The 217153-nt window shown below is 50.8% G+C and overlaps 1 protein-coding gene, 1 long non-coding RNA gene and 1 other non-coding gene across 6 annotated transcripts in view; 1 reads left to right on the forward strand and 2 right to left on the reverse strand.

The window, feature by feature from the left end:
- Positions 1–14224: 14224 nt before the first annotated feature.
- Positions 14225–125685, reverse strand: CARD11 (caspase recruitment domain family member 11). 4 transcript variants are annotated; one of them, XM_036101734.2, is made up of 25 exons: positions 125615–125685; positions 56444–56577; positions 46617–46844; positions 44892–45029; positions 43478–43803; positions 40536–40715; positions 39495–39647; positions 38976–39101; positions 38306–38503; positions 36925–37098; positions 36185–36236; positions 34558–34640; positions 33390–33490; positions 32496–32548; positions 30976–31108; positions 30389–30590; positions 30055–30181; positions 28456–28696; positions 27810–27906; positions 27394–27489; positions 25655–25790; positions 24320–24499; positions 19426–19550; positions 17759–17874; positions 14225–16003 (listed from the first exon to the last, which is right to left on the reverse strand). In XM_036101734.2, the coding sequence occupies exons 2-25, from the start codon at positions 56448–56450 to the stop codon at positions 15799–15801; spliced, it is 3477 nt and encodes a 1158-aa protein (XP_035957627.1). In that variant the 5' UTR covers positions 56451–56577; positions 125615–125685; the 3' UTR covers positions 14225–15798. The 4 variants fall into 4 exon arrangements, with proteins under 4 accessions (XP_035957627.1, XP_077930379.1, XP_035957630.1 ...); XM_078074253.1 differs by lacking the exon at positions 125615–125685 and adding an exon at positions 122274–122291; XM_036101737.2 differs by lacking the exon at positions 125615–125685 and adding an exon at positions 70814–70926 and having other exon boundaries at positions 46617–46829.
- LOC144382200 (uncharacterized) lies at positions 56560–62945 on the forward strand. Its single transcript, XR_013448659.1, has 4 exons — positions 56560–56682; positions 60480–60571; positions 60841–60951; positions 61826–62945. It is a non-coding gene; the product is annotated as an uncharacterized LOC144382200 (long non-coding RNA).
- A 91441-nt stretch (positions 125686–217126) lies between the features above and the next one.
- The window catches only part of LOC118541855 (U4 spliceosomal RNA), a 148-nt gene continuing 121 nt past the window's right edge, over positions 217127–217153 (reverse strand). The window contains exon 1 of the small nuclear RNA XR_013449417.1: positions 217127–217153. This exon is cut by the window's right edge and continues 121 nt beyond it. This is a non-coding gene — a small nuclear RNA (U4 spliceosomal RNA).

Below are 217153 nucleotides of genomic sequence, written 5' to 3' on the forward strand. Positions count from 1 at the left end.
AACTATTGGGCCTCCAAAAAGAACAATGTGAAATGGGGAGGGGACCACCGTTTCTGGCCCCGCACAGTGGGGCAAACCTTGCTCCATGAGCTGGGAGCTCCCTAACATGTGGGAATGATCCCCCTGCTTTTCTGGGCCTCACCCTCTTTCCTCCCTGCCTTCTGCTTCCAGCTCTGGCCAATCCCCATGTTCTGCAACTCCGCAACCCTGAGTCATCATCCCCCTTCCCCAGGGCCACCCCCAAAAGTCAGAGGTGCCCCAGTCCTTGTGGAAGGCACCCGGAGTTCCAGCAAGGTGGGCACGGGGTGGGTGGTGGGTGGGGAGGGCATGGATGGCTGAACTCTCCTCCTGTGCACTGGTGTGAACATCTGATGCCCAGATGGGGGTATGGAAACTTTTAGATGCAGCCAGATGCTCTGCGGGGGAGCATATGGGTCTTGAAAAAAGCTTTATGGTTTTTACCATTACAGAAGTATTATGTGCTCACTGCAACATGCAGATCTTTGCAAGGTGGGGAGCGGACCCCCCTCCTCCTCCCAATTCTACAGCCCAGAGGTGAGCCGTGCTAACAGTGTGGATATCTATATCCACATTGTGCACACACAAGCCTGCCTACATATATATATATATGTACACATTTGTATGTGTATACACACTCATATACGTATGTGCTTCATGCGTGTATTACATGTAAGGTTCATGTTTCTTCCATGGGCTGGTACAGCTTTGAATGTCAGGACACACGGAACAGCCTCCCTCTTTTTCACGAGCCCAGAATTCCATGGGTCCATGATTTACGTGCTCTGTGGACTACTGAATACGTTCCTTGGCTCTGATTTCGGGCTATTACAAGCCATTACATGCTGCAGTGGGCACGCATGGGCACAGCCAGTGTGCACTTGGGGGAGGATTTCAATGGTGCAGAGGCTCAGCAGTGAACTCTGCCGTTAGCTGGCCTGGGGCTGAGGACTGGCTCTCCCTGAGCAGGTCACGGAGCTCCATGCCTCAGTTTGCCGATCTGTGAAATGGGATTCCAGCACGCCCCCCCCTTTACGGGATGGCATGGGTGGTGTTCAGCAGGGCATCGGCGCCACTGTGGGCCAAGCTCTCTGATGGTGGGTCTCCGCCTGGGGTTGGGTGGCTTGGCACCCGGGGCCCAGGACCCCAGGCTCCAGGTGGGGCCCGGCTGGCAGGGGAACAATGCCCAGCTCTGGGAGAACAACAGGCCCTTCCCTGCCTGTCAGGGCGTGAGGATTACATGCAGAATAATGCAGTCCCCGATCAAACTGCAGCTGTAACTCAGGCCCCAGACTCTGCCAGCGCCATAAATTTGGGCGGGAAGTGCTGCTCTAGCAGTTTGCGAACAAGAGCAGGGGAGGCTGGGTGAGTTACAGCCACGGAGGAAGCGGAGGCCCCCTGCCCAGCATTGTTAGCGGGAGCCAGGGATTGATTGCTCACTGGCTTAATGAAATTGAATTTTAATTTATATCTCAGCCCACGACGGGGGGCAGGGGCGTGCCTGGGCAGAGGTGGGCTCAGCCCCAGGATGGGGGCTTGTTCTGTGGGGGTTGGGGGCCCACAGTGCTGCAGCCAAGTCCTACAGGAGGGAACCACAGGCTCCCCAGGGTGGTACGTGCTCCCCAAAGTTTCCAGGTTCTGCCAGTCGCGGGGCGGGGAGAGGGGGGCTTTGGGAAAGTCATGTTACCTGCTGGGGCCTCGTCCCCTCTCTGAGCATACCTGCCTGGCTCAGGTGTAAACCTCCGACGGGCTCTGCGTGGGAGCCGGGAGCCCTGCCGGGCGATAGGACCGGATGTGGAGGAGATGTCTCCGGGCAGGTTATTGAATCTTGGGGCTCTTTGCAAGTCCCCCACTGACCCCTCCCAGTTGTGCAAAAATGACACGTTAGAACTTGCCGCTGCCTAGAGCCAAGTTCAAAGTAATTTTGAGGGCCTGCTAGTCGCAGGGGGCTATCCCTGGGGGCACGTTTGGCATTTACCTGCCCACCAGCGTGCACACGGCACCACGTGCTCTGGGGGGTGGGCTGTGGAGGGCGCATCACAGAGTCAACCTTTTGGGGTGACACTCACCTGGCTCTGAATCCCAGCTGTGCGTCTCCTGGCCTCAGAAAGCTGCTTCCCCTCTCTGGGCCTGTTTCCTCCTCCTAAGCTGGAGATAGATGGTGGGAGCCCCTACCTCCCGGGGCGTTTTGAGGCTTCAAGACTTGGTGTTTCTGTGCCTGGTCCATGGTGGAGGCGAGATTTGCAGGAACCACGGTTCCCAGTGGAGCTTCCACAGGCGTGGCCAAGAGAGAACGAGGGTCTCCTTCAGGCCCAGTGAGGAGGGGGCTTCACAGCGGGCCGGCGGTGTGCAGGGGTCCCGGGAGCAGGGGTCCTGCCTGGGTGGGGCCTGAAGGGCTGGAAGCAGGGGCAGGCTGAGGGGCCGGGAGGGGCTGAGCCTGACCTGACCTGCCTGGGAGCCTGGGAGCAACACCAGACTTTTTCCTCTGCCTTTCCCCCCTCGGTGGCCCCCGTCATCTGGGCCCTGCCCGGGGCTTCCTGTGTGACGCCCGGCAGGTGGCTTCAGGTGCAATCCCCCTGTTAGTGAGGCAGGGGAACGGCCCAGCTCCTGAGGGTCTGGACCCTTCCCCACATCAGGCCCTGCCCGTCTCCCACCGTGGCACCGTGGGGCCTCTGGGCCGGTCCTGCTTCCAGCCTGCAAACACCAGGGGGCTGTCGAGGGGGCCGGCAGGCGGCGCTGCTTCCATCTACAGCCTCCGTCAGTAAGCTGGGCCCCGCGGATAAGGCCGCCGCTGATGGTGGAAGCCTACGCCCCTCAGCTTGGGGCGGAAACTGTTCTCCCCCGGCTGGATCTGGCAAGTAAAGCCACCAAGTTTACATGCAGGGTGTGTGCGCGGCAGAGGAGGAAGGTGGACAGGAAACCCCAGACTGGCGCCTTTAGGAATCATCAGAAATCAGCTCCCGCCTTTGCTTCTACAGACAGAGACGCTCAAGCCCAGAGAGGGACAGGAACTTGCCTGAGGTCACACAGCAAGTGAGCAGGAGAGTTGGGACCACCCTGGGTCACCCAGGCACGGCTCAGGCGAGATGTCATTAGGCCCACGGGCCCCCCTGGAATGAGGGGGTGTAGAGACGTGGGTTGTTCCTATGTCTTCAGATAGAAAGAAGGCTGCATGTGGTACTGTCCCTTTGTCTTTCAGACTACAAACTTCATCCTTACAATTTTTTGGTGAGTGGACGGTGCCTCTGTGTATAAAGAAAGCTGCCCATCCTTGGTGAGCAGACAGAGGCAGGACCTCAGCCCCCCTCAGACCCCTGCCTGGCCCAAAGGGTCCTGATCAGCACTGACGTGGCCACCCTGAACCCAGCTTCTGTAGGCGAAGTGACTTCTTCAATGCAAACAAACTGATTATGGAAGAAAAGTCTATGGGAAGCCAGCATTGCTCACCAAAACCAGACAACTCAAAAATAAATGTCCCGAATAGATCCTGTATCCTCATAATGTATATGTATATGCATTTTAATATATTACATATATCACATACATATCATTATATATAATATTATTTTTAAAAAGTCTGCCGAGTTCCTAACGTCACTTACATATTGGGAAACGCTCCCTCAGTCTGAGCCTGTGACACCGTTCTTTTGGGTTGAGGTCTGTTGCTAATCCGTGCACCCTGCAAGCGAAAGCAAATCCATGCCCAAGGAGGGGCTGATCGGCTGGCTCTCCCAGGGCTGGGGAGGGACAGAGGACAGCAGAAGGGTACAGTGTGGCCCTGGGTCAGGACTGGTGGGTGCTGGGCAGCAGGTGGTGGGCACGGTGGGATGGACTGGGGAGGAGCCCCCAGGCTCTGGCCTAGATGCTTTGCACCCACCCTCCTAGCGCTCCTCTGAGGGATGTTAATATTCCTGCTTCATTTTACTATCTTCTCATGAAATAATTCAAACACAGAGAAAACTAGAGAGTAGCAGAATGGACCTGCCCCGTACCTGTCTTCCGGCTCCCCTGAATTCTATGACTTGCCCTGCAGGTGCTTTTCTGGATCTTATGCAAGAGAGAGACTATGACAGGTGTTACTGGGGTCCCTCTCCCCTGTTCCCTACCCCAGGCCTTTTCCCTTCTCTCCCCCACCTGGGAAAGAGCCACATCTGCACGTGACTATCCATCATCCCACTGCACGAATTCATGCTGTGATCAGGCACATGTCAGTGTGAACAGTCTGCGCGACCGTCTTCCAGTTTTATACAGACCCACGCCCATTTTACAGTTGGAAACCCCTGTGCAAGTCCCCACAGTTGTGAGTGGCACAGCCTGATTCACAGCCTGCTGACAGGGGCTCCAGTCACCACAGACAGATGTTTCTCCCCCGCACAGGCCACCCGGGGCCAGCGTGAGGATGCTGGATTTATTGATATGACTTTTGGGGTCTGGGGACCTCAGGGGAGCGCCAGGCCTCGGAGGGCCCGGGTGACCTGGGGGATGGCAGAAGCCAAGAGGAGCCTGCTCTTTCGGCACCGTGTTATTTTACGGAGGAGAAATCAATAGCTCCTTGCTTCAGCAGCTGGTGCGGGGAAGTGGAGGTGACGGAGCGGGTGGGGGCGGGAGGCTGCGTCTCTGCAGAACCAGGGCGGGCTTAATCCTGGGAGATTTATGGCACCAAGCATCATGGAAGTCTGGGTCGGGGGAAGGGGTCCCAGTCCCTCATCCCCGTCTCTCCGACTGAAAAGTGGGTCAGTGGGCCTGAGGGTGAGGATTTACGGGGGATGGGGAGTGACAAGCTGGCCGCAGCCTGCCCGGGGGAATTTGAAGAGGGAGGGTGCATTGGAGGGCAGATGGCAGTCACGGCCTGCAGGGAACAAGGCCACCAGTGGGGCTGGTAGTGGTGGGGGAAATGGGGGGGTGCTCCATGAATATGCATGCGGCTGAGGGCCCAGTACTTCTGCGTGGACCCGACACCCCACACATGGGTGCACACCCACCCCAAACACACATGCACACACACCCACACACACACGCACGCACGGCTCGGTGAAGCCTTTCCCACCACTAGAGGGCACTAGAAGTCTTCCCAGCCTGTACATTCATTCGCCGAAACTGGTGTGCGTACATATGTGCGTTCGTGGACACACACACACACACACACACACACACACACACACACACACACACACTGTGTGTGTCGAAAAGAAAAAGAAAGAAAGAAGGAAAGAAAGAGCGAAGAAAATCCCGGAAAAACCAGCAGCTGACGGTAATTCGAGTGGACGAGGGCCGTAGATCCCGGAGGCTGCTGACAATAACCAAGTATGAACGGAGCCGCGCGAGATTAACAGATATTTCGTGCTTTCCCTCCCAGATCGCTGGCCCCGGCTCTAGGTTTTGAGCATCCCGTACGCCTCCTTCCAGACACTCCCTTCTGGCTCCTCTCCGTGCCACTAAGAGCTGAAGGGGGGCACGGGGGGCAAGAAATTGCATTTCCCATGGCAACACCCTGAGTCTTAGCTGGCTCTCCTGCTCCCCAACCGTGACCTGGAACGCAGCAGGAACTTGGTCTGGCAAATGTCGCCGAGTGCCCGGCCACCACCCTTCCTGCCGGGCCCGGAGCCCTGCTGGATGGCAGCCCTTTGCTGCCGGGCCCCTCGCCTGTGGGCGCGGACAGCCAGGACGAGCTTAGCTGCTCTCCCTTGCGGCAACACGGTCTTCCTCCCTCTCATCTGGGGCATGGAACGGGGGGCTAGTGGTTTATTTTAAGCTGTCAGGGGCTCCTAGGTGAACTCTCTAGGTGAGTTCTGGGCCAGCCCTCCCCAGCTCAAGCTTTAGTTGAGGGTCTGCCTTCCTTACTGCAAAGGGGTCCCTGGCAGCACGCCCCCAGCCATGCTCAAGGTCAGACAGGCCCTCAGCCCTCGCCAGGCTCCCGAGGGCAGCAGCGCAGCGGGCCCTGGTTCCACCCTCAGTACTCGGGACACCAGACCTCCTGGTCTGTCCATCCTGTACTGCGGGGGCGGGGCTCGGCTCCCGGGCCCTGTCTCGGGGACACTTCCTGCCCGCTCTCGGCTTTGCTAGGTTTGGGAACAGAAGGATGAACAAGACCCAATTTGTGCTTCAGACAAGGCTTCCTCACTTGGATCTGTGAGCAGAATCCAGGGGGGTCTGCAAGCTTCAGCTGGATGGAATGACAGCCTCATTTTCCCTAACTCGGAATCCAGGTTGGTGTTTCCTTCCATCACACACAGGGGCGACGAGCTCCCGGGGCGCGCACGCGTCCCTTGGGCTTGCTCGCCAACAGACACACGGACATCTCACCGTGGCTCCCAAAGGCGACTGGAGACATGTCATGCCCGTCACGACGGTGACACCGGCATCCCCGGCCCCAGGTCTTGCTGTTGAATCTTGTTACTTGAACGCATTTGCGAGAAAGCACATGAGTGACCAGATTACGAGTTTGCTCTTAAATACTTCGATTAACTGTATTTCAACAAAGACGGCTTCCCTTGCATTCCTATGAGCTTTAAATCTGATGCACGAGAAAACGTTGCTTCGAGAGGAGGGGGGTCTCTGAGGGGTTTCAGATGCCCGAGGGATCATGGCGCACACACCTGTGAAAACCGCTCCCGGCTGGGGGGACACCAGGGGAGGGGGAGCCGGTTGGGGGGCGGTCTGGTCAGCAGGCTCCCTGGGCAGGGGGCGGGAGTGGGGGGGGAGAGGATTTGAAGGGCACAGCGGGTCAGTCTGGGGACTAACTAAGGCTGAGTGTTGGTGGCTGGTGGGGGATGAGGAATCTGTTTTCGGGGCAAATGACACCCTTGTTTGGTTTTGAACATTTGGGCAAATCCAACCTGAGAAGCCCAGGGGCCCTGGCCTCACCAGTCCGGCCCATTTGGGGGCTCCCTTGTGTGAGCTCACTTGGTCCTCACAGCCACTCCACGTGGCATGTCACCCAGGTTTTATGGCCTCACTTTACAGAAGGTGATCTTCAAGGAGTTACAGAAAGTTACCTTAGAACTCAGATGTCCCCCTTTCCATCCCTGGGATCCTGCATCTGCCAGCCCACAGACGCCCGGGGACCCCTCGCCGTGCAGGCACTCTGTCACCAAGGTGCTGGTGTCCACCCTGTGCTGGGCCTCGGGCTGGGGACACGAAGGGTAAGGACCAGGTCTGTTAGGCTAAAGGTCTTTGAGCCTTGGTGTGCGTCTCTGTGTGTCTCTGTCTCTCTCTCTCACACACACACACGCACACACATCCCACAGCCTCGTACCCACATTCGTGTCCAGCCAGACAAGCTGGGGGAGACTTGCAGCCTCGGTCAAAACAAGGTCAGAGCCGAACATGACACGTGATAGGAAAGAAGGAAATTCCTGTATTAGACATTCATTTCCAGTCAGCCACACCAGCTCGGAAACTTTCGATACAATTTTTAGACGAGCACCTGGGGTTTCGATTCAGCCAGTGCTAAGAGAAGAGCGTGAGCCCGTGGCCCCCTCACTCACAAGCCGCTAATTTTAGCATCCAAACAAACCAGCAAGCCAAACCTCTTCTCTCCTGGTCCACACCCCCTCCTCTCTCACCCCCTTCCTCTGAGCCCCACGCTTCCTGCCGCCGGCCCGCCGTGCGGATGTGGACTTGCCAGGGGCGGGCGGGACGGGGGACCCAGGGACCCAGGGACCCAGGGACCCAGAGACCCGGGCCCGGCACTCCTGTGGACAGCGGGTTTTGTTCACACCAGGGGCAGCGCAGGCAGGAAGGGATGGAGGGGACAGGGAGGGACAGAGGCAAGCCCCACCCGCACCTCGGCACCCGGGGCCTCTCCCGCAGGCCGCCTCCACAGGGCGGTGCCATCCCTCTCCCTCCCGAAGACCTGGGCACTCCGGTGTGACCCCGGCCCCTGCCCGACAGCTGAGCCGGCACCAAGGATGTCCCAGCTGGCTGTGAGGAGCACCCCGGGGTCCCCCCTTCAAATCTCAGCTCTGTCCCTTCCCAGCAACTGAACCTCAGTTCCCCCATCTATTAAGTGGGGTGGTGTTTGCCACCGGGACAGATGGGTGCCAGGCATGGAGATGACGTGCGGAGTGCCTGGCACACCTCAGTGGCATCGTCCACCGGACGGGACTGCACTTGTTGGCTGGTTTGAGGGTCTTCTTCAAGGTCGGAGGTCCAGGAGCATCAGAGCAAAGGGAGCAGGCAGTCCCTGCCCAGCTCAGCCGAGGTGGTGCTCAGAGGCCCAGGTGAGCAGATGCCAAGGGAACGTGGTGGAAAATCAGCGCGCGTGAGGAAGGGCTGCCTGCGCCGGGCGGCCCCCCAGCCCCGTGGATGCAGCTCAGTTCATCCACAGCGGTCTGATGACAAGAGGCCAGGGCGCCAGGCAGGAAGGGGAGCCGCCAGACCGAGGGCTGGCTGCCTGGATGGGCCACCGCATCCCTGACCCAGGTCTGCGTGGACGGGGCGCTTGGACCCCGCAGGAGGGGCCCGGCTGGCCCGCACCCCGGAGACCCCATGATTCCTGTAAGCGAAAGTGACCTCCACCTTCGGTTTATGACTTTTCCTCACACGAATAAAAATGCAGCGAAACAACGGGGATCAGGGAGAAATCAGGTGTGAGCCAGGAAAAGGTCACGGAGGGAGGAGTGACCGTGGGCTGCCCTTTCTGCTCTGAGCGACCTGCGCTGCCGACATGCAAAACTGCCCCTCTGGTGTCCCTCTCGGATTCCTCTTCTCTGAAGGCGAGGGCCTGGGGAAAGCCGGCATCATGGGCCGGAATCACGAGCCGGAATCACGAGCCGGAATCACGAGCCGGCATCACGAGCCGGAATCACGGGCCGGAATCAAAGGGCCTTTGAGGCTCGTGGGAGTGCGTGTACCTGGGCTGCCTCCCCCTGTGCCCCTTTTTCTGCCAATGGCCGGTCCCCTCACCCTGACCTGCCTGTGCCCACAGCTGGTCACGACAGGGAGACACCTGCCCGCTGTCAGGGGACAGAGTCCTGACTCGGAGCTCTCGCCGATCCCAGGGCGTCCACGCTGCCACCACGCCGCGGCCCTCCCCGGTACCGTCTGGCTCAGCCACCCCCAGGGCCGCCTCGGTTGCTGGCCGCTTCCCACCCGCACGGGGCCTGGCTGTTCTGGAACTTTCTGGCTGCAGATATTCTCAGCTCCTCTGGTGATGTGACCCACGGGTGGCCTCTCAGAAGTGGCTGAAGCCAAGAAACACAGTCCAGCAACCAAAAAAGGAATCCCAAGACTTGAGTTCCTTAAATGTTACGAAGCAAACACATTGTTCATGCTATAACCCTGGAAAATATGTTCTCTCTTCTCCCATCGACTTCTCTCACGGTGGCTGCTTCCTCCTCTCTCGGAGGATTTCCGCCGAGCCCCTACCCTCGTTCTTGCCCATGTGCCTCTCTCGCCCCCACTCCTGACATAAAAGCTCCAAGGGTTTGAGTGGTAGAGCCCTCCTCAGGGGGAGAGGGAGGGACAGGGTACAGTGTATCCCATCACACAACAACCTGTCCTTCCTTTTTCACTTGAGTTAGCTGGGGCAGGCTTCTGTGTCTGCCCCAGGACCTTTGCACCTGCTGTGCTCGCTGCTTGAATGCTCTTGCCCCACTTTTTTTTTTCACGGCTTGTTGCCATTCCCTTCAGGCCCCTTCTCCAATGTCACCTCCTCAAAGAGGCCAAACCATCTAAACAAGCTCTCCTGTGGCAAATGCTGTTGTTTCTTCCCATAAAAACCAGTCCCGTTTTCTGTGTTTGAGTGACAATATGCATAGCCCCAGAGTGGGTATATGATTAGATACTGGCCAAATGAGGCATCAGGGAAGGGCTACTGGGTTTCTGGGTTTCTGGGAAAGATGCTCCTCCACAATAAAGGAGAGACCCTCCTTTCCTGTTTTTTGGCACCAGAAGTGAGGATGTGATGTCTGGAGCTGCGGCAGCCATCCTGTAATGATGAGGTGACTAGCCTGAAGAGGAAAGCCACTGTTCTCTCGAACAATGAGAAGGTCTGGTAAGACAGGGTTTGCTTCCTACATGACACTAAGTGATTGGGACTGAGTCCCAACTCCCTCTTTTAGATGGATTATATGCTGGCCAGTTTGCCAGGGTCCCCACCTGTCCCTCTGGCCTTACTATGGCCCGCTTCACTCACTTAAATCCTTGCTGGACCCTGGGCAGCTCCAGGGAGGATGGGATGACTTACACTTACTTGTATGTCCATCCCAGCAGCTGCCAGCACCCAGCTACTGGGCGTGAGGGGTAAGTCGGTCAGACCTGCTCTCCACCTTTGTGCAGCTCATGGTCAAGAGAGTCACCCCAACATGGGCTGACAAGAATTGTGATGGGTGTGCCCCTCAGGTCAGGTCAGGCCGTCCTCCCCCAGGGGTGACAGTGCCGCTGATGCCTCATGCAGGACTAGGAGTTAGGCAGGCAGAGGGAAGGGATCAACGTATCAGAAGAGGAACAGTGTGGGGCCCCAGAAGCCAGAGGAAAAGCAAGAGGGCTGACGTGGTTGGGGGTGCTATGTGTGGTTTGGGGGTGTCCTAGCCGTCAGTGAGAGGCAAGGGCAGCCTGGACCAGCATGGCAACTGTTGGACGTGGAGGGGTGAACGGCTTCAGGAGGGAGTTAAGAGTTCAACCAACAGGATGAGTGACTGAGGGTGTGAGAGAGACAGACACACAGTGAGAGAAAGCGGGTGTCCCCCAGCGTTTTGGCTGCAGGATCAAGTCAGGGGTGGGTGGGGAAGTGCAGGTTTGGGGTCTGAGGGGGTGAGGTTGGCTTCAGGCCTGTGTGGACTGGTAACCCTTAGTGGATAGGAGGAGGTGGGGTGGGGTCTCAGCACAAACCTCCCCCATTTCAAAACCCATGCTTACCTCTTTGCAGCAGAGAGCAGCCCCAGGGGATGGGGTCTTAGAACTTCAAAGGTTCACCGAGGCCAGAGGGTATGGCGATTGGCCATCCACATGCCAACGGGCCCTGCGGGTCAGACAGGCCCACGGGAGACGTCCCAGAGCAGAGTGCCAGGCCTGTTCTGGCCGTCAGCCTCGGAAGCCCGGGCCGTGAGTGGGTGCCACCACGACGGAGGGCACCGGGGGCCACGCAGCGGGGTGACCCGTGCAGAACCCCTCCCAGGGGAGCACGTCCTGCAGAGTCGCAGGGCCACAGCTAGTCCCTGCCAATAACCCACATGTCTGTCGAGGAAATGATGGGAAGGGATAGGGATAGGGAGAGAGGCCCTAGGTATAAAGTACGGGACGGCGTGGGTAGCGTCCTCGGTCATGCACCAAAGTGGGGGGTGAGAACACACATCGCCTGTCTGGACGGGCGCAGGAGGCTCCGGGGGACGGGCACGGGCACGGGGACGGGATCTACATGGATGGCCTCTTCTAACGTGTGCTTCCGAAGCCTGTGAACGTTTTCTCTGTTAGAAATGGGTACAGAATTCCAGATTAAAAACCAAGGTGAACTGTCACACCTTCCCGCGGAGCCCCCGGCCCCCCTGAGGTTCCTGGGTCTTTCACGCTGGCCTCAAGGTGTTCTATACCCCGTGCCAGGTCTGGATTGTTCTCAGGGTCTGTTTGTTTCCCCAGAGCCCCGCAGCCTGGCTGGGTGGGGGGCGGGGGCCAGGGCAGTGGGGGTGGGACGCTTCCTGTTGCTTTTAGTTTGGGTTCCTGGGGTTTGAAATGGAAACAAAAAGCCAAGGTTCAGCCTCAGTTGGAACCCACCCCCTCCTCCCACCCCTGCCCTTGGAGATTTCTCTGGTCCCAGGCCCTCAGACACAGGGTGAGGCTTCCTGGAAGTTGTTGGAACCCCTGCAGAGCATTCTGGGTAATATAGGGGCTGGAGCAGGTGCTTGGAGTGATGTTTCCCCATCAAGCAGCAGAACATCCTGGTTGACCCTGGCAGGATGCCGAAGACAAATCCAGGACAGGGAGCAAAGCAGGGCTGGAGGGGGACGCCAACCTAGATAGATACACTTGCGGGGAACGCGGCCCTGGACACAGCGGGTTTGGAGGGCAGCATGATGGCACGATGCCAGAGCTCAAAGATGATCCCCTCCTGCACTCCCCTCCCCACCCCCAAAATGTGGCCTGGTTAGGTAGAAACCCAAGCAGGCTGCCTCCGTGGAAGAGAGGAAACCCACATCCTCTCCCATCCGATCCCGAGACCTGGCCCCACACCGGCCACTTCCCCAGTCACTGCGAGGGCAGAGTGGCCCGGCAGTTGCCCCCGGGGCCCTGCCTCTGAACCGGAAGATCCAGTGGAGAGCCTGCGGTTGGCAAGTCAGCCAGGCCTGGCTGGAATTTCAGCTTCCCAGCTGTGTGACCTTGGTCTAGCTACTTAGCCTCTCTGAACCTGCTTTCTCCTGTATAAAATGGAGAAAGGTTTTGGGGTCAGTAAGTAAAAGAACACGTACAAAGTGCTTGGCACAGAGTAGGAGCTCAAAAAAATAGTTGATAATATTTCCCAACCTGAGAGCATGGGGTCATTAATCTTCTGGAGATGTAGGACCCCTCGGGAATCTGAGAAAGCCTGGAGTTTCTCCCCAGAAAAGTGTAGATCTACACATACAACACCATTTCCGGGGCTCCAAGCTGTGTGGCTGGTGTCCTTGGAGGTAGACCAAGCATCCATCACTGGTGTTATCAGCCTGGCACAGGTTCCCTTCTCGAGCCTGGGGCCCTGGGCTCCCTGGGCAGGCAGCAAGCCCCACTGTGCATCTCGGATGCCTCCCTGAGCCCTGGGCCAGCTCCCAAGGGAAAACACGGCTTGCAGACTCTGGTGTGGTAACTCGAGCTGCAGCCCGGCTTTGCAGAGCCCTCTGGCAGTCAACCCACCGCCCAGCCCCACGCAGGCCCCACTCTCCTTCCCAGGCAGCCTCAGGGCTGCCGATCTCCGGGCTGTTGGCGGCTGACAAATCAGAGCCCGGAGCTAGAGTAGATGATGTCAGGGGTCTTCTTTGAAATCCTCATGTGGTGCGATTCCCCGGGGGGGGCCAAACCCCAGCCTCCTGCTGACTTCGCCGTTCCATCAGGGATTGACCCAGAACACAGAAACTCATTCCTGACCTTCTCTCCTCCTGCCCCATCTTATTAGCACACATAGAGACCTGCGTTCTAGAGCCTGGTAAAATGCCTCGGGGGGAGTATTTTTTTCAGGTATCTTTCCCCATGTATGTCGTCTCTTCACCCCTCCTTGTCTCCTCCCACCCCCCAAATTACAGGCAAACCGCGAGTTTGGTTATTCTGCACAAGCCTGAGCATCTGAAGCTAGATAAATAAATATAAATAAATCAGCAGACCTTTTACTCCGGGACCCTCTTCCAGGCACATCTGTCCTTAGAAGTACTTTGCAAGGCAGCATGGGGTCTGAGTGGAAACACGATCGCCTCGGCTTGGGGAAAATTTACTGCTCAACGTACAGCTCTAGCAAGATGGAAGCAGAAGACCTTCCAGCTCCCGCAGCTCCTCGCGAGGCGGGCGGCTTCTCTGGCCCTAAATAACCACAGTGGGGCCTCCAGCACGGCCTCTCCGGGCCCAGCACATCCAGCTTGAGTCTGGGGGTTGTTTCGGGGGAGAAAAAAGCCTCACTAACTGGCCCTTGGGGAATGCTTTTTTTTTTTTAAAGGTGTCGCTTCGCTCTCCCTGGCAAACTCGGATCTTGGTGGTGCAGGGACAAATCATCATCACAGAGGGATGAAGGGACCAGGCCCCCTGCCTCGGACACCCCCAATTCCACCACTCGCACCTCTCTGGGCTTTGCGGTGCTCATTTGACTTCTAAGGGTCAAAATGCTAAAAAAAAAAAAAAAAACCCTGCAGGATGCACAGTGTTGTTTTTTTAGACTGAGATATTTATCAAAAGCTCTTTTAGGGGAGCCTGGGTGGCTCAGTCGTTAAGTGTCTGCCTTCGGCTCAGGTCATGATCCCAGGGTCCTGGGATCGAGCCCCTCGTCAGGCTCTCTGCTCCGCGGGAAGCCTGCTTTTCCCTCTCCCACTCCCCCTGCTTGTGTTCCCTCTCTAGCTGTCGCTCTCACTGCCAAAATAAATAAATAAAATCTTTAAAAAAAAAAAAAGCTCTTTTATTCGTAATTCGTATCTTGAATATGTGGCCAAAACCTAGCAGATCAACGCATGCCCACAGTATTTAAGACCAGAAGTTGTTCCTGTATCTGTTAGGAATTGCTTTAAGCTGTAAGAAACCAAGGACTGAAATAATAGCCATTGAACACAAGATAAAAATTTATTTCTGTCCCATGTAAACAAAACCCAAGCAGTAGTCCTGGGCTCCAAAGTGCCATCAGTGACTCAGACTCCTTTTCTCTTTCTTCACCACCCTCTGAGCAGAGTTTCCATTCTCAAGGTCACCTCAAGATCCAAGATGACTGCTGGAGCTCCAGCCATCACATCTGTAGTCCAGGCAGGAAACTAGAGGAAGGGTTGTTTGTCTGCTTTGTCTTTCCTCCAAACCTTGTCGCCTTACAGTTCCTTGATTCCTCCCTAGCTGCAAGGGAGGCTGGGATATATGGTCTCTTAGCCGTACACAGTTTCCCAGAATAAAAACAGGATTCTGTTAGTAAGGAAGGGAGTGTGGAGACTGGGTTGTCAACCAGTAGTTTCTCCCACAGTTCCCATGAACACGCAGACCTAGGATGGAAGCCCAGCCTGCCACCTACCCGGTTGATGAATACTCAGCGTGGTGCCAGGCTGGACGTGGCCTGCTTTTGGCCACGCCTGGTCGGGTCCATACTTGGAAAGTCTGTAGGAAGGGGTCAAGGGGGCAAATGGCTCTAGAACCCACAGGGCCTTTGCTATCTGCTGTGGAGGGAAGCAGAGCTCTCCTGCACACACACTCCCCGTGCCAGCTCCTGGGCAGTGGGAGCAAACCCCATCGAGACCCGTACCCCACATGCTGGACGGAAAGGAGCGAGGCTGCGCGTATGAACGTGACGTGCAGAGAAGCAGAGAGCCCGTGTGGGGAGAGCAGAGTAAGGGGCTCTGGCCTCAGGGCTGGAGTCGGTGGGGGGGACCTCCCAGGCAGCCTATGGAAGGACGGGCCCTTCCCAGAGTGACTTGGTAACTTGTCACCCAAATCAGGACGTATGCTAGTCAAAGAGGGGCTGTTAGTCATCCCGCCCAAAGCCCAGGTACAAATCAGGTGTGTCCTGGGTAGACTGGGATGTGCGGTCTGCCTGCCTGCACCCGACACGGGGCCTGACCTTAGCTTTGCAGAAGTGGTTTGCAGGTTACAGAGGGCGCAAGGGTTGAAAACCTCTGCCAGTGATGAAATAATAATTTTTAAAAAGTTTGTAAACAAGGAAATGGAGAGATTTTAATGCAAGAAAAATAGTAGCATGGCACGTTTCCTGTTCCGCCCCAACTGCCCTGCCTGGAAATGTGTATCCGGTGTGTCCCGAGGGCTGGCGGGTGCCCTGGCGTTCCAGGTCCCTGCCCTACAGGAAGCACACCTGCTCCCTGCGTTACATTCATCCGCTGCTCCGGCTTCCGAGGGGCCGCTGGCCTCCGGCCTGCCGTCGTGTCCTTCGGGGGGGCCTGCCTCCCTGCTGGTGCCACGGGGCAGGACCCCTCGGCCAGGTCAGCCCCGGGGGTGGGGGGGCACACACCCGTCCCGTTCCCACCGGAGAGTGTCTGTCCCTGCAGCTGCGTCTGCCCCAGGGCTCGCTGGGGGTGGGGGTCCCCATAACGGGGTGGACGGAGCCCCCTCGCCCCCACAGCACTGCCCGCTGGGGTCCGGACACCCCTGGGAGCTGTGCTCAGACTCCAGGGGCCCGCCTCACAGCTGGTCCTCGTCCACCCAGACGGTCTTGCGCTGCTCTTCGCTGATCTTGTCTTTGAGGACACGGAGCAGCTCCTCCACGCTGCCCCACATGTCGGCTTCCACCGTGGAGTACAGGCAGGGTAAGGCTTCTAGCTCCTTCTCCTTCAGCCGGCACAGCCGCAGGAATTCCTCCTCCGTCTCGGGCCGCGGCAGCATCTTCCTGTGGGCAGAGGGCGGTGGGGGGACAAGGGGCACTGTGGGAGCTGCGTGCGTGCCCGGCCGGGGGACCGCCGTCTGCCCACGCGTGGGGGTGGGGAGGTGGGGGGGGGAGCCTCGGGGTGGGGGTGGGGGGCGCTGTGCAGCTGGACCCCCCGCCCACCCCACGGCCACCACCTGCCACCTTCCAGCACACGGCCGTGCCGCGGGCCCTGTTATTCTGGTCCCTGTGGAGATCCCAAGAGGTGGGGCTTAAAAAAATATCTTTTATTTTTATTTCCTTTAGTTTACTTTAAAAAAGCAATTCTTCCATTTTCAGAGCTGGTTGGTTGATTGAGCAGGGGAGCTGTGACACTCCTTAGTCTTATTTAATTGTGGTAGCATGCACGTCCACGTTTCCATCCTGACCGTTTCTTAAGAGTACGGTTCAGGGGTGTTAAGTTTATCCACATCACCGTGCCTCCAATCTCCAGAACTTTTTCCATCCTGTGAAACTGAGACGCACACCCATGAACGCTCTAATTCCCTGCTCACCCTCCCCGGCCCCTGGCGCCACTGTCTACCCGTCTGTGAATCGTCCAGGGCCGTGATGTAAGCTGAATTGTGCAGTTATCTGTCTTTTCGTGCCTGGCTGATCTCGTGGAGCCTCGTGTCTTCAAGGTGGTCGCAGGTGTCAGAACGTTCTTCCTTTCTAAGGCTGAGTCATGGACCACATTCTGTGTATCCATCCATCGACGGCCACTTGGGCTGCTTCTGCCTTTCGACTCTTGGGAATAACGCTGCCGTGAACGTGGGTGAGCAGTGATCTTGTTGAGACGGCGCTTTGGATTCTTCCGGGCAGATACCCTGGAGTGGGACCACTGGGTCACACGGTCCTTCTGTGAGGGACCCTCCGAGCCACTGTCTTCCGCGGTGGCTGCGCCATCTCACGTTCCCGCCCGCAGTGCGCCAGGCTTCTCCCCAGGCTCGCCAACACGTGGCCACTTCTGGTTTCCAGACAGCAGAACGTGTGCGCAGTGGCGAGCTGGGGACCTTGGTCTTGTGTGCTCTTTCATGGGTTCCCCAGGGCCAGGCACTTAACAGGCGTTCAGTAAAGATCTGGTGGAAGAGGCGAGTGGCCTCCCCTCCCCTCGCACTTGCAGCATGTGAAGGAGGGCGGGGTCCGGGAGAGCGCCACGTAGTGGCCAGGCCCCAAACCCACAGCCAGCCCTGCAACAAACACCACCGGCTCTACCTTGAACACGGATTCAGACCTTTCCTCACCACCCGCCAGGTAGGATCCGGGTCCCAGCTCCTGCCTGGGTGCTCCTAACCCCTGTCTCCACACAGCAGCTGGAGGGAGCCTTTTATGTCCTGTTAGATCACGTCACTCGCATGGTCCGGACCCTCGGCTGCAGGTCGCTCTCCCCGCGCTGCGCCCCACATGGCCTCCTGCAGCTGTCCCCGCCTCGAGGTCTGCGCCCTTCTCCCTCAGCACCTGCCCGGCCGCCCTCACTGCACTGGGGCCGCTCGAGTCAGCTTCCCTTCCCCAGCCGCCTGGGTCCCACAGCCATGCCTCCCGGCCCTCGTGCCCCTGGACGTGCTCTGTGTGTGTGGGTTACTGTCTCCACTGCTAGAGGCTGGGGGTCGTGTCTGCCCTGGGCTGCAGCCGGGCACTCAATGACGATGCCCTAAAGAGGTGAGCAGGGGGACCAAGCAGAGGTGTGGCAGGGAGGGAGGGGGTGCCAGAGGCCCCGGGAGAGGGGTCTCAGAGTCCTACCTGAACCTCTTGATGTTCTTCTCCGACACCCGAATGAAGAGCACGATGGGGTAGATCCTGGACTTGATCAAGTCTCTGGTGCAGCTGATTCCAGCCTCCAGCAGACAGTGTTTATCCTGCAAGCACAGCGGCCGGCGGTCAGCAGCCCCTCCAGCCCCTCTGGGTAGCTGAGGCGGGGCCCGGGGTGCAGGGTCAGGCTCCACCGGACAGGGACAGGGGCAGGGGCGAGAGCCCCGAGTGCTCCCAGCTGCAGCAGGGTGAAGCCCGACCCCTGCTTGTCCGCACACTCAGTTCCACAGGCTTGTGCACAGCGGCGGGCGCTGCCGGAGCCCCGGCATCGGGCCCAAGGTGAGGCAGGCAGCATGAGTGAGTTTTAATGAAAAGCACAATCAACTTCGGGAACACCTGCTACTCCCCTCAGCTTACGAAGGCATTCGTGGTACTATCAAGGGTGGAAAACACCCGAAGGGTGAGGTGGGGCTGGACGGTCCTGGGAGCATCTGCAAGGGTTCTCGGGCATGACTCCCTGGCACCCAGGAGCTCATCGCTTCTGAAGAAGGACAATCTCTGTGTTGCTCAAAGTGTCACTTCAAAAACCAACCAACCCCAAGAAGCCCTAAGCCTCTGCGCTGAGACAGAACACTAGTAGAGGAAAGTGTGTGTGTTCCTAAGCGTGCACGAGTGAATTTTCACAACCCGAACCTGCCCCCACCCCTGTGCTCCTTCTGGTCACTGCCCTCGCTCCCCGCCCGCGTGGCCACTGCCCAGACTCCTAACAGCCCGGATCCATCCGCTGGGCAGCCTCACCTTTCCAGGGACAACCATCTCGGCTCCGACCCTGCCCACTCACATCCTATCCGCTCCAACATCAGAATTCCCTAAACTGCTGTGGCCCAGACTTTAAAACCAAATAAACAGTTCCAGGCTGGATAGCTCTGCCCGTGCTTTCATCTGTGTGAGTGACAACATTGGGGGGGGTGGCATGTGGCAGGTGGCAGATGCGGAGCTCCCGTGGGCACCTGCTCACCCCCCCCACCCCCCTGAGGTCACCATCCACTGCAGAGCTGACCCCTCAGGTGCTGGGCAGTGCTCAATGGATAGCTTTGCTTTGGAAAGGTCCCAGAAGGACCGGGCTCGATGCCGGGGCTGTGGTGGCGCCCACCGCTGTGCACAGCCCTGTGGAACCAAGTGTGCAGACAAGAACTCAATGCTTGGGGCCGATAAGGACCACGTTGTCTGGCTCCAGAAGATTCTAGAACGCATGCAGACACCTCTCCTGCATTGCTGCCAGTTTCCCTCCTGAGGTGAACAGGACTCCTGGCACCCATTTGTTCTCCTTGTCTCTTGCCCTGACCCAGGCTCCCTGTCTCTGGCCCTTGTTCTCACAGTCAAGCACATGTACAGCCCTGGACGATGTGAATCGGGCATGCCAGTGCCAGGAGCCTTCAGAAGTAGAAGCTGGTTTCAAATGATCAACGTGCATGTCGGGCCCCAAAGAACAAGGGTGTGTGGAGAGGGAACATGGAGCAGAAGACAAAAGGAAAAGGAGGAGGTTTGCCCACAGGGAGGTGAGAGCAGCTCTGCACCCCACCCTTGTCCATGGCTGAGGCTGCCTCACAAAGATAACCGGTGGTATCACCCCATCCAGCCCCCAACCCCCACCTCACCTTGGCGGCCACAGCTTCAATGTTGGCGGGAACAATGCATTCGAAAGTGTTGGGGTTCTTCTCTCGGGAGTAGATGATGGTCTCCATCTTCTGCTTCCTGAGGAACTCGTCTCTGGTGACAACATCTGCAGACAGAGGGCCAGTCCTGAGGGCAGCACAAACCTCCCCTTTCTGGGCTCAACAGAACTCCATGTTGATCTGCTTATGGCCACATTGAAATGAATCCGAGCTCCTCTACTAGACTGTGAGGCTTCTCAACGGCAGAGTCAAGGTCACACTTCTTTACACTTCCCACAGCAGCCCACAGAAGAGCTGGTTGGTAAATTCTCAGCGTTAAGTTTCACTGGACAAAGGAGCTCAGGCACTGAGGTGCAATACTGGTGAGTTGTCTATCATGACGCATAGACAACTGTCCACCCACCCACCCACCCACCACCCATCCATCCATCCATCCACCCACCCACTCACCCACCCATCAACCAACCAACCATCCACCCATGCAACCATTCATCCATCCATCCTTCCACCCATCTATGCATCCATCCCTCCACCCATCCATTCATCTACCCATCCAAACAACCATCCAACCAACCATCCACCTACCCACCCACCCATCCAACTGTCCGTCCATCCACCCATCCACCCACCCACCCATCAACCAACCAACCAACCATCCACCTGTGCAACCAATCATCCATCCACCCATGCAACCATCCATCCATCCACCCATGCAATCATCCATCCATCCATTCATCCACCCACCCATCCAACCAACCATCCATCCATCCATCAACCCACCTGCTCACCTACCCATTATCCATCTAACCATCCATCCATCCATTAATCCACCCATCCATCTACCTATCTATCCACCCATCCAACCACCCATCCAACCATCCACTCACCCATCCATCCATTCATTTACTCATCCACCTATGCAACCATCCATCCATCCATCCAACCATCCATCCATCTATCACCTATCCACCTATCCATTCATCTACTCATCCATCCACCCACCCACCCATTCAACCATTCATCCATCCACCCATGCAACCATCCATCCATCCAACCAACCATCCATCCATTCAACCATCCATACATTCATCCCTCCCTCCATCCATCTACCCACCCATCCATCCACTCATCCAACCATTCATCCAACCACCCACCCATCTACCTATCCATCTATCCATCCATCCATACATTCATCCCTCCATCCATCCATCCACTCATCCAACCATTCACCCATCCACCCATCCACCCATCCACCTACCTATCCATCTATCCACCCATCCACTCACCCATCCATCCATTCATCTACCCATCCACCCATGCAACCATCCATCCATCCACCTATTACCTATCCACCCATCCATTCATCTACTCATCCATCCATCCATTCATCCATCCACCCATCTAACCAACCATCTACCCATCCATCCATCCACCCACTCACTCACCCATCCAACCATCCATCCATCCCTCCCTCCACCCATCCACCCACCCATCCAACCATCCATCCATCCATCCACCTACCTATCTATCCACCCATCCACCTACGTATCTATCCATCCATCCACCCATCCATTCATCTACCCATCCACCAATACACCCATTCATCTGCCTATCTACTCATCCACCTACCCATCCATTCAACCATCTACCCAAGATCCCACCATCCCATTAAGTTTTTATTGAAATTTAACATTTATTGGAAATCTACTAAGGATCAATCATTAGAATAAAAATATGATAAAAACATAGCTGTTGTTGTACTTGAGAACCTATGATGTAGCTGCGGAGAAGGATGTAAGATACAGTAAACTATGAAACAACTTAGTAGGTGCAGTGCTGGGCTATTTATTGTGGCAGCTGTGAGGAGATGTGGAGGGAACAGGGGAACAGGCAAGCTTCCTGGAGGAGGAGGTATGTACTGGAGGCCCCACTCACTTGCTGGGTGACCCTGAACACATCTTTAATCTCTTGACTTCAGATTTCCCATTTATGAAAGGAGGGTGGAGTCAGTCCAGGACTGGAATTCCCTGCTTAGGCCCAGGCCGACCGGGGGAGCCCACACGAGCCCCCAAGTTTGGCATGTACACTACATTATGCACTGGAAGTAAGTGGGAAGGGATCTGGGGGACAGCCAGCAGGGGAGGAGCTGCGGGTGATTTTGGGGGAGGGAGGCAGCCTAGAACGCCCACCCTACGGTGCCTACAGCTCCCTGGCTGTGAATGAACCAAGGGGAAGACAGAGCATGTTTGCAGAGTTCAGAGTGGCTACGTGGGATTTCTAAATCAGGCTTTCTACCTAACCTCATATCACCAGGGAGCCAACTGAAAAATGCTTGGAGCCTCAGGCAGGAGTGAGGTCCTCTACCCAGAGCCTCCCTGCAGGGTGTGTGAGGCTCCCAGATAGGCAGGCAGAGGAAGAGCATGGGAGTGCACACCCTTGAAAGGTTCCTGCACCTGAAGCTGGGCTTGGGAGGGCCGTGGAGGCATGCGGACTCTGTTGAGATAGGAGGTGGGTGCCGCCGTGGTGGCTGCAGGACCTGGCGCTCAGCGAGCTGTGGGACCCACGTCTGCGCCCTTCCTGCTCCACGTGGGGGGCTGAGAACCTGGAACCCATGCTGCGCTTGGCCCCAGGGTAGCCTCTGGCCATCCATGAGCCTCTAACTTCTAGGAGAAGTGGCCGTTATTATCCTGGTTTTGCAGGTGAAGAAACAGAGAGGTTGATAACTTGCTCCAAATAAACAGCTGGGGAGGGGTGGGGAGGGGCAGAACCTAACCCGGACACCACTCGCCTCAAAGAACATGATCTTTCCCACCAACCACACTGTGTGCCAAGGCCCTCTTGGCCAGGGGCTGTAGAGGATCTAAAGCATGGAAGGAGGGACACTGGGGGTGCGGCCTCTCACTTCCCACTGAGCCGGGCATCCCGGGAGACCTCGGGTGCATCGGCGTCAGCATGCAGAAGGCTGCGTGCGGAGCTGCCTTCCAGGAATCAGCAGGTGGGTCTGCTCCTGCTCAGGAGCTGTCCCACCGTAACGTTAGGGCTTACTGATAAACGCAGGCAGCGAAAGCAGAAGTGAATGCTCAGGACGTCTGGATCCCGGCCAGGGACTGTTCTGAGGGCTCCGAGGCCTGGCCCCGCAGGAGAACCTCTGGGGGAGCTTTGCATAAAGGATTCCCGATGGATGGATACGGCTGCCTGGCCCGCGGGGACGCCACTCTGCCGCAGTGGGAGCAAACCCATGGATGGATCTCAAAAACATTATGTGGGGCGAAAGGAGCCAGGTTCAGGTGATTCTACACTGCACGGTTCCTTTTGTAGAAAAGTCTAGAAAATGCAAACCGATGTGTGATGGGTAGCAGATCAATAGTGCCTGGGGCAGGGGGTGGAGGGGAGCCCGAGGGGACGCAATGTTCTGTCTCTTGGTCGTGGCTGGGGTCACGGGGTGCAGACACCTGCCCAAACTCATTCAACTGCACACTTGAAATGGGGGCGTGTTGCTCTACGTAAATTGCACCTCAGAGGGTGAACTCAAAACCTTGACACCTCCACGTCACGTCCACTAGGATGACTACTGTTAAGGCAAACGACCAGTGTTGGTGAGGTCGGGGAGAAACCGGGACCTTGTGTGTGCTCGGGGGGCAGACGGAGTGGTGTGGCCGCTGTGTGCTCGGGGGGCGGACGGAGTGGTGTGGCCGCTGTGTGCTCGGGGGGCGGACGGAGTGGTGTGGCCGCTGTGTGCTCGGGGGGCGGACGGAGTGGTGTGGCCGCTGTGTGCTCGGGGGGCGGACGGAGTGGTGTGGCCGCTGTGTGCTCGGGGGGGCGGACGGAGTGGTGTGGCCGCTGTGTGCTCGGGGGGCGGACGGAGTGGTGTGGCCGCTGTGCAGACGGGTGCGGCACTTTAAAATCACCACGTGAGCCAGCAATCTCACTGCTGGGTCTCTCCCTGAAAAAACTGGAAGCACGGACTTGACGAGGTGCTTGTTTGCCCACGTTCATGGCAGCATGATTCCCGGCAGCCGAGAGGCGGAAGCACCCCATTTGTCCATTGGTGGATGATGGATGGACACGAGGTGGCCCATCCGCACCGTGGAATATCCCTCGGCCTTAACAAGGAAGGACGTGCTGAAACCTGCTATCACAGGGATGGACCTCGAGGACATGATGCTGAGTGACAGAAGCCAGAGGCCAAGGGACAGACACTGGATGGCTCCCCTTATGTGAGGCCCGCAGAGGAGTCAGATCCACAGAGACAGACAGTAAATGGTGGGCGCCAGGGGCTGGGGGTGGGGAGTGAGTGTTTAATGGGGACAGTTTCAGTTTGGGAAGATGAAGAAGTTCTGGAGATACATGTACTTAATACCCCTGAATTGGACACTTAGAAGTGGTTAAGGCGGTAAATTTTACATCATGTATATTTTGTTATAACAACTTGCCCCCCTCCCCCTGGGCTGGGCACCTGACATTTGGTTGGTATGGGCGGCCCTGGACGTCCATGATTTAAATGCAGACGATGCTGAGGATGATTCTAGTTTGCAGCCAGGATTGGGGCTCACCCTGTCTGCAGGGTGTACGACCATGGTCCCCTGGCCACATCGAGGACATGGAGGCTCTAGTGATGGGTGGCTTGCCTCTTACCTAAGGGCCCGGAGTGGGCACCCCAAGTCACGTCTCCTAACTGACCCTGTGCCCTTCGTCCCGGACCCTCGGTGTGAATGGTGAAGGGGAGGCCAGCGTTCCCTGCTCTGGGGCCACGGTGAACTCTGAGAGGGCTGCCGTGGCACCAGGGACCGCGACGCCCCCTCCCCGCGCACACCTGGCCAGGAGGGAGCGTGGCCCTTCCATCCGCTCTCCCGCCCCGCTGGTGGGGCGCACTCACCTGGCTTGCACATGGTGAACTCCATCGCACCCCCCGAGTTGAGCAGCTTCTGGACCAGCGCCTTGGCCAGCATGGTGGGCGTGAAGAGGACGGGCCGGCGGCGCTCACAGTGGAAGGCACGCACCAGGCTGTAGGGGATCAGGCTGAGGTTCTTGCTGAGCTCACTCTCGGGGTCCAGCTCTGGGAGGGGACAGGAAAGGGCCAGCGCTGAGACCCTGGCCTGCCCGCCAGGGTGCAGGGCACGGAGGGCCTGGGAGCCTTGTTGACCCCATGGAGCCCGCAGGAACCAGGACGCCCCTTGGCCATCCAGGAGTGTTTACGAGGTGCCCCACGGGCCGGGCCCTGTTCTGGGAGCTGGGGCAACGACCTGCCTCCTGGTGCTTGTTTTCAGGGAGGTGGTAGTGGCAGGAGTGCTGAGCTCTCCAGGAGGGGGCTGGAGTGGGATGAGCAAGGACGGCTTTTCTGAGGACAGTCAGGGACTGGGGCCAGTGCTCAGAGAAGAAGCCGGGCGAGGAGAGCTGGTGGAGCAAGGGCGGTCCGCGCAGAGGGGCAGGCGGGTGGGCAGAAGGAGAGTGAGGGGCCGGCAGGAGCGGACGGGGGGGCAGGGGTGGGCAGGGCCGGCCAAGAGGGGCTTGGGGCTTATTTCAGAAGCTCTGGGAAGCCACCAGGGCCAGAGGCAGGGAGGGACGTGGCCTCCCTTCTGCCTTTTCAAGCCTCTCTGGCTGGTGTGCGGGAAGCAGCGCAGAGCCGGCCCCCAGCAGCTCCAGGAACCGCCGCCCCACAGCCCAGCGGCTTGTCCTTTCCTTTGTCCCCTGACCTGGCCGTTGGAGGGCCAGCCTGGAAAGGAGCCCAGGCCCTCTGGCCATCCGTGCCCGGGCCAGCCTGGCCCTGCGAGGACAGCCGGCAAGGCTGGCTCGCCGTCAGCAGGGCCTTCCACAGGGGCCTGTGTAGCCAGCGACCCCTGGCCGCTTGATAAACGGCCAGAAGCACGCAGTGGGGAGAGAAATCAATAAGTGAACACTTTGCAGCAAACAGCTCCAATTAACACGGGCATCTGGGTTCCAACCAGCTACAGCGAGTGTTCGTTAGGGGTGAGCCTGGCGGGAGGCCCCCCTCCCGCCGCCCCCCCGCCCGCCCCCCCCGCCGGTGGGCTGTGTGCGCCGTCCAGCAAAGGCCAGACGGGTCCCCTGGCAGATCCTCCCAGGGCAGGACCCTCTTTTGAGGGAGTAGGTGTCCCAGCCCCCCTGGTGGGGACCCACGGGATGACGTGCCCAGACCCCCGGCAGCCCCCAGGCCAGCAGGAGGTGGGGAGGGGCCAGGCGGTCAGTGCCATACCTTCCTGCTTCTCAGTCAAGAGTTTGGTGGCATCCAGGGACGTCCGGGCCAGGCTTCCCAGTGGGCTCCCCGAGACAATACGGACTCGCTCGTTGCTGTTCATTCTCTTGTACTTGTTCTCAGACCTGCTGACAAACTGGAGGACAGGGGTGGGGGGGTGGGGGGCTTTGCTTCTAACCAGACCGAGCTGCCTCCACCCGGGCACGGGCAGACCTCTGCTCAGACCGCAGCTCTGCCCCTGGGGGCCGGCGTCAGTCACTTTCCCCCCTGAAAACAGGAGACACCTAGCAGGCCGAGAGGGTCTTTAGCTGTTTCGGACGTCATTAGCAGGTAAGTAAGCAAACAAAGGCAGATTCTCTTTCCTCCCTAACCAGGCTTGAAGCCTGTCGAGGGGTGGGATGCAGGTGGGGTGTGTGGGGAGTCCCTCTGGCAATCCCATGCACATTGCTGGGGAGCCGCGGTTGGAAGGTCCCTGTCTGGGAGCCCCTGTTAGCAGGACGGCTCCATCTCCCATGATGTTGCCCTTCACAACCCCTGCCTCAGTATCCCCAAGTGCTCTGGGGGTGCCTGCTCCCTTGTACGATTCAGAATTGAGCCCTGGAGGGTAGAGAGGAATGCCCCAATGGTGGACACAGAATCTAAATTCCCACCTACTCCCTGGGCTACTTTGATCTCTCCATACCCTCCTGCTGCAGGAAGAAAAATCCAGGGAGCTGAGATCTCGGTCAGGCCCTGTTGTTCACTGGCCCTTGGGTGAGCCACCCAGAGACGCCCAAGGTTTATGACTCCTGCATGACATGTGGGCAGTGACGTGAGCAGGACCATGTGGTCTCACGTGGTCCTGCCTTCAGGAGTAGCTCAGACTCACGAGGGCTCCTTCCACCTCCCTAAGTATCTTTCTGGTACCTGTCTGCATCTATCTGGTTTCAGGGTCACATCGTTAACCATTTCTCTGGGTTTCCTATCTTTCCACATCAGGATGGAGCAGTGGAGTGACACACCAGCTTCTCTGGGGCCTGATTAGCACAGAATCAACACAGGAATGTCCCCGCGGGGCCACACCTTAGCTCTTGTCAGCCCGTAACAGAAGAAAGGGCTGCACAGAATGCTTCTGCATTTATGTATATGTGCTGCCCAAGCGAGCACTGCTTCTGCATTTATGTGAAATCCCTTCTGAAGATATCACCTACTGTGCTATTCAATGTCCTTGTAAAAGGATTCATGCAAAAAAAAAAAAAAAAATCCATTTCAGAGTTAAGTATAGGGGAAAAATTTTTCTGGTCCCAAAGAGCTAAAATGTTTCTGTGGTCAGATTAGATTTAAAGAATATGTAGTGTTTCCCTTTTTTCCTTGGCTGCCAGGATGCTCAGAGATAAATTTCATGCATGATCCCAGGGACGAAACTGACCTAGACGCTTACGATGTTTGTTTTCTTCTCCTGATACACTGTTTCTGATCTGTTAATACTTGAATAGTTAAGTTATTTAAGTTCTTTTAGCCTTAAGTTCCTCTAATCTTTTATGAAATTGATGTTGTTTCCAACAGGTGCAGAGACTGTCTACCGACCTGTCACTGTGAGGATACACTGGGATGGGAAATGTGAGGCACTTGAGAAGTTGCAAGTGGGGTACAAACACAAAGCACGGTTATTTTGATCAGGTCTTCTCGGCAGTGAAAGGGCAAGCCATAGCAAAACGTGACTGCAAAGAAAAGTCAGGAGGCGCTCTGGGGCGCTTTACCTGAAGGAGTTGGCCAAAAAGGAAACTTGCTCGAGAGAGGCGGGGACTGACCCGGGGGTCACTGGTGGAAAGCGGCTCTTCGGGCTGCAGGGTGTTCTGAAATCAGTTATCAGTCAGTCAGACGCGCTGGGCTTGGCAGGACACGAGAGCCCACGGAGGCCGCCGAGAACCAGGGACGCGTCCTCAAGCCCCCTCGGTGCACAGGGGAGGAGTGCCAGTCGTGGAACCAAGGCATTCCAGAAGGGGAGCAAGCTTGGAGGGCAAGGGGAGCCCCGAGGCTTGTCCTAGCAGAGACCAGAGATGCAGGGGAAGGGCTGCCTCCCTGAGAGGGGCCGGTCCCCGAGGGCAGGGCTCTTCCTGGAGGGGCTGTCCCATCCCCGAGGAACCAAGTCCCCGTAACCCACTGGGGGACCTACCCGGAGCGCCCGCAGGGTGTGGTGGCTGGTGTCTGCCTCCTCTCGGCTGCCCCTGTGCATTAGACGCTGCAGCTTGACCAGGAGGAGCTGCTGGGCTCTGGGGGAGACGGGAGGGGAGGGCAGAACCTCAGGGCCGGGCCTGCCCCTGTGCAGGGGGAGCTCTGGGACCCGGGGGCACCCCAGGGAGGACACGGCTCCCGGGCAGCTCGGCTTGAGTCCCACGCCAGTGCTGACTGAGGCTAAGCCACTCCTCCGAGCCTTGGAGGTGGGGTCTGCCGATGCCGACCTCACAGGGCTGGCCCGAGCGACCGCCGGAGCCCACAGGTGCTTCACAGACACCTGCCGCGTCTGACCGATGCGCCACCGCTGCACAATCATGTAAGGATGTCAGGCAGGTGGCCTGCGGCTACGCCACCCACGACTAGCAAAGGGGCGTAAAGCCGAGAGCCCGGCATTCCCTGGCCACGACCGGAGGGGGATTTCCCGGGCGTGAGTGAAGCCACAGGACTTAAGGGGGCAGTGTCCCGGGGCAGGCAGGGGAGGCTTCAGGGGGACGAGGGAATGGGGGGGCCTCACTGGGCAGCAGGCAGCAGTCCCCTCACCCCCTGCCCCCCACCCCCCCGCCCGGCACCGGCTCCGGCCTCACCGGCTGTAGCTGGGTATGGTGCCCGTGTCCAGGTCGTGGTCCGTGAAAGGGTCGACCCGCGCGCACAGCCACTCATGCCTGTCCTGGTACATGGTGTCGCGGACATGCACAACGTCATCACACTTCAGGGACAGGGAGCAGGCGTCCAGCTGGCTGGAGATGTTCAGGTTCAGCCGGATGTAGAAGGAGTCCCCCGAGGTGACCAGGCCCTCCTCCATGTCCTTCAGCAGCTTCCGGTACCCTGCGCAAGGGGGGAAGGTCAAGGAACTGCCAAGAACCTCCGGGCGCAAATTCCCTCCTCGCTGCCTGCAAAGACGCGCCCGCGTGGCACGTTCCTCTTAGAGCTCGCGGCGTTTCCCTCTTTGTCTTGGCTGCCCAGGAGCTCACAGCTAAGTTTTGTGCCAAGTTGCAACAAGTCTAGGACCTCGGCTACAATCTCCACACCCTCCACGCGTTCATTTACCCCTTCTCCTGTGTGCACATCTGAGCCGTTCCCAGGCTTTGGCTGTGACGGGTCACTCTGCTGTGGTCAGTCTCATACGTGTCTTTGGTGGACACGCGCACTCGTTTCTCCTGGCTCTACTCACGGAAGTAGAATCACTAGGTCCTTGATTTTCTATCCATGTAGCCTTCTAGACACCGCCCAAAGGTTTTCCCAAGCGGTAGGACCACGGCGTGTGTTCTTTTAACCTTATTTAACGCCACTGGCCTTTATAGTGTGAGTTTTTACAAATCCCTTTGGAAGGAAACGGGGCATAAACCGCGAATACAATAAATCCAGCAAACTGAATGTCTGTAACATAAATCCATAATAGAAAGGCCCACACCAGCCCGCACACACAGTTGCCTAACGTGGTGGAAGGTACACCTGCCCTAAGAGCCAGGCCCAGCGTGTCCGTGCCACACACACCGGGGAGCCTTGAACCCGCAGGGCTGTCTGATCAGTGTTCCCGGAGAAGCAGGGGATTCCTGGTCGGGTCCTTCCCACTGCCCTGGTCAGGGTTAACCCCATCACTCTCTGAGCTCTCTGCCCCCTCAGAGAACGGCCCTACAGACGGGACCCTGCTAGGCAGGGACATTTCCTGCCCTGAATTCTGGATCACATGGCTACAACTCTGGGGACGCTGCCGGCCAGTGGGCAGGGCGCCGCCCACAGACTTTCTGCTGGGCCGGAAAGCCAGGTGGGAAGAGGGGAGGAGCCTGCCCGAGTGGGGAGGAGGAGGAGGCGGCTGCGCCCTGTGTGTGGGGACAGAGCATCGCGATCATCTTCTGCACCGACCGGGCGCTGCCGGGAAGGAGTGCAGGCTAGCAGGCCCCAGTGGGGAGCGGCTAGAGAGAAAGTGGCTATTTATGCTCTGTTGAAACATTCATGAGCCCTAGTAGTTAAAAATAAGATCCAGCTGCAGAGATAATCATGCAGGAAAAAACCCCGGAGGTGAGAATGGAGGCGTAGGCTTTGGGAACCGGAAGACAGAGCCTGGTGCTCACCGCCCAGACAGAGGAGCCGCGACCCCAGCCCTGTCCAGGGCCCCCCCCCCCCCCCCGCCATGGGCCGTCCTGCTGGCCGTGGCCGAGTGCGGGTGAGCGTGGAGGCTTTACCTTCCTGGTTGACCTTGTAGTGCAGTGTGACGGGGCCGCTGCATCTCTGGATGGTCCAGTGCACCTCCTCCTTTGTGCACGTGTCCAACGGGACGCTCTGCCGCTCGCCTCTGATGCAGCCCTCCAGCTAGATATCAGAGACACGCTGTTCTCCTCGGCTCCACGGGATGAGGGCCGCCCCGCCGGGGAACAAAAACTCCTCTCCCCAGACAGCGACCAGCTCGATGTCGCCGAGAGCCAAGGAAGCATCCCACTGAAACTCATTTGCCTCCCCGTGCGCTGGTGTGCGTGCACGGGTGTGTGCCCACCCCCCCGGCCCCCCCCAGCCCCTCACCAGCAGCAGCTGGTGGCCCTCGCGGAGGCCGGCCTTCTCGGCCAGGGAGCCTGGCTTGACCGTGTGGACGAAGCTCCCTCGCGCGTTGCCCCCGAGCAGGGTGAGCTGTGAGATGAGGCTGTCGCCGTTCAGCGTGGTGTGCTGCACCGAGGGCCCGGGACCCCGCACGTGCCCCACGGACGTGACAGACGGCCGGAAGGGCCTGGGTCAGGGAAGGAAACAGTGGTTAGGCAGCTGTGATTAGGACACGCCATGGGGCAGGCCTCTGAGGGCAGGGTCCTCCCCCTTCCCACCTGGCTTTCCAGCCCGGCAGCAAGTCTCAGGTGGGGCGGGGGCCTGTCGCACATGGAGGGCTGCCCCCTTGCCTCTCTGGGTGGCCCTGGACAAGCCCCTCCCTCTCCGGGCCTGGTCGGGGGCTGGGGGCGGGGATGGGTGGTGCTCTCTGGCTCTGGGACACTATGGTTTCTGGACTCTGATTCTAGAATCCAGGGGAGGTGGATGGTTTTTGGGCAATCTTGGGGGTGACTGGCCTTTACCCTGCCGTCCCCGCCCCCAGCACTGGCTCCCCACTCCCGCGACCACAGTACCTTTCTAGAGAGAACTTTCTAAACATGAGGTTGACTTGCTCCAGGTCATAGGCGTCCAGACCCTCGGACTGGTGGGAGGAGGAGGAGGAGTGGACGGACGGGGGTCCGAAGGAGCAGCGATCGTGACTGTCGTCTGCAAAGGGGCCAGCGCACATGAGGACCCGCAGGGCAGGGAGGGCGGCCCCTACTCCTCCCCGCCTGCCTCCCAGGAAATTCTCCCGCTGGGCCCTGGGCCAGGAGGCCTGCAGCCGGTGCTGCACTGAATGAATCTTCTTCCGGAGAGCCACGCCCCTGCCTCTGAGTCCCTGCTTATGGGAAGCCTCACCAGCTACCTGCTTTTTAAGACTCCTGTTTCTGTGCCTGGGAAAGGGGTCTGCACCAGCTCGCACCCATTCCGCTTTTGAATTGGGGTCCATGTTTTCATCTCGGGACCACCTTAGGTCTTACCATCTGCCACTTCTAGGCCTGTGGGCTGGGGCAGGGCACGAAGGGCAGAGCCTACACCGAGGGCCGAAGCCCCCTCTTCCCAACTCAGCGGGACCCCGAGGACTTGGGGGGAAGACCCCACTCCCCACAGCCCAGGCGCTGGGATGGAGGATGTGCAAACCCGGCTCTGGGCTGATAACAAGGCTTCTCTGCACCGGGAATTTGTCCTGACGCTGCAGAATGCCTTGGATGGCTGCCCAGAATTCTCTTTTGAGCTCTCTCCTTTCCCAAACTCCTTCAATTCTTCTCATTACCCAGCCTCTATTAGGTGCTAACCTCTCTTTAACACTTGATAGCTCCTGATGGTTCCCAATTAGGGAGAGCTGCTAATCCTTCATCTTATCTGCCGGCAGCCTGAGCTGCTGAGGGTGCAGGCAGGGTTGGGGGAAGCCCGGGAATGAGAGGGCTGGCAGGCCCCACCTGGGGGAGTCTGGGCCAGCCCCCGTGCTTCCAGCTGAGAATGAGCAGGGGCTGCCGGAGGCACGGGGTCATCTCCAGGAGGCCTCTGAACCCTTCCTGCCCCTCTGTCTTCTGCCCACGCAGGCAGGTGCTCGGGGTTGGTACATCACAGCTCTACCACCCGGGTGTTGGCCAGTGCAAGGACCCGGGGACGTGAGTCTTTGTGTCCTGTGCCCTGGGCGTGGTGAGGTGTGGGGGCTCCATGTGCGTTGGGCTGAACCGGACCCCCCCCGACTGTAAGGGGCTGCAGCTCCCCTCATTCCCGGCTCTCTGCACGGCTCGTTCTAGCCAGGGAACATCCCCTCCATCACACCGGCTCTGCCGTGGGCCTGGTGTAGGACGGCTGCCTACCCTCGGTCTCCCCAGGGCTCGTCTGCCCCACACCTCCAGTCTCGGGGGGGACGGACTCTTTCTGCCCTCTCGACATCCACACCGCATGCGTTTCCTGAGGACCTGGGAGGCGCAGGGCTCTGCCCTGAGCTGGAGGGTCAGGGGCGGGGTGACGTGGCCGTGCTCCCGCCAGATGGCAGCTGGCCACCACAGCGGTATGCCTCTGGGATCCACCGGGTACCTACCGTCAAAGTCCAAGACATCGAACCCGCCACTGTCATTGTCTTCCTCGACTGTGCTGCAAGACAAAAGGGGGGGATGGGGGAGTGCCTGTGAGCCTGGGAGCTCTCCAGGCCGTGTGTAGTGGTTGAGAGTGGGGCAAGATTCTGGAACATTCTGGCTCTCCGAGAGGCCTTGGCTTGCAGAGGGCAGCATGGGCGGGGGGAAGGTGGATGGAGGGCTGGACAAAGCTGGGCGCTCCGCTGGAGGACAGGGTGTCCCAGGTGGCCGGTGTGAGGAGGCTCATGAAGGGCCGGGGTCAGCCGCGTCCCCGACAGCCCCACTGGCTACTTCCCACTCACTCTCTTCCTGACACAGAGGACTGAGCATCCACTTGAGCTCAGGCCGCCTCGTGGGATGGGCCTACACAGCTGAGCATGCCCTTCACACAGGATGGGACGTGCTCCCCAAGTTCCAAGCTCCCCATGAGGGGTTCTTGCCGTAGAGCAACAAGGCCCACACCAGGCCATGGGCAGGTCGGAGATGTGGATCCCACCCCGTAGGCCACTCGGTGCCACCAGCCCTTCTGGAAGCTCCCCAGGGATCCCTTACACCGAGGGTGAGATGCCCGACGTCCAGCAGAATTCAGTAGCATCTGAATGCCCAGGGAATTCCTCCACTTGTGGCTTTCCCAGTTGGGGATGCGGATGGTTTCCCAGAGGTGAGGACGGGGGAGGGGAAGCAGGAATGGGGAGGCTCTTCCTGGGGTCTACCACTCTTGGGTAGAAAAAAACTGATTTCCGGGCAGCGGGGGGGCAAACCGACGGAGGCGTTGGCATTTGGTAGCGAGCCACACGCCTTCTCTGAGCCTCGGCCTCATCGGTAAAGTGGGCAGCATCCTGCCTCCCCCGGCCACCCACCTGCGGTGAGGTGCGTCTTCCTTGTAGCGCCTGAGAATAGAGTCGTTTCCGGGGGGCTCGGCCGTGATGGACATGATGCTGGAGCGGCTTCGGTGGGGTTGCTTTGAAACACAGACAGATGACACAGATGCGCTATGGGGAGACGGGTATTTACACGCCCGTGCCTCCGTGGGCGTAACGATTACAGACATGGGGGCTAAATTTAACGCTGATGCGTCCCCGCCCCCGAGGCGGCCAGGGAAAGCTGGTTCTCAGCAGCGACCTTGGCCAGAGAAGGCTTGCGCTCAGCCTGGGGCGGCTTAGGGCGGCCGCTGAGCGCTGAGCTTGGCGCACATCTGCTTGCACATCTGCCTGCCTTGGGTGGGTGCAGGGAGGACGCAGGCGGGAGTCCACAGAGGCTGGGGGAGATGGGGGGGTGCAGGGTGGTGCCTTGTACCCTGCACGGGCTGAGCTCCATGGCCTCCCGGCTGCGCCGGCCTTGGGCACCTACTCTGGATGAGAGGAAGACCCAGGGGGCCTGGTGGTGGTGGCCGTGGTGACGGATGCCCCCCAGGCCGCACGGCTGCTGGAGGACGACCCTTTGAAAGGAGGCCTGCTGGCTCCTGGCAAGGGCTGCCTTAAATAAGAGCCTTGGGTTGCGCCCCCCAGAGCTGCAAGCAGACAGGAGCCATTCCTTATCAAACCTCCGCATCCCCCAGGGCCTGATTTTAGAAGCCGAATTGACAAGCTTCCCAGGGCTTCGCCTCCGGGGTTAGAATCTCTAATCCCACGCCTTCTGCTGCCTGACTGAGGGGAGGGACACTGGATCCAGGGGCTGGGGCCCTGCAGGGGAGGGGGCGGGCTGGGGCCGGGGAGGGGAGGCGCAGGGCCTGAAGTCAGGGTAGAATTTTCAGCGCTGCCTGTGTGGTTCCCTATGGCTCCTCAGGGGCCCATCTCTTCCTCCCACCGAGTGTTAAATTGGGAAAGGAGGCTGCGAGAAGGTGTAAATATGCGGTGAGCCGGCGGAAACATCTTTAAATAAACATAAGGAGGGTCTGGGCTGCAAGCCCCCCAGAGTGATGCTGCTCACAGGCCTGCGCAGAGTGCAAAGCAAGGGGCGGGCCTGCAGGGGCAGGGGGCTGCAGGCGGGTTCTGAGCCGGAAGGGGGCATGCTGGGGACCCCGCTTACCATCTTGGAGAAGGAGTTGGTGATGGGCAGGGATCTGGAGGAGCTGGGGCTGGCGTCCATGCCTTCTTCTTCATGGCCTCGCCCTGTACTCGCGGAGATAGGAGGCAAAGGGGAAAGGCAGGGAAGAGGGGACTGAAAGCCCCCGCGGGCACCGCGCGCCCGGGGGCTGTCCTGCCTGGGTGGCCTGTCCTCCTAGGGAGGGTGGGGGGCGGCCTCCTCCCTCCTCTCGCTCCCCCAGCTGTAGGCTCGCGGGAGGGAGTCTGGTCTTGCACACCAGCGCGTCCTGCTGTGGCCAGGCCCAGGGCAACCTCAGTAGAGGCGGGACGATGTCCTGCGTCTCCGAGGACTCAGGCGGGCGCCCCACCTGGCGCTCTGTGGAATAGCAGGGATGGGAGCGTGCGTCTTGCAGAGTGGAGATGTCCCTGCCCAGGGACCCCATCCTCAAGACGGATCCCGCTGTCTCCACTGGACAGGCCGACTGGAGACAGGGGCCGGTTGGGGCAGAGTCTGTCGCCTCCTCAGTAAGCCCCTCAGCCCTTGCCTTGCTGTGCAGGAGAGCGGCTCTCCCACCTGTCCCCCCCATATCTTGTGTGTGAACAGAGACCTGCACACATCACGCCACCCAGTGGCAAAGGCTTGTGGAGCGTCCAGAAGCTCTGCCATCCTGCTCCCCCGTCCCTCTTCTTGGGGCAAACACTTCTCCCACAGGCCTCAGGCCCTTACACCTCCCTTCTGATAAAGAAGGTTCTAGAGATACTTGATCTGGCAATGAGAGGGGTGGATGGACCCCCACCTCTGGGCTCCTCCAGGTCCTGCTCTGGACTCCTTCCCCTGCCCCCCCCGTGGACCGGGGAGGGGTGCACATCGTGAGCACGGAGCTCCTGCCCCGTGACCTGCAGCCTCGCTCCCGGCACTCCCTGTCCTGAGCTCTAGAAGGGCAGCATGCCAGTCTCCTCCACGCTGCCCCTGCTCCCCGTTCTGTCCTGAGCGGCCTTCCAGAGACTGTGTCCCTTCTTGACGGATCTTTCTCCAGCCCTCCTCCATCCACTCTTTCTTGGTGTCCAGAGCCACTCTCTCCGTCCTCACTCTGACATGGGGCTCCGGAGCGTCCCTGTGGGCCTAGGGGCACCTGGCACACAGTACGTGCTTGATTTCCTAGGGCACACCCTCACCAGCCAACTGTCCCCTGAGAGTCACAGTGAGGACGAGCGACAGGTCCTGAAGACGCCGTGTCTTGGAGAACCAGGGGCTCACAGCTGGACCCAGACCGTCTGGCCGAGAGCCTGGAAGGACGGTCGAGCCCGCCTCCTGCCGACAAGGCGTGAGCAGAAGCGCCCAGTCTGGCTGCGGTATCTGGGGCCCCAGGCCGACCTCAGTGTGTGTGTGAGCTGCATGCGTGCGTGTGCGTGTGTGCGTGTGTGTGTGTGCCCCAGACGGGACGTTTCTACGTCGTAGCTCCTGCCCTGTCCCCTGACAACGAGTGTTAAGTACTATCAGACGCCCCTCCACCGGGGCCCCCAGGCCTGTCCCAGGTTCAACGCACGGGATTGATTGCCACAATGGGAAAAAAGGACCGGGAGAGGAAGACGGACAGACAGACAGGAGCGGGGTCTGGGCGTGCACCAACCTTGGAAATCTGAGGTTCGCTTCAGGCTGATGGGGGATTTGGCTCTCTGCAGCTGCAAGACGGAGGGGAAAACAACGGTCTGATGTCAGACAAGGCCCGAGACACGTGGCAGCGGAGGGAGGGAATAAACGGAGGAAGCCCGTGTGGCCCTGGGAGCCCCGACGGCGTGTGACGCCCGCAGCCCAGGCTGCATGGCATCGGCTGGCACAGTGCCCCCCGCCCCCCCATCCCGGGAGGTGGCACCACGGGGCTCAGCTGGTACCAGAGCCGACAGTGGCGGCCGGGGAAGGTGCACGTGCGGGCGTGCGGCCCAGCAGAACAGGGGAATTTTCTGGAAAGGACGAGGTGCTGGTGCTTCCCGGGGGGCCCGCCCTGCACTGCCCGGCCCCCCTCACGTGAGATGATCTCCCGCGCTCATTCCTCCTGAAGAGGGAGCCACGGACGGCCCTGGACACTGAGAGGAGCGGACAGGTTTGCTGTTGTAACCCCAGCCCCCAGCGGGCCTCTCCCAAGCCATTAACGTCAATAAACACGGGACAGACACTCAATACCTATTTGCTGAATAAATGAACGAATTTCGAAATACCGCTTACTTCATTCTCTAACTTGGGCTAGGCGGAGGGAGGATGTGTGAAAGCAAACGGGGAGAAAGCTGGGGCTGGCAGGATTCCCATCGATAGGGCCGGCAAGGCCGAGTCCCGTCCACCAGAGGCCCCGCGGCCGCCCGTCCACACCAATACCTGGATGCCCTTCAGATTCATCCTGCGCTTGGGGGGGTGGTAGGGCAGGAAGTATCTGCTGTCTTCCGGGGACTCCTCCGACGTGGACGAGTCGTCAGCTTCCTGCCCGTTGGTCCTGGGGCTGGCGTCCCCGAAGTTCTGAGAGATGGCCACCGGCAGGTTCCTGGGCAGACTCTGGGGTGGAGAGAGGCCAGCGCGTGATGCGGCGGGACGAGCGGCCCCCGTCGGCGGCCGGCCTTCCCGGGGGCCCCAGCTTTGAACTCAGGACGGCCCACGCATCTCCCTGACCCCTGCATCCCCCCCCGGGATGCCCAGGCTCGTCGTTCTGGTCCCACTCGCTTCTCGTCACCAGCCTCCTGTCCCCGTCTTCCCCTCGCTTTGTGGTGTTCGCAGCAGTAAAGCGATGGCCCCTGGGGTCTGACGGGCTGCCTTCACACCCCGAGGGGCAGCCCTGGGCCTGAGCTGCAAACACAGAACCTAACAGAGCAGCTCGGGCCTCGTCCTGGTGCTTTCTAGCCACTGCCTAGGGCCCAGCTGCAGGGGCAGTCGGTAACTTCCAGTTGCCCCCAAAACCACACAACCTTCCTGCCGCTGCCCCCCAACCCAAAGCTCTCTGCCTTACTTCTCTGCACAAAACGCGTCAAGGTCCCAGAAGAACAACGAAGGGCCTCAGCCCACAAGCCGACTCTGTTATCTCCTGCCACGCCTCCCAGTGCGTCACCTGCCCATCCGGTCACCTGCCCGTCCCCGTCTCCCACCGTAGGGACGGCAGAACCGCCCAGAACCACTTGTGATTCACAACATTGTATCGAAACATCACGCTCCTGGATTGACCCCAGGCGCTAGATTTGGGTCCTCTGAGGGTCTCGCCCCAGGTTCCCCAGGCCACTGACCAGGGGTGCCCCCAGCTGCGAGGGTCCGGGCTCCTTCCTTGGTACATGAGGACCATAATGGTCTGTTCGATGGCAGCGTCCACTCATCCCTGAGCCCCTGGGGCCCTGCAGTGACATGAACTCCGAGCATCGTACCGTCCGTAAAGGACAGTGTCTTCACAGGCACCAGGGCCTTTAGTGGGCGCAGGGCATCGACGCCCAGTGACCGTCCACATGGCGGTGGCAACGGGAGGCGAGCGGGGAGCTGCGGTCAACTGAGAAGGAGCTGGGGCTACCCGGTGAAGTCACTTGTCTAGCAAGTGGCCACGACAGGCTTTTACCCTGCATTTTCCAAGCTCAAAATTCACAGTCTGTACTGAGTGGTGTGCACTGCAGGAGGGTCAAGGACGTGGGTTATTCTGGGTGGGGCCGCGGTGTGGGGAGGCACCTGGCGGCAGGCGCTCGGGGCCCCGTCCAGCCCGGCCCGACCCAGCCCCACCCAGCCCCACCTGGTCCAGGCTGCTGCTGTCCTTGGAGAGACGCCGGAGCTTGCTCTCCAGGTTGACGATGCAGGCCTCCCGCCGGACCATCTCAATCCTCATCTCGTCGTTCTTCTCCTCCAGCTCTCGGATCTGCTTCCTGTACTTGTCCTTTTCGATTAAGCACTGTGAGTACTGGGTCTGCGCTTCATCCCGGGAATGGAAGGCCTGCCGGGGGTGAGGGGCGGGGGGCGCGGGGAGGACAAGGCCACTTTGGTTCTTCACCCCGACCCAACCAAATCAGACCCGGGACGTGCTCTCTGTCTGGACACCTGCTTCCCAACCCCGGGGCTCTTTTCTTAACCCCAGCTCTTGGGTGTTTAAATCGCTCCCGTCCCCAGCAGTCCGCATCACAGCTGCCATGTGTCCTGCCCTGGCCGGAGCCGGGCTCTGTGCTGAGAGCCCCGGGGCAGTATCTCACGGAGCCCGCACCCCGCCCCCAGCCAGCGGTGCTGTCTTATTACTCCCATGTTACGGACGAGCACACGGAGGCGTCCACGGGGCGGAGCTGGCCCGCAGCCGCGCACCTGATGAGCGACCGAGCCCGCACGTGGCTGTCTGACTCTGGGGACCACGCGCCGTCGTAGGAGCTGCTGGAGCCCGGCTCAGGCCCCGACGGTACCCGGGTGCCTGCCCGTACCTGGTCCCGCTCGCGCTCTACCTCCTCCAGCTGCAGCATGACCGTATTCATGCGGTGCTTGTACATCTCACAGTCCTTGCCCAGCGTCGAGCACTTAAGCTCCAGGTCCTCCTTCTCCTCCAGGTACTGCGGCAACGGGGAGAGATCAGCGCCCGGGCCAGGGGTTTCCCAGCCGAGCCTCCCTGCCGGCCCGCCCCTCCCCGAGGGTCAGCTCTCTGGAGAGCAGGGCGCAGCTGTAGGGCAGTCAGTTAGCTGAGATTTGCTTCATACCTACTGTGTGCAAGGGAATGTGGAGGGGGGACAGGGCACTGTGTGCCCTCACGTGGGCTGTGGTCAGGAGGGGGAAGGCAGGTGCTGGGGTGGTACAGTGATTCACAAATCACAGCGAGGGGCTCATGCCGGCACTGAAACCTAGTCCCCAGAAGACAGTGGGGGTTGTAGAGCTCTTGCAAATGCACGTTGGTATACTGGCCAGGGGTGGGGGGCGCAGGATGCTGCCCCTCACCCGGGGGCTCCCACCTTGTCCCGTAGCTCCTCTGCCTGGCGGACCTCCTCCTGCAGGTTGTAGATCTTGTTGACGAGCTCCTGCCGGTCCTCCAGAGCCTCCTTGCGGTCATGCTCCAGGATGTCCAAGATGGCCTTGTCCGAGTCCGGCAGGCTGCGCTTCCCGGCCTGGGCGGGTGGGTGGGAAGGTTTGACCATGCTGGGGGCGGGGCGGGGAGCCAGGGGGACCCGGGAGGCCGGGGGAAGGGTTGGGGGGGGACAATAGAGCCAGCGACAGACGCTGGGAGAGCAGGTTTTGTGCTAGGGAAGCAGAGAAAGAGTCGCTGCCTCCTGGGGTCCTTAAGCAGCTTATTATTTAAGAATTTTATCACCTGGAAAGAAGCATAAAACCCGCTTCTGCTCAGGAACATCCCAATGCCTATTGTTCTGCTCTAGCTCTTATCAGAGCCGAGAAAAGCAGTTCCTGCTCCTCCAAACACTTCATAGGTGCCAACAAAGAGAGGACTGCTCTGCTGTCCAGATGCATCCCCGGAAATATCAATTAATCTGCTTCGATTAACCGGGATTCATTCTCTGCTCCAAATCCTCGCCTTAAACACCAGGCAGCCAATCCTGGGGGGATAATTCTATAATTCTAGAGGAAGGGGAGGGGAAGCCTTCTTTCTTTCCCTTTGGGGGATGTTACTTCTCAGCTACTTCCTCCTTCATACCCGAAAATGAGTCTGTGATGAGAAATGTGGGGAGGCACTTGACGTTTTAACAAATGACGCGGAGCTGAGAGGTGCATTTCTTGGGATCTTTAAGGGGAAATCAGTTTCCCAGCCGTCCCTGTCTCACAGAGCCTGGGGCAGGGACTCCGTGAGATCACAAGTGTCATCTTACATAATGTCGTGTCTCTGATGAGTGGGTAGTGTGGCGGCCCCACCTTACCGAGTGTGGACACGAAGGACACCCAGGGATGACGTGGATTACCTGGGGCCCCATGGTCAGCAAGGGGGGACGCACGCCCAGGCCGGGGTCTGCCCCTTCCATCCACTGCCCTGCCCCGACCCGCACCTGGATGATGGACTGCAGCTCCTGGATTTTGGTCTTTAGCATCTCATTCTCCCGCTCCAGCTCCAGAACTTGCTCCCTCTTGGGACGATTCTCAATGTCATTCTTGAGTTTCAGAGACTGGTTCCTCTCCAGCTTGCACTCCTCCTCCATCTTATTCAACCGATGCTTTAGTTGGTCAATCTGAAACGCCCAAGGGTGCATTTGGCAGGCAACACTCGGGAGAGGCCATGCTCCCCCAGATCCCCAGCGGACTTGCCGCGTAACCTGTGTGATGCCCACCCCCGCTTCTTCCAGTGAGCGACGGAGAAGGGCTCAAAGAAACCTTTTGCCGTAAAACAAAGCACCATCTTGATGAAGAGCTCCTGATTTGTTAATTTAGGAAAATTCTGAAAGGGGCTATCTGTCCCTTAGAGAACCTGGGGGACTCCCCTCACGAACCCATGTTATCACAAGGAGCGAGGCGGCCACGGGCTCTGGGTTCCGGGCCCCACACCCCGACTTTACCCCAGAGCAACCGGCACAGGTTTGTCCTTGTGGGTTTCCCACAAAATTCTTTTCAGACAAACGGCACTACTGTGAAAAGGACAGTGTGAGGCCCTCTGGGTTCACAGCATCTCTGGCCTAAAGGACCCACGCTCAGGGCTGGAAGAGTGGCTTCCTGGGGGAGGCGGTTACTACATCTGGAAATGTGACAAGACAAATGGACATCTGCGGAGCTCTGCCCTGGAAGGTGAGTATCAGGAAGGGGGCCCACGAGAAGACTTCGTAGACCTTCGTGACTAAGCCTGTCTGCTTCCCCAAACTGATCGACCTTACAGAACACCCACATCAAGCGTGTCTTCAACAGTTGCAGGAAAGGGAGGCACCAAATGGGCGAGCGCCCTTTTACAAATCTATGGGGAGGATACTGCAAGGTACCTGGCAGGCAGAGGGTGGTGACTTTAGCCAGGAAAACACTGAGCCCCCGTGGAAGGGGAGGACGGAAGAGGCATACAGGGAAGCAGCCTGGGGCTCAGAAATGACCTAGGGACTCAGCTGGCCAGATGTTCTTTCAAGTTCTAGACAAGCTTCCCACTATTCCTGTATCACCAGGGAAATATAATGTAGGACAAAGTCCTAGGAGAGAAATTTCTAAGTCGCTGTCACAGACTAATGTCTCCAAATCCTAGCTACAGCAGCATAGAAACCTCTCCTCCTGGTCATGCCAAAAAAAAAAAAAATCCTCCTCGGCATCTTGGAAGGTCAGCCCAGGGGCCCGGTGCTGGGTCCAGATCCCCTGTCCCATCCAAGTGGGCACAGGGTGCCGGCACTGTGGGCTGCTTACTGGGTCAGCCTCTTGGCCAAGGACGTGGGCTGTGGCTCAGCAGTCCTGGGTGCAGGGATTATGTTCCACGATTGCCATTTACAGATGAGGAAACAGGCCAAAAGCCAAGTAAGCAGTAAAGCCAGAAGCCCGAGTCAGATTCGAACTCAAATGTGTAGGCTTTAAAAGCCCGTGCTCTTGACAGAAACCCTCTACTGCCCGCCATGCCACTGACTCAATTCACCTGAATTCTAGTCGGTTGTTTACTGATCTGTCTGCTTCACCTAAATTGTAAGTGACCTGAGCAGAAATCAGGTTATTTATCCCCGTGTCCCCCACCGTGCTTAGCACTGTGCCTTACACATGGCAGGTGCTTAATAAATATTCCGAGTCTATTTTCCACCCAGCAGCCAGAGTAATCCTTCTAGATATAAATCAGTTGTCACTCTCCAGCTCTCAATCCTTCAGTGGCTTCCCATCACAAGTGGAATAATTTCCAGAGTTCTTACCCTGCCCTTACGATCTGGACCTTGGCCATCTCTCTGTGCCACGTGCTCAGTTGGCGCCATCCCCACTGGCTCTCTTGATGGTCAGAAACACCAAGCATGCCCCCTACTTGGGGGCCTTCATTTGCTCTTTGCCCTTCCCCTGAGCCTTGCATGGCTGGCTCCCTCCCTGTCCTCCCTGTGTCCCCTTCTCAGAGGCCCTTCCTGACCATCCTATTTAAAGTCGCTTCCCTCACTCACTATCCTCATACTCTTTCCTTCCCTCTTCTTAATAGCACTTACTATTACCAGGTGTTTATGTATTTGTTTGCTGATTAGAATGTGAGCTCCGTGATAGCAGAGCCTTGGTCTTGAGTTATGCATCCCTGGAAAAGAGTGTGGTGCACGGCAGCCCTCAATAAATAAAAAGGATGAATGAGTTAAGCAAATTCCCTTCCCCTTCTCCATTTTGGAGGTAAACTCATCAATGACATTAATCACTTGGCTGGCAGATTGTTCATTGATAAGTACATTAACCGTCCCACAGTGCCATGCTGAGCTTTGTGGATACAGTTGGGAAGGGCAGGGTCCCGGCCTCAAAAACCTCAGTCTCCATAGAACAAGTGCTGGGTCTATCTCCTCGCTGAATTTCCTGAGGGTCACTCAAGGTCTGGTTCTCCATATTCCCCCTCACCGGGCTTTGCCGAGGGGCTATGTGCGCATGTCTGCACACGCACCTGCTGGCTGGGGCGGAGGTGGGGTGGGGTGGGGTGGGGGGTGGGGGGGCTGAGCAGGGGGCGGGAAGCCTTACTGAGTCCGTGTGCGCACGTCTGCACATGCACACGGTGGCTGGGGCGGAGGTGGGGTGGGATGGAGTCGGGTGGGGGAGGCGGGCTGAGCAGGTGGCGGGAAGCCTTACTGAGTCCGTGTGCGCACGTCTGCACACGTGCATGGTGGCCCTGGGCCCTCGGCTGTCACGCTAAGCCTCACTGGGTTGGTGTGTTCATGCGCATGGTGGATCTAGGCGCCCCCAAGAACACAGTGTCCCCCCCCCAAGCTGAGTGAGAAGCTCCGGCGGCCCACGTGGGCCTGTGTGCGCCTGCCCGCGCGGTGGTCCCGAGCCCCAGCAGCCCCCCGCCGTGTGTGCTGCTCACCTCGAGCTGGAGGTCTCGGCTCCTCATAACCGCCATGTTCTTTTCTTCACTGAGCTGGGCGTAGCGCATGGCCAAGTTGTAGTTGTCGTCCTTCACCTTGACCAGCTCGTCGTTGTAGCTGTCGCGCTCCTCCTTCATCTTGTAGTACCGCTCCTGGAAGGTCAGCAGCTCCACTCGAGTCAGCGTCAGCTGCTTCTTCTCGTCTTCCAGCTGTCGCGACTTGGCCAGGAGCTCGCACCGCTGTAGGTCCTTGGCCTTCATCTGCTGCTGCAGCTTGATGACCTCGTTCATGAGGAAGTGCGTGAGGCCCTCGTGGCCCTCCTCCACTGTGGAGAGGGGCGCTCATCAGGCCCGAGGAGGGGAGAGCGAAGGGGGCCCCAGGTGTGGGGTGGGGGCAGGCCTTCACTCACTCACTCACTCACTTACACACCAACATTGCACCGAGCTCTTCAGGCCCTGCGCACTCAGAGTGGGCAAGACAGCCTTGGTCCTGGTAGAGCTTACAGTCTCCGAAGGGAGACAGCCGGTAAAACAGCAGATGATCATGCACAGATAGAACTACAGATGGAGAGGATTTCGCGAAGTAAAGGCGCAGGGGCTGTGAAGGTGGGCGGCAGGGGGCCAGATCCAGCCTGGCGGGCAGCTGGGTTGGAAGGCTCCTGATGGTTGAGCTGAAACATTGAGGAGGGAAGCACGTCCTAGGAAGGTGGAAAATCATTGCCAAAGCCCTACAGGGAGGAAGGGGGAACTTGGCACATTTCAGAAACTGAAGGAAGACCAAAGTGGCTGGAGTCCGGAGAGGCGGAGAGGCAGAAGGGGGAGGCTGGGAGCGTGAGCAGGGGCTGGACCATGTAGGGTTCTTGTGGGCTCCATTAAAGACATGGGTGTTTAGCTGGATGCGGTGGAAAACCACCAAAGGTTTTCAGCAAGGAGGGCAACATGAGGGGTGGAGAAAGCATGGAGCAGAGCAGGAATGGCTGTAGAATGGATGGGGTTGGAGGAGTCTGGACTGGGGTAGTGGTGGAGATGGAGAGAAGGGTGATTCAGGAATATTTAGGGAGGAAAGTTGGGATGAGATTACCGAGGGCTCCGGTTCAGGGATGCTGGCAAGACAATAGGCAAGGCAAGGACAGGATCCAGAGGGCAGTAGGAATTTCTGTCCCGCCCCCCCAACATTCACGGAAGGTGTTCCACGAACACCCACTTCTCTTGGCTCTGACTTTGGTCTGTCTGTCACCTACCTTTCTTTGATTGGCAGGCAGAAGTGAGTGGTTGACAGCCCACAGGTGCCACAGGAACACTGTCCTAACGTCATGGATTCATAGCTTTGGAACTGTCCCCCCAACGGACTCACACACACACACACACACACTCCGGCCAGAGTTCAAAGGCTCCTGATGGCAAAGCCACTTACCCACAATGGTAGAGAATCTCCGGGTAGGCTCCTTTCCAGTCACCAGTTTGTACAGTTCCGGGTAGTAAAATTCCAGGCTCTCCAAGAAGACCACATAGCCCCTTTGGCCCTTGGTATGTAGAATGTCCAACAGTCGGCCTAGCGGAACGGAAATCACCCGGTGAGAAGAAGAGTGCACTTCTGATCGGATGTAAGTCTCCAAGTCCAGCCTTACCCTGGGCTCCTATCCCTCAATAAACTCTTAAGAAGACAGTCTCACCACATTCTGTCACTCGAGAGTGGTATCTGGGAGTCCAGATACTATAAATCAAAGTGCCAGGCCCTCAACAGGGATTCAGTGGCTGCTAGTTTTCCTTTCTCTAAGAAATTGGTAGAACCAGGATAAATGGAATTGCAGTTATGGGAACCAATGGTTTCAAAGAGCCTCCCAGTTGACCAGCACAGAAATTAACCATACAGGCACCAGCTCTTCTGTGATTGAAGGAGGCTGGAAGTACAAAGCAATTACAGAATAATGCATGGCTCTCTGAGACTCGGGGCAGGAAGACAAATCTTCGGGTGGAGAGCTAGGAAAAGTCACGGGAAGCAGGCACAGCTCCATGATCTCTGGGTATCTCATAGTCCGGAAACATCTTTAACCTAAATGTAACTTGCCTGGCATTTTTGGTTTCTGGTTCCACTTAATATTTACATTTCTTGGCCCATCCTCAAACATTTTATTTTCAGATATTTCTTCCCTTGAGGTCCCAGGATAGACATAACAAATACGTTTTGTCTTGTGTTAATGGATTATTTGGTGAAGCTGCCTGGAGCGCTGTGTTGAGGATTGTAAAGTTACATCCGAGCTCATCAGGAACCCGAGCTGTGATTAGTGATGTCTGTTATGTGTGCGAAAGAGAGTCACAGCAGATGAGCTACTTATCGCCAGTCGTACCGTGGGGAAGTGATTTTCAAACCTTTTCAACGGCGAGCCACAGGGAGAGAGATATTTTACACTGTGACCTTGTGCGTGGACACACATGCGCAAACACAGAGAAGTGTATGTACACGCATACGTATGTAGAGCCAAGTTTTACAAGCCACACTTGCTGCCTTTGAAGAATGTGATAAAGTGTCACGGATCCCTAGACAGTCTGGGAAAGCCTGTGAACCCCTTCTCAGAATAATATTTTTAAAACAGATAAAAAGGAATTGGATTATGAAGGGAATCGGTTCTAATAAGATACGGTTATCAAATACTAAATTTGAGATTCAGTAATAAAAGTGCCTCTTCACTAATGCATTAATAACACGATCTCTTGGCAGGTCTAGTAACTACTATAATTTTGAGGGTGAGATGAGTGTAAATGCTATTTTGGAAGATCTGTAACAGCTGTAATGTGGTATGAAGTTATCTGTAATTTTATTGTTGACAAAGTCACGGGTATTGCTAATCCCCACTGTGATTCATCGTCTACCTACATTCAGAACGGATGGAAACGCTGAATCTCGGTTAAAGCTAGTAAAATAAAGATGTAATTTCCCCCCATTCCAAGTTCATGGACCCTCTCAGTTCTATACGTAGAGAGCTTGGTGGCGGAGGAGGGGTGGGCAGAAGTCCGTGGACCCCAGTTTAAAAATTCCTGACCCGGAGAAACGTCATTTTGGTACAGCCAACTACAGGGTATTTCCGGAAGCTGCCACAAGAGGCCGCCCACCCTTTCCTCTTGGGTGGCTCCTCATTACCTGCCCGGTTGATCTTGGAAGGCAACATGGGTGCATTGAGCACTTCGTCTTCATCCTGCTCATCAATGACCTTACACTGGCGCAGGTACGGGGTGAGCTTGGCTGGGTTGATGTAGCGACTCAGCATGTGCCGGTTGCACTCCACATTCTCCCACAAGGCATCCTCCTCATCCTTCAGTGTCTCCATATAGTCATCCATCTCTGGCCCTCCTCCTTTCGGACAGAAGCCTCAACAAGGTTAATAAAGGAGCCTCACTGGAATAGCTCCAGAAACTCCTTTAGAGTGATCTCTAGAATATATTGTCGAGTTAAAAAAAAAAGTAAAGTACATATGGTATTTCACCTCTTATTTAAGAAAGGAAAGGATATGAACATAGATATATATTTCTTTATATACTACACATAAGCAATGGACAAATAAGCCATAAAATTAAAAAAAATTATTTATAGAGAGGGGAAATTTTTCAGTTGGAGTATATCCTTTCCATCCAAGATTTATATCTTACTAAGAATTTATCTTCCCCCAAACAATATATACTATTGCTTTTTGTTTTACAGTTTCACATAAAAGACATCATATTGTATGCTTCCTTGTTTCCTTTTTCAACTTATTTTTTTCTCTACCTTTTTTAAGTTTTATCTACATTGATATATATATAATTCGTTCATTTTTTAAAAAACAGCTTTATTGGGATATAAGTCATGTACCATACAATTCACCTTTTAAAATTCAATGTGTACAATTCAGTAGTTTTTAGTGTATTCACAGGGTTGTGCAACCATCACAATAAATTTTAGAACATTTTCATCATCAACCCCAAAAGAAACTCCATCCCTCTTAGCTGGCACCTCCCCATTCCCCCTCCCCCCCAGTTCCTGCTCCTCGAGAGGTAGGCGCCCACTAATCTACCTTCTGTCTCTATAGATTTACTATTCTGGACATTTCATGTAAGTGGAATCCTACAACATGTGGTCTTTTGTGACTGGCTTCTTTCACTAAGCATAATGTTTTTACTGTTCATCCATGTTGTTTCAGTACTTCATTTTTTTACTGATGAATAATTTTTCATTGTACGGCTATATCCCATCTTATTTACCCATCCATTGGTGAACATTTTGGTGGGTGGGTTCTATTTATTGGCTATTATAAATTATGTTGCTATGACGATTCATGTATGGGTTTTTATGTAGACCTATGTTCTTTTTTTCTTTTTAAGATTTATTTATTTGAGAGAGAGCACGAGAGAGAGTAGAGAGCACAAGCAGGGAGGGGGGCGGGGCAGAGGGAGAAGCAGGCTCCCCGCTGAGCAGGGAGCCCGATGTGGGGCTCAATCCCAGGACCCCAAGATCATGACCTGAACTGAAGGCAGACACTTAACCGACTGAGCCACCCAGGTGCCCCAGAAAGCCCATCTTTAACATTTTGAGGAACTGCCAAACTGCTTCCCAAAGTGCCTACAACAATTTACATTCCTGCTAGCAATGTTTGAGGGTTCTAATTTATCCACATCCTTGTCAACACTTGTGGTTGTCTGTTTTATTATAGCCATCTGAGTGGGTGGAAAGTGGTATCTCAGTGTGGTTTTGATTTGTATTTCTCTAATGACTAATGATGTTATCATCTTTTCATGTGCATACTGGCCATTTGTATATGGAGAAATGTCTATTCAAAACCTTTGCCCAGGTTTAAATTGGGTTGTTTGTCTTTACTATCGAGTGGTAGGAATTCTTTATGCGATCTGCATATAAGTCCCTTATCAGATATATGATTTGTAAGTATTTGCTCCCATTCTCTTGATTATATTTTCACTTTCTTAAGGTATTATTTGTAGCACAAGTTTTTAGTTTTGATGTAGTCCAATTTATTTATTTTTTTCTTTTTTCACTTGTGCTTTTGGTGTGTATCTAAAAACCATTGCCTACCTCAAGGCTGTGAAGATTTGCTTCTATTTTTTCTAAGATTTTTATCATTTTAGCTCTTAGATTTAGGTCCATGATGCATTTTGAATTAATATTTGTGTATGGTGTGCAGTAAAGGTTCAACTGTGTTCTTTCACATGTGGATATTTAGTTGTCCCAGCACAATTTGTTGAAAAGTTATTCCTTCCCCATTGATTGGCCTTGGCATCTTTTCAAAAATCAACTCACTGTGTTTACTTCTGGACTCTCGATTCTATTGCATTGGTCTATAGGTCTGTATTTATGCCAGCACCATACTTCATTACTGTACATATGTAGTAAGTTTTGAAATTGGGAAGTATGAGTACTCTAACCTTGTTCCTCTTTTTTAACATTCTTTTGGTTTGTCACAGCCCCTTGCAATTCCATATGAATTTAAGGATCAGTCTGTCAATATCTGCAAAAAGAGGTAGCTGGGATTTCGATACTGAATCCATTGAATATGTAGATCAATTTAGAGATCATAAGACAATGACCCATGAATATGGGGTATCTTTTCATTAGTTTAGGTCTTTAATTTCTTCCAGCAATGTTTTATAGTTTTCAGTGTACAAGTCTTGCACTTCTTTTGCTAAATGTGTTCCTAAATATTTTATTCTTTTTGATGACATCGTAAATGTGAACTGTTCTCTTAATTTCATTTGTGGAATGTTCACGGCTAGTATATAGATATACGATTGATTTTTCTATATTGATCTCTCATTCTGTAACCTTACCGAAATAATTTCTTAGCTCTAATAGTTTGTTAGTGGATTTCTTGTGATTTTCTATATACAAGATAATGTCACCTGCAGTTAGATAGTTTTACTTCTGTCTTTTCAATCCGGACACCTTTTATTTCTCTTTCTTGTCTAACTACCCTGGCTAGAACCTCCAGCACAATATTAAATAGAAGTGGCAAGAATAGACATTCTTGTCTTATTCTTGACCTTAGGGGAAAAGCGTCCATTTTTTTTTTTGTCATTAAGTATGATGCTAGTTGGTTGTGTGTGTGTGTGTGTGCGCGCACACATGCGCGCATGTGTGTTTTAGATATCTTTTATCAGATTGGGGAAGATCCCTTATATTCCTGGTTTGTTGAGTACTTTTATCATGAAAGGGTGTTTGATTTTATCCAGTGCTTTTCTTCATCCATTGAGATGACCATGTGATTTTTAGTTTTGATTCTGTTAATGTGATGTATTACATTAATTGATTTTCAGGTATTAGAAAAACCATGCATTCTTCATATAAATCCCACTTAGTCATGGTGTGTAATTATTTTTATAGACTGTTGGATTCTATTTGGTAGTGTATTTTTGAGGACTTTTGCATCTATGTTCAGAAGAGATATTGGTCAGTAGTTTTCTTACTTGTGATGTCCTTGACTGGTCTTGATATTGGGGTAATATTGGCCTCATAGAATTAGTTGGGAAATACTCCCTTCTTTTCTATCCTTTGGAAGAGTCTGTGAAGAATTTTTTCTTTTGTTCGGTAGAATTCACCAGGGATGACATCTGGGCCTGGGCGTTTCTTTGTGGGTAGATTTTTGATTACTAATTCTTTACTTGTTATATGTTTGCTCAGATTTCCTGTTTTTCTTGAGTCAGTTTCAGTAGTTTGTGTCTTTCTAGGAATTTGTCCATTTCATCTAAGTTGTAAATTTATTGGAAACAATTGTTCATATTATTCCTTTATAACGCTCTTACTTATGTAAGGTTGGTAGTAATGTCCTCTCTTTTATTTCTGATTCTACTACTACTAATCAGGATCACGTTCTTCTGAATCTAGGTGCCCTTGAAACTCTAACCAGGGATATCTTGCCTCAATTAGGGAGAACAAAATGAATACCTATTTTAACTTCTTACTGCCCCAGCCATCATACTTTCAAACCATGGTTTCTCTCCTCTTAGTTCCCTGTCATTCTCATTAACCTGAGAGAGAGAGAGAGAGAGAGAGAGAGAGAGAGAGTGAAGGGGGAGGGAGGGGGAGGGAGTGAGAAGGGGGAGGAGGAGGGGGAGAAGGGGGAGGAAGGGAGGGGAGGAGGAAGGAGAGGGGGTAGGGAGAGGGAGGGAGGAGAAGAGGTAAGGGGACAGGGGAGGGAGAGGGGGAGAGAAGGGTGGGGAGACTTCTCTCTTTTTTCCTTGGTCACGCTAGCTAAAGTTTTATCAATTTTGTTATTTCGAAGAACCAACTTTTTATCTGAAGCTAATGTAGCATTGTGTGTCAAATATTCTCAAATAAAAAAATTTAAAAACAACAACAAAGAACCAACTTTTGGTTTCTGTGATTTCTATTGGTTGTCTATTCTCTAACTCACTTATTTCTGTATTAATCTCTATTATTTCCTTCTGTCTGCTTCCTTTGGGTTTAATTTGCTCTTCTTTTTCTAGTTTCATAAGGTGAAACGCTAGGTTATTAAGATCTTTTTAAGTAAAAACATTAGAGCTATAAATTTCCCTCCAAGCGCTGCTTCAGCTGCATCCCTTATGTTTTGGTAGGTTGCATTTTTATCTTCACTCATCTGAGTAAGTTTTCTATTTTCTTTCCTGATTCCTTCTTTTTGACCCACTAGTTATGTAGAAGTGTGATGTTTAATTTCCCCCATATTTGTGAATTCCCCAGATTTCTTTGTTATGTATTTCTAATTTAATGCCATTGTGGCTGGAAAACATGATCTGTATTATTTTAATCCTTTAAAGCTTGTTGAAGCTAGTTTTACAGACCAGTGTATGACTGATCTTGGAGAATGTTCCAGGTGTGTGCTTAAGAAGAGCATGTCCTGCCGCTGTTGGGGGAGCATGCTATGGATGTCTGTTAGATTTAGTTAGTTTATAGGGTCGTTCAAGTCCTCTCTCTCCTTGTTGATCTTCTGGCTAGTGGTTCTATCCATTATTAAAAGTAGGGCATTAAAGTCTGCGACTATTCAGTTAATTGTTCAATTTGACTGTTTTATGTATTATTCCATTGCAAGAATATACCATAATTTATTTACCCATTTCTCTACTGATGAATATTTAATTTTCCCCAGTGCTTTGTGTGGACACTTGGCGCTGTTTGCAGTAGGAAACAATGGAAGCAAGTGATATGCTCATCAGTCAGTACTCCAAAATCCTTTTGTACTATGGAGTAAACTCTGAAAGGGATGTGGTAACATAAAAACATCCCAAGACATATTGTTTTAAAAAAAGTCAAATTTCAGAATACATATATGAAGTATAATACAAAAAAAAAAAAAAAAGGTCTTGGTCCTGGTTCCTGACACAGAGCTCCTAAGGCCTCTGGAATCTTCTGAGTGATGAGTGTCTTTTGTATGGTAATGAGATGACTCTAGGCTTAAGGGCCCAGAGATAGCTTCCAGTGGGGGCTGGCTGCCAGAAAGACCAAGTGGTTAGAGGGTTATGACTTTCAGCCCCACACCCCTACCTCCAGGGAGGGGAGAGAAGCTGGAAATTGAATTCAGTCATCAAGAGTGAATGATCTAATCAATCATGGCTATATAATGAAACCTTGATAAAACTCCTTCAACAACCAGGTTCAAGGAGCTTCAGAGCTGGTGAATAAATGCCCCCTCTGGGAGGGTCATACCTCAACTCCATGGGGACAGAGGCTCCCACACTCAGGACCCTTCTAGACCCCGCCCTCCATGCCTCCTCATCTGGCTGCTCATTTGCATCCCTTAAACTGTAATTAGTATCGTGTCTTCTTGGGGTGTATGAGTCATTTTAGCAAATTACTGAACCTGACGAGGGGTTGTGGGAACCCTGGATTCGTAGCTGCTCGGAGGAGGGGGGGAGTATGGGTGGCCCCTGGGACTTGAAGCTGTCATCTGAAGTGGGAGCAGGCTCGTGGGGGTCTTTGCTGACTCTGGAGAGTTAGTGTTGGGATTGAGTCGAGTTGCTGGATACCCAGTCGGTGTCGGAGAATTGGCTGGTGTGTGGAAAATGACATATATTTGGTATCAGGAAGAAGACGTCACATGCAGCACAAAACCACATACGTAACGCACCGCTAAGCAAGACTATAATTATACGTGTGTGTGTGTGTGTGTGTGTGTGTGTGTGTGTGTGTGCGCGCGCGCGCAGAGAGGGAAGAGAGAGAGGAAGGGCCGGGGACGCTTCAGAGAACTGGATGCAATGGTTACATCTTGGAAGAGGAATAAAGTTCAGAGGTTAGTGGTCAAGGAGGGCTTGGACATGATACCATTTTAGTATTTACAACAAGCACGTAGCGGTGCACGACTTGTACAGTTTGGAAGAAAAAAAGAGACAAATGAACGAAGGTGAAAGCCAAGTACAGTGCAATAGACAGGCCAATATCCAATATTTGCCCCTGACTCACATCTTCTGGGAAGACCACAGCCCCAACAGCTTGTTTGCACCGAGGAAACCCTCTGGCCAGCCGACGGACCTGCCTCACGGAGAACTGGTCCACAGGCTGGGGGTTTCGCGTGGGGCCGAAGAGACGGCGGGACGGTGAGCGTGCTGGGGGGTACCGAGCTAGAGGTGGCATTGGGGTGAGCAGAGCTGGGTCACAGTGAAGCCTAGGTGTGGGCAGGGGAGGCTGCCGAGGTAGAGAAGGTAGAGGTAGGCAGAGGAAGCCCGTCTGCTGAGCGAAGCCTCAGTGAGAAGCCCTGTGGGTCCAGAAGAAGCAGCGGGAGCAGTTCCTCTCCAGTCCCAGCCCCATAAGCGCTGGCCATGCGTGCTGCATGGTCCTTGCCGTGGGGTCTCCGAGAGTCCCCTCATTAATCTGAGCTACTTGCAGTGGGCGTTCGCTTCACGCAACCTGAAGGACACGAATGACCACACCTGTTTGCTGTCATGAGCAATAACTGATTTGGAGTGCTAGAAACTGAAACCCAGTCCCTCCCCCGGGCGGGGAAGAGCACACAGATAGCCCTGCCTCACAGACACAAGTCCTGACCCCTGCCAGCCCTCTCGCTGAGATAGGAGGGCCACCGGGGCCCCGCGGCGAGCCTGTGCTGGGGCGACATGAACACGCCCACTGCAGCCACTCCCCCCGACACGGAGTCACTATGACCATTTCTACTCACAAAGCAAAACGTACTTTCCTAGACTATTCTTGAAGACTCAATATCCTAAGCACTCGATTCAACACATTTACTGAGAGTGTGGCAGCCACCACTGTGCCGGTCCATGTCACCCCCCCACGCCCCCTGCTTACAGAATCCTCAGGTTTTTCAGGAACTGAGCTACCCCACGCTTCAGGGAGGCCGGGCACCTTCTGAGCTGCGAGGAGCAAGATCTTGTTTGGTCTCTACCAGAGCTGTAAGAAGAAGCACGTGAAGTGCTTTATGACACACACAACCTATGGGAAATCCTGCTGTGTGTGGGGGGGCAGTTCTGGTGTTTTTTCTTGATCTTTGACAGGGACACAGGAAGGAACACTGTCATCCAGCTTTTGGATGTTAGCAGGTGAAGGTGTGTGTGATGCTGGGAGTTGTTCGGCCATCCTGTGACCTGAGGACTCACGTAAGAACAAGAGCTAACGTCCTCAAGACGGCAGAGCAGAAAGATGGAAAGAACCTGGGTCCCCGATGTCCCCTCCTGGGCACTGAATTCACCAACATCAGACATCTCCCCGCCCCCCCCCACCACTGGGCTCCTTCAGAAGCAAGATAATAAATGCCTTTGCCCTGAGCCATTTTAAACGGGATCCACTATTATATGCACCCAAAGCCTCCTGACTAGTTAATGTATCTACTTAATACAAAGACTAGCTAAGCACAGTGAACAGAGAACCAGGTGCTCACAGGCTGACGCTGGTTATGGGGTCAAAGGCATGTGCCCAGAAATTAATTAAATGTCAGCTCAAGGCAGGGAGACAAGCAGGTCTGGATGGAGCAGAGAAGCATTTCTGGCCGCCCTTCACGGACCGAGGCGGCTGTGCTGGGCATGCCCAGTGGGACAGAAACGCCTCCTCCAGGGACCGGGGTGGCCTGTCAGTGGCCTCTGCTGGGGAAAAAGGAAAATAAAAACAAAGCAGGACATGACTAGAGCCAAACCTTTTTCCCCCAAACGAAAGGAAGGGGACCCTCCCACCTTATATGCAAGCAAACAATAGAGCCTCCATCTAGTGGCCATCACTGATACCCCGGTGCACTTCAGCTGCTTCGCAAACACGGGTCGAGTCAAACTCGTGAGAACTGCCTAGTTTGGTGAGCCCCCCGAGCCACGGGGTGGCCTAAGAGGACGCCGTGGCCTCCACCACCAGCGGAGGGCGGTGAGCGCCTGCGAGCACCAAGCACCGGCCCCGGGAGCAGGGACGCCGAGGCGTTTCCCACCGGCCCCTGCCCTTGGGAGGCAGCCACAGTGGGCTGCTGAGGGTCAGCTGTGGCACCCCGACAGCTGCAGGGGGGCGTGAGGAGGGCCGCAGAAGAGAAGGGGCACAAGCACCCCAGGCTAGGCTGCTACCATGTGCCAGGTGCGCACCTGTCCCCTACTGCCATGATCACAGCAACCTGGGGGGCGGGATCCTCCCTGTTCTACAGACACGTCATCTGGGCTGAACGGTGTCCCCTCGGATTAGGAACCATGAGCCAGCCCCCCTGTTCCCACTCGAGGGCCAAAGACCGAGGTGAGCAGTGACTCAGCCCCCGGCATCCCACCGTGGCTGACGTAAACCTTGGGATCGGAAAACAAGTTGACCTGACCTGGGAGGCTTGGACACGCAGGGCACACGCCCAGGCTTCCCTCCTCGGTGTGCTCCCCGGAGAGACCACCCTGTAGGTCAGGAGGCTCGTGCAAGGGTGGCCGTGCATCCAAGCCCGAGGAAGCACGCCGATGTCCGAGGCGGGAGAGCGGATAAGCGCCGTGGGCCTTCAGGGACGCCGCGTGCTACGGCGGTCCTCGCCGATGAACCTCGGGATGTGACGCGGGGCACGGAGCACCCACGAGATGACACTGTCTGGCTACGTCTCTAAGACGGACGACTGAACTATGCTGTTAAGGAGAGACAGCAAAACCACACCGAGGAGCGAGGAACGGGTAAGAAGGAGAACGGCGGCTCCCGTGGGAGGGCAGCACCGTGTCACTGTCCCCCGGAGATGCCGGTGATACTGGGATCTGGGGTGCAGCTTAGCTGGGGACGCTGTGTCCCCTGTGTTACTGTCTCAGACACACACAGCCATAAACGCACCAAGAGTTTCTTGGGCAAAAACTACGGCTAGTGTAGCTAGCCTCGAAGGAAAACCATTTCGGACACAATTTCAGATGCAATTCCTCCCCGCACACTTGGCTGTGACTCAGCCTGACCCCGCCTGGTCTTCTGGGAGGAATCCGGCAGCTTCCTTGAAAACGGTCTGCCCAGGATCGCGCCCTCGGACCCGAGGCGCTGACAGCCGGTGGTGCCGGTGGCCCCCCCCCCCTCCGTCGGGCTCAGCGCTGGAGGCGGCTCGGCCCCACCCTCAGCCGGGGCTGGTGTCCGGCCCGAGTCGAAGCCTCGACCCCATGGGCCTTTTTACAAACAGCGGGAAAAGCAAGCTCAAGGCTCCTGGGTCAGGTTCTACAGGAAGGGCCATTTTGCTCAGCTTTTTACAAGACAGGGAGATGACTTGTCCGTGGACAAACTCCGTGGCAGTGGCCGGTCTCCCTCGCCTCCCTCACTGACTCGAAACGTTTACCGTGTGGCCCCCCCATTGCTGTTACAATGAAGTTCAACATCTCTATCGTGACCCCTCGGCCCTGCCGGGTTTGCTCCTGCTGGCTCCCGGAGTCTCGTCCTGTGTCCTGGGCTCCTCACCAAACCTGCTCACGCACCTCCCTCTGCCTAGAACCTCCCCCACCGCGCCCCTGTCAAGTCTTAGGTAAGCCTCACTCAGCGTTTTTGTTTTGTTTTCTAATCTACTGGCGATTACACAAGCAAAGTACCTGGCATGCAGTCGTTGCTCAGTAGACAGCGCCTGCTGTCCCGGGACGGAGCTCCGACTTCTGCGCCTCCAGGCCGCTGCCGGGCCTGCCCCGAGCCAGTCTTCCTCGGGATCTAGAGCTGCGATGGCCGGAATCTGTAAAAGGAAAGATAATCTGACTTGGCACAAGGACGGAGGTTGGAGAGAGAGAGAGAGAGAACCACTCAAGTATCAAAGTGATGCCCTGCTTTGGAAGGAAAGGTCAGAAAATCCTGGGGTGCCCATCTCTCCCGGTGACAGTGACGCAGCGGACCGTGGCCAGGAGCTGCTGGGGAGAAGGGTTTTTGTCGCAGCCCATGGCCAGTCTGTAAGGCCACTGGCCACAGGTCCTGAGACCTCTGGGACCGGGGAGGAGGGCAGATGGTAGCCTTGGGGTTAGTCCTGACCAGGGTGGAAGGTCTTCACAAAGTCGCTGATAGGAGTGTTCGCAGAGTGAAGACGTTCTAATCAGCTACTAATTCATTAGGTCAAAGGCGGCAAACCGCATTCCTGAGCCCAGAAGGGTTCCTTTCACTGTGAATTACGCCTTCAGCCCCCGGCACGCCGTGGGTTTGGGCAGGAACACACCATGGCACGCACTGTAATTTCCCCAAGGTGGTGCTCCTCACGGTGACGGACGAGGCCGTCGTCAGTGCCCAGCTCAGCCACTCCAGGAGCCCGGGGAAGGAAGACCGGGGAGGCAGAAAGGCGAGGAACAACCCCTGCGACGGTGAGGTGGGGCCGGACACCGGGCCTGACACCTGTCCCGCCCGACAGCGGCTGGGATCCCTTTGGTGGGGGCTTTAGGCAGCTGCTCCATGGCCGGCTGCTCTGCCTCGGCAGTGACAGGGACCCTGGGACATCGCTGTTAAATCAGGAACTCGCTTGGTTTCAGCTCTGAGAATTAATCACAGGTGACACCAGATCTCCCAGGGCTGGTAGAAGCTGCTCTTGTCGGGTGTCAGCTTGGATCGGAGTGAGCTGTCACAGGCCCTCTGCCCCGGGGAGGTGGCAGTGACATGCTTCTCTGGAGGACACCATCTCCTTTGTCTTCTCACGGCCTCCCTGCTCTGCGGCTGGGACAGGAGGAGCTACGCTGCTGCCCAGCACTGCGCGCGAGGGCTGGGGAAGCCGGCGATCTGCGGGGCCAAGTGCCCCAGCAGAGACCAGCAGGCCGATGAGCAGAGGCAAAGGGAAATTATACTTTTCTGCATTTGCATTTAAAAGCAACAGAACATGCATTTCTTTCATAATCAGAAGAAAAGGCTTTTTACAAAATTAATAAGAAAGATTTTAGTTACAAGAAAGGAAAAACAGATTTTCACAGGGTTGTACAACTACCCAATGTGTCAACATAGGTTGGAAAAACTGAGACACAAGACAACCAGTAATGAGGCTGAACTTTCTATTTCTGCTGTTAGAATTCTGATTACACCCTCAAGAACTTGGTCATAAGGTTGGAAAAACTTATAGGATATGTCTCTCGAGAGATTAGCTTATTGGTATAACATTCAACTGGCTGAAACATCATCCCTGATGCTTATAGATTATTTACTATGTGCCAGGCACTTGCTAAGCATAACTGATAAACTCAAAAACTCTCTTGAGATAGGTGGTATTATTATTATTGCTATCATCATCACCATTTTATAGCCAAGAAAACCAAACCCGGGAGAGGTTCAAGGTCATATAATTAGCATGGAAGGCAGGATTTGGACCCAAGGTTCTCTGACTTACTTTTACTACCATACAGCCCCTAGAATTACCTTTTAAAAAATAAAAGTTTACTTTTAGAAGGACTAGAATCAGAAAGTGTATGTACGTACACTCCCTGAAATAGCACTTTTACACGCAAAACTTAAGACAGAACTAAAACCACTTTCTAAGATGGCACCTATTGGCTCAGGATTAAAAAGAACAACTATTGCTTCTCGATAGAGGAATCAACTGCTTAGTGAGTTATAAGTGTGTTATGCAAACACAGTCGGTGCCCATTCGCCCTACGGTGAAGCTGTTTAATCAACGAGCAGAACTTGTACACACTGCTTTTGTCACTTCCTACTTAAGAATAAACAGAGAGCCAAGGATCACCTGATGTGTGAAGAAAGTCTTCATGTGAAAGGAAGAGATCAAAAGAGACAAGTTGATACAAAGAACTTGCAGGAAGCAGACAATGCAGAATAAGAAAAAATTAAAAAAACAACCCCACAACCTGATAATTAAAATCCATTGAAATTAAATAAGATATTGCATCTATAAAACAATAGTAGGATGCTATGAAAAAGGAATGATCAAAGAACGAGAAAGAGTTCTTAGCAATTAAAATAAAGTACCAGAAATTTATCAATAGAAAGTTTGGAAGACAAAGTTGAGGAAATCTTCCAAAAAGTTAATAAAAAGTTAAAGAGAAGAAAGATAAGAAATGGTGGGGGAAATGAGGTTAATTTAGGTCTAATATCCGATAAATAGAAATCCTGCAAAGAGAGTGCAGAGGTTATGTTTCCTTTCTTGTCTAGCTTTTGGAGATAGAATGTAAAGTTAGGGATGAAATTATCAGAGAAATAATATTAGAGGATTCTCCAGATGTAAGCACATGAGTCTTCAGATTTAAATGGCCCTTCGGGTGCTCAGTACAATCAGTGGAAAAATAACTTTCTCAGAACATCCTTGTGAAATTTCAGGCCATCAGGAAATAAGAGAAGACTCTAAATGCTTCCAGAGAGGACACATCAGGTCATATGTAAAGGACTAGGAGTAAGTTTGGCATCAGACATTTCAATAGCAATACTGGAAACTGGGAGACAATGAAGTGATGCCTTCACATTTTTGATGGAAAATACTTTTTAACCTAGAATTCTATTACACCCCTCCCCCAATTATTAGGCATGAAAATAGAATGATATTATTTTCAGAAAGGTAGAGACTCAAAATATTTATTTATTTTAAAGATTTGATTTATTTGTCAGAGAGAGAAAAAGAGAGAGAGAGAGAGAGAAAGAACAAGCAGGGGGAGCGGCAGGCAGAGGGAGAAGCAGGCCCCCTGCTGAGCAAGAAGCCCGATGCGGGGCTCCATCCCAGGACACTGGGATCATGACCTGAGTCTAAGGCAGAAGCTGGTTTAACCAACTGAACCACCCAGGCGTCCCGACTCTAAACATGTATTTCCCATGTACCCTTTCTTAGGAAGCTACTAGAGGATATGCTCGAGTAAAATGAGGGAATAAAACAATAAAGAGGAAGGTATAGAGCTCAGGAAACAGAAAATCTAATTGGACAAAGCAGCAAGGAAATCCCAGGATGAGAGAGAGGTGGCAAAAAGGAGCTGGCCAAGATTATGGCAGGCTCACGGAGGGCCCAGTAGAGGGAGGTGGCCAGGGGGAAAATGGAATGGTCATCTGATATATTTCATAATTTAGGAAATAATATTGTCGGGCAAATGACAGGACTGTGAGTCAGATGGAAAAATAGTGAAGGATAGGCACATAAAAAAAACCTCAACAAATGAAAAAAAGAGGCAATATTAACTCCAGGAGAAAACAAAAAGGTAAGAAAGGAAATAATTACAGCATGCAACTTGCCTCAACATAAACAATATTTACCTAGTGATAATAATGTAACATATACAACTGTGATCTAAATGCATGGAGACAATGAAGGAAGGGGAGATGCATGGAGTGGGGTACTCAGAAAAGAGGGCTAAATGCTCCTCTACCTAAGAGTATGTCAGTAAATAAAGTGGATATATCTGTAAATAGCAATGCAAACCTATTACTTAGAAATGAGGTAAATAACAGAAGAAAACAACAGTGAAAAGTTATAAGTAGTTGCCTCTGGGGATCAGGACTGGGAACAGATGTTTTTATTACAAGCCTACTTTACATTTCAACTCTGCATACATGTATTATCCTGGCAAAAAAATGAACAAAAATTAACATATGTCAATAGTTGGAAATACGGATGATACGTTTAAGTATAAAGAATCCATTCTCTGTGCACTTAACATTGTCTACCTTTTGTAGTGCTTGTCAGACAGCTCGCCTCATCATAAACCAGAAGTGCTGCCTGGATGCTGAGCACTTCACAGATGTCACCTCACTTCCCAGGAACTCAGGTAGGTTCCATTATTCTGGGTCTTATTATTCTCACTTTATGAGGAGGAGGTAGGATCAGAAAGTTAAATAATGGGGTGAGATCTCACAGCTTCACTAAGCGGCAGAGATTCCAACTCAGCCCTCATTGACTCCGACTCGTGATCTCACTTAAACTAGCAATCATCACAACTAATATTTATTAAGCATAGCATCTAATCTAAGCAATTAGATTCCTTGCTTCCTGGGCTCTATATCTTTCTCTTTATGGCTTTATTCCCTCATTCTGCAGGAGTATATCCTCTAATAGGTGTCTATGGAAACATACATGGTAGTGCTGTGGGCAGACACTGTGCTAAACGCTCCATGTGGATTAGCTCCTTTCATACAACAGCGCTATAAGGTGCGTACCACTATCCCCATTTTATAGAAGAGAAGTTCAGGGAGGCCCAGCTACCTGCCACATGTCTGTCTCATCTCCCATAGAACCTAGCATGGGGACTAACTCTTAGTAGCTGCTCAATATATATTTGTTGGGTGAATAAATAAAAATCAAATCCTGAATAAAATAAACAATAAGGCTATTATTATTTCAAATCCAGGGAGTGCCTAGCCCTTTGGAAAAGAGCCGTGTTTGTGGGCAGACACCTCCTCTCTCCAAGAGCTACCCCCGGGGCAAAAGCTCTGGAACCAGAAGGGGGTCAGCAATCAGTCAGATAAATGCATCTCTGCTTAATTGATTTGCCTGGATGATTGGAGTAAGAGGCTTGAGATGGAGGGTTTAATTATTCCAAAGAAACCTCCATTTAATTGAAAGGATTTCTGGCAAAAAAAAAAAAAAAAGGGAAAAATATTATTTAAAAGGATGATCTACTGCCTGTGAGGAAGGACTGAAGAGACACTGGTCCAACCATCTATGTGTTCATGGCCCTGGAAATGAAGCTTTATGGAAAAGGACCAGAGCCCTCCCTTCCTGTGGGCCTCATCCCCTGCAGTCCCCATTCCTATAAAAAGGACATGTAGAGAAACAGCTAGAAAATTCCCCCTGCAGGATTCTTCCCTGGGATCCCAGTTAACTTTCTAACCTATCTCCTTCAGCTCATTCAACTAAAATATTGAGATGATAGTATTTCCCATCAATTAACATGTGTACAGCAATCAACAGAGCTTCCCTGATACGTATTTTGAAAGCAGCAATTATCGTTTTAGATTCACAGTGGAGTGGCAGACATTGCCGGCTGCCGACCTAACATCCATTCTCTCTTGTCTATCAACAGAGTTCCAATTTTGTGGGGAGCATTACCATGCCCCTCGAACAACTATGCTTGCAGCCTCTCTTGCAGTTAGAGATGGCTATGGGACACAGTTCTGACCGGTGAGATGGAAGCAGAAGTTTCTGGAGACGTTTAGAAGGGCTCTATAGAGGGGTGGCGGCAGAATCAGGGCAGAAGAGCCTTTTATTTGTCCCTGTCTTCCTACCTGGAATGTGGATGCAATGTTCTGCTGCAGAGCAGCTATTTTGTGAGCATGAAGACAAAGGTCACACTCTAAGTATGACTGAGTAGGATGCCACAAGTATTTTGGGTCCAAGCTTAACCTCTGAGTTCTTAGTTCATGAGAAGAATAAAATCCCTACTATGTGTAAAACTGATTTCCTTTCAAACAAATGAGATCCAAGCCTTCTAAGAAAGTCATATTGGCCCCAGCCTCAGACTTGAGCCCCTCAATCTGAGCAACTGCCTCTTCTATTTGCGCCGGTTCCTTTTTTTTTCTAGATCCAAAACCACAGTAAATAAGAGATCAGTAAGGACTGAGGACCGCCCATGTATAGAGTGCCCTCTGAGGGGTCAGCGACCATGAGGAGATAAGGCACAGCCCACGAAATGTGATGAACAGATGACATTTCTAGCGGGCAGCGCAAGGGCAAGGCGATCTACCTCACTTGCCTGCTGCAGTCCTGCCTCGGATCCTGAGCTGTGCTCCTCACTTTTCAGTCTCGAGTCACATCTCCGGCCTCTGCCACGTCCACTAGAATCTCTCTGTTCTCTCATTCAGCCCTCATTCTTCCACAGGAGCCCACCCCCGCCCCCGCCAGCCCCAGCCCACGTGACAGCCAAGCTCCTCGCTGTCACCCCAGAGCACCACCAACCTCCCCCGACCATCTCCTCAGGGACCAGGCCACCTGTAATCATACCTGGAGCTCCTCAAGGGGCTCCGTCCATCTACTTCCAGGTGACCCAGGCAAAGGGCCAGTGGTTTCTGTGGGATAAAATTGTCTCGACCTGGTATCTTTTAGGAAGGAAGCGGGGGAGGCATCAGTAGACACCTGGGCACGGGGGCAGTGGGGAGCACGGCACATCGACTGAAGCCGGAGACCGAAGGCATGGCAAGCATCACCCCTTCGCCATCCCCAGCCCTGCCACACACCCCACCACCCACCGCGGCTTCCGACTCGCACCGCAGCAAAGAACTTTGGAAAGGGCACACACCTCTTGCATTAGCAAAGGATACTGCTCCCCTCCAGCTCTTGTTTTCCTATCAGCTCTGCAGGGCAGCTTTTCAAAAAAGCGCAATTAGGAATGACAGATTTAAATTGTTCTGAAATGCATATCAATTGATCACACTGGTTCTTGAGGAGCATCTGGATTCCAGAGCCGTGCGCACAGCACACTGGCGGCGCTGACGGTCTCCAGGAGCCGCGGCTGGACCACTTGGCCAAACCTGGGAAGGGTGGTCTCGCTCCGGGGCTGGCCAGGGGGGAGCCCCAGCCTCGGCGATCACGAAATGTAGTCTTCTCCTGCGCTGGCCTTGGAAGCCTGGTCAGCAGATCGCCTTTGCCACAGGGACAGTGATGTCATGGTGACCCCCAGCGGATTCCAGTTCCAGAGTCCTCTGTGCTTTCAAAGACAGACCCTTTGCTTCATCCAGGTGCACAATTCTTCTCCATTGGCATAGTCTTCACTGTTTGGCTACCATTTTGTTATCTGGGTTGGGAGAAACTTGGAGCGTCCGCGGTCCCTCTTGGAATGCTTCGTGTCAAGACTGGGGTTTGCGGTTGTGCTAACATGGGGCGGATTTTCGATGAGCATTTGCTGAAGCAAAAGCTCTAATGACCTAAGGTGTTACGATAAGAACATTCCATTGTCACAGAACTGCATTCAGTCGCCGGTTAGCCAAGAAGCACTTGGCGATGGCAGGCGATACGGTCAGCCCAGGTGGCCGCCCTGCCCCACCTCTCCCAGCGGAACGCAGGTCCCTGTTGTGGAATGGACCCACGTTCCTGTGCTTTTCACCTGGTTTCGCCATCGCTCATTTGCACACCCGCTGTGATTCTTTGAGAGGGCTTGTGTCATGCTCATCGGTGAGTCTGCAGCACACGCCGCCCGCATGCGGTGAGCTTTCCACACATCTGCCCAGTGAGCGAACCAACGGGTCTCCTTCCAGAGTCTGGCCCCACTGCTTGGGGTTTCTATGACGCAGAAGCGGGACACGGAGCGTGCATTTTGGTGCATGAATCACAGGGAGATGTAATCCCAGCAAAGGAGAGGTGGAAAGAAACCATGAGTTACTTTTTGATTTGGGGAATGGGGAGGCGGGTTGGAAGGGAGAATGGCAGAGTGGGCCGGTGGTAAGAAAGCCTGCAGGTTCACGGGAAGACGAGGAGAGAAGGGAGCGAGGCTGGGGAGGAAGAAGGAGGAGGAAGCCCGGGGCGGCAGCCGGCCGTTTGGCAGGTGAGCCTCTGCTCCGAGAACGCAGATCAGAGGCGCGGCGCGGGGACCTGCCAGGGGAACGTGGAGCGGGCCACTCGGGCCACACTGGCCTCCGCTCAGACAGACTTCTCTCCAGGGCCCAGGGCAGGTACGCAGCCTCACGAGCATGCTTTGAAGCCCCAGCAGCAAGGTGCCCTGGTCTCTCTCTTCTGCGTTTCGAAGGTGCACCAAATCCATGCTCCGAAGCCATGAGGTGAACAACCAAAAATGCATCTGTAGTCGTGGGACTCTGTGTTCTGTGAAATATCACGAGGACCGGTAAATCAGTGAATCAGTGACACTTCTGGGCACGTTTCCACGTGTTTGAAAATGACTCTGCCCATGACTTCAATCAGGGAGCAGGTCAGTACCTAGAAGCAGGCAGATTTCGGGTTTCCTCCTGCGGGGACAGAGAGGTGGCGCTGGGGGTGGGGCGTCCTTGCCTCCAGCTTTGACCCGATGCTTCCACCACGGCCCGGCCCGAGCAAGTGAAACCGCCCCTCAGAGGCCTGAGGCTCCCGCTTTCCCGCGGCTGCCGGGGCTCCCAGAGACTTCGTCTCGAAAGGCCTCCAGGGCTGGTGGAAACTCTGAGGCAGGAAGCAGCCTGATGTGTGGACCTCAGACTTTCTTATTTTTACCCGGCGGTGTTTGAGGCTTGAGGTCAAAGCTGTACTTTCTCCGACATCAGCGCCCTGGGCAGTTCTGCAGGCAGCAGAAGAAAGGACAGAGGGGCTTTGAGGGGTGAGAGTCGCCTTGCTAGATGCACGGTCTCTGCAGACTTCTCCGGGGTAGACCTACAGAGCTGGGGGGCTGGGGGTCCCTTTGCAGGGAACCCACATGCATGGAGGGTGTAGAGCCTGTCCTTGAGAGGTCAAAGTATACTGTGCTTGTTGGGGTCAAGTGGCATCGCCCCCCCAGCCCCCCGGAGAAGATGGGGGTTGTGCACAAAGGATCACAGGAATTCTACTCTAATTAAAGAGAAAGTCCAGCCAAAAAAAGAGTCTTTGCATAAGGAGATAACACTGTGTGTCCTAGCGGAAAGCATCCAGTCCTCACGTGAGGATCCTGGGTTTGAACTCCAGCTCTGCTGTCTGCTGCTGTGTGGCTTTAGGCATGCTGCTTAACCTCTCTGAGCGCCCCCTCCCCATTTCTTGGTCCGTAGAATTGGACAAGCAGCGCTAGCATCTTAGGGTTGCTGCTGTGCCCATGGCAGACACTTAATCAATATCACTTAATCCAGCCCTTCAGACGCCAACGGCAAACCCCAGCTGGAAACAAGGTCTCCGCTGGATGTCCTGTGTAATCACCTCCACGCCAAGCAGAACTCAGACAAAAACGTCAGAGATCTGTCTTCAACCCTTCTGTGTGGGCCTCCGGTTTGCATCTCACACACCCGGAGTTGTTAGCGTCTCTTTATGTCCACCGAGCTGCTTACGGCCTCTGGAAAGGGGCCCCTCTCTGATTTCCCTGGTACACCCCACGGTCCAGACAGTATCTTGCACAGGTGGGCGTTTAATATTTGTAAAGTTATTGATTTCCAATGCGTAAGCGCTGGCTCTCTTTTCCTCGCTTTAGCTTCCTCCCTTGGGCGGGGAAGACCTTTGTGTGCGAAGGTGTGGTGAGGGTTTTCACCAGGACAGCCTGCTGACGGGATGACACGCCCTTCATTTGCACCAGCTTGTTCTGCTGTGTCTGCAGTTCGGATCTCAGCGCCGATCTATCTTGGCCTCTCAATCAGTCATGGATTAGAAGTGTAGAATCCACAGTCTCTCCAATTTCTGACCTGCAGGGACAGAGCTATCTTGTCACAAACCACCCTAACCGGGTGAGTTGCAGCAAAGCCAGCTGGCCCTACATTCTGTCGGGAAGAACGCTACATTGGCTGGCATTCCCAAACACGGCATCAGTCTCTTTTTGCAGGGTGCTCCTTCCCCGGGGCACCCCCGAGTCTCAGGGCCTTCTGCATCATCAAGAACAGCCCGTGCCATGGGGCGCCTGGGTGGCTCAGTCGTTAAGCGTCTGCCTTCGGCTCAGGTCATGATCCCAGGGTCCTGGGATTGAGCCCCGCATCGGGCTCCCTGCTTGGCAGAGAGCCTGCTTCTCCCTCTCCCACTCCCCCTGCTTGTGTTCCCTCTCTAGCTGTGTCTCTCTGTCAAATAAATAAATAAAATCTTAAAAAAAAAAAAAAGGAACAGCCCGAGCCAGCCACCGGCAGCTGGGAAATCGGTTCAGTTTGGAATCCTCATTCTTTGAGGACTGATAACCCCACACCAGCCAGCACTTTCTGGCTGAGGACGCCGGGGCCTCACTCCCTCATCGTGGAAGGTCACCAGCTGACCTTCAGGGGACGCGTTCCTGGACGAAGCTGCGGGCGTCTGACACACAGTGGGCAGTCATATGCACTATCAAACGAGGGGACAGAACGGCGCGGTGACAAAACCCACAACAGACGGCGGAGGCGGGCAGCGTGTAAGAAAAGATGGCTATAGGCAGAAGGGCTGGAAAAACCACCCTCTGCAAATCCAGCGTGTCACGCGGAGGGCGTCAGTCACCTAATCTAGGATTATGCTAGACCGGGCTCGCGCTTCCCGGGAGAAGAGGCACGACCAAGACTCTGGTGATGCGCCCGAGGTTGTCAGTTTCAACGGGGCGGCAGAATGAGAGTGCTGTGTCACCGCTCAGCACAGCGGCTCGCTCACAAAGGACTCTGGGGCAAACCGCGGACTCCCGAGCCTTCTGGGACCAGTGACCCAGTCTGTGGGGGTTCCAGATGCCTGTTTTGCTCCATTCCCCTCCTTCTGTGTATCTCGTAATGTCACCCATTTATTGCAGACATTTTGGGAAGAATAAAGCTCGGCGCCTACATCCTCTCATTCCTTCCCCGCGATTATAACAACGAGCGTTTCCATGTGAGATTGGGCGGGCACAGAAGTGAAATCCAAACCAGTCAGATTTTCTGTCCTGGGGCGTTCTGCCGAGAGATGGCAAGGGGAGTAAGTCAGCTACGATGCATTAACTGAGCATCCGCTATGTTGGGAGCAAAATAGGTTTGTGCGTCCAATGAAATGTAAGGCTTCTGGGAAGGAGAGAGAGAGACGCAGGAAAGGACCCCAAAAGGGTCTCTTTACTCATAATTAACTGCAAAACAAACAGCTCCCCCATGGAACGGGGCCCCTCCTTTCCACCGCCCCTGCAGACCCACATTTCAATTAGCTCTGTGTTATTCTGGTCCCCTATTAGCTCACATAATCAAGGGCTGGCTGTAATTAATTGTGATAATGTACTCAGGAGCAGAGCCAACTGCAGCTCGAGAAGGCGGGCCAGAGACGCTCCTCTCCCCAACATGCCCTCCGCCGGGGGGCTGTTCGGGGTCGGTCCGCACAGACTACAGGGTGGGCGAGGACAGTGGGCAGAGACCCTTGCAGGCAGGCAGGCCTCTTCCGGTGTCTATGGCATCGTGCATCGAGCAAGGTTCTCCTCCTTCCACCTCCCTGTGCCCCAATTCCCTTCCCGGTCCTGGCAGCCCCGAACCCTCAAAGCCGGTGACTCTGGAAATGAAGACATTTATACGTACAGTGGAATACAATTTGGCCATGAAACAGAACGGGGTGCTGATCCGCGCTACACCACGGACAAACCCTGAAAACCTTACACAGAGCGAAAGAAACCACACTCGAAAGGGCCACATGTCGTGTGATCCCATTTGTGTGCAATGCCCAGAAATCCACAGACACAGAAAGCAGGTGGGTGGCTGCGAGGGGCTAGGGGTTGAGGGCTGGCGAAGATGGTGGGGTTGACCACTAACAGAGACGGGGTTTTATGTTTGGGGTGTTGGAAATGCTTTGGAGCTCGGTAGAGGCAGTAATTGTACAACACGGGGAGTGTGCTGAATGCCACTGAATAGTTCACTTTCAAAGGGGGGTGCACCTGGGTGGCTCAGTCGGTTAAGCATCTGCCTTCTGTTCAGGTCATGATCTCAGGGTCCTGGGATTGAGTCCCACATGGGGCTCCCTGCTCAGCGGGGAGCCTGCTTCTCCCTCTCCCTCTGTGCTCTCTAAGTAAATAAATAAGGTCTTTTAAAAAAATAAATAAAAGGGGGGATGGATGTTATATGAATTTCACCTCAATCCATCAAATCAGATCAAATAAAGAAAAACAGCTACAATTTCTTGAGCACACACGTTAGGTGCCGGGTACCTGCTGGGAAGGCACCATCGACTCCAATGAAGAAATAGGAGACCCGGGGCCCCGGGAGGGGACCGACCTGCGGGCGGGCTAGGGGCTGGGTGGACCCTGCGAGGCCAGCAGGCGCCCTCCTCCTGGCAGCGCCCCCGGCGGTGGGTCAGCCCTGGATCCCGGCAGCCGTGGGAATCAGGAGCCACGTCTGCCAGGGGCCGGGCGCGCAGGAAATGAAGTACGAGGCCAGACGGAGGCAGAGGCAAAAAAGCAGGCGGGGTGTGGGTTTGAAGCGAGGACGAGGGCAGAGAAAAGGGAACAGGAACTCAGGGTTTTATTTAGCACCCACAGGTGCACGGCCCAGGGAGGGGTGGGGGTGGGCCCTGGCCGGGGGGGTGGGAAAGGGAAAGCGGGGTCTGGCCAGGAAGGGCTCCTTCCCTGGTAGTGTCCGTGGGTCAGTCATGTCCCTCCTCCCGGGAGCTCTGAGGCTACTGGCGACCAGCGCGCAGCCTTCAGTGATTTCCCGGAGGCCAGCTCACCTGAGTTAAAGCCACCAGGCAGCTTGAAACATAAAAAAACACGGAGGGAGACTCACATTTTCCACTTCTCTGTGCGGGATAAGGGGGTAGACGGGACGAGAATGTCGCAAAGCAGCTCAATACACTCCCCTTTTCCTTGTAAGGAGAGAGTTCTGTCCTGTGTCTCTCCTTTTTAATGATCTATTATGTAAGACTGTCTTTAAATGAATCTGTCAGGGCTGGAGGCTGGTGGGTGTTTCTTTTCACTTTCTCCCCTCCCAGGTGCTGGCAAACACCGGCCCGTGCTTTTCTGATGTTCTCTATGCTTCCTACACGGTGGGATGGAAACGCTTTCCCCGGTCTCCGAGAGCAACGGGGGCAGGGATTTGGGGATCTCTATGCTCAGAGACCATCTCTAGCTTCTCGCCATGAAAGCGAAAGCTCATAAATCAGATGCAAACCGAAAAGCCTCTTTTTTTTTTTTTTTTTTGGCTTGTGTCAAATGACTCGATCACCTATAATTAAATAAGGTGCCCGTCAAAACTGCACCCAGACATGGTAGATCAGCACAGACTTGAGGGCTGTTAGGAGCGAGTGCGGTTCGCAGGGGATGGGGGAACCGGCCGCTTTTGTGACCCTTTCCGTGCCTGTGCGGGGGAGCCGGGAATGAGTCTGTCTGCAAAGCCAGGCTTGAAGGTCGGCCGCCTGGCGCTCCCTGGGCGTGTCGCTGGCCTGGCGGGCCTTTGTGACTTCTCCGTCGAGGGCTGCCATCCGCTGTGAGACCTGGAGGCGTCCCTGCACTTAGGCCATCTCTCGTTTCCAAGGATGCCTCTGAGCCCTTGCTGCCTTCTTCAAACCCGTGACGTCCATCAGTTTGACCCCCTCAATGACCAGGATGGTCTCTGAGAAGCACACGATCCCAGGGGCTGCAGAAGTCTCAACCCTGCCGGACGTAAGGGATTCCTGAAGCGTTTCAGTAGGAAATGATGAACCTTCTCTGAGGCCTCCAGGAGATACCCGCAGGGAGAGGGGGGACTTCCCCTCGGGGCCCTGGTCCTTCTGCCTCCTAGAAAAGTCATTCACGCCCCCGCTGTGCCTTTTCGCTCTGGCTTCTGGATCAAGGGTCTCCCGCCTGTCTCGGGCTCCAACTTCTCTCTCTGTGTGTTGCCTGTGGGCAGGGGCTGGGCCTCGGGTTTGCTGATGGACCCTCAGCAACAGGCTTCTTTCTTTGCATATGTTATCTTACTAAAGCTCAGAAGAGGCTGCAGGGTGCTCCCGGGGAGGGCGGGGATCCCAGGAGGGCAAGGCTGCTGGGCTTCTGGGGCAGTCGCTGTGGACCCTTCCAGCGGAGGGCCTCGGGTACCTCTCTGTGAGCTCACGCCCACTTCTCCGCCCTCGGCCCGTCCCCCGACGGAAGAAAGTTAAAAAACAAAAACTAAAACAAAAACAAAACCCAGCACATAAAAACGAGAGGGAGAGCGTTCTGGTCCAGATCGACCAGGCATTTATCGAGGGCCTTCTCTGGGCTCCAGTCCATGCTCTGTGCAACCAAAGTGAACAGCATAGAATAGCTGCCCTAGCACCAGGTGTCGGGAGTTCACCGTGTGGTTCAAGAAATTAAGAAATGAAAAGGAACATGCATGAAGCCGTGAGACACACGGTGGTGTGGACGAGAGCAAGAGGGATGAGGTGGGGGACGCGGGGGTCACCCAGCAGCCCCCAGCCTGCTGCAGGGGCCCTCCCTGACACGGACATGGCTTCCCGAGCTCCACACCCACGTGGCTCCGAGCAAAAGGACCGGCCAGTCGGAAAATATACTCACGTGTTTGCAAACTAGCTTGGTCCTGGGTCGGCCTAGGGGGTCTCTGCGTGGTCCCCTCAAACTCCCTCTCCTCCAGCGTGTGGCCTGCCAGGCCCCCAGAAAATGCTGATGCTGCAGGGAGCCAGCGGCCTCCCCTCCGGAAGCCCACACAACACCCCCCTCGGAGGCCGCCTCTATTTTTAGCAGGGACAGCGGTGGGGGCTGGGGGGGCTGCCATACTTCCCTTTTTATTTTTGTTCTGAGCAGTCTGTGGGTGACTTTCCACAGAGGAGGGGGGGGCTGGGAGACGCAGAGGGGACGCTGCTCTCTCTGGCAGGCGGCGCCACGTCTACCACTGGGGTGCAGAGAGGTTGGGGTTGCAGGAGTGGAGGGAGGACCGGGCAGGAGCCTGGCATCACTGGCGTTCTCCCCTCCTGCTGGCGCCTGTCGCTGTCCCAGACCTCGCCCAGGACACCGCAGTCTCCTGCCTGTGAGCTGCACCGAGGAGGAAGCCTGGCCGGTGGGACGTGTGGGGCCTAGAACATTCCAGGGAAGATGCTTCCGCAAGCCTCACATTGAGCTGCCCAGAGCCAAACACCCCATCCTACTCTTTTCTCCTCTAGACATCCCGGCATCCACGGCGGGCCACTGACCCAGCTCCTCTCTGCCTCTCTGACCACCGTGTCTTCTCTGCCTTCTTACCCTGCAGGCTGCCCACAGGGCTCTGATCACCCCATTCCCCTGGGGGAGCAGAGGGCTGTGTCCTCTCGGGGAAATGGGGACAACGGACGCTGTGGGTGGATGGATCCAGGTGATGCATGCACACGCCGGTGGTCCAGAAAGACCGGCCCGCCCCCTTCCTAGAAGCTCCCTTCCCCTCCTCCACAGCTGGACGAGCGTCACCGCCTGGGTTCCCTGGCCCCACACGGCGGAGCCCCACACCACTTCAGCCTGCCTCCTATGTCCCAGCCTGTGTGGATCGCCAGAGAACTTTCTGGTCCCTCGCTCCTTTCCTAAAACACTGCGGCGAGGTCAGTAAGCTGCACATATCCTAAGTACACAGTTCAATGAGTTTTCAAAAGAAGACACCCTCATGACCAATTAAGAAGTGGAGCATGGCCAACACCCTAGAAAATTCCTTCCCGGCCCTTTCCATCCCGTGTCCCCACCCCCAGAGGCCACCAGTACTGGGATTTCTGTCACAGAAAGACGGAAAAACGCACGACGTACTGTTTAGGGCCTGGCTTGTTTCGCTCAGCACCTCGAGGAGCACGCGTTCGTGGCGCGGGTCACCGGCTTATGTGTCCCACGGTTTATCCATCCGCCTGTCGGTGGGCATTTGGGTGGTGTCCCAAGTTCACTTGTCGGGGACATTCTTGGACAAATCTTCATGTGGACATGTGTTGTCATTTCTTTGGAATAAATACCTAGGATTAGCGTTGTTGGGTCATGTGGTCAGTGTACAATCAACTCCTGAAGAAACCGCCCCCCGTTTTCCAAGGTGGCCGTGGCATCCTGCCCTCGGGCCAGAGTGGGTGAGAGTCCCAGCAGCTCCGCGTGGCTGTCGGTGCTCGGACAGTTGGGTTCGGAGCAGCAGGCCTTCTATGCCCGTCGTCGGCCCGGCCACACTCGGGCACTGGCCTTTCCCTCTCCCTGGGCCTCTCACCCGTTGATGCCCTCCCACGCGTACTGGGTTGGACAGGGTCCCCCTCTTCAGAACGTGACCGCATTTGGAAAGAGGGTCTTTGCAGATGCATGTAAGTCGAGGCCTCCCTGGATGAGGGAGGGGCTCTGAATCCAGTGACACGAGGAGGGACGGCCATGTGACTGTGGAGGCCGCCGCGGGGCGTGTGGCCACGGGCCGAGGAACTCGGGAGCCGCCCGAACCTGCAGGAGGCAGGCGGGGGGTCCTTCCCTGGAGTCTCTGGAGGAAGCGTGGCCCTGCCTTGAGCTCACCTTGATTTCAGACTTCTGGCCTCTAGACTGTGACAACATGTTTGTTGTGTTTTAAGCCGAGCGGTTTAGGGTGATTTGTCGTGGCCGCTTCGGGAAGGGAACAGCCCCGCAGCCTGTCAGGGCTGGAGGGAGGGGGAGGGAGGGCTGCCTGGCAGGGCTCAGCCTTCAGGAGAGGGGCACGGCCGCCCCTTGGAACTCGCTGCCTGACCTCTGTCTCCCTTCGCGCTGCCATCCGCCACGGCCACGGCCACGCAGAAGCCAAGGGTCGTCAGCCTCTGGGCACGGCGGGTGGGCTGGGTCTGCAGGGCATCCTCCGAGCCCTCGGCGTCTCCACTGTCACATGAGGACAATGACCATGCCAGCGTCAGTGGGGGCGCGAGGATGAAGAGGTGAAGTGTGCCGAACACGAGCCAGGCGCTGGCGTGTGGTCAGCGCTCAGGGCCTGGACGCTGCACGATCTCCCGTCAGGGATGCCCGCTGCCGTGCTCTGCTCAGAGGGCCAGCCTCCTTCCCGAGGACAGAGAGGGTTTTCGGCACCTCCTGGTCACGCTCCCCTGTTCGAGGTGCCGACGGCATTGCCGTTGGCGTGAGCGGAAAGGAGCAGGAAGGAGGTAAGCACGCCCCCTCTCTGGGCAGGGGAGGACCTTCAGGAGAACCTCCTAGGGAGAGGAGATCTTCTTCGTCCCGGTTCTCGTCGTCTCAGTCTGAAAGCTGTGCCCTACCCAAACACCATGGAAGGAAGTCCTGCTTAGCTGCAAATCCTGCCACTGGCCAGAGGTCCTGTGTGGCAACTGCGATTACTACCCGGAAGCCGAGGCCTGGAGGAGTCGTACGATTTGCCCGAGGTCACACGGCGTCTTCATCCACTCCTCTCGCTGCTACGGCAACATCCCTCAGCCCGGGGGGCTTAAACAACAGGCACGCGTTTCTCACAGTTCGGCAGCGTGGGAAGGCCAAGGTCAAGGTGCCGGCAGTTTCCGTGCCTGGCGAGAGACCTCTTCCTGGTTCACGGATGGCCACCCTCCCACGCTGTCCTCACCTGGCCCTTCCTTGGTGTGAGCTCATAGAGAGAGCGCTCTACCATCTCTTCCTCTTCCTGTTAGACCCCCAATCCCATCACTAGGGCCCCACCTCCAAACACCCCCCCATCGGGGCTTAGGGCTTCCACACATGAATTCTGGGGAGGGTTTACGGGCTGGCTCTGCATGGGATAGAAGGCGTGCTCCGGTGTCTCCCACCCGGCCGGGGCCTCCCTCCACCTGCTCTGCCGCGGGCATCACTGGGACACTGTCACCTGGGTGACGACTTCCTGACTCGCCAGCATATCAATACGAAGGAAGCACCAGAGCGAAGCCTCCATCCTAGATGGTCAGAGCACAAGGTAAGAGGGTTTCAGAGCCGGGAGGGGTCTTTGGCGCCATTTCAGCCACCCGCACCGTGAATTCCCAGTGAATTCGAGTGCCGACAGGTGGAATGGAGTACTCATGAATGAACACTACCCATGAACGGCCCAGTGCCTGCCACGTGCAGACTCAGCTGGGCCCTTCGTGGGCATTCCCACAGGTGGCTTTCCCCATGCCCGCCCTATGGGATAGGTCCTTTACCCTCACGTTACAGAAGAGGGTCTGGACCCAAGGGCCCGGACCCCACAGGGCGGTGGGGGAGGCACAGGGACTGATCGCGGTCTTCTCTACCTCTGCACACTGGTCTTTCCATCATTCCACATTTTTCTTCTTCCCACAGAGAAAGCGGATCCTTCTAAGCAGAGATAAACCCACCAGAACCAGGATGGATGAAACCACCCAGTCCCAAAGGGGCTTCAGGGGAAAGGGGGTCCAACCGTGTTGCATGGTGGGGCCAGATGTCCTTCACGTCCTTCCGTCCCCGGGATTCTAAGACATTCCCCACCAGAGAGACCAGAACGTAGTGGTAGAATTCTTTCCCAGACCCAATGAGGAAATGCCCACTGGGCTCATCAGGGGCGCAGCACGAGGGGTGTCCGCATGGTAGGGCAGAGGGAGCTGAATTCTCATGGGCAGCCACCAAGTAGAGGGGTCAGTTGAGGTGCTCTGAGCCCCTCCAGAGGAGGCAGCAGGAGCTAAGTGACACGTGAGAGGAAGTGGCCTCCGACAGCTTCCTGCACACACACCCAGGGAGGTTCGAGTCTGAGCCGTAGGTGAAGAATGATTTCTCTTAGTATGGCAAGAAGGAAAAAAAAAAAAAAAAAAAGCAAAACATCCGGCTCTGTAATAAAAACAGCCTCGTGGGGCTGGGGGACCCCGGACACAAAAACATGCCCAACGTGGACTGGTGCTTTGGTGTGCCAGCCGCACCCCTGAGGCCCGGGTCTGTCCTGCCAAGGCCCCGAAATGCGTTCAGGCCCGCCCAAGGACGCAGGATTCAACCTCTACCCCTGTGTTACTTGTTTTATTTATCTCCGCCTTGAAACCATAGTTCTAAACAGTGTAGGCCCTTGACTGCTGACTCAGCTGCCAGAGCCAAAACTCATAAAATCCTATTTCAAAAAGGTCCGATGATTTTATTTTCTGACCATAAATATGAAATTTAATTAGGAGCTTACTGCTAATGAAGTCGCCACAAAAGCCAGCCTGGAGACACAGAGCAGGAAGAGACCGCCCCACATTAAACAGAACCTGCGGCCCTGTTAACCCTTGCCTCTCTCCCTGCCCTTCGCCACGACCCTTGAAGCCTGGAGAGTGGAAAGCAGCCTCCGACCTGGAAGGACAAGGGGGGGCGGGCGCTCACTTAGAGAACAGGATGCAGGTCAGATGTCCCCTCCGGTTGGTGGGAAGTTTCTGGGCCCTCTGGCCTGGCTGTGTCTTCACAGCAGGGCGGGGGGAATGGAAAGAGGCTAAAGGAAAAAACACTAGCGCTTAGAAAGAGCCCCATTACTCTGCTTCCCTGGACATCAGTGGGAGTGCAACTTGGGGGTATTCACACTCGACCAAACACATGAAATGCCCACCCTGCTCCTCCAACTACCCCTGGTCTCGGTTTATCATTTATAAAATGGGAATCTATAAATAATCTATAAATAGTTCATCTATAAAATAGGCATAATGCCCACAGCTGGTGATATTTTAGTGATGATGGAACGTATTTCTAAAGCCCGTGCCTGGAATATAGCAGGTACTCGATAAATGGGAGCCTTCATTATTATTATCCTTGTATGGGTTCATTCGTTAAATCCAAAGTCCAGAACTCACTAAGATCTGAAGTCCTATTGAGAAGAAATGGACTATTTCAAGCATCATTAGAGAAGCTGAAGGTGAAACATGAAAAACGCAACCCATACAGTCGGTGCTAAAATAATGCTAACATCAACCAAAGTGTGTCCTGCACCACAGTGTCTAAGACCCAGGGGTGCGTGGATGGTGTGCGAATGTGTCCAACACACGTGCAGAGTCATGACTGCACACACGCACGGACTCCCAAAACACAAATACCTGTTAGACATGAGAGCCACCTTCCCTCCTGATGGAATCTACAGCACGAAACTTCAGACTTGGTTTGCAGTCAAGGCACACAATAAAAGTTTATGGCAGAAGGTAATAGAGTTTTGAGGGTTGTTTTCATTCTTGCCTTTTTTTTTTTAATTGAAGCATATTGCCATTCTGCTGGCATCTGAGTTCTTGAACCAGTAGGAATAGCACATGTTTCAGCTCCTTGTGGCTCTGGAGGGAATTCCCCTAGGGTCACAGCTGAGATTTCTGGGATGCTAGAGGCTGAACCCCCTTGGGCATAACTGTCAGCCCCAACAGGTGCAGCTGGCTTGAAGGATTAAATGTCATGGGTAAACTATGCTGTGTAAATCCAACCCTGTTGTCTCCATTTACTGGGTTTAGCACCATGGTCTCCTCTACACCACAAGCCTCAGTTGATTCCCCACGTGGGGAACTGCCTTGGCTCATAGGCTGAAATCCCTCCCTGATCGGTGCTGTCTGTGGGCCCACAGCATCGGCACCATCTGGAGCTTATTGGACCTGCAGCTCTTCAGGCCTCATCTCAGACCTTCTGAGTCAGAGCTTGCATTTTAACAAGCTCTCTGGGTGACTCACACAGACACTGATAAGTGCTGGTCTAGCTCAGGCCTCACTGTCTGCGGAGACGCAGGGTGCTGACTTGCCAGTTCACTCCCCTTCCAAGTCTTCTAGAACGTTTGTTTGACACCTGTGCTGATCTCTCCTGGCTCACACCTTGCCTGGCCTTTGATGGAGCTTCTGACTTTCCATTTTGGCTCAACACATTCAAGATCTTTGGGGTGACTGAGCCCCATGTGGGACCAGGTCTTCACACTTCATCCCTCAGTGGCCCTCACTCTGTCATGGCCTTGCCATGGGCCCTAGATGCTTGTGTATGCAATGCAACAGCTCAGTGGTTCACTGACTTCATTCCTGATCAACAACATCACCTGGAAGCAACTTCTAAAAACCTGGGGACCTGGGCTCTGCTGCCCATTACCTGCCTCTGCTTCTTCCAGCAATCATCTTCCAATGGATCATGGAAAAACACTGTTTACTTGTAGCTAGTCCTTCTGTAAAGTAAAGAAAGGATTCTTTTGCAAAGGAGGATTAAGCCCCACAGTTATTTCTTATAAAATTCCAATATTTTATACAACAAGATTTTTGGGTGTACTTTAAGTCTTATTTGTGGACAGGGTGCCCCATGATTTCTCCTTACAGTAAATCCTAAATCACTGTGCATCTTTTATAACACCTTCTTATCTGGCTTGGTGAATTCAGATCAGTCATGAGGTATGCAGAAAGTAACACATTATGAATAACAGCAAGAATATTAAACAATTATAAAGTGTGACAAGATATTTGAAACAACTGTTTGTAGACACCAGAATAGGGTTAGGATGACCATAACAGAAGATAAATTCAGGATGTAAACCTCATGACTGCTCTGGCTTTTTGTCTGGATGCACTTTACATAGTATGGGCAAAAAGGTGGAGGCCAGAGGATGGCAGCTTCACCAAACTGTGGAGACAGAGATCAGAGTTCAGGGCCTTTGAGGTCTGCAATTTGGGAGGAGGGACACCAAGAGGAACTACACAGACCAAGAGTGGCTAAATACTAAACTACACTTACACAAGCAAGACTCCATGAGCTTGGCAGAGAACAACTACCACATGGCTGTGAACTGAGGAATTTCAGATGACACACAGGACTGAGAGATGCTGGAGTTCCAACTAGCCAGACTGGAGAGACTTCACTGAATTCAGAGACCCAGAAAGTCTATACCTTAGGAAAAGCACTACTCTAACTCCAGAATAAAGACTGCCCTAGGTATATCTAACAAAGCTTAACAGTAAGTTTCAAAAGGATCAGGCGTATTCATACGTAAAGTAACTATGTGCCAGATCCAAACTTATCATGAATTACAATCAAATCCAGAAACTTGGTATCCACAATGACCAGAATTCAAGAAAAAAAATTTATTAGACATGTGTAAGCTGACAAATGTGACTCATAAACAGAGGGAAAAAAAAAACCAGTCAACAGAAGCAGATCCAGAAATTACCAAAGTGTTGGAATGTGCACACCAAGACTTTAAAACAGCTATTGTAAATATGTCAAAGATTTAAAGAAAACATGGACATAATAATAAAACAGGTATGAAACAAGAAATAGCTAAATGGAAATTCTAGATGTAAAAATTAGAATATATAAGTTATAAATTCAAATAGGTGGGTTTAACAACCACTTGGACAATGCAGAAAATTCAGTGAACTTGAAAACAGAGCAGCAGAAACTATACATGAGGCAAAGAGGAAAAGAAAAGGCTGAAAAGGCTGAACAGAGAATTAGTGAATTGTGGGATAATATCATATGGTCTAACATTCATGTAATTAGAGTCCCAGAAGGAGAAGAGAAAGAGAAATTGTGGGAGAGAAGTTATCTTTAAAATGTTTCCATATTTGATGAAAAATATCAACCCACAGATTCAAGAAACTCCGTGAACTCAAAGCAAAATAAACACAAAATTGTACATAGGCATATCTCAAATTGCTGAAAGCTGAATATAAAGAGAAAAAATTTAAAGCCAACAGAAAAAAGATAAATTCTATACAATGGAATAGTGATAAGAATTATTGTTCATTCCTAAAGGGAAACAATGTGAGGGGGAAGAAAATAGAACTACATCTTTAAAGTGCTGAAACAAAAAGTCAACTTTGAATTCTTCATCTGGTAAGATATCTTTCAAAAGTAGGATGAAATAAAAGCTCTTTCTTTGATTAAAAAGCTGAAAAGATTCATCATAGCAGACCTGTGGTGTGGGGAAATCAAAGAATAGTCTTCAGAATGAAAACAAATGATACCAGATGGAAACTTGAATCTGCATGAAGAGTTGAAGAGTGTCAAAAATGGTAAATATGTAAATAAATATATATTTTTTCATTTTTAATTTCTTTAAAAGATAACTGATGACTTAAAGCAAAAATAACAACAATCTATTGTGTACTTTATAACATATGTAGAAAATACATGTCACTAATAACACAAGGATGAGAGGGGGTTAAATGAAAGTATACTGTTGTAAATCTTTACACTAGATGTAAAGCGATATAAGTACAAGGTAGGGTGTGGTAAGTTAAAGATGCATTTTATAAACCATAGAGCAACTGTGCATATCCACAAATAAAACAAACAGGTAGGCTAACAAGTCAACAGAGGATACAAAATGGAACGCCAAAAAAGACCTTGATTAATCCAAAGAAAGGCAGGAAAGGAGGAAAAATGAAAAAAAGAATGGATGCATCAGATGGTAAATGTAAATGAACTAAACACTTCAATTAAAAGGCAGAGATTGTCAGGGTGAATTAAAAAAAATACTCAACTATATGCTGTGTGTAAGAGACACACATTAAATATAAAGATATAAGTAAGATAAAAGTAAAAACATAGAAACATTATTCATAAAACCTGGAATGGCTATACTAGTATCCCAAAAACAGGCTTCAGAAAAGGGGTATTACCAGAGATAAAGAGGGAGTAAAAATGATGGAGTCCATTCATCCAGAAGCTGTAACAGTCCTAAATGTGCATGCATCTAATTGTAGAGCTTCAAAACACGTGAAGCAAAAAATGGACAAAACTGAAAGGAAGATTGGACAAATTGACAATTACAGTCATAGATTTCAACATTCCTCTCAGTTATTGTTAGGACAAGTAGATAAATATCAAGGACACAGAAGATTTGAACAACATTATCAACCAACCTGACCTAATTGACATTTATAAAACACAACAGCTAACAACTGAGGGATACCTGCAGAATATATGTGCTTCTAGGCTTGCATGAAACACTCTCCAAGACCTTATGTTGGTCCATAAGACAAGTCTCAATAACTTTAAAAGAATTAAAATTATATAAAATATGTTTTCTGGCAAAAGGGAATTAAATTGGAAATTGATAATTAAAAATCCCTAGATATTTGGAAATTAAATGACACAGTCCTAAACAACCCCTTGCTCAAAGAAGAAGCAAAAGGGAAATTTTGAAAATACTTGAACTGAATAGAAATAAAAACACAATGTCAAAAATTTGTGGCATATAGCTAAATCAATGCTTAGAGGGAAATTTATAATTTTAAAGGCTTATATTAGAAAAGAAAAATGATTTAAAATTAATGATCTAAATTTCTACATTAAGCAGCCAGAAAAGTCAAAGTAAGTAGAGGAAAGGAGACAATAAAGGTAAGAGTGGGAAACAATAAAATAGAAAATATAATAGCAATATGGAAAAACAAAATAACTTCTTTGAAAAGATTAACAAAATTGATAAACCTCTAGCTAGACTGATTAAGAAAAAAAAAAGAGAAAACGAAACAATCAATATAAGTAATGGAGATGAGATGTAACTATAGATCTACCAGGCACTGGGAGATGGGAATATTATGAAAAACTATGCCCACAAATTCTATGCATAGATAACAAGGACAAAAATTATTCAAAAGACACAAATTCCCAAAATTGGCCTAAGAAGAAATAGACAGTTTGAGTTATCCTATCTATTAAAGAATCTGAAGTCATTATCAGAAATTCTTTCACAAAGAAAGCTCTAGACTCATTTGGCTTCACTGGTGAATTCTATCAAACACTTCAGATAGAAATAACACCAATTTTACATAAACTCTTTCATAAAATAAGTAATACTCCCCATCTCATTTTATGTGCCCAACATTATGCTGATTCCAAAACCAAAAAAAGACAGTACCGGAAAAGAAAATTTATAAAACCAGTACCCTTCATGAATATAGATGCAAAAATCCTTAATGTAAATTTAGCACAAAATTTCAGAAATATATAGAAAGCATAATACATCATGGCCAAGTGGGGTTGATTCCAGGAATGCAAGGTTAGTTCAACATTTCAAAATCAACCACTAATTCATCATATTAAGAGACTAGAGGAAAAAAACCATATGATTATCTCAATAGATGCAGAAATCATTTGGCAAAATTCAACACTCGTTCACATTAATACCCCTCAGCAAACTAGAAAAGAAGGAATTGCCCTCAAGCTGACAACAGCTATCACCATACTTCATGATAAAAGGCTAAATGCTTTCCCACTAACACTGGGAACTAAGGATATTCACACTAACCACTTCTATTCAACATTGTACTGGCGTTTCTAGATGTGCAATAAGGCCAGAAAAAGAAATAAAGGGAATGAAGATTAGAAAGGAAGAGGTAAAACTGTCATTATTTATAGACATCATGATTGTGTACAGAAAAAACACAATGGAATCTATAAAAAATCTACTAGAATACCAATAATAACTACTTGTAACTAATCACAAATTTAGCAAGGACACAGGATGCAAGGTCAAGATACAAAAATGAAAAAAAAAAAACAAACCACCTAATATCAAAGAACATAAAATACTTCAGATTTAAATACAATGAAAGATGTATGAAATGTCCACACGGAAAACTACAAAGCATTGCTAAAAAAAAAAAAAAAAAAAAGAAAAGAAAGAAGCCCTAAACCAAATGGAGAGGTATATCATGTTCATGGATTGGAAGACAGTTCAATGTCATTAAGATGTTAAGGTGTCTTTTAGGTCTAAATTTACCTACAACTGCAATACATTTCAATCAAATACCAAAAAGCTTTTTTGGTATAGCATGAACAAACTAATTCTAATATTTATATAGGAAGGTAAGGAAAAATTCTGGAAAAAAAAAAGGACAGAATTGGAGGAATAGGATATAAATTAATACATATTAATTATATATAAATGTATTACATATTCATTTATGTTATATATTACATTCTTATATAACGTAATTATTATGTTATATATTTATATATAGATATGATTTCAAGGCTTACTGTGAAACTACAATCAACAAGACAGTGTGTTTTGTTGCTTAAAGATAGGCAACATGTCAATGAAACAGAGGAGTGAGTCCAAAAATAGATCTATGGCTACGTAGTGAGTTATTTTTTGCCAAAGACACCAAAGCAATTCAAAGGTGGCAGGAAACTCTTTTCAGTGATTGGTGCTGGAACAAATGGACATCCATATGGAAAAATATAATCCTCAACTCCTACCTCACCCTGGACACTAAAATTAACTCAAGATAGAACACAGATTTAAACCTAAAATTAAAAAAAAAAACAAAAACACCTAAAATCCAAAACTATAATGTTTAAAGAAGAAAACATAAGAATATCTTTACAACCTTAAGGTGGGCAAAGATTTCCTAGACAAGATGCAGAAAGCACTCACCACAAAACTGAAGGAAGAGAAAGAAAATCAATAAACATCATCAAAATAAAAAATGGGAAAAACCACCCATTAAGAACACTAGTAGGAAAATGAATAGGGACGCTCCAGACGCAGCGGATATTGTTGCAGTATATATACCCTTGATAAAGGGCTGGTACGCAGAACATATAAAGAACCCCCTTCAAATAAAAACCAAACAGTAATAAGTCAAAGAGTAGATGGAAGACTTGAAGAAGCATTTCAGAAAGGAGGAAATACAAATGGCCAATAAGCACATGAAAAAGAGCTCAAGGTCACGAGTCACCAGGGGACTGCAAATTAAAGGAACAACAAGAATAGCATCACACAGGGGCGCCTGGGTGGCTCAGTCGTTAAGCGTCTGCCTTCGGCTCGGGTCATGATCCCCGGGTCCTGGGATCGAGCCCCACATCAGGCTCCCTGCTCCGCGGGAAGCCTGCTTCTCCCTCTCCCACTCCCCCTGCTTGTGTTCTCTCTCTCGCTGTCTCTCTGTCAAATAAGTAAATAAAATCTTTAAAAAAAAAAAAAAAGAATAGCATCACACATCCAGTAGAACTGAGAACACCAAATGTGCGGAGGACACGGGAAACGGGAACCCCTATGCCCAGCTGGTGGGGTTGTCGAATAGTAGGGCCACCTTGGAAAATGGCCTGGCGGCTCTTGCAAAATTAAACAGGCACTTGTCCCATGACCCAGCAAAGACCCAGGGTCCCAGCACGCAGGACCCTTGGTACTTACTCCAGTGAGTGAAAACATGTCCGCACAAAGATCTGCCCATGAATGTTTAGTACAGCTTTACTCACGACACCCGAAGACCGGAAACAATCCGAGTGTCTATCAACAGGAGGATGGATAAACAGTCTGGAGTCATAAAAAGGAATAGGAAGCAACGAGCACACACATGGATGAATCTCAAAAACGCGCAGAGTGGAAGAAGCCAGACACGGAGGAGAACGCACTGTGGGATTCTCGCTGCGTGACGATCTCAAACAGGCAAGGCACCTGCCACAAAACAAGTGGGAGCATCGACGGGCTGCTTCTGGTGGGAAGGGCCCAGACCGGGAGGCACACGCAGGAACGTGCTGGCTGGGGTTTGGAAATGGTTTCTATTTTGCTGGGGTGCAGGTCACGTTTTCCAAAAAGGATGAAACCGCACACTCTAGACTTAAGAGCTGTGTTCTGCAGCGCACAGTCGGGTCTCCATGTGAAAAAGAAATTAGAGTTAGTGCAGTTGAGGTGACCTCTCTACTTACTGCAAGGCTGTGCTTTCGCTCCCTTGTCGTCTGAGATGACCTGTGGCCGTTAGCGAACACCCGGGGATGAGCTCAATCCCGCCGGAGCCCTTGGCATTGTGTGAGCCCCAACCACCACGTGTGTGGAAGTACGAAAAGGTTGAGCGCCCCCAAGTTTAGTCTGTGTTGGTTCCCCGGGGCTGTGGCAGTAAGATGGGGTGGCTTAAAACAACAGAAATTTACTGGGGCCTTGGTTTGGGAGGTGGGAAGCCTGAAATCAAGGTGTGGGCCAGATCGGTTCCTTCTGGAGGCCCGGAGAGAGAATCTGTTATTCGAGACCTCTCTCTTTCCGCTTCTGGTGGTTTCTGGCAATCCCTGGCATTCCTGGACTTGGAGACACATCACTCCAATCTTTGCCTCCCTGGGCCACAGCGTTCTTCTCTGTGCATCTCTATATCCTCTTCTTTTTACATGGGCACTGGTCATGGGATTTCGGCGCTACCCTTAACCAGTATGAACTCATCTGAACTAATTACATCTACAAAGACCCTGTTTCTAAAGAAGATTTCATTCTGAGGCTCCAGGTGGACATGGATTCTGCAGGACAGTATTGAACCCACTATGGTGTGCCCTCTGGTCCCCCAAATTCACATCCATCCCACCTGCACCACATATTCACCCCGCTCCAAAACCCGGTGAGTCTCTGTCTCCCGAAGGCCCCTGTTAACATGTACGTGTCTCCTGGGAGGAGAGGCTGCTCCTGGCAACTCTCTTGTCCCGTTAGAAAGCTGTAATTTACCTTGAAAGGCTCGGGGATCCTGGTCCCCGGCAGAGGACACAAGTCAGGCAAGTTTCAATATAGGTGAAACAGGCAGAGCTTCTTCAGGGAAGAGCACGGGGCCTGGGTCTCCAAGGGGGCTTTGAGCAGCCCACATCTGGGTTTGGGATCTGCACATCCAGGCCACAGAGGTACAGCAAAGGCGTATTTTTCTGCATTAAAATTCGAAAGAGCACTACGGGCACTCATTGGGGCCACTGTCCCCGGGGACGCAGGGTTGCAGAAGGTATCTCTCGGGGTGCACGGGAGAAAGCTTCTGGTGGGCCATCCAGGATGGCTACCTCATCCATTTGGAAGCACGACTCAAATCTGAAGGTCCCTGAGAAACTGGGAACGTGCCCCCAAACTTGTTAACTGTGCAGGAGACGGGGTATCAGGGAGAAGATCACATCCACAGAGAGACCCAAAGGTCAGGCCTTGTGCTCAGGCTCAGAGTGGCCCTCGCCTTTCTCCATAAAGGAGTTCTCCACTAGCAGGATGGATAATCGAGCCTCGGTGGGGGCAACCTCCTGCGGGTTTAGGAACTGGTTCCTTATGCCTCCTCAGTCTTGCCCCGTCACACTCTGCTCCCAGGAAAGACGTGTAAAGCAGAAACAGAGTGACCAGCTGCCTTCTCACATCTCCCCTGGGATGCAGATGTTCCTGGTCACGTTCGGCTCAGAGGCACGAATCCCCTGCCCAGGGTGACACTGGGGGGCGGCTGAGCCCCATTCACACACAGGCGCAGGGCTCCGTGACCTCCAGACCCTCCACGCCAGGGTTCCGGCGGCCGGCTCCTCCATGCACACCTGTTTGGGAACAGCGGAAACAGTGATTCCTAACTGAGGAATTTCAAACATCAGGGATCTGACTATGTGTGTGCGGGGTGGGGGCAGAGCTGTTGTGGAAAAGGGGCCTCAAAAACACAGCACTGTTTATACATGGGAAAAAAACACGTGTGGAGGGTTGAAGGGCCGTGGGTTCTGCACGTGAATGCCTTTGCTGGACGGGAGCTCGGAAGTCTGCAAGAACGTCTGAAGAAGCCCGGTCAAAAATGCTCAGGTCTCTGCTGGTAACCGTAGTGGCTCCGGCGGCCGTAACAGACCCACAGACCGGGGGGCTTAACCAACAGCTAGTGATTCCTCGAAGTTCTGGAGGCTCCAAGGCCAAGACCAAGGTGCGGGCAGGGCTGGTTTCCGGCGAGAGCCTCTTCCTGGCTTGCAGATGGTGGCCTCCCCTATGTGCCCACATCCCTGGTATCTCTTTCTCCTCTTATAAGGAGACTCATCCCATTGGGTCAGGGGCCCCCTTTTAGGACCTCCTTTTAGCCTTCATTAGCTCCTTAGAGGACCATCTCCCAGTACAGTCACATGGGAGCTCGGGCCGTCAACATATGCATTCAGAGGGGAAGCAAGTCTGTCTGTGAGCCTGATTAAGCTCGTCACTTCCTCTCCATCCTCCTGACAGGACGTGGGAACCACACGGACTTCTTTAAACAAAGGGGACTTGGCAGATACCAGCCAGATGAACACAGTTATTTAAGACTCTTTCCCGCAACACTGCAATTGCTTGACATACAGAACTCCCTCTGAATTGCTCCTGGTGACACTTTATAAGCGATGGTCTGGAAGCTTGAAAGACAGTCCCAAGGGGGAAGGACTGCAGTCCTTTTGTGTGTGGTGACACCGACCCTGGGAAAGTTGGGACCCACACAGCAGCCCCGCCCAAGAGCTTCGGTTCCTCATGTCCCTGCACCTGCGCATGCTGTTCCCTGCAGCTGGGATGCAGATTCCTGACGCAGGAGGTTTGGAAGCGCAGCCCATGAACTTGCATGTGTAACGCGATGCTGGCCCCCCAGGTAGCATTTTGAGTGGCTAGGCCTCTTGCCCCTTTGTCGTCACCAACAGCTACCGTCAGTCATGGGACTAAACCCGTAAAGGCAGTCTCTCAGGTGATCCTTATGACAGCCGCATGAGGATGGTTTTGGGATCACGTGCCCTTGACTGAGACCCAGCATCTGGAGACAGCAGGTGACTGGTCCAAGGTCACCAGGCAGTGGGTGGTACAGCCAGGATTCGAATCCAGGTCAGGTTACGGATGCTCATTCTCCTGGCACCTTCTTTTAAATGCCAGGTGACACGAGGTTAACCATGTTTTTGGTTTAACTCTCCCCTTCCTGCCTTCAGCTAGCCAGCTGGGATGAAAATCTATCATGGAAGGACGGAAATGGGGACTCAGGAACACATCAAGAATAACAAAACAGAGTTAACAAAGACAGAGGTGACTTTTTCAGGTCTCCTATCACCGGCCGTGATTAATTCACAGCTTTTTACATGCTAATGTTTTCCTGCCTTCCGCCAGTAATAAATAACCAATATGCTTTAATACCTAGTTATTATTCATCCCTTTCAGAAATTTGGATTTTGATTCTTCACTGCAGTTCAATCACATTGAATTTCTTTAACCAGGACAGCTCCATTAAGAGTCCCCTCCAAGGACATTCTGGCAGGGCGGTGACAGTAATGGATAATGGGTGACAAGAGAGAGTGGGGAGCTGTGACACGAAATATTAGCAGCCATGGGGAAAGAGGGGGAAACTGTAATAAAAAACACCACCAAAGCACACTTAAGTAACGTTAACGTTATGACACACACCAATAAAACCAGGAAACTTAGAGTCACGGCCGACACGCCATTCGTAACATGCCTTCCTCCACTTGTTTCTGAGTAGAGATGTGGGTCCACTTCATCACCTTCCTGACACGGAGGGCTCCCCTCTGGCTCCGCCTTGAGTTGAGATGGCTCGCCAAGCCCAGCTGTGTGTTTCAGAAAGCTACTTGGAGCTTTCTCCATCTTAACTTCCTCAAAGGGTTTTTTCCAGCAACGAAGGCCAGGCCGACAAGCCAAAGCTGGTTGGGAGGGTCATTTCCTTCCAAAGAAGTTGTCCTTTCTCCTGGGACCCCAGAGCTCTCTGTCTTGCCCTCCACGTAACACGTGGCACCTCGCGTTCTCTCAGGCCAGTTGAGAACTGGACACCACGAGCTCCATTCTGCCCTGTGGTCGCTCCCAGGGCACGAGCATCAGTCCCGCCATCTCTGGGGGGCCACCTTCCTTCATGGTCACCTGGGCCGTCAACTCTGCGTTCTCAGGCCTGCTCACTCCTTCCAGTGCAGGGACGCCTGGGATGCGTCCAGCACAAACAACTCTTCCTTAGGGGATGGCGCTTCTTAACTTTCTCGAACCCATTTGGTATCTGGGACCACTTCCAGAATGAAGTTTTTAAATACATGACGTACCATACAGAGGAGTACATGGGGAAACCATGATGCCAAAATACCAAATATTTTAAAAATTATTATCTTCTAATATGTGTGCTTCCTTATTAACGCATCCAATAATATCTAGCACTGGAGTCCAACGACTCCCCTGATTTTGGGGACATGCAAATAATGCTTTGAGGTATCCGCAATAACCATAATGGGACATGAGAATATTTGTGATTTCTGTTGGTGACAAAGTTGAAAATACCACTGATGCTGTTGTCGTTTGTCACGTGAATCCATTGTTGAAGGAAATGCTGAACTTTCATTAGAACTGATGGAAAAGAGATGCAATTCCTTACAGCCAAGTTCACGGGCTCCTGAATTCTCTCCATGGATCCCGGGGTGGGGGGGCGCCCAGGCTCCAGGCTAAGCAGCCTGTGAGCAGGTGCAGGACCCCCCAGGTGAGGGACCCCATCTGTCTTGTTTGTGGCGGGAACACAATGCCTGGCAAAGGCCCTGGTGTATCTGCAGATGCAGAGAAGTACCTGAGGAGTGAACGGCATGGGTACAACCTCATTTCGCATCTGTGCATGGCATTTCTGGATGGCTCCTTGAGAAAAGTGGGGAGCCCCGGTCTTTTAACGTTTGCCTCTGCGCGGACTCGTTCAATCAACAGCATGCAATATTATTTATGTTAACTGAGCTCTAATTTACATATCATGAAATCTAGCATTTCAAGCATATGATTCAGTGCATTTCATATATTCCCAAGGTTGTACAACCCTATCATCTAATCCCAGAACACTGCCATCACCCCTAAGAGAGACCCATACTCGTTAGCAGTCACTCCCCATCCTCCCCTTCCTGCAGCCCCTGGCAGGCACCAATCTGCTTTGCCTCTATGGATTCCCTCTTGGGACCTTTCACATCAACAGAATCCTACAATCTGTGGCCTTTTGTGCCTGGCTTCTTTCATTTAGCATAGTGTTTCCATCCTCATTCCTTTTACGGCTGAATACTATTCCATTGCATGGAGAGACCACATTTTGTTCATCCATATTCATCTGTTGGTAGACATTTGGGTTGTTAACACCAACATGTGCCAGATGGGGACTCAAGGTGAGCAGGGACTCTGCCCTCCTGGGGCCAGAACAGTAGGCCCTGAGGCCAGCCCCTGGGGTTGGGACCCCTCAGTTTCCCCATTTGTAAAATGGGGAGGGGTCTACCTCGGAGGGTCACAGGGAGGCTTTAGAAAGTGAACACACAGGAAAGACTTAGAATGTGCTTGGCACATGGCGAGTGTTGGAGAATAGAGTCAATAAATTATGTCAATCACACCGTGTGATGAATGCCAGGTAAGAAGCAAGCAGGTGTGGACAGTATGGTGGGTCTCACAGAGAGAGGGCACTTGGATGAGGCAGTCAGGGAAAGCCTGTGTCAGTCTTAATTTGAGGCCCAAAGGATGAGAAGGAACCAAGTAAATGAAGCATCAGGGGACCAGGGATCCTGTCAGAGAGAAAAGCAAACACAAACCTAGGGAAGAAAAAGGCCTGCAGTGGTCCAGGACAATGCTGTCCAGGAGGAAGATCACGTCGGCCAGGAATATGGGTATAATCTTCAATTTTCTAGCTGTGATGTTACAGAAACTCAAAAGAAAACAGGTAAAAGTAATTTCAATAATACATTGCATCTCACCTAATATATCCAAAATATGAACATTTTGACATGTGACTAATATAAAAGTTGTTGATGAGATAGTCTGCATTTTTTTTCATCTATGACCTTGAAACCCAAAGTGTATTTATTTACACATACGGCACATCCCAGCTGAGACACAGAGTTCAAATGCCCGATGGCCACGCTAGGGAGCGGCCACCATCCCGGGCAGCACAGAGAGGGCCTGTCGGAGGGCAAACGGGGCGAGAGTGTTGGATCCTCGGGGACAGGAGACATGACGTGATGTGGTCTGCATCTTAAACAGATTGAGGAGGCTGCTCTGTGAGAACAGATTCTGGGGAGACAAGAGGGGAGGCAGGGGACCACTCAGGGGGCAAGGGGTCACCAGATGTTGACAGTGGACAGAAGGGCTGACCGTTCCATCTCACCACCTAACTCCTGGGGTAACTAAAAGACCCTTCTTAAGGTACCAGATGGTATGTGCACGCAAGATATTACTATTGATGCCACCCCGAATGCATCTTGATATTAGGGCCTGGCCCAGTGCAGGGCCCAGGGCTCAGCAGACAGTCCCACTGCTGGCGGAACCCTCGCTGGTCCCGGGCCCCAGAGACACTTGGAAGCCACTCACGCTGCAGCAGATTGCACAAGCTCCCCTGTGCGGTCTAGTCTCCTGCCGATCACTCATCACAGCCTGCCCTATTAATAATGGATCTTTGCCGGGAGGGCCTCTTATAACCTTAACCTATTGTCACATCAGCTCAGTGATGTGTTCTGGCAAGAACTCAAAGTCAAGAAGGGCATGGGAGCGGATGCCTCCACCAGCGATGGGCCCAGAAAGTGTTGGGACCGACCACATCCCAGGACTGCAACACACTGCACTCCAGGCCAGAGCATTGTGAGCCTCCTGCAGGTTACTATGGAGATGGGATGTCAGGTCCCCACGGGGACAGGACACTCACAGAGCTCCCGGGTGAATGAGAGTCGTGGGCTGAGGGGCCAGGAGGCCCAGGACCAGGCAGAGTGGGGATTTCAGGGCTCCAAAAGGGCTGCAAGAGTGGTCGAAAGAGGAGAAGCAGCTGGGTCAGCTGCTGGGAGTGCATATGACCAAGGGCAGCATCCTGGGGCATTTCGCGGTAACCCACAGCCACACGCCAGTGAGTTACAGAGAGCAGACCCTGACTTAAAGCACAATTTTGGGCTGGGAGAGAGGTCAGCAGCTCCCCCCAGGCTCGCAGCCATGCCTTCCCCAGGGAACGACTCATGCCAGCAAATCTCAATTACTTCCGCAGCTAAGGCATACCTTAATGTGCCTGGCACATTGCTAGATCTCTTTTGGCAGGAAAGTTTGGCCACAGACAGGTAAGTGAAATCTCTAGAAAGAGACCAAGACCCTGGCTACACCGTAGTTGGGGTCACCCGGGTCACCCTCCATTTGGGATGCAGGACTCAGTTTTGCAAGCTTGAAGAATTGAATATTCTCCCCTTTGTTCCAGGTCATCTGGATCAACGGACTCTTATGAGGCTGACTCATAAAGCAGAATGCTAATTCATTTTTGTTATATTATAAATGGTCACCTTCCTCCAGAAGAACACAGCAATGTAGACTTTGGCGTGAGGCAGGCCTGGGATTGAACCCGGCTCTGCTGCTTATTGGTTGAGTGAGCTGGGGAAGTGATTAGAACTCTCCAAGCCTCAAACGCTTTACCTGTAAGAGGGGAATGATGACTCTGTAGAAACTTTACAGGGTTGCTGCAGGGAGTAAATGAAGTAATGTGTAGAAAGAGCTTAGCCCAGGGCCTGACACATGGAAACTCAATTAGTATATCCTATTGACTGCACAGAATTCTGCCCCAGGAGACCAAAATAACGACCGGACACTCATTTACTCTATCGGTACACACTTCTGAGTAGCTACTACGTGCCTGTTCTTCGGTTGGCACTAAGTTTGCAGTGGTGAATAAAACAGGTGTGATCTTTGCCTTCATGGAGTTCACAGTCCAGTGGGTAACATTAGCATGAAGTAAATAAGCATACTAATAAATCTGTATTAAGACATTGTGATATGAGATTTGAAGGCAGTGAACTGAGATTACAAGAGAGTAAAGGACTGAGTTATCTCCCCAATGAACAAGTTCAAAATGAGAGCAAAGAATGATAGGTCTCTAGGGTCAGAATTTCCCTCAAAGTATGTTTAACAACAACAACATCAAAAAAGTGAGTAGTGGGGGGTGTGATATGGTCAAACTGACTGGAAGCCTGGGATACTGCAGGACTTCTCAGAGCCTTAGCTTATACATCTCCCCAAGGGAAGAGCAGCAGGCAGCCTTTCCCAACTTGTTTGATCACAGAATCCTTGCTTTATGGAGCAACTCACAGGGCTGGTGTTCTCTGTCACATGCTGTGAGAAGCACCATCTCAGCTACACGTTCATCAACATGGAAAGGCATGATGAACTCATGTTCACTCCAGGGATATGTCTGTTCTGAAAACAGGGACTTGTCAGTAGCACCAGGCTATGCCTTCCCCAGGACAGTGCAGGTAAAAAACAGACGGCCAATTCTTGCTCTCAGACAAGACCTCTCCTCCTCTGTCATGGCACCAATACTCACGACGGACAAGCCCAATGAATGAGATCACTTGCATTCTGTTACATTTGGCTTGGTGTCTACTGATGAGGTGTGGGAAGGACCCAGTCACTTCAGTTCATCTTTTAGGGTGGGTGACCCCCTGCTGGGGATCATCGCACTCATTTTACCTCAATTCCTGTCAGGTGGAATTTCAGAGGGTGGTGTTTTCTGAGCCTATTCCCAAATTGTGGAGTGGGTGGTGCCATATCTGGGGAGGGATCACGTGTACCATAGAGGGTCTGGGCTTGGAGTCAGACAGTCAAATAAATTCCACCATAACCATCTGGGTAACTTATGCAAGGCCTTTCCTCATCTATAAAGTCAGAATCACAGCATCTCTTCAACCGTGGTATGGTGAATTAGTATTTGTAGGCTTGAACACAATAGCTTCCATGTCAGAATGAGTGTATGATAACTATAAAGCCCCCCCAGGAAATAACATCAATACCCTCCCCCAAGAAGCTCATGCTCCAGCTAGGGAGACAAACCAGTATATCAGAGCAATCAGGAAATAATGAGATAATTACACGCTGATCTGCTAGGATTAACAAACGGTACATCCTGATTTTAGCTTCTGACTAATTTTCTGTGATAACCTTGAGGCTCAGATAATAGAATTTGGATGACTATTCTCCCCGACAGGTGAACTCGTGAGTTGTTGAACAGCATCACCTAAAGAGTAGAGAAAATAGCTCTATCTTTATAAATGTTTGTTGAATAATAAGTAAATAAACCTTGGGCAGGGTCTCAAGTGGTAAAACCAAAGAGCTGGTTTCTGGGCCCTTTTGTGTTCAACATTTTTTTGGCAATGATAGTGAAGGAGGATGTAAAGGAGAATCTTATCAGATCTGCAGGTCACACAAAGTTGGGAGAGATAGTTAATGTGATAAATGCACTCATCAATATTCAGACAGATTTGACAGGCAAGAATATAGGGCCCAAACCACAAGATGGAATTCAATAGAAATAAATGTAAAATGCTGAATTTTGTCTTTAAAAAGTGTAAAAGGACAGGATAGGGGAAACTCGGCATGGCAGAGGCCTGTGCAAACACAGAAACAAAAATGCACCATGTGCGTATGCTTTCGATTAACTAAAAGTTGAAAATGACCCAATAATGTAATACAAGTACTTAAAATACATGTAGGAGTGTATGAAGAAGGGAAATTCTGTATACCATGTAATTTCTCCCTTCCCTCCCACCCCCAGCCAGTGCATGAAAAATGGCCAGGACTCTTTTGATAAGTAGAAGACTGAAAGAGAAAACCCAAGTCCAAATGGCTGCAGGAAGGGCCAATTCCAAGCTAGGTAGTGCCCGACCCAGGAGTGGCCCTAGGGTGACAGGTTAGAGCTCTGCAGGGACACGAGCAGCTCAGCAGACTCCTATCTCCTCAGCCATGACCAGGCAGCAAATCATGGAGTTGTCTACCTGCAGGTGGGAGCCTCATGGCCAGAGAGGCAGGGCAGCACCTGGGGTGAGGGATGAGGGATGGGGTATGCAGGCAAGATCCAGGAGCCCCGGAGGATTCAAAGCCAAGAAAAGGAATTCCTGAAGCATCTTTCCGCATAACACACCTGCGATCATCTCTCTCAGAGAAAGGCTGAAGTGAACAGATGCAGCCGTAACAGACAGGTGACAGAGAATATTCAACGTAAATACAGTCCCTTCACTAGAAACCCTGGACATTTGCAGAACACCAACACCACAAAAGAAAACCAAGCGCAACAAACAGAACCTCCACCAGGGAAACTCTTCACAGAGCCAGCAGAACAAGTCACAAATGAGAACATGCATATTTAATGTCCTCAGAAAGATGCAGGAGAATATTGGCTCAACCAGTAGAGATTTGAAACATCACTGAGCCAAAAATCAGCAGGTGGATTCAGTTGCAGAATGGACACAGCTCATGACTGAATTAGTGAGCTGGAAGATTGAACTGAGGAATTCTCCCAGGATCCAGGAAAAAAAAAAAGGGCTGGATAGAATGAAAGAAAAGTCAACAGAAATGGAAGCTAGAGCCAGGTGGTCCAACATTTCTCTTACAGGTGAACCAGGAGGAAATGAAAAGAATGGAAAGGAAGACAAACTCTAAGACATCCTAGGGGAAAAAACCCTCCAAAATTGACGAGATGGGAAGCCTCAGCTAACAGGACACACAAATCGCCAGGAAGATGAAGGAAAAAAGACCACATCTATTTACCTTGTGATGAAGTTCAGACCACCAGGCTCACACAGAAAAGTCTTAAAAGCTGACAGAGATATACTGCCTACAAAGAAATAGAATCAGAGGGACCAACTGCAGTACCAGATGCAAGAAGACAACGGGGACAATATCTTTAAAGTTCCAAGAAAAAGTAATCTTAAAACTGGAATTCTATGTTCAGTTAACAATGACTCAAGTGTAAAAAGGGGAAAAGAAACACCTTTTCACACATGCAAGGACTCAAAACATTTACCATCCACAGACCTACAATGAAAAAAATACCAAGCAATGGACCTCAGTAAGGAGGAAAGAATTTCAAGGGGAAGAAACAATGGCACCTGCCTGCTGTGATCTGAATTGTGTCTGGAAAATTCATATATATGTATTTTTAAGTAGGTTCCATGCCCAGTGTGGAGCCCAATGTGGTTTGAACCCACAACTCCGAAATCAACACTTGAGCCAAGATCTAGAGTCAGATGCTTAACTGAGTCATCTAGGTGCCCTGCAAAACTCATATGTTAACGTTCTCCAATTCCTGTACCTTGGAATGCATGTGTATTTGAAGATACGCTCTTTAAAGAGGAGATTAAATTAAAATGAAGCCATTAGGATGAGATTCTAATAAGAATGGGGAAAGATATTCCATGCAAATAATAACAAAAGAGAGCTGGGGGTGGGGCAGCTGTCCCAATGTCAGACAAGACAGACTTAAATAATAATTGTTACAAGAGACAAAGAAAGACATTATATATTGTAAAAGGGTTAATCAGTCAATTAGATATAATAATTATACACATATATGCACCTAATAACAGAGCCCCAAATTACATAAAGCAAAAGTTGACAGAATTAGAGGGAAAAATAGTTCTACAGTAATAGTTGGAGACTTTAATAACCCACTTCCAATAATGAATAGAATAACCACACAGATCAACGAGAAACAAGATGAGGGGTGTCTGGGTAGCTCAGCTGGTTTAAGTGTCTGACTCTTGATTTCGGCTAAGGTCATGATTTCAGGGTTGTGAGACTGAGCCCTGCATTGGGCTCTGTGCTGGGTGTGGAGCCTGCTTAAGATTCTCTCTCCCTCTGCCCCTCCACCACCTCTCAAAAAAAGAAAAGAAAAGAAAAGAAACAATGATGAGCAAACCATTACAGGAAAAAAATAGAACGAAAACACCCGATCAATTCTACAAAAGGCAGGAGGTTAAAAAATCATGAGAAATGGGAACCATGAGATGAGGTATTGAGAATTAGTCCAATACGTCATAAATTACAGCAAATATGAAAGGGTTTATGAGAAAATAGAATTCAAGGGGAAAAACATTAAAAGGGACAAAGATTTTTATGTGATTAAGAGGAACTATCATCCACCATGAATGTTTATGCACCTCATAACACAGCTTTGAAGCACATAAAGCAAACTAAGAGAAACAGAAGAAGAAGCTGGCAAAGACACTGCCCCTGTAAGAGACTTCATAAAGCCCTGGACAAAGGACCAATAAGTACAGTTGCAGAAGTTCAAAAATAATTAACATGCTTGCTCTAATGGATCTACGGAACTCTGTACCCAACAAATAGAGAAAACAAATTCTTTTCAAACACACACAGAAATTTGACAAAAATTTGCCATGTATTTACCACAAAGGAAATTTCAAGCAAACGAAAAGCAAAAATAACACATGGCATATTTGCTGATGAAAATATAAAAATAAAAAATTGCAGAAGAATACCATTTCCAATCTATACACCCCAAAATATAAAAACATAAAAGCTATTTAAAAAGGAACAATAATGAGAACACTAATTGCTAGAACTGATAGGAGAGCTGAACAAGATGGCTAAATACAAGATCAACTTGTATCTCTCCAGATATTAAAACATATTATAAAATAATAGTCCATAGAATCACAGATGCAGATAATTAGATCAATGAACAAAAGTCTCGCGAACAACTATGTGCAGAAATTTAGTGCATGATTAGGGTGGCATTCCAAATCCAGGCAGAGAATAAAAGGAGGTATTCAATGACTGTTGGGATAATTTGCTAACAATTTGGAGAAAATTCTATTCCTTCCTTGCCCTGTTGCGAAAATAATTTGCGGGTAGATTAATGACTTAAAAATTAAATAATGAATCCTAAAAGTATTAGAAGAAACAAAATATGCTTATGACCTTGGGATCAGGAAGGCCTCCCTAAACAAGGCATAATATGCTAATGTCATTTGGGAAAAGATTGATGTGTCTGAGTCCATCATAATTTAAAACTTCTGTATGATGGAAAAGAGTGCAACAAAGTTAAAAATGTACGCTATGGTCTAGGAAAACATCTGTAATCTATGAAAAAAAAATTAATGCACAGAGGATCAATAAGAAACAGATGAGGAACGTAGCAGAAAGAAAATGAACCTGCAAGTCACAAAGGTTTCTGTGATCAATAAACATGAAGCAATAATTAGGCTCTGAAAACAGTTGAAACAATGAGATTTCATTCTGCACCTGAATTTCTTCAGCTATAAAACAGGAACAATAAAGGACCCACCTCACAGGGTTGCTGTGGGATTCACTGAGCTTATATAAATATATAAGTACAGCTTTTGGAACAGTGCCTAGAACATAGTCAACGGTCTATAAGCATAATTACTATTACTGTCTTTAGCATGTTTTAGCAATCTGAGAGGCAAAAATTTTCCATCTTGCTAATATAAAGTTTAGGTAAGGGTTCAGGGAAAAAAAATACCCTCACACTGTCTTGGTAGAATGTAAATTGGTCCAGCCAATTTTGGTGGACAATTTGGTGATAACCATTAACACATACAGTGTGTGTAGCCTACACCCAGCAATTCCTTGTTGGCACCTAACCTAGAGAGACGTTTACCTATCCGCACAGGAGACACGTGCAGACGAGGAAGAGCAAAGAATGGAAAGAATCCTAATGCCCACCAATAGGGGGCATATTACGTGAAACACGGGGCTTTCATACCGTGGAAGACCTTGCTCACATTGATAAGAACAAAGTAGAGCTTAGATTACTGACAGCCCTGCTTTCGTCGGGGAGGCACGCCAGGACTGATGATAAGCTTGTACACAGAGACGTGATAGCTTTGTCTACATTACTTGAAAAACTTAAAAGAATGGCTTCATGTATGAATTTTTAGAAATGCAAATAAATAAGACAGAAAGCACCACCAAACACCATGCAATCTTTGGTTACTTTATCGTGGAGACAGTAGGGTGTCCAGACTATAAGAAGCAACAGAGGGCCAGATGTCTGTGGTTCTGTGACCAATTGGAGCATCACGCTGGAAGAGAGACATTCATGACCAGAGTGCCCTATTCATAGGATACTTCCCCATCTGCCCAGTACAACCCAGTTGATGCCTATCGCCCTAGTGTAATTATTAACAGTGTCCCTTCTTTCTGTCAAGAGTTCCCTGGTTTGATGTAAAGAAGCTCCCTCAAAAACATAAAAACTGCAGGCATAATTCTCCCCAAACAGGTGCGGGATTTGTATACTGAACAAATATTGATGAAAGGAATCAAGGAAGACCCAGATGAACGAGGAGACATCTGGTGTTCATGGATGAAAAACCTCAACGTGGTAAAAATATGAATTCTTGCCAAATTGATCTATATATTTAATCTGATTCCAGTAAAAAATCACAGCAGGATTTCCTGTAGATACAGACAAGCTAGTTCTAAAATTTATATGGAAAGGCAAAGAAACTAGAATAATCGAAACAATTTGAAAACCTGATTTCAAAACTACTATAAAGCTAGAGTTGTCAATAGAGTATGGTATTAGTGAAGGGGCAGACGTAGATCAAAGGAACAGAAGAGAGTCCAGAAATAAACCCATAGAAATATGGCCAAGTGATTTTTGACAAAGGTTCAAAGCTACTCAATAGAAGGACAGTCTTTTCTTTGTTAAGATAGATAGATAGATAGATAGATAGATCTATCTATCTATCTATCTATCTATCTATCTATCTATCTATCTGGTCATGAATGTCTCTCTCCCTCTGTCAAATAAATAAATCTTTTTTTTTTTTTTAAAGATTTTACTTATTTATTTGAGACAGAGAGAATGAGAGAGAGAGAGCACATGAGAGGGGGGAGGGTCAGAGGGAGAAGCAGGCTCCCCGCTGAGCAGGGAGCCCGATGCGGGACTCGATCCAGGGACTCCAGGATCATGACCTGAGCCGAAGGCAGTCGCTTAACCAACTGAGCCACCCAGGCGCCCTCAAATAAATAAATCTTTAAAAAAAAAAAAAAAAGGCATTATTCTGGATGGATGAAGCTAGTCTCCAAAGTTCCATGCATATGATATTCTTGAAAAGAAAAAGTATAGCGTCAGAACACATCAGTGGTTGGCAGGGCTGGGGTGAGGGGAGGGTGTTAACTAATTTGAGGGAGTTGTTTTGGGGTGACAGAGCTGTTCTCAATCTGGATTATGGTGGTGGTCACCTGAATCCACATAGGCACCCAAAATCAAGGAACGATGCAGCAAAGGGAGTCGATTCTTTGTATGTTAATGGAAACAAAAAGCGTCCTGATTTGACAGGAAAGAATACTGTCACCCTAACCATCCAGACCCGAGTTGATCAATATGAAAACCCAAACAAGGACAGTGGAGGGGACTGGTTCGTATACACACGACTAAGCTTGTGGGCGGCGTGCTCCGTGCCGGGCGTGGCCCTGAGCACCCCTCAGCCCGCACCAGCACCTCCCTCAAACGTATCCGGTAGATGCCAACGCCGTCCCATCTCACGGAAGAGGAACTGCTGCTTAGGAGAGGTTGGAGATGTGACCAGCATCACAGAGCTCCTGCCGGTGGAGGCCAGACTGGAACCCACGCCTCCTGGCTCCAAAGCCCAGAAACAGAACCACTGAGTTATGCTGTTTCTCTAAACCTCGACGGCTGGAAAATGAAAAGCTAAAATGAGAAACGATAAGGCTCCACGTGACTATATAACAAAGAGTGGGGAGGGTGGAGGGGGCAGGGAAGGAGGGTGGCCATCCTCCCCAGCCCAAACACCTGTCCACCTGCCTGTGCCCCTTCTCATCAGGTGGTGTCTCTCACACATCCCCACACAGGAGCCCTGCCTCACCTACAAGGGTGGACTGGATTCAAGTTCCCTCTGGCTCTAAGAGCCCACGATTTCTTCCTTTTTATGGGGGTGAAATTCACGTAACAGAAAATCATCCACTTTAAGCGCACGGTTTAGCGGCGTTTTAGATATCCACCGTGTCGTGCAAGCACCTCTACCCGGTTCTAAACATACGCAGCAGTCAGGTCCTCCCCGCAGCCTTGGGCAACCGCTACTTTGCTTTCTGTCCCCGTGGAATTGCCTGGTCTGGATGCTTCGTGTAAGTGCAAGGAGCTGTGGTCTTTTGTGCCTGGCTTCTCTCAGTTTCAAGGCTGTCCTCAGAGCAGGTGTCGGGACGCCATTCCTTTTCACGGCTGATTAACAGTCCGTTGTCTGAATTTACCGCATTTTGCTTCTCCATCCCTCTGCTAATGTATAGTTGGGTTATTTCCACCATTTGGCTCTTGTGACCAGCATTCCCATGAATATCCGTGTACAAGCATTTGTTTGAACACCTGTTTGCAATTCTTTCAGGGGCACACCTAGGAGTGGAATTGCTGGGTCATACGGTAACTCGCTGTTTAACCTTTTGAGGAAGCTGCTGTGTTTTGCACAGCAGCTGCATTTTTCATCCCCACCAGGATTTCGTTTTTAGTCACAAAATGCAATGGAAATTCAGAGGCGAGAGGCAGCAGAGTGGAGGAGAGCCCCCAGCAGAGGATTCACAGGGCCCAAGTGAGACTGCAGGACGGGTGGTCTGCACGGGCAGAGGGGACAGCCAGGCGGCGCAGGGAGGGAGCCCACGCTGAGCCCCAGAGGTGGGGGCAGGTCAGGCCGCTATCTGCGTAACTAGCTCGGTTGAGTACACACATTAGATTGTAGGAAGTTTACTTGATGGGTGGGTTGAGGGCCCTTTAGCGGAGACTGGGATCTGGCATGGGACCCAATCCCTGTCACCCATGTCCCTCAGCCTCTAAGCAGATCACGGGAATCTGCAGTAAAAGGCAGACAAGACGGGACGGAGTGCGGTGGGCCTTGTAATGAGGTCATTCTTTCGTCCTGACTCCCAGATTGCAGAGGCACCCAGAGCTGTCATTCATCTGCTTCCAACTATCATAAAAGAGATGCGCCAAGAGGGGAAAATACCAAACTAGATTTAGCATGCAATCAAACCAGGGAATTAGACAGCCCCGGCTTCTTCTCTCTCTCTCTCTGACTTTAAAATGAACTCCCAGAAGCTCCCACAGTGGGTCTGGAATGCCAATTAAAAAACAAAAAATCAGCTCAGCACCGTGTTCACCAAAGTGCTCCACAGTAGTGGGGAAGGACGCTGGGGAATCGGGAAGGCACAAACCCAAACTGCTCCTGCAGCCCGTCCCCCGCTCTGCTCTGGGGCCCCGGGGCTGTATGCGTGTTGGGAGCCGGCCCTGCAGCTGTAGTAACTGCTACGTCGCGGCTTCCGGTGCCCAGAGGGCAGCGTCTGGATCCCCGTCTTGGGCTCTCGCCGGCATGGGGGCGGGGAGCCACATCAGAGGCGGCAGAGGTGAGCAGGACCCCTAGAAGTTGATTCTCAGGTCTGGAGGCTGGAAGTCCAAGATCAAGGTGTCGGCAGGGAAGGTTCCTTGTGAGTCCTTTCCCCTTGCTGCGCAGACGACTGTCCTCTCCCTGTGTCCCCCCGCAGTCATCCCCCTGGGTGTGTCTGTGTCCCGATCTCCTCATCTCAGGACAACGGTCAGACTGGATTAGGGATCACTCTACTGACCTCACTTTACCTTAACTACCTCTTTCAAGGCCCTGTCTCCAAACGCAGTCCATTCTGAGGTCCTGCAGATCAGGATTTCAACATGTGAACTTTGGTGGGGGAGCACAACTCAGCCCGTAACGCCCCCGAGGAGGTGCCTTCCGCCCTGGAGTGGCTTCCCAGCCAGCCCCCTCTCACCTGGCTGCATCAGGCCGCTCTGGCTGGCCGCACGTCCAGACCCGGATTCCAGAACCCGCTCAGGGAAGTCAGTAAGTGTGCCGAGAACCTGTTACTTCAGACAGCAACCCTAGGCACGGGCTGGCTGCAGGAGGCATGCAGGAATCTCAACCCACCAGCACAGCACCATTAATGAAAACTCCCAGTGTCTTGGTGGAAACTCAGTGGTGCCTCGTCCGGCTGGCAGATGAAACAGTGGGTCCTGGAGAACCCAACTGTTCGAGGGCCCACCCTCCACTTACAAACCCGAGGCTGCATGAGGGCATGGCTCATTGAAAAATCAGAATGTAGGATGCAGAGGGAAGGATGTGGAACGTCGGGTAGCAGAGGCCTGCTTTGCCTCCGTGGGGCTGAGGCCACCGTGCTCACTAGCGGAGATGGACGGGCCCCTCAAGCTGTTGGCTCAAACAGGATGTCAGCAGTGTGGGGCGGGAGCGTCTGGGGAGAAACATCAGGAGGATGCCGTTCAATGGTACTCTGGTCGTGGGTTTCCTTCCACATCAGTCCTGGGTCCCGCTGTGGCCCCTGGACCAAGTGACGGAGTTCAGTTTGGCCACATTGTTACCGGGGCCCGAGCCTGGCCAGAAAAACATTGAGAGCTTCGATTGAATCCAAGATCCCAGGAAACAAAGCTCTGGGACTTTTACCACGAATCCAGGCACCTGACTCCAAAATAATACTGTTGCTCATTAGCTGCGTGTAATTTACATTAAATGCCCAGAAATCTACTCTTTGCCCTCAGGGCTGCTTCTGACTCTCCAGAACGTCCTCACGGCTCTAGGCTGGGAACTTCCCGAGGCCGGGGCTGTTTCTTACTATCTTTGCATCCCTTAGACGCACCAGGCTCACCTGTGGAGCTTCAAGAACACGATGGTCGATGCTTGGGGCCCGGCCCCAAATAAGGATGTGACCAGCTGTGGCGTGGCCTGGGAAGGATGAGTTTGGAAGTTGCTTCTAACGTGCAGGTTGATAACCACGGCAGCAGAGGTCCTGGCTCGAATGGGGACCCAAGTGGAGAAGGAAAAGGGAGCCAGGATACAAGAGGGAGCAGGGCCAGGGGAAGGGGCCCAAGTGGAGCCCGGTGTGCTGAGGGCTGAGCAGGCCTCTCGAGGTCTGCTGCCTGTAGGCATCACCAGGGGCTCTTGTAAAAACAGCTTGGAGGGTCTGGGGTGGGGCCTGGGAGCCTGGATTTCTAACAAGAGCCCAAGAGATGTCAGTGCTGCTGGTCTGAGGACCAAATTCGAGAAGCAAGAGAAACGAGCACCAGGAGAGAAGTCGTCAGCAAATACAGAGAGAGAGAAAAAAATTACTTAAAATGCTTCAAGTTGGATTTCCAGTTAAATGCCTACATATTTCTCTGTTCCCTCCTGAAACTGCACCGATTTCACAGTAAAGGAATGAGACACATGCACACGCGTGTGTGTGTTCACATGGACACAGAGAATGGGAGGGATCAGGTCAGATGAGACATGTCAACAAATTTTGGAAGATGGAAAGCAGACAGAGACTACTACTTCAGGGAAGACGACACAGTCCAAAACATTTCCACCATAATAGATCTAAAATGCCAGAGAAAGTCCTTCAGAATGTTTATTAAAGTGCATAACTGACCCAGCAAGACACTAAGGGAAGTCCTCAGGGGCTGAGAGCAAAACCAGAGTAGGAGCCTAGAGAAGTCAGGGAGGAAACACTGGGCTTGGGCTGCACTACAGCCTCTGGCAAGCCGGGGTGAGCCAACCTGGGGCCAGATGGCAATGGGGACTCAGACCAGAGACCCTCACCTACAGCACAGGACCCCTGATGGGCTGTATTCCCAGAGACGTGATGGATTTTTAAAAGCTCAGATGGAGGGGCATCTGGGTGGCACAGTTGGTTAAGTGTCTGACTCTTGATTTCGGCTCAGGTCATAATCTCAGGGTCGTGAGATCGAGCCCCGCATCAGGCTCCACACTCAGTGAGGAGTCCGCTTGAGATTCTCTCTCCCTCTGCCCCTCCCTGCTCGCACCCTCTCTCTCTCTCTTCCTCTGTCTAAATAAATAAATAAATAAAATCTTTTCTTAAAAAATTAAAAAAACTCAGAGACAGCAAGGGAATCCACCTGTCTTAGCCTCAGCTGAGAGGCAGGGAACGTCCTCGCTGTGGTCTGTAGCCACCTGCTTCTCGTGCAGTTGGAGGATCTTCATTCACCTGACTTCACGGACCAAAATGCACCAAGTGGAGGATTTAGTTTAAATTGTCCTATACGCTTGTACTGCTGGTGGAAATACGTGAGTACGGCCATTGCAGAACACTGTTAGTATGAAAGCAGGAACACGAGTATCCTGTGCTCCCCGATTCCTCTGTTCCTAGGTGTGAGACCTGGCAGGGAAGCATGGTGTGTTCACATGGGACACACAGAGGAAGCTCATGGTGTCAGACCCCCCGAAGGGAAGCCACTCACATGCTCACCAACCGCAGGAGAGAAACACAAAGTGGAGTACTATACAGCAATGTCAATGAACACATTGGCGTGTGCTGAGTAAAAGAGGCCAGATATGAAAAAAGAGCACAGAGCGGGTGGTTCCATCAAAAGAAAACAGGTAGGGCACCTGGGTGGCTCAGTTGGTTAAGCGACTGCCTTCGGCTCAGGTCATGATCCTGGAGTCCCGGGATCGAGTTCCGCATCGGGCTCCCTGCTTGGCGGGGAGTCTGCTTCTCCCTCTGACCCTCCCCCCTCTCATGCTCTCTCTCTCTCTCTCTCATTCTCTCTCTCAAATAAATAAAATCTTGAAAAAAAAAAAAAAAAGAAAACAGGTAGAACCACCCTGTGTTCCATAGGGTAGTGACCTCTGATGGAGGACGTGATCCACAGAAGCAGGAGGGGAATTCTGCAGTTCTGATCGTCTTCTGCCGGCCGGCCACAAAAGCTGTGCAGTAATGATTTGCATTTTGTTCGTATGTACGTCGTACTTCAATAAAACGTTCACGTTAACCAAACAGACAACGTGATCCCGCTCCTAGGGGGCCCGGGCATCTGGCAGAAGCAAACCCACATCATCTTTGGAGAAGCACACGCCCAATTCAGGCCTCAAAATTTTTCTGTAGATAATTTCAAAGAACGTGGGCTCACATAAATCCAGAAGAAAAACTGGTGGTTGCCAAAGAGAGGGGACGGGGGATGGGCAAAATGGGTGAAGGGGATGAAGAGGTGCGAACTTCCAGTCATAAAATAAATCAGTCACAGGGACGAAAAGTGCAGCACGGGGAACACAGTCAATAATGCTGCCATATGCTTAATGTGGTGAGCCTTTCGGAATGTTATAATTGTTGAATCTCTCTGCTGTCAGTTGTACACCTGAAACTAATTTAATATTTTATATCAGCCATCCTTCAATTAAACATTTAAAACTTTTTTAAAAATTAAATTCAATAAAATTATCTGTAAAACTGCCAACTCAAGTTCTTCTTTTTTTTTGGAATTCACGACTGATAGAAATCATTTATGAAATTAAGTCAAACACCTAATGTTTCCCAAAGAAACCAAAACAGAGAACAATTTTAAAAAAGTGATAAAACAAATGAAAGCACAGTCACCAACAGAACAGTAACTGCAGCGTCGGATCCACAAGGAATCCAGATATTAGAGGTTGAACAATGCTGAACGCAGACGTATTATCTCCATTATGCTTAAATAACCAAATGTTCAGTATGTTTAAAGAACCAAAATATAAAAAGTAAATAACAACTCAAAGCAAACAAGCAAATCTCTAAAGGAACCAAACGATCACGATTGACGTTAAAAGCTTCCCGGAGCACGTGGCTCTCGCTGAAATGAGGCGGGGTCGGGGATGTGCCCCCAAGCATGGGGGCGAGGGGAGAAGGGCCACGGGCTGTAAGGAGAGTGCCACGTGCAGATGATGACATGGAAAGCGTTCATGATCCGAATCTCTACTTTGGCGTGTGTTTGAAAACGTCCTTAATATTATGGTTTTTAAAGCCCTCAAAGGATGAACGGTAGGACAGATACACCAGAGGGGAGGATTAGTCAACTGAAAACAGATATGAAGAGATCACTAGGGGTGCCTGGGTGGCTCTGGTGGTTGGGCATCTGACTCTTGGTTTCCACTGGGGTCATGGTCTCGGGGTCCTGGGGTTGAGCCCTGCATTGAGCTCCATGATCAGCAGGGAGTCTGCTTTTTCCTCTCTCTCTGCTCCTCCCCTTGCTCTCTCTCGAATAAACAAATAAAATCCTAAAAAAAAAAAAAAAAAAAAAAAGAAATCACTAAGATACCAACTGCCAAGAATTTACCAAGAAGATGGTGCCTAGCAAGGCAAAAAGACAGAAACTATTAGGGAAGTTGAGGCATGTGGAGGAACAACGGAAAGGACACTGCATGTGTTGGGATGTCCAGGAGCAGAGACAGTCCTTGAAGGGGGCCTGGTTGAGCATTTTCCAGAACTGATGAAAATGTGAATCTCCATACGCAGGATGTACAACGAATCCAGAGATGGAGAACAAACATGTCAATCCACACCCATATATTTTGTGGGATGACTGCAGAACAAACACCATAAGACAGAAAGCAATTGAAACAGAAGCAAGGGAGAAAAAGACTACCTTCAAAGGAACAACAATCAGTCAAGGATGAGAAAAATGTCAACAGGCAGGGAAACTTCAGGCAGTGGATGATACATTCAATGTACTGAGAGAAGGTGGCAGCCAACTCGCAACTGTGCACTCTGTGCAATTTTATTTCAAGAACAACAGCAAAATCAAGGCATTTTCAGACTAAGAAAAATAGAGAATTTATTGCTAACAGACTCTCATTAAGGGAACTTCTAAGGGACATATTTCTGGAAGGAAGAAAAATACTAGGTCTAGATGCAGAGAGGAAAGTGACCAAAGAAAAGGTAAGGGGCGCCTAGGTGGCTCAGTCGTTAAGCGTCTGCCTTCGGCTCAGGTCATGATCCCAGGGTTCTGGGATCGAGCCCCGTGTCGGGCTCCCTGCTCAGCAGGGAGTCTGCTTCTCCCTCTCCCACTCCCCCTGCTTGTGTTCCCGCTCTCGCTGTGTCTCTCTTTGTCAAATAAATAAATAAAATCTTTAAAAAAAAAGGATAAATATATACATAAATCTAGACAAACATTATAGAAAACAAAACTAATAATGCCTATTTTGTGGGTTTAAAAATAATAGAATTAAAATACTGGGCAGCAGTGCATGAATTGGCATGCTCAGTATTTGGAAATGAACACAAAAGTCCTTGTATTTTGGGGGAAGGAGGGCAAAGGTATTAGTTAACTTTACACTTTATTAAATATGAATGTTAAAATGTCTACAGTCTCAATTAAGTGATTAAAAAATGGAGTGTATAACTTTCAAACCAGAAGCCAGTGGGTGAGGGATAGAATTGAGAGGGAAACACAGCAAATATCTCAATCCTGAAGGGAAAAAAATCTATCTATCTATCTATCTATAGACAGATAGATAGATAGATAGATAAAGTTGGAGAATAGAAAAAGTGCAAAATGAGTGCTTTTAACTCAAAAAGATTGTCCAAGTAGAAAAAAAAAATCTAGCTACAATAAAGAAAATCATGACCAAGTTGGGTTTATCCTAGAAATACAAAGTTGGTTTAAGTTTAGAAAATAGTATAAGGAGGTTTGATTAATTAAGAGTAAGGCAGAGTTGTACATAATCCAGTAACTATAGAAACAGCACGTGATCAAATCTGACATGCATTCAAGATAAAATATATTTGCAAACAGGAAATGGACAGGAAATAAATGTTCATAAACTAATTAAATATATCCACAAAAATCCTCCAGCAAATGTAATAGTTAAAAGTGAAACTCTGAAAGCTTCTCCTTCAAGATTAGAGCCAAAACATAGATGCTCACTATTACTGCTACTATTCAATGCTTTGTTGGAGATGCTAGCTAGCATGGTAAAAAAAAATAAATGAATGAAAAAAAAAAAAGAAATAAAAGATCTAAGAAATGAACAAGAAGGGGCGCCTGGGTGGCTTAGTCAGTTAAGCATCTGCCTTCAGCTCAGGTCATGATCCTGGAGTCCTGGGATTGAGTCCCGCATCGGGCTCCCTGCTCAGCGGGGAGTCTACTTCTCCCTCTGCCTCTAACCCTCCCCCCCTGCTCGAGCTCTCTCTCTCTGTCAAAATATATAAAGAAAATATTAAAAAAGAGAGAGAAATGAAAAAGAAGGGGAAAAAAATCCACTATTATCACTCACCAATGATATTATCTGCATAGAAAAACCAAAAAACCTGGAGACTAATTATCAGAATTTAGAAGAGTTCAGGATAGTTATGAATCCAAGATTAAATATATAAAAAAGCCCATGTTTCTGTATACTAGTAATGCTAGGTTTTAAAAGACACTATATTAGCCTCAAAAAACAAAAGATAGGAGGAACAAAAACTAAGCAAGACCTTTATAGAGATTTTAAAAGTTTACTGAAAAACATTATAGAAGATCTAAAGAAACGGAAAGAGAAACCAAATTCACAGATGGAAACACTCAATATCAGAAAGATGCCAGTTCTCCTCAAATTGACCTATATATAGATTTGATATAACTGAAATCCCAACAGGATGTTTTATAGAACACCAGGAGCAGGATCTAAAGTATGCAAGGTGAAACAAGTGATCAAGAAAGAGTCAAGACACACATGATAAAGAATGAGGTCAAATGCATTGGTCCTACCAGGCATTAAGATCAAATGTAAAACAGTAAGTGATAAAGACTGTAGCTGTTGGGGCACCTGGGTGGCTTGGTCGGTTAAGCGTCTGCCGTCGGCTCAGGTCATGATCCCAGGGTGCTGGGATCGAGCCCCACGTCGGGCTCCCTGCTTAGGGGGAGTCTGCTTCTCCTCTGCCCCTCCACCCACTCTCTCAAAAAATAAAATCTTAAAAAACAAAACAAAAAGATTGGTAGCTCTGCGTGGGGGGGGTGGCAGGTGCATGACTCGAGTACATTTCCCAGCTTCTTTTAAAGTCAAGTGTGGTCATGTGACCTTGTTCTTTTCAATTCAGTGTGAACAAAAGCAATACGTTTTCCTTCCAGGACAGGTGCATAATAAACCTGCCATGTGTGCACTTTTCTGTCCTTTTCCTTCTGCCGACCAGGTGAAAATAGCACTGTGGCCCTAGGGGTGGAAAGAGCCTGGGGCCCTGAACAGCAGGGAAGGCAGATGTCCTGCTAACCTGAAAACCCACCCTGCATTTTACATGAGAAAAAAATACAGACTTTCTGTTCTTTAAGACATTGGCATTGTGGGGTCTCCTCGCTCTGCGGTAGAGCCTACCCTAACTAAGACACTACAGTAATGAAGGCAGCTTGCTATCAACCTGTGGGTTCGGCTCTAACATGTAAAAAGCTTGGAAGTTGTCTCTTCCATCCTTATAAGAAAAAGCTGGATGAACAGAAAATCAACAATTTTCTTGAGAACTAAGAGACCCAGAGAACTAAGATCAGAGAAGTGAGGTCACAGGACAAATGGCCACCTTGAGAATGTGAGAGATGGGGACATCTAGCAGGATGCAGCAACTGAGGTCTACTTAGAGGTAACAGAAGCTGCTGGAGCCATAAACTGGTAGGAACTCTTAATGGTGATTTTGCTGGAGGCCGACTGTGGACCAGTAAGAATGAAAGACTAGGGGGACCACACTGTTAGGGGGACACCACAATCTTTTTGGCTTTTCTAGCAGGAAGTGCACCAAGTTCTCACAGCGAGGATCCCAGGAAGACGCGCCTGGTGGGTCCGGCAGAGGGTGATGAAAGGAACCACCTTGAATAGACCCAGGACCTTCTTCATAGCCATAGTCACAGGTAAGGTGTCAAGGAAACAGACTGGGACACTGCGGCTGGAGGAGGGACTGGGGCATAGGGGGAAATCTGTATCCTTGGAGTATCACTTGTGAGTGTCCCAGCCCCAAGGCCCAGGCCCACTAAAAGACTGACACTTCATCACAGGGTCTAGAACATTCCACCACAGCATCAGGCTCCAGGACGACCATGGATTAGAGCTGAAAGCGCTGTAAAAATTCTCTAAGGAGGAGGGAGGCTCATAATCAAGAAGGGAGACAAAAACAGCAGGGATCCTTGAAGTGGCGGAAGCTTGATTTGTCCCTACGGCTACCACAGACATTAAACAGAACCCAATCCTGGCCATATTAACATATATCCTCACACTAAAGGCCTCTTTACCTCAGTTCCTATTACTTGCCACAAAAAAGCACAAGGAATGCCAAAAGGCAAGAAAAAATACATTTTGAAATGACAAAGCAGTGGTTAAAACCAGACTCAGGTATGATAAGGATACTGGAATTATCAGATGGGGAATTTAAAATAATTGTGGTTAATATGTGGATGGTTCTATTGGAAAAGCTGGACAACATGCAGACGGGCCATGTATGCAGAGATGGAAGCCCTCGACGAGAATCGAGAGGACAGGCTAGAAGCAAAAAACACAGTATCGGGAATGAAGAGTGCCTCTGACAAGATCATCGGTCGGCTGGACATGGCCAACGGAAAAAAAAATCAGTGAATTTGAATAGAGGTTAATATAACTTCCTAAACTGAAATGTAGAAAGAGAAAAGAGTGGGGAAAAAATCAGAACAGAATAAGCAAGAATTATTGGATAATATCAGAGGTGGAGGATACATGTATTTGGATGAGTTGGGGGGGGAGAAAAAGAGAAGCAGGAGGAATATTTGAATTAATAATGACCAATTATTTTCCAGAGCTAATAACATCAAACCGCACAGATCCAGGAAGTTCAGAGAACACTAAGAAGGATAAATAACAAGAAAAACACACCTACAGGGGCGCCTGGGTGGCTCAGTCTGTTGAGCATCTGCCTTCGGCTCAGGTTGTGATCCTGGGGTCCTGGGATCAAGCCCCGCGTTGAGCTCCCTGCTCAGTAGGGAGCTTGCTTCTCCCTCTCCTCCCCGCTCGGGCTCTCTCTCTCTCTCTTGCTTACTCTGCACTCTCAAATAAATAAAATCTTGAAAAAAAGAAAAAAAGAAAAGAAAAACACACCTACATATGTCAGATCCAAACTGCAGAAATCCAAAGACGAACAGAAAATCTAGAAAGCATCCACAGGGGGAGAAAACACCTACAAAGCAACAATGGTAAGAATCACAGTTTACTTCCCATCAGACATCATGCAGCGGGAGTGGAGGGCAATAGTCCAAGTATCAAGAAAGAAAAAAATTATCAACCTAGAATTCCATATCCAAGGAAATCATCCTCAAAAGGGAAGTAGAAATAAATACTTTCTCAGATAAACCAAAATGCAGAGAATTTATGGCCGGCAGACTTGCCCTGCAAGACATGTTAAAAGTGGATCTTCAGGCAGAAAACACTACAAAGAAAGGAAGAACACTGGAGAAGGAATAAATAAATAAATGTAAAATAAGATCTTTCATTTTTCTCATTCTTAATTGACCTAAAATAGAACTGTTCTCTCAAGTACAGCTCATCCTCCAGTTATGATGGGGTGACCTCCTGATAAACCCACTGGAAGTTGAAAATACCGTTAAGTCGAAAATGTAACTTAATATACCTATCGAACATCGTAGCTCAGCCCAGCCTACCTTCAACGAGCTCAGAACACTTACATTAGCCCATAGTTGGGCAAAATCATCTAACACAAAGCCAATTTATAATAAAGGGCTGAATATCCCAATGTAATTCATTGGATACTGTGCTGAAAGCGAAAAATGGGTGTGTGGGTGCAGGATGGTTGTCAGTAATCCCGGCATTGCTGAGTGGGAGCTGTAGCTCACTGCTGCCCAGCATCACGAGAGAAAATCATACTGCAATCGCTAGCCTGGGAACATATCAAAATTCAACTCAAAGTATAGTTTCTACCAAATGCACCCATTGTAAAGTCGAAAAATGAAAAATCATAAGTGTAACCATTGTAAGTTGGGGCGGGTCTACAATAGCAACAATGTTTATGGCTTTTCCCTAATAGTCACAGTGTATCAGGTGATTCTCGCACAGGGATTGGTGAAATGATTGACAATGTTCTCACGGTGGGGGGGGGGGGAGGAGAAACGGGGAATACTCAGAGATCACGTGCCTACACCACATGTGAAGCAATATAGTGCCATTTGAAGGGGAACTTGGATTAGTTAATGTATTTTCCAAATTCTTTAAAAAGACTTTAAAGAAGTATAATTGGTAAGCTAAGAGAAGAGATAAAATGGAATCAGGAAATGTTCAGTTAAAAACCTGAGGAGGCAGGGGCGCCTCGGTGGCTCAGTTGTTTAAGCGACTGCCTTCGGCTCAGGTCATGATCCTGGAGTCCCGGGATCGAGTCCCGCATCGGGCTCCCTGCTCGGCGGGGAGTCTGCTTCTCCCTCTGACTCTCCCCCTCTCATGCTCTCTATCACTATCTCTCTCAATAAATAAATAAATAAATCTTTAAAAACAAAAACAAAAACCTGAGGAGGCAGAAAACAAAAGGGGAAGAAGACAGTGCGGTACTTGTTTGGCTAAAGATAAGCAGATCTAAGGAATATGACAGTGAGCTCAGATTTAGAGCCAGGGTAGAGGGAAATTTGAGTCCTGAGAAACTCGGTGCTGCAGATCAGAGGGGAAAGGATGTGCTGGGACAGCCCTCAGAAATACGTTTAAAGGGATTTCAAACCATTCACAAAAATAAATTCCATAGGGGCACCTGGGTGGCTCAGTCGGTTAAGCGTCTGCCTTTGGCTCAGGTCATGATGCCAGGGTCCTGAGATCGAGTCCCACGTTGGGCTCCCTGCTCAGTGGGGAGCCTGCTTCTCCCTCTGTCCCTCCCCACCCCCCACTCCCCCTGCTTGTGCTCTCTCTCTCTCTCTGTCAAATAAATAAATAAAATCTTAAAAAACATTCTCTATTCTTAAAAAAGAATTTTTTTATTCTTAAATCTTAAAAAAAATTCTCTATTTTATATATAATTTGTTTTAAATTTTTAAAAGATCTTATTTACTTATTTGAAAGAGAACAAGAGTGAGAGAGCACAAGTAGAGGGAGAGGAAGAAGCAGACTCCCCACTGAGCAAGGAGCCTGACACGGGACTCGATCCCCCTGAGCCGAAGGCAGACGCTTAACTGACTGAGCCACCCAGGTGCCCCAATTTGTTTGAATTTTTAAGAGATATTTAGTGCATAATTTAAAAATGTTTAGAGATTTAGAGAGAGATGTAACCTAGTACCTCGTGGTCGAAGAGCTGGCAAGAAGAGCCCAGAAAGGCTCAGGAAATAGAGGCATCTTATACTATAGAAAGTGGACATGCAGGGGAGGGCTTACACCAGGAGGCATGGCTGAAGATGTGGAAAAGGAGCAGTTAACCCCCATACTCCCTTCCCAGCCCAGCAGGAGAAGGAAGGTTTACTCCCTGGAGAACAGAGCACCAGGTATGAGGGTTAAGGAGCCATGGCAAGAGAACGTGATTAAGATGTCGGCGGAGTGGGGGAGGGAGGGGGCTGGGAGACTGCTGTTTTTTATTATAAGCCATGTGGAAATATTAGACATTTAAAAACCAATACATGTATTTCTTAGATAAAGATAAAAATTAAACTTGAAACAAAGTCAAAAAGGTAACAACAAGAACCCCCAAATTAAATCTCTTTTGAGCTTGGTCCTTAGGATGGCTTTCTCCATTCTGGTCCAGGGCACAGAGCAGGACGCAGCGGCCCCATGAGCCTCCCCAGTGGCAAATCCCGTCCCCCCCGGGAGCCCTGTCCCGACATGGTTGGGGCCAGGACTCCGTCTGGGGAATAGAAGGTGCTCCTATAATGACTTCAACACTTCTTCCCAACTTAGTCCTTCTTCTCACTTTCATCTTCCCCCCAAACTGGATAATCTATCATTTACCCTGCCTTGCTTCAGGCTGTGCTATTTATAACAATAGAAACAGCATTTTCGGCTTGTCATCTTTCTCCAAAGGAACTCAGATTGCCTCTAAGCCTTTAATGTGCATACAGAGTACCTTGGAATATTGTTGAAATGCAGATTCTAGTTCAGCAGGTCTGGGGCGGGATCTGAGAGTCTGCATTTCTAACCAGCTTCCAGGTAAGGCTGATGCTGCTGGTCATAGACCACACCCCGAGTGGCAAAGGGACATGGGGCAACTTCATGGGGTCATGGAAACAGTCTATATCTTATTGTGGTTGTCATTACATGGGTATACACATCTGTCAAAACACACTGAACTGTAAACTCAAAATGGGTACTTTTTATTGTATGTAAATTTTCCTGCAATAAAGTTTATTTTAAAGGAAAAAATTCACTCTAAAAGGATTATAGATCTAAATGTGAAAGATGCCACCCAGGAGTGCCTGGGTGGCTCAGTCGATTAAGCATCTGCCTTCGGCTCGGGTCATGATCCCAGGGTCCTGGCTTCTCCCTCTCCCTCCACCCATCTCCCCGGTTGTTCTCTCTCTCCCAAATAAATAAATAAAATCTTTTAAAAAATGTGAAAGACAAAATAATAAAGCTTTTAGAAGAAGCCATAAACCTTGGGGTAGACAAGTCTTTCTTGCAAAGGATTCAAAAAATAATTGGCCGTAAGAAAAAAAATCCACATCAATTGGACTACGTTAAAATTAAAAACTTCTATTCATCAGCATACTCTATTAAGAAGGTGAAAAAGCAAGCCATAAACTGAAGAAAGATATCAGTAATACACATATCTGACAACGGACTCCTGCCTATCATATATAAAGAACTACTATAATTCAATAAGAAACTGCCCACCTAAGAGATTAACAGGCAAAACACTTGAGGGGACGCTTCACCAAGGACGAGATCCAAAATGGCCAATAAGCACATAAAAAGTTAACTCGACTTAGTCACAAGTGAAATGCAAATTAAAACCACAAAATTATTTTTTTTGGCTGTACCCCCACTGGGATGGATAACAATGAAGAGACAGACATGGCATGTGTGAGCAAAGACGCAGGGCAGCTGGAACGCGCATGTGACACTGATGGGGGTGTGGTCTGGGACATTCTTAGAGAATGATTTGACAGTATTTACTAGAGCTGACTAGCAGCATACTCTATGATTCAGCAGATCCACTCTCGAGTGGAAATACAGACACGAATCTCCAAAAGACAGGGATGAGAATGTTCATAGCACCCTTTTTCATAATGGCCAGAAATCGGAAACACCCCAAGTAGCCTTCAACAGCAGTACAGATAAAATGTGGACTATTCATAGAACAGGTTGTCGCTGGCAAAGTGCGGCTACGTGCAAAACATGGATGCCGCTCGGGGGTCCCGACAGAATGCAGAGCACTCATTAGATCTGCAGTTTGAATAAACAGCCAAACATTTTTAGAACCTCAGTGGCCCCCGCAGTATTTGGGACATACCTATACTGGTGATTATCACTATATGGAGAGTCATTACTGTCATAATGGCACAATTTTTCAGCCAGCCGTGTCTGTTTCCTAATCTGGGTGCCGGTGACACAAGCACGTGCGCTTTGCGTAACCTCCCCAGGCTGCGTGCTTAGGGTTCGTGCACGTCTCTCGTATGAATGTTACACTTCAATGTGAAGTTTATTTGAAATAACAATAGAACGCATCCTGGCCTGTGTCCCATCAGAGGGGGGCCCTGCCTCTTGCCTGGAGTCTCCCATCTGTTCTCCTTGCTGCCGCTCGTGATCTTTCGAACCTGCACATCCATCCTGCTCAGAACACCCCAGCGGCCGGCCCTCGCCCACAGGACAGCATCTGCCTCCTTGGCACGGCATCCCAGGGCTCTCGGTGGCCTCTCCTCCCTCTGTCCCAACACCTCCCCATCTCTCCGTCTGACCCCAACACTAACCGCCCCTCCGTGGCTTAGTGTAGGCTGGTCCTCTGCTGAGAAAGCCTTGTTATTCTCCCAGACTCTGTTCAGTTTCGATCGGCTCTGGGAAGTCTTGGTGACTTCCTCGGCAGCCCCGGGTGCTCCCTCCTGCAGCCCCATCTTCACTGGGTGCTTACTCACCTGGCTCCTCCCCCCACTACAGGCTGGTTGGGGCCGGGACGCCAGCTTTTCATCCTTAGCACCTAGCAGGGGGCCCGTGGACGGTGCACGCTGGGCACGTGTGAGGGATGAGTAAGTGGATAATGGTAGTCATGGGGGTTCAGGTACGGGGGATCAGGTAGAGGAGTAAACTGTTCTCGATAAATTCTAGATTTGGCAGGGGCCCTTCGGAGCTTGCTCTAGGTCCCCGTGCTAACGAGCAGCGTACATCTGTACCACGAGTGTGCACATGTCCCTTCCTGTGTGTCTCCCCGAGGGACGAGCCTGCTGCAGGTGCGGAGCACTCAGGAGACGGTGTCTTGCCTAATACTGCTGCCATCCCCATTTTACAGATGAGGAGAGGTGCAGAGACGTTCGGGGACCTGTTCGAGGTCTCGTGGCTGGTGGGAGGCAGAGCCCACATATACTACATACACTCTTTCTTCTGTGAATAACAACCAGGTGTTGAATCACGAAAATGTCCCTCGGGACAGGAAAGGCAAGGGAGGAAGTGTCAGGACCCACTGTGCCCCAGCGATGGTTTGACTCAGGTTACCCTTCTGGTCCCACTCACATCAGTCTCCGTGGGTAGCCACCCCCTCTCCTGTGGAATGGCCCATCGGGAAGGGGCATCACCCCAAGCCCTTAAACACGGCGTTCAGCTCTGTCCAGAGACTTTCAAATCCTGCCTGAGATTTTCAGGTTTTAAACAAAACAAAAATCTGATTCACTGTTTCCAGGCCCACAGGAAACACGAGTCCTTTATTTTTCTGCCACTAACCAAAAAAAAAAAGAAATCAAACCAGAAAAAAAGACCCTTTATGTCTTAGAGAAGTTGTGAATACTTCTCATTTCACACCACACCAAACATTGTTCATGGCAAAGGCCGGAGAATGAAGCCAGAAGGAAATGAATTACAATAAAACACGCTCGCTAATAAATAAGAGCCCGACCAATGAATCCAACTCAGAATATACCACTGGCAAGAAGAAATGCCCCAAAGCTTCGCTTAAACCAAATAATATAAGAACTGATGGCTCCCCTGGGTCTGAGGGAAAAGTTAATGCATACAGGAGGCTACAAATGGGGACTCTTGTTTGGGATTTTCACAGAAAACACAGGGCATTAACAACATTCAAGGTGAAAGAAGGGAGACGTGTGGGTTTGGGGACAGGGACGTTTTTATCAGGTGACAGAACAGATAGATGCTGATGCCCGCTCCAGAAATGAACCAGAGGTGTGCGTGGCAGCAGGACCAACCACTCCCAACTGCCCGACGGGAGAATTAATTTAACTCCAGAATCTGGGTAATAAGGATGAACCCTGAAGGGAGACAAAAATTTACTTTGGGAAGATTTTTATTCCCTGTTGTGCAGAAGCATCACGAGGGGTGGGGGAGGGGCGGGGACCAGACCATGGCTGGCAATGCAGTGGCCCATCCCCGACCACCCACAAGGCCCCAGGGGAAGCCACCCACCCTGGTGTTAAAGAGGTCGAGATCTTCCAAGCACAGAAGATCATGCCCCATGCCCGCCATCAAGGGTCAACCCCTTCCTCGTCATCACTAGGGAAATCCAAATGGCATGGTCTTGTCAGAGAGGGAGAAAAGGAAAGCAAAGCCCAAGGAAATGGTCCAGAGGAAGGCATGGCTAACACGAGTTCATGACTAGAGACGTCAATTAATAACAATAAAACCTCACATGTATATAACGTTTTGTTATTTTCAAAGCAATTTCTCACCCGCTATCTCCTACGCTCCCCGGAGTAATTTCGGGTGGCAGGGAGGCAGGGATTATTATCTCCATCTTGCTCGTGAAGAAGCAAAAATCTTGGGACGGTGAAGTGATTTGCTCAAGGTCGCGGAGCAATCGTGGATTTTTAAGGCTCTGAGGGTTCCTGGTCTTGACAAGCAAGCGCGCAGATGACTCATCATCGGGGGCACCCCAGGCTTCAGTTTTCAGTTTTACACCCACAGCAGACATGGGCAATCGATCACAGAACTCTTCCACAGAGCTCGGTCCTTCTCACGCAAGCCATCCCTCGCTGCAAGGACCTGGCCCTCAAGAAGGACCCCGGGTGCCATCCCAAGTCCTGTGTAATCATGTCGCATCGGGCCCAACGGATTTGTGGCCCAGACTCCGAGGCCCCCCTTGCTGAGCCGGGTGGCGTCTCCAGCACACGGAACGATACTCCACCTGCTGGGGGAGCAGGTCCCCAGACAGATGCACCAACAAGGCGTAAAAATGGCATCCTCCATGACCTCAGCAGAGCAGGTGGGATTTCTGCGCTGAGCAAGTGCACGCACTCCTGTTTCTGAGAGAGGAATCAGGAGCCTCTCGGAGGTGTTTAAGCCTGAGCACCTGGCAGGGTTGGGAAATTCTGGATCTACTCCATGTCCAGGTAGACAAGTTGAGACTGTTGGCTGTTAGCGTCTAGAGCTCAGGCTGGGCAACAGAACGGGACCTGGCAGTCGTGAGATAGGGAGCACCCAGGGAGGGTGAGCACGGGGAAAAGAGGCCCCAGGCACTCTGACCCTGAGGTCAAGGGTTACCGAGGAATCAGAAAAGAGAAGTAGGAAGGAGTGGTCAGTACGGCGGGACCCACGCCGTGTTCTCAGGAGGAGGGGCCGGACAGTCACGTGAGGCTGGGATCAGGTCCTGGGAGGATTAAGAACAGACCCCTGAACCAACCGCTTGGGGGCCAGCAGTGACCTTGAGAAGAGCTATCGAAATAGAGTCCAGACAGAGGGCAACAGAGGATGGGGGGGGGACAGTGTAGACATTTCCAAAGAGACCTGCTCTAAAGCTGATGGGCTGAAGTGCATCCCCCGAGTTCATACACTGAAGCCCTAACCCCGGGACCTGTAGCTGGAGACGAGGCCTGGGAAGAGGTGGTGAAGTTAAAGTGAAGCTGTTAGCAAACCCAGCATGGCAGTGTCCTCGTCAGAGGAGGAAACGGGACACACACACAGTCTCAGCGGCAAACGCACACAGAGGGAAGGGCCGCGCGAGGACACGGCAGGAAGGCGGCGGTCCACGCGCCCCGGAGAGGGGCCTCCGGACACCCCAGCCCTGCCCGCACGTCCACCTGGGACTTCCAGCGTCCAGGATGGAGACAGTAAGTCCCTGCTGTGGGGAGCCAGGCCGGCGGGGAGCACAAGGGGCCAGGAAAGCCGGGGGGGGGGGGCTGTTCTCTTCTCTAAAGGCGGGTAGAGCTGCATCCTATCTGTACGTGGATGGCAACGATCCTTGGAGAGCAGGGAGACGTGGGCGATGCAGGAGAGCTAGGGTGCAGGGGCCCCAGGAGGCTCTGGACAGACGAGACGGGGGCCGGCACCCGTGTAGGGTGGAGGAGGTGGGGAGCGGCCGTGTGCCCAGACCCACGAGGGAGGGTGGCCGCCGGCTTAGGGCAGGAGGGCCTCTTGGCTCCGGTCGTCTGACTCTGCCACAAGACAGAGAAGGCTGGGCTTCAAAAATGTATTTTAAAAATTAGTTTAAAAAGATGCCACATGGTGTAAACATTCTATATGACACCAAGGGACAAGGAGATTAGTCCGTTCCCCGCGAACGCCCCGTGCTCTGCTGCAGTCCGGGGGGGGGGGTCTCCCCTACTTGGGAGCCACTTTCCTCTGGGACCTAAAACCTCCCTGAATATAGAGGCCATGTGACAGAACCTCCCCGAGGGGCCCCGGGAGACACGGCTTACGGAGACAGAGAACGTCCCCGGGAACGGGGGATCTCCGCACACCCGTCTCTTCGTCCACACACAGGGATGACCGAGGGCTCCGGTGCCCCAGGAGTGATGGAGGTCAACACACGGGTTTTCGAAAAGCACCTGAGAATTAGAGCCTGGAGCCTGGAGCCTGGAGCCTGGGAGGGCGGTGTGAGGTATCACTACTATTCAATGGAACGCATCCTCCTGAACCAACTACACTCGAATCCCTTTAAAAAAAAAAAAAAAAAAAAGGCCATTTCTTCTTAGAAAACTTTGGTGAATCACATAATCCTTACTTAGAGGCCAGGAAGGAAGCACTAACTAATGTTGGTAAGACCTGGTTGTATTTCATTCCAACGTTCACCCACTAAAATAACAATTTACTGAAGCTCAGTGATGCTGGCATGGGGCTTCTGTTCGTCTCCAGATTAAAAAAAAAAAAAAAAAATGGGTCATTGCCACCAAGACTTCCGCAAGAATGTCCACCGCAGCTTTATCATAAAAGCCCCAAAGTGCAAACACGCAGATGCTTCCCAGCGGCAGGACGGTAAAGAAAGTGGGGGACGTTCATACGGCACCACTCCGAGAATCGGTGTCGCTGTACATCGCGCCAACGAGCGGGTCTCAAGCTGGAGGCAAAAGGGAGCATGCCCCATGGTTCCATTTAGGTGACGTTCAAGGACAGGCAAAGCAGGTGGGGGGTTAGCGACAGGGCAGGGGCTCGAGACACTCCCCCACCCCGGGGGCCTGGAAGGGACCTGTGGCTCCATCTGGGTGCTTGGCTACGTGGGTGGATGGAAACGCTCAGCAGCTGTGCACGTCAGATTCGGGAGGTGTCTTGCCTTTCGATGGGAGCGCTGAGGCTCTGGGATTTCTCTTACTGGGATGCAGCAGAGATCAGAAGTCAGGCTCTCTCGGGGGCTGGCCGGTGGGACCCAGAGAAGCTAGGACGGCAACAGCAGTGGATGGGGACGACCCTAGACGCTCTTCCTAACCTGACTTTACATTGTTGTTTTCCTTTTTTTATTTTATTTTATTTATTTATTTGAGAGAGAGAGAGTGCATGCATGAGCGAGGGGGAGGGGCAAAGGGAGAGGGAGAAGCAGACTCCACGCTGAGCAGGGAGCCTGACCCTGAGATCAGGGTTCGAGCCAAAGGCAGACGCTTAACCAACTAAGCCACCCAGGTGCCCCTACATTGTTGTTTTCTTGATCATAAAGATAACAGATGCTCTTGGTAAAAAAAGAAAAAAAAAAGAGGGACAAGGATAGAAAATAAATACTATAAAACACAAAATAAATACCAAGTCCCTCTCCCCAAGGTCCCTACTAGAGCCGTTTCTTATATGTGCTAGTGTTTTTTTTCCAGAAACTCCTCGGATGTGCCCTAGAGTCCTGCCTGGTCCATTAATGGCCTCGCAGAATTCCGTGGTATCGGATGACCTCACTCCTGGGGCACATTTGTGTGGCTTCAAACTTTTTCTTGTGATAAACAATGTTACGGTGAATACCGGCGCGCAGAAACACTCCATCCGTGAGATACATTCTTAGAAGCGGGATTCCTAGACCAGCGGGTTTATGCACTTACCCTGTTGGTAAATATCGTCACAGCCACGCTGTATGGGCGCCTGTTGTCCCTCAACCTTTTGACCTTTGCCAGAGCGACAGGTGTAAAATGGCACGCCCCTCTTGCATGACTTTGTGTGCATTTCATTAGAAAGGAAGCTCGTTGGTTGGTATGTTCGTATTCTGTTTGCTCATGTCCTTTAAGAATTTTCCTCTTGGGGCGCCTGGGTGGCTCAGTTGGTTAAGCATCTGAATTTGGCTCAGGTCATGATCTCAGGGTCCTGGGATTGAGCCCTGTGTCGGGCTCCCCACTCAGCAGGGAACCTGCTTCTCCCTCTCCCTCTTCCCCCCCCCACTTGTGCTCTCTCTCTCAAACAAATAAAATCTTAAAAAAAAAAAAACAACAATTTTCCTCTTGGGTCGAGTTCCCCCATTCTGGAGTTGGACAACTATTGGTCAAGGGTGAATCCTGCGCCCCGCATTTTGTGCCCCTGGCCCAATCTGGCCACGCTCATTCACGTCTGCAGCTACTCTCAGGCTGCAAGACCAGAGCTGAGCAGTTTCCACGGCGACCATCTGGCTCGAAAAGCCTACAATATTTACTATCTGGACCTTTATAGAGAAAGTGTGCCAATTCCTGCATCTCACTGATTTTTTTTTTTTTTTTGTAAATTAGAAGATAGCGCTGTGGTACATACTGTTTCGTATTTAACTCATCACTCTGTCCTACCTCCTGCTCCCCACCCTCCATCACAAGGAACCACGTCAGAAGTACAACTTTAAAACCAGAAGTCCTCTGGGCACCTTCATTTGGAAACACTGTGGTCTACACGAATGTAGGGGTGGTGTTTTTATACCCATTTTGCACATGTGCAATTGAGGCTCAGAGCCATGATGACTCTCCCGAGTTTCCTGAGGTCACCCAGCTAGCGCGCTGCGGAGCCAGGGTGGACGCCCCGTCGGCCTGGCTCCAAGACTGCAGATCCTCCCACTCAAGGATCTTGCCTCCTCGCAGACGGGGCCAGCACCTGGGGGTGGTGGTGACCGTAGACAGCAAAGCGTGATGGGTGTTGCCCGCGGCACCCCCAGGATCTGTGGGGTACGTGGGACAGAGCGTGGGGGGGCCCGCCTTGTCACTGCTGCATGTCTGTACGAGGACTGCTCATTCCTGAGTGGGAGTGAGGCAGGAAGGAAGCCTACACCGTCGAAAGAGAAACCAACGGGGAGGAGGGAGCCTTCTTTTGGGGTGTGGAGTCTGCACACCCCTCCCTCCGGCTCAGCCACGACTGAGGAGTGTCATCCACCGGGGAATGACACCCCCCCCAGCTGCATGGGGAGCTGTGACACAACAGATGTGTCTGGGGGAGCCTGACCCTGGGGCTGGCGCAGGAAGAGACCACACAAGCCCGGGGAGGTGGGAACACAACTATTACTCCTTGGCACTGGGCCATGGTCACATAAACACAAATGGGACAGCGACCATCATAATCTCGAAGCCCTGAACAGATCATGACCAAAAAAGGTTACCCTCCTGAGAACAGTCACCCCACTAAAACCACTCACCCGCAGAGCACGAGGAGCTCGTGGACAGCGTAGGGGACGATGCCCGGGCGTGTTCTTCCTGCGAGGCGTGGCCCAGGGCGGGACTGGCATCTGGGAAACTGTACTTAGGAGAAAAGCGTGTTTAAGGGGCTTCCCGAAAAGTTGTCTTCTCCTTTTCTCTCTGTTCCTATATTTAAATCAATGCCAGTATTTGCTAGGCTGATGGGATATTGCAGGATATCCACACAACTGCCCGGAAGACGGGGTTTGCGGACCAGGAAACCAGGTAACAGCGGGGCTGCGTGGGAAAGTCTGGACCTCACTGTCCCACCTCTCCTCCTCCCCAGATCTCGGTAACACTCGCAAAGGTTTGTCATTTGTCACATTTCGTGTGTTCTCATTTTATGCTTGGGGTAACCGACAATCCTGAAAATAATCAGTATTAATATCTGGATATCTGGGGAGAAATGACTGAGAGAGCTGACGTGACAGGCCCGTCCAAGGTCACAGGCTGAGCACAGATGAGCTGTTGTGGCGGCACCCGTGTTTGGGGCCACAGCACGATGCACCTTCCCACCGTCCCCGCCAACCTCGGACCCGAGAGGCAGAGCATGGACCTCCTGGGGCCTTCGTCCCTCGATCGGACTCTTCAAGCAGTTTCACACCTCAGGGTGTGCCAACAGCAGTCATGCTTGTGTTGGGGCGGTCACCTGGGAATCCTGGCCCACGCAGGAGTTACAAACCCTGTCCCCGTCACCAGGGCGCACTGCCTCCAAGGCTGAGCAAGAGAGAGCGGAAGGCGGCTTTACAATGGACTTGAGGAGCTCCATGGATCCTCCGACGCTCCTCTTCATCACAATCATCCGAACATCAGGACCCAAGCTGGCCTTACCCGCGGGAGGTGCTGTGAGGAGCTGCCTTCGTCCTCCACCGCCCCCTCCCCCTGTCACACCAGACACACAGCCCTTCGGTCCTGGGAAGCAAGTCGTCTCTCGGGAGGGTAGAGAAACACAACGTAGGGAAGAAGCCAGGACGTTGTCCTGCCAGCACTGTCTCAGTCTGGAACCTTCTAGCCCAGTCCCTGCGCCCTCTGAGTGCACCCACCTATCATGTCCCAGCCTCACCCCTCACCGTCCTCCCTCCCCTCAATTCTGTTCCATCTTGTTTGAGTCTCGGTATGCTCTGGCCACAGTGTGCCCGACTGCTCGGCACGAACTACCTAGGGCGAGGACATCTGGGTCTCACATCCCTTCCGTGTGTCCCCCATGGCGCCCAGTGCAGCACCCCAGACAGTGCCCACTGACTGATTCAAACGAGGGCCATCATCTTCAGATGAACAGTTAGGTTCACAAGTCATTTTAAAAGACCTCATAAAGGATGAATGGAAAAAACAAAACTGGGTCTGTCGACACAATGGAACACTACTCAGCCTTGAAGAGGAAGGAAATTCAGATGCCCGCTATAACATGGATGAGCCTGGAGGACATCATGTTCATTGCAACAAGCCAGCCCCAAAAAGACAATTGCTGTATGAACCCCCTTACGTGAGGTCCCTGGAGGAATCAGACTCACAGAGACAGAAAGCAGAAGGGTGGATGCCAGGAACTGAGGGGAAGGGGGAGGGGTTATTGTTAAATGGGGACAGAGTCTCAGATTGGGAAGATGAGAAAGTTCTGGACATGGTGGCACCACGGTATGAATGCACTTAATCCCGCTGAACTATAGACCTAACAGCAGTGGAGAAGGTAAATTTTGTTACGTGTATTTTACCACCATTAAGAAAAAAAATCACATAAAGGATCATGCATGTGCTGACTCCAGACCGGACCGGCGGGGCCAGCAGCCTTCCTTTTTGATGCCGGTGCTCATATAATCCACACACATCCAAACCTTCTGCTGGAGTGTGGCGAGGCTCAGTGCCAGGCTCCCTCTGCCCTCAGATCACCCATGGCCCACGGTGGGACCATCATTTCTTTATGGCTTCCTTGGGGGTGGACAGAAGTGGACATTCAGGGAAAGGACCGAGGTGGGGAGTTTTCACTAAATTCCTGTCCTTGCATGAAGCCATGCCCCTGGGACTGCAGGGCACATCATGCCCAGAGTAGGCACTCAGTAATTGTCAAGGGACTGACCAACATGTTTTCCCTTTCTGGAAGGTTGAAAACCTTGTACCTTCAAGAGAGTTGTAAATGTCAGGACAAATTTTTTGAACTACAAATCAAAGGCTCTTAGGGCAGTCTGGGCACAGGGGTCAGTTTGGTCCAAGACCAGGGGTAAGCAAATGGCCCTCTGCTGACACACTGCTGAGCTGGTGCAGGGAGGCTCACGGCTTGGACAAACCTCTCCATTCCTGCAGGGCAGGGGCAACTGGAAAGGCTGTTCCCTACAGCCTACCTGTCTCCCTGTGGCCCCTCCAACTATGCTCTGAGCTCTGAAGCCACAGAGAATTCACCTTCCCTCCCTGTGCCCCAGAGCGCAGGAGAGCTTGGGATGGGGGGAGGCTTCCAGCCTAACCCTGTGCTGGGGTGGTCCTTGGTCCAGGGAAGGGAACTGCAGGCCAGGGTCACCAGGACCTCCTCCTGGCTTTGCTGGGAACCGGGGCCCCTCCTGTCCCCTTCTCAAATACTCCCCATGGGAGAGGCTGTCCTTCCCCTCTGCACCCAGGGGCCCCACCTTCTCGGGAGCCTCTGAGTCAGGCCTCGCTGTGGTCTGGAAACTTCCTGTCCTTTCAGGTGTTAGAAAAGGTTCTTTTCCTCTCTGTGGGGCAGGTGCACCGAGGGGCGCCCTGCTGGGCCACTGCCACCCACCCGCTCCCCCCCGACCCGCTCCCCGGGATCATCCCTTTCTTCTGGGAAGGGTGTGGGGACTCTGCCAGGCGGAGACACTGGGAGACAGATTGTCCCAGAGAGGCACGGAGGGGACACGGGGAGGTGGAGAGTGGAAGAAATCAGGATTGGAAAGAGAGGGCTGGGGCGGGGGTGGGGAGGGAGGGGAGCGTGGAGAGTGAGGCAGAGAAAGAGGGGAGGGGAAGAGAGATGGATGGGGGTCCAGCTCCGCGGGGCAAGGAGAGCAAGCCATCCCAGACCTCTCAGGTCGCTCCCACCCCGCGTGTGCTCTCCCCAGGCGCGCCCCCACAGCGACCGCGCCGCCCCCAGCGGCGCCGTCCTCCGCGCCCCCCCCCCCCGTCTACCTCCGTGCCCCCCCATGCATTGTGGTTCCCCCCACCCTGCGCTGTCCCACCCCCGCGTGTCCTCTCCCCCCCGCAGCACCCCTGCCGGGACGGCGCCCCCCGCGGCGGCATCCCCACACTGCGCCCCCCAGTCGCGGCCCGTGCCCCCCACCCCCGCGTCCGCCCTGCCTACCTGGGGCGTTCATGCTCCGCCTGCCGCGCCGGGCCGCCTCCTCCGCGCAGGCCGCCGGCTTCCCCCTGGGCCCCGGCCCTCGGGCCCTCCGCGCCCTGCGGTCCGAGGGGCGCCGCCCGCGCAGGGGCTGCAGGGCCGGGAGGGGGCTGCGCGCCGCCCAGGCCGGAGTCCCGAGGCCAGAGGAGGCGAAAGAGAGAAAAAAGGAGAGAAAGTGTGTCATAGGCTGGCAGGGGGAGGGAAATGCAAAACCCGACAGGAAATGAGACTAAAAAATGCAAAAGGTTAGAAAGAGATAAGGAAGAGGGGGCGGGGCGGGGCTTGGGTCCCCGGCCCGGGGAGAGGAGGGGAGGGGAGGGGAGAGCAGGCGGGCTCTGGGGCCGCAGCTCAGACCCCCAGTCCACCGCCCTGGCTCAGGGAACCTGCGGGGGCCCAGGGGGTGCCTCGGGCAGGGACGCCCCCTTCTCCAGCTCGGGTGGGGGTTCAGGCAGCAGTCCTCCTACAGGAATTGGTCAGGTTCTGAAGAACTTCCAGACCTCCTCCTTGTGATTTGGCGGGAGGCTTTTCCCACAAAGGAGCGGGAAGCTAGGAATCCTGTAGCCTTGCGGGGGGGCCCCCCCTTCCCCCCGCCCCCTGCCTCTCCTCACCCTCAGCCTCTGTTCTGGAAACTTCCTTGGGCTTACCTGGCGGTCCTCTCCCCCCAAGGGCCCCTCGTGCCGCTCCTGGACACGTCATGGCCACAGAGCCTACCTGTGCCTTCCCCCCCAACCCCCTGTTCTGGGCCCAGCGCACCCACCCCCACTAGTGCTCTCAAAGTTCTGCTGAAGGACCCCTGTAAGAGAAATTGTGGTTTCCAGATGTCCACATTTTAGTAATTTACTCCTGACAGCTATGGCCATAGGCCCTAGGGGAGCCTTGATCTTCACTGTATGGGTGGGAAGGTCCTGCCTGAGAGTTTATCTGAATCATGAACCTAAAAATCTGGATGAGTTGGACACATCCTGGGGATCTGGGGCCCTAGTCTCCCCGCTGAGGTGTCTCTGTTTCCCCAGCCCCCCACACCTCTCCTATTCTGCCTCAGTTTGCCATTCTTCTCTCCCTCTGCCCCCCTTTTCATTTACCCCTGTAATAGCTAGAGAACATGACCTCCCGTTTCATGTTTTAAGTTCTCTGAGAAAAGTCCCTTGAGCTACCAGAGGGAAAGGCATTTGATACATTAAAACATAAAGCAAGAGATAAATCAATCATGGCGTGTGGTCAGAGCACAGGAGAATCCGAAATCTGGGCAGTGTTGAGGGGCACGGTGGTGGTGATGTGCGTGCACTAGGGACTTAAGGAACACAGGTTTGCTTCCTGCGGAGCATGTTCAAGAATGTAATTGAGACCCACACAGAAAGTTCCCCCAAATAAACAGCACCAAGGCCCAGAGCATCCAAGTCCCCAGTCTCGAGGACTAGCCTGGGACCAGGGCGGGATCTCCCTTGCACTCAGTGAGACCTTCACATCAGGCAGTGTGGTTTTCAAGCAGTCTGGTTCCCTTTGTGCACGGTGTGAAGGGTCAGCGAGCCTTAAAACAACAACAAGAACCGATTAGGGAGCTATACACACAGCCAGGGGCAAATTTCCGCAAAAAGCTTGGTGAATTGTCACAAAGCAAACACACACCCCCGTAACCCACACACATAATCAGAAATAGGACTTCATCTGCGCCTCAGAACTCCCAGCTGTGCCCCCGTCTAGGCACCCTCCCCACCACAGAGAACCACATTCTGACCTCTGACCGCACAGATCCGCTGGGCCTGACCTCTCATCTATAGAGCCCCAAACCTGTGTAAATGGAACCACACCGAGATTCTCTTTGGGGTCTGGCTTCTTTCACTCAACACTGTAATTTTAAGATTTAGCAGTGGGATTATACGCAGGTACAGCTCGTTGAAGACATGCCTCTTTTTCTCCCCAACACCTTAGAATTTTTAAGCATTCAGACAAGTTAGAAAAATTGTATAGTGAACACCCATATATGCAACCCACCTGATTCTACAATGAACAATCCGCTAGATTTGGTGATTTCGGGAGGGGGTGCTTTCAGAGAGCAGGGGGGTAAATGCTGAATGGGGGTGGGGGGACTCTTGCAGGAGCCACAGGCACCCCCAGAGTGCACTCCCCTGGAGGCTGTGGGCTGCCTGGGGGGTGTGCACAACAAAGTTTCCCTCGATGGGGCCACCCCGAACTGACATCTTAGGAACAGTACGTAAACAACAGGGTCCCATGCCATCGCTGCACCGTGGATGCGGTTCCTTAAATTCACCCCATTGCCCTAATTGTCAGCTTTGTCTGCTACGCACCCCCCTTTGTCATCATCCTTCCCCGGTAGGTGTCAATCTGCCCACCAACACTCCCACCTTCGATCCTCCTCCCCACTGAACAATTTTAGCTATCTACAGCAGGTTAAGAGCTGCCGGGGCCCCAACAGGAGATCAGGAGGGAAAATCAGAGGCTGGCGTTACCTAGGGCCACCCCTCGGACCCAGTCCCAATGCTGTGTTTTGAGACATTTCTGTGTCACACTGAGAACAGAACGGAATGAGAGCGGGAACCCAGGGGATGATGAGGGCCTCGCTCTTAAATGACCCCCCACCCCGGCTCGCGCTCTCCCCTCCCTCCACCTCTCCCCTCCAGAGAGCAATCTCATCCAGCGGTGGCTGTCTTCAACTCCAAGAAAATCTCTCCTTATCACCGAAACAGTCACACGCTTGGGACAGCAAAAAGGCATTTCACAAACTATTGATCTGAGAATTAATATATTGCTTTTCTTCCAGATGCCACACCTCACTGCCATTGTATATATTAACGCCCCCCCCAAAAGAGCATCAAGAGCAAAACAACCTTCCAGGCCTTTAATTATGTTTTATGTACTTTGTACATTTATGCTGTTCTTGCTCTCTGCTCCTTCGAGCTCATTCCTCTTCATTTCAGACTGCTCCCATGCCATCTCCCTATGCAGAGATGATTCAGAAGAGCATCTGTAGATCCACATTACCCCACACGGATGGAAAAACAACCCACTGAAAGATCCGTTTACTTTCCTGTATGTCCAACACCTTAAATGACCCTTTTTTTTTTTTTCTTTAATTCCTGCAGAAAGCACGGCTTAAATCCAGGAGGAAAACATTCCCATCTGTAGGCTGGTAATATACATTCAACAGTTTTCAATTGCTGGAGCTATGAAATATGATGATAGCTGTCTATGTATCTCATGGGGGAAAAGATACCTTGAAATTCACTCTGCCACAGTGTTGATGGGGAGGCAGACTGCAGAAAGTGTGCAAAATGACAGTGGGCTCGCGATTGCACCAGAGCTGCGGTGAACTTAGGGCTTTCTGTCTAAGACCGGGAGGGCGGCCTCAAGATGGGCCATGGAGGTACCACCTTGTGCACTTAGGCAAATGGGAAAATGTAGAATCAGCCCCGTCACTGCAGACCACGGGCTCTGTCCATTTTTTCCCTTTCCGAGGGGATAAATGACAGTCTCGGAAACTTGACCATTTTCTTTCTCAGTTAATCAACATTAGGGTAATTGGCACATTACATCCATTTTACAGTGTGGCGTATGTGCTTGCGGCTCTGCATAAATAATGAATAATCGCGGTAATGACCAGAAATGTGTGTGAGCTTTGGCAGAGCGTGCGTAATGGATGCTTTGTTTGTCTTCGGGGACTGTATTACCAGCATGTAACTGATTAGGCTCTAAAACGCTCTGGGTTACCTGAGGCTTGAAAGGTGCTTCATCAAGTGGAGTCCGTCCCTCTCCGCGCAGACCATAAGAGGGGCCCGATATTTGCTTTTGGTCCGCCTGTTTAAAAATGGAAAATATGTAGCCCAGCTCATCCATCACCATGCCTGCCAATTGCTTTTTCCCCTCCCTCTGCTTTTAGAGAAAGCAACTGGAAACACCCAAGTAATACAAATGGCTGAGTTATGTCTGTTTTTAGCACACAATGTTTGAGCACCAAAGTCAGGGCTCATTAAAAATACGAATGTGGTGGCTTATAGAATTGGCCACTTTAAACATAGTCATCTACACACCAGTGGTTCTCAAACTGTTTTATAGTAGTCTGGGTTTTTATGAGGCATCCCTCAGTATCTGTGTGCATAACACACTCCAGTATATTTCCCCAAGGTTCAGCTGAGCATGGCATATGCGAGATCACTCCAGCCAATGAAGAAGTAAGCAGCCCTCCATGACTGATGTGAAAAGCACCTGTCACTTTCTCAATGTCGACGCCAGCCTGTGACCGTTATGTGGTGACTAGTTAGAAGAATTAGGTGCCTTTCGAGGCATGGGCTTATTTAATCCTTTTAAGCTTAAGCCTGCGAATATTTTACATTCTATAAAATTAAGCACATTGTTATCTACTTTGAACTCACTCGTGCGCAGTGTGGAAGATTTGTGTTTCTGACCTTCGATTTATCGAAGACTTGTGTCCGTTGGAAATGTTTGCACTGAAATGGCTGAGTTCAGGGTGTCAGAACACAGGAAACTTGGCAACTGCAAATCAAGGATTGGCTGGGAGAACAAACAGGAGGGAAGGGAACTTTGCAGGGAGCAAAGGAAGGGAGGGATGATAGGAGGTGGGAAGAAGAACAAATTGCTCCAGGGGGCGATCAGACAGAAGCAAATGCTGGGAACGAACAACATGGCTCAAAACACCGAGCCGAGAGATAAACATACCAGATGAAGACACGAGACACTGTCGAGGTAGAAAGGTTTGTCTGAGACCCCCATGTGGGAGTTGCCGAGAGGGATAACACACAGAGCAAAATCAAAACCAAACCAAACAAGAGCCACCAAACAGCCAAATGAACACTCGTGTGCACGCTCGTGTGCGTGCCCACGCACAAACACACACGTGCCAGTTACATATTCCGTATTCACGCTACTTGTTTTCAGCACTGACTTTGGTTTTAGGGGATGCCAAGATTAAATCATGATGCACGACTAGCCCACCCAACGGTAAAGGACTTGACCAACACATGAAATGTATCAATATCCTATTAGTAACTACAGAGATCCATCTGGCCTGCCTAGATTACTGCGGGTACAGCTAGTTTATTTAGAGTGTGACATTCCAACCCTTCAGGACATGTCCCACCCCCAGCCCCAGCCCCGGCATATGTGATGGCCAGAGGAGATCGTTTGTAAACCCTATCCTCTATACTTCAGAATTAGTTTCAGTTACAATTATATCATGAGCAGTAACAATCATTATTTGCTCGGTTTTGGATTTTAAAACAATGACCAGTTATAGAAAAAATGAATTTCAATTTTAAAGATATTCAAATATGGGAAAATATTTCACGTGTAAACAAAAATGTGTACTTAATGAGATAAACATTACAGCTCGTGATTCGCCCCGTTTCCCTGTTTTAAATTTTAAACATAAATGACAACTGCCAGCGGCCACAAGAATGGCAGAAATGAAGTAATTCAAGTTGTTTTGTGCTTTATAATCACTGTGCTATTGTTATTCATTAGAAATCTGCTGTTTCAAGACAAAAGTATGCAGTGCTGAAGGGTTAGAGATAGGAACCAGTCTCAAATGAGCTTCTAACAATTCTGAACCTTTAGGAACTTCTAAATTTTAAATAGCTTTATTGAGATATAATTTGTGTACCATAAAGTTCACCTATTTAAAGGGTACAATTCGATGGTTTTCGGTATCAGTCTCTACAGAGCTGTGTAATCATACCATAGCCTAATTTGAGAACTTTTTTAGCCACCCCCAAACAAGCCCAGTACCCACTGGCGGTCATTCTCGCCCCCCCCAAGCCCTCCTCCACCACCCCTCCCTACCCCCCCCACCACTAATCTCTATTTCTATAGATTTGCCTATTCTGAACATTTTCTACAAAAGGAATCATGCAATAGGTGGACTTTTGTATCTGGCTTCTTTCATTTAGCAAAAGGTTTCCAAGGTTCCTTCATGACATGGCATGAATCGGTATTTTATTCTTTATGTTGCCAAATAATACTCATTTCTCTAAATGCACCACATTTCGTTGGTCTCTTTATCAGTTGACGGACATAGAGGTGGTTTCCACTTTTGGGCAACTACAAGTAAGGCTATGAACATTTACGTACAAGTTCTTGTGTTGACATCCATGTCCTCTCACTTGAGTAGGTGCCTAAGAGTAGGATTTTAGGGTCACATTAAATTAGAACACTTTGAGGAACGGCCAAACTGTTTTCCAAAGCAGCTGCACCATTTACAATCCCGCCAACAGTGTATGAGAATTCTGATTTTCCCTTTTCTTGCTGACACTTGTCTGTCTCTTCTATTGTAAACATTCTAATGGGTGTGAAGTGGTATCTCGTTGTGGTTCTGATCTGCATTTCCCTAATGACTAATGATACTGAGCACCTTTTTATGTATTTATTGGCTTCTTTAGAGACACGTCTATTCAAATTCTTCAACCATTTAAAACATGCGGTTGACTTTTTATTATTGAGTTATAAGGGTTCTTTATGTATTCTGGATACAAGTCCCTTATCAGATTTGTGATTTGTAAATATTCTCCCTCATTCTGTGGGTTCTTTTCACTTTCCTGATGGTATTGTTTGCAGGAATAATTTTAATTTTGATGTGGTCCACTTGATCTTTTCTTTTGCCACTTTGTGCATTGATGAAATATCTGAGAAATACATGACTAACCCAATTTACTCCCATGTTTTCTTCTAAGAGGGTCATAATTTCAGTCTTTACATTTATGTCTGTGATCCACTTTGATGTAATATTTGTGTATGGAGTGAGGTAGGGGTCTAAATTCATTCTCTTGCAGGTGGACTTCTATTTGTCCCAGCACCCTCATTGAAAAGACAGTTCTTTCCTCACTGAATTGTCTTGGCCCCTTTGTTGAGAATCAATTGTCTGTAAGTGAGGGTTTATTTTTGGAGTCTCAATTTTATTCCATTATGTATATGTCCATCATTAAGCTAGCACCACAATATCTTGATTACAGTAGCTTTGTAGTAAGCTTTGAAATCAGGAAGTTGAGTTCTTCAACTTTGTTCTTCATTTTCAAGATTGTCTTGGCTATTCTTGGCCCCTTAAATTTCCATATGAATTTTAGAGTCAGCTTGTCAATTTTTGCACAACAGCCAGAGGAGTTTTTGATAGAATTGTGTTAAGTCTATAGATCAGTTTGAGGAGGATGAACATGGGATGTCTTCTCATTTATTTAGATCTTTCTTTCATTGATATTTTTATAGTTTTCAGTGTGTAAGTCTTCACTTCTATTAAATTTATTCCCTTTTTAAAGATTTATTTATTTATTTTAGAGAGAGAGAGCATGTGTGCTGGGGGGAGGAGTAGAGGGAGAGAGAGAATCTCCAAGCACACCCCTCACTGAATGTGGAGCCCAACTTGGGGCTTGATCCCAGGACCCTGAGATCATGACCTGAGCTGAAATCAAGAGCCAGCTGCTTTACTAACTGAGCCACCCAGGCTCCCCTGTTAAATTTATTCTTAAGTATTTTATTGCTTTTGATGCTATTGTAAGTGAATAGTTTTCTTAATTTTTTCCTTAATATTGTAAATAGTTTTCTTGATTTTGTTTTCATATTGTTTATTGCTAGTGTATAGAAATACGATCGATTTTTGTACATTGATCTTGTATCTCTCAATCTTGCTGAAATTATTTATTAGTGTTAATAGTGGTTTAGTGGATTCCTTGGGATTTTCCATATACAGGATCATGTCATCTGCAAATAGAGATGGTTTTACTTCTTTTTTTTTCTAATCTGGATGCCTTTTCTTTCTTTTTCTTGCCTAATTGCCTTGGCCAGGTGCTCCAGTAGAAGCATCCTTGTCTTGTTCCCATGACAACATACTCTTGAACCGAGCATGCTGTGTAGCTGAGCTGGTGCGTGCTGGAGGTGGACTAAAGAACTGAATTAACTCCCCTGCAGAATACAATATTTATTAAGTTTCAAGTAGTACTAAGAATGTGCTAATCTGAGGCTCACCTATATACTATTAAAACCCAACAGTAACCCCAGCAATTGTTTAGCACTTAGACCCATCAAAGATGTTTTTTAAGAAGGAGTAATTTATCACAGGCATTATGTAGAGCTGCCAGTACAATCAGCGGGTGGTTCCCACCACCCCTCCCTTGGTGCGCTGATGCCGACTCTACTTTGCTGGCAGTCTCTGAACCCTCCTTTGACACAAATCAGACTCTGAGGCACATGCCAGATCACCCATTGGCATTGACCACAGCACCCACTTCTGCCTCCCTCCCCACCCTGTGCACAGAAGACCCTTCACAAACCCTTGCAGATTTGACCAAGAGGGTCTGGGGACCCCCTGAATGGCAGTCTCTGCTCTATCTCAGCACCGCTGTTGGGGCCCACAGTCTGGGAGGAGAGGGCAGGGTGACGGTGCCACAGGGGCTCCAGTGTGGAGTCCTGCACACCCCTGGGTGGAGCAAGGGCGGGTGAGCATGGCACGGCCCCCCTGGGACGCAGCACGTGATCTTGGGCCCACGGCTGCGGCTCTTTCGATTTCTGTTCTGTTAAAAGGAATAGTAGTGCAGGCTTGACCCGCCACCAGCCACCACCTTGGCCTCCTCAGAGTGGAAAGTTTTGTTAATGTGGCTTTGTTACTGAGCCTTTGGAAGGAATGGGGTGCTATGAATAAGAAAGGGGGAGAAACGGACCTGTTGATTTCACTCCTGCCCTCTAGGGGCTTGCATTCTCGGGCTTGTCAAAGATAATATATTTAAACTGTGCCATTTTTTTACACGGAGAGGGGTGAACATAGGGAGAGTATGGTTTCCTTACATGAGCTCTCTGAGATTAGCTATTTCTTTTTTTTTTTAATTCTATTGGTATTTTTAATGAGATATCTTTAAATATATGGAATAAAATAAATGGGATTGACAGCTTTATGAAATAATTTCAAATACTCTAAAACAGGATTTTTTCTTCCTCCTCATAGTAACAATAATCTTTATATATATCATTCATATTTTGTGTCTATTTTAACTCTTTTGTTTTCTTTTTTTTTTCTGAAACAAATAATACATTATATGTTAAAAAAAAAAAAAAGAAGAAGATAGTAGGAAGGGAAAAATGAAGGGGGGGAATCGGAGGGGGAGACAAACCATGAGAGACTATGGACTCCGAGAAACAAGCTGAGGGTTCTAGAGGGGAGTGGGTGGGAGGATGGGTTAGCCCGGTGATGGGTATTAAAGAGGGCACGTACTGAATGGAGCACCGGGTGTTATATGCAAACAATGAATCATGGAACAGTACATCAAAAACTAATGATGTAATGTATGGTGATTAACATAATAAAATAAAATTTAAAAAAAGAGCGAGATTAGCTATTTCTAATAGAAGTGCATGCTCCCCAAAGACGCTGTAACGGGAGGAGGAGGCTGCCAGTGTCCCACTCAAGTCCCCTGGTGCTCGCCACTTCTGGTGACAGAGGCCCCACCCTTGCCAGCTTCAGCCACCTGGGATCCCCACCTGGAGGCTGTCTGTGGCTTACATGAGCAGCTCTCAGCAAATAGCAGGTGCCGTCGGAGGATGATCACCCCAAGTCACACACCTGTGTAGCAGCGTAACTCTGAGCTGTGGTCCACCTGTCTCCTAGGGGTCCCAGCAGGACCAGCCCCAGCTGGGCTCCAGCTGCCCACCACGGTAACTGGATCAACGGAAAACCTTTGCTCATTGCCTTCATTTCCTGTCCCATCTCCTTACTCTCCCACCGGGATGCTCTGGGACCACCGCCCATGTAAACCGCTTACGTTCCAACCTTGTTTCAGGGTCTGCTTCTGGGGTCCCCAGCCCAAGACAGAATAAAAGGCACCGGAGAAGGCTGAGAGATGGTCTCTTGGGAATCAGGAATGGCCAGGGCACCTGCCTTTTTTTTTTTTCTTGACGGTGCATCATCTAGCATAGTAAGGGTCAGCAAACTACAGCCCTTGGGCCAAATCCAACCCACAGTCTGTTCTCCTGCAGCCCGGAGCTAAGAATGTTGTTACATTGTTTTGTTTTGTTATGATCTCATGATACAGGGATGTTTACCCTTGGAGAATCTCACTTATGTTCCTTTTCCCCTCCAGTGTTGAGATATAATTGCCATGTAACACTGTGTTAGTTGTAGGTACACAGCATCATGATTTGGTGTGCGTGCGTGTTGTGAAATGCTCCACACAGTAAATTTGGTTAACATCCATCACTACCCATAGTTAACAAGTCGTTTCTCCTGATGAGGACTCTTAAGATTGACTCTCTTGGCAATGTTCAAATACATAATACAGTATTTTTAGATCTCCATTCTCAAGGTTCCCACAATTCTTAACATGTGACAACATGCCGAAAATTGCCACAAAATTGTGTATTTTAAAATATTTTCCTGAAAGAAATGAACTCTTTTAACACACAGTGTGATACAATCGTTCTTTCCCCACGTTTGATTAGAGGGCTTACTTTAAAAAGATGTTGATTAATTATGCAGGAAGGCAGCGTGGGTCGATACACAGCTGTAGGAGGAAATCCGTCTTCCTTCTAACAGGTCCGTGTGCTTCATCTGGAGATGTTGCAAGTCGGCGTGGGAAGCCTTTTGGGAATGTGTGTGGTCTGGGTCATGTGACCTTGAACTGAGAAACCACTACGTTTGTTTCCAGGAAGCTCCTTTCTGTATCTGCAAACTGGGGCTAATAATTCCTACCTCACTGGTTTGTTGTGAGAAGCCAGGGAGGATGGTGAGTAAATATGTGATCAGATCTGTTTCCTCTCCTGCCCCCCACACTTGCCTTTAAGAGGAGGGTGGAGCCAAGGAGAGCTTTGTGTGGCTTCTTTAAAGTTTCCAGTGTCTTTGGTGAGTGTCAGACAAGTGTCAGATGAAAGGCAGTCTAGAGATATAAAATCCTGCTCTGATTACAATAAAGCTTTATGCTTGAAGTGATATCAATAACAGGAATAACAATGAAGAGAGGGAAAAAGTACTGTAGCCCAGGTGAAGGAGTCCACCTGTGCTACCAGAACTGTGGGCTCAGGGACCAGGAAAACAGAACTGCATAGAGCTGGGGGGACCATGGGCATAGACTCTGAGAAATAAATCTACCTCCCCCCCTTAGGAATGGGGAGTTTAGAAGGGTAATGATCTCTGTTTTCCTTGGGTGGGTGACTTTGACCAACCCTTCACCCACTCTTCTGCCTCCCCTTCCTTCCCACCAAATAGGTGGCGCTCTTTCCTCCTGCCTGGGCACCATCCTTCCGCCAGCTCCCTTCCACCCGGACCCCTCCCAACTCTCTCCAAAGCCCACCTCCCCTGCAAATCCCGCCCATCCGAGGGTCAGGATTGCATCAGACAGTGAACGCACCTTGCTAGATGCCAGCCCCGTGCCGAGCCCTTTGACATAGAATCTCAACCTCACGATAACTTCATGTCTTGGTTTGGGCTTCCCTGGCAGCCAGTGTTGAGACAAGGATCTTTGTGCAAGCGATTTATTTGGGAGGTGATCCCAGGAAACATGGTAGGGCAAAGGGAAACAACTGAGAACTGAGAACACAGGGAGCTTGGTGAACAAGTCACCACTGGGGACAAGAGGAGCACTCCATCCCCCCGGGGACCCTGGGGACAACTTAGAATGGCATCGGGGTGATTGCACCTGGGAGCACAGGAGCTGTTCTTTATCTACCAGCTCCTTTATCTAACAGAGTATCTGGAAAACATCCCCTAGGCACAAAAATGCAGATACAGCGAAGGAGAATCAGTGGATGTTCATTAAAATAGGTTCCAAAGGAGGATGCTGGCTGTGCCAACACGCTCAGAGTAAGCCAGTCCCCATTTTGCAGATGAGGATCCTAGCGCTGACTGAAGAGGTTCAGGTGTTAGCCCCTGGCCCCTGACTCATGGTGGAACTGGAGATTCCCACTGTCTTGTTGAGGTGTCTCCCCTCATCACCCCATGCCCAGCACCAAGAGGAATCCAGTTGTACAGAAAAGAGCATGGATTACATCCACGACCAAACCACCCACCCTCGGGCCCCAGGGCCTTTGCACTTTCATCCTTGGACTCCCGCCAGACCCAGCACATGCCTTTCCTGCCTGTAGTTGAGCTGGAAGCACACACATGTGAACTGGCTCCCACTTACGAAGTGAGGATGGAGAGTGAAGGGGGAAAAGAAGATCCGGATACGGAGGAAGTCACGATACCTCCCAGGGGAAGGGCCCCTGAGCCTCCATCTCTGAGGGACAAGGTATTTCAAAGCATAGGTCCACTGTCAAAAGTTGAAATGAATTTAGTTCCTAAGTCCTGTCCCATTTCTCCACACATATTACGGGGAGTCTAACTTAAGGCCCTCACGTGCACTTCTTACAGCCCCGTCCCTCCTGTCCCCCGTGCCCAGCTGCTCCCGAGGCTCTAATGGGCCAAACTTACCCCCGGCCCCAACTCCTTCCCAGGCCCTGGCTCTCGGGCTCCCTTCCTACGCTTACCTGTCCTGTAAATCAGAGTCCAGCAAGCAAGAATCCCTTCTCTTTAGGAACTGCAAAACAGACACAGTGACAAAAGATTCTCACCAGTGAGAGAGGAGAGAGAACACTTCTTAAAATCTGGGTCCCATCAATTGTATAAATATGTGTTGATGTCAGTGCGTCTGGCTGACTTTGTCTCCCGTTCCTGGGAGGGGGTGTCTGAACTGTGGCAATTTCCCAATCAGACAGAGAGAGGGGTGTCTGTTATTCATGGTGGGCCTCTCAGACCACACCTGAGTTTATGCTAACAAGATGCTGCAGATGGGGGCCACACCAGAAGGACCAACTGACTCAGAGCCCCAGCAAGATGGTGCAGACGGGGGCCCGGCCACACCAGAAGGACCAACTGTCTGATGACAGGGTTGGGGCTCTCCAAGTCGGGTGACATCTGCCCAACCTCTGGGCTGGATTGAGTTCAATCATGGGACCAGTGATTCAATCAATAGTGCCTACGTAATGAAACCCCAGTAAAAACTCTGGACACCAAAGCTCAGCAGCCTTTGGGTTGATAATCAGACATCTGTGTGTGGGGAACAGGAAGCATCTGAGGACACAGACACTTGGCTCTTCTTCCCCGTCCTTGTCTGATGGGTCTCTTCTTTCAGCTGGCCCTAATTTGTAATCTTTATAATAAAACAGTAGAAGTCAGCACAGTGCTTTCTTGAGTCCTAGGAGTTGTTCTTATGAATTATTGAACCTGAGGGAGCAGCCGGGGCCATGGATCCGTAGCCAGATGGTCAGAAGTGCAGGTGGTCTGGGGACTTCTGAGCTTGCAGCCAGCGCCTGAAGTGAGGGCCATCTTCACTGTGAAATCTGACCTAACTCCTGGTAGTTGGTGTCAGCATCGTATGGTAGCGAAGATAATATAGATGAAAATTTGTCATTCTGTTTGGAGACAGTCACTTTTCAGGTTTGACTAATTCACTGCTCTGGGACCTGGATGTTCCCCCCTTAGAGTTTAGAATTCTGTCCTTGTGTTTTGCGTTCCGTGTTTTTGACTGAAGATGAGGATAAGGGTGAAAAATGGTCATCTGGGCGTTGAAAACCAGGGCACAATGAACTGGCAGCTCCTGAACCTAAAGTCCTGTGTTTCCCTTTGAAGAGGAGATGGGCGGTCAGGGTCAGAGGCCGCATTCATGAAGAATCCCAGCCTCCTTCCACAGTGTGTGCCACTTAGTGGCTCTGCATAAATAACAAATTAATGACTCATAAGACCCTTTTACAGCCTTGGAAGTGGCAAAGAACCGAAAGAAAAGCCCCAGTTTGTTGGGTTCAGAGTTACTGGGATCAAGCTGCATTTGGTTTCTGTTGTTTACTCATTTGTTTCCAAAAATAAATTTCGGGAGGACAGACCATTAAGAATAAAAGATGCTCGAGGGGGCGGAGCAAGATGGCAGAGGAGCAGGAGACCTGGATTTCGTCTGGTCCCAGGAATTCAGCTGGATAGGGGTCAAACCAATCTGAACACCTACAAACTCAACAGGAGATCGAAGAAAAGAAGAGCAACAACTCTCTGAACAGAAAAGTGACCACTTTCTGGAAGGTAGGACGTGCGGAGAAGTGAATCCGAGGCGATATTCGGGAGGATAGACGGCGGGGGAGGGGCCTCCGACGGCCGCTTCTGGCAAGTGATAGAGCCGCGGGGCACAAAATCGGAACTTTTAGAGTCTGCTCCGCTGAGGGACGTCACTCTGGGGGCTAAGTGGGGGGTGGAACCCTCGCGGGACAGTGTGGTCTCAGGACCCTCGGGGTCACAGAAAGACCGGGGGTGCCCGAGTGCGGCAGAGCTCCCAGGGATCGGAGCGGGGAAGCCGGCTGCAGAGACGGAGCCCAGGCGCGGGCTCTCAGCTCGGGGTTGTCATAGACCGTGATCCGCGGCACAGTCGGGCCACTGCTCCTCCAGCAGGGACCCAACAAGCGGCAGATCCAGGGAGACTCACCTTCTTCCCCCGGGAGGAGAGGTGCGGGAGCGCACCACGGGGATCTGCGGGGTTTGGAGACTCCGCACGGGGTCGGGTGCCAGATAGAAAGGCGCGGTCACAGGCCGGGTGAGCACGGAGTGCGGCCGGAGACCAGGGAGACGGGAGTGACTGACTGCTTTTCTCTGGGGGCTCGCTGAGGAGCGGGACCCCGAGTTCTCGGCTCCTCCGGGGCGGAGACTGGGAGGCCGCCATTTTCACTCTCCGCCTCCAAAGCTGTACGGAAAGCTTGCAGGGAACAAAAGCTCTGGAGAGCAAACCCGAGCAGATTACTCAGCCCGGACCGGCAAGGGCGGGGCAATTCCGCCTCCGGCAAAGACATTTGGGAACCACGGCAACAGGCCCCTCCCCCAGAAGATCAGCGAGAACAGCCAGCCAAGACCAAGTTTACCGATCAATGAGAACGGCAGAACTCCAGCGCTAGGGGAATACTGCACATAGAATCCATGGCTTTTTTACCATGATTCTTTAGTCTTTCAAAGTTAATTTTTTTTTTAATTTTTCTTTTTCCCTTTTTCAACCAACATCTTATCAATCCCTTTTTTAAAAAAAACATTTTTATTTTTCATTTTTAGAGTCATATTCTATCCCTTCATAGTAGTTACCCGTATTTTTGGCATATGTATATAAGTTGTTCTCTCTTTAAAATTTTGAGATAGTTTCTTCTAACAGATCAAAATATACCCTAAATCTCTATTGTATGGTTTTTTTCTACTCCCCTGCCTGATCACATTCTCTCCCTTTTTTTTTCTTTTTTTTTTAAATCCTCTTCTTTCTTTTTTCAAACAACTTATCAATTCCTTTTATAAAATTTTTATAATTTCCATCTTTACAGTCATATTCCATCCCTTCATCATATCAACCCTTATTTTTGTACATATATAAGTTTTTATTTCTTTAAAATTTTGGGAGGCACTTTCTTCTAACAGACCAAATACACCCAAAATCTAGTGTGTGGCACTGATCTATATACCAGCCTGATCATATTTGATCACATTCTGTTTTTTTTTTGTTTTTTTTCTGTTTTTGTTTGGTTTTTTTTGTTTGTTTGTTTGTTTTTATCTTTATCTTTTTTTCTTTTTTCTCTCTTTCCCTTTCTTTTCCCACTGCTTCAGGTCTTTTCTGATTTGTTTAGAGTATATATTCTGGGAACGTTGTTACCCTGTTAGCATTTTGTTCTCTCATTAATCTATTCTCCTCTGGACAAAATGACAAGACGGAAAAAATCACCTCAACAAAAAGAACAAGAGGTAGTACCGACTGCCAGGGACCTACTCAATACGGACATTAGTACGATGTCAGATCTAGAATTCAGAATCATCACTTTAAAGATACTAGCTGGGCTTGAAAAAAGCATGGAAGTTATTAGAGAAACCCTTTCTGAAGAAGTAAAAGAACTAAAATCTAACCAACTAGAAATCAAAAAGGCTATTAATGAGGTGCAATCAAATATGGGGGCACTAACTGCTAGGATAAATGAGGCAGAAGAAAGAATCAGTGAGATAGAAGACCAAATGATGGAAAATAAAGAAGCTGAGAAAAAGAGAGATAAACAACTACTGGATCACGAGGGCAGAATTCGAGAGATAAGCGATACCGTAAGACGAAACAACATTAGAATAATTGGGATCCCAGAAGAAGAAGAGAGAGAGAGGGGCAGAAGGTATAATGGAGCAAATTATAGCAGAGAACTTCCCTAATTTGGGGAAGGAAACAGGCATCAAAATCCAGGAAGCACAGAGAACCCCTCTCAAAATCAACAAAAATAGGTCAACACCCCGACATCTAATAGTAAAACTTACGAGTCTCAGAGACAAAGAGAAAATCCTGAAAGCAGCTCGGGAGAAGAGATATGTAACCTACAATGGTAGAAACATTAGATTGGCAACAGACCTATCCACAGAGACCTGGCAGGCCAGAAAGGACTGGCAGGATATATTCAGAGCACTAAATGAGAAAAATATGCAGCCAAGAATACTATATCCAGCTAGGCTGTCATTGAAAATAGAAGGAGAGATAAAAAGCTTCCAGGACAAAAAAAAACTAAAGGAATTTGCAAACACGAAACCAGCCCTACAAGAAATCTTGAAAGGGGTCCTCTAAGCAAAGAGAGAGCCTGAAAGCAACATAGACCAGAAAGGAACACAGACAATATACAGTAACAGTCACCTTACAGGCAATACAATGGCACTAAATTCCTATCTTTCAATAGTTACCCTGAATGTAAATGGGCTAAATGCCCCAATCAAAAGACACAGGCTATCAGATTGGATTAAAAAACAAGACCCATCGATATGCTGTCTGCAAGAGACTCATTTTAGACCCAAAGACACCCCCAGATTGAAAGTGAGGGGGTGGAAAACCATTTACCATGCTAATGGACACCAAAAGAAAGCTGGGGTGGCAATCCTTATATCAGACAAATTAGATTTTAAACCAAAGACTGTAATAAGAGATGAGGAAGGACACTATATCCTACTTAAAGGGTCTATCCAACAAGAAGATCTAACAATTGTAAATATCTATGCCCCTAACATGGGAGCAGCCAATTATATAAGGCAATTAATAACAAAAGCAAAGAAACATATCGACAACAATACAATAATAGTGGGGGACTTTAACACCCCCCTCACTGAAATGGACAGATCGTCTAAGCAAAAGATCAACAAGGAAATAAAGACTTTAAATGACACACTGGACCAAATGGACTTCACAGACATATTCAGAACATTCCATCCCAAAGCAACAGAATATACATTCTTCTCTAGTGCCCATGGAACATTCTCCAGAATCGATCACATCCTAGGTCATAAATCAGGTCTCAACTGGTACCAAAAGATTGGGATCATTCCCTGCCTATTTTCAGACCACAATGCTTTGAAACTAGAACTCAATCACAAGAGGAAAGTCGGAAAGAACTCAAATACATGGAGGCTAAAGAGCATCCTACTAAAGAATGAATGGGTCAACCAGGAAATTAAAGAAGAATTAAAAAAATTCATGGAAACCAATGAAAATGAAAACACAACTATTCAAAATCTTTGGGATGCAGCAAAGGCAGTCCTAAGAGGAAAGTATATAGCAATACAAGCCTTTCTCAAGAAACAAGAAAGGTCTCAAGTACACAACCTAACCCTACACCTAAAGGAGCTGGAGAAAGAACAGCAAATAAAGCCTAAACCTCTCAATAGATGCAGAAAAAGCATTTGACAAAGTAGAGCATCCTTTCTTGATCAAAACTCTTCAGAGTATAGGCATAGAGGGTACATACCTCAATATCATAAAAGCCATCTATGAAAAACCCACAGTGAATATCATTCTCAATGGGGAAAAACTGAGAGCTTTCCCCCTAAGGTCAGGAACGCGGCAGGGATGTCCACTATCACCACTGCTATTCAACATAGTATTAGAAGTCCTAGCCACAGCAATCAGACAACAAAAAGAAATAAAAGGCATCCAAATTGGCAAAGAAGAAGTCAAACTCTCACTGGTTGCAGATGATATGATACTTTATGTGGAAAACCCCAAAGACTCCACCCCAAATCTGCTAGAACTCATACAGGAATTCAGTAAAGTGGCAGGATATAAAATCAATGCACAGAAGTCAGTGGCATTCCTATACACCAACAACAAGACAGAAGAAAGAGAAATTAAGGAGTTGATCCCATTTACAATTGCACCCAAAACCATAAGATACCTAGGCATAAATCTAACCAAAGAGGCAAAGGATCTGTACTCAGAAAACTATAAAATACTCATGAAAGAAATTGAGGAAGACACAAAGAAATGGAAAAACGTTCCATGCTCATGGATTGGAAGAACAAATATTGTGAAGATGTCAATGCTACCTAGAGCAATCTACACATTCAATGCAATCCCCATCAAAATACCATCCACTTTTTTCAAAGAAATGGAACAAATAATCCTAAAATTTGTATGGAACCAGAAAAGACCCCGAATAGCCAGAGGAATGTTGAAAAAGAAAAGCAAAGCTGGCGGCATCACAATTCTGGACTTCCAGCTCTATTACAAAGCTGTCATCATCAAGACAGTATGGTACTGGCACAAAAACAGACACATAGATCAATGGAACAGAATAGAGAGCCCAGAAATGGACCCTCAACTCTATGGTCAACTAATCTTTGACAAAGCAGGAAAGAATGTCCAATGGAAAAAAGACAGTCTCTTCAACAAATGGTGTTGGGAAAATTGGACAGCCACATGCAGAAGAATGAAACTGGACCATTTCCTTACACCACACACAAAAATAGACTCCAAATGGTTGAAAGACCTCAATGTGAGACAGAAGTCCATCAAAATCCTAAAGGAGAACACAGGCAGCAACCTCTTCGACCTCAGCCGCAGCAACTTCTTCCTAGAAACATCACCAAAGGCAAGGGAAGCAAGGGCAAAAATGAACTATTGGGACTTCATCAAGATAAAAAGCTTTTGCAAAGCAAAGGAAACAGTCAACAAAACCAAAAGACAACCAACAGAATGGGAGAAGATATTTGCAAATGACATATCAGATAAAGGGCTAGTATCCAAAATCTATAAAGAACTTATCAAACTCAACACCCAAAGAACAAAGAATCCAATCAAGAAATGGGCAGAAGACATGAACAGACATTTTTCCAAAGAAGACATCCAAATGGCCAACAGACACATGAAAAAGAGCTCAATATCGCTCGGCATCAGGGAAATCCAAATCAAAACCTCAATGAGATACCACCTCACACCAGTCAGAATGGCTAAAATTAACAAGTCAGGAAACGACAGATGTTGGTGGGGATGTGGAGAAAGGGGAACCCTCCTACACTGTTGGTGGGAATGCAAGCTGGTGCAATCACTCTGGAAAACAGTATGGAGGTTCCTCAAAAAGTTGAAAATAGAGCTACCCTATGATCCAGCAATTGCACTCCTGGGTATTTACCCCAAAGATACAAAAGTAGGGACCCGAAAGGGTACATGCACCCTGATATTTATAGTAGCAATGTCCACAATAGCCAAACTGGAAAGAGCCAAGATGTCCATCGACAGATGAATGGATAAAGAAGATGTGGTATATATATAATGGAATATTATGCAGCCATCAAAAGGAATGAGATCTTGCCATTTGCAATGACGTGGATGGAACTGGAGGGTATTATGCTGAGCGAAATAAGTCAAACAGGGAAAGACATGTATCATATGACCTCACTGATATGAGGAATTCTTAATCTCAGGAAACAAACTGAGGGTTTCTGGAGTGGGGGTGGGGTGGGAGGGATGGGGTGACTGGGTGATGGACACTGGGGAGGGTATGTGCTCTGGTAAGTGCTGTGAATTGTGCAAGACTGTTGAATCTCAGATCTAAACCTCTGAAACAAATAATGCAATATATGTTAAGGAAAAAAAAAAGAAGAAGAAGAAGATAGCAGGAGGGGAAGAATGAAGGGGGGGAATCAGAGGGGGAGACGAACTATGAGAGACGATGGACTCTGAAAAACAAACTGAGGGTTCTAGAGGGGAGGGGGGTGGGAGGATGGGTTAGCCTGGTGATGGGTATTGAGGAGGGCATGTTCTGCATGGAGCACTGGGTGTTATGCACAAACAATGAATCATGGAACACTACATCTAAAACTAATGATGTAATGTATGGGGATTAACATAACAATAAAAAAGGGGGAAAGTAAAAAAAAAAAAAGAATAAAAGATGCTCCAGTATACTTGAACCTGTTGGAGAACCAGGTAAAAAGGCAATAAAATATAAAATTGATTGTGGCTGAGGGTTTTTCTAATGCCAAGGACAACAGCAGTAGACAGAAGCACAAACTGTGCACCATTGATCTCGGCCAGCTCATGCCTCTCCCTCCCCGGTTTTCCAGGGCATCAGGTAGTCATGAAAGAGAAATGCTCGATTTGCATCCCAGCCTGGAACTGGAGGTCTTTGGGGAATATTCTTTCAGTCATGCAATCCAAATATGTACCAAGCATGAGTTGTGCCTGTCCACCTTGAGCCACTTTTGCTGGGAGCCTTTTCTCAGAGTCTTCAAATAACTCCACAGCCCCTCCAGCAGGTCTGGGGCGAGTCTGAACACCATGGTGTCCTATAAACCTGGGGTGAAGTCGTCCGTCTTCTGCCCACCACCCCTGTGATCTTGGGCAACTCAGTTCTCTCATTTGTAAAAATGCAGATACTAATAACTACTTCCAGTGGGTCAAATAGTATCCCCACCCCCACCCCCAAATTCACGTCCACCAGAACCTCAGAATGTGGCCTTATTTGGAAGCAGGGTCTTTGCAGATGTAGTCATTTAAGGGTCTCGAGATGAGATCCTCCTGGATTTAGGGTGGCCCTAAATGATGGGTGTCCTTGTAAGAAGAGGAGAGCACACTGAGAGGTCACATGAAGATGGAAACGGAAATCGCAGTGATGCGTCAACAAGCCAGGGAGTGACAAGAATTTCTGACATCCATCAGGAGCAAAGGGAGAGGGGCAAGGAGTAGATGGAGCAGAGCCAACCTACCAACCCTACCAACACCTTGACCTCAGACTTGTGGCCGCCAGAACTATGAGAGAATCAATTCTGTTATTTTCAGCCCCACCGCCATTGGTGGTCATCTGTTACAGCGGCCTGAGAAAACAAAAGCATTACGGTAAAGAGGATTACGGCATAGTAAAGGAAAAGAAGATGCAAGTGCTTGGTCGATGGAAATGCTCAACCAGTGCTGGTTCTTCTTCTTGTTCTAATATCTGTTCCAACAGATAACACTATGCATCTATGGCCGGTACTTAGCTACATCTATCAGTGTCCTGATTTATCTGCTGAAAAATGTCTTAGTTCAGGCTCCACCTCTGTGCCCTAGTTTGGGTCTTCACTTTTGAGTTTCTCATTTATTTTTGTATGTATAGCAGACATTGTTGGTTTCCTGCTCATGTGCCCTTCGCACAATGACTCACCCCTGGCTTATAACTGCAGCAACCAGAACTTTCGGAGAGCTCTGTCTGGCTTTTGGCACCTGCTTGGTTTGCACGTGGGACAGAGAGTGGAGCCCCCCAGGGATACCCTTCAACCAGTGATTGATGAGAGTCAGTGAACAAATCCCCAGCTCCTCCCCCCAAAGCTGGGGTGGCTCTGAGGTGTGAGCCACAGTCTCCTACCACCCCAGCAGGACTGAGCCCTGCTCAGCCGGCCACGTCAGTGAGCTGCTTGGTGACATGCACAGCATTGGCTTTCTTCCTGGATTGGTTTCCTGTGGCTTCTATAACAAATGATTGCAAGCTGGGTGGCTTAAGACAACAGACACCAGTCCCTCACAGTTCTGGAGGCCAGATGTCGGAAATCAGTCTCCTGGGCTGAAATCAAGAGTCAGTGGGGCCACGTTCCCTCCAGAGGCTCTAGGGGGGAATCTGTTCCTTGCCTTTTCCAGAGCCTGGCGGTGGTGAGCAATCCTTGGCATTCCTTGGTTTATGGGCACATCACTCCGAATTCCGTCTGTGTCTCTACATGGTCTTCTCTTGTGTTGTCACAAATACATGTGACTGTATTAAGGGCCCACCCAATCCAGAACAATCTCCCTGCCTCAAGATCCTTAGCTGAACCACATCTGCAAAAAGTCGCTTTTTGCCATCAAATAGTCACAGGTTGCAGGGATTGGGATCTGGACATCTTTTGTGGGGGTGGGCATTAGTGAGCTGATGACACTTCCCTTTCTGGAATCAATTTCCTGATGAACTACTTACACTCACCTCCTAGTCTTAAGGTCTGACACTATTATTTCGTAGGGAATGAGATTCACCCTTTCAAGAAATGATTTACAAATTTGATGTGCTCACATTTCACTAACAATTATACTTGTAGGAGTCTGAACAAGGTTCTTAAATTCTTTGAAGGTTGTTTTTTTAACTCAGAACCATAATCCCAAGGTGGAGGGAAGGATTGGCTTGAACAGGCTTTTGGATCATAATAATCCAAGAAAAAGAAACCAGGGAGAAGTCTCATGGGGACTCTCACTGCCACTTAAAACATTCCTCAGCTTCAGTCTCTGTGGTTTATAATTTGATATATTTCATGGGAGAGAAGTTTGGGTGGGAAGGTCACAGGCCAGAGAGAGCCCAAACCCTTAGCCGTATATCATCCCTTGCAGTGGGTTATGAAGAGTAAGAAGTGGGAAAAGTGAGCTCCTCCTGTTAGGCCCTTCCTCAGGGTGGGCAAGGTTGAGAACACCCCCAATTCCCCATGGCTATTTCCTTTATGCCACCGTTGAGATCATGACTCTGTGGTTGATGCTGTCAACTTTCATTGGAGGGATTGAAAGTCACTGTACTGTTTCTGGAGATATTTGTTCTTTTGTTTGCTCAATTGATCGATCATTCATTCATTCATTCATTCATTCATTCATTCATTCATTTTCTCTTCTGTTGGACAAATATCTAGTGGCTGCCCGCTACATGCTTGGCAGTGGAAGGGCTCCTTCCAGTCAACAGGAGGGAGATTTAGGGATGACTTTCCTGAGGAAGTGATACTTAAATGGAGACTCCAAGGATGAGTAGGAATGAGCTGGCTTGACAGAGCAGAGACAAGTGTCTCCTCATGGAAGGAGAAGGTAGCAGAGAAGAAAGACCCAGGAGTTCAAGGGGGAGACACAGGAGTAGAATGACCAGAGATCAGAGATGGAGAGAGGCAGCGGTCTGTTCCGGTGCCCCGCTGAAGAGTTTGTATTCACTCAAACCACAGTGGAAGGCCACCAAAGGCCTGGGGGCAATGTCAGGACCTGATAGGTGTTTTAAGGACATCGCTCACTCTGGCTACTGTGTGCAGAAGGCACCAGAAAGTGGGGAGGGTGGAAGAGGGAGGTCAGGTTAGGCTGCTCTGGACACCAGGGTGGGATGGGGTGGCGTCTGGATGGAGGGCACTCCGTCTCCACACTCCTCTGCGGGCTGAACTGTGTCACTTGCAAATTCAGGTGGTTGAAGTCCTAGCCCCCAGCACCTCTGCAAGTGACTGCATGTGGAGATGGGGGTCTACGGAGAGGTGGTTAAGGTAAAATGAGGTCACAAGGGTGGGCCCCAATCCACTCTGATTGGAGTTCTTCTAAGAGGAGGAGGTCAGGACACAGGCATGGGGGACCACCAGGCCAGGACACAGGAGAAAATGGTCATCTGCACACCAAGGAGAGAGGCCTCAGAAAGAAACCACCCCTGCTGACCCCTGGATCTCAGGCCTCAGCCTCCAGAACTGTGAGAATATAAATTTCTGTTGCTTAAGCTACAGGTCTGTGTTACGTTGTTAAGGTGACTCTCACAACCTAATACACGCTGTTAAGCTAAAATCCGCTGGCCTAGGGGCCCGGGCTCTCTTCCCCTTCCACTTTCTCCAAATGCCTTGCCTTCTCTCTGCTCACAGCAATCTCTCGGGTGTGAGGCTGCAGTCCCCATGGGCTCTCCCACTCACCTGCACACAAATGTCATCCTCTGGGATGCCCACCTATTGGCCTTCTGTCCTTTGCAGCATGGATCCCAGAGTTCTTATGCATCAGCTATTTGTAGGTAACTCACTCCAAAATTCTGAACTGTCCCTTCGGCTGCCCCAAGTCTCCTACACATTTATAGCAATTCCCCAACCAAATGAATGTCACTTCTACATTATAGAGACAGACCAAATTAGCATTTAGCAGAGAAAGGGGCTTCTTTTTTTTTTGCAAATCATATAACTCTAAATTACCTTCAATTTCCTAAATGGAATCTGGCTCGTGATTCACTCTGGTATGGAGTAGTCTGTAATGAGATTATATTATGTTTGGGGGAAAGCATTCAAATGACCAAGATAATTAATTTTGCATAACAACCAACATATAGCAAGATCCAAAGCCGTAACTCAAAGCCTACAACCTGCCAGGGACCCTGGGGGTGATAATGTTTCTTTCAAAATACAGCAACAAAGACAGTTCCGGGGACCCGTGAAATGCAGAGGTTTTAAAGCTGGAAATGTCGGGTTCTTTCTGTTCCAGCCACAATGCTCATATTTTCTCAGGAGCTGTCATTTACCGTGGATCTTTCCTGGGTTTGGGAAGATGAAAGAAATCCTCATGCCCAAAAAGAGTATCTTGAAGGCGCTTTGCTGGAAAGAATCTTTTGAGAACCAATTCCAAGTATTCAAAATGTTTGGTGGTGTTTCAGGACTCAGCTTATGGTAGGCTGGTGTGTGTGTGTGTGTGTGTGTGTGTGTGTGTACGCTTGCACACGTGTGCATGCACAGCATGCTCATCTTGTAAATGAAAGAATAAGATCAAACCCTCTTCGGTTCTTTGAATCCTCATTGCCAGGTGACTTTATTTGTATGATATTAGACTTGTCTGAACATCTGGGAAGGATCTGACTCTGAAGCAGTTTTCTGGTCCTGATTCATTGTTAAAATCACCTTAGAAAGAGCCAGGACCTGGCAGGCTGCCTCCCTCCATCCTTGTATCTCTTGGGTGCATCTAATTCTAACACAGTCTAGGAATATGTGTGAGATTGGGAGCCAGAGAATTTACATTCTTGCTTAAGATCGGCTTCTAACTGCCTGCATGTTCTCAATAATAAATTCTTGCACTCAAATACTTGTGCATGAATGTGCACAGTAGCACCACCCACAACAGCCAAGAGAGGGAACAACCCACATGTCCATCAGTGGATAAGCAGATAAACAAACTGCGGTATGTCCACGCAGTGGAACACCACTCAGCCATAAAAAGGAAGGAAGTCCTGAAAACAGGAAGCTAATTGACAGAAGCCAGACACAGAAAAATCACATGCTGTAGGATCCTTTTACATGAAATATTCAGCCTAGGTAAATCCACAAGGTCAGAATGCAGACGGGCGGGTGTCAGGGGCCGAAGGAGGAGGGAATGGGGGGTGACGGCTTAAAGGGATGGGATTTCCTTCTGGGGTGATGAAAACATTTGGGAACCAGGTAGAGGTGGTAGTTGCACGACATTGTGAACGCACTAACTTGTGAACTGTGCACTTTAGAACGGTTAGCTTTACATTCCGTGAATTTCACCTCAATTAAAAAGAGAGATGTCCCTGCTATCACTATACCCCCCTCCCCAATTCCAGATCTTGGGGTTTCATCTGGGAAAATTAGGATGTTGGACCCAAAACAGAGACTATCTGGACTGGCCCTGTGTTTGGCTCTGACCAACAGATGCAGCAGAAGAGACACAACATGACTTCTGTCACGGCTAGATCCGAGGACGTCTGCAGTTTCCATAGAACACTCCCGCTCCGAGCACAGACACCACACAGTGAGAAAGCCCAAGCTACATGAGGGGCCATGGCGGAGCTTGGCAGCACCGAGTACCAGCTGTGTGAGTAAGCAATCTTGATGTTCCAGCCCACTCGTGCCTTCAGATGAGGCAGCCCTAGCCAACCCCACACGGAGGTTTGTTTAGATACAGGACAGCTACAGCTATAGACACAGTACATACTGAAACATCTGTATCCATGTGTAGCCACATCTACAGCTCTCTCTGCATCTAGCAGGTAGATACACATGTAATTACATGCACGTCTATTTCCATCTATCTATAGATTTATGCATGGACTCACACAATTGTGGAGGCAGGCCAGCAGACTTTAGTCCCTGGGAAGATGTTACAGCTCCAGTCCTAAGACAGTTGACTGGGAGAGCTCCCTAGTCCTCAGTCTTTTGGCTGGTATGGCCTTTAGCTGATTAGGTGAGGCCCACCCACATCATGGAGGGTCATCTGTTTTACTCAAAGGCTATGGATTTAAATGCGAATCTCATCTAAAAAAAGTATCTTCACAGCCACATTTGGACTGGCATTTGACCACATACCTGGATATCGTGACCCAGCCAAGTTGACACATAAAGGTAATCCTCCTGGGGGGCAGTGAGCTGACTGTGGGAGTCTCCCTTTTGGCACTCAGTCTCAAATTTCACTTCCATCCATGCTCTGCCCTTCGGTCCCCTTCCATTTCCAGAGCTGCCTGCCTGAGGCCCAGGCAGCTGGAGCTTCTAGTGGTGCCCGGCCCCCAGAATGGCTCTCGCCCCAAGACTGAAGAGGACAGGAGTGGGAAACCCAGCCCCTCTCCTCGGGCTGAGACAACCCAGAGGCCTGATGGAGTCTCTGGCACTCCCCATGGGGTCAGGCAGAAAAACCCTGCGTGGCACTTCTCCCACCATCTCAGCCTTGCTGGGCTCCACCTGCTCCCCACTCCCCCCCCCACCCCGAGCTGAGTACTCGAATACCCATCTTAGGATCTGCTTCTGGGAAACCCAACCTAACGCAGACTGCCATGTGAGGAGAGGAGCCAGGCATGATGCAGTTGCGTGCACTTGCTGAAGCAAATGTTTACTGAGCACCTGCTTTGTGCAAGCATTATTTCTAGGCACCGGAGACAGAACAGTAAAGCAGATGGACAGAAATTCGTCTACTGGGGGTGGTGGGGGGGGGCGGTGGGGGTGACATCCTTCTACCTGGCCAGAACAAGGAGGTTTTTCTAGGGGAGGGGGCAGAATTTATGGGTCTGCCCCTACTTTGTCATTGCCAGTCCTGCCTTCTCCCCACAAGGTAGGTAGATGCTGGAGAAGGTGACCCTCAGCTTCACTTCGACTCGTGCACAGAGTATCTCCCTGTTGCCACCAATTTCTTGTCCTTAAGAGCAGAATAACTGCATGTTTCCTGCAACCACTAGCATGACGCAGACCTCATCTACGGAGCAGGACGGAGCCACAAACCCCGTGCCCCTCACACCTCTCCAGAGGGCGGAGCTGTGGCCTCCCCGCTTGTCCACGACTCCCTTCTCCCCATCACGCCTTCTTCCTGAGGCCCCCACCCCAGCTGTGCCACAGCAGGATCAGACAGACAGATTCCCCGACGTGAGCCACACCGCTCCCCCCCTGCACCACTCGGCCCCTGCCAGCTTCACCTGTAAAGGTGCGCTGGTGTTTGGTGATGGATATGGAAATTAAATAAAAGGCAAGTTAATTAAAGCTGTTGCCTGGGGCAGCAAAACGTAACTGCTTATTATGCGAGTGAATGTTAAGATACAGGGGAGCCTAATTTTCTCTCTCTCCCCGTGTGTTTCTTGGAGCCTGTTTGGCAAAGGAGCCTGTTTGACGAGTCTGCCAGCTGGGGATGGATGGTTCCAGCCTCAGATGTGTGTGTGCACTTGTATGTGGTTGGCCCTGCGTCCGGGGTTACATATGAAGAAAACCCACAGACTGTGAGCTCCTGGGCAGGCCACAAATCGTGTCTCGAGCTTGCTTGTAGCCCTAGTGCGCAGACAGCACCCTGCACCCCCTGAGGGCACCTGTTGCTAATTCCTGCCACAGTGCTCAGAAACAGGTGTCCTGTTAGGGCCTGACTGCGTCTCCCTCCCCGAGGCCTGCCCCCGCCCCCGCCCCCTGCCCCCAGGACCTCAGCCTGGGCCATATTTGGAGATCAGGTCTTTAAAGAGGTAATCAAGTTAAAATGAGGTCATGTGGGTGGGGCCCTAATCCAATCTCACCAGAGTCCTTATAAGAAAAAGAGTTCAGGACACAGACTCACACAGGACAGCAGGAGAAGATGGCCATCCACAATCCGAGGAGAGGGACCTCGGAAGAAACCAACCCCGCCAACACCTGAATCTTGGACTTCCAGCCTTCAGAACTGTGAGGAAATACATTCCTGTTGTCCAAGCCGCCAAGTCTGTGGTATCCGGCCACGGCAGCTCCAGCACACTTAGGTCACCTGGCCACCTGGTACCGTTCAGGGGTCTTCAGGGGGCTGGCGGGTTGTGCGGATCCCAGCTGAGCTCACCTGGGTCAGGGGCTGGCTGGCAGTGGGTCCTCCGTGGCCTCGGCCGGGACGGCAGCAGTGTCGCCCCCCGTGCTACTCCTGGTCGCTCATGGTCCTGCAGGGAGCCTAGGCTTGCTGTCGTGGTGATGGGACGGGGGAGGAGGTGGGGGAGGGAGACCAAGAGAAGGAACAGGTCTCTCCAGGCCCAGGCTCCCTACCTGCAGACCATCTCTTCCGCTTCATGTTATTGGCCGAAGTAAATCACGTGATCAGCCTCGCTCCAGGGGGTGGGGGAAACAGACCCTGCCTCTCTCTCGCTGGGCGCCTGGGCAGAGTCCGAGGGCGTGCGTTTTGGGAGGGGTGGAGAAATGCGGTCATCTGTGCAACCAGCCCAGGAAATTCCAAAATGTTTTGTTTTCAATGTCAAAATCTACACTTAAGTCTGAAGACTTTGGAGGCGGTTAAGAGGGACAGGAAAACACTTAGAAATAAAGAGGTAGGGACCCCTGCTGGGCCCTATCAATCAGAGATGAAGATAAGGCTCTCTGACACTTAAGTCCAGTGGAAAAATCAGGATCAATCCACAAAATTTGAGTGACACGGTGTTTAAGGTTTAGGCTGCACCTTCTACACACACGGAAAATGACAAAGCTGGTGGGACTCCCTGATCTGAGTCGCACAGAAGAACTCTGTGATCTCGGTTGCAGGAATCAAGAGTTCAGGCGCCAGTTCAGAAAGCCTTTGTCTGGGTCCCCAGCCTAAAGGGGGTGCCCCTGCTACTGTTTTTGAAAGACTCCTGACGTTCCCACCCCCCCAGCCCATTGCACTTCCCACTGGGAGGACCTCATTGTTTGTTAGATTCCACACTGTGTGAGGGCAGGGGTCTTGCCTGGCTGGCTTCCCCAGCTGCCGCCAAGCCCCCCACACTCCAGGGGCTTCTCCTAGGAAAAGGGGGAGAATAAGAAATATTTGGGGCAGCCTCAGAAATAAACGGAGATTTATTTACAAGGAAATAAAAAGGTTTGCATTTCTGGGGCGCCTGGGTGGCTCAGTCGTTAAGCGTCTGCCTTCTGCTCCGGTCATGGTCCCAGGGTCCTGGGATCGAGCCCCGCATCGGGCTCCCTGCTCCGCGGGAAGCCTGCTTGTCCCTCTCCCACTCCCCGTGCTTGTGTTCCCTCTCTCGCTGTGTCTCTCTCCGTCAAATGAATAAATAAAATCTTAAAAAAAAAATGGTTTGCATTTCTAATGGGCTAGGAACCATTAAGTTGATGCCATCCCCAGCTTGTTTGCCAGTGATGTGAAAGAGACAGATGGTAAAACCGTGACCAGCTTTTGCAACTAAAACAAACCCCCCCCCACCCCCAAGCCTTTCGTGGCACCAAGGGACTCGCTCTCTCTGGGGGGTCCTAAAGCTAACAATGGTTTGGTTCATAGCTTTGTTTGAACCCGGCTTTGTCCAGCAAGATGTTTCTCAACAGCTCAGAAATATGTGAGTACATTCCTTGAACATGTATAATTTAGTTCCAATTGCTGCTTGCTGGTGCAAACTGCAAATGAAAATAAACAGGATTCATACTTATTTTCAAGCATGTTGCAATATGAGTAAAATTAACGTTGGTAAATAAGACCCTTCTGAAAAAGGATGGAGTTGGTAGAAACTGCTCTGTACCCTGAAAACTAATTCTGAGGCTGAAAAGACCCAGTCATCAAGACGAGAACAGCAATTTTCAGGATGGTGATGCGGCAACGAATCGGGCCGGGCCCGGGATGCTGCGCTCACTCACGAGTAAGGTACAATACAATGCAATTTATTTTTCTCCAGCATCTTCACACACAAGTTTAACAAAATGCTCTACAGCTAACTACTGACTTTCTACGCAAATACAGGCAGAGTATATGGCACACAATTCATCAAACGGATGCTCTCAGAAGGCATCACAGGACAATCGGCGATGGGGAGCTCCCCAAGGGCCAGGGAGAGGCTGACGGCACCACTAACTGGGAGTGCAAAGGCCGCTGGGAAGGAGGGCGTCGTGGCCCAGAGCATTCCTGGGAGGCTGGCCACGGGCAGGCCGGGGTGTCCTGGAGGGGACCAGGAATCAGGCCTTGGATGAACATAGGGGATTGATCAGGAGGGAGGAAGGGATGCCGGTCCTGTTTGGGGATGGGTGGGACGCTCAGGCAGCTCTGGGGCTGGAGGGGAGGTGTTTTGCTCAAGATTCTGGGGTGGATGAGGAGCCATAAAGGTTTGTGGTGGCCATCAGTGAAACACGCATGTGTCACGCTGAAGACGGGAGGTGGATGGGGGTGTGGGTGTCTTACAGGGGACCCCGGGGGACCAGCAGTGAGGGTGTTACAGGGAAAGAGGACCACGGCAGGCCCAAGGCATGCGACAGAGGCTTCCTGGAGGGGTCAGATAGTCGGGGTTCTGGGATGAGCTTCGGGGGGAGGCCCAAAAGTCAAACTCACACTTGCTCTTCATGCTCCAGAGATCAGAAGAGGAGGAGGAAGGCTGAGGTGTGGACTTTGAGCTGACAGTATTTGAAGGATACATCAAGGGTGACACGGGTGGGATCCTGAAGTCACCACATGCTGGGTGAGGACAGCACGGAGTTCCGTCGTTTAGGAAGGATTGTGCATCCCAGAGAGCAGGCCGATGGGGGCCCAGACTGGGACGTTGGAAAGACAACCACAGAGTCGCCGGGGGAAGTGGGGCTCCCACTCCTCACTCCAGGCTTCTCACGATGAAAGCAGCTTCCAGCGTAAGCCTGACGCACGCCCCTAAAGTGAACTCGCTGAAAACAAAAGTAGAAGTTAAGGTGTAAAACCCAAATGTGTCCAGAGTATTCTGGAAATAATAGATAGGTCAGATCAGCTGTTGGCATCTAATAGATCAAAAATTAAATAAGAAAAAGAAAAAGAAAGAAAACAAACAAAACAGAAACCCAGTGAACTGACTGATATTTTCACTAAGCTGCTTCTGTTTTTTTTTTTTTTTTTTTTAGACTCCGTGGTCAGGCCCACACAGTTCCGACTTCTGTAATCTTTGCCCATTTTCATTCTGGAAAATGTGAAGAGGCTCGGAGAGTCACAGACGCAAGCCTAGGGGGTGCGGTTCGCTGACCCGCGGATCGGCAGGCTCCCCGCCGGACGGACACGTCAAAGGCCCTCGACTCTGAAATGGCCGAGAGCCTGGCCGAATCAGAGCAACTCGAGAGTCAAGGCCAGACTTAGATAATCTCCTAGGGGTAATGTTTTTCACCTTCATAAGCAGAAGAATTACGATGCTCTTTCCCTTGTGTCCTCAGCTGATGGCCAGAGAAGAGAGATAATATTTACTATTTTGTCCTTACAAAACGCAGACAGTGGTGCCGACCATATATTTGAAAAGCAGAGACTTGGTATCTTGAGCTGGAGGCGGGGGGAGGGGGGTTGGGGGGCTGTCGGGCCAGGAAAAGTGGGAGATTTCACTTTATTTATTTATTTTAGCTCCGACACTGGAACCTTCTCCCGAAGAACTCAATGTCACGGCCGCACCATGCCCACTCGGCAGAGCGTCGCTCCGGACGTGTTCACAAGGCGAACGTCGGGAGAGCTGGGAGCTAAGGGCGAACCGTCAGTATCGGTTGCTTCTCGGCTGAGTTGAGTCCAAAATGACAGCTTTGCCTGGAGGCTACAAAGCGAGCTTTCAGAGAGACTCAGAAGTGGTCTTTCTTTTATATTTTGCTGAGCTGAAGAGTGTCATTTCTCATTTAGTGCTCCAGAAGCTCGCTTCCCCTCCTCCTCGTTAGCCGTGGCTGCCCCTCTCCCCAAGAAAAGGAGGCACCCGGATTGCAAGGCGGAGGGGTTCTTCCTACCTGGGGGAGGCGGCTGGAGACGCGGGTTCCACTCAGTGACCTGAGTGTGCCCGAGCGGGCTGCCTTTCCTTCTCTGCAAACACCGCTTGACCCTTCATCCTAATGCAGTGGAACGAACATCCTCGAAGCCCCAGAGAAGAGCCAGGAGCCCTGTCCGCTCTCACTACTTCGGGTCACCCCTGGGGTAATAAACATGCTTCCCTCTTCATCTTGAGGAAGAGCGGCGCAGATCCAGTCCTTCTGTCCTCCGAGGAATTCTCTGGGCTGATCCCTGGCAGCACCACTCTGAAACAGGTGTAAGCTTTTAGCTGTAGCGTTTTGCCAGGAGCTCAGGAAACCTGCATCCCACTTACTGGCATTGATGGATGATCCTATCGGTTGGGGGAGAATGCTCTGGTCATGCACTGCTGATGTGTTAGCAAAGAATTTACTGCACAACATTTACTTTCCAGCGCAGGGCTGGGAACAGAAGGCCACGGGGGGCGAGGGGCGTTTCTTCTCCTTGTCAGGTGGCTCCTGGCTTGACCTGCCATTTAGGGCCTCGACATCAAGAAAACACTCAGGGGGTCCAGAGGCATTTCTCCGTGTTGGCAGCTATGCTGGGGCCGGGAATGGCCGCGAGCTTGTCAGGCTGGGGTGGTTTCAGCGGCTTCCGGCAGGTGCAGCGAGCCTCGAGGCCTAATCCACTAGGGTCTCGGTGGCTCACCTCCTAGGCTTTCTGGCCCTCCCACTCTGCACAAAGATGCGCTACCGCGCCCCAGTCCGAGGCCTGGGGAAGGCGCTGACGGTCGGTGGCTGAGGGCCGCACACTTTAAACACAAAAGACCCACCTGTCTCTGATGCCCTGAGACCCCTCCCTGAGCCTTCTGGTCTCCACCTGCTCCAGCCTCGGCAGTCTCCACCCCAGGTGGGTGAGTCCCCAGGGGAGACGTGGGAGCCTGCAGGCTGGTGGGGTTCAAGCTCCGGCAAGCCGCTTAGCCTCAGCCTCCGCCCGGTGCAAAGGGAATACCCTCGGGAGCTCGGCGCTGGCTCCCAAGAACCAGCAGTGCGGGGGGATGTTTTGGGACCCAGAGGAAGCGGGAACGATGTGAGCTGATGGAGCGGGAAGAGTTCCAATGTAAGGAGGGGAAACCAGCTCTTTGGCAGCTTGACCGGGTCAGGCCTGCTGTAATTGCTACACACGAATGGGTCACTGGCCAGTCCGATATTCTGAGGCCAGGGTGTCCCCCCCAGTGCCTGTCCTCTTCCCTTCTCGCTCTTGATCTAGGAGCCCAGGACATCCGCGGCTGGGAATGGAAGCGTGCCGGAAGAGCTCCAGGATGCCGCCAGGCGCACGGCCGGGGGCCAGCCTCCCCGCCTGCACCACGAGACCCCTCGGAGGTGGCCGGGCCAGGCCCCAGTCAGGAAAGCCCATTCTTTCTCAGGGGGCCATTTACTAAAGCCCTGCGACGGGCAAATTGTGTCCTCGCTTGGAAAAATGGCTCCCCGGTGTCTTTCCGGGCCCCCTGCTGTTTATTAACCTGTTGGAGGGTCAATCATTCACAGCTCTCAGGGATGGAAACACGGCCCGTTTTTGCTTTTCTTGTCTATTGTTTTAGACGGTGAGTGGGAATGCATCACGGGTCGCCTGTGAGCTCCCCCATTGTGGGAGTTAGGGACCGATGAGTAGATGTATATAGCCGTCCCTTCATTCATGTGATTATAATATGAACATTTTCACGTAGTCACAATACCTATCATCAATACGTATAAATGAGTTGCTTCATTCTTTCGAGAAGTGTTTATTGAGTACCTACTATGTGCCCGGCCTGTGCAAGGCTCTAGGAAAACAGTGGTGAAGGAAAACCTGATGTGACCCCAAGCTCACGGCACTTACAATCCACTGACGCTAGACGAGAGTCAAATAATCATCAGAAATGAATGTAGAATTGCAAATTGTGTTTGAGGGAAGTCATGCGCCATTCTCACAGCCCGGACTGAGAGGATTTGACTGGGTCGAGGAGCTGGGTTGGCTTTTTGAGGAATTGACCCTTGAAAGATGAGGTGGGATCAGTTAGGTAGGTGAAAAGGGAGAAGAGCACTTCAAGCAGAGGGGACAGCATTTGCAAAGGTCCTGTGGCAGGAAGACGTGGGGCGAGCATGAGGTCAGAGTGGAGATGTGGGGCAGCGCAAGAGGAGACTGCACAGGCAGGCAAGGACCAAGTGGAGAGGTTCGTCTTTATCCCAAGAGCACTGGGGACCACTGAAGGATGTAGAGGGGTAATGCAGTCAGATTTGCCTTTTAGAACGATCCCTCTGGCTACCCTTCGTGGGCTCTGCAATGTGCTGTCCCGTTCGCCCTGCAGAAATGAAGGCCTCTCCCCCGCATGCCCGGAGGGCCACTGGCAGAACACCCTCAGCATGTGGCCCCTTCATGGACGGTGTCTATGGAGAGGGCGCTGGCCCCAGTCACACCCCTTCCCAGGGCCAATGTCTGGTGCATTGTCAACCCCAGGACAGCTCCAAGAGGTCATCTCATCCCCAGAGTTCCTGCCGGGGCTGTCGGAAGCCCCCCCTGGAGGCTGGATGGGAGCTCGATAGCACCCCCTCCCTAATCCTGCAGCCCCCTCCCCCACCGCAGGTGACGTCTCTAACCCCACACCCAGCTGGCGCTCCTGCCTGTGTGTGCCCCTCTCTGAGCCTGCTCCCTGGGGCACCCAGGATCGTCGGTGACAGATCGGGTAAGCCGTGTGCATCTCATCGTCACTCAGCTCCAGCGATGCACTCAAATGTTCAAAAAGAAGCCCACACTTAAAATATTGGTAAGTATATTTTAGAAAGTGAAGCTTTAAAAAAATCTGCTGCTGCAAAAGGAGGAAGAAGGGTAGGGCTCCCCACCTCCGCCAGGCTGAAGAAGGGAGGCCCGTCCCGCGGCTGCCGGGCCTCACTTCCTGCCCCAATGCGGTCTTCTATGCACCGCAGCTTGGCAGTTTGCTCGGCCCCGGGGCGCCAGGCCTCCTGCAGGAAGCCTGCTGGGGGGCACTGCCCCCCCGTGTGCCGTGCCCATCGTGTTACTGCTCCCCGACTCCTGCCGTCGACCCATAGCCCAGCAGCCCTGCCTCCCTGAACCCCAGCGTGGGGAGCAACGGGGCGGCTGGAACATGCATCTCTTGCTCTCCTATTTCCATAACCTTCACACTGTGTGCAAGAGAGGTGGGTTGTTGCAGATAAACGTGAGAGAATGAACGCTGTTCCAAGCTGGGTATCCACGTACATTTTTCGGTCCCAAAAGCCCCAGGACAGATTCGTGTGCATGTGTGTGTAACTGTTACTAAACGTACAATATCTCCCTGTTGGAAGAATTCAGAATGCCACTAGAACATTGGGAAGATAAAGGCCCCCCCCCCCCAAAAATCCGATAAACACCACCAAAAAAAAAACAAACCAAAAAACACATCGAACCACAACCAACTCTTATCTTTGGACCAGAACAAGGTTAAAAAAAGATGAAAATAATCACAAACGTATGATTTAATCTTTATAATGTTATAAATATTAATATGAGAAAGACTTTATATTGGGAAATGTTATTATACAGCATAATGTTAATTTTATGAAAATCAATTCATTGAGCACTCATACATTTTTTACTTCTCTCCTTGGCTTTTGCTGATGATTTGAGTATTACCGTCCTGCTGAATGTTTCCGACTTCGACGATGAGCGCCTGGCAATGGGGCGTAGCACGGGATTTTGACACCACAATTACTTCTCCGTTAATGCCCTGTGATTCCCCACAGGTAGGAATCATATGTAACCGAGTTAGGACGAGCAGCCGATGTTTTTAATTAGAACCGCGATCCGATTTACATCACAGCCTTCAGAAACGCAAAGACCCCAGACACAGAGCCAAGGGGGAGAATGCCCCCAGCGTGAAGGGCTGGGAGGGTCGCAGGGATGGTGGTCGGCGGGGGTCCGCTCTGGGCAGGCACGGTGTCCGCCCCGGTGTTTCTCATCCCCTCAGTTCCCCCTGCAACCCTGGAAGGGAGGCTTGTGATTGCCCCCACTGCACAGATGAGAAAGACTGAGGCCCTAGAGGGTGGATAAGGCCGTGGTGGGCACCTCACTGGGGGTGGCTGGCGTGAGCTGCACGCAGCCCCAGGTCCATTTAGCCGCACGGCCGCCTCCACGCGGACCAGGACATCAGCTACGACATGATGCACCAGACAACGGGACACTCTGTTCCAATTTCCACGAGATGGATGATCAGGTGAAGTTCTTTTTTAAAAAAAAAAAAAACATAGCCCCATGACAGCACCGAGGGAACAGGGGTGAAACCAAACTCGAAGTCACATTTGGAACCCATCTCAGCTCGTGGGGACGCGGCTGGACGCGCGGGGTTGTCCCAGCAATCCGGCGGGAGCGGGCCAGGATGTAGCTGCCAGGGCCGTCCTGCGTTTTTCTCATTTGTGAACCGAGAGCCGGCAGCGCAACCTTGTTAGAGAGCTAATATGGGATGGAAATGGGACAAGTCGGTGTCAGGAGTCGACGGCAGCTCCCTTGTAAAGGCTCAAGAACAATCAAGCTGAATTAATTTCTAAAAGACCCCGTGACAGATTCTTGATTATGAGCCCCAATTAAGGAAACCTTGGTTTCCTCTTTGTTTAATGTCAGGAAGTGAGGAGACCGCCGGGCAGCTCCCGAGCGCCGAGGAGGAAGCTTTGCCTCGTTTGAACCGCGCACCGGCCGCCGCTGCAGACCCTTTCATGCTCTCCAAAGAGGAAGCCGAGAAATCTGTGCCTCTCAGTCGATGCCCCAGGAGGGAAACGCAGTAATGACCAGATGAAGGGTTTCCACTCATCCCCAGAGCCCACAGAGGCGAAAAGCAGACGACCAACTGGTTCTGTGAAACAGGGAAATGAAAGATTCTGTCTTGGACTAGATAGATGTGCCCTGGAGGGAAAAGGGCCAGCAGAACCAGAAAATCCGGGGAGAGGTCTTCCGTTGGGCTCTTCCTGAATCTACAGGTGTCGCTGGGTGATGGGACCCGGATGACACTTACATGGCAGCAAGGGGAGGCGCCGTTCTCGAGGCCTCTAAGGTTGGAGGAAAGGGGATGAGACGGATGGAATGGAGGGGCTGGGCCTGGGTGGGGCGCCCATGTGCGGTGGGGACCGGGGAGGAGGCCGGCTGCAGGTGCAAGTGCTGGGGCGACAGTCCAGGCGCAGAACCCAGATTCCTGAGGGTAGAGGCCCACCTGCAGGACTTGGCTGGCTGGAGACTCTGATGCGGGGCAGGGAAGGCCGGAAACCTGACCCGGGGCGTGCAGGCTGTCAGCACGCGGCCCACCGTCTAATGGGAGGGGTCGGCGTCCCAGCCAGCGAGCCGAGGCGTGGGGCCCTAAGGCCTGGGAAGGGACATGTGGGGCCCCAAACCCAGGACACCTGGGGGTCTTTGCAGTGAGGGCAGTCTTGCTGACTGCCCATCCCATGGTGCATCTGGGATGCAGACGTTCTTCTGGGATGAGGAGAATGTTTTGAAGCTAGAGAGAGGCGGTGATTGCCTAACATTGTAGAGGCACGAAATGCCACCGAATCGTACACTTTAAAATCCTTAATCATATGTCATGTGAATTTCACCTCAATAGAAACAATAATAAATCCAGAGTGCAGAATGCTCCCCGGGTATATGGCTACCTTCCCAGATAAAGATGCGGGAACTTTTGGGTGTTTTGTGTCAAGATACCCCAGCTCCTCTGCCTCCCCGAACCTTAATGGCTAATGTTTGTAGGACTCACCTGGTCCCTCCTCCCTTCGGGAATAGAGAATATTTATAGATCTGTGATATCGTTCCTAAGAAAGCTCACCCCGTTCTCTCTACAGTTTGCAAAGTAGGCAGAGCGCCGGCCTTTGTATACTAGAGTCTTGGATCCCCCACCCCACCCAACATACTGTACTTAGAGGATTTTGTTGAGGTCCATTAAGGCTGCCTGGATTGCACCCCAGAAAGCCTGTGAGGAAATGTCATCGGGAAGACAGAAGCTCTGTCCACCCAAGTTCTAAAATGGGGTCAGGATGCCCACTGTGGCTACCGGCTCAGAAAGGCCGGAGCGGTCCCTACAGAGGCCAGAATGCAGGTGCAGTGACCGCAGGCTGGGGCCTGGGACCCAGAATCCCCAGCAGCCCCGCCCTTCACCGCCAAGCAGAGGGCACGACCATAAGAGAGCAGCAGAACCTGTGCTTACTTGGGGTACTGCATTCAGTGGGGATCAAAAAAATCAGGGGAAGAGATTTTTAACCACTTTCCATCTCCTGGAGTCTCATTGCAATGAAATCATCAAAGTCTGGTTTAGACAGAGGGTCACCTCAATGTGGGACAGATGGCGAAATAAAGTCCAAAACGTGGGTGTCCCTGAAAGACCTGGTTGGGTCCGCAGATCACTGTGTCCGGGGACGAACCTCGGGAGTACAAAGTCATGCCCCATTCCACTGCAAAATGCCAATCCCTCAAAAGATCTGCCCTTTCCCCTCCCCCCGCCAACACCACCCCAAAGAGAAATCCGCTTGGAACAGAGTCTTTAAGTGTGTGGTGAAAAAGAGAAAAAAAGAGTTTCTAGCCAAGGTGTTAAAGTCCTACAACAGAGGAATTGCTCTCTCTCTACCCAGTTGAGATATTTCCCACTGCGGAGCAGGCATTAATGAGGCATCCAAATGTGACAAGGTCAGTCTTTGGTTTCCTGAATCCAAGATGCTCTCTTTGCCAGATGTGGTTTCTCTGGACTGTTTTCAGTTCTCCAGCCTGAGGCCTCCCCACTGCTCCTGCAGGTTCCAGGGTGCGCCCCAGGGTGGGTCCCGGGCTGGAAACCCTCCTGAGCACCCCATAAGAGTGGAGGGGCCCGGGGAGACGGTAGACCAGTTACCCAGGGTCTTGGTTGCTGAGAGCATCAGCCTGCTTCCTTTGGCCTCAAGATCTTAGCAAGGAAGTAGGAGGAATATCATTACTCTCTTTCAGCAGTGGGATGCGCGAGGAATTCTGCAAAGCTCTGGGGTGGTTTAAACCTGGGATTCTCTGGCCTGAGTTCCAGCCAAAGGACCTTCGGACTTAATAAGCCACAAACACCTTCCAGCAGGCTTTGTAGCAATTGTAACGTGAAAATGCTTTATTGGTTTCTGATGTGAAATGATTTGCTCATAGAGTTCATACACATCTGAACTTTGCCTTCCTGTGTCATTAAACCCAAAACATTCTTCCAGAAGGATGTGGAAATGGGGGAGGTGAAGTGGGCGGGCTGTCAGGTCCTTCAGTCATGAAAGGTTTGAGGCCCCGGGCCCTGGACCCGTGTTTCTCGAAGCAAGCGCTGTGTCAGTGGTCACGGAACAGCCTGCAGGCGGGCCAGGTTCAGCTGGCCATGCTCGTGACTCCAGAATTTTCTGTGACAGCCTGGATCACAACTGTAATTGAATGCACAGATTGTAAGCACGCCTCTGGTCCCTGCCTTCCCTGATACATGCAAGATCTCTGAGGGTAGGGGCTGCATTCCCTTGGGTCATCCCAGTCCTGGCTTGCACATGGTAGGTATAAGATACATGTTTATGGATTGGAAGACAGAGGTCAGTTTGGGGCTAGATAATAAGCTTTCCTTTTTGAGAGTCACAAAGAGCCCTGGATGAGACACAGCGAAAGAAGCACGGTATTTGTTTCTGCTTTTTGCTGTTTGTATTGCAGGACTTCTCAGAACCTTTGATATGCAGATGTGCTTCGTGACTCTCCAAATCGGGGCTGTATTGTGCTGTGCTCCCCACGATGCAGTGTTCCCCCAAAATCCCTGGATTGTGTAATCACTTTCTTCGATGTTTATTAACATCCCAATGGAGCACCATTCCAGGGGATGTGCTTCGCATTGGACGGTCATGAACAATCAGCAGGGAGACACCTCAGTTGTGACAAGAGGACATGGAGGAGCTGGGAGGAGCGCCTGGAGGATGCTGCACACGGGACTCTGAATTCCAGGTGACATCTGAGTCAGCCCCAGACAGCGCACACTGCTGGGAGGGGACACCAGGCCCAGGCAACCTCCACGGGCTGCCTGGGAAACCCGTCACTCCTCCACTCCATCAACAGGTGCCTCTACTTGGTTTGAACACAGAATCAATTCATTCTCAAGTCACAAAAATAACCAGTGTCCGTAGGGGCTCCGTGAGAGTAGGGACCGTGCCTGTCTTGTCAGGTGTCCTCTCCCGAGTTCAACAAGCGTTTGTTGAGTGAATGAATATGCAGCAAATTACGTGATAAAGTGTTATTGCAAAGATAGTACGTGTACTATCAAACCACTCCTGGGAGCTCTCTTCTGGGACTGTTTAGTGTGAATAAAAATCTCTTGTGGGAACTTGTGACAAAGAAGATCTGGTTTCTAGGTTCCCAGGCCTCCCAGGTGGTGACGCCGCAGGAGCCCTTGGTCTGAGAGCCAGAGAGCTCTGAGTTCAAAACCAAGCTCTGGCATTTATCAGGGACTGGGGCTGGGAGGGGAGACCTTGGATGGGCTCTCGGCAGAGACAGGTGAGCTGAGGCCGGCAGGATGGGAGAAGACAACCAAGGGAAGATTGGGGGTATCTTAGTTTGGCTTCCCCTAGCAGAAGAGCATGAGACAGAGATTAAGGTACAAGAAGTTTACTTGAGAGGTGGTCCTGGGGAAGCGAGACAGGGAAGGCGAGCCAAGAAAATGAGTGTTACATCCAGACTTACCCCACCCGGAGGGTCCGCCAACCCCTCCACATCCGCATTTAGGGTATGGTGGGGGCTGGTGTTAGGCCTTCCGCACTGGCAACACATGGAGACCAGAGCAGAGCCTTGGGATAAATCGGTCCTGGCAGCTGGAGGTGGGAAGGCTGTGTGTGCCAATGGGGAAAGAACGAGGGGATCTAAGAAGGGGAGTGATAGCATCTGCCATGAGGGGCAACAGTGACATGAAGACCCGTGGGCTTAGAACCTTGGCAGTGGGCGCCCGCACACCCCCTGGTTCCGAGAAGCTCGGTCGCAGAGAGAAGATACGGAAAATCCATCGTCAGGCCTTCTCATGCTGGGCTGAGACCCATTCTTGCATTTAGATAACATTAAAGGTCTTCCATAAATTAGCAAAACACGAGGGGCTGCAGAAAAGCTCATGCGCCATTTCACCGCAGGCAGCGTGCACCTTTCCCAAAGGGTCCCCCTTGCCCCAGTAATTGAAGCCTTAAGGCAAGCTTTGCTGACTTTTGTCAGTTTAAGTTAGACCCTTAATACTCCTTGAATATATTTTTCTGTAAGTAAGAGAATCATGGCAGAGAAATGAAGCTATTTGTCACATAAACGGCTGCCTGGGAGGAGTAGGAGTGCAATAATGGCGGGGGTGGGGGGCTGGCGTCAGGCTACCAGATTACCTGTACGAATGAAAATTGATTTTCTTGAGAATTCTTCGCCTGGTGAAATAAATTAAATCTGCATTTACTTCTATTTGTTTAAAAACCTCTTTGTTAAAGTAAGTGCAGCAGTATACAGACATAATCTAATAAATTAAAGGAGGATAAATTTTACCTAATAACATTCTGCACAGAGAATATGCACAGAGGGAACCCACCGGAGGAAGGCTCATGGAAGCCACTTAAATGTTTGGACTAATTCTATTTGTAACGGTAAAACTGACAAACAGATATGTTCAGGCCTCTTCAAGCTTGTTTTATTTTTTCTGAATCAGGTTTATTATTTTAATTGGGGAAAAATAATCTACTGAGTTTCCACTTAGCCTGAAGAAATACAAATTTAACTAGGTCTTAAAATTTAATGCAGCTTGAATGGGGAACCACGAGGAACAATTTTTAATGAGAGGGAACTGCATTACCAGCCTTACTTGGAAACACACGAAATGAAGCCCCATCATCCGCCGTGAGCACATCATCCTGCCTCTCAGACTTTCCCTGTCTCTCCCAATACAAGGGAAATTTAAAAAGCAGTGGGTGTTTCTGGAACGTCAGCAAGCACCTAGCACTTGCTACTGAGTACACCCCGGGGTGGTGCTGGTTGGGCGATCAGGCGGTGTTGCTAATGGGCTGCATTTGTTAATTCGCTAGTGTCCCATAGCAGGGGACTTGTTGGAAAAATGAAGTTGTTCTCACTGTAGCTGCTCCAAGCCATTTGGGAATAAAGAACGACATGTGAAGGGCAGACAGTTCTGCGTTCAAAATTTTTTTCTTAATGTAGATGTTCATCACTATGAACTTCCCTCTTAGAACTGCTTTTCCTGCATCCCATACATTTTGACGTGTTGTTATTTCCATTTTCATTTGTCTCAAGATATTTCTAAATTTCCCTTTTGATTTTTCTTTGACCCATTGGTTTTTCGGGAACATGTCATTTGATTTCAACACACTGGTGAATTTGCCTATTTTCTTCTTGTAATCGATTATTAGTTTCATATCATTGTGGTTAGAAAAGATGCTTGCTATGACTTCAGTCTTCTTTTTTTAAAAGATTTTATTTATTTATTTGAGAGAGTGAGTGAGCAAGAGAGCATGAGCAGGGGGAGAAGCAGGAGGAGGGGGAGAAGCAGACTCCCTGCTGAACAGGGAGCTGGTTGTGGGGCTCGATCCCGGGACCCTGGGATCATGACCTGAGCCGAAGGCAGACGCTTAACCGACTGAGCCACCCAGGTGCCCCATGACTTCAGTCTTCTTCAGTGTCTTAAGATTTGTTTTGTGGCCTGACATGATCTATCCTGGAGACTGCTCCATGTACACTTGAGAAGAATGTTACTCTGCTGAGTTGTATGGAATTTTCTATTCATGTCTGTTAGGTCCATCTGGTCTGACATATCACTGAAGTCTGATGTCTCCTTACTGGTTTTCTGTCTGGATGATCTATTCATTGTTGAACATGGAATATTGAAGCCCCCTAACTGTTATTGTATTGCTGAGTATTTCTTCCTTCAGGTCTGTTAATATTTGCTTTATATATTTAGGTGCTCCAATGCTTGGTGCATATGTGTTCAAAGTTTTGACTAAGTGCACCAAAGAGGGGGAATTACACTTGGGTGCCCCCGAATTACCAGGCACTGGGCATATACTTCATTGAATCCTAAAACAAGGATGTTCCCATTTTCCAAAGAGGAATTTGAGACTTAAAACAGAAAATCCTGGCCACAAGCATGACTCCAAAGACCATGTTCCCATGTGACGTTTTCATCTCGTTGTTGGAAGGGTCTGCTGAAGAAAGTCATGTGTCTCTTTTTCCTCTCTTAGGGTCTTTTTGTTGTTGTTTTAAAAGATGATGGAACTGAACAGTTCTGTTTCCACCAACCAGGGGTGGTCACTTCCCAATGCTGATTTTTAACTTCCACTTTTCTGGATTCCTTTTGAGCTGTGAATAGACACGGGAAGTCTATGCGCTCTTGACTTTCAAATCAAGCCACAGTCAGACTGTTCAGCTAGAAACCTGCTGCTGCCTAGTAGCATCTAAGGGACTTGCAGTAATCTTGGCTTTTTGAAACTGAGAGCTGATGACGAGCCATGTGCAGCTGATGGCCTCCTGCAGAGGAAGCCAAGGCGCTTAGATGCATCAGGTGTCCTCCTCCCTCTGGCCCTGCTCCCTACACGTCTCCTCTGGTCCCTTGTGTCTTCCCTGCTCCCAGGACTGGCCGTGTTGATTCGACTTTCCAAACCCTTGCTGAGTGCCTACCCCAGTCTAGGGCTCAGCCATACCGCAGCGAGGGAGAGACCAGAAGCCCACCACTCACGGAGAGCTGCAGTTCAGAGGGGCTGGATGAGAAATACCACAGTGTGTGGTGACACGAGGTGGATACCCCGGGACTGGAGGAAGTGACTTCAGAAAGGGGTGAGGAGATGATCAGGAGGCAGACAGCACAGCTAGGCAAGCGGGTGGGCAAAGGCACAGATTCGAGAAGGTGAGAAGTCTCGTTCTTTTGTTCCGTGGAGCTGGAGCCATGAGAGGGAGGGCATCAGAGGAACCGCAGACTCCTTTTCTAGGCCAGTCTCAGGCGATTGATTAATCTTCAGCCAGAGGGCGAAGCAGACTCGCTAAGAATGTCAAGCGTTGGAGGGCCTTGCTTGGGTTTGCAGTTTATTTATTTTATTTGTTAAAGATTTTGTTTATTTGTGGGGCGCCTGGGTGGCTCAGTTGTTAAGCATCTGCCTTCGGCTCAGGTCATGATCCCGGGGTCCTGGGATCGAGCCCCTGCATCGGGCTCCCTGCTCTGCGGGAAGCCTGCTTCTCCCTCCCCCACTCCCCCCTGCTTGTGATCCTGCTCTCACTTTACAAAGGTGCCTCTTCCACAACAGGTGTCACTTACTAAGAAGCAACCCTGTGCTAGCACCTCACAGGGGACTCAGAGTGCTCAAGCTCAGAACACATTCCTTCCTCTCTGTCCCTCAGCTCTGCAACCTCCAGGCAGTGAATTAGGAGTCCTGCAAGCTTCCATCCGAAACACATCCCAATCCACGTCTGCTTCTCTCCAACCCACCCCCCGCCCCTGCCAAGTCTGAACGTCCAGTCATCTCTCCCATAAAATCCTGCAGCAGCCTCCTCCCCGTCTACCTGGCTTCAGGTGTCCCCATCAATTTCCTCCACTGCAGCCTATGAACTTCCTAATATGCAAACCTGTCACTTCGCTCCCCGTGGAAACCCCACTCGACCTCCCGCTGCTCTGAGGACACAGCCCAAGCCCCTTCCCTGGTGCAGGGGGTCCCACGTGGTCTGGCTCCTGTCCACCTCGCCGCCTGTGTTTGCCCTCTCCCTCCGCCGAGCCCTCCCACCCGGCCATACCAACGCCTTCATTCCTCCAGGGGCCGTGCTCCTGGCTGCCTTCACGTGCTGCCCTCTGCCTGGAGCGCTCCGTCCCCAGCCACCCTCCACGCCGCCCTCTTTCACCTGGCTACCTTCTCTCTGGCCTCTGGTTTTCAGCGCACATGAAGCTCCCTCTCTCAGGCTTTCCGGAGCCTCACGTCCTGTGCAGGCGCCTCTGATGGACGCAGCCGCGTTCGATTTTCCACTGATGACCTCATCAACAGCTCTCATTCCACCTGCGCCTCTGTGATCTTGCCACTCCCCCATCAAGAGCAGGGGGCTAACTCTTTCTCCCCCTGGATTCGGGCGGGCCTTAGTGACTGGCTCATAACCGATAGAATATGGTGGAAGGGATGCTTCATGACACCAAGGTGTGGTCGGATGAGGCCATGCAGGCCTCCCTCCTGGAACGCTCACTCTCTGGACGCTCATCCCTGATGCTCCCTCGGGGAACTCAGGTGCCGTGTTGTCAGGAAGCCCGAGCTGCAAGGAGAGCCCGGCCTTCAAGACATTCCAGCCCAGGGGCCAGACATGATGAAAGAAGCCTCCAGATGGTTCAGGCCCTCAGCCATTTGAGTCACCTGTCACCTTCCCAGAGATGGGCCATCTCTGCCCTGCGCTGTCTAATTTCCTGACCCACAGAATCCCTGAGCATACAAAACGATGGTCGTGCTATGTCCTGGTGTTTGGGGTGGTTTGTTAACACAGCAATCAACGGCTGGAACAATTGGCTACCCCATGTCTATTCCCCACGTCCTCTTCCTTGCTAGAAGAATTCTGGTTTTGTTTGGAGTGGCTCTGTGCTCGCCTAAGTACTGGCTCTTCCGGCCTGCCTTGCCGCTGGGGCGGCATGTGATACAGTCGAGGGTTCTGAGAAAGCTTGTCCTTTCCTGTTCAGAGGGAACAACGTGGACTCTGCTCCCATTCTCTCCCTTTTCTGCCTAGAAAGAGAGCACGATGGCTGGAGCTGCAGTAGTCATCTTGTGATCCTGAGGGGAAGGCCAAGAGATTTGCCAAGATGTGGGTTTTGACATCATTGAGTAACTGAACCAACACTGACAGCCACCTCCCTGGACCTTCCTGTTAGACGGGGAAAAAGGAGTTCATTTTGCTTTGAGTCTCTCTAGCAGGGATTTCCGTCCTTGTAGTGGACGCTTTCCTGACTGGTTCCATGCTCCTCATCTGTGCTAAGACACGTCTACCTTGAGAGCCCCTCTCCCCAGCAGATGGAAGCTCTGTGCAGGCAGGGACCACGTCTGTCCCCTTCCCCATTGTGTCCACCAAGCCCCACGTCTGGCACGTTGGAGGAGGTGCTTAAATGTTGGTAGAATGATGGTGAATCAATGAAGGACTGATGATTTCCAGAGGGTTAGAAGCAGAGTCTCAGAGACGTTGCCAGCCTGACAATTTCGTGGGCAAGGAAGGGATGGGGCAGGGTCTCTGACTCCCACTCCGGGACCTCCTGTTCCAAGGTCGTGGGAAGCCTCACTCGGGTCAGGTGGAGGAAAGGCTCCTCGCCACAGACCTGTGCTGGAAGCTTCCTCTCTGCATTTCTTCCATCTGGTATTAACAAATGTTAATTTGCCGCAATGATCATTGGCCTTTTGAGTGCCCTTTACACTACTATAATTTTGTGACTTCACTGAAAACACCAACCTTGTAATTTTCCTTGGCCTTACAGAAAAATCCTTGGAAGATATGTTCTAAGTCAAGGGGAAGTCCAGATAAAATTTTTTTTTTTTTTTTTTTGCTTGTGGGGTTCATTCCACTTTGCATCCAGATTTAGGTCATACGTGCGAAAACTCGTAATTTTAAAGCGGGATAAACGTGCTGCTGGTTGTTTCTGTCTCGCCCCACTGTCCCTCTCTGCGCACAAATGGCCAGCTACACTGTTGGCCATGCGTTTAGGCTAAGTGACCTTTCGTGTAGTTTTGATTTCAAAACACCCCGCAAAAATCTGCTCTTTAATTTCTCTTTAACGCGTGGAGAATCCTTTAAAATGTGATGAAGCCCGCGTGCAGGCTTTCTCCTGCCCTGGACGGTGAGGCATGCTGTGCCTACGTCACTCCCACCGGTTTTCCAGGAGGACAAATCGTTCCTAGTTGGGATCAACGGTTGCCTGAGACGCGACAGACCCCGGCGTGGTCTCCGGCGCTCCCTTGCCTGGCTGTGGAGTCCAGCTCTGCCCCTCACTAGCCTCGCGACACAGGGCAGTTTTCCCAGCCCTTCTGTGCCCGTTTTCCCCATCGGGAACAGGGGGATCTAGACTGTAGGGAGGATTAGCTTCGCTGGGACATGAGCAGCACCTGACATGAGGCGGCGTTATTCTAATGCCCTGATTTCGATCTGTGCAGTGGGGGGGGGGGCACGTGTGCGACGCTTCCGTGCAAGACGGGATTCGCGAAGGCTACAGAACCACCTGTCCTGGCCTCGCATAAAAGATAACAAGAAGGAGATAGAGCACAGGACGCAGGACACGCAGCATAAATAAAGCCAGTTAATAACACCCAGCATAAATAAAGCCAGTTAATAAATCCTGTCTATTTATTTTAATAAAAGGCCCTTCCCCAAACGCCGGAGTTAAACTTCATCTCAGAACGCCATGCCTAACGAGCGCTTCGAGGTAAGGTGGCCCCCGAGAGCTACAGAACTTTTCAAACACAGGCAGCTATTTCTGCTTGGTTGTGAGGAGGGATGACTTTTTGAACTCCATTCTCCGAGCCAGACAACGTTGACCGGCTGTAAATAGGTGCGCGCTAATGAGCTGCTTTGGCAAGGCTTCCACTTTGCCGCGTGGGGGGAGGGGGGGCCACGGCCAAGGTGTCGAGTGGACTGGGGAATGCCCCGGGCCCGGGGTGCCGTGGAGTCTGTTGTCCCTGGCAGGTAACAGGAGCGCGGGCTGCGATCCCTCTCCAGGGAGGAATGTTGGCCTTGGGGGAGGAACAGTGGGCAATTGTGCATAGAGGTCTGCAATTTTAATATCAAAAGCCCAGACTTGACATGGTTTGTGTAATCCGGGGAAAGCCACAAGAATCAAAAAAAACAGGCCAGTTCTAAAGTCAGCGCCTCTGGCCCGGAAGAGGCCAGGATAAGATCCTGTCCTCCAGTCCTCAGCCCAGACGCAGGCCCTGGGAGGGGCCCCACTGTCTCTTTCCAGCGGGGAGTTGGGGGGAGGCTTTTTGCCACACTCCAGAAACATGGGCAGCATCCTTGTGTCTCCCAATCAGGCACACAATTCAAATCCTCATTTAAAGAAATCTGTTTGAATGAAACTTAACCTCTATCTCACTCCAAACACAAAATCCAGAGCCATAGAAGCTTCTAGAACAGAGGCTTTTAAAAATATGTGTTTGTTATATTTATTTATTTATTTATTTATTAGAGAGAGAGAGAGCGCAAGCAGGGGGAGCGGCAGAGGGAGAGGGAGAAGCAGGCTCCCCCCTGAGCAGGGAGCCCAATGCAGAACTTGATCCCAGGACCCCGAGATTATGACCTGAGCCGAAGGCAGACGCTTAACTGACCGAGCCACCCAGTCACCCCAACGTGGCTGTGTTCTGATAAAACTTTACTCATGGATTTTGGAATCTGGATTTCATATACTTTTCCCATGTAACATATCCATCTGCTTCTGATTTTCCCTCCAGCCATTTAAAAATGCAAAACCATGCTTAGCTCATCAGTGACACAAACACAGGTGGTGGGCTGGATCTGTCCTGACAGCTGGATCTGTCCTGACAGCTACGGTTTGCCAGTCTCCGTTCTAATAGCTAACATCGGCGAAAATCTTAGGATCTTGACAAAGATCTTCTCGTCAGGACATGAAACGCACTAACCGCAGAATTAAAAATTGTATAAATTGGACTTCACCGAAAGTTTCTGCTCGTTATAAGACAGCATGAAGAACGTGCATCGTCAAAAGACATCATTTAGATAAGGCACAGACTGGAAAAAACATTGCCAACGCACGTATCTGGCAAAAGATTTGTACCCAGAACGTGTAGAGGACTCCTACAAATAAACGAAAAAGAGACAACAGCCCAATTTTAAAAACAAACAAAAGACTTGATCAGGCCCCTCACAAAAAAAGATCGAGGAATGGTGGATGAATATATCAGAGCTTCTCAGTATTTTCGGTCATCAGGGAAGTGCATATCACGGCCATGGAGGGCAGGACGGCTCAGACGCAAGAGATGAACGGTCCTGAATGTTGGCAGAGCAGAGAAGACGGGGGTCCCCCATGTTGCCGGCGGGAGAGCGAAATGCCACAATCCTTTTGCAGAACCGTTTATTAGAAATTCGATCATGTACCTACCATGGGACTCAGCACTTCCTCTTCGGTGTTTACCCAAGAGAAATGAAAATGTCTGTCTGTCAAACGACTTGCACAAGAATGTGTAGTGCAGCCTTATTCATAATAGCTCAGAGCTAAAAACAGTCAGAATGAGCATCACTAGGAGAACGGATAAATGGTGGGATATTTATGCCGTGGAATACTACGCAGAAGCAAAGAAGAACAGACCACTGAAACACGCCCCATCGTGGATGCTTTTGTTTCGTTAAAGACTTAATTTTTGAGAGCAGTTTGAGGTTTATGATAAAACTGAGAGGAAGATACAGAGGTTCCCCTATATGCCCTGCCCCTACATGCACACCGCTTTCTCCACTATCAACATCACTCGCCAGGATGGCACATTTTTAAAAAAGATTTTATTTGTTTGTTTGTTTGTTTGTTTATATGAGAGAAAGAGAGCACGCACAATCAGGGGGAGCGGCAGAGGGAGAAGCAGATTCTCCGCTGAGCAGGGAGCCTGACGTGGGGCTCGATCCCGGGACCCAGAGATCATGATCTGAACTGAGGGCAGACGCTTATCCGACTGAGCCACCCAGGCGCCCCAGGATGGCACGTTATTTTTTGTTTTTTACCAGGGATGCACCTGCACTGACACATCATAATCACCTTGGGGTTCACTTTCCATGTTGTACATTCTATGGGCTTGGACAAATGTATAATGACATGCATCCACCATGATAATATCATATAGAGTAGGTTCACCGCCCTGAAGATCCTCTGTGCTTCTCCTATTCATTCCTTCCTTCCCTCTAACCCTTGGCAACCCCCGATCTTTCTACTGTCTCCGTAGTTTTGTCTTTTCCAGAAGATCATAGAGTTGGAATCCTGAGTAAGGAGCCTTCTCAGACTGGCTTCTTTCACTCAGTAATATGCATATAAGTTTCCTCCACGTATTCCCATGGCTTCATAGCTCATTTCTTCTTAGAGCTGAATAATATTCCACGGTCTGGATGGACCAATGTTTATTTATCCATTCACCCACTGAAGGGCATCTTGGTTCCTTCCAAGTTTTGGCAATGTGAATAAAGCTACTATAAACATCTATGTGCACGTTTTCTGAGGACATAAGTTTTCAGCTCCTTTGGGTAAATACCAAAGAGTGTCATTCCTGGATTGTACGTTAAGAGCATGTTTAGTTTTGAAAATAACTGCCAAACTGTCTTTCAAAGTGACTGCACTATTTTGCATTTCCCCCAGCAGTAAATGACAGTCCCTGGACAGCTCCGACCACATCCTTGTCAGATTTCGGCCATGCGTCGTGGTATTGAATATTCGTGAAAACAATTACACTGAGCAGAATAAGCAAGACACAAAAGGGTCTACTATTGTCTTTGGGTTATATAGTAGACCCTTTGATGGGAAACCCAAAGACAAAGGGTATCATCTACGATGACAGGAACCAGAGACGGCTTGCCTGGGTGTGGAGGTAGGAAACTGACTTGAGTTGTGGCTAGTGCCACCAAGGGACCGAATTTCTTGTTTTATTTAATTTTAAATTAATTTGAGTTTAAAAACTGAAGCAGTACAAAATATTTTTCTCTTAAATGCAACTCTATTGTTTCGTAGGTCATTATTTCATGTTCACTGTTAAAAAGTTAGCGTTTGAATTGAGATGTGCTGTAAGTATAAAATAGACAAGTTTTGAAGATGTGTTACCCAAAAAAGTAAAATCTCTAATTATAATCTTAATCTTAATTATGATTCTTTTGGCTTAGACAAAAAAACATTTATTTATAATAAATGACAATTTTTAAAAAGCACTGGGCTAAAATTACAGTATTGAAATTATTTTCACTTGTCTCTTTGTACTCTTCCTAATGTGACTGCATTGAAATTACATGTGTAATTGCTACTGGATAGAGCTGGTCTATTTCTCCTTTTGGGTGGTGTTTAGCTGAGTATATGCATTTGTCAAAACTTGTTGAACTGAACACCTAAGTTCTGTGCATTTAATTGTGTGTTAATTTTAGTTCAATTAAAATATGACACCACATGGCCCCTACTCGACTAATTTATGGCATTAGAGATCAGGTGAGTGGAAGGCTGGTAATGGGAGGGAAATGAGGACACTTCTGAGGGACTGGAATGCTCTTTTTCTTGGTGAGGACGCTGATTATATAGGTAAGCCCAGCTTGTGAAAATACATTGAACTTCATGTCTGAAGACAAAAAATATATCTTTACTACACAGTTTTTAAAACCCGTTTGATATTTTCTCGAGTCTTATTTTAAAATTGAGCTCAGCTTTATGGTATGTCCAAGGAGTTTGGTCTTTTGATTTTAAAAGGCAAACTTATGCAGGACAAGTGGCTAATTAGTTCGGGGCTGCCCTGGGAGACACTGTTTTATAGTCAGGAAGGTTCCATGGCCCCAGGACTGGTGTCCGTAAACCCTAATCTCTCCCGGGTGGAGGACTTGCCCTATTTGAAAGAGCCAAGACCACGGTCGTGCTACTTGCTGAGTGGACTTGGCCTGAGAACAGCTCCCCGCATTACATGCACCCAGCCTTCCGCCAGACTTCGCCTTCAAAGAAAACTCCAGCACCAGAAGAACCCATTCTATCTGCTTCAGGCAGAGCCTGGTGCCTGGTGACCCAAGGGACATGGACTCCCCAAAGGTGATGGGGTGGAGGTGGCATGTGGCCGAGGTTGGGGGTTAATCACTCCGCTGTGTGTCCTCACCAGAGTGACCACAGTGCTGGGCTGCCTCAGGCAGGAAGGCCAGACAGCTGCGGGGGCTCTCTGCTGCAGGGCCCAGCTCATCTACAGGGGCAGCAGGACGAGTGGACCCAGACCTCAGGGTGTGGGAGTGGCCAGCAGCACAACGGGATGTGGCCAACTTTAGCCCCATCCCCGTCTTCGGGAGGGCCAGACCTGCAGACACAGTGGTAACAGATGGAGGGAATGGACGTGACTTTGGGCCTGCAGCCTTGGGCACCACCACTGGTTTTGACGCTCCCCGTGCAAATCTGTGCAGGTTACTCGATTTCTCTCGATCTCCACTTTCTCTCCTGATGCAGGAGATCATAATAGCCACTTGCAGGATTATTCAGGAGTTAAGTTAAACAGGTAAGGTATGCCAAGTGCTTGGTAAAGGGTATATAGTTAGTTTTGGGGTGCGGGTTTGTCTTCAGCAGAACCCCAGCCAGTGACTGGACAAAGGACGGAATCGAGCCTCTGATGAGCTGGTCAAGGCCACAGCCAAGGAGGACACAACCTACAGAATCCACATCCAGACTTTAACACCAGCCAGAAGGCCAGGGGGCTCATCAGAATATGGAGCAGAGCCAGCTGTTGATGGTTCTTGTCTTAGGCTGCGTTCTCCAGAAGCTGATGCTTGGGGGGAAGATTCAAGGGAAAGTGAAGATCCTTTGATAGAAAGTGTTCCCAGGAAAAACCGATAGGAAAGTAGGAAGTGGGACCAGCAAGGCAAGGAGGCCAAATGAGGGTAAAAAGACAAACAGTCTTGCAGAGAGGCACTGTGGCAGCCTAGATGGTGCCCAAGGATCCTCCCCTCCTGGTGTACATGGCCCTTCTGTAATCCCCTTGACCTTGAATAGGGCAGACCTGTTTAAGGGTAGGATATTGTGGAGAAGCCCCTGAGGCTGGGTCATAGGAGACATCGTGTTTCTCTCTTGCTCTCTGGCATCACTGGCTTTGGGGGAGGCCAGCTGCCATGCTGTGAGGACACCCGAGCCATCTGTGGGGAGGCCCACGTGGGAGGAACTGAGGCCTCCAGCCAACAGCCAGCACCAACTTCCCAGTCATGTGAGGGCACCATCTTAGAAGCAGAGCCTCCAGCCCCAGTCGAGCCACCAGATGAACGTCTGGCCAACATCTCAATTGCAACCTCACGAGAGACCCATGAAGAGCGCCCAGCTAAGCCACATCCCATCCCCTGACTCCACAGACACTGAGATAATAAATGTTTGTTGTTATTTTAAGTCACAAAACTCAGGGTGAATTTGTTTACATGGCAATAAAGAGCTGATAAAGTCATATAAGAGCTGCTGGGGGTGGGTTGGAGACAAAAAAAACCCAGGGCGTGGCTCTCTCCCCATGCGGGCAGGGGAGTGGGCTCCAGCAGCCGAAAGACAGTCTCCCACAAAGATATCCAGGTGCTGGCTGTTGGGGTTGAAAGCAGGCTGAAGGGTGGTGTGCACATCAGGGCAAAGGGATCTGAAGGAACATGAGTGGAACCCCAATAACATTGGCCCCAGGGGCAAATCTAGCAGTTTTGTGGGTGTGGCTGGGGGGGTGCCCACAGTGAGAACCTGGATCTCGCTGACTGGGGGAAGGTGGCTCCAAGTACACTGGTTAAGAACCTCGGCTTGAACCTGGGCGTGTCGATCTCTCTGAGCCTCAGACACCTCATCCACAACGTGGGGTCAATAACAGATCCTAGTGCACAGGGTTGTGTGAAGATTTGGTGGGGACCCTCGGGCTTGTTGTTAGCCCACAGTAAGCACTCGGGGTGTTAGCGAGTATTTGGTATTATTACTATTATGTCGAAGGCAACGGACGAGCAAGCACAAGGCACAGGCGCCATTGTGGGGCCAACAACCCGGAGCAGAGCCGGGGACACCTGTACCTCCAGAAAACAACACCTTAATCCAGTTCTTGGGGGAGTCTGCCGAAGAGGGGGGCCGAGATGCAGCTTTGCCTGCCGAAGAGGGGGGCCGAGATGCAGCTTTGCCTGCTACTCCTTTTCTGGATCACACTGAAAGACTCCTACCCAACTCTCGTGGGGACAAGGCAGGGCTGGGACCAACAAATGAGGAATGAGGAAATGGGGGAGAGTCTCCCCAGCTGGTAATTCATTACTGCCCAGGTACCTTGGAAGCCCGCTTCCAAGCCTCTGCACTTGCTGCTTCTTACACTTGACCCAGTGGTTCCCCTCCAGTCTGCTGATTCAGACGGGGTGTGCAGGACTGTCTGCCAGGCATTACCGTGGACAGTCAATACCCTGGAGATGCCGATTCTTGCTGAAATCTGCCCGACTGGGGAGACTAGAACCAGAGACTAGAACTGCCCATTTGCTCAACTCCGGGGGGCACCCCTGACATTGCATCCTCCCCTGGTCGCCCTCTTGGCAGCACTAATTTTCAAAGTATGTGCATACGTTTCTAGGACCCCCGTGCTTGGGAGCTGGAACGGACTCGGGAGTCCAGACGTAACACGTCACCTTATATCAGAGACCCGTGGCCTCCTCCGTGCAACATACTCTATTGATTTCTATCTAATAGTGACTGATGCAGCTTTTGGGTCTTTCCCTGATGAATCCAAGCTGTCTGTCAAGGAGGAGAGACAGGGCAGGAGAGAAGCATTATTATTCCAAAGCACAGTCATTAGATTAATAGTAAGCTCAAAGCAACACCATCAGCGTGGGGAGAATCAATAAAGGAACAGAGGTAAGGCTGTCTCCAGATAAGAGGGATGCTTCTCAGGCATGTGTCCTATTTATAGATCATGTGTGTTCAGTCCACCCCCGTCCCTTCTTCCCTCGAGCTTTCCCAGGCAGGCCGATTATCATCTTTAAGACTGTGTGTTGGCAACATAAACCACCACCACCATCACTCTTTATCTCTGCCCCATCTTCTTCAATGTGCCCACCAGGAAAATTAGACAAAAAACCCTGTTGCTTCCTGCCGGAGCAAAGACATTTTCTCACGACTTTTCCAAAAGAAATTTGTACCTCACCACAACTGATCTTTCCCTGTAATTTGGGAAAATAAAAACTTTAAGGCCATAAGTAGACAGCAAACTTTAGAAATAATTTCCCCAGATGGATTTCCCCTGTGCCCTTCTACCCGCAAACATTTAGTTTTCCCAAGTCGTAGCTTGTCGGCAAGTGACTTTATGTTGATGGGTTCAATTTTTATGTTCCAGATTTATTACTCAGAAAGGGTGGAGGGGGAGGGGAGGGGGATTTTCTCTGGAGGGTATCTCTTTCTAAATGGAAGGAAATGCTTCCCTGTTCTGTATCGGCGAGAGCTATGGCTGGTGGTGGGGGCAGGAACGTGGGCAGGGCAGCGGCTGACGGCCGGGGGATCTGAGCGTGGTATGACATTGGGGCCGGACAAGGGAAGGAGACTGATGGATGCAATGTCCAGAGTCTAAGTGCCACATGACAGGTGGCCAGCCTTGCAAGACGCTTTCAGCCTTCACACCCACCCCTGCATCCTGGACCACCCCCTCTCTGGTTAGAAGGAACTCCAGAATTCTCCCCCTGCTCCCTGACCACTGGCTCTGAAGCACACACTTCACCCTGCCCGCCATCTTGTTTTGAATTCTCCCAGCATCTGAGCTCATTGATCATCCATGGCTTATTTTTCTGCTTCTGGCCTCACGTTGCCCTCTGGACTTGACGCTTTGATAGAACCGCACTTTTTGTCTTGAGCTATTATTGACTCAGATCAACTTCCCTCCTGGTTCAGTTGAGCCACAGCAGTCCCTCCTCTCCCCTGTGGGATTTTCTTGCCTTTCCTTGTACCGAGAATGGGACTTAGATGGAGAAACCCCAGCGGGATTTCGGAATGGATTACTGCCACCAAAGCAGGCGTCTCTTTTGCTAGGACGTTCTCGCTCCACTCGTCCCTTGATAACTTCACGTTTGCAAATGCAGCACTTAGGAAACCATTTCCCCCCACACCCCTTGGTGTAGGAAACCATTTCCCCCCAAACCCCTTGGTGTATTGGTACCGGCTCCTATTCAGACGGTTTGTGACCTGCCCTCCCTCCCTATTTCTTTGGAAAGTTCCAGAGCAGAACTATGCACTTTCCATTAAAAGCCTATTAAAATGTATCTATTGATAAATACTGTATGACTCATCACCAAACATGCCGAGTCAAGATAATACATAAAGCTTAGGTGCATAGCTCATCAATTTGTAGCTATTTCTTTTCCCTTTAAGACATCAAGATCGAACTCCTTATAACATTGGATATCATCTAAATGCTCAACATAGGGAATTGGAAAGCTATGCCCCAGTCCTACTAACCAACTGTGTTTGCAAAGACTATTTAGTGATTCAAAGAAAGGATACTGAGGGAAAAAGGTGGAGTGAAGACATATCTTCCTTGTAAACCCACTTCCACTGTGCCCTGCAGCCTCGGGGCTGTATCGTCCTGCTGGGCAGAGTCCGCGGTGCAGCCAAAGGGCGGCCAGCAGGAAATCAGCTGAGGGGCAGGGATCATGCGAGGAAAGTCTGCTGCTTCAAGCCAGGGACTTAAGGTGGGAAAAAGCCTGTGTGTGCATGGGTGGGGGGGAGGATGGGGAGGACGGCGGGCTGGGGGAGGACGGCAGTCTTACGATCACTGTACTTCTCAGTGTAGCCACGGTAAATCTCTTCAGGGGATGGTGTTCAAGGCTTATCTTTATTCTTTCGTGCCTATCTTGATTTTTTAAAAAATGTGATTTATACTGAGGGACAGGATAAATAGAATCACAGCATGCTTACCATTTACAAGGCTGATTTCATGAACTGTTCAGTTACACATTCTCTCACGTTCCAAGCGCGTGCGTGCGTGCGCGCACACGCACACACACTTACCCCCGCACACATTCGGGGAGCTGCCCTGAACGTGGGGGCAGGCCATCCCCTTGGACTGAGGGTTGCCAGATTCAATTGGGGGTTCAGATAAACAACAATTTTTTTCTTAATATAAATATTCTTATTTGTTCTATCTGGCAACTCTGCCTGGACCCCTGATTTATGAGAAGAAAGGCTTAGATTAGGATTTACTACTTCCCAGGAGAGAGAGAGGCGGGGAGAGATGGAGAGAGATGGAGGGAGAGAGAGAGAGAGATTATCGCTTCCTCTCTCCCCTGAGCACAAAGCCCTGCGGGGACTGCTTTTCTCCGATCATAAAGTTTCTCAGTCAATTTGCTTTCCCATCTCTCCCGAATTTTTCCCTTTTTGAAGGAACTCACTCTCACTATCTCCTATTTGCCTGGATTTCCATATAATGAACCTCCTCGCCGTCTCCCTAGCAACGGGGCCTCTCACGAGCAACTTCTCCAAACAGCCTCAGACAGAAACCCCACAGAACACAGTTCTAGAAGCGCTTCCCGCTGAACACCTTTTAAACAACATTTAAACAGGTTTTGGAAATTTGTGTTTTTCTATCACGTATGAACTTCTCCCTTTTCATTTTCAGGGGGAAAGGCGCATGGACATTTTTCTTGTACAGAATAGGAGCTGCTTTTCATTCACCTCTGGGTCTCAGTGACCTGGCATGGAAAGAAGTTTCCAGATCATGCTGAACAGTCACACAAGCCTGGAGCTAAGGAGGACTGAGGGATTCTGGGGGTGATGACGTCCACATTTAGGAACAGGGAAGACAAAGACCCCTTTGTTGTGTTCCTCATACATCTTATACTTTGAAAGATTTTTGTTTACTAAGTTGCATGTATTAAGAAACAGTGAATTCATTAAAGACATTATTATTATTAATCGAAGACATACAACAGGCGATCGGTGTGTCCACTGCTCCAGAGCCAACCAGTGTTTCCCAGGGAGTAGAGAGGATTCCAGTCGAGGGCAAAGACACGCTGTATTTTCTTTAAGCTGAATGCTGCGTGCTCCATAAATCTGCAGGTTACGTCCGTGGAAATACAGAAGCAAAACTGAAGACTCCCTTACTGCCCGCACAAGAGAGGGGGTGGAGCTGAACGCGGGTGGGAGATGTCAGCGATCCTATAAGAGAGAGGCTCTGGAAGAGGAACAGGGTCATTTGGGGGCACTTGAAACAACTCCACCAACGAGCACACAATTTTGGGACAATGGAGTGATTATGTTCTAAGGCTTGACGTCCAACTGCCTGGGTGCAAATATCAGCTCTGCTGCTTCTTATGTGTGTAGCCCTGACCTCGAGAGCCTCAGTTTTCCCATCTGTAAAATGGGGCTGATGACAGTACCTACTTGCGCCATTTAGGATGCGTGTGGAAGCGAAGAATGCAAAGTTCAACTCAAATTGAGACAGTATCTTGTTCATCTCCATTCCTGGGCAGTGCAGGCTTCATCATACCCCAACGACAAGATGGCTGCCAAGCAGTCACGGAGCTAGAAACGTCCATGGGGAGAGGCCAGGATCCCCTCCAGGTACCCTCACAGGAGAGTGAGCAGGCCTCTTTCATGGAGACCTCATTAAACCTGCGCCCAGGGTTCATGGACAGGTTTGGATGATGCGGCCACAGGTGAGCCAGTCAGGGTCCAGGATGTGATTACGTTGGTCGGATAGGGCTGGAGGCACCCACCCTTTCCCCAGAGCAGAAGCGGGGTGAGCCCCAAGGAGCACGCCTGCACGGAGATCAGGATCCTGGTGGGAGAGCTGTGAGGGTTCGGGCAGGTACACAGTGGGTGCTCAATAATTGTTAGCTATTTATTGGCTGCTATTCTTTCCCCAGTGGAATCAGGGTAACCAGCCGCCTTGCAAAAAAAAAAAAATGTACTCCACTGGAAATGTCTCCGTGCACGCTCCTTCATCATCTTCATCAACACTCTCACTGGCCGAGTGCCTACCGTGTGCGGCCACTGTTGCAGGGGCTTCAGGTACCTAGATCTAACCCCCGCAACGACCCGAGATGTGGCCTGTCCCCAGTGACCAGCTTCAAGGGCACCCTCCCCTTTCCCTCCCGTGCGGAACCCCGATTTTGTTCCGCGTGCCAAGGCACTACATTTTTAAAACAATTAATACACTCCTGAAAACAGACCAAATCCACCTCTCCTTCTAGGTGTGAGGATCTAAAACTGCGAGACCGTCGGAAATGGAAGGACTACGTCCTAGGGACTGAGATAGACAAGGTAGCAGGTAACGCCCCCGAGGTTACCAGGCCGCCCCGCCCCGGCAGGGGTCACGTGACACGCCCTGGCCAATGAGATGCGAGGAGACACCTGCCGCGACTTCTGCCGGTTGGGGGGCGGGGCGGAGATGGCCTTCCTGGCATAGGTGCCCCCTGTTTCTCCTGGTGCTTCCTTCTCCTTCCTCCTGCCGCCCGCGGGACACAGGCTGTAGGGGAGCAACCACCTCGTGGTCGTGGGGGTGGAAATCCCCCGCTAAGAACGATGGCGCGGCAGCGAGGAGCTGACTAGTGCTGGGCCACCTCCTCCTCCAAGACGTCTTGTCCTCTGTTGAGGGGGAGGGAAAAGCACTCTCTTTGCTGACCTTGGGTTTCTGCTACAAGCGAATATAGCTTCTCGCAGGTAATCGCTAGATATTATGACTCACTTTACAGATGAAGAAATCTAGGGAGGCGAGCCCTTTACCTCACGTCTGGAATGCAAACAAGCTCCAAAACCAGTGCTCACACCTTAAGAAGGGAGGAAATTCTGGCACATGCAACAGAGTGGAGGAACCTTGCAGACGTGACGCTCAGTGACGTAAGGCAGACACAGAAGGACAGATACTGTAGGACCCCACGTCTATGGGGTCCCTGGAGTCCTCCCATTCCTCAAGACAGAAAGCAGAAGGTGGGAGCCAGGGCCTAGGGGAGGGCATGTGCCGAGTGGGTGTTTGGGGACAGAGTCTCAGTTCGGGGAAGTTGAAAAACTTCCGGAGATGGATGGTGGGGGATGGCCGCACGCAGTGCGAATGCACTTCATGCCCCTGAACGGGACGCTTACAAATGGCAACATGGTAAAATGTATACCATGAATATTTTACCACAACAGAAAAAAAATTCCATGTGGGAAAATCTTACTAAAACAAAACAAACAAACAGAAACAAACAAACAACCCAATGCTCCCTCCAACACCTGCCTCATAAAAAGCATTTTGGGATGCCTGGGTGGCTCAGTCGGTGAACTGTCTGCCTTCGGCTCAGGTCATGATGCCAGGGTCCTGGGATTGAGCCCCGCATCGGGCTCCCTGCTGAGCAGGGAGCCTGCTTCTCCTGCCTGCCGCTCCCCCTGCTTATGTGCTCTCTTTCTCTCTGACAAATAAATAAATAAAATCTTCAAATAAATAAATAAAATCTTTAAAAAAAAAGAGTATGAGCATTTTGTGCTTCTTTCAAGAGATTCTGAGCTCCTGCCCCCCGCCCCGCACCCCCGGTCCAGGTCCTTTGGGTTCTGGTGGGCATCCAGGATGATGAATTGGCTTCTGCTGTTGGGACTGACACCACTCTGCCTACAGTGAGGACGAGGGACAGGCAAGACCCGTGCTCACAGCTCTGGAGACAGAGGCTGAATTTCTAGTGCCTCCAGGGATGGGACGACAGTGCTGAGTCCAAGCCTCAGCGGTAGAGACACGTGGCCACACCAAACCAAGAGGACCAGGGATAACATTTCTCCAGGAAGGAAACATTTCCAGAGTGCATACATTAACATTCAAGAATCCCTGAGAATATTCAGAGTGTCACGGAGGTCCTGATTTGGGGAGATGCTCTCCCTTTCCCTAAGTGAAAATGTCACTGCTCTGCCTCCAGAAGGAGGCTCGCAGCTCAGCTCCTCTACCCCAGGATCACTGAGGCATCCTAATTAGGTTAAAGGGTTTATACATCGTTCCTTCCCATTCATCATCCCTCTGGATATTTCCGTGTGTGAGGGTTCAAGCTGTGAGTCACTGGTTTCCTTCCTGCGGGGGGGGGGCACATACAGAAGAGTAAAAAATGTCCATCTTGCCTTCTGGTGCTTAAAGCAAATCTCTTGAGCCTGAGGACGTGTAGGGAAGGAGAACAGGGTTCATTCAGGCCAGCGGTTCCCAGCCCCGGCAGCCCCTTAGGATATCTTGGGGACCTCTGACACATGCAGATGCCCAGCCACATCCCAGACCAATGAAATGAGCAGCTCTCGGGTGGGGAGTCTGGTCACGGTGTTTTTTTCACAGTTCCCCAGCTGATTCCAATGTGCAGCCGACTATGAAAAATAGTGCTTTGGGATCCTTGCTACGCAATGTGTGGTCCGTGGACCTGCAGCATCAGCCTCACCTGGGAGCTCGCTGGAAGAACGATCTTGGGCCCCCCCTCCAGGCCTCCTGAATCACCCGGATTACCTGATTCAGAACCTACAAGTTAATCAAGTTCTCAGTTGATCCACGTGCACACTACTTTGGGAAGCTTTAGGAGGGATGTCCTCGGGAGGAACCTTGATTATGGCTGACGATTTCAAGCCTCATTGCCCTCAACTCTAGTTAATTGCTCCCCAACTTCTCCCACCTTTGGGGAGACATGGGCCATGATGCCGGCCATCCCAGGGGTGGGGTGGTGCCTGGGCGTCCACTCTGACTTGCTCAGCATGGCGTGACCCAGAAGGGTTCATCGTATACCGAGCTGTGTGACACTTCCAGGGCCAAGATAATAATGATTACGAATAACAGTTCCGTTTACTGGTGACCTACTACGTGGCAAGCACTTGGCATGTGGCGCTTCATTTAATCCTGCTGGCAATCCTTTCTTAGTATGGAAGTTGATATTCTTGTTCCTGATTTATATGTGGGGTAACAGAAGCTCAGGGAAGAAAGGCATTTGTCCAACTAGTTCATGCCACTGGCATTGCAGTGGGGGGCGAGTGGCTGGTTCTCCGTCACCCCGCTGTGCTTAGGAGCCTAATGGTAGGAGGTGAGAATGAACGGGGGAAGGCCACGCCCAAGGACGTGAGGGGAGGGTGGAGGAGGGACGGTGCAGAGCAGTAACCCCAGATGAAGTAGAAAAAAACTGTGGTTGTCAGGACTCCTGGTTACAAGGGACGGAAACTTAATACCCGCCAATGGAATCGCAAAGAGGGATCTGTAGACTCATCTGAAATGTCTGGGAGCAGCGGGGCCTCAAGACATAGTGTCTTTCTCTCTTTTTCTCCATCTCTCAGATCTGCTTTCCTCTGCGCCCATGGCGCTCCCAGGCGGGCTCTGCTTCGTGGTGGGAAAAGCGTTGAACAGGGTCCGTCCTACACTTACTGCTTTGCCACCTGCAGTGGGAACTTCCCAATAACCACCCAGACCCTTAGGGCTGACACCGGTTGGCATTTGGTTTATCTCTCCCCCAGCTGATGGACATTTGGGCTGTGTGCAGTTTGGACTATTTATGAATAAAGCTGTTGTGAACATTTTTGTACAAGTCTTTGTGTGGACGTGTGTTCTCCATTCTCTTGGGTGGATTCTGAGGACTGGAATTGCCGCATCATATGGTAAGTTTAGGTTAAAGTTTTTAAGAAACTGTCAAACTGTTTTCCAAAGCTATTGTATCATTTTACATTTTCACCAGTAGCGAATGAATGAAAGTTCCAGTTTTTCTACATCCTTGCCTATCCTTGGGATTGTCTGATTTAAAAAAAAAAAAATTATAGCCATTTATTAGGTGTGGAGTAGTGGTATCTTATTATGGTTTTAATTTGGGTTTCCCTAGCGACTAATACTGTTGAGTGCCTTTTCATGTGCTTATTAGTCATTTGTATGTCATCTTTGGTGAAATGTCATTTAGGTCTCTTGCTCATTTTTAATTTGGTTAAATTGTCTTCTTATTATTGAGTTGCAAGAGTTCTTTGTATTTTCTGGATGCTGTTCTTCTTCATCAGATATATGATTGGCAAATATTTTCTCGTAGATAGTGCTTATCTTTCATTTTCTTAATGGTGTCCTTTGAAGTGCAAAAGTTTTTAATTTTAATGTTGTCCCATTTATCAATCAGCTCATGCTTTTGGTGTCGTGTCTCAGAACTCTCTGACACAAAGTCTTGAAGATTCTCTCCTATGAGTTCTAGAAGTTTTATAATTGTAATTCTTACATTTAGGTCTATGGTCCATTTTGAGTTCATTTTTAGATACAATGTAAGGGCCTAAGCTCTTTTATTTTTATTTTATTTGTTTATTTATTTATTTTTGGATATGAATGTCCAATTGCTACAACTGCCGTTTTTGAAGAGACTGTCCTTTTCCCTATTGAATTGTCTTGGCATCTTTGTCAAAAAATCAATTGACCATAAATGGAAGGGTTTATTTCTGAAGTCTCACTTGGGTGGATTCTGAGGACTTCTGTTCCATTGGTCAATATACCAACCCGTCTCCCAACACCACACTGTCTAAATGACTGTAGCTTTGAAATTGGGTTGCGTAAGTGCCCTAGCTTTGTTTTTCCTTTTTACAAAATTGTTTTGGCAACTGTAGGTCTTTTGCATTTCCACATACATTTTAGGACCAGCTTGTCAGCGTCTGCTGAGATTTTAACTGGCATTGTTCTGAATCCACAGATCACCTTGGGGAGATTCACATCCTAACGACAATAAATCTTCCATTCCATGGCCAGGGAATGGGTCTCCATTTATTCACATCTTCTCAGTAATGCTTTATAGTTTTAAGTGTACAGATCTTACACATTTTTTTTTTGTTAAATTCATTCCAAGGTGTTTTATTCTTTTTGATGCTATTGCAAATGAACTTTAGAAAAATTTCATTCTCGAATTGTTCGTTATTGGCGTAGAAAAATACAATCTATTTTTGTAAGTTGATCTTTTACCCTGCAAACTTGCTAAATTTAGTCTTCTTAGAAGGATTTGTGTGTGTGTGTGTATGTGTGTGTATGTGCAGATTCCTGAGGATTTTCTCCATATAGAATGATGCCATCTGTGAATGAAAAGTTTTACTTCTTTTTTTTTTTGTAATCTGAGCGCTTTCAATGTTTCTTTCTTTTGACTTACTTCACTGGCTAGAATCTTCGGTGCAATGCCAAACGGAAGTGGGGAGAATGGACATCTTTGCTTCATTTCTGGTCTTTGCAGAAAGCATTCCAGTTTTTCACCATTAAGTGTGATGGTAATGGTGATCTTTTGTACTTCAACAGGTTGAGGGAATTCCCTTACATTTGTATTTTGTTAATGGTTTGTTCGTGAATGGGTGTTGGATTTTGTCAATTGCTTTCGCTGTGTCTATTGGGATGATTCACCATCTGAGTGTGTCATCTGTTTCCTGCTAGGACCCTGACTGATAAAAACGCTCACTGCAAGATGAAATGTAAATGATGGAGTTCCCTATTCCTCCATTAATGGATTATTGCACTGACTTGGGGCCTCTTCTCCCAGCCTTTTGGCTTCAACAGATTTGGGTTTTAAAATCTGTCCACAAATTATTCGATACTCCTGGTATTAAAGGTGAAACCCAATTCCCCTCTTTGGGCACGGACTGGACTTAGTGACTCTCTTCTGATTAATAGAATATGGCAGAAGTGCTGGTGTGTGGTTTCCGATTCTAGGTCATAAAGGGCGTTGTGACCTCTGCCTTGTTCTCTCTCCTGGATCAGTCCCTCTGGAAGACGCTGGCTGCCTTGTTGCCAGATCACTCAAGCAGCCCTACCGAGTGAGCTCTGGGTGGGCCCTTTGGGAAGGAGAGCCTCAAGCCTTCAGATGACTGAAGCCCCAACCAACATCTGACCGCAAACTCATGAGACACCCGGAGCCAGAACCACCTAGCTAAGTCGCTCCCAAATTCCTGACCCACCAAAGCCGAAAGGCAATAAATGATTATTATTTTCAACCACACGGTATTGGAGTGATTTGCTCTGTAGCAATTGAAAGTGTAAGAGACATTGTTACCTTTTCTCAGGATATGTTAAACTCTATAATGATGAGATGGGGCTGAAGGAACAAAGATTTCTAGACCTGGGGCATGTGTAGATGTTAGATCCCATAAGGATTAGGAACCCTCTGAGAAGAGGGGCTTGGTGAGCAATATACATGAAAATGTTTTGTAGGTGGCAAATATGGTGTAGAGCATCATTCCTAGGAGTATCACTGTGGTTTCCAAAATTACACTCAGTGTCATCTAGCATCCTGTCCATCCCACGTGTCAAGTCTTTGATCATTTGTGTTCTTTTAAGAAAGGAACCCAGGGGGCGCCTGGGTGGCTCAGTTGGTTAAGCGACTGCCTTCGGCTCAGGTCATGATCCTGGTGACACATGCTGACACATGAGCCCTCCCACATTTGTTCCCACCCGTTGCTCTTTCCAGACTGCCAGATAAGAGGGACCCGCACACTCTGAATTTTGATCACCTGTGGGTGGGTGATCAGTTTTCTAATTAGATTCTTCACCCAGCCCCTTCTGCTGGAAGTTTCACCCAGGAGGGAAGATCTGAAGCATTTGTGTCAAAGGTTATAAAAGCATTTATACAGCAAGTGCGGTCTTGCTTGACAATCGGCAGTAAAAAAAAGAAGAAGGAGACAAGGAAATACCTGCCTCAGGCTGCCATCCTGCACTGCAGCTTTTGTGTAAAGTGAAATGTGAGTCCTTGTTTTCTGATGAGCAGAAGGTCACCATTCATCTCCATTTGCACAATTAAAGACTTTCTCATCTTCCTTCCAAGTGGGAGGTAAAGTTGGTTTACTTTCCCAAGAGACAGGAAAGTCTTCTCAAGTAGCCTTGTGCCTTTGTCAGAATGTTCTGGATACAAGCGACAGAACCCCGACCCCAATCCTAAGTAGCTTGAGCAAAGCGGGTAACTTTCTTGTCTAACTGAACCAGAAAAGTGGGCAAGAATGTAGCTGATAAAAGGGAATTCGAATGCCACCTTTTATCGATTGCTCTTTTCTCAAATTAATTGCCTTCACTCTCTCCTGACAAAGCTGAACCTATGGCCAACAGCTGTCCCCATCTCGTACATCCAGCTCCCTGCCTCATGTCACCATCGGGATATCCATCAGGGCTCACACACTAAATGTGGAACCACTTTCCTCTTTGCTCCCCACCCACTCTGTTCCTCCCCACCCCATGGCCTTTGCACACATTGTGTCCTCTACCCAGATATTCCTTCCTCTTTCTTTACCTACTTAGTTCCCATCCACACTTAAGAGCTGGTGTGCAGGTTTTAAAATAAGTTCACAAATTCTTTGATGCTCCTCTTTCCCAACTGGAGCCCAATTGTCCTTCATTTTCATGAATATGGCAGAAGAGACTAGGTCATAAAAGGCATTGTGACTTCCTCCTTGTTCTCTCTCTTGCCTGCTCTGGGAGAAGCCAGCCGCCATGTTGTGAGGACACCCTCAAGCAGCCTCTGCTTGAGTCTACCTGGTGAGGAACAGAGGCCTCTGGCTAACAGCTGGCGAGTGAGTTTGGAAGTGAATCCTGATGCCCCAGTTGAGCCTTCAGATGATGCAGCCCCAACCAACTGCTTGTCTGCAGCCTCATGAGAGCCTCAGCCAGAGCCACCCAGCTAAGCCATGCGTGAACCCCTGACCCACAGAAATGGAGATAATCAAACATTTATTGTTTTGAAGCACAAGGTTCCGTGGTAATTTGTTACATGGCAACAGACAACTGGTATGGTCATTTCCTGCATTATTCTCTTTCATAGTTCCTCTGACATTTACATTTAAATAATTAGCTGGGGAACTCACTGTTTAGAAATGTCTATTGTGGTCCCCGCCGTGGCCTCAGGGCTCTGACCCCGGTAAGTGATGATTGGGGTTATAGCATGCATCCAGCTGGTGGTGGTTCAAGTCTGATGGGAGGCATCAGTGGGCCAAGCAAAACAGACACCCAAGGCCCATCGTGTTCAATAACCCCAACTTTATAAGACAAAGTTATTCCCTGTAATAATCACACGACAACTATTATTTTCTGGAATCCTTCTTTAGTTTTCAGACAAACAGTAACAACTGAAAACAAATTTTTATTTTAAAGATATTGTTGGAATTCAATGAAATGAATGTGCTGTTGAAACACAGGAACATTCAATGCCTCAGGGCTGGAGAATCGCTCCTTGAGCAAGCCCCAACCATCTCAGACCTTGGCAAATTTCCTCCTTCAATGCGCCCGCACTGCTGCATTCCTGAGGGTCGGGGCCAACCACGTAACTGGGACCTCTCCACATCACCCTCCGCGTGCAACGTGATGTCGATTCTAGGACAAGTCACAAATGTGCCCACCTGAAGCTAGACCATTCCATGGGAATGGCAGTAGATGTCTAGAACTGAGGCCGATGGGAGGATTTGGGGAGGGTGTGGGAAATACCACCAGCTCTGGTGCAGAACTGTCAGCACAGGGCGATAATAAAAAGCACATGGACTTTTAGTTGGTTTTATTATTATTTATTTATTTTATTATTATTCTCTACAGACAGCGCACCCTCGTTGAAGACTCCTAGGATGGATGGCTCCCACCCTCGGCAGGCCACTCCTGGAAGGACCAATGAAGGAGTCATCCAGTGATGACCTATGAGCAAGACACCACGTGGGGCACATTTTTCCAAACATGTAAGGGGCAGGCATTGGCGACCTAGGGCATCTTTGCTGTCCATGCTCCAAGGACAGTGGTCTGGGTGGCGACGGCCAGGCTGTGGGTGTTGGCTCATCGCTGTCTTCAGCTGCAGACCTTTAGCAGCTCATGCATTGCCGTGATGGGCGCGGGCACCAGCCCGCACAGACCCTCCCAGAGCAGAGTGCAGGCTTAGGAAAGACGCTCTGGGTGTTCTCAGGTTATAGCTCCGTTTCCTACACAGAGTCTTTAAAACACATTTAAATATTTCAAATCGTCTCTAAATTTTTTAGAATTCATAAATTTGGAACAGTAACAAGATCATAAAAGAAAAAGTGTGCTCCCGACCAATAGGAAACAGAACTGACTTATTTATATGTTTATCATTTATTTTCATTTCCCACCGGGATAGTCCCCAGAGATTTAATTTCTCTTTTCCTACAGAATCTAAAGACAGCAGAAGTCGGTGTTAAATAATCTTTACTCTACACCTGTTCAAACTACCTGCAAGACACTAGTCATTTGTCCTTATGCACAAACATCAATCCCGGGAACATGAAATTTTAACTATCAATAAATATTCCAACATCCACACACACAGAGCATCTAATTCCAGCATCAAAATGCAGATAGGCATGAATAGGTATTTGGATTTATGACAAAAGGAATCTCGTATGGAAGCCCCTCTCAGGTAGGTCTGGGACCGGTGTAAAATATTTGGGATGATGTCTGTTTCTCTCTATTTCTATCAAGTTGGTGCTGTAATCCTGTTTAATTAATAATAAACATCGCACGTCCATCCCACCCCCCACTTAAATTACGTTTGGAATGAGATGGCTTGATGCTTCTTACAAAAATGCCTTGAAAAATAAACCATGTCGGACATGAGTGGTTTATTATCACTCAGAATGCTGGCAGGGGAAGTCTCAGAAGAGGATAGAATTGATGCTGCTTGCTGCTGGCATTTCTCCAACGGGGGCAGTCCAGTGCCGTCTCCTCCTGGGCCTGTGCGTGCATGGTGAAGGAGCTCCCACATGCGCTGCTCCCCTCCGTTGTCCCGCACCTCCTCGCTCCCCTCTGCCGGGTCCTCGGGGCGCACTCCCCACTGTGCACACCAGCCACCATCCAGTTGCCAGAATCAACCATCAGGAGAACAGAGATCTCATTGTCTGGAAGACCGTCAATGAGCAGCATTACACTGTGAGGTGTTCGCAGTTTGGTGATCCTCCAAGCCAAGGTTCTTGGACAAGACTCTGCCCAAATCACACGGTAGCTGTGCTCTCAATAACTTGCTCTGTTAGGAATATGGGCAATTATTTATTGAGCACATACTAAGTCCATCCCAGGAACGATCTTACTTCATCTTCCTGACTGGTATTCAGAGCATCTCCATTTTACAGGTGAGAAAACCAAGGTGCCCAGGAAGCAAGCAGCTGAGCCTGGAGAGAAACCCAGACAGTGCCTCCAGAGTCCAGACTCAGCCCTTTCATTGTACTATTGATTATGAATAATAATAGCTAACCCCTTATGAATACCGTATGTCAAGAAATGTGCTAAGCCTTCCGTAAATACTGCTTCCTTAATTGTTGTCCACTTTCGACAGTTGAGGGAACTGATGTTCGGAGAGTGAAGTCAGTTGTCTCCAGAAAGTCCTAGAGCCGCCAAGAGAACCCCATCTTCCCAACTCCTTAGCCCCTTGTGGTGCTCTGCTTTATGGTTATAAAGGATGGGACAGTGGGGGGATCGGCCCCAGGGGTGAGGCCCCCCAAGACCCACCCTTAGGAACTGGGTTTCACTTTTCTTCAATCTGGTTCCTGCCCCCTTTGCTGTGTCGTAGTCCCTCGGACGGAGAGAGCCAAAGAATAACGAAGTGAGAACATTCCTGAGGTACCGTGCCCCTCCCCCACCCATCGGATTGTTTAAAATGAGGAAGAAAAGTGAGGCTATATTAGATGTTGGAGAGAATGTTGGGGGGGGAGCAAATCTCATGCCCTGTTGATTAAGTGTTAGTTGATCCAGCCTTTCTGGGAGCAACTTGGAAGTCTCCAGTAAAGTTGACGGTGCACGGAATCACCGGCCAGAAATTCCACGCATGTGTATGCACACCAGGAGGCATGAGAAGGCTGCTCATTGTCTGCAAAAGGGAACCAGCCTATATGCCCCCAACAAGGGAAAGATGAAAAAGGCATGGAGTATTCATACGATAGACTCCTGTAAGCGAGGGTAATGAATAAACTAGGTGAGTATATGGATCACCATGCATAATCATCAAAGACACACTGTCAAGTGACAACAAGCAAGCTGGGGGAACCGTAAGCAGCCCAAACAACAGTATCACAGACTATTCACGGACAGGTGTATATGATGGCCCGGAGCCCCCTGCGCCCCGTTCAACAGAAACGAGGAGGCAGAGAGCCCTGCTGCTGAGGTTGGAGGCACTGAACTTGATCTGTAATGTTTTGTTCATTTCATATTTTTTTAAAGCCCCTAAAGACAGAAAATGTTGGCATTTGTCGGTTGGGGTGGTGGACGCCTAGGAATTCCTTTTGTTAATCTCTGAGCTTTTCTGTGTTCCAACATTTGAAGAAAATGAAAGATCGACACGGAAGTGCATACCGGATTCATATGACCCCCTTCTTCCACAAGCAAGGGAATGTTTCATGGCAGGTCTGGTGCTGGAGACTGAGCTGCTCTCCCAAAACAAGTACATTTCTTGCTGACATGCTCTCCCCAGAAACAGTGAGCACAGAAAGCAGAGAGCTGGCTGGCTTTACAGTTGCATCCAAGAGATCTCTAAAAAGAAAATCTGGACATTGTAGGCGATATTGATTCATACATACGCAGAGACCCAAATCAGGATGGGAGGGTAAAAAGCAAATCAATCAATAAATGCATTTCTTCTGCTCCTGACCTTAGATAATGTGTGCTGATTGAGGGCCTTGTCTCTTATTCACAAAACCAGTGTTAAATATTAATAATTCGTCAGATGGCTTGGCCCCAGAAGAGGCCACGACCCCCTCCCCCAGGGTACTCTGGGGGCTCCTACAGCCTCCCCAGCCCCACTCTGCCCCCACCCCCGGGGGTGCTCAGACAGATTTAGATTAGAAGTCACCAGGACCCTCACTCTCTCTACCAGCACGATCGCGGACAGGACAATTACGGAAACAATTCACTGTTCGAACCGGCTGAGCTCATAATATCAGTGTGGATTTAGAAAAATCATTTCTTGGCCAAGAATTAAAAATAGCTCTCCCCCCACCCCCAAATCCCTACTCCTCTCTTTCTCTCTCTTGCTAGATTTAGAATCTGAGAAACCTTGATAGGTCACCTTCTAGTTAGTATTCCTCTAGCACCTCCTATTTGCAACACGCTTAAAAATCATTTTCTTTTAAAATACCCATTCTTTACACCATTCCTGCGAGGGAGTTCCAAGTTATTAGCTTAGTTTTAAATGCAAAGGGGTGGAAGCAGAGAGGCAAGGGACCCACCCACCCAAGGAGCCTAAGGGACTGGTTTGGAGATTTCACTGCAACTCAGGACTTCACCCCCAAATTTGAGCACTCAGTGAGAGAAGAATCCCAGCTGTTTCTTCTCAGCGACCCCCTTTCTTCTGTCCTTGACAGGTTCTCTGCCATCTTGGAATTAAAGAAGAAAATATTCAACAAGGGACCTTCGTGGCAACTTTTTGTGACAGACATGGAAACTGAAGCCCATGGAGGGTGCCCAGCGGGAGAACTCGGGCACCTCCACCCCCTGCCCGGTGTTCTTGCCACTCCATTGCCTGCACCACCCCACCCCCACCCTGGCCGAACAGGTTGACAAGTGCCCCCCACCTTCATGTCCACCCGGGACCTCAGAAGGTGACCTTATTTGGAAATAGGGTCTTTGCGGATGTGATTATTTAAGACGAGGTCACACTGGATTAGGGTGAGCCCTAAACCCATTGACTGGTGTCCTTATAAAAAGGCCATGTGAACAAAGAAGGAAGGCCATGTGCAGGGGGGTGGGAGGCAGAGATCGGAGTGATGCGTCCTCAAGCCAACCAACGCCCACGATTGCCAGGAACCACCAGGAGCTGGCAGAGGCAGGACGGACCCTCCTCCAGAGCCTGCAGAGGAAGCATGGCTCTGCCCACACCCCGATTTCAGACATCTGGCCTCCAAAACTTGGACAGAATACATTTCTGTGGTTTCAAGCCCCCCAGTTTGTGGTCCTCTGTCTGGCAGCCCCAGGACCACGACCCGCTTGGATCCTACTCTCTCCCCGTGGACCTTTGTCTCCCAGAGGGGCTTCTTGTCCTTAGCTCTGGTGATGGCACAGGTGAGCAAGCCTACATCAGTCTCCTCACTCTGAAAAGCATATTTACAAAGTCCAATACCTGGGGCTACCTGGCGCCCATTCGCTATTTTAAAAAAACAAAAATTCTTGGAAACAAATAATTCTTCCTGACCAGGGATTAGAGTTGGAATGTGTCCCCAAAATAAAAAGTTGTCTTTACTTTGCCTTTTTTCTTTCTGCCTGCCTACTTGACATCCTTCTTCTCTTCCTTCCACCCTCCCTTCTTCCTTCCACCCTCCCTTCTTTCTTTCTTCCTTTTTTCTTTCTTTCTTTCTCCTTCCTTCCTTTCTTTTCTTTTTTCTTTTTCTTTCTTTCTTTCCTTCTTTCCTTCCTTCCTTCCTTCCTCCCTCCCTCCCTCCCTCCTTTCTCTCTTCTTTTCTCTCTCTTTCTCTTTCTCTCTCTCTCCTCTGCCTCCTCTTTCCCCTCCTTGAATACCATCTCCAACTTGTAGGAGCTATGTGATTCTGGAATCTAAGCCAAACGGATTTGAGAAAGCCACCTGAGTACTTCTTCCAAGCCCACATATATCCCCTGGAAAAAAATCATTCCTGACATCCTACTGATTCAGAATCTCTGAGTGACGAAATTAGATTTAATTGAAGCTTCCCAAATGTTAAGGACCACACTCTGAGAGGCCAGGGTGACTGCTGTCATCTGTTGCCTCTGTCCCCAGAAGGACCGGGTCCCCGGCTCGCCTCTCCAAAGCCGGCAGGTTACTAACACCACCTTATGGCCTCAGAGCAAAGTACATATTGGTGGCACCTGATGAAGGTGACAACACGTCTAGGCACAGCGAGCTCAAGCTCTTTTCTTGTTATGTCTTTTTATTTCCCTATGCACTTGGGAGCTTTGAAACTGCATTCCTGATGCAGAGGGAAGCGTGCATCAAAGGAATTCTCTAGTGCCCCCTCAGACCTTTTGAGAAACAAGCATTTTGAATGTAATAATAATGTCACTGCCATAAAGAATTATATTATAATTAAGCTGATATGAGTGGCCCCAAACCTTGATGATCACACTGTCTTTGTTTGGAACTACAGCTAAAGGAATACGTTGGTATTTTTCTTGCAAGGCAGTGCTCATCCTGCTCAGCTAATCAGCACTATTTGCCTCATTCCTATAAGATCGTTCTATAAGGCTGTGGGATTTCACTGATGTCATCCCTCTTGCTTGCAGCATTACTATTGGGTACGGTGGAAATCCTTACGTCCATTAGGAGCAACGTATGAGGCAATCATACAACTCAGAAATCATAAGAGCAAATAATAATTACAATAGGGAAGAAATATCACACCAGCCTACACTAATGCACTTAACTGTCAAAGAGAGATCTTTAAGATGATGAACCACACGCCCCGCGGGAGAAAAATGAGAAGGAAAATGCCAGTACAATTTATTCTGAGTACTCTCTCTCATGGAAGGGATCACGTTCCGCTTGGTAATCATTTCCCAAGAAAGTTGTTGCAAACCGAGGAGGAAGGATCTGGGCTAGCTCGGTGTGAGGTCAGGTGGCACTGGGCGCCGGGGCTGGGGCTCCAACATGGGAGTCCCGGTCCACACCCGCTGCGCGGCAGGGGACAGGGATAGAGAAGGTGAAAGGAGATCCCCAGTCCGGCAAGGGGCTGAATGTTTCGTACCACCAAGGGTAGAAATAAGAGCTGGCTCGAGAAGGGAAAGAATAGTAATGCTCAGAGAGTGATTTCAGTGGGTCTTCATTGCATCCTGTGGGAGAGCCAGGATTGTATTTTTGAGCCGAGGAAACAAACCCGGAAGATAAACTGTCCTCCTGAGGTCTCATGTAGGTTCCTGGACTCGCCATCTCATCCCAGGGTGGGGTGGGTGCATGCAGCAATCTGAACAATTAAGGCAAAACTAGGTATTTTCTCGAATGAAATTTATGTCACTTAGAATTATTGCCAGGTTTTCCTTAATGCTGTGTGTAGGCTGCCCAATAACCCTGATGCTAAAAATGTATTTTAGGGAGGAGGGAAGGGAGAAGGCAGAGGGAGGGCTAGGGAACTGGAGCGGGGACCCGGGGGTGAGGTTGGCTCATATCGCTGAGCACCCAGTACAGCACTTTCAAACAAACTTCTACTAGACCCCGTTCAGGACGCCTCTTTCTTACAGGGAAGTATTTACTCCCCAAACCCAATGCGTTCTTGAGGTTCTGTTCCGCTTAAATACCCCAACACCCACCCCACCTGCAAGAGGGGCCAGGGCGCCTCCTTGCTGGCTTCCCTCTGCCCACCCTCCACTCAACACCCCGCACGTATCAGCGACCAAGCCCTCGTGGGGGCACCCCGACACCTCCAAGCTGCCTGCCTCACCTTACCCCCACCGCGGCGGCTCCCAGCTGCATCTGCGCGTTGATTCGGTTGACAACAACTGAGCCAAGCATTGATTTTCCCAGACTCCGCCCTCCAGCCACAAAGCAGATTCATCTGAAACCAGCCCCAGCCCCGCATCCCTCTCCCTAGCCACTCCCTTTGCCTTCCAAGGAAGACCCCTTAGGATCTCCACGGCCAAAGTTCTGCTTTTCCTGACAGGCTTTTCTCCTCTAACTTCCAGACCCGACCAGGCCCGGTCTCACGGCTTCCATGCCCCCCTTAAGTCATGCTCTTCCCATGTGTGTGCACTTGTCTGACGTCTGTCCATCCTTCAAGATGCACCCCCAGCACCCCTCGTCTGCGAGGCGCTCTGCTTCTCTGAGCAGCGAACAGGGTCATGGTGCCATCCCGTTGCTCCATCTGCAGCCCCAGAGGGTGGCTCCCAGTCTCCCTGGCAGCAGGCAGGATTGTGCTCGGGCCTTGGGTTGGACGTGGGTTCTGCGCTCTGTTCCTCGGTCGGTTCCTGGTTCTGTCATCCTTCGCCAGCTCACACCTGCTGCCCCTCCCCCGCCCCCCCAGCTGCGACAGTGGCCTCAGCTGCCAGTTCCCTAGCTGGGGCTGGACCTCTAGGCTCCTCGGGCTCCTGGCACAGCCTCAGAGGTCCAGCTAGAAGAGCAGCGTGATGCTCCCCTGAGGGGCCGTTCTGGCTCCAGGGCTCCCTGCAGGGCGGAGGAGGCATTGGGTGAGGCTCGTCACAGCTCGATTTTCCCCTCTGCCCACTCCCCTTCCTCCGCCTCCTCCGCACGGCACTCCTCAGTGGGCATCCTGCAGCCTGCCGATCTCAGAAACTGGACCTGGGCGGCAGCTGAGGCCACTGTCGCAGCTGGGGGGGTGGGGGAGGGGCAGCAGGTGTGAGCTGGCGAAGGATGACAGAACCAGGAACCGACCGAGGAACAGAGCGCAGAACCCACGTCCAACCCAAGGCCCGAGCACAATCCTGCCTGCTGCCAGGGAGACTGGGAGCCACCCTCTGGGGCTGCAGATGGAGCAACGGGATGGCACCATGACCCTGTTCGCTGCTTGTCTTCCCTGTGCTTGCAATTATGCAGCCGCAGTGAGCCTGGTCTTCGCTCCTTCGCCTTACAGCTGCATTAACCATGCCTTTTATTCTCTGTGTTCTAATGCTTTGGCATCTTGGGGCTTTGCTGACCCGGAGGGACTGGCCCTCCCAGGGCGAGCTAATTCCCAGCGATGACACACCACTCACCTCTGAGCACACCTTTCGAATGCAAACCAGCCAACCCAGAGCCCATACTCCAACCCTCTCCTCCGTGGGGCTCTCACACTCTGGGCCACTATCCCCCTGCCCCGATCACCAGAGCTGGGTCCCAGCCACCTGGGGACAGGCCCTATGCCTCAGAGCCCACTGGAATTATTCAGACTTGCCAGTCCTCAGCCTACTCACCCTGCTTATCCTTGAAAGGTAAGCAGACGTCTGACTGTGCCGGTTAGACCAGGCAGGCGATGACTTGCATGGATCAGCTGTCCCAGGAAGGGATGTGGCCTGGGGCACAGATTTCCACAGAAGAAGCAGTTCCTGAAGGGCTCACAGCTGAAGGCTGGCTGGCCAGCAGCAGGAGCGATGGGTTCCTCCCCGAACCTGGCAGGGCACACGGCGGGCACACGGCGGGGCACACGGCGGGGCACACGGCGGGCACATGGCGGGGCGCGGAGCCCATCCCAGCCCCCACCTCCTCCTCACTGAGACCATTCTCCAATCAGTAAATCAACATTATTAAAACGTTCCCTTGTTGATTTTATTTTGCTAAGTCTTATTTGCATTCATTTTGTATCCTCACCATATTATTTCCCCACTTGCTGATATTACTGGGTGCATTAATTGCAGTGGAGAAGGAAAACGTAACTGTTGAGGGTACACACACACACACCCTCGAGTGAGCGCATTTAGTGTTAGATGATCAGGTTATTGGTGTTTTAAATACCTGATGTTACGCAAAAACCCTTGCTGGGTTGTTATATGGGTGGTGGAGATAGTTTTAGTAATCTTTGGGAATTGCTTGGGGTTTTTAAACGGCCTGGAATGCATTATGATATCTTCCCACTTAAAATAATGGAATATGGTCTCCCATTATCCAAAACACTGCTCTGTGACACGTTTGAAGGGGCGGCTTCAGTTGGTTTTTCACTCAGCAATCCGGCACATAGAGCTTTACTTCATCCTTTTATTTATTTATTTTTTATTTTTTTATTTTTTAGATTTTATTTATTTATTTGAGAGAGAGAGACACAGCGAGAGAGGAAACACAAGCAGGGGGAGTGGGAGAGGGAGAAGCAGGCTTCCCGCTGAGCAGGGAGCCCGATGTGGGGCTCGATCCCAGGACCCTGGGATCATGACCTGAGCCAAAGGCAGACGTTTAACGACTGAGCCACCCAGGTGCCCCTACTTCATCCTTTTAAATAGCTGCAACATATTCCATAATAAGGTATTCAAAATGTCCCCAGCTACTCTCTATTGACGAAAACTTACTTTGTTTCCATTTCCCCCCATTAGAAACAACGCTGTAACATTCTAGAGTGGTTGCCTTTTTTTCTCCACTACAAACAATGCTGTAGGAATCATTCGTTTTCCCTACACCCTTGTACACGTCTGTCACGTGTGGTTGATTTTACTTGTGTAGGATAAATTCCCAAAAGTGAGGCTGCTTGCTCAACGGGCACGCATTTTAAATTTTGATAGATAGTGTAAGATTAATTCCTGTAAAGCTTACGGAAATTCACGCTCCTTCACAAGGTGCCAGAGCACCAAGCTTCCCATATTCTTGCAAGCATTGGAAGCTAGTGTCCTTTTAATCATTTGTTAATCGAATCAATGAAAAATGTTATCTCACGATCAATTTAATTTGCATTTCTTTGATGGGTTGTAAGTTTGAGCAACTTTTCTCAAGCTAGATAGGCAATTTCGATTGCTTCTTCAGTGAATTGTCTGTTTCTGGACTACTTTTCTCTAAAGTCTTGGTTTCCTTACCCATAAAATGGGGAAACAATGATATCTGTCCCTTGGAAGTTCTGAAGGCTTACTGAGTTAATAATGCACACGGAGAGCTTGACAAGGCATCTTGCAACTGAGAAAGCACTGTTGTTATCATTGCACCCCTGGGGTTCCAAACCCCAGGGCGTGTTTGCACTATTTTGCTCTGCACACACTGGGTCGGGCCCAGGAAGGGAAAAGGCCAGGTTAAGACAAGAGTTTGGCCATGTCATGGACTGATTGAAGGCAGGAGCCTGCAGCAGTGGGACCTGGAATAGGCAATGGAAATGTCAGGAGCTAAGCTTGGAGAACTGAAATGGGGAGCAACATTGGCAGGGTACTTTTGGGGATCAAGAAAAACGGGGCTGATCCTGAGCAGTGGGAATAAAATACATGAAGCAGCTTCCATATTCCAAGTACTTTGCCACCACAACATCTGAGTGAGATAGGACCAACTGATTATCCCCATCCTGAGACTCAGAGGGGTTAAGTGACTTGCCCAAGGTCACACACCATGTGAATGGCAGGGCAGAAACATGAACCCAAGATTGTCTGACCCCTAGCCCTGAATTCTCCTTTATCCCATATTAAGAGACTGAACTGACAGGTTTCCAAGCGACCCTGCCCATAGGTAGAGGGATGCCTGACCACGGGGGTCACCCCACAAAACCTAAACCGTTGCCTTTTCTTGATTTCTTTGCTAGAATGTTAGGAAGAAAATAAAAAGCTCCCCAAGTCATTGTGCAGCTTCTGTATTTCTAGATCAAGCAGGAGATGCATTTGTTACCACACTAATTAGAGCAGAAATTAACTGAAATGCTGAGTTTTAGTAGAGAGCGATGAGGCTGCAGGTGTCAGTAATTAGCGAAGAATGAGCCATTTGATGTTTGTAGACACAGCCTTCCCAACTTTCCATTCAAAATGAACTTTGTGGGCATATTGTTTGGAACAGCCTTTGCTAATGCGTGTGTCTATCGTGATGTTGTAATTCAGCATAAATATTTTAAATAAATCAATAATGTCGTCCTCCAGTGGCAATGCACAAATGAAATTTTCAAAAATGAAGGAAGAATAAAATATTTTTTTAGTGAGAAAGGCAGAAACGTGCAAGACAGCCACACAGAAATTACAGTTTTCTCGCTCTTTTTTTTTTCTCCTTCTTTCTTTTGGTTTCTTGGGGTATAAATAATTCACCTTCAATATCCTGTCCTGAGCAGGGATGGAGCAAATAAAATAAACAGTGGAGATCTGCAGGCTTTGGAAATGGACCAGACATTCACTAGTTAGTCCGGAATTTCACTGCTCAGCAACAACCTGAGTTCCTAGCGGGGAAGGGTTAAAGAGGCAGCGTCCATACACACAGAGGGAGTTGTGCCTTAGAAAGCGGAATCTATCCTTTTATCAAACCAGATTAGTTGGCCAGCTAGGACCTCTGAGAATGTGTTTTCAGCAGGCGGGAACAGGAGCCCGGAAATTCTTTCCCTCGCGAACAGTCGTTGCCTGGATGTATGGGTGTGATGTGTGTCCATGTGTGCACGTGTGGTGTGAGACGTGTGCATGTGTGGTGTACAGATTTTAAGGCTTTGAATCAGCATCAGCGTCAACCGTAACCCAACATGGCACACCCCTCACCATGGGAAATTGGGTCCAGGTTTCTCACTCTTGACTAGGGAGGGTGCCTGGCTTTTCCCAACACCTGGTTGGGTTCTAGAACATTCTCTGCTTGTGGCTCTGTCTGTGAGTCATGCATCTGCACATACATACATCTTGAATCATCCAGGTGGGATCCTGCAGTCTGTGGCAAGATGAGGGGGCCCTGTCTTTCCTCAGCCAGCCTGATGGACCTTGTTCCAGAAGCTGCCTGTTGTAGGGTGCAGGGGAGATGGTCCAACAGATGCGCTCTGACAAGTCAGCATCCTTAAGGATAATAGTACAGTGGATCAAAACACATCAAATATGTTTAAATCCACGAATTCAAGGTACTTAAAAAACAAAACACCCCTTGTGACCATCTTTGGGGGATGCTAGGGTACCAAGTCATTATTTTGAAAACTGATCCATAAAAGGAGAAAAAAAATCAAACATTTATCCTGACTTTCCTCTGGCAACCACATCTCAGGCCAGGTGACCAAATGGTGGATGAAGGGAGGGTCCTCACTGTTGAAGTGTTCTAGCTAATTAATGAACAGGAATGTAGAATTCACCTAGAACCATTTTGCAACCTATAATATGTTCATGGAACTAAGCAATGACCGTTAAAAGCCATAAACATCCCTCCCCCAAAACACAAACCAAGCATTCTGTGCCCCCACCGGAAGGACACAGCACTACAAAATAAAATATTCCTGCCCAAAACACAAAACCTGAATCTCATCAAGACTCTAGACCCAAATACTAATTTACAGAAAATACAGAGGACAAAGGAACGTGTTAATTGACACCACAGAGATGCAACCATCAAAATCTAGACAGAGGCAAACTCCATAGGACAGATGACCCAATTTTTTCATCAAATAATGAGGTTAAGTAATAATTTAACTACATAAGAGCAAGGAAAGGGAGGAGTGTAGATTAAAGGATACATAAGAGAGGTCAACTAACCACACTTTGGATCTTACCTTAGATCCCGAATCACATTTAAACACGGTAAAAGAAAAAAATCACAAGACAGAGAACCTTGATCATTGGCTGGGATTTTTTTTATTTTATTTTATTATGTTATGTTAGTCACCATACAATACATCATTAGTTTCTGATGTGGTGATCCACGACATTGGCTGGGATTTAATGATATTAAGGAATTACTGTGGCTACTTTTAGCTGTGATAATGGCCTCATGCTTATGTTTTTGAAGATGTATACTGAACTATTTACAGATTAAATGATAGAATGTCTGGGATTTGCCTCAAAAGAACCTAAGGCCCACAGGGAATGGGTAGAGGAGTGCACGAAACAGAACGGGCCTTGAGTTGAAACCCACTCAACTTCCTGGGACGGTGGAAGTGTTCTCGCTGTGTGGTCCAATATGGTGGCCACTGGCCACCTGCAGTTACTGAGTGCTCAGAGCCCAACACTGACTCGGTTTCAATTTTAGAAGTCTGTGCCTTTCTCAGCACTGTAGTGTGAAGCAGCCTTAACCCAAGGACCAACAATAATGAGGTGAGAGGTCTGAGCTCTGGTCCTAACCACACTTCCCGGGCTGTAGGACTTTGAGAAAGTTGCTGGACCCTATTTGTCTCCCGTTCCTCCACTGAACCCCAAGCTCCTACTACTATGCCTCACCCATTCACCCCCGGGGTTGCCCACAAGAATGCAGGAGACACAGTAAGTAGAGGACCTTTGAGAACGGCAAAGCACCCATGAGTCTGAGAATATTACACATTCATTTATCCAACCTGCGGCAGAGAGGTGGCATGTTGGGTGTGAAAGACTGGTGGGGGCCAGGGAGAGCCGGGTGATTCATCATTTCATAGAACCCTCCCAGGTTAAATCTCTTTCTCAGTGAATTTCCTGGGGAGAGTTCAGGGCTGTAGTCCAGCTAACAAATCCATTCCTTTGCTTTGACTCTGGACCAGTTTCTGGGTCCACATCAAAGCCAGTCTCCCAGGAGCTGCCTGGGAACCATTCGGGCCCCCGACCCTCCAAACCCTCTCCAATCCCGCCCCCCCGCCCCCAGCAGACCCACATCTGCTGCATTCCCTATAGCTGAGCCTGGCAGGGTGGGAGTCTTGCTCATTAGGGGGTGCCCACTCAGTCCTCTGAAGGGAAGCCAGCCCCACACCTCATTCTTATGTCTAGAGAAGGAGGTAGGGTAATGGGAGGGGGTGAAGCAGAGAGGCCATGCCTCCTGATCTAAACTGATTCCCCTTTGGAAAGAAGAGGGTCAGAGAGAGGAGGAGATAAACAGATGAACAGGACAGAAAGCTCAGCAAAGCTCTGGGGCTGACTCCTTCCAGTCTGAAGATGGAGTCTGGGGGAAGGGGACTTGTTAAATGAAAATGGGACGAATCTGGGCCATTTATACCCAGTCAAGTCCTGTGCTGGAAATCTTCCATGTTTTAGAAGGAAGGGAGCTCTGTGCCCCACTGTTCTGCTCCGCCCCACGATGCCTTTGCAGGGGGAAGGAATGAGAACTCTAAAAGGGGCCTAATGAGAGACATGGTGACAGAGCTTGGCCTGGAGATGTTCTGGCTAGATCCTGAGAACCTGGTTCAGGTCTACACTGGCTCCTAGAGAGGATTTGACGTCTAACCGGTCAAGGAGGGGTGATTAAAGTCATCCTGGGGGAGGGGAATTCTGTCGGAGCCCCTGTAGAAAGAGCTTGGAAATGGTGTTGGAGGGTTAGGGGGCTTCCCCGAGCGTTCGGGGCCTCTGGGCGAGGGCCTTTCTGGACTCTTCCTTCCCTTGCCAACAGGAAGCCGGGGTCACTCAGGGGACGCATCCAGCCTGACTGTGTCTTGGGAGCTGCCAGCTCTGAGCGGTGCTGGTGGGCATCCCCGTGGACACGGCTGGGCACGTCGCTGTCGCTGGCTGCCTGGCATCCTGCCTCAGAAGCCGTGCCCAGCGAGCTGTGACACCACATCAGACAGGAGAGCAGGTCGGCTTAGAAACACACCGTGAGCAGGTCATGCATGGGGGAAGCAGTGGGTGCACACAGGGCTCCCCAGATCGGGTGCCAGAGGGAACGGCTTCTAGAACTCTCCTGGAGTAGCTGGGGCTACTGCTACTGCTGATTCCCCCCCCAACACACACTTTTTTTTTTTATTTGTTTGAGGTCCATTTCCAGAAGTACAAGATTATTCGTGGGACACATTTCTCATTACACAAAGTTAATTTTTAAAAATTATCATTAGAGATTGTAATAACTGTGTTTGTTACGACGTCACCCCACATAATGCCTTACAGTAAAACACTGAAGGATTTTAGTTTAGTTTAAACCAACAAATTAACACACACACACACACACACACACACACACACACACCACTGACCCCACTGCATGAAGCTCCTCCCAGAGTCAAATCCACAGAGACACAAAGTAGCAAACGGGCTCCAGGGGCTGGGCAAGGCGGGTGGGGAGTGTGTGTTTAATGGGTGCAGAGTTTCGGTTTGGGATGATGAAAACGTCCTGAAGATGGATGGCAGGATGGTTGCACAGCCATGTGAATACACTTAATGCCACAAAACGGTACACTTAGAAATGATTAAAATGGCAGAGCTTTGCCACATGTGCTGAGTTTTACTGCAAGGAAATCGGGTAAAGTTGTAGCAAATGCAGGCGTCGCAATGGCTGATAGTAAGAGAAAGGTTCCCCCCGGGGGGTTGTGAGAGTCAAGTGGGCTAATCTATAAAGACCCTAGAGTGTGCCCAGGACAGAGCCGTTCTCCAGAAATGTTGGCTATTATTCCCAAAGGCGATGCTGTTGAAATCACCACGGGGGGGCCTGATTGGACTCCACTGCCCCCCCCAATTGCATTTCTCATGGAGTCCAGCAGGGGCGACAGCTCCAGCCCTCCCAGATTGGGGGAGGGGGGTGGTACGGTCGGGGGTCCAGGGAGCCTTTCCTTTCCTCTTGTGTTTTCAATTCTCTTGGTTGCTCTTCTGGGGGGATGGAGGGGTAAGCATCTTCTCCCACCGTTTCTGTTACCCTGCAAGAAGCCCAGCTCAAAAGGCAGCTCTTTTCTATGTGCAGGGGTGGGGGGGCTGTGGGCTGCTGTAATAAAATAGCACAGACCCCGTGCCCTATAAACAACAGGCATTTATTTCTCGCGGTTCTGGAAGTCTCCAGTCAAGGTGCCGGCCGATCTGGTGTCTGGTGAGAGCCTGCTTCCCCGGCTCATAGCTGGCACTTCTGGCTGTGACCTCCCACGGTGGAAGGGACCAGGGACCTCTCTGGGGTCCTACCCCGAAAGGCACTAATCCCATTCCTGAGGGCTCCACCCCATGACATAATCACCTCCCCAAGGCCCTAACACCCTCACCTTGGGCGTTGGGGGCTCAACAGAGGAATTTGGGGAGGATACCAACATTCAGGAGTAACGGTCATCTCTACAATGGGGTCTTCCCTCTCTGGACCGTTCCTTCAGACCCGGTAGCTCTGGAGACTTCCTCCCTTCTGCTGTCCTTCAGGGTGGCCATTAGCGTAGTCCCGTCACCTCGGGGAAGTCATGCTCCAGCTGTGACGTGCACGGAGCCCCTGAAGATCTGGATAAAATGATTGGCTCAGCAGGTGTGGTTTTCTAGCAAGTTCCGGCTGCTGCTGCTGCTGCTGCTGCTGCTGGTGGGGCTTGGGTCACACCTCGAGCAGCAAGGCCAAGACTCTTCGAATGCGCCTGGCAATGACCCCAGGGACTCGTGCGTGTCCGGGAAGAGACAAAGGTGGGCTCTCACCCCCGCCACTCCCCACAGACCTGCTTCGGGACATCTCCAGCCCTGTCACTGCTGCCGGTCAGCTGAGAAGCCTCACCGGTCGTGGCAGCGCCGGACGGAGCTTGCTTTCTAGTAAGAGCTCGGCCTGTAACAGGCGGATGATGTTCTCTGGTCGAGTGTGGTTCAGGAAGACGCAGGACCAAGTAGGAGCTCTCTTCAGATCCCACTCAACCTGAACTGCCTAGGGCATCAATAGAGCCCCAGGGAGTGCCCGGGGCAATAGAAAGTTCCAGGTGCACCTCACAAAGACCTGTCTGCTTGCTCTTCTGTGGAATGTTCCCTCCTAACAAGGTAGAAAAACGACTTGCCCTCCCTCCGCCCAGCCTAAGAATCTAACTAGAACTTTTTTTGGCTCCCACGCGCATGCTTGCACACACACACACACACACACACACACACCCCTTGCTCCCAGAAGACTAGAGCGAGTTATTTGCTGTGGGCGAAGGGGGGAGGCACGGGAGCTCCCCGACGCTCTCCTGCTGGCCGACACTTCCCGCCCCTCTCAGAACACTCACACCCAGGCCCTCTGAAGAATTCTCTGGAATTCGCCTGAGCATTAGGCTGGGGCTCCATCTGTCCCCGGAGCAGAAATCCTGCTTCTCTGACATGGAGGGCAGCCTCCCCGGAAAGCGGCCATGGAGCAGACACCCCCCTGCAGCCCAGAGCCTGTTCCGGAACGAAGGGTTAACTTGCAAAGTACTTAGCGGAGATCAAAGAATTGCTCGCTCTCGTGGTCTCATCACAAACAGGTCAGGTTCAGAGCTGCCACTGATACGTCATGTGCAGTCAGGTGTCATTACGTCTCGTGAATGTTGACACCCGTGCGTGTTCTCTTCCACGGTACGTGTGCTTGAGGGTATAATGGTGGTTCGGTACCAGAAGTTTCCTTAGATGTTTTCCATAGCCTTTCCTGCCTGTTGGCTCAAAGGACTTTAATGATGACTGTGTGGAGTGGGAAATCCTTCCTGTTCTAATCCCTCCTGCAGGACACGGCAGAGGCGCCAGCTCGCCAGGGGGTTGTCCGCATCCCAGCGAGGCAGCCGTGGACTCGGTTATCCATGACTGGAATGCACGCGGAGCCATCGAAGACACCGTCCACTTGACCCCCGGTGGGCAGGACACAAGGACGGTGCCTGGCTCTCAGAGGGCCCCCCCCCGCCTTCCTCCAGCCACTTCCCTCTGGCTGGCATCCAGAGCCCCAGCCCGAGCAGGACGGAGGTGGGGACTGGCCATGGGGGCATTGAGAAGCCACATCAAGCCCCAGCCTTCTGGACAAACCCTCTGGGTTGCTGCTCCCCGGCTCAGGACATAAAGGAGGGTGTGATCCCCACCTCCTCAGGCCACAGCTGAGGGAGCATCGCTTGACCCCACACTTTGTCCTGTCAGGATTCCATGGCCCATGGGACCAGGCAGGAGCAAGCCTGGCAGGGGCCCTGGAGGGAGTAGGTGGCCCCGCCAGAAAGAACTCCCCCCCGGAAAGCTTGCTCGTGGAGATTTACTCACACACGCAGTGAGCCCTGAAATCCCACAAAACAACAGTGACAGGCAAGGCGGCAGCATCTGTGGAAGAGCCTGAGGCTTGCTCCAGGCTTCTGCCATGCCTGGCCTGGTGGCTCTGGGCCCACCCCAGCCGGTCGGGGACACTCCGACGGGCAGGAGGGCAGAAAGCCCTGCACGCAAAGCCCAGGAATCTCCTCGAGCCGCACAGCCGTCAGGAGCCTGGTGCTGAGGTCAGATCTGGGTGGTAAAACCAGCTGCCACCCTTCCCGGCTGTGACCTGCTGGAGTCCTGACCCCAGGCCCTGTGGCTGTGACCTTATTTGGAGATAGGGTGATGGCAGAGGTGATCAGGTGAAGATGAGGGCATCAGGCGGGCCCGATCCAGCATGACCTAAGAGGGAAGTCGGGACTCACACAGAGGGGAGCCGGTGCCAAGACGCAGCGGGGACGCTGTGAGGGTCGGAGACACGGGGCCATAAACCAAAGGACATCTGGGGCTGCCGAGCCTGGGAGAGGCGGGCAAGGCTCCCCCCCACCGGTTTCAGAGGGAGCGCGGCCCTGCCCACACCTGGATTCCGGACTTCAGGTCTCCAGCCTGGGAGACACTGCACGCTGTCCTAAGCACCTCGTCAGGATGGACAGGAACCCGGGACGGTCGTAGAGTCGTCACGGCTAAGGAGAGGATAATGCCCACTCCGGAGCTGCAAGCTGCTGGGCACTGGGGATGGGCTTGCTACTGGAAGTTTCTGTTCCCTTGGGGCTCAGGGGAGGGGAAGCGGGGGAGGTCCTTTTCCCAGCCAGATGAAGATGAGCTTGACCTTAGCGTTGCACTCCTTCGATTTTATTTCATGATATTTTATTTTGCTGGCTGGGAGTGGGAGAAGGGCAGGGAGCTCAGAAACCCTGAATGTAAATGTATGTAAAATTTGAAATGCAATTTACACTGTTGAGCCAAGAGCCCTGGAATGCTCAACCTTGTTCTCTCTCTCTCTCTCTCTCACACACAAGCTGGCCCAAGCTCCTGAGGAAGGCAGGGGGCAGGACCAAGCAGGTGGCTCTGACCGCAGGCCTAGCTCTTATCAAAGGCAGGAGAGGGTTGCAGATTCTTTTGTAAGTAAACCATCCACTCTCTCTTTCTCTTTTCCTGCATCTGTGTTCCCTCCCCCACCTCATGCACCCCGCTCCCCCCACTTCCTAACAGACCCAACTTGCAGAGATTCCTGGCTCCTGTAAATACCTCCAGCAGCATACTAATTAAATGTTTCAAATGGTTCTCATCCATGGTTAAGTGAAGATAAAATTTTAATGATTTAATTAGCAAGCTCAAGGAAAAAAAAGATCATAATGAAGAAAGGTGTTTGCAAGTGTCCTGGGCTCTGAGCATTTCTCATAAAGCTGTGTTTGAGTTGCAGGAGGCTAGGCCTGGAATGTTCACTGCCTACTGTCCTGGAGGGGGGCCCCACTTGTCCCCCACGGCTGTGGGGAGCAGGGCTGGCTCTCACCTGTGTCCAAGGGGCTGCGCCCAGGGGCAGCTGGGAGAGGGCGCCCTGGAAAGGTTTGCTAATCAGCCTCACCGGGCCCATTAACTTGCAATCCAGTGGAGGCACCTGATGCCATTTTCCAAAAGCTGCTCTAGAACCCGGTCGGCTTTTCACACATTTCTTGTGACTTTTTTCCTGTTCTCGTTTCGGTGAACAGCTCTGAATGGCCCCATAGTGTTCATTGAGCAGAAGGCATCGTGTCCCGAAAAGCCAGCAGACGGCGTCTCCCTGGCCGGCTCTGGCAGAGGAAACAGTGTGTGCCCGGCTGCTTCCAGAACTCTCTGGAAATGGAGCGCCGGTGCTCACTGCTGGTGCCGACTAGATAAGGAACAAGTGTGCCCCCTCCTTCCTTGAGCGGACAATGCCTGCATGCATGGGGCTCCTGTTCCCCCTGCCCTAAGTTGAAGTCCCACTGTTCGTGTCACATGCATGGTGAAGGCAGGGACCCAGCGCTTCCTGGAACTCCCCTGGTTTGGGCCACGGTCTTTATATGCAGGAGATTCACCTGACAGGTTCACCTGGAATGGCTACGTAATCCACCCCCTTTCTACCTGCTCTTCCCTCCCACTGGCCTCACTGTTGGTATTAATCATGTTTTTTATTTTCTGTGTTCTGATGCTTTGAGACCTTGGGGTCTTGCTGACCCTGCAGGGACTGTCCCTCCAGCTAGCTAATTCCTAGAGATAACAAACAACTCCCCTGGGAACATGTCTTTCAAATGCAAACCAACCAATCCAGAGTCCTGCACCCCAACCCCCTCCTCCATGGGGCCCTCACCCTCTGGGCCGCTGTCCCACTGCCCTAATCCCCCAGGGCCACCTGGAGTCCACTGAAATGATTCAAACTAGCCTGTCCTAAACCTGCCCACCCTGCTTCGCTCGTTCCTCCCACGGAAGCCGGCCACGTTTTCCTCCTGTCCCCTCTGCCTCTGGACTGTCCCTGGTGCTCACCGGTGTGGCCCTGAGTGACATGCAGCCTCCTGTTTCTGTATGTATGAGAATAAAGACGATTTCCTTATGCTGGGCCTTTCCATGTCTGTTTCTCCCCACAGCTGATGACAACAAATCCCGAGGACCTTCGAATCCAGACCTCTTCTTAGCGTCAGATTTTGTGAAGCCCAGCACCAAATCGCTATCGTAGGGCTGTTTCGGAGCTGCAAACATCCAGACCCACAAACATCCAGACCTGTGTTCCACTCTTCTTCCCACGAGGCTGATCTGGAGAGGCGACATCACTGGGCGAACCTGTCTTTGGCTTTCCATTGGGCTAAACCAGGGGGGAGCCCCAGAAGGAGTTCAGAGAGACAGAGGGGGTCAAGGCCTGTGTCTGTTGTTGACTCCCCCGGCTTTCCCCTTGCATGGTGGCCTAGGGCCATGTGTGTCCCTTGACTGAAGTTACAGGTCACCTCAAAATGGTCTTCTCCACGGGACTCTCTCTCCCCTGCCCCGTCGGGGCTGGATGTGGGGGCAGCTGACTGTCCCTAGCCCTGAGACACTTCATTCCCCAGTGGGCCCCCAGCAGACTCCTCACGGCTTCGTCGACGGTCTTTCTGAAACCCTTGTGAGTTATCTTGATTCGAGGGCACCATCTTTGCTGGGAGGGTCCTGACACAGAGCCCGTGTTGCGTGACTTTGGGGTTCCACAGACAGACAAGGAGGGGGTGTGCCTCTGAGAGCCTGCACTCCTCCCTGGTTCTTTCGTGTCAGCTTTCCCTCCCCCACACAGTCCCCTTCCTTCCTTTCAGAGAGGAGGGCCCAGGGATGCAATATTTCTGCCAAAAAGTCTTTCCCTGATGGAATTCGCTGCTGGCCCAGCCTGCACACTGCCAGGCCTGGCTTTCTCTGCCAGGAGATCTGGACATGGGAGGTCACCGAGGCCTGCTGGGGGACCGGCCTACCCCGGCAGGGGGGACGACGCCTCACGTATGAAGAATGCCTTCATACAGATGGTTTCTAAATTCCTTCCCGCAAAGGAGGCTGTAGAGGCGCCAAGGGGGAAGGTGGGCACCTGCCTGCTGCTCTGAGGCAAGGAGAGATGGGGAGTGGAGGGAGGGAAATGTAGGTATGAAAGCCAGGTGCAGGGAGAGGGGAGGAGGCAGGACGAGCTGGATGCACGTGCAAGAGGTGCTGTGGACCCCAGAACCATCCAGAGAAAGTGGAACCATCGATGCAAGGGAAATAGCTGGGCTCAAAACCGGGGGTGGTGCTGAAGGGTCTCAGAGACTCCGTGCTAGCGCTCCACATGCAGAGATGTGGCTGGTGTGGCTGCCGTGTGCGGTGTAGACAAGCCAGAACACGTGGACTGGGGAGCACTGAGCCAGTCACAGGAAGGGAGTGTATCAGTCAGCTCTCAGTGGAGAGGTGCTGCATAACAAAGCACCCCAAAACTCAGTGGCTTAAAATAGCAATCATTTATACTTACGGGCCCGAAGGTCAGCAGAGAGTTGGAGGACTTAGACTGGGCTTGGCCGGAGGGGCTCTGAGCCACATATCTCTCATCATCCCCCTGAGACAGTGGATGAACCAGGCGTGTTCTGTTTGTGATGATGGCTGAAGGTAAAAGAACAGATGCAGACATGCATGTCTTGAAGCCCAGGCTGGGAACTGCACACCTCACACCTTCCTGATGCTATTGTGCCAAGCAGGTCCTATAGATGAGCCCGCGGTCAGCAGTGGGAAATACTCTCCTCCCCTTTCATGGGAAGAACGGCCAAGTCACGAGGCAAGGGGACTGGATATGCAGGGAGGGGAGGGGCTGGGCCAGTGGCGGCCACATGGGAGAGAGAGGTGGCCACAGAGTAGGGGTCTTGGCATCTCTGGAAATTACGAGGCGGGGAAAACTTCACATCCAAACTTTCAGACTTTTCCAGAATAGGTTTTTAAAGTTTAGTGAGCTCACATAGGACTCTGAGAGTCTTCACCTAAAGTAGCTTGTCCCCCAGTGGGCATTTTCCCAGAAAGCACAGTCTCTTTCTCAGCATTCTCTCTGGAACATCCGTCTGACCCTGCAGGTGTTTTCTGAACACCAGAATGACAGGTCATCCACAGGTCCAGAAGCCAGGAGGTCACAGTGAAACTCCTCGCCCCATGCTGGAGACAACACAGTTGTGCCAGAATTCCGATGTATCCCCCAAGTGCAACCCGAGTAGTCTCCGATGTCCCCCATGGCTGTGTCCAGTAGTGTCACGTAGATGGAAACAATCCATCGGATAACTGATTAAAAAGAATTCCAATATCGGATCTTTTTTCTCTCGAACATTAAAGGAGACACCAATAACACCTTCCTTAAAAAAAGAAAAACTTAAAAAATCAATAGACAAGTTTCCTAATGTGAAACTTCTAGCAAATCAAATTCCTCCTCTTGGTACATTTATCAGGCGTGGGCTGGGAGCTCTGAGTGTGTTCACAGCTCACGATTAGCCGCGCACACCCCGCAGTAAGTTCTGCTGAGGGATTTTCTCTGGCCGTTTCAGGGAGCAGGTGCTGTATTCAGGGGATGACCCCCTGTTTTCTGAGCAGCATTTGGAAGATGTTCATGTGGCTTCCAGCTCCGTGGTGGGAAATCGAGTGGGAGAAGTGAGTCAATAAATCAAGAGTCGTGCACAACAACTCTTGGCCCACTCCACTTAAACAGGTGTGTGCTCACCCCCTCCTGACACAAAGACAGCTCCTTAAACACCACTTACACGGGGCAAAACACTTAGGATCCTCATCACGAGAAAGGATGCTTGGATGGGGCAGACGGCAAGTTTCTCGGAGCAAACCTCCTTGGGCTATTAGGTGCTTCATCCATGGGACCCAGAGGTTCTCTACATCTCCCACATTTCTCCTGGGGGCTTGCCTCCGGACCGTTCATCTTGCAGACAGACCACAGCAAGGGATGCTTGTGGGCTGAGCCTGCACTCCAAGTCCTGCGAACGGGCGGGTTTGATGGAGGCAAGAGGAGAGCAGACTTCTGTATTTCCTCTTGCAACACTCTCCCTGGCCAGGAGCCTCCTTACCTGAGCACAGTGGAAATGTGTCCTGTGGCCCTATCACACACCTGGGGGGACACTGAGAGAGTCCATGCCGGACCATGGTCTCCGTGGATGCTGTGGCCAAAATGCAGGGACAAACCAAAGAAGGGCCTTTTAAAGCATAACATTGGCTAGAGGTGATTTTTAGCTCACAGGACCTTGGGGTTTACTCTCCAGTTAAGGGGACTGCACAGCCCCAGGCAAAGACTCTTTAGGTGGTACCAGATCTGGGGAGTGTGTGGGGCCATCTTGTGACACCACTGCCCACATCCCAGGGCTCCCACCTCACCATCCCCAGCCCCGCCCGAGGACCAGCACTGGAGGACCTCTGGGAAGAGCACACAAAGGACCTCAGGTGTCAGCACTGGCTGATGAGGCAGCAGGAGGGTTGGTGGGAGAGCGACTTGGTGGCATTTCCACCATTAGCCTGAATCGACTCTCCTATAAGAAGCACCTGGGGCCCCTCACAGAGGTACAGAGAAAAGCATTTGATGGTACCTCCGCCGTGGGTTGAATCACACCCTCCAAAAGAGGGAAGTTAAAGTGGTAATCCCCAGTACCTGTGAATGCGACCTGCTTTAGGAATAGGGTCTTTGCAAGTGTCATCAGGTCATGAGGAGGTCATGTTGGGTTAGCGTGGGTCCCAACCCAATGGCTGGTGGCCTCAGAAGACAGGGGACATTTGGACACATGACAGTGGGAGAGAAGGCTGTGTGCAGACACAGGCAGAGATTGGAGGGATGCGTCTACAAGCCCAGGAGCCTGGGAACGGCAGCAACTCACAGGAGCTGGAAAAGAGACATGGGACAGATTGCCCCTCTCGTCCTCCAGAAGGAACCAATCCTGCTGACG

The sequence above is a fragment of the Halichoerus grypus genome, chromosome 6 (genome assembly GCF_964656455.1).
Source record: "Halichoerus grypus chromosome 6, mHalGry1.hap1.1, whole genome shotgun sequence".
NCBI lineage: Eukaryota > Metazoa > Chordata > Mammalia > Carnivora > Phocidae > Halichoerus > Halichoerus grypus.

Coding starts and splice junctions, on each gene's coding strand:
- CARD11 (XM_036101734.2), bottom strand. Junction 36,237..36,924: donor TGAATCTGAAGGGCATCCAG/GTATTGGTGTGG, acceptor TCCGTCTTGCAG/CTGCAGAGAGCCAAATCCCC. Junction 27,490..27,809: donor ACACCCTGCGGGCGCTCCGG/GTAGGTCCCCCA, acceptor AACTGATTTCAG/AACACCCTGCAGCCCGAAGA.